This window comes from Agelaius tricolor, unplaced genomic scaffold (genome assembly GCF_023055355.1).
Source record: "Agelaius tricolor isolate 1412-34295 unplaced genomic scaffold, bAgeTri1.0.p SCAF_11, whole genome shotgun sequence".
NCBI lineage: Eukaryota > Metazoa > Chordata > Aves > Passeriformes > Icteridae > Agelaius > Agelaius tricolor.
The window spans coordinates 312,850-589,752 of NW_027269271.1; the positions used below are offsets into that span (position 1 = coordinate 312,850).

General features: G+C 51.3%; 12 protein-coding genes across 40 annotated transcripts; 4 read left to right on the forward strand and 8 right to left on the reverse strand.

Moving 5' to 3' along the window:
- Positions 1-14,323: 14,323 nt before the first annotated feature.
- Positions 14,324-22,455, forward strand: RGS4 (regulator of G protein signaling 4). 6 transcript variants are annotated; one of them, XM_071435679.1, is made up of 6 exons: positions 14,324-14,596; positions 14,996-15,220; positions 17,979-18,083; positions 19,140-19,201; positions 19,921-20,087; positions 20,609-22,455. In XM_071435679.1, exons 3-6 carry the CDS (start codon positions 17,989-17,991, stop codon positions 20,858-20,860), a joined length of 576 nt encoding a protein of 191 aa, XP_071291780.1. In that variant the 5' UTR covers positions 14,324-14,596; positions 14,996-15,220; positions 17,979-17,988; the 3' UTR covers positions 20,861-22,455. The 6 variants fall into 6 exon arrangements, with proteins under 6 accessions (XP_071291780.1, XP_071291779.1, XP_071291781.1 ...); XM_071435678.1 differs by having other exon boundaries at positions 14,324-14,489; XM_071435680.1 differs by lacking the exon at positions 14,324-14,596 and adding an exon at positions 14,759-14,894.
- A 690-nt stretch (positions 22,456-23,145) lies between these two features.
- On the reverse strand, positions 23,146-35,472 carry RGS5 (regulator of G protein signaling 5). Its single transcript, XM_071435684.1, has 5 exons — positions 35,219-35,472; positions 30,112-30,222; positions 27,791-27,852; positions 27,496-27,662; positions 23,146-26,982 (listed from the first exon to the last, which is right to left on the reverse strand). The coding sequence occupies exons 1-5, from the start codon at positions 35,260-35,262 to the stop codon at positions 26,821-26,823; spliced, it is 546 nt and encodes a 181-aa protein (XP_071291785.1). The 5' UTR covers positions 35,263-35,472; the 3' UTR covers positions 23,146-26,820.
- A 4,017-nt stretch (positions 35,473-39,489) lies between these two features.
- HTATIP2 (HIV-1 Tat interactive protein 2) lies at positions 39,490-42,005 on the reverse strand. Of its 2 annotated transcripts, XM_071435675.1 has the most exons (5): positions 41,847-42,005; positions 41,661-41,768; positions 41,425-41,562; positions 40,579-40,640; positions 39,490-39,994 (listed from the first exon to the last, which is right to left on the reverse strand). In XM_071435675.1, exons 1-5 carry the CDS (start codon positions 42,003-42,005, stop codon positions 39,769-39,771), a joined length of 693 nt encoding a protein of 230 aa, XP_071291776.1. In that variant the 3' UTR covers positions 39,490-39,768. The 2 variants fall into 2 exon arrangements, with proteins under 2 accessions (XP_071291776.1, XP_071291777.1); XM_071435676.1 differs by lacking the exon at positions 41,425-41,562.
- Positions 42,006-43,157: 1,152 nt separating this feature from the next.
- On the forward strand, positions 43,158-48,179 carry LOC139594078 (1-phosphatidylinositol phosphodiesterase-like). The gene has a single exon (XM_071435674.1). It carries the CDS (start codon positions 43,158-43,160, stop codon positions 44,373-44,375), a length of 1,218 nt encoding a protein of 405 aa, XP_071291775.1. The 3' UTR covers positions 44,376-48,179.
- SELP (selectin P) lies at positions 44,416-58,931 on the forward strand. Of its 10 annotated transcripts, none has more exons than XR_011680507.1 (18): positions 47,414-48,360; positions 49,547-49,634; positions 51,884-52,273; positions 52,371-52,478; positions 52,586-52,768; positions 54,737-54,922; positions 55,057-55,242; positions 55,370-55,555; positions 55,688-55,873; positions 56,022-56,207; positions 56,340-56,525; positions 56,662-56,847; positions 56,977-57,162; positions 57,320-57,505; positions 57,640-57,759; positions 58,051-58,179; positions 58,379-58,434; positions 58,575-58,931. XR_011680507.1 is itself a non-coding variant. In XM_071435662.1 (18 exons), exons 2-18 carry the CDS (start codon positions 48,597-48,599, stop codon positions 58,431-58,433), a joined length of 2,778 nt encoding a protein of 925 aa, XP_071291763.1. In that variant the 5' UTR covers positions 48,284-48,360; positions 48,571-48,596; the 3' UTR covers positions 58,434-58,931. The 10 variants fall into 10 exon arrangements, 7 of the variants coding, with proteins under 7 accessions (XP_071291767.1, XP_071291768.1, XP_071291766.1 ...); XR_011680506.1 differs by having other exon boundaries at positions 58,609-58,931; XM_071435662.1 differs by adding an exon at positions 48,571-48,725 and having other exon boundaries at positions 48,284-48,360; positions 58,149-58,179; positions 58,379-58,931.
- A 405-nt stretch (positions 58,932-59,336) lies between these two features.
- Positions 59,337-134,903, forward strand: ATF6 (activating transcription factor 6). Of its 3 annotated transcripts, none has more exons than XM_071435671.1 (16): positions 59,337-59,753; positions 59,847-59,911; positions 61,614-61,701; positions 62,020-62,114; positions 62,600-62,729; positions 62,976-63,182; positions 65,630-65,850; positions 71,281-71,466; positions 71,860-71,951; positions 83,603-83,746; positions 85,492-85,611; positions 87,358-87,460; positions 88,874-88,938; positions 92,952-93,063; positions 116,840-116,924; positions 132,758-134,903. In XM_071435671.1, exons 1-16 carry the CDS (start codon positions 59,684-59,686, stop codon positions 132,964-132,966), a joined length of 1,992 nt encoding a protein of 663 aa, XP_071291772.1. In that variant the 5' UTR covers positions 59,337-59,683; the 3' UTR covers positions 132,967-134,903. The 3 variants fall into 3 exon arrangements, with proteins under 3 accessions (XP_071291772.1, XP_071291771.1, XP_071291773.1); XM_071435670.1 differs by having other exon boundaries at positions 59,340-59,753; positions 92,949-93,063; XM_071435672.1 differs by lacking the exons at positions 59,337-59,753; positions 59,847-59,911; positions 61,614-61,701; positions 62,020-62,114 and adding an exon at positions 62,150-62,245 and having other exon boundaries at positions 92,949-93,063.
- Positions 134,904-135,292: 389 nt separating this feature from the next.
- OLFML2B (olfactomedin like 2B) lies at positions 135,293-149,242 on the reverse strand. 2 transcript variants are annotated; one of them, XM_071435669.1, is made up of 8 exons: positions 148,978-149,242; positions 147,574-147,837; positions 144,142-144,249; positions 141,031-141,201; positions 139,147-139,375; positions 137,762-138,244; positions 137,125-137,301; positions 135,293-136,839 (listed from the first exon to the last, which is right to left on the reverse strand). In XM_071435669.1, the coding sequence occupies exons 1-8, from the start codon at positions 149,119-149,121 to the stop codon at positions 136,238-136,240; spliced, it is 2,178 nt and encodes a 725-aa protein (XP_071291770.1). In that variant the 5' UTR covers positions 149,122-149,242; the 3' UTR covers positions 135,293-136,237. The 2 variants fall into 2 exon arrangements, with proteins under 2 accessions (XP_071291770.1, XP_071291769.1); XM_071435668.1 differs by having other exon boundaries at positions 139,138-139,375.
- A 12,528-nt stretch (positions 149,243-161,770) lies between these two features.
- HSD17B7 (hydroxysteroid 17-beta dehydrogenase 7) lies at positions 161,771-168,087 on the reverse strand. Of its 2 annotated transcripts, XM_071435688.1 has the most exons (9): positions 168,017-168,087; positions 167,696-167,899; positions 167,505-167,597; positions 166,528-166,642; positions 165,864-166,058; positions 164,868-164,972; positions 163,786-163,842; positions 163,143-163,241; positions 161,771-162,755 (listed from the first exon to the last, which is right to left on the reverse strand). In XM_071435688.1, exons 1-9 carry the CDS (start codon positions 168,049-168,051, stop codon positions 162,660-162,662), a joined length of 999 nt encoding a protein of 332 aa, XP_071291789.1. In that variant the 5' UTR covers positions 168,052-168,087; the 3' UTR covers positions 161,771-162,659. The 2 variants fall into 2 exon arrangements, with proteins under 2 accessions (XP_071291789.1, XP_071291788.1); XM_071435687.1 differs by lacking the exon at positions 161,771-162,755 and having other exon boundaries at positions 162,762-163,241.
- Positions 168,088-169,108: 1,021 nt separating this feature from the next.
- DDR2 (discoidin domain receptor tyrosine kinase 2) lies at positions 169,109-182,250 on the reverse strand. Of its 2 annotated transcripts, none has more exons than XM_071435686.1 (17): positions 181,772-182,250; positions 178,179-178,285; positions 176,293-176,395; positions 175,941-176,172; positions 175,710-175,857; positions 175,474-175,579; positions 174,957-175,140; positions 174,643-174,886; positions 174,466-174,528; positions 174,209-174,339; positions 173,515-173,725; positions 172,800-173,023; positions 172,549-172,685; positions 171,983-172,174; positions 171,626-171,854; positions 170,961-171,110; positions 169,109-170,546 (listed from the first exon to the last, which is right to left on the reverse strand). In XM_071435686.1, exons 1-17 carry the CDS (start codon positions 181,885-181,887, stop codon positions 170,409-170,411), a joined length of 2,715 nt encoding a protein of 904 aa, XP_071291787.1. In that variant the 5' UTR covers positions 181,888-182,250; the 3' UTR covers positions 169,109-170,408. The 2 variants fall into 2 exon arrangements, with proteins under 2 accessions (XP_071291787.1, XP_071291786.1); XM_071435685.1 differs by having other exon boundaries at positions 181,776-182,246.
- Positions 182,251-183,852: 1,602 nt separating this feature from the next.
- Positions 183,853-191,405, reverse strand: UAP1 (UDP-N-acetylglucosamine pyrophosphorylase 1). Of its 2 annotated transcripts, none has more exons than XM_071435690.1 (9): positions 191,088-191,405; positions 190,807-190,874; positions 189,803-189,978; positions 189,408-189,580; positions 188,085-188,278; positions 187,568-187,711; positions 187,027-187,215; positions 184,623-184,689; positions 183,853-184,410 (listed from the first exon to the last, which is right to left on the reverse strand). In XM_071435690.1, exons 1-9 carry the CDS (start codon positions 191,373-191,375, stop codon positions 184,318-184,320), a joined length of 1,392 nt encoding a protein of 463 aa, XP_071291791.1. In that variant the 5' UTR covers positions 191,376-191,405; the 3' UTR covers positions 183,853-184,317. The 2 variants fall into 2 exon arrangements, with proteins under 2 accessions (XP_071291791.1, XP_071291790.1); XM_071435689.1 differs by having other exon boundaries at positions 190,807-191,011.
- Positions 191,406-192,823: 1,418 nt separating this feature from the next.
- Positions 192,824-207,826, reverse strand: UHMK1 (U2AF homology motif kinase 1). Its single transcript, XM_071435691.1, has 8 exons — positions 207,404-207,826; positions 206,114-206,406; positions 203,236-203,427; positions 202,365-202,459; positions 201,155-201,231; positions 197,728-197,826; positions 196,759-196,847; positions 192,824-196,290 (listed from the first exon to the last, which is right to left on the reverse strand). The coding sequence occupies exons 1-8, from the start codon at positions 207,693-207,695 to the stop codon at positions 196,144-196,146; spliced, it is 1,284 nt and encodes a 427-aa protein (XP_071291792.1). The 5' UTR covers positions 207,696-207,826; the 3' UTR covers positions 192,824-196,143.
- A 468-nt stretch (positions 207,827-208,294) lies between these two features.
- Positions 208,295-251,969, reverse strand: NOS1AP (nitric oxide synthase 1 adaptor protein). Of its 8 annotated transcripts, none has more exons than XM_071435694.1 (12): positions 251,759-251,969; positions 242,108-242,179; positions 222,081-222,173; positions 221,631-221,704; positions 220,924-221,032; positions 220,608-220,749; positions 219,278-219,417; positions 218,562-218,729; positions 216,488-216,653; positions 215,794-215,940; positions 210,574-210,841; positions 208,295-210,475 (listed from the first exon to the last, which is right to left on the reverse strand). In XM_071435694.1, the coding sequence occupies exons 1-12, from the start codon at positions 251,861-251,863 to the stop codon at positions 209,983-209,985; spliced, it is 1,977 nt and encodes a 658-aa protein (XP_071291795.1). In that variant the 5' UTR covers positions 251,864-251,969; the 3' UTR covers positions 208,295-209,982. The 8 variants fall into 8 exon arrangements, 7 of the variants coding, with proteins under 7 accessions (XP_071291795.1, XP_071291796.1, XP_071291794.1 ...); XM_071435695.1 differs by having other exon boundaries at positions 215,794-215,943; positions 221,631-221,689; positions 251,759-251,967; XM_071435693.1 differs by having other exon boundaries at positions 215,794-215,943; positions 251,759-251,967.
- Between the last annotated feature and the right edge of the window lie 24,934 nt (positions 251,970-276,903).

Consider the following 276,903-nt stretch of genomic DNA (forward strand, 5'->3'; position numbering starts at 1 on the left):
GGTGCCCTCAGTGAGGACACAGCCAATGCTGGGGTCACCCTCAGCTCCTGCCTGGTCTCCCTTTGGGCAGCATCTCCCCTGCTGCTGCCTCCTTACAGAGCACATTTGCAGCACATCCTCCTAAGAAGGTCACTGGAAGTCTGCTGAGCTGCACAAGAGTCACCAGACAAGCCCTGGGAGGAAAGGACTGCTATGTCTTTGGCCTGTCACCTGGAGGAGAGGTGCCTTCTCCCTACAGCAAACACATTTCTTTGCTGAAATAATAAGGTATAAGTCCAGTGCTCCCTATTTCACATATCATATACACATCAGGGTTTATTCTGGCTCTTGGAAGAAGTGAGCTCAGAAATAATCCAAGGGTCAGTTTTCTAACATTAGGCTGGAATTGTCTTTATTTACTTCTACAGACTTGGCCAAAGCTCAAGGCACTGTAATGCTATGCATTCTTCAGTAAACACAATTAACTGGAAACTCAGAAACATTGATATCATCTTTTCCCTTGCGACTGGTCACTGTGAACTGCTGTTTCTAGCCAGAAATTCAACTTTTCAACTTCCTTTTCCCCCAGGGTTGCAGAGTAGGTGGAAATCCATTTAGCTTTAAAAAAAAAAAAAAAAAAAAAAAAAAAAAAAAAAAAAAAAAAAAGAACCATTTTGATGATGCAGCTTAGCTTGGTTTATGGCAGTGGGAAGAACGGGAAGGTCAGGATTGTACAGAGCCAGTGGGTCCCTGCTATTCAGCAAGAGCTGGACGTTTGTCCCTGAGGCAGCCAGGTGGGATCATTAGGATCAGGACATGCCATGTCCCCAACATTCAGCCACAAATCTCCACCAACATGGAGACCTAAAGCTGAACTTTAAACTCCTGTTTTACCATCTCCCCATAAACCCTCTCTGAAAGAATGCAGAAAGGCCCTCTAGAGCTTCACCAAGCTCCAAGGCAGACAGAGGCAGATAAATTATATTTTTAGTGGGAGTTCTTCGATGTGGTGTTAGAAGCCCTTCTCCAGATGATCCAGTCTAGTACTTCATGACCTTACGGCTGGAAAAATCTTGTCTGCTGCCTAATCTAATCCTTATTTGGTGTAATTGAGGGCAAACATTTCTTGTCCTTGCCCAGCATGGACACACTAACAGTTTATCATCTTCCTCTCCATAACTGCAGCCTTTTATGGCTGTGATGTTTAGGTACTTCATGTATCATTACCCTGTGTCCCTTTGGTCTGCCTACTTCTAGATTGAACAAACTCTCATTCTTCCATCTTACCTTTTAGGTCTGCACTCTGGACTCTTTCCAGTCAGTCTGCAGCCTTCTTGAAGAGCAATATCCATCTTCCAGCCCTTACTGAATGTCTGAAGGAGGCAGAGCCCTGTGATTATTCCACATGTAGGTGTGTAAGAGGTTTGTAACAGAAGTACTAAGGTTGAAGTGAAGCCTGAATTGTAGTGTGTGTAAAGAATGAGAGAAAAACAAGAGGGTGAGGATTAAAAGAATGACCTGTACTGATAAGGTAGAGCACTGCTCCCAGAACTGGGTTTCTAGGATGCCATTCCTGGTTGTAATACTGAAGAATGTGTTTATGTCATGACCAAAAGACCTTGCAGTCTGGTCAGATCACGGCACAGACAAGGAAGGCATCACAAGACCCCACGTCCTACCAAGAGAATGGCAATTCACACACCACTGCCTTTCCTGATGGGCCACCAGGAAAGCAAACGTGTCCAGACTAGGAGAAGCAGATAAGTCTCAAATCTGAAGAGTTTAGCCTGTGCTGTTGGTGGCAGGAAGGGCAGTGTGTACAGTTCAAGGCTCCATTTCTGCACACTGTCCTGTGCTCTTGGCAGTGTGGTCCCAGCCTGGTAGCCTTTTACCTCCTGGGAAAAAATTTGTCTGCTTAGCTGTGTAGTTGATTGAAAGTTTCTGTGTCTCATCCATTCATCCTGCACTGACCTCCAGCAGCCTGTCTGTGTGCATGGCACACTCTGCTCTCCCTCCCCTTGTTCCCTGTGCAGGATTGCTCATGTTCTAAATCTCCATGCTTTTCCTCATTTCCAGTCTGTAGTTAAACTGCTGCTAAGCTCTGTACATGCTAGGTTCACCACTGCTCTTCCATGGCTGCATATTTGGGGATTCTGGACGGATTGGAAAGGGTGAGAGTGTCTCCAGACAAGCCCTGGATGGTCAGGTGTACTTGCTGCTAAACAAAGTATTTGCTTCACTGAATTGCAAACCCTGGATAGTTAGGCCAGTTAGTTCATGAGTGGAGGCTGGTTGAGATAGTCATGTTTCTACACCAGTACTGAAACAGGTTAACTGAAAAAGCATTAGCAGAACACAGAATAGCTGGATAAAAATCTGATGGAGTTTTGGCTTGGAATAATTTTCCTGTCCTTATATAATAATACCTGATTTTGTGTTCCAGGTCTGTTACTGTTTTGTTGTGATACTGTGAAAAACAGAGTTCAAGATAAATAATTTTTGTAAAGTTTATTAAGAGATAAAATAAGAGACAAAAGTCCAGTGCTGGGGTGCTCCTGGCGGGCAGCCAAAGAACATGCTCTGTCCTGACAGTGTTATCTTTATATGGTCACATCCATTACGTGATTACATCCTGAGGTACATGCATATTCATGTGTTTCATACATTATTCAAACATTCTTGTAAACTTTCTGATGTTTTGGGAACTTCGTTTGGGTTCTTCACACTCCAGCTTATCTGCATAACATCCTGTGTGTCAGGTCAATATATTTTATTTCTTCTTGTGTCTCCATCCTGCTGTTTCACATGCTCTGATAAGATTTTTGTATGTCCTCCTTAAATTTAACATGGTATTCTTTAATTGTCCTCTGGTGCTCTGGTTTGTGTCACAGTTATCTTATTACTTGAAGGATTCAGTCAATGGAAAGGAGAACAACATTTCACACCATTTGTTTGGTTACATAGAGGTATTTTAACACCTAGTATTCAGCTAAGGCCTATAATACGGTATATTCACCCTACTACTATTTCTATAAACTATGCAGGACATACTTAAACTTATAGATTTTGTTATACTAACAAACAGCTAAATAAAGGTGTACATGATATTATATCTGAATACTTATGATCAATGCAAAAAATAATATCTATAAATGTGAAAGCCAATATCATATTGCAGTCCTCTTTTTTATTAACAATACTAAGCAGACATTTGACTGAATTATATGCCACAAGATTGTTGGTCAAGGGCTGAGGGCAGAATATCCTGCCCTCTTATGAACAACTCTAGGCAATATATGAGAGGGAAATTGCAGTGGGGGAAGAAAAATCCTGCTTTTAGAGCTGTCCCCATTCCCCTTCCCGTATGTACTGTATATTACCTTGTGTGACTCAGACAGAACAAAGACAAGCAGGATTTTAGAGATAATTTCTTCAAAATTTGAGCCTACTTTGGTCTCTGCTGCTAACACAGTCCAGCCTGCCTTCTGTACTGCCCTGGTGGGGTTTGGACCAAGTATGCATATACTGGAGAATTTTAAAAGCACAGTGGGGTTCAGCCTCTATTATCCATGAGCTATAAGTAAAGGCAATCCACAGCTGGATGTTGGAAAATGGAAAAATACAGCAGCAAACCCACTCTTGTCAGCACTAGATTTCATGGAGCAAAGTAATTCTGAGAAGCTCAGAAGAAGCTCAGAAGATCACAGTGATGCACCTTGGACATGACAGTACACAACATGGGTGCCCTCTGTTGAGACATCCTGTTCCCTCCTAGTATGAGCATCATGGTGGGAAGTGCTTTTTGAGGACTATCCCTGGGGAGGTGGCACCAGGCTGAAGATGCTACAGTGGGATATGCTGGCTCCAGGGCAGTGGATTCTTGAATGGGAGCCTCCATGAGAAATGCCTTGAGCTCTCAGGGGTTAGGGCATTTCTTGAGCAGATTGTCCCCTTGGCCACAGCCCTGTGACTTTAACGTTGTGTGGTGGGGATGCAGCTGGCAAGACAGCTGGCCTCTGTGCCTCCTGCTGCCTTCCTGCACATCTCATGGAGCAGAGTCTGCTTTGAGAGGTGCTCGTTAACCCTCAAAGAGAAAAGTCCTGTTTGAGCACAGTTTTTGCTCAGTACAGAAAGTATCCCAGTGCTCACTGGGAAGCTGCAGCAGAACAACTCTGCAGACCATTGAAACATGCTCAGGGTAGTGCCTTCAGACTACTGTAGCACAAGGATCTGAACACAAGCGGTTAGCAGGGAAACCAGGCAGCTTCCGGGCTTGTTTTGATTTCTCCTCCATCCTTCTGTCTAACACACTTAGTACACATCAGGGAGCAGGGCAAGGAGACGCTCTGTTCTCACATCTTGTGAAGTCAATCAGTTGCATAATATGAAACACAGGCAGCAGGAACGTGATCAAGTGCAGAGAAGGGACACATCAAGCACTTTATTGTGGCTGTGGGAGGGATGAGCCAGGCCTCTCTCTACCCAATTTATCTTTTCCAAACTGCCTTTTGAGCCTGTTTTGCATCAGCTGCCTGTCACTCTAAATACAGCTCGGATTTCAAGGTAGCTTTCCTGGAGCCCTCCTCTACTAGAACAGGAGGGGTAAACACCCCCTAAAGCCCCCGGAGCGATTCAGAGAGTTTAGATGAGCCATTTCCTCTGCATTATACTCGCAGCTGGGCAGGGATTGCTCAGGGGCAGTGCAGGGCTTGCAGAGTGTGGGGAGAGCCAGCATGTGTGTGAGACAGGTGAGGGACAGCACCAGGACAGGGGTGACCATATTCAAAGGCTCCTACGAAAGGAGAGGAATGACCTTTTTTCTTAAGATAAGGCTTAAACTCAGGGATTCTGCAGCTTTTGAGAGGTCTCTAGGCAGCTAATCCGGTGAGGTGCAAGTAGATTTTTTTCTGTGTATTTGTCCTCCTTCAGTCAGGAATACCTTTTGCACCCCCTGAAGGAGTGTGAGCACCAGGGATTGGGGTATCATGGCAGCCTGAGCTCTTGGTTGTTTCCACTCTTGAGCCTTCTGCTTGTCTCTCATCAACAAGTTCTAAAGATTTCACAGATCTGCAGTGCTTATTCAGAGATTGTGCTGCAGATGCACAAGCCCACATCAGAAGGGACAGACCCCCGGCACGTGGCAGAAACTGCACCACACGGAGGGCGAGCCTGACAAAAGACAGGGAGAGTTGCCTTGTTGATGCTGACGTAGAAAATTGCAGATGCCATTCTGTTCTGTGCCAGTGAAAGGTTTGATGTGATGGCTTACCAGATACTCTGCACGCCTGCTGGCAGCTCAGCCCCATATATTTTGGTTGAAGGAAACAGGGAACAGGGTTAAAAGATGGAGAGCAACAAGGTATGTTGAAGGAAGAGGGGGCAAAAAGAAATCACTCCAATATGAAGCCTTCCAGGCATCTGCCACTGTCACAAGCAATTTGCCTCTTTGTCTAACAAACAGCAACAGCATTTGCTGTTCAAAGCATGTCTGAAAGCTGTGGGAATATATAATGACCGTGAGGGGATTCTGGATTTTCTTGCTCCATTTTGAAATTCATCTCTCATCCTTGTTATATTAGCACTATTTTTAGCTGCTCCCACTCCAAATAGAAGTGATTCTCCATGATGCATCTCAAGCACAAGATGACAGTAAGGATCGTTGGGTGTTGCTGAGCTGAAGAATCATTCTGGAGCCCATATGTGGTACAGTTCTCTTAAAGATCCTACTACACTGTTCTAAAGTACCGGGGTGCTTTCAGCTCACTGTGACCTCTCTTCCAGGTCAGCAAGGCCACTCTGCACATGCAGATGCTCCCTCCAGGGACAGATGAATGTCCCTGGAGATCCTTGGCTGCTGGACAGTGTTCCTAAGGATTGTTTTGTCCAGATGCTGTGGGATGTGTTCTCCTCCTTCCCATGGCTCATCTCAGGGCCTCTCCTCACAGAGCTTCCTGCTCCTTCTGTACATCACTGGGTATTCTTTCCCTTTCCAGCTCTCATGACCCCAGCCTTTCCCATTCCCAGGCAGAGTGTCTCCATTCCATTTCTCAGCCTGGCCTTCCCTTCACAGGCACCACAAGATGCTAGTGCTCATGGGACAGGGATAAATACAGCTGGTGTCTGGTGGCAGCACAAGGGCAGGACACGGCCCATGGAGCAGAGGTGAATGCGCAGGGCAGCAAGGCAGTGGTGTGCAGCTGGCCCAGTGATACGGGCAGAGGACAAGCAATGTCCTGTCCAACAGGCAGGATTTCCTGGCTGATGGGGTGTTGGGCATGTTTTGATGGTCATCTAGTGCTCTGTGTAACAACCCAAGGTCTGTGTCTGGCAATCCTTTCCAGGTGGGACAAGTCCATTAGAGAAGTTAAACTGAGTGGCAATCTCATGTTAGATTTCGGTGGGTGAGGTTTAGCTGGACTGACTGGGACTGCAGCATAATTTCACAAAATGGGGAAACGCAATTTGCCACAAACTGCAGTTTCTTATGATGAACAAATACGATAAACACTCTGTACTTATGGACTATAAAACTCTTTGTGCATGATTTATATCATGATAATAATGAGCACTGCTGCTCCTTTCAGTGTGATGCACGTCTTTAGAGCTGACTTGTCATTCCAGTGATCAGAGACAGTGTCCTGGAGCTGAACATACTTGATCTGAGGAAGTCCAGGTCCGTAATGTACCTTTGTGGCTCCATTTATAAGGTTACCCAACAGAGTATCTCCTTTGATTTTTTTTGCATTATGTCCTTAGAACCACAAGTCCCCTGTGGATGACCATTTAGGATTGCTGCAGTAAGTATGGGTCAGATTCCTGGGTGATCCAAGTGATCCTGTGTTAGATGAGCCAGTTATGGACACACTGGAGGCTTGATTCAAAACATGTGTAGGAGCCAATATTTTTCCTCAAAACTTATTTCTAGCTGAAACACAAACAAAGCATGAATTTGGCTTGGGATAGCAGCTTACTGGTGGCTCATCTGCTGAGCCAGTAATTGCAGTCTTGAGCATCCAGACTGCACCTGGAATACCAGAACGACTGGTTTCAGAAGAGACACTAAAATCTCCGGCACTTGCATCCTGCTGAGAAGTTCAGAAAGATAAAATGTAACAAAATGAAACAGTTATTTCCTCTTTTTTTTGAAAAAGCAGAAATTTCTGAGCGATGAAGCATCGAGCGTGGTCCCTCTGAGCTTCAGCTGCTGGGCACAGCCATGTGCCATAGATTTTGCTCACCGCTCTTTCTCTATCTTGTTTTTAAATCTTTCTCTATGGCACAGTGAAACTCAGATCTGCCCAGATTTTCAGTACTCGTGCAACATAAATTTTAAATAGCAAGATGTCCTGACAAAACAGGGCTCAGCAAGCAGCCTCTGTGTGTCTGTTATACAGGGTATGTAGTCCCGTGCAACCACTCTCTGCAGCAATTCACAGCCCGCTGTAGTATTCCACATTTTTGCTACACTGGATGTTTGCCACTTGCAATTTAATTTGTCCGAGTCACCTCCAAGACAGAGGTCAAGAAACTTCAGGCAAGAATCAACTGCTGTCAGCGTTTCCTCTTCTCCCTGTTTGTGAGGTTTAAACCAGTTGCACATCAGGCCTGACTGATCCATTGGATACCTGGCACCTTTTAGAATTGTCCCCCAGGCTGGGGCATGAAGATCTTTTATTTCTTCTCAAGTCATTGTATGTAGCACGCTGGCATCACGCAGTGCCTCTGAAAAGGTGCTGTCTCTCTGCTGCAGCTGCTTGTCCTTGCTTTTGTGTTCCTTTAGCCTGAAATCGTGATTCTTGCCACCCCATTCACAGTCTTGTAAGAAGTCACCTTTTAAATAACAGGCATAACCTTGAGACAGGCACTGACAGATGCTTGCTGCTTCCAAGCTACCTTTTGTGAGCTGCCTTAAAGAATGCAGCAACTAAACTGTGATCGGAGCAGCAAGCAATGTGCTTGTGACACAGGGCCATGACCTCACTGACAAAACGTCCCCTGGACTTTTCACAAGCCAATAAAGCTCTAGGTTTTGTTCTCTGGCATGGGCCTTGTAGTATGGCACCTCTAATCTTGCTGAGCTGCCACTGCAAATGTAAGAGGGAAGGGAGCAGGAAAGGTCCATTTGAGGTTAAGACAGTAGATCCTGCTACATCTGCAGTGATGAAAGATTTTGTTTTGTAGCTTGTAACTTCTTATCCTGCAGTGCTTGTCTAGGCAGAACATAGTTCACTCACATTGAAGGGTTGGGCTTTCTAAAGCTGGAAAACAGGAGCTGCTGCACAGCTGGGTTGCTAGGGTGCAGAAGGATCAAGAAGTGGTTTTGTTGCACACTGTACATAAAGACATCTTAATTTCTGATGCATCAACTCTCTTCCTGCCTCCCTTAATGCCTCCTCCTACTCTATACCTTAGGGTGAAGCAATCAGCCCACAAGTGAGAGGTGTGTGCCAACCACTGACTGTGAGCAAACAGTGATTGATGGACCCCACAGGGTCACTCTGAGGAGTCCCACTCATCACAGCTTCTGGCTCAAGGGTGTTATAAATGGATAATGAGATGATTGGTTCTTGCAATTAAAGGATAACTATTGTGTGAATATTAAGAAAATCTTTAGTGAGGTATAGTTATGTTATTGTAGTTTAGATGTCCTCTGTTCTCCCCATAGTTCCCTTTCCCCCCTGTATTGTTGCCATCAGACAGCCTGGGCTGTCTAGGACAGGTACAAAGAAGGTTGTACATGTGCCCCTTGCATGGGGCAGTTGGGAATGGAAAAGCTTGGGGGTGCTCAGGGGGTGAGGCATGGCAACACCTGAGCTCCAATCCAGTTACAAGAAAGCAGTCTCCACTGATAAATGGCAAAGAAGAACTGACTGACAGACTTTGGGAAGGGCTAGGGCTGGCTGATGCAACCCCCAGGGGTATAAAAGACTGAGCATCCATCTTGAAGATTAACCAGCCATGTGGTGTGCATGCAGGCAGTTCCCAGCGCTGTGAATTTTTTCCTTATATAGTACTTTTGTTGTATTTTTGTCAAGGTTGTTTAATAAACCTTTTTAAATTTTTAAAGTGAACAGTTGTTTCTCACAAGGGGATTTCCCAGTAAGCCTCAAGTAGTGCAAAAAGCTCATGAAGAGCAGGAAGGAACACAGAACTGTGTATTTAAATAAACAGCAGCTCACTGTCCATTGTAAAGACAGCAAGTGTCTCCCCGCCTGGGGCTACACAGCCCTGGGAATGATCCACACAGTCTCGCATCAGCTAAGTGCAACTGGCTTGCACTAGGATTCTTGGAGGAATACACCAAAGAGCTCTGGACAAAGACTGGTTCTTTTCCATTCATTTAAAAATAAAACAATACTGGAATTGGAAAGCCATGCTTTCTGATTTTCCCCACAGCATTTTCCTAGAGAAGCTGGAAGCCTGGGGCTTGGACTGGTGCACTTTTCACTGGGTTAAGGACTGGATGGCCAGGCCCAGAGAGTAGTGGTGGACTGGAGTTACATCCAGCTGGTGGTCAGTCAGCAGTGCAGTTCCCCAGGGCTCACTATGGGGCCCAGTCCTGTTTAATATCTTTATCCGTGATGTGGAAGAGGTGATAGAGCGCACCCTTAGCAAGTTCACAGACACCAAGTTGAGTGGCAGTGTTGCTCTGCTGGAGGGCAGGAAGTGTCTGCAGAGGGATCTGGACAGGCTGGATCCATGAGCCAAGGCCAGCTGTATGAGGCTCAAGAAGGCCAGATGCTAGGTCCTGCCTTTGGGTCACAGCAATCCCATGAAATGCTTCAGGCTGGGGCAGAATGTCTGAGAAGCTGCCGAGCAGAAAAAGAGGTGCTGGTCAAGAGTGGGTGAACATGAGCCGGCTGTGCCCAGGTGGGCAAGAAAGCCAAGGGCATGCGGCCTGGATCAAGAATAGTGTGGCAGCAGGACCAGCGAAGGGATTGTTCCCCCTATACTGGGCACTGGTGAGGCCACACCTCAAGTACTGTTTCCAGTTCTGGGCCCTTCACTACAAGAAAGACACTGAGGTGCTAGAGTAGGTCCAGAGAAGGACAATGAAGGTGCTAAAGGCTCTGGTGAGCAGAAGTCCTGTGAGGAGCAGCTGAGGGATCTGTGGGTGTTTAGCCTGGAGAAGAGGAGGCTCAGGGGTGACCTTATCACTTGCTACAACTGCCTGAAAGGAGATTGGAGCCAGGTGGGGTTTGCACTCTTCTCCCAGGCAGCTAGTGACAGGATGAGAGGAAGTGGCCTCAAGCTCCACCAGGTGAGGTTCAGTCTGGACATCAGGGAGAATTTCTTCACTGAAAGGGTGGTTAAGGATCAAAACTACTTGCCCGGGGAAGTGGAGAAATCACCATCACCAGACGTGGCACTCAGTGCTATGGTTTAGTTGGAATGGAGGTGCTTGGTGAAAGGTTGGACTTGCTGATCTTGGAGGTCTTTTCCAACCTTAACAATTCTTCACGATTAGTCCTCACAATTAAAGTGGTTCCCTAGGAAAGGGTGAGCTGTCCAGTCACATAGCTCTTAACTGTTGATGAGTTCAGGAGCACTATTAGTATGGACAATGGGGGACACACTGGAAAAGGCAGTGATGTCATTGATATCAGCTGACATGATCTAATGGAAAAATAGACCTTTTCTAATGAGCTTAATAGTTTTTTCATGAGGAAGTTATGGTGGTGAAATAGATTCATAAGTGAATATGATGTGCTATCAATATTTGGCTTAAAGTGTCATAAAATCCATACTAAATGCATTACAAGTGGCTAAATGAGACATTTCAAAGTGGTTTTTGTATGAGAAAGCATCAGTGAACAGCCATATGTTGACTGGTTTGTGGTGCAGTGATTGTCTTAGTGATTAGCAGGAAATGTTTAAAATGGATAAGGAGACAGAGATTCGGGAAATTGGAAGGCAAGTTACTCAAATAGATTTTCCTGTGGTCTGATGGCCATGAAAAAAAGAACAATAGCCACACCAAAAAAACCAAACCAAACCAAAAAAAACCCCAACCAACCAATCAACCAAAAAAAAAAACCAAAACAAAAAAAAAAAAAAAACCACCAAAAAACCATCATACAAAAAAACAACACTTATTTCATTAGCAAATCCAATCCAGGAGAGGGAAAAAAACCATCCATTTGGGCTGAACAAAGAAAAATATGACTCCCACCAATCCCTCAGAATGATTAGGAAATTCCAAGCCCTTAGAAATGACAAAAGGCCCCTGATGCTGTTGTAGGTGCACATATAAGTAGGAAACAACTGAGAGCATGGGGAAATTGTCTGGATTCCATATTTGGTTGTGTGAACTGTGCAAAGCTGGAGCTAAGGGAGACTACAAACGAATGTGCTAATGTCTACAGAGCATTGTTTCAGAGAAGAGCAGGCTCATCAAGAAATAACCACAGCAAACTAAAGCTTCTTTTCCTTGAAGAGTTCCATTTTTGCCTCGTGCATGCAGAGCAGAAAGGAGACTGGGTCAGCTTGGAGGTACATCCATGCACTCAAGAAATTTTCCATATGAGCAGCAAATGACCCATATTGCAGAAGGGTGACTCATCCCTCCTGCCAGGACTGAGCTGGGGGGAGATGGCCACTCCTCAGGCTGCCTCCAGGGGCTGGCCACCAGAGCCAGGGCTGTGCTCATGCGTGGAGTCATACGGTGCATTGCAGAGCCATGGGAAAGGACAATTCCCTCAGACTCTGCTGTGGGATGCTATTTCTGGGAATCCCGGCACTGGCTGGGGGACCCTACGGGGATGAGTGTGGCCTCTCTGTGTGTCTCTTAGGGAGGTCAGGCCACAGTCAGTGCCCTGGGACAGGAAATGTGGCTGCATGCAGTGTCAGGCTCAGACACGGGCTGAGTTCATCCATCCAAGCTCAGACCCCAGTGGTCCTTCCAGGGTTCTCTGCTCCCAGCTCATTAGCTGTAATTCACTCAAGCCACATGCCTGCTGGGTAAGATGCAGCTCTCCAGTGCTGGAAGGAAATCTTACCTGCTAACAGGTGTACAGGTCCCCTCCCCACAGCAGGGCTCAGCACTGTGGCCACTTGCCTGGGCAGAAATGTCACCAGAGTGGCTACATGTGAAGGGCTTCTGCAGCCTGGGGGCTTGGGGACCAGTGCCAACTCCATTGATGCTTTTCAGCTGTGTAGGAGATGCTCCAGTTCTTCACCAATACTGTCTGCCAGACACGTATTGGATATGGTTGGCCATGGGAAAGATGTGAAGTGCTTTGCCCAGTGTCCACTGTGCACACCTGGGCATTTGCTCGCCCCTTCCCAAGGTGCCTGGCTGGCTCTGTGAGCGATGGCACAGGAGCAGGAGTGGCTCACAGGCCCTGCAAGGCAGGCTGGCGAAGGAAGGCAGCTGTGGCAGGAGAGGCCCCAGCCCAGCAGCCCTTCCCCACAGCCACACATCACGCCCTCCCGGGTCCCAGTGACACAAAACAGCAGCCTGGTGCCCTCCCATCCCACAGCAGCTGCTCTGGGATGAGAAGGGATGGGACTGGGGCAGGAGGGCAACAGCCTGGGGCAGCTCAGCTGCAGGCAATGACCACGGGAGCAGCTCTTCGTGCTCCCTGCCTCCTCCCACAGGCTGCCTCTGGCTGTGGGAGCCGAGGGACACATCCCACACGCGCTCGTGTGTGGGGTGAGCACACGTGTGTGACGTTCTTCCCTGGCAGTGGTGGGAGGGAAAGCTCCATTCGGAGCCTCATTTCCAGCTGCTCGAGATGCAGCAGGGATGAAGCAGGGGGCAGGGGCGAGGGATGCCACAGTGGGTACCACAGACGTTTGCAATTGTGCTGGCTCCTGAGAGCCCCTGGGTGCCTCCAAAGCCCTGCACAACCTAGGGATGGCCCAGCCCACCCCCAGCCCTGCACCCAAGCTGATCCTCACTGCTGAGCTCTCCATGAGCAGGTGAGGCAAGCCAGGGATGACATGCCAGGCATAAAACATGGTGTGAGCTGCTGCTTCACAAGCTGGCAGGGAGGAGGGGGAGACTTTGGTGTTGAGCACAGCACAGTCTGTACTCTGGAGGAAGAGGCCTGCCTGTGATGGTGGGAGATGGAAGGTGATACTTTAGATTGGAGACCAGCTGAGGTAGCTGAGAGGATATTAAACTGCGAAAACTGGGAAACACAGCTTAGAGGAGAAACAGTGCACAAGCCCAAACTCCTCTCATAGGGTCCAGGCTGAGCCAGTCAGTGTTAATGAACTGAAAAAAGGGAAATTTCAACTGCAGCATTTCTAGGAGTCTCCATGCCCAGTCCAGGGAGAATGGTCCTTATTTTAAAGCCATTTAGGCTGGCTGTTGTGATGGCAGTGCCAGAAATTCCTGATTACAGCCTGCTCACACAGAAGTTGGGGAATGCAGAAGGTGACCTGATGTCAACAACACCAGCATCTGAGTGTCATTAGAGCCATGCAGCAAACGTGCTTGCAATCCACAGAGAAGTATGACATTCCTAAATCTGGTGTACAACATTTTGCAGACAAAGTGCAGAATTTTTGTGTTCTGCACAGAAGTTCCTTTCCCTACAGCCTTTGTGACCTGCCTGAGCCAGAGCTCTAACATTGCCAGAGAGAGGGGCAAGGTTGGAGTTTGCAAAAACCTTGATTGTGTCAGCCAGATGAGCTCTTGAATTGTTTGAATGTCAGTAACATTGTACAAGTTTGATAGTCAAATTAAATTAAATATATATTTATAAATAATTAGTTAAGATTTTTCTGTTGGCAATATTCTGCCCTTCAACTTCTCCCCAGACAGAAGACACCACAGAGCTTAGGCACCAACTCTGCCAGTGCTCAGTTGCTTCCTACAGATCCACCCAAGGACTGTCAACTCACCAACACTAAAAGGATGAGGGCATTCACTAAGGTAAAGTTTTACACTGCCCTGAGCTGGAGCTGATTTTTAGTCCAAACAGTGCAGGACTCGCAGGCTCATTGCCTCAGGTTTGGCAGCAGGACAGTCCTGTTCCTACAAAAGCATTTTACAGTTAATTAGAGCATTGCCTTTCAGAACAATTAATGATCTGAGAGGATGCAGTATGCCAAGGCAGGTAAACTCTTTGGGGATTTGGACTCGACGCTGCTGGCTGTAGACTCTAGAGACACAGAAGGGAAAGGCTCATCTTGCAACTTCTGCAGATCGTGAGCAAAGCACTGAAAGGTTTCTGGGAGAGGGGATGCAGCAGTGGATAGTGTGGGCAGGCAGCCTGCTGCTAATCAGAAGCTCCTTTATTTCACAGTGGGAGCAGGACTTAAAATGCAGCAGCCCATATGCACGTCCTTCTGCTCAAAGCCCTCCCTGCTTTGATAAGGATGGTACAGGCTGTGCTGAGCTGCAACTCGATAAATATCAGCCAATTCTCTCTCTCCCTAGAGGGGCAGGGAGAGAGATGCCTTCTGCACCATCCAAGGGCTGAGGACAAGTAGCTGAAGTCATCTTGGAATGTTCTTGGAACTACAGCAGAGCCAGGGCAGTGCAGGCAACCCCACAGGTGTTTCATCAGTTCATTCTTGAGCATGAAGTACCCTCAGAACTTCTTCAAAGACTTTCTGGGCAGCCACAGTTAAGCCTTTTATTTTAATTAACCATCTTTCCTTGGTGAGTCCCAGAGTCCCCAGGTCTGACTTTTGATTTTGCGAATGCAAATGGAGAAGGTGCTGCAGTGATACCCATATCTAAGGCAGATGCGCTGCCAACCTAAATTCTTTTTTTCCACGCATGTATGTGAGCTGTCCTCAAATTTGTGTGCTGAGACATGCACATTTTATATTCCAATAGTGCCTTGCACCCCCCCCCCCCCCCCGCCCCAGGCTTTTGTTGCAGCCTCACCAAAAATATACATTCACATGACTCTGGAATAAAACAGGAAAGTCTCATCTGCCTGGGTAGTTCCCTGGTGAATTTACATTCTTCTTTCCTTAAGAGCTCTATTTTCTGCATTCATTTGGATTATGGTAACCTTTTCTGTTTAAAATTCTTGTCCCTTTCTTGATCCAGGTTACTTTAAATAGAAGAGGAAAGGAAATTAACAGAGGAACCAGCAAAGCTCATCTCATGTCTCAGAATTGATTCTCTGACCTTTTTTACTATTTGTGTCCCCCCACGAAAATCTGCTTTTCATCTGCACCATCCCAACCTCCTGCAATAGAGGAAGTCCCCGAAGCTTTTTGAGCCCTTTTCAAAGATTCCACCTCTGCAGCCAGACATCGAGCTTCGTTTCTGGTAAGGTTTTCAATCTCTCTCACCCCTTTGTCTGGGTTTTATACGTCACCCTCTTCCTCTTGGGTGGGCAAAAAGGGGACGGGTGCTGCTGCTGTGCTGACTCCTGACTGGGTCACCCAGCGCTGCTGGGCTGTCGGGCTGGGCTATAAAACTGAGCCAAGGCAGCGCAGCTGCCGCGCACACCGGACTGAACCCGCAGTCGGCGCAGGACCGTGCGCAGCCTCTGCCGCCTCCTGCCTTGTTGTTTTTCCTGGAATACTGATCCGACCTCGGGAGCAAGATGTGCAAGGGACTCGCTGCACTGCCAGCCACTTGCTTAAAAAGGTACTGTTTATTTCTGAGCATCTGGTAATGGTCTTGTTAGCCCGGAGACACGCTGATGCATTGCGCTTTGTGTCCGAGGCAGGAGGACGGATTTGGCTCTGATTATTTTGCAAGATTAGATACAAATGACTGCTTAGAGGCTTTTGTGTTTTTTTTTCAGCTAGAAGCAGATTTGCAGAAAGGTTTTGTACGGAGCTGGGAGAACTCTAAAGCCTTCCTTCCCATCTTCCCCGTCATCAAAAACAGCAGCTTTAAGCATTGCTGATATTTTGATATTCCTGTCAGCTGCTTCTGCTGCAGACTTTGCACCCCTTTTCTCCTTTGGCTCTTCTCTGCTAAATTTTCTTGATTCTTTTGAGGGGGAAGCAAGGCAGACAGGATAACAATTAAGGATTATCCCCTGAAATGCATTTCAAATGCAGATATGCAGCATGGCAGCACCAGAGACCCGTGTGCCAGCAGGCAGGGATGCGGGCACGGTGGATGTGGATGCGGCACCAGCTGCTGTGGGATCAGCCTGAGTTCCCTGGGCGATGGTGAGGGGCCAGGTTAGGCTGTTCCCCAATGCACAGCCCTGTGGGGCTGGAGCGGGGCTTATCACACCCCTGCCGTGTGGTGCCAGTCAGGATGGGCTGAACTGTAGCCCTGCAGGACCTGGCTGCACGCCGGTGTGTGGGATCATCAGAGCAGAGCCTGCACAGCCCCAAATGTGCCCTCGGCAGCATGGCCTGCCCCATAGCCCAGCACGAGGGGGCTCTAGGCTGGCATGAGCCCTCCTGGAGGAGTGTTACTCCCTTTCAGGTGCTCTGGAGCTTGGAGATCTCCAGGAGGGAGGCACAATGCTCCCTTCTCATCCAGCCCATCCAAACTCGTGCGGGTCTCTGCTGGTGCAGTGCTGCCTTTCTGCCCACGCGTGCCTGCAGCAGCACTCCTGAGGCTGCTTCCCAGCAGATGGGCAGTGGCTTGGGAAAATGCAAGCAAAGACTCAGCTGGCTCTCATACGGGGATGGGAGCTAAAGATGATAGCTTTATCCTATCATCTGAGGATAAAGCTTCCTGCTCATGGTTGGATTTAAAAACAGGTGCTGAAAATGCGAGGAAAAAGTGTTGACACTTCCAATTTGCAGGAACATTTGATGAGGATAAAAAAAAATTGAAAAATGCAAGGAAAAATAGTTCACATCTTTTAAACACCTCTGTCTAGGATTCCCAGCAAAATCCCTCTCTTCCAGAAACCTGTGGGACTGGCTGCAAGCAGCAGTGTCTTGTTTCCTCCTGCTGCCACCCTCCTGCAAACCTGAGCAGTCTCCTTCTCCTGGGCAAGGAGTATGACAGCACTAGGCAGCCCAAGGCTGGCAGCCCAGAGTCCCCATGGGTGCCTGGGCAGAGCCTGGGTGTTGGTGTTGGCCACAGGCACCCTGCTCTAAAGCAGCTGTGAGCTCCCTTTGCTCTCCCCGAGTGCTGGAGCTGTTAAGGGAACATTTCTGAGACAAGCAGTGAGATCAGGTATGGCCAGGACCCCTGACAGGGCACTGGAGCAGAGAGCAGTGCTGGGGGGCTGAGCAGCTACTGGAGATCAGCCCTGTGGCACAGACTCTTGCTCTTTTCCCGGCTCACATCTAAGGAGAAGGAGAAGAATTTCCTGCTTTACACTATGGCTGCACCTTGGGGCAGGCCAGGGCTTGTGCCCCTGCGCAAGCAGGCACCCACCCCCTATTCTTAAACTGGAAGGAAACCCAGAGAGGTGCCAAGGCCAGTATCAGCTGCATACCTAGAAGCTGCTGTGAAGAAAGGATTGTCCTGAGCTGGAAGGTGGAACAGAATTAAGGATGAATCTTCAGAGGAGCTTGCTGTGGAGCGAGGGAGCAGCTTGCAGCAAGTGTGGGCTGGTTGTGGTGGAGCTCTTGGCTCATCCCCTGACTTCACCCCACAGTCTTGCTCCAAGCCATTGATTTCCTCCCTTCCCTCTGTGTCATGAGCTTGGTGGGGTGGTCTGGCACGGCCCTGCTGTTCCTCTGCCAGCTGATGAAGTGGGGAAATGGCAGGGGCTGCAGGAAGGGATTAGTAAGGGTGTAAGAACCACACATTGGCAGCTGGGCAAATCAGCTCAAGGAGAGGTGACACACACAGCATGGTGGTGCTTTTCTATCACAATATTTTTACTGTAAACAGTAGGAAAACAGCAGCTTCTCCCCCTTTGCCACCTGCTTTGAGTCTGATGACCTTCTCAGCAAGATGCTGTTGAACATGAAAAATGACTTCTTTGGCATTGTGTTTGTCTGGAATGAAAAATATGCATTATGCAATGAGGGGAAAATCAGCACTGGAGTCCCTGTCAGTGACCTGCATTTGTGTCACTGAGTAATGCTGGAGGAGGCTGCAGAGGGAATGCAAAGCATTGTCTTCATCTCCTCCTCGATTTTTTTTCTTTCAGTGCCAAAGACATGAAGCACCGTCTGGGCTTCTTGCTGCAGAAGTCAGATTCCTGTGACTACAGCTCTTCCCAGGGCAAGAAGGAGAAGTTATCTTCAAGCCAGAGGTAAGAGCAGGTGCTGTCACCTAGTTAATCCCAGACTGGCTGCAGCATGTTGTGTAAGAGCAGGTGCTGTCACCTAGTTAATCCCAGACTGGCTGCAGCATGTTGTTTATTCCTTCACCAAGCCAGACTCCATTAGTGCTTCTGGTGCTGCTTCCCAGTTCTTCCTGAACACCTGTGCTTGGATCTAGTGCGGCAATAGCCCTCAGGTGTTGATAGTCCTGTCAGCTGACCATCAACACCTGAGGACTTCAATTTCCATGAAGAATGCTGAACTAGAGGTCCCTTCTGGCACCACTTCCGTGATTCAATATGAATGAGCACAGGGGAGGGTGTGTACAGTGTCCTGCACAGGGGAATGACTCCATTCCAGACCCAGTGCAACTGGACACATTGCAGAATCAGCATCCCATGCCTCTTTGGGCTGGATTTGTGCAGTGGTCCACACAGCTGCACAGAGGTGTAGGCACACAATCCATCCAGCAGCCTGTCAGGGTGTCACTGCTCTCCCCAATCTGCAAGGACACAGTGTTCTCTCCAAAGAGGGCTCCAAAAGCCAAGGTTTGCTACTGGAACAGATGAGCCCTAGGGTGTTCTAGTATGATAGAGGGAATGAATGTAGGATGTGTTCCCTGTGTGTTTCCAGTTCCTACATTCCTCTTTTCCACATAGCTAACTGTTTCCCTGACAGGTTAAGGGAACCAGTCCTTTGGAGTTCACTGATATGACTTCTAAGAGTGATTCCAGACCTGTGCTCCAGCAAGAGATGCAGCCAGGCACAAAATAAATATGAAGTCCACACCAATTTTTTTCCAGGAAAATTCATTTCTAGCCCATGGCTGGTGAGGAGGATTGCAAACCAAAATTTCTGTAGGTTAGATCTGGGATCCCTGGGGGTATCTGTAAAACAAGCTGATATTTCATTCTCAGTCTCCAGTGTATGCTCTTACAACAATCAGGGAAAAAGATTTTTCTAGTGGTGTTGAGAAACAAACCAAATTTGTCCTTTCTGTACTCTCTTTAACTCAGCTCTGTGTTTCTCCCTTTGTCTCTTCTTAGGCTTAGCCAAGAGGAAGTAAGAAAATGGGCAGAGTCTTTGGAAAATTTGATCCATCATGACAGTAAGTGAAGAGGGCTCTTATGCTGCCTGCAGAGCATGTGTGCTCTGAACAGTCCTGGGAGGGCACACAGGACATTATCTGATTGTCTCTTAGGGGCACACAGGAGCTCCTTTGGCCACGGAGACCTCTGGGAGGGGTGGGGAAGGGGTCTCTTGCCCAGATCCAAGGCAAGGGTCAATCCCAATGCATCATGAGTGTGGTTTTGGCCTACTGCTGAGCTGTCTGTTTTGTGAAAGCAACTGGTTTAGCCCTTGTGCAAGAGGAGGGCAAGACTGGGACACACAGTTAGTGGTGGGTTAAACAAGAGCCAAAAGGTGGAGATATTATTTGCAGCTGAACCCATGGGAGACTTTGCCTTCCCATCAGCTGTGGGCTACACTCACGTCCTTGAGGTTTCCTTCACATTGTTCCCATGGTCTGAGACTCTGTGGAGCATGCTGGCTGTCTCCTCAAGGCCTCCTGGGAACACACGAGTTGCTTGTGTTCCCCTGGCAGAGACACTGAAGGTCACAGTGGGGGAACAGGCAGCTGGGCCCCCACGTGTGACATCCCCATGGGACCTGTCTGCATTCCAGCCTCCCCACTGCCAGCCCCAGGGCAGCTCCTCATTCAGCTCTGGGAAGGAGAATGCACAATCACTGTTTGCTGGGATTCAGGGGTGCAAATGTTCAGGGACCAACACTCTTGCCTGACCTGGTTTTCCTCTGAACAATCCATAGGAGGACTGGCTGCTTTCCGTGCTTTTCTCAAATCTGAGTACAGCGAGGAAAACATTGAGTTCTGGGTCAGTTGTGAGGAGTACAAGAAAACCAAGTCACCAGCCAAGCTCAGCCCCAAGGCCAGGAAGATCTATGATGAGTTTATCTCAGTGCAGGCCACAAAAGAGGTACGTGCACTGAACATTCCTTGGGCAAAGGCACCACCCTAAATTCTGAACTAGCAGCGCAGCCAAGCAGAAGTCAATAATTTTACAAGAGATGAAGGCTTCTGCTTCTCTGCTAGTTAGCAAGGACATGGTGGGTCTTTTACTGATTTTTATATTAAATTTGGCTAGAGAGAAAGCATGTTTAGTTACAACCACATGGCCATTCCATGTGCACACTGAAATGGGAGAAGCCTAAGAGGCCCATAATTCCCAATGTTTCAGCTCCTCCCATGCAGTTTGAGTTTCCTGGCTAGCTGCATCCCGGAGGGATGTATGTGTCAGTCTCCCCTGACAGCTCTTCTGGTAGCAGAGATGCATTGGTATCCAGCTGCACAGATTCTGCTGAGGCTACAGGGTGTCAAACAGCCATTTCAGACAACTGCTCAGCAAGCACACATGGTAGAGAGACACTTGGATTTTCCCTTTCCTATGCCCCATCTGGGACAGGTTCTACTTACACTGTCCCTTTGGCCCTTTGACAGGTGAACTTGGATTCATGCACACGGGAGAAGACGAGCCACAACATGCTGGAGCCTACACTGTCCTGCTTTGATGAGGCTCAGAGAAAAATATTCACCCTCATGGAGAAGGATTCTTACCGTCGCTTCCTCAAGTCCCCTTACTACCTGGACTTGGTCAGCCCACCTGGTGCTGGCTGTGGGCCTGAAAACTGCAAAAGAAACCACATTCACAGCTTAGACTGCAACTCCAACATCATCTCTCAGTGCGCCTGAACCTGCAGCAAGGCAGGGGTGGGCTGGGCTCTTGCAGAATATGTGGCAGCAAAAGCACTCATTGGCATGAAGCAACAGAGCTGTCTCCAGTAGCCGTCTAATGTTCCAGTTGTATCCCATGTCATGCAGCAGCCAGCATTTGTAACCCAATCCAGGCTCAGTGTGTGTAGCAAACCCTCCTCTGATGGGTCGGTGTAGGAGCGCTGGGGTCTGTGTCTGGCAGGAGCTGGGGCAGTCGCTGCGTGTGCTGAGCTGTGTGAGCCCAGCAGGGTGCTGGGGAGCCCCAGTGAGCCCTGGCTCTGCCCACGGAGGGACCAGACTGGCGAGGTCACCGTGTGACACACAGCGAGGTGCAGGGCAAAGGGGAAGCCGAAGGAAGTGCTGGGGACTGTGATCTCCCCTTTCTAATCTGCAAAGGTTTAGGTGAAAAGGGCTGGCTCTGGTTCTTAGCTGTTCATAACTCCCAAATGTCCAGGCTGTCAGGAGTGTTTGCTCAGAGCTCAGGCTGTGCTGCATTGCAGTATCAGGCACAGGAAGAGCTCCTACTCTTTCTTGAAGGGGGACCAAAGCTTTTTGGACAGCCTCCCTCAATCATCACAGCCACAGTCGCAGGGAAGCTCAGCCTCCCTTGGCCATCACGGGAAGCTCTTCCCTCTGGCTGCTGCTCCCTCTGTAGCATCCTTTTTATGCTGGCCAAGGATCTTCCCTAGGGCTGTGCAGAGCTGTCACTTTGGGGGAGGCTCATTATTTCCTATATTATTAATAGCAACCTTCATGCTCCCAGGTTAAATAGTCCAGCAGAGCAGAACAGAAACATGTTCGTTCTCTCCCAGACAGGTTCATATTCCTGACTCTGGGAGTGCCATTTCAGGTTTGCCTGTCCTGGCTTGTAAGAAGCATTTTGTGAGGGAATAGGACCACCATATCTGAGGAAGAAAGGCCCTGCTTGGGAGTACTTGAAAATGTTGGAGTTTTTTAAGGTGTTATTTATGTATTTCAGTAGTAGCATGACTCACTTTTCCTGAAGATGGTAGGAGGAATGTGTCTATCTCATTACTGCTGCGGGGCTTTGCCAGAAGGCCGCTGACTTTTTAATTGCTGTGGTGAGATACGGCCTTTGCTGTGGGCTTTGGCACTCTCCTGCAGTGGGAAGCACAGGAGGCAGCTGCAGGATTGCTGCCGTGAGCTGCAGCACAGGTGTCTCACTGTCCCCCAGCCTTGGTCTCTCCTTCATTAGGTATTGCTGCTCTGGCCACTGTGTACCCTGCACTCTGCATCCAGTCCAGACAGCAGCTCTCACACCGGGGTTTTGGCATGGCAGGAGGAGGTTGTGGCTCTCCAGGCCCATAGAGAAACTTCTTTTTTTAACATGTGCTTTATTTTATATTTATTCAATGTACCAACACCTATCACCCTGCATGCTCAGCTAAGAGATGGAGAGGCTTGCTAAAGCACTGAACATAGCCAAGCATGTGGCTATGTTTTTTTTTTCCCTGGTACTGGGAACTCTTGGTAACTATTGCAAAAACTGTATCAATATTTAAATAATGATGAATGCAGTCTAAATAAAATGTTTGTGTTAGTCCCTTCTAAAATGCTATTATGTGAACAAAAGAAAATGCATGGAGATCCAATTAATTGGACAAGGTCGCTCTTAAAAGTTTTGTTACAAGTGGCTTCACTCAGAGATTGTTTTAAGTCACAGAAAGATGAAACAGCAGATGAAGCAACAACAATTATATCCTTCAGACACCTTCAGCACCATGAGCCTGGGGGATAAGGGGTTTTTATGGGTCTATGCCTTGCCTGGCCATCAGCTCAGCATGGGGATTAGCCATCCTCACCAAGGCTCTGGGGTGAGTGTGAGCCCCCCCCCCCAACAGCTTTGGAGTGGGGAAGATCAAGGACGCCTTCTCTGATGCAGATGTGTTGCAACCCTGAACGGACAGAACACATTTTATCCCAAAGCTGAGCCTGTCCCTGGGCCATATCCTGTGGGTGCAGAGAGCAGGCCTGGCTCTTGCTCAGCCCCAGCTCCAGCTGCTGCTACTGGAGCCTGAGACAGCATAGGACCGTGGCCTATGGGTGTGTTTCTTCTGGATCAGCTCCCTGGGGTGATTCCCTTTCCAGTTCACTAAGAAACCACTGCATCATTGCAGCAGAAGCTCCCAGAGACTTTTGGTCTTGCCAGGGCTTTTGGGAGTTTTTTTTAAGTTTTCGGAGTGCTCTGTAGTGGGAAAGAAAGTGCTGCACCTTCAGAACAAAGAGACAAAATGAACAGTCCATTGAGACAGTAGCAGAAATACATGTTTATGTGTGGATTACTGAGTGGTACATGAATATAGGTTAACACAACTCAGTGCGCACCAGCTCCTCACATCTTCCCCACATGACTATCCCATGGAGAACTCCAGACTGAAAACCTGCAGCTCATGGGTGGGAGGAGCTGATGTGCCCTCCTGCCTTTGCTCCAGCCCTTGGCCACAGCATGCAGCACCCTCCAGGGAGTGACCAAGGCCTGAGGGAAGCCTGGATGAGCTCTGGGACACTTTCAGCCACTGGGCTTTGGCAGTGCCCAAGTCTGGGACTGGGCAGCCCTGGTGGTGTCCAGCCTCAGGATGCAGGGCAAGAGCTGTGTGGTTCTCCCTGTGACTGATGTGTGAGGCTTTAGGTTACTGGTCACCGTAAAACACACATCGAACCATCCTCTGGTGTCTCTCTGGGCTATGCAGCTGTAGGGAGCCATTTTCCACATGTGCCTGTGGCAGGGAGTGGGTGCCAGGGTGGCGTGGAGGCAGTGCCTGGTGCCCCATGCCCCTGGCTGCAGCGTGGGGCTGCCTTGCCCCACAGCAGAGATAGGGGTCCCTCAAGGGGCACGAGACCTGCCTCCTGCACCAGCCCAGGTGCCAGGATGGCACACAGAGGCCATGGGCACAGGGTTATCCTGAAGGATGCACCTTTGTGTTCTCTCAGCTGGATGGCCAATGTCTGGAACAATGCAAAACCCACACGCACTCCTCTCTGTGATGGACCCCAAGCACTACATTTTTGTGGTGTGGAAACTGCTTTCTGGCTCTCTGACTCTCAGGGCGTCAAGATACCCATGTTACAAGTATATATGTGTGTGTAAGTGTATATATGAATACAGGAATACAGATGTACATGTTGTGTTTATATACTGCTGTATATGCCAAATTTCACAAGAGCTAGAGTGATAAAATACATGAAGTATCTCCTATCTGAAATATGATGGTTGGCATCAGCCCAATAGCAAATACCTCTGGGCTGATGGAAAGCTGGGCCGTGGGGCTGGTACAGGTGTTGTCACCTTTCTGGGCAAGGCTGCTGGAGTAATTAGCCAAATGGCCCTTCTACACAAACACAACTTCCCTAGAGCTCCAAAATGCTTCAGTGGCCACATTTTCTGGCCACCCAGTAGATCACGGGCAGCCCCCAGAGTAGACTTCCAACATTTTAACAGAAATTGAGCCAGGGAGGGGTTGCCAACAGAGCTGTGGCATTTCTCCTGAATCCAGCCTGTGCCTTTCTTTTCAGTACATACATACCCAGACATCTTCTCCCTGCCCCATGTGTTGTTGCTGCAGCAGTGATGTCCCAGGATTTGATGGTGCATAGCAAGAGCCTCCAGCAGCATCCCCACTTTATGGCAGTGGTGCTGGTGGCATTTAACTGTGAAACATGTGAGGGAACCTGGAAATAGCTGCCAAAGGATTAAGCAGAAATGAAAGATCCAGGTCTTCCGGCAGGGAAACCTGTTCCATTTTGCTTTTCTGAGTCATGCTGTAAATGAGGAGCTTGAACATGCTGAACCCACTTGAATTGACACCAGCTCATGGAGACTTTGGGAGGGTGCAGGGAGCGTGTGCAGACAGAGGTGGGGAGAGCACCCTGCAGCAGAGGGGCTGGCCAAGCCCCGTCCCACAGCTAGCCCTGCTTCTGCCTCCCCCTTGTTGCCCACCTGAATGATGGACACTGCTGGGGGGTCCTGTGCCCTTTTGATGGGACCCTCCTACTGCTCATGGGCTCCCTTGGGCTCTTTAGGTCACCCAAGCCACCCTCTGCATTCACCCCAGGGGAATGCCTGTAAGCATCAACCCTGCTGCTCCAGCACCAACTTTCCCAGGCCTTTTGCTCCAGAGCTTAAAAAAAGAGTCACACTTGTGACTGCCTCCATCCTTCCCCTGCCTCCCCACTCCTGCCTGGAAAACACAGCCCATTTCCTGCTGCTTGGGATGTATTTTTCTTCATTGCCATAGTGACAACGTGTAAATATTTGAGACTGGCAGGGTTGTGATCAGATTTTGAAAGTCTTGAAGAGGCTGGCAAATCCATTGTTTATGTTACTGCATTTTGCATAGAGTCCCATGACTAGCAGTGAGGCAGAGCAGCCCCGAATGCCCGTGGGTAGCAGGGCCACAGATGTTTTGCTGGCACCTGTCAGGCTGCTGGCTGAAGCAGCTCTTTGCAAGCCATGACCCTGTGGATGATGCACCAGGAAACCAACTCAGGGATGAACCATCTGGGCCCTGTGGAGCAGGGGTTTGTCACATTTCCCTCAAAGCTGAAATGAGACCTTGTGGGCTGCTTTTCATGTATGCCCTTGCCCCATCCTCAGGTGTGATTTATTCTTTTAGCAGAGGGCTGGCTTTGAATCATTAGAAAGCAACTAGTCCTTTTTAGAGACAGCCCATGGAAACACATGGCCTGGGTAGATAGGAGGAGACAGCAGAGAGAGATGCAGGTTACACAAACTCAGCAGGGTCTACATTCTGTTCTAGAAGCCAGGGGATTATTTTTCACATTTCCAATGGTGGGTTTGTGTTTGGTTTGGATTTTTCGAATTGGATCTGAACAGCTGGAATTTCATCTTTCTTTTTCCCCAGCATGTCTTTCCTTCCTCCTGTGCGATGCTGGGTTTGTGCAGGAGCATTGCTTTGGCGTGCCTACCACAGAGAGAAGGAACTGAAACAAGAGAGCCCCCTGGCAGCCCCCAGAGCTGCATCCCAGCACATCACAAGGGCTGTGCACTGGGATGTGGCACAGGATGTGCCCTGGCAGCTCAGGGCGCTGTGCAAAGGTTGGAGTGAGCAGGAGTTCTGGGTTGCTAAGCAGTCCTGGTGTTTTAGACCAACAGGTCTCATTTTATCCTCTTGTTTTTATATTTAGAGGGAAGCAAACAGGCTGACTCCGAGTGGAGCTGCTGGGGAAGAGGTGCCACAAGCTCGCTCTGCTCACCCCTGGTGCCAGCCAGGCATACCCTGCAGCACCTGCTTCTGCCGTACAGCGGTCCCTGCCCTCCTTGTCACAGTGCCATCCTTGCTGTACGTGTCAGTGTCACTGGTGTCCCTGCCGTGCCCCCGTCCCTGGCTGGCTGTCACTCTGCCTGCTGATTGGCTGCTTTCGAAAGGAAGGTGATGCAAATCGGGCAGTGGATATGTCTCACGTCACCTTGGCCAGGGAGGGGAGCACCTGCAGAGCACCTGTGCAGTCTCAGCAGCAGCCGGGGAAGGTGGGAGAAGGGAGCGAGCCTGGGCCAAACCGGCAATATGGGCAACACTGTCAGAAAAATTGTCATATTCTAAGGAGCCCTAAGAATGCAAAATCATCACCTCAGAGCCTCCAGCTAATGCCAAGCTCCACAGCATCAGGGATGTGTCAACTGGCCATATGGCTCCTGGTCACTGCAGAGCTGCGGCTGCTCCCTCACCCTTCTGGGTCCCAACTCCAGGGAGTTTCTGCAAATTGGTCTTTTGTGGGAGAAGAAAGAGATAGTAAGAGAGGAAACACCAGGACATCGGACAGTCCAAAGCATGGGGGGAGGAGCTTAGCAACACCTCTGAGTGCTCTAGGTGGTATGGAGAAAGCAAAGCAGCTGCAGGAGAAGGGGCAGGTGTTTAGACAGAAGCAGCAGGGATGCCTTGCACAGCCCTGCTGCATTGCTACTTGATTAATTCATGATAAAACTCGGATCGCAAAAATCTGGGCAGGGAGTCTTTTTCCATCAGGGCAAAGATCCTCTTCTGGGCCATGTCAAAGCTGGTTGGTGATGGCTCCACCAGGTTCTTCATGGTCACAGCCTTGGTGAAGTGGTCGATGTTCACCTGTCATGAGAGTGTCAGAGGGATGGGAGCCTGCCTTTGGAGGGCTGAGTGATGGTCTCCCCTTGCCACTCTGGCCCACCAAAAGTCACGCAAAGGGTGAGGGGAGGGACTGAAGCAGATTCATTTCTCTGGTGGAATTATTGGTGGCAAAGCTGTCAGGATGAGCTCTGTCCTGCTGCAAAGCTAACTTGGGGAGGAAGATTACTGTACATTGTCATCCCTTAAGACTGATGTCACACCTCCATGGGGAGGGTGGGGACAGGCATGTGTTGGGGGTGCCCATGGATGGAGACAGCCCAGCAGAAGCTGAGCATGCAAACAGGGGCTCCAGGGTTGTGAAGGATGGGAGTGCAGCACGTGGGGATGAGGCTGCCCCTTGACAAGGATACAGCCCTCTGACCTCTCAGCCACAGCATGAGGTGCTCTGCAGCCATCGCTGTCCTTTGGGATGGAGGCTGACAGGGCTGCAGCCTCATCCCTCCCAGTACCATCTCCTGTCCCATGGCCACTGACCTCTTTGGGTGCCTCAGTCTGGATGAACTCCTCATAGATCTTTTTGGCCTTCTCTGCCATTTTCACAGGGGACTTGGTTTTCTTGTAGTCCTCGCAGGCCACCCAGAACTCGGCATTCTCCTCGCTGAACTCGGAGCGCAGGAAGCTGCGGAAGCTGGCAAACCCATCTGGGGGCAAGGGGGAGGTGAGCCCTCGCTTCAGCACTGGCAGTGCCAGGGGGGCAAAGCCCTCCCTGAGCACCCCAGGGGACGTAGAAAGAGGGGAGGTGACCAACTGCAGGGAGATGTGAACTTACAGGGGTTTTGCAGGAGCTTCTCCAAGGAATCACGCCACTGCAGAGCCTCCTCTGGAGAGGGCCTGACAAGAGTAAAGAAAGCCCAGCTGGTCCATGGTTACCCCACAGCCCCATCTGGGCTCCAGGGTTTTTAGTAATTCCTTTGAAAACAGGGAGGAATGGAGTAACACGTTGCAGAGACTTTCAAGGCGGAGGCAGTGGTTTGGGGATGGAATGGGGATGCTGCTGCATCACAGCCCAGGGGAGGGTGATAGCCGAGTGCAGGGAGGGTGAGGATGGGGTGGGAAAGGCGAATTCCCCCGTGCTTGGGCAGAGCTGCGACCGAGCTGCAGAGCGAGTCCCTTCTGCAGCCACAGGGCTCCTCCTCGCCCACACACGGGAGGGCAGCGCAGGGGCCCTGCGGGCGGCTGGGAAGCATCCCTGTGTTTTCCTACTGGGGTGGGGAAAGATGCTCCCCGCTGGCCACAGGGGTCTGGTCACTGCGGCCTCGAGCTGCTGGGGCCAGGGTCAGAGCCCTCGGCTCCCACAGCCCGCCCGCCCCGTTCCCACGCCCTGCGGCGGCCCCGGGTCATTGGCACCCTTCCCACTGGAAACCTCCAGTGCTTTCCATCTGCACAGTTTTTCCTCTTTTTTTTTTCTTTAATATGCTTTTCAATGTGATGTTTGCAGTAAGACTGAACGGGTTTGTGGGGTTTTTGTTGTTGGTTTGGGTTTGTTGTTGTTGTTGTTGTTGTTGCTGCTGTTGTTGTTGTTGTTGTTGTTGTTTGTGGCTTTTTGTTGCTTTATTTAAGCCCCGAGGAGTTTCACCAAACTGCCCTGGGCTCCCAGTTCCTTCTCTGCACCCCTGCCAGCATTGGCTGGAGGGCAAGGGAAGGCCCCCTTCTTGGCACTGAGTGCTGGGCTGGCTGAGGACCTTCTCCACTCCTTGAAGGCAATGCTGCACTCTCTTGTTTTGCTGCTGCAGGGGCCACACATGGGGGTTGAAATCCCTTGGCTGAGCAGAGCATCCCTGGGAGCAGGGAGGGAGAGTGGGAAGGACAGCCTATCTTAGTCCTGGGGGCCCAGGAGCTTCACTGGTGGGTCTGGGGGAAGTACAGGTGCTGGTGCCCAGCCATGTCACACTGCCCATGTGGCTCCAGCAGGGAGAGGAGAGTGGCAGGAATGCCAGGCTTGCTCAGGGTGGGTACCAGCCCTTACTTGTCACCAAACCATCAGCAGCAGGCACCATGACAGCGGTTCTTATCCTTCACTTTCTGGACCTTGAACTGTGTTTGCACTTCTGCCAAGGATCAAAGCTATCCCTGCCCCCATGTGCCTGTCAGGTGACTTCTCACCCCAGTGAGGAGGAGAATCACTGCAGCAACCTAACACAACCCAGATTTCCTGGATACCACCAAATTCACCTTCTCATTATCTGAATGTCCCTGGGATGATATTAACTGCGCGTGAGATGCTGACAGGTGAGTGATGCCAGGGCTGCATAGTGATGCAGTGTAGGAGAAAACAGCTCCTCCAGAGAGCAGGGAGTGGGGAGTGGAGATGTTCTCTGGCTTTCTGCAGGGATGGCTAATGGAGATGGACATGTCTCTGTCACAGAGGCATCTGGGGCATGGCAGTGATGGAGTGAGAACCACAAAATCCACCAGGCTCTGCCAGCACTCCTTGGCACAGGCAGCTCTCACCAGGCAGCGCTGTGTCAGGCGGGCACCGTGCTGGCAAACAACCCCCTGTGTGTTACCCGCTGCACCCTGGATTGGCAGGCAAAATAATTAATGTTTCATTTGCTTTAAGTAATGTTGATAAGCCAGTATTATACACTAGCTTGGTGCTGGGGAGCAATGGTCAAGCCAAAGGCCATAGGGTGAGGAGGTCCCATCACCATGAAGCTGCCCCGAGCCAGCCATGCCATGAGGCTGGGCACCCAGCTCAGGGACACACTGCCACCCCAAAGCCAGATGGCTGCAAAGGCTGGCACCTCTGGGTTGAGGCAGGTGACTCAGAGAAGTCCAAGTGCCATATGCCTCTGGGAAAACTTTTATCAAATAGCATGAAATCTCACCAAAAGTAAATTGAGTTTCCATGGGAAATCTAGTTTCCATAGAGCTGTATTACCTGACATGTCTCATGCTGCCCTGACATAACTTCCTGAGCCTGCACCGAGCAGGCAGGTCACGAGGAGCATGCCACAAGCTGCCTGCCATGTAGAGGCTGCTGTGCTAGCCCACAGCAGGGCTCAGCTCCTCTGCATCCCAAAAGGGCTTGTATCCACCCCAATGGCTGGGCACACGTACTGCTGCAGCCCAGCCCAGTGCAGTACTCACTTCTGGGCCTTGGGTGGCTTCTCTGGCTTCTCGGGGTAGGGGATGATGAAGTCAATGGTTGAGTCAGGCTTCTGGAGCAGTGTGCCCAGCTTCGTCTTGATCTCCTTGGCCCTGCAGCAGGGGAGGAGCAGAGACAGGTCAGGCAGAGGAACAGGGCAGTGGGACACTCACAGTCCCTACCCTGCACCCACTCTGTAATTAATTCCAGATGAACAAATGGACCTTAATGCTGTGAAGGCTGTGCCTGTCTGCAGCATTTCTAAACAGGCACTGCGCATTAGCGGCAGCTCTTGATCTCCTGCTCTGTCCCCATCTGTGGCCAGGATAATTGTATCAGCAGGGCTATCAGGCTGCTCTGGGCCTGAATTAGGGGTATGTGTGCAGCACTCAGTCTCTATAGAGATGAGCTTGGAGAGGGGCTGGTGAGGAGGTGAAGGAGCTGCCTTTGGAGAAGAGGCCGTGCTGGGGGCTACCTGCCCCATGGTGCCACCCCACGCTGTGCCACCAGCACACACTGCTGACAGCACTCAGAGCCCTTATATAGATATACAGCATGTTTGTCAGTAATACATAAGCCTTATATCTGCAATGGGAAGGGTCCTGTAAACAGGCACCTCCTGGGTGCTGCCTTCTCTGAGCAGAGAGGGAAAAAATGTTTCAGGAGCTGAAGACTGCCAAAGGCTGACTGCCACTTCCCATTGCACCAAGGCCATGCTCTAGACCTGCATTTGGAGGATGCAGAGAAAACAGGGGGTCCTGGAGCTTGGCAGTAGGCCCAGCTGTCTCCCAAAATGTTCCCTTTCATGCAGTACAAGTAGTAATTAGGTCCTGAGCATCTAAAACTGCTAAGGAGGCTCCCCCCCCCCCACCTCCCCCACTGCAGCTCAGGGGTGGCAGCAAGAGCAGGCTGAGTTTTTGCAGGGAACACTCAGGTGTGCTGTGTGAGGCTGAAGAAATAAAGGAGTGAAAACAGACACCCCTCGCCACCCCCAGTCTCCATCTTTGCAGGGCAGGGTTTTTCCCTGGCACAGCAACATTTGGTGGCTTCCAGGTTATCTTGCTGGCACAGGAGGTGAAGGAGAGGGGACAGACAGCTCCTCACAGGCTGACTGGGCTGAACTTTCAGCATGGCTGGCAAAGCTTCATGGCAGCTCCCTGCAGGGCTGCCTGCAATTTTCCTCTCTGTTGTTTATTTTCACAAGCCCTCTGTGGATGATCGCTCCATTGCTATGTCTGCTATTTCATTTCAATTCCTTTGGGTTTTTCCCTCCTTGTAAAACTCTCTCTCTCTCTCTCTCTCTCTCTCTCTATGTTTTTGGTTTCCACCCACCAGTCCCCACAGGTGACATTTGGACACCTGGCACAGGGATGTCTGCTCTGCTCTGCTCCCTGCCAGCTGCCCCCCATTTCTGCTGCAGAAATCTGTCTCTGAGCAGCCACCCTTGCTGGAGGTGGGCAGCAGGACCAGGCAGAGAGAGCAGCCCAGCCTGGGGCTGCAGGGGCCACCTGCAGCGGGTGTGCAGCACAGGGCAGTACACACCCAGAGACACAGCTGCTGTCATGGACAGCAGCAGCAGCTACAGAGACACTTTCCATTGCCAGTGCTTCTGAGAAAACCTGAACCTTGGAGAGCTCAAGACCTCAGGAAAAGGGTGACAAGGTCACCATGCTCCCACACAGAGCGTCTGGGATGCTGCCCTTCATCCTGCTGTAAGTAAATAAGTAAAATGCAGACAAGTGCTCTGTGCCAGATCTGGCTCTTGATGTCCTGGGGCCAGCTCTCCAGCAAGCCTCAGCTGCCCCTTGGCACCCTGCTGGCCAGTGCTGCTATACTGGGACCACCTGGCATGGCCCTGACCCATGGGGATGGCACAGCTGTAGGGATGGGGAGCAGGTGAAGTGGGCAGCCCCCTTAACACCAAAGCAGTGGGTGGGTGCAGAGGGAGCCACAGGAAAGCTGAGGGGACAGGTTGGCCTCTCCCTTGACTCTCCTTTCCCAGGCATTTGCACTTGTGGCCACAGGTTCCTGCAGGAAGGGGACACATGGGCTCAGGGAGCATCTCTCAGGAGGGGCTGAACAGAAATGCTGGGTGCCACCTTGTCTCTCTCCCAGTGCTCGAGAGGGATGAGTCAGGATGTTGCCACGACCAAGCCCCTGCCAGTGCCAGGTGCTGTGCAGCAGGGACAGTCCCTTCCAAGCAGCTGGACTACGTGTCCCATCATGGGCGGTTCGTCTGGCAGGAGCAGGGGGGAAGAGCAAGGGGCCAGGGGCTGCCCACCTCGGAAGGAAGGACAGTGGATACCAGGAGTTCCTGAGCAGGCAGAGGGATAACACAAGCTGTGCTGGGAGCAGGGACATCCAAAGTCAAACTTAGGCCATGATGACCCAAGGAGCTGGGAAGACAGAAGCAGGATTCTGCTGCTGTTGAAGCAGCACCTGGGAACCCCATGCCCTGGTGCGGATAAGGCCAACACCTACACAAGGTCTGGATGCAGCTGATGGTGACTTCACACAACAAGTGCTCAGACCTGGCTCAAAACCTTGCTCTCTGATTCCCATCCCCTAACAGTGACTCATGGCCAAGAGTGCCAGGCTCAAGAGGTACTGAGGCCCTCAGCAGTCCCATCCTGCTCCATCCCATGGTGTTGCCAAGGGACCCCCAGCAGCTGCCCAATCCACTGGAGCCCTGCAGGTGTGGGGACAGCAGCAGGAGCCTTCCCCCTGCACCAGAGCAATTCCCTGGCAGTGGGACCTTCATGACATCTGTAGAGACAGCAGAGACAAGGAACGTTGTTAAAAGGAAGCAAGGAAGTACAGGAGTGAGCTGAAAGCCTGGAGGCTGAGGGAGGGAAGGGCTATTTAAAGACACCATCCTGGCGTCCTCCAGCAGATGGATTACAAGCTATCAAGCAAGGCTTCAGGGAAGGCTAAACAGCAGGGGGAAAAAGGCAGCTATAAACAAAAAAAGGCATCTTTTAAAGAAAAAAACCCTGGCCAAGTGAGAAAAAGCAAGGGGACTGTAAATGGTGGAAGGTCAACTGTGAGAACATATGGGAGCAAGCCAAGAAAAAGTCTGAGAAATAGCTTCCAAGAAGCATTAATAGAAAATATGGGCTCTGTCAAACATATCGAGGACAAGAAGGGCTGCTGGGGAGGACCAGGAGAGACTCCAGCTTTAAAAGTGAAACAAAAATAGAAGCTCAAAGGAGTTTAAAGCCATAGCTGAAAGCTAAAGATGATGCTGTGCCTGAGGGCAGGGAGGTGCCAGGGGAAATGCCCCTTCACCTGCAAAAGCCTCCCGAGGGGATTTGAGGAGTCATAGAGCTGCGAGAGTGATGCTGTACGGGCATGTCAGTGGCAGGCTGTGTCAGACCCGTGGTGGACACATGGACAAATATGGTCTATTGGAGAGGAGTCAAGGCTCTTCTGGCTGTAGAAAGAGATTCCTTTCAACCTATCATCCCTCTCTGAAGAGGCCAGAAAACACAGAAAACAGCTGTGGGGGGAGCTGAGGGAGCAGCTTCTTGGGTCGGCAGGGCACCTTGGATGGGCAGCTGCAGGGGAAGGTCAGTCCATGGATGGCAGTGTGGGAAGGGAGCACACACCTGTGGGGATGGTGCCAGGGGAAGGCGGGCTTGCAGCTGCCATTCAGCAGGCTCTGGGAAGGGGTCAGTGGCGAGCAGCAGATATCAGAGCTTGGGAACGAGCTGGGAGTAGCTGCAGGAGGGTCTGTGACACAGCAGTGAAGCAGCTGGAAAGCCTCGTAGAGCAATACAACGTGATGCACAGGGGACAAATGCAGTCCTGCTCTGTGTGTCAAAGTGTGAATGCAGCCTTCAAGAGTGAGGATTTGAGGGTATAGCAGATGAAAACATCAGCATAGCAGGAGTGGGAGAAAATCTTTATTAAGAAAATTTACTGTTAAAAAGTGTCAGAAGAGTGGCAACAAGGGTGATAGAGCAGAAATGTGGATCACCCACATGAAACTGGAAGAGTGCTCTTGGCTGCCCATGGCACAGGAGACTGCAGGGGAGCAGGCAAGGTCAGCATGCATTCAGGAGCATCACAGAAAGACAAGTTTCCAACAACAAAACCATCACAGGCCTGCGCTCCTGTTTGTGCCTGTGGTGAGAATTTGCCTTTTGGGCAAGCAGCATCAGCCCTCAGTGGCACAATTTCAGCTGGAACTTCTCTAGAGCTCCCCTCAGGGCAGTGAATTTCCCACTGTCAGTCTCATCCAAAAACCAGTGCTAAGGCATTAGCAGGTGTGGGAACCCTCACTGAGGAATTCACTTGAGTCTATTCCTAAATTTCCCCCTTAGGTGAAGCATTGAGTGCCCTGCTGCTGCAGTGAGACCTCAGGTGCTTGCACCTCTGCTTCTCACTGGACCCCTCCAAAGCCCATGGGAGCAGAGGAGAGGACAGGTTCCAATCAGCATGGAAATGGCCAGGGGCCGGAGCCCACCTGAGCTCCCACGGGGTTGTGAGGAGCCTTTGCCACCATCAGGGGCAGGTTTTGGGGTGCGAACCAGGCTGGACAGGGATGGAGATGAGGATGGGTGCCACAAGGGGGGCAGAGCTGGTGCCCTGTACAGGGCTGAGCCTTGTGACAGGGGCCAGGTCTGACTATTCCATGTGTCAGTGGCACGCAGGCAATTAAAAGAGGATTGTGAGGCACTTTGGAGAGACAGGGCTGTTTCCACCTCAGAAAGGCAAAACCTCTGTCCTGATTTTTTCCTCCTCTCCTCCCCGTGTTTTGTGGAAATTGATAAGATCTGAGGATGAAGCGCTCCTGCCCAGAATGGTGGAGGGCTGGGTTTTGAGCAGCCCAAACTCACCCAGCAGAATGACTCCCAGGGCAGAGTGGGGAGCTCAGGAGCAAATCATCACTCATCCCTCCAAGGAACCTCAGCCACTTGCAGCACCCACTGCGCCACCCCCAGCCAGCTTCCCTTCCCTCCCCGTTCAGAGCTGGATCCTGCCAGTCCCCATGAGAGATGCCCACCCGGGATGTGCTGCAGGAAGAGCCCCTGTGCCCCCAGCCGTCCCGGCAGAGCCCCACGGGGAGGCAGCCCCTGGCATCCCGCACATCCCGGCCGCTCTCACCTCTCCAGGCACGTGTGGGGCAGCGCTGCTAATCCTTTGCACATCTTGGCAGGCTGTAGTTCCCTCGACCGCGAGAAGGGTGTGAGTGATGGCCAAAGCGGGCAGCAGAGGCTCCGTCTGCAGCCCGGCTGCCTCTCTCGTTCCTATATAGCGCCGCAGCTGGACCCCCGCCAGCCCCGTGTCCAATGCCGGCCGCCCTGCTGCAGCTGGCCCCAGCCCCGCCGGCTTCTGGGCTTTGTTTTCTTCTCTCTAAGCTCACGCAGGGGGAAGGAAAATGTGGATTTGCTGGGGTGAGATCAGGTAATCGAATTGGAAGGGCCAAGCTGAGGTTTAGGGGACTTCAGGAAGCCCACAGCATTTCTTTTAATGATTCATCAGGCTCCATGTCAGTATTTAGAAGAGCCAGGTAGAAATCCTTCATTCAAGTGAGATTTTTTGAGTGAAAAATGGAACTTTCAGAAAAATAAAAATGCTTGTGAGAAGTCTTGCTATTTATTTCAAGGCAGTGGCTAATGTCAAAATATCCACTGCTTCAACAATGGTGGTGGCTATCAGTGACTTTAGTTTCAGACCTTGGCTCCTGGGTGACTATGAAAATGTGCCTCTCTGTGCTTTGTTTAACACTGGGAGCTGGGAATAGGGACTTTGCTCCCAACCTGGCTGTCCACACCTCCACACCCAGAGGCACTAACAACCACCATTTCCCTGGGTGAAACCCAGGGTTACATTTAAGCTCAGCTCTTGGTCCTCTTTCACTTGTGCTGTGTCAGAGATGTGCCTGCCTGGCTCTGGCTTCTGGCTGGATTTTAGACTGTTGTGGGATTATGCAGCAACACACTGCCTGTGTTCAGGCATCTGAGTACAGTAAGTGAAAGCTGGAAGTCTGCTGGGAACTGTGCCTCCCTGGAGAGCTTGGCCTGGCTTTGTACTCATTTGTAGTGGAAACTGAATGAAAAAAAGTACAGCTAACAATTTCAGAGGATGAGATGATCAGATAATAATGGCTTGGGCTGATTACAGCCCCCAAGATGCACTCAGGCAACGGGTCAGAGCCAGGGTGTGGTGGGCTGCCCTTCCCTCTGCTGGCATGGAGGTGTCCACCAGCCTCCCTCGTGTCTCACAGAGTGGGGAAGGGAAGAGCAGCACCCACAAAGGATGGAGGTCCTTTACTCTTCCAGGCTGTTCTCATTCTGCCCTGTTCTCAGAGGACTCAGGAGGAGCTTGGAGGTGCCTCACCCCCATCAGGGGTAGCTCAGTGGCCCCATCTCCCAGCAGCTGGGGTGCAGCCCCTGCTCTCTGGAGGAGCATAGCCTTGCAAACTGCACCTTTGCTGGGCTGTGCCAGTGCCCTTGGGGCCAGAGAGTTCATCAGGGTCACGCATTTGCTAGCAGGGATGTCACCAGGATGTCACTGAGTGCCAGCTCAGAGGCTGTTTTGAAGAGCCCCTTTGCAGCGTGGTGCTGTTTGCAGGAGGCTGTGCCGGCTGCTCAGGCAGCCCCCAGCTCGGAGGGAAGGCGGTGGCAGCATGGGCTGGGTAAGAGGGGCTGGTGGCTCTCACAGCTCAGGGCTGGGAGGGACAGCAGGGCCAGGGCACCTCCTGGGCAACCCCCACTGCTGACCCTTGGCAAGGCAGTATCCTTTCATTACCAATTTCTGTAATAAAGCCAGCATGGGAATCCTGGGAGAATGTGGCTCTGTGGGACCAGGTGGTTTGTGTTACTGCTGCCCAGTGGCCTCTGAGCACCCTTCCCTGCTCTGCTCTCCCGCCAGCTGCAGCCAGGGCTGCGCGCCCTTGGAAATCCGAGAGCCCCGCCAGGCGTGCCAAGGACTCGGCTCCATCTCTGCAGACTCCTGCTGCTCACAGAACCTGGAGCTTTCCCCAGTGAGAGCCCCTGGCAGGACTGGGTCTCTTCCCTGCAGACTTTAGTCTCCTTCACCTCCTTCAGCCCTAGGTGAGCAAATCCTCTCTGCCGTAATTCATCGAGCAGTGGTCTAAAATCTCTTCCAAAGCTCTGGGGTCGGGGTTTAAGGAGTGCACAGAGCAAATTGGGCAACTGAGGTCCAAAGTGTGTGAGGAAACTCCATGTGGGAGGGTGATAAGGAAGCTATGCTGTGTGCTGGGATTGCAGCTGAGCATTTTAACACAGATTTATCTGAAACACTGAAAAAGAAACCGTTACCACTGAGCAGAAACAAGGGTTACACAGAAATGGCTTGCATTTTCCACAGAGTTTTGTCCAGCAAGAAATGTTTGTTTTGTGTGTTTCAAAGCTTTGGAGTGCTAAGAAAATATTTCCAATAAGAAACTACACAGACCTTCCTAATTTTCCCACGACAGCTTAATTTCTTTAAGAGCCCTTCTGGGAGAGCTTTTTGGAGATCTGAGTGCACTCTGAGGAGAAGATTGTCTTGTGTACACAATGGCTGGTTTCCTCCAAGAGGGATCCAGGCTTGTGCCTTGCAACTGACCCCTCAAAAGCCACGTGGAATCTCCCATTACACCCAATTTATCCTTGGCCCTGTTATTTCCAGACTTTATTATCCTTTCTAGCAACGTGCCTTTTATAGAAGGCGGCCTAGCTGCTTTGCTGTTTCCTGGTTCCCACTGGAACTTTTTAAGAACTAGCATCATATTTAACAATATTGACCTTTTGGTAAAGGGATCACTGCAATTGTCATCCAGGAGAGTATTTGGACATTCATCTGAGTGTTCCTTTTGGCAGACTTTTAACCATGTGTTCTAAAAATGGTGTTAAAAATATTTTTTTCCCCTGCATGCTTTGGGACAGTCATGAAAATGTGTGTCCCCTAAGGAATGATGGCAGTGTGAGCTCCCTAACAGCAAAGGGTAATGCAAGTAACTCAGCGAGGCTTTCTGTGATGGCTCACTCCTTCCTATAGAGCCTGATCACATCCTGTCCTTGAGCCTCCCTGGAGAACTTTCTGCTTCTCACATAGTCATAATTCATGTTTATGCCTTTAGGATGCTTTCTCACATCTTCTGTGGCTTGCTTTTCACCTGGTTTTTCCAGAGCTTGAATTCTTTTTTTTTTATTCTCTCATCTCAATTTTCACTTCTTTAAGGTCTTGTCACTTTGGATGTTCATTTCCACTCCCTTGTATAAGCACGTGCCCTTTTAAAAAAAATCTTTGAGCATTGAGTGCACCATGCCTGTGTAACCCAGTGTTGCAGGTGACCAGCCTTTGTGCTCCTCATACTTGCGTGATGCTGACCAGCCTACCCCTCATTTCCCTTTGTGCATTAAATACTACTCTCAAGGTGTTGTTTTGCTCTCACTGGGACAGTCTTTTTCAGTAGCTGTGGCTCTGTGGCCCCTTTGAACTGAGCCCCTCACGTGGCTGAGGAGTTGTCTAGGTGCAGGCCTACACCATCTCACTGCCCCCACCAACTTCCTGAGGCCCAAGCCAACGATGGAAATGCTTGTGTAGAAGGAGGAGATGAGATCTAGGCTCCCTCCATTTGCCACATCCAAGTCACTGACACAGGAGCCGTGGGTGAGGTCAGAGAATCCTGGAAAGCAGTGTTACCCGGAGCACTGGGACTCTGGCCAGCAGGGAACTTGGGAGTCACGTATGTTCTGCATCCCCTGTGGGGAGCCACTGAGTTCCTCGACCCCAAGCATGAGGCCTGAGGACAGCCAGGGCCTGGGACACTGCCCTGCCCTGCTCCTCGTGCCTGCTCCACGCCCACAGAAGGAACCTCCTCCCCTTCTGGCACCTGGGCAGGAGCAGGCCCCCTACAAGGTGTGCACAGGGTTGACCTCAACTTTTGCACATGCAGAGCACTCCTGGGAAAACGGGGCTGGGCTCAGGCTCTTTTGTGTCTGCAAGGAAAGCCCAGAGGGACGGGCGTTTGCAAGTATTTACATGGCGTTTTTGTGACTACAGGTACCAAGTGGCAGACCAGGTGTGAGTAGCAGCGTCCCTAGAGCCCTGCGCTCTGAGCAGATGAGCCCAGGAATGTCTGCACAGACCTGCTGCAGGCAGAGCCACCACTCCTGGAGCCTCAGCAGCTGCTGCTGAGCATCCAGGAGCTCTGCTATCCAAACAGCACTGGTGCCACCATGTGCTCTGTCAAGTGCAGCCTCCACACAGGCAGCTGTGTCTTGTCTCTGCCTTCCTGTGCCTGTCACCTGCCTGTGAGCATGCCTGTTCTCTGAAGTGACATGATCTGAGCACATGAGGCTGAGGCTGGGTTATTAGCATGTGGGTGACAGACATTATTTCAACACAAAGCCGGCACAACCAGATCAGTCACAGGGTTTTATTCAAGGCCTGGATTACATCATCTTTACCCGTATTCGTATTACAGATCCAGGCAGCAGAGCACATTGTTTATACCCACCCAGCAGCCAGCACCTGCATTTTTGATCCCTTGACAGAATCAGCCAAAGTGCAAAGAAGTCGATGTACCTCTGGCTCCATGCTAGCCATGCAAGCACCCCACACCTCTCCCATGTGTGCATTCATCCTCAGCCCAGAGAGCATCTGAAGAGTGAACCAAGCTCCTGCGTGTCATCCCTGCTGCTCTATGTGCCCTGCTGTGGCATTGCCTTTCCTAGCTCATGGATGGCCCCGTTCTCCAGCACCTTTACCTTCCCCTCTCCTGGTTGCAGTGCACAGGCCACCATAGCCCTGGCCACCATTTCCACAGGCACTGAGTAAGCGGTGGGGAACAGCCGAGCCACAGCGCCCAAGAACTGCTGGGCTATCCACTCCATGGGCCGGGACTCCTGGCGCCTGCACAGCAGCACCCTGCAGAGCAAGAAGGTGAGGTGGGTCAGCATGAAACAATCCAGGCTGAAAGCTAGAGACTGAGTTCTCCAGCTGCACCAGGGCCCGGACAAGCTCCCTGAACTGACACGGGCTTTGGGGCTTTGGCAGGGTCATGGAATGTGACAGAGCTGAGCCCTTGGACACTAAACTCCTTTCTCCACTGTGCTGATGAAAGCAGAATTCCAGTTCTCCTAGGTATCAAGAGCACAGTACACCTGAAAGGACACAGGGGAGTGTTCCCTCTGCATAAGGTCAAGGTCCATCTGGAGCTAAGCTCTGACCTATGTGCCTCAACCTAGGCTTTCAGCCCAAGGCTCCTGTCCTTGCATGGCACATGGCACTAGCAGTGGGATGGGCCATAGGAAACTGCAGAGATTGCTCCCTGCAGCACTGGGAAGCAGTCTGCTCATTCATGAGCTACATTTGCAGCTGCTGGCATTCTCCACTTCCCTCCCCAGCCCTGCCCTCACGTATCCTTTCTCTTCCTCCCTCTCCCAGTGAAGCATTTCCCTGCTGCCCTGGCAACCCCGCACCCTGTGCCCCCCCTCCTCCACACTACTCACGCTGGCCGGAGAATGGTACAGTCATCAAAACCAACAGCCTGGACCAGGTTTTCCACTTCTCCCTGTCAGAGCAGGCAGGCAGGACGAAAGGAGACAAGGATGAGTGCAAGCACCATCCCTGCCACCCCCATGAACACCCAGGAAAGGGCTGTTGAGCCGAGGGCAGGATGGCACTAAAACCAACATGAGGCTGGAACAGGCCAGGCAGGGATCAGCTCTCGGGGCCAGGCAGCCGGGGCGAGGGCCTGTGGTGGACACGGACCACGGGTCAGCAGTACGCCCCTGCAACCATCACTAAACTGTGCTAAACTGCAACAGGCTGCTCTGGAGAGCATCTGGACTCAGCATCCAGCCTGGGGATGGATCCAGGCGGCACAAGGCGCTGGCAGGCAGCTCTGAATCCAGCAGGTGTTAGGGAGCTGCAGCACTCAACACATGGACAAAAAAGCTTTTGCGACGGGTGTGGTCCTCCCTGGGGAGCCTGCAGGCCTTCCATCAGGAGATAGTTCATGTCTCACCTGGCCACAGCCCTGAGCTTCCCCACATAGCTGTGAAGCTATCCCAGCTTAAGGCTGGGGAACTGCTGTTGGGCTGGAGACCCCAGCACATGTACATGTTTCTGGAGTTTGAGGAGGGAGGCAGACGCTGCATTGCAGGTGTTGTGCTGCTTTATAAGAAGCCAGTTGCACAGCTGTCCAGCCAGCCCCCTCCCTTGTCCCGCAGCAGCAAGAGGATCCCCAGAGCCATTTGCATCTCTAAACCTCAGCTCCTGCTTGCTTCCCGAGCCTCCTGGCATCCCGTGATTCCTGCACGAGCATCAGGAGCCCACCCGAGCAGCCCCCTCACCTTCACGCGGAGGTAGAGGAAGCGGCTCTTTGCGTTTGCCCCCCGGGAGGACTGCAGGATAAAGTGTTTGCAGCCCCCTGCCCGCGCCAGCTCTGCTGCCTGCGCCACGTAGTCCCGATCCACACGGACAAAGCCATCCTGCAGTGAGAGGGGAGGGTCAGCGGGGCAGGGAGTGGGGCAGGGGAGGGGACAAGCGGGACCCCTGCTCGCCCGGGGGTCAGGGGGTCCCCACTCACTGCTCCAGCCTTGGCCCTGGTAGTGCCCAGGCAGCAGAAGCCCACGTCGTGTCCCTGGAACGCGGCGGCGTGCTCGCCCAGCCGCTCGAAGTCCACCACCGCCTGCTCCTGCGGGAAGGCCGAGGGTCAGCGCCGCCGGCCCGGTCCCTGCCACCACGGCCAGCCCTGTCCCCCGGGCCCGCGCACCACGGCCGCCTCCGCCTCGCCCAGGCTCAGCCGGCGCCGCCCGATCAGCGTGACCCGGGCGAAGGCCCGCCGGGCCAGCAGCTCCCGCAGCAGCACCCGGCCCGTCTCCCCGGAGGCGCCCAGCACGAAGCAGCTCCTACCGCCGCCCGCCGCCGCCATGCCGAGAGCAGCGGGCAGGGCCGGGCGGGGCCGGGGCGGGAGCGGCTGCGCGGCCGCGCTTCGGCTCCGCGGGCGGGCGCTCCGTGCCCGGGGAGCAGTGGGCGGACGCCACACGGGGCCGTTGCTGGGGCCAGGGCGGGGCTGTCGGGGCGGGGGCGGCCCAGGGACCCCAGCTCAGCCCGGGCGCTGCTCCCAGCGCGCAGGGAAGGTGCCCCTTGGCCGGTCCCCGCCGGCTGTTCCTGCAGCGACAGAACAGAACGCCCCCCGAGGATCCCTGTGCTCGCCCCGCTTAGGCGGAGGGGATGTGAGCTGGAGGGATGCTCGAGGGGTCTGTGACTTGTCCGGCGGCTCCTCTCCAAACCCCGCTGGGTTCAGCACGTGCTGCCGGCCGGGGTGCTCGGCAGCTCTGTCCCCTGGGCAGGAGGTGGGTCACTCCCCGCCGGGCAGCCTTGCAGTGACTCCACTGTGAAGCAGTCCCTGGTGCCTGAAGAGCAAGGAGATGAAGCCCATTTCCTTAGGAACTCTCGCTGAGCAGGTCTTGGGATGTGCTGGCAAGCGCAGACCCCCGCTCCGGACACTTTCTGTGCTTTTCTCTCTGATAGGGACGACGCCAATCGTCGCCGGGGCGGTCCAGGTCCCCCCGGGACATAGCTCTGGAGCAGGCATGCAGGCACCCCGCGGCTCTGCACAGCCAGTCCCGTGGGCAGCATCAAGGGGCCCCGCGGCACCACGATCCCGTTTGTCCTGATTCCTGGGGAGGGAGGTGCAGAGGCCTGAATGGCTGCTGTCGGGATCAGCCAGGTGGTTTTCCAGCCTGGTGTGTCTGTCAAGTGCGCTCCTTGGCCGAGGGCTGAGGATGAATCCCAGGTGCACGTGCCATTTGCGAGGCAGGACGCGCGTCATGACAGTCACCGGGTAAATGGCTGGCATCCCGCTCCACCTGCCAGTGTGCCGCCGGCACCCACGGCCGTGCCCTGCTCATTGGGCTCTGCTCCACAGCCACAGGCAAACCCAGGTGCGTGAATGAGGAGGAGGCTGGGGCGCACCAGGGCTCGGGGGTACTGGGACGGGTGCTTGACAGTGGCAGGAGAACAGTACAGTGTGACAGAAGTACAGGCAGCAAAGTATATGGGGCACTTGTGGTTATAGGGTATGGTGTGTTCTAGGGTTTTATGGTACGGTGAGGATGCCACTGGGGAGGGTGGGATCGGAATGCATGCTCCCACCACTCATGGTCTGGTTCTCTTCCACGGCAGGGCTCTGGGGGGCCAGCCAGGTGCCGAGGTGCCCGCTCTCCCGGTTATGGAGACATGGTCCCCGCGCAGCGCTGCCTTCGACTGTGTGCCCCAGCCGGCAGCCTGCTGCCCTGACTGGATGGCGGGGCTCCCCGACGCCCTGCCCCTCTCCCACCTCTCCATCCCTGGCACCCACGACTCCCTCAGCCTGTTCGGTGGCCGGCGCCTGCGGTGCCAGAGCTGGGGCCTGGAGGCCCAGCTGGCGGCCGGCATCCGCTTCCTGGATGTGCGCTGCAAGCTGTCGCGGGGTGAGCTCCGCATCTACCACCTCTGCACCTTCCAGCGGGCCAGCCTCCGCGGCGTCCTGCGCCGCACCCTGCGCTTCCTCCGCGCCCACCCCGGCGAGGCCGTGCTTATGCGCATCAAGGAGGAGCTGCCCATCTTCTCCCGGCCCGGCTTCGCTGCCCAGCTGCACCGCTGCCTGCTGGAAGAGGGACAGGGCTGCGTGTGGTGCCGGGAGGAGGTGCCAACGCTGGGCCAGGTGCGCGGGAAGATAGTGGTGCTGGAGGCGCTGGCGCGGGAGGTGCTGGGCATCCCCTACGAGCAGCTGAGCATCAGCGACGCCTGGAACGTGCTCTCACTGGAACGCAAGTGGGCCCGGGTGCGGCGGCACCTGGAGAAGGCGGCCGGCGGAGACCCCAGCACCATGTACCTCACCTTCTGCTCCGGCAATGGGCTCTTCACCTGCCCAGAGGAGGTGGCTCGCTTTGTGAATCCCCGCTGCTGCCAGCACCTGCGGCGCCGGGGTGGGCAGCCCGTGCGCTGGGGGGTGGTCATCATGGACTTCCCTGGCACAGGCCTTCTCCGGCTCATCGTGGAGAGCAACGGCCCGCGGACCAATGGACACGGCACAGCGGCCCCCGGCACCCCCACGGTACGGTCCCGGCACCGCCGCGGCAGACGGGACCGAGGCCGCAGCCCGCACAGCCCCGCACGCTGCCCGCGCCGCTGTCCCTCGGGGAGGACACTGCTCCCGGCCCCGCGCCTCTGCCCAAGGGCCGCCGGGCCTGGAGGGCAAAAGCGGGTTTCTAGGTCTTGCAGAGCACCGAGAAGCCTTCGTGTGACGATGGTGTGACAGCCGCAGAGGCAGCAGAGGAGGGCCGGCTACGGCCGGAGCCGGGCAGCCCGGGGAGCTGCGCCTTGCCCTGAGAAGCCAGGTACGGTGCCGGTACGGGGCTGGGCCGCCTGAGTCGCACAGGGCAGCAGTGGTGGGTGGGGGTAGAATGTCCTGCCTCACCTCCTGTCGGGCCAGTGAGTCCTCCCAAGATGCCTCTCTGCAAAATAGTCCTTTTCCTTAAGGGTAAATAAAAATAAAAAGAAGCTAGGAAAGCACTGCCGATGTTGCCTTGCCATTTCCTGTCAGAAAAGTGGAGAAAAGACGTTTTGCTTTTGCTTCTTAGATGTGAAGGAGCTTGTACCCCTCTGCCCATGGATGAAGCACTGTTAAATTGTTGTCTGTGACCATCCTGCTCTTAAAGCAGTGCTGCAAGAGGTCACAGGAGTAAGAATTAATTTCAAAGGTGACAACAAGTGGCTAGGAACAGCCCTCCCCTCATTGTTTTAGCTTTTATTTCTTTCTTGCAGGGGCTTGCCCCAGAAGTCAGGACTCTTAGGAAGAGCCAGCTTCAGCAAGGGCCACCCACCCTGTGCATGGAGCGCTGGATGGCCACAGAGGCAGCGACTCAGACAGGGCTACCCTGTCCCTGGGGTCACACACCAAGGGATGCTGCACTGGGCAGAGCCCAGCAGTTTGCAACAGCTGGGGCAGTGCAGACAGGGTACTTTGTAGCTCTACATAAGCAAGGTGGTTGAGGCACAAAAAAGACTTTAAAACATGTTGTGCCAGTGCCTGCCCTATCTGCAGATAATAAATCACTAATCCAAATAGACAACACAATAACTCCTTTGAGCAGAAAGGTAACCAAGATCCCAAGGGAGAAATCATCACCCAGGAGCGTGTCTGCTGCATCACTGGCAGCAGCCGAGCCAGACAGGCTGTGTGCTGAAGCAGGGAGGTGGGAAAGAAAGAGGAACTTTTAGAAGAAGAAAGCTCAGCCTTGGCCTGCCAGAAGGTGAAGAATGTCCTCAGGTTGCTTCTGTCTTGGGTGAAACACAGCTGGGCACAGCTGGAGGAGATGCCACAGGAGTTCCTGGCCCGAGGAGAGGATGTCTTTTGCTGTGCAGGGCCTAGCCCTGGCTAGCGACATGGCTCTCAGTGCTGAGTTCATCTGCTGCCCAGGGAGGGGAGCTGGCAATAGTACACAGCAGGTGATGCAATAGTACACAGCAGGTGACAGAGGTGACAGGCAGAGGAATCTGTCTCTGGGATTGCTATGTGAGATGGGAGAAGGTTGAAAACTCTGCATTAAACCAGACATGCTACAAAAGCACTGGTGGTGTCCAAGGTGAGGGTGGCCTGGTTCATTGGCTACCAGTGTCTCCTGTGCCTGGGCTGCCCCCACACCAAGCCAGTGTGGCTGGTCTGTCCTGCCAGGAGGATGGGTTCTACTGGGGCAGGACCAGGTGAGTCGGTGGCTTGTCTCAGCTTGTTCCAGGGATGCACAGTGCCATGGAGAGCCAGGCAGGGCAGAAGCAGGGCAATCACAGTTCCTAGGAGCTGTAGGCTGAGTGGTTTGGCTGTCACTCAGGGCTGCCCCTGGATGTGGCACATCCCTGCAGCTGCACCCCAGCAGTCTGTACCCACCCTGTGCCCCAGCTCGCTGGCAGGGCAGAGGTGCCGCCTGGGATTCCCCGGGTGGGCAGAGTCACTTGTTTACTCCCTGTCACTCAAGCAGCGAGATAATGTCGGTGTTATCTATGCCCCAGGCATCCTGTTTGGCAAATCCTTATCTGTGCCATGCACATGTGGCTGGTGCCAGGTGCCAGGGAGCCGGCAGGCAGCATGGGCAGGGGTACCCGTGTGACAGTGATGCCCAGTGAAAAGGGTCTCCAGCACCAGCTTCAAAGTGAAAGGCAGGAGGCAGAGAACTGTCCTACAGCTGAGGTCAAACAAACATCTCTGAGAGGGTCTGGATAGGGTGGGCAGGAGCGATTTGCCCAAAACTACCCCTACATTCCACAGCCAGGGCTGTCCCAGCGCCTCAAGGTCCCTGTGGGTGCGGGCTACGGGGTACCTGTCCCTGGACTTCTGGTCCTGGCTAATCCTTGCAATCATCTCAGTCCCTCCAAGCCAGGGTAGCACCCTTAATGCGTCTCCCGGTGTCCAAACGCTTTCAAATTGTGAGAAAGATTTTATCAGGTGCTGCTTGAGGCGGGGCAGCAACTGATAAAAGGGTGGAGGAGGAGGTCCGGCTGCCGGAGCTGTGCGCTGGCAGACTTGCCCAAAGGCACTCTGCAGCTCAGGGACACCCTTTGGGTCAAACTCTTCCTGGGGACCTGTGGTAGAAGTGATGTCCTGCCCGCGATCAGGAGATGCCTCTAAAGTCTCAGGGAGAGCCGCCCGTGTCCCCCGGGAAGAACGGAGGGATGGCAGCAGCGGGGCTGCACCCAGGCGTGTGTCCTCGCCGGTAGCACCCCACAGCCCTGACGGGCGGGATCGGGTACCTCCAGTGGGCTGTTGAGCCCTCCCCGGGGCGAGCGGAGCTCCCAGGAAGGTGCCCGCTGTATCGCGGGCAGCAGCCGAGCCGGCCGGGCAGTGTCGGGTGACTCGGTTCCTCTGCGGTTTGCGGACACATTGCACAAGGAGGGGAACAGGCTGTGCCAGCCTGGGGCGGGAGCCTCTGCTGTAAACAACGCGCGGCCGTGCCCCTTCCCCAGGAGCAGAGCCTGCGGCACGGCTCTAGGGCACTGAGAGCATCGCCCCGAGGGCTGCTCAGCACTGGGGCACAGCAAAGGAGGCGCTTCTCCATTCCAGTGCCTGGGTCTAGAGGGACAGGGCAGAGGTGACAGAGGAAAGGGTCTTTGTACCTGCTCCCTTGAGCCCATGCTGAGCAAAGCCCTAGCTGGCAGCTTGCTCGTGTCCTCAGAGGGATGGCTGGGGGGACAGGATGCACCATCCTGACACCTGGGAAATCCCCACACTGCTCAGCCCCTTCCGTGGTGAGCAGAGCAGCAGGAATCCAGCAGGAGCATGGATCTGCAGCATCCTGAATCCCTTCCAGGGAAGCCAACCTTGGAAATAACCTGAGATGTGAAAGGGCTCCTGGTGATTAACCAGCTCCCAGCAGAGCTGATTCGGGTCTTCTCTCCCCTCTACCATGTGTACTTTTTTCCACTACCTGCAAAGCAAGCCCCCATCCTGCCAAGTATCCATTCTGCCATGTAGGACCGCCTCTCTGAACCCAGGCATGGGGCACCTGCCTCCACACAGAGCTTGAACTTGGTCATTTTCTGTCTTCGCAGCAGCAACAGCCTCTGCATCTCAGACACCTTGATTCCATTTTTAAAGCAATACCAACAACTATTTGTAGTTACAAAAATAAGGGTGGGAGTATTTTTTTTCTACTGCTCTGCTCTACCATGTTGGGTTCCAGCAGAAGTGAAACTGGCAGGGGCACAGCCTGCTCTGCCCTGGGGCTGTGTACCCATGAGCACCCCTCTGAGTCCCAGCAGTCTCTCACCAGTAGGAGAGGCAGCTCCCACCCTGCCCAGGTGACCCTCAGCACTTGGTGCTGGTCTCCTCCCCAGCAGCTGCCCCTCAGCCTCTCTGTCTGCCTGGCTGCTCCTTCCCTTCCCATAACTGACCATCCTTGGCAGAGGAGCTGCTAGAAATCAAGTGTTCCTGAATTACTGGGTATACAGACTCAGCAATTCCATAGAAAGAAACAACTGCATTAAAACATTTTTCAAGGAAGATATCCAGAGACAGGAAACAAGGTTCATTTATATTGGCCAACAATAAAGTAATTGTAGTGGGTTATGGCTCTTGTGGAATGGGTTCCTCCTTTTGTCTAGAATGTCCTGGTGGAGCAGCATCAATTTCTTTGGAACTGGAAAATACATGTGACCTGCATGGCTCTTGTTTGGCTTTAGCTGGAAGTGAGCAGAGTAATTTCTGCAGAAAACCTGGCCAAGGCAATTCTACTTACAAACAGGACAGGGTAAGAAACTATTTATAATTATTATAATGATCCAAGGGGCGGTGGACACAATTAGACATGTTCCTGAAACACTGGTGGAAGTTCCTAAAGGATGTTAATAAGTCAGGAGGAAGTTCCTCTGGCATATTCCTGGACCTTTCTCATAAAGACTTAAAGGCAAAGACAGAAAAATGCATTGTGTAAGTAAGTGTTTATAAATGGTATGTGAAGATTCACAGCCAGAGCAAAACACCTGCATGCACGGAGAGTGTCTGGCATGGAGCTGGGAGGTGGTGAACCACTGTCCTACTCAGCCCACAAGGGACCTCAATCACACCTCAGCCTCCTCTCTCCTCCACCAGTGTAGGTGCTGCCATATGGACACGGTAGGTCAGAGAGGTCTCGGTGCTCTGGGCATCATGGACTGGGGGTGAACACTTTTCAGGGGGCCCTTCTCCTCCTTCTGGGGTGCTTGGGCAATCCTGGCTTGTTGTGGGTCATTCCTGTGGCTGTCATGTCCCCATGGCAGCGGGGATGCAGCCAGCTCCCATGCCATGGGGCTGCTGCCAAGCTAGGTCCATCAGGACTGTGGCCAGTGCTGAACCCACTGTTTGTCTCCAGCCCCGGGCTCAGAGAAGGGTTTCTTGGGGCTAGAGTGGGAAGGGGAGGGCAGGGGTGTGGGGCAGGATGTGGGCTGGCAGCGGGGCTGGGATGGGAGGGGAAGAGGCTGGGGGCAGGGAGCTGCAGGCTCGGAGGAAGCGTGAGCAGCACTGCCCACCGAGGGACAGCTGCTGCGGGCTGGGCACGGTGCAGCTGCGGCACCAACATGGTAAGAACTGCTCCTTTCCTTGGGCATGACTGAGGGTCTGCCTACACAAGGGGATTAGCGGAGGGCAGGGCTGTGGGCAGGCACTGACAGGAACCACAGCTGGGGGCTGCGGGACACACGCAGGCTGCCCTGGGGACACCCTGCCTGAGCGACCCCAGGCTCACGGGACACTGCCAGGCACACAGGGCACAGTGACTGCAGAGGTAGATGCCAGCCCTGGCTGGGCAGGAAGGGGCTCCGGGGCACAGGACACCGTGTGTGCCTGCGTGCCAGTGCCACGAGTGACTGCCCTTGTGTGAGCCAGGACTGCCTGGCAGTGGTGTGGGTGCACGTGTGAACCCCTTGGGATGTGCACGCTCATGTCTCCCTCTCTCTCAGGGCACTGCTGTGGGACTGCGATCTGCCAGGAGGACATGGACTCTGGGCTCTCCTGGCACCTCCCTGGGCATCGCTGCCATCACATGGGGTAAGCCACCCACCACCCACTCAGTAAGTCCAGTGTGACCCTGCTGCCAAGGAGTCTGCAGGTCTGAGAAACTGGAGAAATGTAGCATTGCTATTTTGGGGGCTCATCAGCCCATCCCCAGGGCTGGATCCCTCTGGGCTGGGAGGGGGCTGGCCCTGCCTGTGCCAGCCTCCAGGCAGACTGTGCTCCTCCAGGAAGGGCCAGGCCATGGCTGAGGTCCCCGCAGGATGTTTGGTTCCCCAAATGCAGCATGGCAGCTGGTACTGTGAACTGTACTGTGAGCTGGGGAAAGGCAGGGCAGCTCTACCTACCGCCTACACCCATGCTCATGCTGGGGAGTTGGGCATGGATGGAGTCACAGGACCCCATGGGTGTAAGGGTTCATAGCACAGCTGGGGCAGCACCACACAGAATTAGAGCTGCTAATTGACATCAGGAGTACAGAAACTAACTTGGTTTTGCTGCCTGTAGGGTATTTCCTTCACATGCTGGCATTGCACAGAGCAAAACCTACTGGTGCCTGCACTGTCCCTGGAAATCCTCTGTGAGCTGAATTATTTTCCTAAGAACCTTAGTGACTGAGCTAAGGAACAGAAATGAGGCAAGTGCAGTGTCAGGAGGAGGCTGAGATTTGGCTCTGAGAGAAAACAAAAAGGCAAAGGCACCTCAACAGCGGAGGGTGTTGAGCACCACCCTAGGAAGAGGTATCAGGGCTTCCACAGGAGCAAGAGGTCAAACCACAGGAAAACAGCACTCATTTGGGCACCAGGTGGGGCAGGGAGATATAGCATAACACCGGGGAGATGAGCTGTGCCATAGAGAGGGTGTAATGCTCTCCTACCTCTTTCCTCCTCCTCCTGGTGGAGCTGGAGGAAAGAGGTAGGAGAGCATGTGGAGGACAGACCTGGAGCAGATGTCAAACTTTGGTCCTTCTCAGTTTGGGGATGGGCTGTGTGAGGGTAGCAGGCAGCTGCCTTGAGCCATGCTGGGGAGTAGCAGGGGCCAGGAAGAGGTTGGTGGGAGCTGAGGATGGGGCAGGCTCCCAGAAGGTGCCTTGAGTTCCTGTCCTGCAGGCCCAAATTCCCAAAAGGTAAAGAGGGAACCACATTTTCCCCAGCTTCAGTTCTGTTGAACAAAGAGGATAGTTTGCTCTTTCACAAGAAAAACCAGACAAATTATGGGAAATTACCTACAAAAATGTATAACAATGGACCAAAGTACAGCCCTAATTAGACTTTAGAAGACGTGTATTTGCATCTCATCTGCAATGCCTGGATCTTTGCACAACTGCAGTGTGATAAAATGCTCTCCTGAGATACAGCGTGAGCTAGGCTGGTTGTTTGGAGCAAACTTTGATCCTCATCTCCCTTTCTGCACATATGGAGATATGATATCCCCACATCACTTTCTGCAGTTGTGGAGATAGCTGCTCCTGGGGAGAATGGAGGAAGCTTCTTTCTGTGGCTAAAACCCTTTGATTGCATAAAGTTGCGGTGTGAAATGCTGTAAATAAGAGCAGGGTTTCAGCAAAGTGCCCTTCATTTCTGGGTGTGGGTTCCAGTTACTTTCTGGCTTTGCCCTGCCTGCTGGGTATGACCATAATATGAGCTTGTTTTTGAAAGACCTTGTTTTGCAACACTGAGTTTTACAAGACTCTAGACCATCTCTGTCTCAGATGAGCAGGTTGGGGTCCAAATGCTTTTGAGGGTGAGGGCATATTTGCTCCTCTGCCTTGCTCCAATCTGGGTCTCATGTAGCAGGGTAAAGCAAGAAAACTGAAGTATACACATCTGCACTCAAGGAAGGAACTGTCTTTATGGAACCATCTTGAAGCGGGACTTTCCTCTTTGGGAAGCTTTTGTGGGCAGGGGAACAGGGCCATGGGGCTGAGCTTTCAATCCTTATGTTGGAGGAGGGTTGGCATCACTGCTTGGGGCTCCTCTGCCTCCTGTGCTCTGCCTGCCTCATCCCGTGCTGCCCCATTTCAGGCTTCACCCTGTCACCTCCAATTTCCTCATCCCTGTGCCATCCCCCTCTGTCCTCATCTCCTTCTGCCATGTCTTTATGTACCCATGGAGTCCCATTCTCATCCACAGTCACCCCTTCATCCAATCCTTTCACCCAGCCTGTCCCTGGCATCTCTTGGCCATGATGTCAGGCTTAGCCCACCCTCATGTCCCAAGGGATCCCACCCCTGACCCAGCTCCCATCCTTTCTGCACCAATCCCAGACCTCATCCTCTTTCCCAGGCATGGTGCTGTGGATGGAGGTGGGTGCCTGGACCTACCACTACAGTGACCAAGGGGACTACACGTGGGAGCAGGCCAGGAATTTCTGCCAGACCTTCTTTACCGACCTGGTGGCAATCCAGAACCAGCAGGAGATCGAGTACCTCAACAAGAGCCTGCCCTTCCACGGGCGCTACTACTGGATTGGCTTACGCAAGCTCGGCGGCATCTGGACCTGGGTGGGCACCGGGAAGGTGCTGTCCAAGGAGGCAGAGAACTGGGCACTGGGGGAGCCCAACAACCGCCGCTCCAACCAGGACTGCGTGGAGATCTACATCCAGCGGCCGCAGCAGGCTGGCAAGTGGAACGACGAGCCCTGCAACCGGAAGAAGAAGGCGCTGTGCTACCAGGGTGAGCAGGGGGACTGCGGACTGGAGCTGGATTGGGTGGGCTGGGAACCTTGGCATGGTGGTCAGCAGCTCGTAATGACCATCCCCTGTGTGTGCAGCCTCCTGCCAGCCCTTCCTGTGCAGCCAGCGTGGCGAGTGCGTGGAGACCATTGGGAGCTATCGCTGCGAGTGCTACCCCGGCTTCCACGGCCCTGAGTGCACGGATGGTGAGACATCCATCCCCACCCCTCCTTCCCTGCTGGAGAGTCCAAACCCTGGTGACAAAGCAGGGTTCTGGTGCTCCTGATGGGCTGTGGCACTGTGTCTCTCCCAGTTGTGCAGTGTGCCAAGCTGGAGCCCAAGGGAGTGCCCATGAACTGCAGCCATCCCTACGGAGACTTCAGCTACAACTCCACCTGTGAGTTTGGGTGCCACGAGGGATTTGAGCGGCGAGGGGTGGGCATGCTGCGGTGCCTGCCTTCCCAGGAGTGGTCAGCAAACATCCCCACCTGCACAGGTAGGGCCTGGCAGGGGTTGGGGGGTCTCAGGGATGCAGCATTGATGCTTTGGGGGAGCCAGCCCCATGTGCCCAATGCTCTTCAGACAACTGTTGCTGCGCCCTTACCGATTGTGGAAGCATCTCCTGGTGCTGCATCATGGGGTGGGATTCCCTGAGGAGGCTGCAATGGGCAGAGCAGCTGTGAGCTGTGAGGCCCTGTTCTGCCTGGCTGTCCCAGTGCCCATGTTTGCTGCCCTGAATCCCACTCAGATATCAGCACCCTGTGTGCACCAAGTGTGGGGTCAGGATGGTGTCCTGGCTCCTCTGTCAACTCTGTGGCAGTGTCCCTCTCCCCTAGCCCACCTGATCTGCCTTGGGAAGGCATTTGGCATCTTGGGAAAGAGAAAAGAGGGGCTGCTGTCCCACAGCCAGGGGAAGGGTATATCCTGGCAGGGGTAGGCCACCTTGAACAGGGATAAGGACTCATGAAATGAGGTTACATTTAAGCTGGGTGGGACAGAGTGTGGCAGGAAACCACAAAGGAGAGAAAGCTGTGATATGTTATTCTGCAGGGGCAGAGAAAGTCTTCCTGTCAGTGGCTTGAGGGTTTGCAGCCAGGCACCAGGCATCCCAGAGAACTGCCAGGCTTTTTTGGGGGTGCAAGAGTCTTGCTCCACCTTTCTTGTGCTGCTGTGTGGTACACCTACAGCCTTGCACAAGGATGGGGTGAATCAAGCAGACGTGGGACACAATTGGGACTGGGAAGGAATGGGACTGGGAAACATCTTTGTATATATATTCTTTTTAAAAGAAACCTGCCTTGAAGTTAGTTCTGCTGCTGCTGTCTGTGCTGGTTGGGCCTGTGGTCCAACCCAGGACCTTAGGTAGCTGAGAAAAAGCAAAACTGTCCGCAGCTAAGGGGAACAGGCATGGAGATGTGATGTGACTGTTCTGTAACCAGTATCCCCAGCAGGGTCAAGGGCAGGAGATGGCTCCCAATTTTGCAAAAATCCCCACCAACAAGCTGGGCTGAGCCTGTGTGCTCCAGGCCTTTTAGGCTCCTAGGGGCTTGCTTTCCCAGCTTGTTTTTTTCCTGCTGGCTGTAATATGATTGATTTTTTGTTTTATTGCAAACAATCAGATGAGTCAGTTGGTTGCCTGTGCTGGTAACAAAATGATGTTAGCAAGCATTGCCAGCTGGGCTTACTCCAGAAACGAGCAGAGCAAGGCTGGTGGTGCAGCAAGGATTGTCTGTCCTGCCTCAAACTCTGCCCCATGCTCGCCTGCAGTCATTGTGTGCCCATTGCTGGCTGGCCCCCAAAGGGCCTGGGTCAGCTGCTCCCACCTGCACAGCATGTTCACCAACAGGCACCTCTGAGGACTGGGAAACCAGAATTGCCTGTAAAATAGCTACAAAAGGAAAAGTCTACCCAGGAAAGTGCTTGGTGTCAGTTTGAAAGCAGAAGATGCAGTGAATGCAGTCTGTCTCAGCTGGGCTGGGTGGTGGTATATGCCCTGCTGGCACCGACCTTTGGGGCTCCCACAGGCAGCAGAGCCACTCACCTCAGAAAACTTTGGGTATCACCCTGGCATGCAGCAAAACACACCCTGGGAACAGGCAGGGGAGGCTGGTATACAACCTCTTTAGCCATGGCAGTGCTTTACAGTCCCAAAGCCATCCTCCTGTCACTGTGAGAAGGACAGAGGCTGGTCTCTGCTCCAGTAAAGGGAGGGAGATGAATGGGACTGCAGCAGCTGTGGTCCTTCCTCCCAGGGGCTTTGGCCCAGGGTAGTGAAAGGGATAAACAGGGCTCTGGCAGAGCAGCAACTGTGTCCCCCTGAGGAAATCACTTGTAGGGCAGAAAAATCATTGCACCAACTACAGTTTCAAAGAGGTGAGTGTGGGTAAGATTTGATTTGGATTCAGCCTGAATTATTAGATTTAACCTCATCTATCCCATCTCTGAGCTCTGCTCTCCATTGCAGCCGTCACCTGCCCGGTGCTCAGAGCTCCAGAAAATGGAGAGCTGAACTGCTTCCACCTCCATGGGGACTTCACCTTTGGCTCCACGTGTGCCTTCTCCTGCCAGAAGGGGTTTGTGCTGAAGGGGCCGGAGAGCCGTGAGTGCACAGCCATGGGGATCTGGACAGGGGATGCAACAAGATGTGAAGGTAGAGCTGCGGCTGGAGTGCCAGCTGTCACTAGCCTTGGGGTGACACTGTGGTGTTCCCCAGCCCCTTGGTCCCAGAATTTTAGTCTCCCAGTTCCCAAGCTGCTGCTTGATGTGTACCTCTTCACTCTGCAGCCTTTGCCTGCCCAGTGCTCAGTGCTCCAGACCAAGGAGAGATTCACTGCTCCCACCTCCATGGCAACTTCTCCTATGGATCCACGTGTGCCTTCTCCTGCCAGACAGGATTTGCCTTGGTGGGGGTGCAGAGCCGAGAGTGCACAGCCTTGGGGACCTGGACTGGGAACACACCACACTGTGAAGGTATTGCTGCTACTCACAGGCCTCTGGTTCACCCTGGAATGTTCTCCAGTGTCCTGGTCCTTTCTTTCCAACAGTTTAGCCTTGTAGTCCTCAGACTCCCGCTCAAAGTGCTTCTCCACCCCTGCAGCTGTTACCTGTCCAGTGCTCAGAGCTCCAGAAAAGGGAGAGCTGAACTGCTCCCACGTCCATGGGGACTTCACCTTTGGCTCCACGTGTGCCTTCTCCTGCCAGAAGGGGTTTGTGCTGAAGGGGCCGGAGAGCCGTGAATGCACAGCCACAGGGATCTGGACAGGGGATGCAACAAGATGTGAAGGTAGAGCTGCTGCTGGAGCTCAGGGTGTCACTGGCCATGGGATGACACTAGGGTTTCCCCAGTCTCCCAGACCAAACAGTTTAGCCTTGTAGTTCCCAGATTCCTCCTTGAACTGTTTCTATGTCCTTGCAGCAATTGCCTGTCCACTGCTCAGTGCTCCAGAAAAAGGAGAGATGCACTGCTCCCACCTCCATGGCAACTTCACCTTTAGCTCCACGTGTGCCTTCTCCTGCCAGAAGGGGTTTGTGCTGGAGGGGGCGGGGAGCCGTGAGTGCACAGCCACGGGGATCTGGACTGGGGGCACCCCACACTGTGAAGGTAGAGCTGCTGCTAGAGCTCAGGGTGTCACTGGCCGTGGGGTGACACTAGGGTTCCCCTGAAGCTTCTCAGGATGAGAAGCTTAGACTTACAAGTTTAGACTTGTAGTCCTCAGACTCCTGCTCAAACTGCTTCTCCACCCCTACAGCCGTTACCTGTCCAGTGCTCAGAGCTCCAGAAAAGGGAGAGCTGAACTGCTCCCACATCCATGGGAACTTCACCTTTGGCTCCTCATGTGCCTTCTCCTGCCAGAAGGGGTTTGTGCTGATGGGGCCAGAGAGCCGTGAATGCACAGCCATGGGGATCTGGACAGGGGATGCAACAAGATGTGAAGGTAGAGCTGCTGCTCAAGGTGTCACTGGCCTTGGGCAGACCCTGGGATATTCTCTTTTTAGTTCTCTCATCACAAGAATTCAGCCTCATAGTCCCCAAGCTGCTGCCTGAAGAGTGCTTTTTTGCCCTGCAGCAATTGCCTGCCCAGTGCTCAGTGCTCCAGACCAGGGAGAGATGCACTGCTCCCACCTCCATGGCAACTTCTCCTATGGATCCACGTGTGCCTTCTCCTGCCAGACAGGATTTGCCTTGGTGGGGGTGCAGAGCCATGAGTGCACAGCCTTGGGGACCTGGACTGGGAACACACCACACTGTGAAGGTATTGCTGCTGCTCAAGGTGTCACAGGCCTTGTGTTGAGCAAGGGATCTAGAGGACCCTCTTGGTCCTGTTCTTTCAACAGTCTAGCCTTGTAGTACCCACATTTCAGCTTGAAAATGTTTCTCTGTCCTTGCAGCTGTCACCTGCCCGGTGCTCAGAGCTCCAGAAAAGGGAGAGTTGAACTGCTCCCACCTCCATGGGGACTTCACCTTTGGCTCCACGTGTGCCTTCTCCTGCCAGACAGGGTTTGTGCTGATGGGGTCAGACAGTCGCAAGTGCACAGCCACGGGGACCTGGACAGGGGATGCCCCACTCTGTGAAGGTAGAGCTGCTGCCACAGCTCAGGGTGTCACTGGCCGTGGGGTGACACTATGATGTGTCCCCAGCCCCTTGGTCCCAGCAGTGTAGTCTCCCAGGCTCCTTTCTGAGCTGTGCCTCTTTACCCTTGCAGCCATCAAATGCTCAGCACTGACCACCCCCAAGATGGGCCGGGCTGCCTGCTTCCATATCCATGGGGACTTCACCTTTGGCTCCACGTGTACCTTCTCCTGCCAGAAGGGGTTTGTGCTGAAGGGGCCGGAGAGCCGTGAGTGCACAGCCCTGGGGACCTGGACTGGGGACCCCACACATTGCAAAGGTAAATCCTGTGATCTCACATATATCTGTTGTAGCAGAGTACTCTCCCCAGCACCCTGGCCTATGTCAGTTTATCCCCTGGCTTGCCAGTCCACATAACCCCATCTCATTGCCATCAGTCCTGTCCTCCTGATGCTCCTGCTATGCTTTATCTGCAGCCATCAGCTGCCCAGTGCTGTCCTCCCCCAGCAGAGGCCAGATGACCTGCTCTCATGTGCATGGGAACTTCACCTACAACTCCACATGCATCTTTTCCTGTGAGGAGGGGTTTGTTCGGATGGGAGCAGAGATGCTCCACTGTGAGGCCACGGGGAACTGGACCAGGGATCCCCCTGTCTGTGCAGGTACCCCAGCTCCTCTAGCATGTGGAGGTTCCAGCTTTCCTCCAAGGACATCTTGATTGTGGTGGAGAGAGACTCCCCAGGGGCTGCGAAGTGCCGACAACTTTCTAACACGTGGCTCTGTGGCTTTGTTTCAGAGGATGGTGCCTTCCTAAAGCAAGTCCTGGCTTACAGCAGTGGCTCAGCCCTGGCAGTAGCTGGTCTTGTGCTCTCTGGGGGACTCATTGCCCTCCTTGCCAAGAGGCTCAGTGACAGAGGTACAGAAATGCTTCCTGCAGCCCACCCTAGCTTTGGCCAGGGGCTCTCAGGCAAGGTGGTGACAGTCCCAGGGGAGGCTGGGGTGATCAGAAGTGTTTAACAGTGTGACTGCCTCCATTCACACGTTTTATTTGCTGAGTTGCTTGGGTCCTTGGCAGTTGGTCCAGCTAAAAATGTCAGCAGCCAGGTTTGGAGGGCAGAGCCAGATAAATATCATCAGTCTGAAGAAGGCAGCAAATGCTTGTTAAGGCAGCCCCACCTCATGCCTGTTCAACTCTGCTCAATTTCAGATGCTGCTGCTGCAGCTTCTTGTGACCTTCACTAAACAGATCTGGTTATTTCTTTTCTATGTGCTTTATGCCCATGGACATTTCAACACTGTTATCAGAGGAGAAGAGGAAGCTCCTGAAACCCACCAGGTGAGAGCTATGCTCTGCAGGAGGGTGGCTCTGCCCTGTGACTGTCACAGCCCTATGTTCACCCTCCTGACAACCAGATCTGCCTGTGTGAGGCTGTTTTTTTATGGGAGCATCTCTGGGGCTGACAGGGCTGTGCTAACTCCTGGCCTTCACACACTCCTGCATTCCCCAAGGTGACATCCTTGTGTTTGCCTTCCAGTGACCTGGGAGCGCCGGGCACCTTCACCAACTCAGCATATGATGCCAATCTGTGAGGTGGGGCCAGGCAAGACCCTTGCAGCACCCTGTTCAAAACTCACCTGGGTGGCCATCTTCCTGGCTGGGGTGCTCCTGGGTGGGGACACCCCTTGGGACTGGAGTGGGTAACACCAGCTTCATGTCTCCTGTGCTTCCAGCCCGCCTGAGACTGAAACCTACTGTGTCCCCCAGGGCTGCAGGCCCAGCAGGAGCTGCTGTGGGAGCACAGAGGGACTCCATGCCTGTGGTTGTATGTGGTTGTAGCCTGGACCAGAGCTGCCCCTGGACACTGCCACCATGCTGTGTGTGCCGCATTTTCCTGAGAAGGGGAGCTGCCTCCAGTGCAGGCAGCTGGAGACCCACCAGGGGCCGAGAGCCATGTGCTGAGGGCAGCCTGTCACCCAGACCTTGGACATTCTCTCACCAGGAATTTGGACATTCCCCAATAGCTGCTCCACTCACGCTTCTACCAATGAGCTTGTGTCAGTGGGGTCTGAATAAATACTTTTGTCTAACTAATGCCTCCTGTGTTCCTGGCATGGGGAGAAGTTTTCATTAAATAATGTGGCCAACACAGCTAGGGAAGTGATTCTTCCCCTGGACTTGGCACTGGTGAGGCCACTTCTGGGGTGCTGTGCCTGGTTCAGGGCCCCTCAGTTTAGGAAGGATGTTGAAGTGCTGGAGCATGTCCAGAGAAGGTTACGAGGCTGATGAAGGGTTTGGAGCACAAGTCTGATGAGGAGTGGCTGAAGGAGCTGGGGTTGTTTGGCCTGGAGAAAAGGAGGCTCAGGGGTAACCTTATCACTGCCTGAAAGGAGATTGTAACCAGGTGGGGTTTGGCCTCTTCTCCCACGTTATTTTTGAGAGGACAAGAAGACACAGCCTTAAGCTGCACCAGGGGAGGTTCAGGTTGGACATTCATAGGAATTTCTACACAGAAAGGGTGGCTGGACGCTGGAATGGGCTGCCCTGGGAGGTGGTGGAGTCACCGCCCCCGGAAGTGTTTAAGGACTGGACAGGGCCCCCAGTGCCATGGTCTGGGTGACAAGGGGGTGTCGGGTCATAGACTGGTTTCGCTGATCTCAGAGGTCTTTCCCAACCGAGATGAGGCTGTGATTCTCTGCGGAGCTCGGAGCACGCAGAGCGGCCGTGCGACCCCGTGCTGCCTCCGCCCGCCCGCCGAGTGTCCGCCGGCGGCCGCCGTGGCGGGCGGGCCCGGCACGGCCCTGCCGGAAGCAGACGTGTGTTTCGGGAGGAACGGGAAGCGATGGCGGCGGCCGAGGCCGAGTGGGAGCCGGCGGGGCTGCTGCCCGCCCCGGGGGGCGGCCTGGATTGGGGTGAGCGTGGCTTCGCGGGGCCGGCGCCGGGCCGGGCCGGCGCGGAGCTCCCCGGCGGGGCCGGGCCGGCGCTGAGCCCTTTTCTCTCCGCAGAGGCTGTGCTGGGCGAGGAGCTGAGCGAGCTGCTGGGCGCCGCGGCCCCGAAGGACGAGCCCGACGTGAGTACCGGGGATGGCGGGGGCCGAGTCCGCGCTCTGCCGGCGGTGAGAGCCCCGGTACCCGGCTCGGGGGGCCTCGGAGCAGCCTGGCAGGGGAGCGTGGCCGCCCGGCCTGCGCCCCGCGTCAGCGCTGGAGATAGCGATGGCTGAAGCACTGCGGGCACGGCTGCGGAGCGGAGCGGAGGGTGCCAGGCAGGGGGGTTAGGGTAAGGGTGCGAGGTGCCGGCGAGGAGGAGTGGCGGTGTCACTGCCCCGGTGAAGGTGAACCCTGCAGGGCAGTGCTGGAGGGGGGCGCTGGCTCGGGGCTACCTGGGAGAACGGTGGTTATGTTACACCTACACCCACCCGGGTTATTCTTTATTCCTTTGCCTATTAGATTACTTCTTGTTTTTATCTTTAATGTAGGATTTTCTCAAAAAAAACCCTTTGCTTGCAACCTTCTGCATTAATCCCTGTCGTTTTCACTGCCCACTTGTCCATACTGCTTTTTCTCTCCCGGGGCATTCACCTGGTGGATTCTCCTCTCCGTGTTCTTCCCCTGCCATGTCTCCATGTCTCTGCTCACTGTGTCCCAGTCCACCTCCAGCACAAGCCTGGGTTATCATCTCATGTAAACCCCAGATTCTAAGAGCATTCCTACACGTGTAGAACCAGTCACTGGAGAAAATGTGGGAACAGACTGATTGCACAGGGAAAGATATTCCCCATCAGCAGGTCAGCATTACTTGCCTGGGTGAGGGCTCTTAATGCCCAGCTCACATTGCGGTTTTTTGGTCATTCTTCCTTTTAATGTGCTCTGATGAGCTTTCTTTTCATTCTAACTTGCAAATACCATTATCTATGCAGTTTGCAGGCTTTTTGAGCCTCCCTTCACAGAGCAAGTTGAGAGTACAAGGGAAGGTATAATTGCAGCATGGTTTTCAGGAAAATCTTTGTTGTATATTTGTATAAGCTGAGTAGGTCATGTCTGTATTTTTCATGCAAGTGCTTATAAAGGGCCACATTTGCATAGGAAACTGAGACTTACAAATGTACAAGCATAATAAATGGAGAAAAATTCCAATTGTTGTTTTAAAGGGCATATGATAAATAATATGTATGGAGTGATTTTAGCCTGTTTGTTCTGATTTTTGTTGGAAAAGGAAACTGGTGTCCTTGGCTTTAGATGTTGACATTGGTGTATTCAATTATAAGGAGACCTAACACATACCATTAATCAGGTCTTGGGCAAATCAGTCTTGTGTCTGTTTTCCTGCTGGTAAACTGCCTCTGGTGCTGCTTTTGTTTGTAAAGTGCTTTGAGATGTAATGATGGAAAAGCATTATGAAATAAATTTTTCAAAGCAGATGAAGGAGAGGATGGCACCAGGTTCCTAAGACTTGTGTTTTTTGTGAGATGGTTCAATGAACTTAGAACTTTTGCTATACAAATTACAAAGAAGAGTACGATAATTAGTGATGATCTTAAACTGACCTGCCCCTTCCTACTGGTGTAAGTTTAAAAGAAGCCTTGTTTTGTGTATTTCAGTTGAGAATTTCTCCTTTAAGGACTTTATTCTCTGCATACCTTAAGGCACCTGAAGTGATTGATAGTTATGCTGTTTGTTTTGTTTTCTGGAGCTGTAGGAATGTGAACATAATGGCTGATGGTGTCAATGCATCTTTCTTTTTGTCTTGTCTCTTTTTCTGAACTGTCATTTCAGGAAAATGATCTTTATAACTTTCATTTTGATTTGGATTTGATGTCTTGGGACTCGGACCTTTGGAATATTACAGGCCATGCTTATGCAGGTAATTAACCTCCTATATTTTGCAGATGTTGCTCTTCCCCTCCTGCCCCACAAGGGTGAGCTCTTAAAACTCATGTGGAACTGTTTGATGCCCTGCAGCCTTTTCTCTGTGATGGGTGATAGGCTGTGTTTCTGTAGGAGATGGGTACAGCTGGCAAGGGCTGTCCTACGAGCCAAGTTGTTTAATACCTTTAATCTCCTTACATTTTCTGCTGTGCCTTGCTTTGGGAATTAAATATCTGGTGTAGGACAGTGTGTTCTTTACTTTTCCCATTGCTACAAACTTGTGCAGTGAAATGTCTTTACCTGCCTCTTGCAGATGCAAACGTGAAGACAGAACCTTTATCACCAGCCATTTCCAGCTGTTCGGTCCCTTCACCACCGGCTGTGGACTCTCCAGTGCAGAATGTGCCTGTATGCAAAACCCCCCCATGTAACACAGACAGCAACAGCTCTGACAAACCAAAAGCCCTGGGATTAACTCCTCTGACCAAATTCATGGCATAAGAGAAAACAGCTTATTTTCCCAACCCTTGCAAAAACCTGTCAGTGGTGTTTTCTTATCTCTTCTCTGTGACCCATTCAAATAAGAACATGTTCGGCTCTCTTTCCTCATCTATGTTCAGTAGCCTTGTTGCCAAACAAAACGCCTTCTAAAGGCTTCTGGGTCTAGCAGGGTTGGCCTCTGCCTCCCATTACTCTGCTGATGGGGAGAAGTACTTGTTGGTTTTTTTTTAGTGGTACTTGGCATTAGCCAGAATGAAATTGCAGAGTAAAACTTTTGTCCTGTTGGCTGCAGCAGCAACACAGATGTGATGAGAAGCAGATATACTCTGAAGTGCTGGTAGATACTGCTCTGAGTTTCTGAAGTGTTAACCTCCTGTGCTTTCTGTCTGCAGGATGATGTGGACTTCAGCTGTAGCTCCCAGATGTCTCCCATCTCTCTCTACAGCAAGAGCTGCGGAAGCCCTGCATCCCCTGAAGGAGATGGAGGGAAGAAGTCTGCTGTGAGCATCTCTTCTCGATCTGGTATGAGAGAAAGAGTTACTTTCATGCTATTGATAATATGTGTGTTGTCTTGCATGCAAATTAATACAATTAACTAACAGACACTAGAGTCCTATCATTTATGACTTAGGTATTTGATCAGGTGTGTTTATTTTCAACAAATATTATAGATGGATAAAAAACCCCACATTAAAAGCTACTTCATTATAGCTTTAAATATGTATTTTATGCCTCTTGGTCCAGTTCTGACTCTTTTTCCTTTTCTAGCAAATAATTCTGCAAGGAGCCTGAAGAAGTGTGGTCAGACAGTGTCCAGGCCTTTGATACAACCCAAACCCCTTTTGCCTGCTGTGCCTGAAGCTCAGGCTAACATTGGCATCCCAGCTAAAACCATCATTATTCAGACTCTTCCCACACTTGTGCCACTGCCAAAGAATCAGCCTGTTGTTAACATCCAGCCAGCACCTCCTAAAGGTAGGTGAATTGTCTTGACTGAGCCAGGTCTTGGTGGTAACATTGTCTGTTTGTGTTGGCTGATAGAATGAAGTTAGGTTTGGTGTATGAAAGAGGAGGAATAGGAGAAAAAAGGGTCCTACATGCATTGCTGGAAAAGCTTTAGGCTGAGAAGATGGCCTTACTCCTCTCATCCTGTCCTGTGAGAAACAGCACTGTGTAAAATGGAAGACTGGATTATATAATTCCATTATTTGGATTGGAAGGCAGAGGCTGTGCTGAACACTGGCAGCTGAGGAGATAAAACTGCTGATTTCGAAGGATCTGTAGGGATGCTTTGCTCTGCTCTGCTTGCAATGTCAGGTGGTGCATAAGGTGATTACAGTGCTGTTCTTGTCATAACTGAAGGAAGATCCAGTAGAATCAGTTAGGATGACTTGAAGGAAGCTGGAAAGCTTGGGGGAAGTGATATAAGCATTTTTTACCCACATGAAACTCTTCCACAGGATGGAGGGAGCATGGGTTTATGGCTTTTTAGCTCACTAAAACGTCATTAAATAGAATGTTGTGAAATCTGCTAAAAATTGAGAGCTGTGTCAGAGGTTAGAAAAGTTGATGATGTTAACAAGAGGAAAGTGACTTCCTGCCCCGTGATAATTCTTCTTTGCTTCAGTTACCCTGATACTGGTTTTTGAAGTAGCTCGAGCTTTCATTTCTGGATCTGCCTCTCCAGGCAGGGCAGGAGGGACCCTGCTTGCCTTGCAGCACTTGCCAGCTGCAGTTGCTCGTTTCACCAGCTGATGGCCACAGTCTCTTGCAGTTGATTGCACGGGTGCTGAGGCACGGAAGGAGGAAAAGGAGACAAATTCTTATGGGCATGTATCTAGAAATTATTGCAATTGGGAAAAATTTGTCTCCATTACTGATTTCTCTTCCGTCAGGGGTTCAGCCAAATCTGGAGATGCTGACATTTGTTGTAACATGCCTAAGATTGCTAGACTGCTTAAAACACAGGTCAGCATTGTCAACGTGACCTAATTCTTATTCCTTCTGATGTTCCAACTGATAAAATACCATCTGGAATAAGGAATGCTGGGGATATGGATTTCTTTGGATATAAGTCTAATATTCTGAAGATCAGCTTCTCCTTTTCCCTGAAAAAAAGTCAGGACAGTAGTTTCTGTGAGACAGTATAGAGGAAATACTTTTGACAAAGTATGTCCATGCTTTCCTTTAACTGATGGCATGTTTAAAATTTCTCTTGTGGAGCTTCCATAATAAAAACCATAAGGATCTTTTTTCATCTGTCTAAATCCCCTGCATATGACAAGTTGGAAATGCCAGTTTGAAATATGCCATTATCTTAAAAGAAGCATGAGAAATTTTATTTTCACAGCCCCTTTTATAAACGCTTAAAGGAGAAAGCATGGTCTTAGAGCATCATCTCTTTTATACATAAAAAAAGAATTGAAATAATCTCAAATTCATCATTTAAGATTCTTAAACAGGGTTGTACTAAGTTAGGATGTCTTTGAGATTGTGCCTGCAAAAAAAAAAAGGTCTAGTTTAACCCCATACATAAGATCTTGGCACTAGGTAAATTACTTCACTTTTCACCTTCCAGAAGGCTGGGTAAGTGCTGTAATCCATTGTCGAGCATTTTGGTTGGAATGCTCAGCTGGAATGTGCTCTTTCTGAAAGCTGGCGAGGTCATCCTGTTACAAAGGATTAGAGAGACATTAATGTGTTTTCAGACAGCAAAATATTACTCAAGCACCTGCTTGAGTTAAATGTAGTTGTTGGACTGAAATTTCTTGGAAGTGACTGTTTTTAATTCCATTTCAAACTGTCAAAATTACCTCATTTTTTCTGCTGGCTTTTCTTTAAGCTCAATTCAGCTTGTGTATAAACTTTCTTGCATAAGACATTTTTCTAAAAAAATGGTCTTAGTGTGAATTGAAGCTTCAGCATAAGTTTTGAAAGTGTAACTTTCATTGCTCTTTTTTGTTCATCTTCCATCTCTGCTAGTTTGAATTGATATGTGTGGCTTGAGTCACTTCTGTGTTGTAAGTTTTCCATTGAATACAGCAATAAAGTACTTATGGACAAAAGGGAGAAGAAGGATTGAGGAAAGTTGGCTAAATTCTGTGAAAAGGTTGTTCAGAGTGCTTCAAGTATTAGCAATACTGAGTAATGTATATAACAAGTGTTGAATTTTATTAACTTTGAAGAGCTTTTGAGACAGAGCTTGGTTTATTGGATTTCTTTAATGTCTGTAGTTTTGGTTTGCAAGATGGATTAAGAGTCTTGTAAACTTTGGAACAACTTCCTTCCATTCCTGTTCTGTGCAAATCAATGGATTTGAGATCAGCTGTGCAGGGCAGGAGAGGATAGCAGTATGCCCCTGCAAACTGGTGATGTATAAATCCATTTCATCCATGCTGAGCGCTGCTGTTCTTGTGTTCCAGGTCCATCTGTGGTGCTACCCCAGCCTGCTGTGGTACAGCTCCAGGCTTCTGGGGTGCTTCCTGCCTCCCAGCCAGTCATTGCAGTCACTGGAGGGGCCCCAGCACTTCAGAACCACACGGTGAAGGCTTTATCTCCAGCTGCTGGGAACGGCTCCAGCAGCGGCAAAATCCCGGTGACAAAGCCCTTGCTCCCAAGCAGCTCCCCGGCCATGGGGCTGGATGTAAGTTCTGACTCTGATAGCTGCTAACCAAGGCTTGTACACCTCTTGTAGTTACATGCATGTGGGACCTAATGGTCCCTTCAGAGTCTCAGGAAAACTCTCAGTAGGATTTCCAACTGTAAGCAGGGAATTCAGCAGCTTGGCACAGAACAGGGAGGAGCAGCTAAATATCTGCTGACCTGCCTGGAGCTGCAGACCAAGTGTGCAAGTGCAGTGGCAGAAGACAGTGCTGATTGATGTTTTCTGTAACTTGTCTTCTCAAGTGCAAGTTCTCAGTGGCTGGACCTCTCTTACATACAGGAAAATTTGATAGATCTGATTTTTGGTTAGTGCTAAATCACTTTTCTAATCCATATAGCAAAAATGTTTCTTTGGAAGCAGGTGAATTGGAAATTTCAATGCCTCATTCTCTTTCCATACCCCTTTATCTCTGCAGATTTTACTAATAACTTTTAGAAACTTCAGTTACTGAGTTCCATATGATCCTAATCTCTTCAGGCTCCCTTTTGATCATCTATTGAATGAGTAGAAGAGGGTTAAATTCTCAACAATTGCAGTGTGAATAAGTAAGTTTTTCCGTAGTAGCTCACAGTAAGCAGTAGGTGTAAACTGTAGTTTTTGAGATGTGTGTGGGCTTTTTGTCCCCTTCAGCTCTGACATCTTAACCAGCTAGCAAGCTGGGTGTTAACTTGATTTAGCTCCTAGTAACTTGGAACTGCTTTGATTGCATTTTGTTGTCCAAAGAAGACATGATGCTTGTGGAACGGACCAAAGCTTCTTGTTGGTGACTTCAAAACTCTGTCATTCCCCAGTGGGGTATTCCAAGAACAGTTGTGAGCTGAGGGTCCTATCACATCTCAGTGTAAGGCAGAAAACACTGGTGAAAACACGTGGAATTTTGATGTATAGGCACTTGCTTATTAGCAGTGCCTATACATCAGCAGATGTATAACAGCAGATCACTGTTTCCCAAAAGCAGTGGGAAGCCTGTTCCTTCAGCTTCTTTGGAGGGATGTTGCTGTATTTCCTGGTGTCTGGGATTGCCACTCAGGCCTGATGGTAACTTTTCCTCACTAATCATTTTTGTGTGTGGGCTGCATTTTGTAATGAAAATATTGTGCTACCAATAGTTTAGCAGCCAGCGTACAGTGGAAACTTGATATTCAAAGTGCAAGAAACAAAGGTCTGTAGTAGGCAGAGCAGTTAAGTGTGCTGCATTTTTTAATGATAATTGCCCATCATGCAAAGTTAAGTCAAGAGACTACAAATCAATGACCTGCAGTCACTAGATTTGTGACTCCCTGTAAGCAGGGCTAGCATGGCACCTTGCCATTGTCTGAATGTAAGGTTTAATTGACAAAACCCCCTTATTGTCATCATATTCCATATACATATCCATATCCATGACATCAGGAGTCAAATGTGTAGCTGGGATACCAAACAGGTGTTGGTTTCCTAGGGTGTTTGTGTTGGTATTTCCACCCAAAGCCATTTTAGGGAAATAGTTTTAAGACTTGTAAAATGCTGTGCATCTTACCTGTGTTTGTTACAACATGAAAAAACAGTTGCAGCTGTTCTTTGGTACATACTGTGAAAAAGTGCTTTGAGGAGAAACAAATGTTTTAGGATTCAGCTTGGGCCAGCAGGGTTAAAATATCTCCCGATTGCCTTGGACACCATATGTGGCGCTCAGGGCTGCACAGAGGGAACTGTCATTTGAGCTCTGCAACACGTGTTATTGTTTCCTAATCTAAGCAAATGTTGCAAGATAAAAAGAAACACTGCAGGACTTTCTTTTGGGTTTAGGAGGGATAAACTGTTAGCTTAACATTCAGACGGCCAGTGGATTACACTGGGATGAGCTGATGGCTAGCTGTAGGTGTTAGGCCCCGTGTGTCCTGGTGGCACACGTGCAGCCCACCAGCCATGAAGGAAGTGCCAGAATACAGAAAATCTAGAAAAGATTAATTATGCAAAATTACTTCAACATAAGTGTGGATTTCTGTTTGAAGAATCCTCATTTCTGTGCTGTACATTGTGTAATATTTGTATGACATAAACTCATTAAGCAAGTTGTGTTCTGTTGAGTTAGAGACAAAACCCAGAACTTCCATTAGAACAAAAAAACCTTGCATATGTCTTGTATTCCTGCAATCAAAGATGCATCTTCAAAGATAGTAACTTTCATAAGCTGAGGTAAGAAGCCAGCTAATGCTACATTGAATGGTTTGTACTTTCAGCTCTTTGTTAACTTTCCCAGCACATGTACAAAAACTCGGGAGTATGAGAGACATTCTTGCTTCTAGAAGTACAGCTTGTGTTGGAAGGGAGGTTAAATTTTGCTCATAACTGAGTTTTCTTTGGAAGTAAATTGAGGTAGTGGTGTTTATTTGTAAAGTGCGTGACTCTGTAAAACCTCTGAAGATAGAGGACAGTCTGAATCTGGTTAGTGCTCTTTGAAAGAAGGGTTTGCACTGAACCTGCCAGTTCTCCATATTTACAGCATTTTTGTGTGTGTCTCTGCTAGTGGTGGTGTGGTTTTCAAAGCTAGAAAGCAGAAGTTGCATCACTAATTACTGATTGTTTTTAAGGCCAAGTTCTCCCTCTATGGTCTGTGTTTCCTTAGAACCTGGAGTTGCTATCTTGAGTGGAACATAATACGATACAGTTTTAAAAGTTGGAGGCTGTAAAAGAAGTTAGCAGAGCTGTTTGCTACCTTTAATCTTGCAAATGTGCAAAGCAATGTCGCTGAAGCAGACTGACATTATAAATTAGTTCCTTTCCCTCCTGAGTGTCAAAATGCTCGGGCAGGGGGCATATTTACCTTGGTGCTAGGCCAGCTGTGTGATGCTGATTACCATACTGCTTCCGGGTTCAGCATTCCTGCAGCACTTCACTCACACAGCTCTTTCCATTTCCTGCATTACATTTAGTTGGGATTGGGTGTGCAGTTGTGGCATATTCCCTGAGAAAAGCCAGGCAAGACCTGGAGGGATGACCAAGAAAGACCTTAAGCTGTTTAAGGATTGTATATTAAAACAAAATAACTTAGGGACACAAATACTGGATTTCATTTAACCAGGGGTTAAAAATTAGTCAAAATGTAGTTGGTGAGGCATATACTGAAATGCAGCTACTGCACAGAGTACCTGGAATCAGGCTGGGGAGAGTTGCTGTTCCTCACAGCATTTGGACAACTCAAAGTAGAGCAATCTGGATAAGTGACACATAAAATGTAGATGGCAGTGTCTGAAACAGTGACAGATATATGTTAGGATGTACTTTTAGTATAGAGCCACTGCACCGGTGCTCTAACACCTTATTTTCTTCAGGGAAGCATGTAGATTTGCCAAAGGTTCCAGACATGTAATTAAAAGCTGTCCAGTAATGAATAATCCTGAGCAGGTCTGCAAACAAGAATGGATGTAAACAATTTGGTCTTTTCTGAGTTCATAATGCAGAACGTCTTTTTTGAAAGGAGAATGTAACTCCTTGTTTGGAATAGCACACAACTTGAGCCAAAGCTGCTGCATGAACTCATGCCTTGTTTTTTTATCTCTGAACAGTTTAAGTGATCCTGGCCCCAGACTGGTGTGTTCTGTACACTGCAGTTCTTGGCTAGCCTGAATCTTTTATTTTGGTCCAGTTTTTATATGTCTGCAGAAGCTTTTTTATGTTAAATGTTGTACTTAAAAAATTCAAGACAAAGCTTAGTGTTAATGAAAATATGTTAAAATCTTTTCCTTCTCCACTCCCTGCTAAAGAGAGAAACTGGAGTAAGTACAAACAGCTTCACTTTCACAGACTTTGGTTGGTGAAAGCAGGCTAGATATATGATAAATGATCTTTATAAAAAGCAATTAGACCAACATGGAGGCAACCCAGAACATTAATGCACTGTAACACATTTTCTTCATCTTTGTCACCAAACTGCAGCATCAAGAAGAATGGTTCTTCAAACAGCTTGTGGCCGCTTTTTGTTGAAGATGCCAGTGCCCTAGAACAGCATATTGTCTGTGTGCAGGTAGATACAAGGAGAGAATTGAAAAGCTGTGGTTAAGGTTTTTTTACATAGCCGGACTCAAAATCTGAGTTAGTTAATGTTACTGTTCTGTGACAGATTATACTATTTCTCTAGAATAATACTTCTGGAATAGTTCTCATCTTTTTTCTTTAATGTTCCTGCTCTGGGAGATACAGATTACACCAGAGCCTTTGCTGGTAGATATTGAAGGATATTCAGGTCTATGTAAGATGGATCATTCAGTTATCTGTCAGTGTAATCGTCATGGAGGCACATCCCGTTGCAGCTTAAAAATGTGATGGAAGTCTTCTCTTCTTAATGAAAACACTGTTGCTAATCTGTGAGGGAAAGGAACTCAAACAATCTAGTGTTTAAACTTAGGATTTTAAGTAGTTTTGTATAGTTCTGCAGTATTCATCATTGTTATCCTTGTCGGCAGCAAGATGGTTTTGGTCTGGGTCGTCCCACTCAGTGCAAACCACAAAATGACTAAGTGGTCAAAGATGATGGAGTGTTCCTGCTTGGGAAAAAAATCAGTCATCAGGATTGTTGGAGGATGGGGAGGGGTTGCTTTGAGCTGTCCCAGTCTGGTCTTGCAGACTGAATGCCTGCTAGTGGTTAGAATGAATTATGTGCTCTCCTGGAGCATGTTTGCTGGTTGAGCTTCATCCCAAAGGAATCCAGTTCGTGTGCTCTCAGAGACTGTTCTGTGATGTAAAGTGAAGCACTTTTAGTGAGACAGTCAGGAAATGTGAACCCAAGCCACACTCCTGATCTGAATTCAGATGTTAGTGTAGATGCACCCAGAGAATGCATTTAAACTGCCGTGTAAGTGCTTGATACACACGGAATATGCAATCTGAGATCAGCAACACTATTCAAAATCCCAAAAACTGTGTAGCATAGGTGGAAAAGGTACAGAAGCAGGTGTAATCAGTATGGAAATGACTTCCGTACAGAACAGACTGAAAAACCCTAGAAATTTTCTGTTAGGAAAGCAGGTGACTGTAGCCTGATGTAGCAGATGATTGTAGCCTGTAAAATGGTGCAGGGAGAAGTCAAGGTAAAAGACTTGCAAATTCTTGCTGCCTTGCAGACCTGAAGATAAGTTCTTTTCTGTCTTGTGATGTGATTGATCAAATCAAACTTGAGTATATGTTTGATGACCCCTGCATATAGAATGTTGAGAATACAGAAGAAAACAGAGACAGTTCAGGATCTGTTTTTTTCCTTAGGTATACCGTGATCCTGAGGTGCCTCTCTGCTGACCATTCCAGCTCATTTGAAGCAGAGTATGGGAAGCTATTTGTGCAGACCTCTGACAAAGCAGAGAAGCAGAAATTCTGTGTGGAATGGAGACAGTTTTAACTTGTGGATTGTTAACAGCCTGTGTATTGTGTGTTCAGGTCAATGTCTTGAGGCGGCAGCAGCGCATGATTAAAAACCGTGAGTCAGCCTTTCAGTCACGCAAGAAAAAGAAGGAATACATGTTGGGACTGGAGGCCAGGCTGGAGGCAGCCCTGCTGGAGAATGAGAAACTCAAGAAAGAAAACAGCACGCTGAAGAGGCAGCTGGATGAAGTGGTACTAGAGGTAGGAGATTGTGATGAAAGTCTGATTTCATATGACAACAGTTGTTCAGGTGGAAGGCGCTACAACAGAGTTGGGGAAATACTGACTATAAAACCTTTGAGGGTTTCTAGCCCATGATTTTCACCAACTCTAGGTCAGGATAGCTGACACATTATCTGGTAGACTTTTCATTCTTTACTTCATGATGCTTCTGAATATTTCACTGGATAGAAGCTGATCATAATGTTCAAACCAAAGTTTTGTTTTTAAGTAGTTCAGGAATGTATTCACACATAATTAGGCAAGAATAAATCTAAAAATCAAGTATAATTTGGTGTATGTACTTGGCTTCTGACATACCCCTGCATATGTGCACCTCTCTTCTACTCAGTGTCTTCCGTTTTCTCTGTCTAGAACCAGAAGCTCAAAGTGTCATCTCCGAAGAGAAGGACACTCTGTGTGATGGTGATACTGGCCTTTATAATGTTGAATTATGGTCCATTGAGGTAAGCTGCTTAGAACTTCCTCTTTGCCTGGCAAGTTTACTGTCCTGAGATTTTTGTTTGAATCATTAATAATATCCAGTGTTGTGTTTTAAAGCCTTGAGCTTGAAATCTGAAATCTGTCGTTTCTTCTCCTCCTGCTTAGGGGAAGAGCATCTGTATAATGGTTCCTCTTTTGGAATCCTTCTGGCAATAAGGGCTGGATCTTTTACATCTCATTTCTCTTGCTTTGGCATTTTTTTATTCAGTGCCAGCATTCAGCAGTTTGTCTGCTCCATTTATGCCTGTAGAGATTAAGAACTGTGTTTAGAATCCTTTTAGGAAAAAAAGTCAGACTTGGAGAGCTTATCTCTTGCTCATACCTGTGCTAATTTCAGTAGCTATGACTTGAAGCTGCTTTAGTACTCAAAGTACTCAGGAAACCCTGCTGTATATTCCATGCCTTGCAGTCCTGACTCTTAAGATGTGTCTAGCTCCCTCATTACAGAGTAAGCCCTTGTCTCCCAGGTCTGGTGAAGAAGTTGTTCCCTCTCCTTAATTAGTTGAAGTGGTAATCAGAAACTTCTCTTGTTTGAACTGTTATCAGTAGAGTGTAGAAGCCAGAGAACAGCAGGGAAAAGCTACATCACTTGCCAGACACTTTATAAAGAAATCTGTGGAAGAAAGAATAAAAAGAAATACTTCATGCACATACCTGTCTATTTAACTTGCTTTGGAACATAAAGACCTTTTAGATTGAGCTGTTCACTTTTTCAAAAAGGCATAATATTTCAGTAGGATCCCAGTCAGCAGTGTCTGCATTTGTCCTCAAAATCCCAGTCAAACTAAAGGAATGGGATAAATACAGAGGAAGATTCTGTTTCTGACTGTGATAAATTTTCAGAAAGTGATGTTTGTATTTGTAGTATTAGAAAAATTGCTAAAGCTGAAATTACTTCTGAAGTATTTGCACTTACTGCAAATATTGTTTATTATCAGGAAGTGAAATACAGCTGATAATTTTGCTTTGATATGGATGCTGTTAAGGGAGACCATTTCTTAGTGTATTTAGGTTTGTATTGTGATTTTTGACTATCAGGCAGAAAAGTCATCTTCCAGATACTAAGGGATTGATTTGTACATCCCATCTACATTTGAAGCATTACTACTCACTTGAGATAGACACTGGTTGAGAATTACTAGAACCAGTCATCTTTCTGAAGCTGGGGGAAATGTACTTGTGTCTGCATTGCAGTGAGATGATGGAATGCATGAAATTCTTGTTTGTGATGAAAGGCTTGGGAACAGAGAGGTGGGTGGGGAATCTTTTACCACAGTGCTGTGAAGTTTTGTGGTGTCTTCCCTACCCCCAAAAATAAGCAAGGTGTTGAGCTCAATGGCAAGGCACTGCTGTCAGAGTGGTCTGGAAGGTCATGTTGTGTTCATGTCTTTGCAGCACTCAGTAACTATAGGAATGTGACAGGGTTAACTTCCTGACAAGTTTAATGTTTAATAAAGTAGATAAAGCAAGAAGAAAATCCTTGGCTGTCTGACTGTTCCTGGCCTGTAGAGTAGCTGAGCATACCAGTGTAACTGCTGTGCCTGAACCAGGTGGTTTGCATCAACACTGGATTTAGGCAATGAAGAGAAATGTAATTGCAAATTTGCAAGGAATTACTCCTCCTGGGTTGTTTTTTTTTTTCCTCCCTAGCAGAAGAAATGCTCACACTGCAATTAAAATCCTAGGCTGTATCAAGGTGGTGTGAATGTTTGATTGTGCAATACTCTTTAGAAGACCCGGAATATGAGCTATACAGACAATTTCTTTAGATTTCACTCCTCCCATACACATTTTCTTCCTTTAATAAAGGTGTCACTGAATGGCAGCTCCTTGAACATGACAGGATTGCTGTTCTGCTTAGTCCTTAACAACTGAAGCTTGCAATATATGTCCTTTTTTTCAGTCCCTGCAATTTCTTACAGAAACAAGTAACTTTTTTTGTGATAATATCCATGCTAGCTTATAGTTCAGCAAAAACACTATTCCCCCCCACTTAGCTAACTGTGGAATCCCTAATTTCCATGCAGTGGTTAGCTGGAGGTAAATATGTTCTGAAACCTCATGTTGCCAGTTTTTCTATGTAAGAAATCATTTCACTTGCACACCTGAATGGAGGTGTGCCAGCATTTAGGCTCAGGATGTTTTGATCCAAACACACTAGCAGTGAATATTTCGTTACTTAAAACCAATGAACCATTGCAAAGAGAGTGTGACATCCAAAAAAGCAGAATCATGGGAAATTCACCCCCTAAAATCTGTAGCAGACTTTTAAATTCCCTTAGCTGGCTTTATTGTAAGATGCTTCTCAAGTTCTTGTGGAAAGTGGTAGGATTTTTTGAAGACTAGGGGTAAAACAAAAGGGCAGATGTATAGGTTACCTCTTTCTGTCAAATCAGAGAAAGAAGAGAAACAGTTGGATTGTTTAGGGTTGGGGATGTGAGGCTGAAGAACAGGCAGTCCTGCAAAGCCTCCATGGCCTGCAGTGGATCAGTGAAGGTGCAGTGTTTGGGCGCTCAGCATCCCACAGAGCAGTCCCATCTGGATGGGTGGCTGATCTCAGATTGCACATTCTGTGTGTATCTGTGTTTTCTCTGCATTAGTGGATGTGTGTTGGACTAATAACGACTAACACATAATTTTTTTAATCAGTCTTAAGTCTTGTTGCCTGTGTGTGTGGTGAAATGTTTGTAATGTTTCATGGAGGACTCTGAGACTGCAGTTCTGCTGTTTTAAGATTATGGAAAGCAGTCCAGGATGTGGCAGCCTTTGGCAAGCAAGTTTAGCAGATAAAATTATTCTGCTGACACAGGTTTTCATGCTGACTGATAGCATGGGGATAATCTGTAATGCTGAACTTGTGAATTTGGGGGTGGGGGTGAAAGTCTGGTAGGAAAGTTGGCCTGTTGACACAAGAAATCTGTTTGAAAATACTGGAGGGAGAGTGCTGCCCAATCTGCTTAATTACTGACAAGCCTTTCAGAACATCCTTCAGTCTTTGACACAGCACCATGGTATCTCTAAGAAAAGAATGCAAGTCTAATTATATAGAAATTGAATGCCAGTGCAATTTGAAGACGTGAAAGGGGCTTGTGGGTAGCTAGTGGTCACTCTGCATTAGGTAGCTCTGTGTTACTAAACTCCTGGGTTTGTTGCTGCTTTGTATTGAAAACTGAAGCTTTCAGTTATTAAAAGCAGAACTAATTTAGCAGAAATTCTGTTAGTGTTTCTCTTTTATCTGTGTGTTTTATACTAGAAGAGAGGCGCCCAGGAATTTCCCGTCTGTGTGTCAGTGAACTATTCTGTAATCTTAGGGAGTTATTTGGATTTGGATTCAACACATATAAAGACCTCCTTTTATTATTATATAAGAGTGATTGGTGAGGTGTGTGGAGGGAAAAGGGTACATTTTGATTCAGTTCATTACTGAGATCACCCCCTTGCCCCAGCCTTGCATTCTGTGAGGTGCAAGGCAGGAGCTGGCAACCAGCAGCATTGGCCTAAAGGCAGTGAGCACACAGGCTTTGGCACACAGCAGGGCTGGGAGCTGGAACCAGGGCATCTGGAGCTGGGTGTCCCTGCAAGCCAGGCTCTCCTGCCTCCATATGTGCTTTCTGTGGAGCTGGTGTTGGTCCCACTCCCAGCTGGCATGGCATCCCTGAGACATGGCTGGCTGCTGCCATTGACAAACATCTAATTAGCTGTGCTGGTTTTTTAGCACTTACAACATCAAATCTGGTCATTTTCAAATTATTTCAGTTCCTATATGCTTTTTTCTCATCCTTTGATTTCCACGTTTGTGTTGGACTATGCCTTAGAGTAAACAGATCTGAAAATGTGTTAAACAAGCACAAACAAGGCTGAAACAAATGGCAACCAAGCACATGTTCTAGTCTAAACAATCCATATATTTATTTTGGGAATATTTTTATTTTGATTGTCTTCCCTGTTCTCATTTTAATATAAATTGTCTTGTATGTTTGTTTTTGTTTTTTTAATGCAAGTCCTACATGTGATAGTAAAATATTTGCAGGAAAATAACCCAAGTCACATGTAAAAAGCAGGGAAAGAAGAGCAATCACAGAAGATACAAAAGATAAATTTTCTGCATCTCTTCTTGGGACCATAGCACCAAAGCATGTAAGCTGGTGGCTGTAGCATTATCTTTTTGGCTATAAAAAGTGTTCAGCTAGTTATTTCTTTCCCCATAATCAGTCTGCATAAGTTTACTTGGTGGTTGTCACCTAGCAGCGATCTTAGAGCATTTATTAAGATGTCAGCCAGCCAGAATGTGTCCTAACTACCACTTTAGCTATGTAGTGGACAGAAAACAAAAATATGAATTTGGAGGGAGGAAAGGCGAATTTGCAAAGAGATGGGAACAGGAGGTTTGAGAGGGTGGTGTGATACTGGTTTTTTTAGTATTATTATAAATTTTGTGTTTTCTTACAAGTTGGCCACCTCTGTATGGCTGGAATCCTTTTCAAACTGGAAAACAGACTTGAAGATATGCAGAAAGCAGTATTTGTGGTGGAGGATGACTGAGGTGGTGATTGATGTAGCTCAGTACAGCTGCTGCTGCTGCTTCAAAACCTCTTGTGTCTCACTGACCTCAAGCAGCTGCGGTAGAATGGCTGGCCTTTAGCAGAGATTTCATTGCAGCTCCTCTCCAGGGTGTCCTCATGGATTTTCCTCTACTTTCCAGGACTGTCCTGGAAACTGAATAATCTATTCAAAATTTAGATCCACTGAGCAGTTGCAAATAAAGACACCGGCCTGGCTGGCTGAGAAGTGATTTGTCATTTGAAATGAAGAAGCAGTGACTTTTGATTCCTGGAGGACTTAGGGGTGTGTCTAATTTCTTAAATTGGTAGCACAAACAGGAAAAAAATGCAGAAGTGCTAAGAATGATCATCTTTTACTAAAAATGAGGAAATTACCCAAGGATTGTTCAGTTTGCAAGCTACCATGACCTTCTGTTTGTGAGCATAAAGTAATGAAAATACAAGTCTTTGATAGCAGTACCCAGATTAGCATCCTACCCAGTGTGCAGCATGCCAGTCAGCACTACTGGGGTCTGCTAAGCTTTTGGAGCATGAAGGATTTGGGCTGCTGACAGCACCATCCATTGGTCACACCTGTATTGGTGTCACTGTGGTCTAGTGCCCTTACCTGAGCAATCTTGAGCTGGCATGTGCGAGACCAGGATTATTCTGAGGTGCATTCAGCAGTGGTGTTATGCAAGTTTGCTGTTGTTTGAGACTTTATGCTGGACTCTTTGATTAAAGAAAGAGACCTGTTTTATGGTCAGCAGGAGCGTAGGGATACCTCAGTGATGGGATATTGGAAAGTTAGAGGAATAATGCCAGCAGGGAACATTTTCTGTGTGGGCAAAGGAGCTGATCTTGTTCCCACACCATCACATGCAGCAAGTGTTGTTTTGCTACAGAGGTGTGGGAGCTGTATGTTTGTGCTGGGGTCTGTCAGTGCAGATCCCACCCACAGCTGCCAGGCCAAGGTCCTGGCATGGTCTGAAGTCTCCTCTGTGCTGCCCTGGCAGGTGACCTCAGGCAGTGACATGGTATGTTCAAAAACATCCCAAATGTCCCCCTGAGTAGCATGTGCTGAGTAGGCTGAAGTCTGGCACCTGCCCAACATGAAGGGCAGTGACCAACAGCTCAAACAGCATTCTTTTGGCCTTACATTAGTTTGTTTCCTTAACATTTCTTCTGGACTCTGTGTGTGCTCCTTCCTGCCCCCATTCCAGAGCAAAGTGGGGCAGGTTGGTTGGAATCATGGATGGCTTGCAGGTAGAATGGAACTTCCAAACTCATGGTGACTGCTCAAAGCCTCTGTAAGAGGTGTTCTGAGAGCAGAAAGCTGCAGATCATGGGCTGTACTTCAGGGTCAGTTTCTTTTCCTCAGTTCATCCACTCCTGGGCTTTTTTTGCACTTGATGAAAGATAGAAAAGGATTGGTTTTCTGCTTTTTACAAGCCTCAGTAGCCTCTCATATGTCTTCAGGAGGCTGATAGGCTTAAATGTGATGTATAGTAAACCCACATACAAATGATGACAGTCAAATGCCTATTAATTTCTTACTCACTAGTAGAGAGGAACTGGTGAAATGTGAAGAAAATACTGTGAGTTGAGTGCATGAGGCATAAAACAGTGCTATGTGAGGCAGGCCCTTAGCTTCTGGATGTCAAGGAGAGATGAAGCCCTCTGGGTGTTTTAGCAGAAACAGCAGAAGCATCAGGAGACATTTGAGGCTCTTAACGCTTGTAGTACAGGAAACTTTTTATGATGTTTGTGACACTGAAAGAAAATGTTTCAGTGCTGAGCTGAGTGTACATTTGTGTTGGAGATGGCCCAAAGATATAAAACTGCTTCTGCAGCACACCTTTGGTCTTGTGTTGTAGTTTCTCCTTGAAGACAGAGGGAGAAATCAAGAGAAAAAGGACAGGCTGAGTGAATTGGACATGGGTCTAGGTTCCAGACCTTTCAATACCTCTCTTGATAGGTTGATGCTGGAACAAAATTGCATATCTTTGGTTTTCTTACAAACTACAAGTCTGGGAGCAGGAAGGGATTCCTTCCTCTGTCCTCTGCTGATCACAGCCACAAGCTTTGGCAATAAAGGCCAGATAATGGTAGGAAGTTTTCTAAGCAAAAAAAAGTGCTCTGGGTGTCAGTATCTGTTTTCTTCCTTTCCTTTCCAGAGGCTTTATTAAAATTTTGCTATTTAAATTAATTGCTATTTAAAGCATGCGAAACACAGCAAAAATATACAAAAACTCCTTTTGGGTTGCTTTCCTCCTTTTCCACTGCAGAGGAAGAAGGCTGGGCTGCTGTGACAGTGTTCACAGGGGTTTTCAGGTGAGGGAAGAGACGAGAATGTTGACTCTATGTTCAGAAGGCTTGATTTATGATTTTATGATATATATATATATTACATTTTAACTATACTAAAAAGAATAGAAGGGAAAGTTTCATCTCAGGAGGCTAGCTAAGCTAAGAATAGAAAGGAATGAATAATAAAGGTTTGTGTCTCAGACAGAGTTCAAGTTAACTGGGCTGTGATTGGCCATTAATTGTAAACATCCAAGATGGGCCAATCACAGATGCACCTGTTGCATTCCACAGCAGCAGATAACCATTGTTTACATTTTGTTCCTGAAGCCTCTCAGCTTGTCAGGAAGAAAAATCCTAAGAAAGGATTTTTAATGAAAAGATGTCTGCGACAGGCTGCTCTCTCCAGCCCAGCACTCAGAGGAGGGCAGCTGTGGAGCAGCCCTCAGGAGAAGGCAGAGCCTTGCTGTCAGCAGATGGTGCACTCATCGGGAGTAGAAACGAGAAATACTTTCCAGAGAGTGTCTGGCACTATGGCAGCATTGTCTGGAATCAGTTAGGAAGAGGACAAGGTCTTTGGTTGGTGTCTCCTTGCAATGTCAACTTTAGCTTGTTGGAAACTTCCCAGCTCATACTCAGAGTTCTGTCCCCAGAAAACTCTTTGTTATGATACCACTATTGGCTTTCGTCTACAAATTACTGTACAACTTAAATGTCAGTATTCAAAACTTGAAATGCACAGGATTTGTTCAGCCAGAAGCACAAATGAAATTTAGTTTGGGCTCCTGGCAAGACTTGCTTTCACATTTATCAAACTGACATTCAAACCAAAGTAGTAAAAATACAGCTAAAATATCAGGTGCCATTGAATGCCTGGAGAAACCGTGGCAGGAGTGCTGCTTTTCTTTCCCTCTTATAATCAAATTTATCTACACATCGGAACAAACATCTGCATGAAGTATTTAGTGGTTCTTTCTTTTTTCCCTTGGATCTGGTTTTGCATCTGAACAAGCCAAGAGCTCAGCCAGCTTGGACAGGGTGTTTGTGGCCTGTGAAAACCCTTTCATGCTCACAGTATCTGGGGTGTCCAAATGCAGGCTCTAAAGCCTTGCTAGGCACCCCAGGTGTGTGAGTGAGCTAAACAAGAAAGATTCCAAGGAAAGATTCCAACTTCTAAAAGACTGTCTTGCCCAGTAAAGCCAATTCTCAGCTTCAGTCTTTTTTGACTTGTAATGTGGGGCAGTAACTCTGTTCCTGCAATTAGCAGGACTTGCACAGGGCAGGTATGCCAAAGTGCTCTTCCTTTTCCAACTTCTCATTTTGTAGCTCAACAGGATGAAAAAGCTGACAAGGCTTTTGCCATCTGTCATATCAAACCAGTTCTTAAACTAACTGTTGGTATCTTAGTTGAAAATACTGTTTTTCTGAAGCTTTCTTCCCTCTGAATAGGATCTTCTACCTTTCTTTTTCACATTTTCTGGCCTCTTCTGCCTGATGCTTTTAAATGCCCAATATTTACTTCCTCTTCAGTGTCATGGTGCTGGGATCTGTTCTGTAGACCCTTCCTGTTGCTGCTTGTATTGTTGCTGTTCTGCTTGGCACTTGTGAAGCTCAGCATGCCTGAGGTCAGCAGATGTTTCCAGATGCAGCTCTGCAAGACAGGTCCATCATCATCCCAGCTGCTTGAAGGGATTCCTTGCTCCTAAGTTATGTTTTTCCCCCATATTAATTTGAGATGAAGAAGGAGGAATATTTCTGGTACCCTGTATCAGGCCCTCAGGTAGCCACATGGCAAGGAAAGGACTTGGAGAAACTGGAGGACATGGACCATTACCTACACGTCCTCTCCTATTTGTTTCCTGAAGATGGAGCCCTATTTATAGACAAACTTCACTAGTGTTCCCTCTGGGGAGAAGGGAAGAGGAAGAAATGATACAACAGAACAACATCATCTGTTCAGATGGGGAAAAAACGAAGAAAACTAGCAAAACTCCCCAAGTAATTAGAAGGTGAAAGTGGGGCAGGATTTCAATTTGTGGGGCTTTTCCTTATCCAGAACTAAAGTTATTTTGGTTTCAGGTCATTGCCACAAACCAGAGGAGCAACAAAGGGGATTTTTACATTTATTTTTTTTTCAGACATATCTGAGACATTGAGAAGGAACAGTCATTTGCAATGTCCTAGAAAAGAATGGCAAAGAGGGAGTGCAAAAGTGGCCTATATAGCAGAAATTGCTGCTAGCTCTGCTTCAAAAGAAAAGTAAACGATCCTGATAAAGGAAAGGGCATTGGAAAAAATACCCTGATATCATATCTTGTTCTCAAGTTTGTGTTCACATTGTGAGAAGTGGGCACCATGGTTTATGCATATAAGGATGGCAAAGCATACTCTGTTTACCTCCTTCTTTGCCTTTTGCTTTTGAAGGTATCTTCTTTCAGGTTGAAACATCCCATGCTCAGTTGATGAAAAGATACAGATGTTTTATGCTTGAGAAGAGGGAAAATAAACATTTCCTGTCTTCTAGAGCTGATGTAATAAATGTGGTCTGTGTGGTTTAGAATGGGTGTGTAGCTAAAACAACTAAATCACAGAAAGGAAGATTAGCTGTGCTTGTGGTGCATTGTGTGTCTTTATCCTTGGTTTGGATTTGTCTCTGTTCAGAGTTCAGGGTGAACTGCAGTAGGAATGAATTGTATGTGACACTTCACCTCACCAAGCTGGAACGTGAAATAACAAGAATTGCTTTTGCAGAATGAGACAAATAGGAAGGAAGAGCATCATGGATAAAAGGCAGTTTGTTGCAGTTCTGCTTAGATTTTTTTCTCAGCTTTAACTAATTAATTACATGGACAGTTTCTCTGGTTCTGTGTGTCATTTTGAATAGGAAAGAAGAGAAGTAGGATAGGCTAAAACACCAGATCCAGGAGGTCCAGCAGCACACTGGATGGCTGATACATCTCAGGCTGTGGAGAAGGGATTTGCAGGAGAGTTAACAACTTTCAGATCTTCTGAGGGATATTCTTGGTCTGATGAATAAAGTACCATGTACTTTTAGCTGTCATGACTCCAGATTAAGTACAGTAAGGACATTTCACAGGTGAGTAGCTTCCAGCAGGAATGTGATGCGTCTGTTTAAACATCAGCCTTAGTTTTGATCTCTGGTTCTTGGGCTTGAGATGCTGCCAGTTGTGCTGATGCTTTCGTTGGCAAAGAAGAGATGTGATCTCATAAAACCTAGTAGGTAGTGGGGATTGATTCTGTAAAATTGGATAGGTCTGGTGTTGCCCGATAGGATGTAATGAATAAACCATCCAGCTTTCTGTGCAGTAGAAGCAATGAGACATTTGGATACCACTGTACACAGGCAGTAAGGAAACTGTAAGTACTTTTCTGCCCATTGGCACAAGTGAAAGCAGAGCCTGTAGCATTTCTGCTGCCCTCATTCCATGCTGCTGCCTAGAAACCTGGAGGAGAGGAGGTAATCAAAGCAACATCAGCCTGAGTCTAGGATTGTCCTGACTCCTCTGTTTCAGAACATGACACAGTTGCTCACAGGGTCACTGCTAATAGGAGTGCAAAAGTGTTGGCAAAAGAGAAGGAATTTCTCGGCAATTTTGTCTGCCTTCTGCTTAATTGTGGAGTATTTAATCTGCCCTCCTTGCTACGTTTTGTCTGTCTCTATTTGTATTTGTTGCCTGTTGCAAAGTGATGCCATGTAAAACCAGGAAATACTCGTCTGCTGGGCAGGAGGGGTGGGGCATGAGTTAAAATACACTCTGTGAACTGCTATCAGCATGAATGGCAGAGATCTCGTCAGTGTGCTGCATTGCATTTTGTTTTCACTCTGTTGCTGCTGGTGATCCTCTGCTGTTGGCAGCCATGAAGGTTAGGATTTGGGTTTGTAAACATGCATATTTCAGGAAGCAACTGTGTTATGAAAGAGGAAAGCCAGCCTCTGGAGGGGAGAAATTGAAGTATTGCTTCTGTGCTTTTGAGAGTACTCAGTTGTAGCTCACCCTTCTGAAGATGCAGGTCTGGTGCAGCAGTGGTGGGGTTGCCTGTTCACATATGCAGTGCTGCCCCCTCTCTGCATGGAGGACAGCACAGACACTCCTGGCTGGCTGAGCAGCCTCCAGGCCAGGATCCTTCAGTCCATGCCAGCACACACCAGATCAGGGTGTCTGGCACCATGGCCTATTGCCCATGGGGCTGTTGGCCCTGCCAGTTGTTCTAAATCCAAGTAGAATTGAACATATTTAAGTTTGTGTACAGTCCTGGTAGATGTCTGGCATAACATTCCAGGCTTGCAGCTGCACGGAATTTGATAGCTAAGTTTTCCTTACATGTTGTATTCATATAAACTATGTAGATTGTACTTTGAGGCTGTTGAAAGTTGAAGTTTTGGCGTGCTTTGACTTGACTGTAGATAATTTTCTTATCCCTGTAGACCTGGGTTACAAGAAGAGTGTTCTTAGTTTCAGCAGGTGAAGTTTGTGTGAGGGAATGTGAAAACTAGAGCATCTGAATCCTTCAATCAATTAAAACTGAAAAAGAGAACAGAAATGCTTTTCTGACTACTACTGCTTTGAACAATGATATTATAATGACACCTCAGTTTTTTACAGTAGATAAAACATGAACCTTATCCATGTAATGTAACAGCAGCCAGAAACTTCTCCACCTGAGTGTTTAATGCCTTACAGAAAAGTGCCTTACAGACCTCTTAGGTGTGTGATACATTTTGCTATGTTTATTATGTTTTCCAGTGTATTTGAAAAGGATCCCAATGGAGTGGATTCTACTGTGAGTTCTAGCCACCGGACCAGAAATCTTCTGGAGTTCTCAGCTCACCAGGAGTCCAGCACAGCTCAGAAGATACCTGAGGGCATCGTTTCTGAGAAGAGTAACAGGTGAGATCAGACCTTTTACATATTTTGGGTGGCAGAGGGCACTGGTGCTTTTAGCCCTCACTGCCTTGCTCACCTTTTTGGCCGGTGCTCTTGCTGCTTTTACCGGGTACCTGAGTTCTAAGCACAGTGTTTTGAAAGCTTCTCAGTTTGCTTTTCAAATGAATATGATGTTTTATCTCCCAGAGTACCCAATGTGTAGAGCTTCAGAAGTGTACACGTGGCTGTGCTGCACAGTGTTAGGGAAGGGAGCTTATCCACAAGTGCTTGTCACCAAGACTTTCAGGACCTTCTTCAATTCAGCTGTTTGCTTTTTTCCTCTGATCTATAGTTTAGGTTGCATAGTTGTGATAGCTGTCATGTTATCTATCTCTTCTTACTTTTCATGCTGGAGTACTTGTTTTCTTAGTTGCTCCAGAGAAGACTGGGGAAGTTCATGAGTAAGAACACACTATGCACTTAGCAGTCTCTTTTTCATTTTAAAAAATCCATCTGAGTCCATCCCTGTGCTTATCCATTATTTAATTCAATACTGCCTTTCAGGCTTCCTAGATCTCCAGCATGCAGTGTATAAGTGAACATATAATTGCCTCCAGATTGAAGTCTGGCTAATACAGCTCATGTTTTCCCGTTACAAGATCTATCCTATTAGACTGTCCCTTTCCAGCAGAGTGTTTTGGCTGGTTGAACAAAGCCAGGCACAGATGTGCAGAAAGCCCTAATGTATTTTGCCATGCAAAAAGAAAGCAATAAATCAGGAGCATTTTAAGGCTGTAGCCATGGTGAGGGCTTTGTATCCTACGTGCTGCGTTTCAGACCATGACCTGTGGGACAGAAGAGTGGAGTGGTTCTCTTAGGAGGATGTGCTCGTGCCTGTACCTCCTTTTCTTTCTCTGCTTCACCCTGGGTTTGGCAAGCTGTGAGCTCTTTGCTGCATATTCTTTATCAGTCCTAGATGCAGTAGAGAGAAGCGGACATGAAGTTGGAGAGAAAGCTGGGAAAGGGAGGGGATTATGAATAAGGCTTTCATAAGCTCTTATACCTGAATTTTCAGAAAGAAGTTGAGGTTCAGGAGCTACAAGTCTGTCAAAATCAAGAGGACTAAAGCTGTTACATTGATAACCAGTCAAGAGAGAAACCTACATTAGATATTTGGTGATAAATAGTTAACCCCTCAGGAATTGCTGAGAGTGTTATGGATTTTTGTACTGAGAAATACATGCTCCTTTTCAGTTCTTATCAAAACTAAGCTAGTTTCTGGAGACAGAGATGTAAATCTTCTCCATTCAGTTATAATATAGTTTGTGGCTGCTCAGTTGTTACATAGGTTATGGTCTTTCTATCTGCATGGTTTTAGTGGATAATAAATTTAGTATTTCTGTAGCAAGTCTTCCAGAGCGCTGGAATGAAAAAGTAAGTTGTGTCTGCAGACATCACATAGTTTGCATACTATGAGGAATATTTTACAGACTACATATTCTATCAATATCTGGCCTTCTTGGGAAGAGATCCAACATCTGCTAACGCTCATTTGTCTGCCCTGCACTGAGAGCTGTCAGCCTCCTTTGAGGGATTGACTAAGAACATTGGATGTTTGATAGGAATTGTTACTCACCTGTTTCAGAGGTCTCACTGGAGCAGCTGTAACGTTCATGGATCTGCTGGTGATAGTGCTCATTCTCTGGTCAAAGAGTCATGAAAAAGTTTTATAAGGGATTTCTTGCTGTGCTTTTGTTGATTTTTCCCAGGTATGACCGTTCTGTATCTGATAATAAAGCACTAATGATAGTCTCAGAAGAACCACTGTTATATATCTCACCACCACCACCCCCCTGCCGGCCTCTGATCAACAGGACAGAGTCGCTGAGGTGAGAAAACAACCTGTTGAGAGCATTTACAGTTTATTAGGGGTTGATACATCAACTCTGTGTTGGCCGAGTGCTGCTGGACAGCTGTGGATGATACTGTTGTCCATTCATGGTGTTTATCCAGTACGTGACCAGTGTCTCCTAAGTGTCTGCGCTGTCCAATGCCTGTCACAGACACATTTTATGAAAAATCCTTTCCTTAGGATTTTTTCTCCTGAGAAGCTGAGAGGCCTCAGGAAAAAAATGTAAACAATGGTTATCTGCTACTGTGGAATGCAACAGATGGATGTGTGATTGGTCTCATGTGGTTGTTTCTAATTAATGGCCAATCACAGTTAGCTGGCTCGGACTTTCTGTCCGAGCCACAAGCCTTTGTTATCATTCTTTCTTTTTCTATTCTTAGCTAGCCTTCTGATGAAATCCTATCTTCTATTCTTTTAGTATAGTTTTAATATTATATATATAATAAAATCATAAATCAAGCCTTCTAAAACATAGAGTCAGATCCTTGTCTCTTCCCTCATCCTAAGACCCCTGTGAACACTGTCACACAATGCCTGCTGTCATAAGGACAGATCTACTTGGATCTTTGTAATCTTTCCATGATTTTTAGTAATGATTTTCACCACTCTATTTTCACACTGGTCATTTGCAATAACCAAATAACAATTTTCTGATTGTCTGGGGGGTTTTCATGACTTAAAAGAGAGATCACTTCATATGTAGAAGTGTTAATGATGTAGAAATCAAGTCCAGCTAAAAGCCTTTCCCAGCTGAGTTATATAAAAGATGGTCTTCTATTCTTCAGCTTCTGATAGAAGCAGTCTGAACCTGACATTGCAGATGTTCTTTTTTCACTGTTCGAAAACACTTAGCTCCACTTTTTCTGTAGATATGAGTCACTAACCTTATATCCATTCTCTTTGTCCATTTTTCTCTCAGATTTATTTGCCAAAATTCATCCTTAATCAATAATTTGTCTTGAATTAATCAACTTTTGATTTTAAATTTAAGTGGTCCCTCCAGTAATTTCAAAATTACTGTTTGTTGGGCAAAAGGAAGTATAAAAGAATGGGTGTTCCCACATCTATTTTATGTGGGAACACCCGTGAATCTAACATTTATAGATAAATCTTAAAATTGTATTTTCTTCCTGTGGTATTAAAAATAAGTTATTATAAGGTGAAATAATCGTAATCTTCAGTGTCTATGATACCTTGTAGTGGCTACCTAGAACAGAGGCTAGACAAGACTAACAGAGTAAAAGCAGGGTATTTATTAAAGGCCTTCAATAGGTACAGCTTGGGCCGTCGAAGCCCACCCAGAGCCTACACCCAAAAATGGATGACAGGTCATGGGTTTTCATACTTTTGTATGTTTGGTCCATTTGCATATTGGTGGTTAATCTTCCAATTACAGGTTCAGGTAATGAAGTAATTTAACCCAAGTTTGCACCCCCCCCCAACTCACTTTTATTTATGTTTCTCAGGGCCTAAGGCAGGGAGGTGTCTTTGATTCCCAGGCCTAGAGAGGAATTGTTGTGTCTGACCAAAATGTAAAGACAGTAGCTAACACTGTATATGGAGTTTAGAGCTATACGCTAAAGAACTGCAGGATTACAAATATATGAAAAATATACAAGCTAAAATCCTAAGGCATCATCTATATGGCAGCTAAACTGTTGTATAACACTAAACCATTGTGCTAGTGTTGTTTGCAGTCTGTGCTGATGCTGTGCTTTCCTAGGCTGACCCATGAGCTGCGAGGATGGGTTCACAGGCACGAGGTGGAACGCACGCGGTCCCGGCGGCTGAGCAACAGCCAGCAGCAGCGAGCACGAGTCCCACAGGTATGTGAACAAAAAATCATTCTATGGAACACTCTCCCTCACTTGCTTGCACTTGGCATCATAGACAAAAATGGCCATCATGCCTGTAATTAGGGCAGCCAACACATCCCATTTTAAATTGCTGTGTTTGGTTGATTATTACATTGTCAGATTTGTTCTTCCATTCCTGCTCTTGGATTCAGGGTTTTGAATTGGTTTTTGCAGCCATCAAAAAATGTTCAGCATTTTCTAAAATTAAATAAATTGTTATCCTTTTTATGGCTTCTCTGTAAGGATAAGCAATTGCTTAGTGGAGAGAAATACAACCTCTACAGCACATTCATCTGACTCACTGTTAAGGGTGACAGCTGATTCATTTTGTTGAAATATTTCTATTGTTTAAATTATTGCTAGAGGGATTATTTTTTTTGTACGACTACAGAATTATGAGACATGTGCTCATATTTCTCATTTTTTAAAATCTCTTTGATCTAGATGGCATACTTATATCAAGGCTGAAATTAAGACAATGAATTTTCAAAATATTTAAATTGATTAGATGTAGCAATGTTGCGGCGGGCGGTTGTCCAGAGTGCCGTGACCTTCCCAAAGAAGCGTCTTGAAAAAGACACCTCGGGAGCACAGCGTGTCTGTACTCACACTGGCTGATTTCAGCTCTGTCGGGACCCAGGCGACGCAGAAGGGGAGACAGGGTCTTTGTGTGTGCTTCCAGGGAGAGCCTTTATTGAGCTTCTTCCTCAAAGGAGCCCAGAGACAAAGAGCCACTTAGGCCAGGAAAGCAGGAGTTTATCTAGGGATCTCGAGGGGTAGGACACAACACCAGGACCAGTGGGATGAGGGCACAGGGGTGGAGCAAGGGGGAAGGGCCAGTGGGGTAGAAGAAATCAACCTGCAGTCGCAAAGGTCTCTGGGGTTAATTTTCTTGTTCTCCATTACCAAAAGGGTTGTAGCTTGGGTTGGCCCTCCAGGGGGGTGTGGTGGGCTTTCCCTTTGCTTATTCTCTGGCCCCCACACAGTAATAGCTTTAAAAGAATTGAGCATTACAATGTGGGAAAGACTGCAGTATTCTAGAGAAGAAGTGTTGTGTATTAAACTTGAGATCCTTCTCACCTGTGTCCAGAGCAGAATGGATGAATGTTTAGAAATGTTGTCTATGGTGCCAAGCTACCTTTCTCATCTCTGAATGTTGGCTTCAAATTTGGCTGTATTAAAATCTTGCTGGTTTTGTTGTTCCAACTTGAATGATGACCATTTCAGTTTCTCATGTTTCAGTGGAAAAATGCACGTTTCTGTTGCAGGGTACTGATTAACCTCTGCCCCCCATTCTGTGTGTTGTATTTAATGTAGTGGCAAACCACAGAATTGCTTATTGGTTTCACTTTGTGTCATCTTTTCTTTTTTCCCCTTTTTCAGAGCTCCCTCAGTGACAAAGCAGATTCCCAGCTAATGGCCATGCCTTACACAGACACCAGTCTCAGGTAAGGCAGAACAGCTTCTTTGTTACTGCTTTCTACTTAGTAACCTAGTTTTTCACCAACGGTTGATAAAGAATGACCATTTTCATCTTCTCGGGGTTCTTAAGCCAAATGCATCTACTTTTCTTGGTCTAGTTCTGTCCCTTAGCAAATAACAGCTTCTAATTATTTATATTACAGTTGAAGGGACCCCTGTATCTCAGCTGTACTCTTCCAGGGCTTTTCTAGCTATGAATTCTAAGAAAATCTTTGCTTTGCTCTCCAGAATCCCTTTCTAAACAGATTTGAATATTTAGGGAAAAACAGGGGGAACTGACTTTGGACTCTGAGAACATCGTTAGTTTATAAGAAGGTTTCAAAGAGCCATGAGTCTGATAAGGGAAAGGTTTCTCTCATTATCTTCAAGGGTAGAGCTAGCACCAAATTATTATGATGAACTTAAAGTACCATTGTATCTCATTTGCATTCTTTGTCTCCATCTGCTGACTTTTCTCTAGTGATTATTGGAGCATGTTAATGGATAGTTTCCTGATGTCCCCTGCGCACCCCTCCTCATAACTATCCTGTCCCTCTTCCCTGGGAAGTACTGGACAGAAAAGATTTAGGAAACAAAATTTCTCTCTCCTGATCTCTGTGTGAAACTGTTTAGAAGACTGTCTGCTTTGAAGTGCCAAAGAGGAGTGTAAGAGCAGAATGGAGTATGGAGGGGACTTTTTGGTGAGAACACCACCTGAAATGGTGCTGTGGGAAGTAAGACAGCTGTGGCCTTCCTGTTTGCACTGCTGCTTTGAAATCAGCATCAGCCTGGGGGAAAAGAGCAAGCTGCAGGCAAATGTTACGGAAAACAGGCTGTCAAATTTTGATACATCTTGACTTACAAGAAAAAAAAAAAGCTTTTTGAGTTCTACAGGCAGATGAAGGATAGCTGCTTCAACTGAGCACTGATGAACAAGCCTCAAGCCATAAGGCAGTTTAATATACATGCTTGCATTACTCTTGAAAAAGAATTATCTGGATTATTGGAAACAGCGTGAAACATCATGCATCTGTTGTATTCCAAAGGAAGTGAGATTTTTTGGGGTTTTTTCAGATTAAGGATGTTTATGTGAACAGGACTGGTGAGTCATGGCAGCTGCATACTGAGACTGTCCTGGAACTGCCAAGAACATATAACAGATTTCCAGTTCCTCTTGGAGCCACCAGCTATTAGGTGCTCCATGAAATCATAGAAACAAGGGAAGTTTAGGTTATAAAGGACCTCTGGAGATCTCTAGTCCAATGTCCTACTCAAAGGCTTAACTTCAGGTTTACTGAATGCCTCTGTTAGAAGACTCTCCTTCTCCATTGTAATCTTTATCAGGAAGCTGAGGGTTGAAAAGAATTTCAGTGAAGTCATAGCAGTGGAGGAGATAAATTTAAGATGATTTAAAAGAAAATCATCAACACCCCTCATCTCTTTATAGTCCGTGTAGCTTTTTTCAGAGGTGATTTTGTTGAGGGCTTATGTAAGAGTGCTTCTTAAGGCTTCAGGTATCAAAATGAGACTCTCCAGTTATTTTCCTAAGTTTTGCACTGTTAGGATTGTGGTTCTTGATGCATAAAGCACTGTGTCCTGCTTCATTTCTTCCCAAAACAAGCCTGTGTGCAACATCCCAATGCTCTGTGATGCATAACAAGCAGTGTCCTTCAGAGTTTTAAAACAAAAGTTCTCTTTATCTCCCAGTAAATGGCCAGGTTCAGCATCATTGTTTGGGATACGCAATTTAAGATGGTGCTTTCTTGTAATATGCCAAAGCGTTACTTAAAAAACGATAGTTTTGCACCTGGTTTTGGTTCTGGAGTTAATCCCTCCCTTTGGTGGAGCGGTCCATCGCAGTTATCGGCAGATGTGATGTCCTGCCTTGCAATATGTCACAGCATACACATATGTTGCAGTTGAGATGGCCATGATACACAGAGTATCATCATACAATTTCAGAAAGCTTCAGCCATGCTTGCAGTTGAGATGGCCATGATACACAGAGTATCATCATACAATTTCAGAAAGCTTCAGCCCTTACAGAGTAACACCATACCACATCAGAAGGCTTCAGGTGTCTGCCCGTACAGAATGACATCATATCCCTTCAGAGGGCTGCAAACATCTGCCCCTCTTGTTCTTTAGCCCAACCTTTGATACCTCTCATTGTTCATGCATTGTACCTGTGTCCCCTCTGTTCCCTTCTGTGATTGGTCAGTACAGCTGGGCACTCCATGTCTCATTGCTTTCAATACTGTTCACTTGCTTTTCACAGTTGTAGCCCATTAGGGATGAGGCTTGGCCACAGCCACATTCCCAATTACCACAAACTGTGTACCTACAATAAGCCCCTGGTATCGCTCATATTCGATGTTTTACACAACCAGGAGAGCTTTGGAAACACCCTGTGGTTTCTAAGTGCTTTGGGGCAGTTTTTTCCTGGGCTGGTTTTCAGGTCTTGTTGTGTCACATGGAATGTGGGTGAGCACACAACTCTGTGTACCCTGTGTCAGTTCTCAGGATGTGTTGTATGTGCAGTGCTGTGCCTTCCATCACAGCCCAGCTCCAGTGCTGGTGCCTTTCATCACAGCCCAGCTCCATGCTCCATCTCAGATGCGATGTCTTTCATCACAGCCCAGCTCTATGCTCCATCTCAGGAGGGACTTTCTGTGCCTGTGTATTTTTGTGAATGAGTAATCAAGCTCAAATTAGCTCCAGTCTTTGTTTCCTGTGTGTGAAGGACAGGAGCTGTTTCCTCTCATGCATAGCTCTGCAGAAAGGGATGTGTAGAGTAGAGCTGCCTGCTCCTGATCCCCCCAGGACTTACACCCCCAGTCCTATGAAAGGGCAACTGCCCTGTCAGCTGCAGTCTTCTGCTTGTAACAGGACTCGGTTAGCAGTGGAAGAGAAGATGGTGACAGCCTGTTATTACCGCTGCTTGAGAAAATCTCTTGGTGATAGATTTGCGCCTTGTTATATTTTATAAACGTACTAAAATAATCTAAATTAGCCCTCCCAGTTCAAAACCTGGGTCAGCAGAAGACAGCTTGGTAGGGGAGGGATGCCTGGTCAGTGTCCTTGCTGCAAACACACAGTGTACTATTAAAGTGGAGGGAATTAAAATGACAGGTTGAAGGCCCAGCTAATGGTTTCCCTGAGTACAGCTTTCCAGTGTGATTAAATAAGTTCTTTTGGAATGGGATTGGGGAAGTATTAATGATAGCAGTATATGCTAGGAATTTCTCACCTTTCCAAGATAAACAGTGGATAAGTACCATGACTGTAGGAATTGCCAGTGTTTTGGCTTAGAATGGTTTGGAGCATCTTTTCCTCGTGTCTCGTGTGTAAGATGAGAACCGTGGAAAAGATAAGCTAGAATTATGTGAATATCTTATTTTTGTTCCTCTGTCTAAATTGAAATCAAGAACAAACCTTGGAGTAGACCAGGGGAAAAATCTTTGAGTTGACAAGAGGACACAGCAGAAAAAAAGAAAAGAAATGTGGGTGAGAAAGAAGGTGAATTTGTCATTTGACAGTAAATTAAAAGCTTTGTTTATGCTTAACTTTGTACTTCTTTCAATTTCAGTGGTTTGGATTCTTAGCAGTAAAAGAAAATTATTTCATTACTAAATAGTTTGGTACTTTGTTTCAGAATGACATTTTATCCTTAAATTTATTTTCAGAAGTCATCACAATTTTTCAGACACTTTAGGTTGAAACCTTTTTTTCCTGTTGAGCTAGCAAACAGGTTTTTGCTGGCCTCAGAAGCATGAACAAAAACAAATCTGGAAACTTTGCCACAGTAAGACCTTTGAAACACCTTGAACTTTCAAAAAGTACTGAGTAGTTTCATTGTCTTCACCTGTGTTCTGTGTTCCTCAAGCTTCTCTCAGTGGAGGAAGAGCTGGAGTTCCTTGAAAAAGCAGGTCTCCAAAGTCTCACTGAAATTGACTGTCTTGTCTAAAATAATTACCTTTGCCCTTCTTTATTTCAGCAGGAACTCAGGGAATGAGCTGCAAGTGTATTATGCCTCTCCAAGGAGCTATCAAGACTTCTTTGAAGCAATTCACCGAAGGGAAGATACCTTCTATGTGGTGTCATTCCGCAGAGTAAGTGTAGCAGGGGCTGGTACTGGCCTTTTACTCAGGTCCCTAAGATTGCTTCTAGCAGAGATACCAAAGATGACTTAGTCAAGATTGAAGGTAAATTTGTTTCTTCTGAAATTATGCTTCTCTGTGTCCTTTACAAGTAACATGGCCAGATCATGGTCTTTGTAAAACATGCCCATCATATTGGGAATGGAAAGAGTTTTGCAGGAAACATTATAGTGCCAGGGCAAGACAGCCCAAAATTGCATGAACTTTGTGGTTCAACACACATTAGAGCTACTTAATAGGGGTACAAACCTTCTCTGCTTCTGAGTATAGGAACAAATATACCCTCTGCATAAATTATTACTGTTAGCACAATACAGTTTCTGTCCTCCCCTAAAACTCTTGCATTTGCAGTTTTATGTATCACATATTGCAGCTGTACAGACTGCATGTGCAGGGCCACAATTTTTCTGCTGTTTTGTGACTTGTAAGTTGGCACAGATGAGCGGGCCTGCTGTCTGTGCTGAGATACAGCAGAGGCTTGTGCTGCAGCTTTGTCAGGCACAGCCTCACATCTGCAGCACAGTTACTGATGGTAAAAGCTGTTATAAAATGGAATTTCAGGTGTCTGATGGCACTTTCTGCACTGCAAGCCTGACTAGTGTCAAAGCCAGGACAGCTGCAGCAGTGAGAAGCTGGTTGGGATCTGGTGATGGAAATGATCAAGGCAGACAGTGGTTGAAACACCAGCCTGGAGTTGGAGGAACTTCTTTCCTCCCTTTTGCAGAGATCTTGAGGAGTCATTAGATATGTCTGTTATGCACATTTGGCTCACCCTGGGCCTTGCTGGGCCTCCTGCCCTGCCATTTTGCAGTTGGGGTATTAGATGAGAATGTGCATGTTCTGTGCATGTTCACACCCAGCTGTGATCCTCCCAGGACCCTGCAAAGCTCCATTTGTTTCTTCTTCATAGGAGTGACCCGAGAGGGGCCCTGAAGTAGTGGGCACCAGTAGTGGCCATGACAACAGCTCACCCAGCTAAAACCAGTTCTGTGTAAGAACACGCAGATCAGCACAGCTAGTTTGAGCAGCTCCTGTGTTGTCATAACTACCAATCTATAGATGCCATAGGTACATAGGTAATACAGCCCTGTTCCACCTGGTACATAGCAAGTTTCTTGATTTGTGAGATGCACGTCTGTAGAAAAGGTTCAGGCAAAATAAAAATAGCGGTGCTCTTCTTAGTATTAAGGTTTTATGCTGAGTAGAAATATGAGGTTAGCTTCCAGTCTTGGTATTACTTGGTTGTGTCACAAGGCTGGAATTTTGTTATTAAATGCTTGGCATGTTCTGCTGTTCTTTCAGCTAGCAACACAAATATAGCCAGCACCAGGCTCCACATATCCTGAGGATGAGGAGAAGGGAGCAGAGAATAAGTTTTCCTGGAAACTCTGAACAAAAATCAGAGCAGTGTTTGTAGAGTTCTGCACTTGGGGCCATTGCTTCAGCCCACCTGAATGCATGTACATGTCCATAGGTCCTGTTTACACTGTTGGGTTAATGACCTGGAAGTTGTCAGCTCTCATTTCAAGTCGCAGAGCTATCCTTGGAAACAGTGTGTCTTGTGCCACAGAATCCCTACAGCTTGCTCTGCTCTCTTGCTGGGAGGGATGCAGGGGCCTTTTAAAACCATCTATGAAGTTTATTTGGTTGCAAAGCTTTTGGTATTTCTGTTTTATGAATGAAGTGTCCTCAAATAGAAGGCAGTTTCATGCATTACCTCATTTATTGTTTAAACAGGGCAAACCTGATCTAGCAGCAAGCTCTGCCCTGAGGCACTTTTCAATGATTTGCTTAGATTCTTTTGTGAGTGCAGAAGAAAGGACTCCTGCACAGCCAGAGGGGTGCCATCAGCAGGGCCCCAGCCTGGGAAGGTGCCCTTTCACCTCCTCCTGGGGATTGCTGACTTCATTTTCTCTGGACCGCAGCTCCCTTTTCCCTACTGATTAGGAGCTGTAAGAGGACTGATTCCCCCCACAGTGCTATCCCAAAGTTCACTTGTGTTGCTTGTGCTTGTCCAAGTGAGGAGCCAAGGCCTGGAGATGAAATGTTTTGTTCTCCTCTCTCGCTGTTTGCCATGCAGACACTCCCCCATACTTAATAAGCTGTTACAGCCCTGTAACATAAAAAACAGAACAAGAATGCTGTAGTTAAAAGTTGCAGGGAGTGGGTGGTTCTGGTTGTAGTGCTCCAAGTGGAAGGTGGACTGTGGTTGTCAGGAGTTCCTTTCCACTTGATGTCCCTGGATCCTCTTTCCCCATTTCCTGCTCTGCAGCCTCACAAACCCCAGCATTTCTCCTGGATGCCTGTGATAAAATGGAACATTTTTTGTGTGTTCTCACTTGCACTGCAGAAGCCATGCCCTGAGTTCCTTGGATTTTCTAGAAAATGGGATTTGCTAGGGCTACCCCTGCCTCTTACATGGTAGGACTCAGCCAAGACGTCTGGAAATGCAGGACTGGGAAGCAAAGCTGTTGCACACTGCATGTTCTTCTGGTGATGCTTGCTACCTGTAAGACTGAGATTCCCATGACCTCATCAATTTTATTTTCTCTCCTTTGTCTTGGAAGGCTTGCAGGTCTGCATATTTACAGTTAAAGTTTACGTGGGTTTTTTTTTTCCTTTTTAAGGAGGAGAGAGGAAAATAAAGTAGCATTTGGATCAGCTGAGTCCATAGAAGAAGCAGGGCTTTTGCTCTGGGTCTAAAGAAATGAATTTGTTGCTATTATCAGGGGAATCTGTAATGTCATTTTAAACAAGAGTCTGCTGCTCTGCCAACCCCCTTGATTTCTGCTCTGTAATGTCTGTGATACAAGTCTGCATGATGTGTCCTAAAAAAGCCCAGTGGAGTGTGGGTACAAAAGCCCAGCTGGTGGATCTGAGGTGCTTTGTCAGCAGGGAAGAGACACCTGGCTCCTCTGTGTGAGCCTGGTGTCACACAACTCTCTGTCAGAGCTCACATCTAGTTTGCCACAGAGTATTCAGGCCTTGCAATTGTTTCTAGAATTACCTGAATAGCTAGCTTAATGTGAAAAGTAATTAACTAAATCATTGGAGAAATCAAATCCCATCCAATTTACTTTGGTCTCTAAATGCTGCTTCAGATCATTCCACCCTTGTGTGGTTAGGATCAGAGTCCCCAAAACTTGGAGTGATTAAACAACTTGGGAGTAGATTTCTCCATCCTGGAAGGTTCACTCAGTGATGACATCTCTGCAGGCTTATTTAAGGACGGTGACATTTTTTAGGGTAAGAATGTAATTACTGTTCTTAAGGGAAACAAAGTTTAGAGTTTAATTCGCTTGGGAAGTTCAGAGGACTTCTGGCATTTCCTCTCACTACTTCTCTATTTCAAAGCAGAAATGTCTTCTAATATCAAAGTTTGCCACTTGCATTTATTCCAGTGCATATAGAGTATCTTACAATAGAATGTAGTAAAAAGTAGATATTAAATGGTTTCTGTTTCTTAGAGAAAGAGTGATGCTGGCCCTATGGGAATCAATGGCAAAGCCTTTACCAGCTTCTGTAAAACCAGGAATTGGCTTTATAAATTTCTGCTTCTGTGCCATAAACCATAGAGCTTCAGGGAAACCTCTTATTATGAAAGTAAATTTCTGGTCCTATAAGCCAACATCTGCAGTAAGCATTTAACAGCTTTTTGAGTTCTGCAAACAAGTTTTTGCTGAAATTATTAAGCCAAATTTCAGTCAGAACGTTTGTTCTTTCTTTATTTGCTAGGAATAAAAATGTCTAAGTTGAAATGTGCTTCTGTTGGTAATAAGCCAGTCCTGTGCTAATTGTATTTGAGATGATATAATTGTATTTGGGATGATCTGTTACTTTCAGGAAGCAAAAGATGATAAAGGCTGGCTTTGACATGCTTGTGCAGCAGCAGTTTGCTGTGCTGCACACACTGCTGGCAACAATAATTTGAATGAGGCAGGTTCCAATTCACTGCACTCCTGATGCCATCAACATCCGGCAGGGAAAACTGCTTTAGAAGAAGTTGGCTTCAGATAATGTTTCACAGCCAGAAATTCAGTCCTAATATATATTTTCCTTCTACTTTGTTGCACTTGACAATGGGTGGTTTTTACTGAACATAGTGTTTTCTGCTGTTGACTTTTTTGTGGATTTCTGCAGACTGGGATGTGTAATTTGGTGCTTCATTCAGATGAATTGATTAGACCCACATAGTCCTGCTGCCCTATCTATCTAGAGATAGAGCAGCTATTCTGTTTGAATCCTGTGGATTTGCAACTGCGGTCTGTTAATATGCAGATTTTTGAAAGATTTTACAAACTGTCCTTTTTCCTTTGGAGCCTGACCTTAGTAGCTGTTCAGAGGAAAAAGGTTACTTTATCCCAGGATTGTAGGATTTTTAGATCTTGTCTTATATTTTATAAATATGCTGAGAATAATATGTGGTAAAAGAGCTGAGGTTTAGGGCATAGTATCCATGATAAAATGGTCTGTCCTTTTCAAAGCAGAGCTCACCCTTTAGCCTGTCTTCTCTGTGAGGCCGATTCATGCCTCTCTGGGAGAATTTAGAAGCAAACAGAATGTGTAATTGTGCTTCAGCATGCCCTGAAGCTCAGTGAGTCAGCCTCTGTCAAACTACAGCTGTATTTGACTTTCAGATTTGAAAATCCATTATGAAAACCTCCTGTTTCCATCTAAGTGTCGATAGTGAAAATTAAGTCTGGCCTGTTGTATTCTTTGTTACAAATTCCATCTTTTCTGGCCAGACTTTGGATTCTTTCTGTGTCAGGGAATTTTCTCCTTCCAAATCCCCAGTGTCCAATGAAGCTTGCCTCATTGTTTTTGTTTCTGCTGTTTCTTGAACTGTCTTCCTTTCCATATGGAATATTTCAGGTTGGTGGGGAGGAGGTAGAGGTGACTTTCAAAGGGATGGAGAGGTGATGGGGAGAAGGTTTCTCTGTGCTTTTTCTGTTACTCAGCTGAGGAAGATGTTGCTTTTGGTAGCATCTTAGAGCTTAGTCTAAAAACGTCCAGAGAGAAATCTAATAATCTAAAATGAAGTCTGATTTTTTTTGTTGGTCTATAGAACACAAATGGCCTCACCTCTGTCCTGGGATTCTCAAAATACTTGTGTATGCAAGTTAGGTAAAAGGACACTCAAAAGAAGTTAATTTAGGTTTGCAGCTAAAGGCCAGCAGTTTTTTAAAAAGTGTTTCTGTCAACACCTTCTCCTATTTTCCAAAAAACCTGACTCATCAAATGTCATCATTTGTCACCGAGGACATCCTTTGGGGGACAAAGCAGCAAAGAGCTGTGTGTGTACTGTGGAGAACAAGCAGCCTGAGAGGAGGGGGAAGAGGAGGAGCAGGCAGTGAGACATCCCAGATGTGTGGGGGTGGAAGCCAGAGAGGAGCAGCCACGAGTGGCAGCTGCAGTGCAGCATCTCCTGCAGCCTTCTGGCTCAACCAGGTGCAAACAGGAGGGACCAGAACAGCATTGCAGAATGGTGTTTCTGAGAAGGGAAGTGATGCCTGTCCCAGCAAGTGGGGTTTTGTTTCCTTTGTTCTGAGCTCCTGCCTGGAGAGCTGCTCCTACTTGGGAATCTATCCCAAGGCATTTTGGAAGCAAAGTCTTAGTCGCTCTGATTTTTATCTCCTTGGGTCCCTTTGAACCCCACTGTCCTCCAAATAAAGTCAAGAATTGATGCGGTCTTGAGGACAGATGTATAAGCAGAGGCAGGAAAGTCAACTTGAATATGTCTGGCATGAAGCAGAAGCTCCTGTTGGATTTTGTGTGTATAGTCTTGATTCGTTTGTCTTCTCTATGGTTGCTGAAATTTCATGAATCATATTAATGCCATCACTGAATTTCTTTACACATCCTAAATCTAACTAATACTTTGTTATTTTTAAACTAGTATTTGGAAGGATAGCATGCAATGCAGATAATTATAGTGAAAATAAAACATGCTGCAAGAAATGTCTCCAGAACCCAAAGTGGTTGCAGGGAGACGTGACCAGTAATAGCATACACATATTTAAAATGTGCTGCATGCTTGAGAGACAAAGAGCTGTGGGCAAGAAGGAAAGGAAGATTGTTGGGTTTGGAAAACCTCTGTAAAAGTCCCACTGCTTATGAAATTGGTGTGGCCATAGGCTAGAGAAGTATAATTGGGAAGCATGGGAGGAAGATGTGATTATATAGTGGGAATTGTTTCAGTAAAGGAATGACAGCAGTATCTCACTTAATGAGAGTACAGAACAGCACTAATAAGAGTACAGAACAGACAATTGCGACCCACAAAGTGAGCAGGAGCACAAGTTTATCCACAGACAATTAATTTGTGCTCAATCAGAGCAGGTGGTGAAAATATGGAGCTCTGAAACAGTTCCCTTCCTTCCCTATTCCTCTTGAATAACCCAAGTTCAATAATGCATTAATAATACTTTACTTATGCCAGATAATAGTACATCTTTCTTTTGTGATAGCATGATGTTCATTGAAGAAAATTTTACTCAGATTGTTCTGAACAGTTCCCGGAAGGGAATGGTGGGCTCTTGCTTATGATCTGTAGCAGTATCTAATTGTGGGATCGATGCTGACTGAGCCCTAACTGTACAGAGACATAAATGATACCTTCATCTCTGGAACTGCAGTAGCCAGTAAGACACTGACTTGAATCTGATAAGAATGAACTGCTTGAAAAAATGACCTTCATGATACTTTTTTTGCCTTGAATGACAGTACATGCAGAGAGCACTTGAAAGTACCCCTGCTTGCCTTCTTACTTGAACTTCGCACTTCCACAGCTTCAGACTAGTGATAATTTTCTGTTCATTTTCTGGTTTTATATCTGACACTCTAGGGTCTGTATAAAAGTAGGGCACGCATAATAGAGATGGGTTTGGTTTCATTAGTGTCCTACCTTTTAGTGAATATTAATCACTACAGTATTACATTTGAGAGCATTATTTAAAATCTTAGGCACACATTTAGAGTTAATTCTGGTCAGATGAAGTTATTTGCTTCCAGTTAGAATTAATCCCTTTGCCAGATTTTTAGCTGGACAGCACACAAAGCTTATTTTATGAAGTAAGAGCCCAGGTGCTGTTATGAGTGTGCACAGATTATCATCACCTCCCACTGGACTGAATAGAACTCTACTAGCTTCCAGGTTTTATTTTTAAATAGCTGACACTCCTAGGACAAGAAGTGTGATAGAATTCACTCTACATTCTCATCTTTAAACTGACTTTGAAATTGCTTGAAAGTGGAACATAAAACTTGTTTTCAGCTTCTGGGTCTCCTAGTTGTTTGTGGTCTATCTACTGGAATGGTGATGGGTGTGAGAAGAGATCGTTTTGCCTCATGCCTGGTATGGCTTTGCTCTTCACCCTGCAGTTGGATGAACTCCAATTTTGCCAGCACATTTAATAGAGACTGTCAAGCTTTGAGTTAGTGATTAGGAATTCAGAATGCCATGGGCTAAGCTAAGAGATCCTTCACACTGGAAACCACTGTTCAGGAAATCCTCTTTGCGTTTTGATTGCAAACGTTAAAATGTGCCTGTGAATAATTCTGGCACTTGAAAGTGTTTTTCATGGAGAGAAGGCAAAGCTGTGCAGGGGGTGCATGTGCACAGCTTGAGCAGTGTGTTGCAGCATGAGGATGCTGTGGAGGAGTGGCCTGCCTGCTAAATGCCATGGGCCACTGCCCTTGGAGCTGCTTGGCAAAGGGCCACCAAGTATTGCACAAGTGGTTGTTATCATTCCTTGGTTTTGTGACTATCCAAAACAAGGTTGGAAGTGTCAGCTGTCTCAAAGAGGGTGGGAAGGTGCACAGGCCTTCCTCTCAGGATCTGAGTCCTGCCAGACTCCTGTGTGTTAAACAGTGCTCTCCTCTGAGACTCTAGAAGTGCACATTTCCAAGCTGTTCCTCAGCTTGGAGATTCTTAGGTTGAGTCACTTGTTAGCATCTGGGAAGCCCTTGTTTAATCTCCTTTCTAGGAAATCAGCATGGAGCTCTTCTCCTCTCTAAGAACAGTCCTGAGCATTCAGAAGTGCAGTTTTTCATCAGGAACTCAGTAGGCAATCAGTGGGCAGGTGACTCCTGGAAAAGGCAGCTGAAAGAAAACCAATCTGCTGTCTTAGGTGATCTGGGACCACCATCTCCAGAAGGGCATCTCCTTAACATCAAGGAAATAACACTCTGGGTTTCTCTTTCCTTTTGCTGGTCCATATGTTTGGCATTTGCTAACCAGCTGTAAGCCTTAACTCTCCAGCAGGCAGCAGAGGTGCTGCATAGAATCCAGGCATGAAGTTTCCCTTCCTTCTTCCTTTTTCCCACTCAATTTCCAAAGTGCCAACATAGCGAAACATGTACGAAAATGAAGGTAGACATCAACATGCTGTCATTTGGAGAAAAGCAACAGATGCAGCCATTTGCTTGGTGTAAAATTTTTCGCAAAATCGGGTAATTGCAACTCTAGGAGAATGAAAGTGTAAAGAACTACATTTCCACAACTAGAAGGAAACTTTAGTTTAAGGCCACGCCAAGGCTGAAAAAAGGATGTGAAGCCAGCTGGGTAAATGGCAATGTTGTGACAGGGTATTTCCATTTCAGGGTAGGGTTGGTTGGTGTTGGCTTGTTATGGCAGTCCAGGAGGAGGATATTGCCCACAGCATGGCACTTGTCAAAGGGATGTAAGAAATGCATGTAAAAAGCATGTCTGTCCCTTAATCTCATTGTCATGCACACATGTGCCTGTAAAGAGTGCAGGATAGGCCAGAGAGAAGAACCTGACCTTCTATAAGTTCTCAAATAATGATCATTTAATTCCATACAGGACTCCATCCCTCCTTTGCTCTCCTGGCAGTTCTAACCAGCACTGTCCAGCAGAGTAGAACCTCTTCACATGAATCAAGATTGATACCCTTATGACTTATTCTCTCCAAATCTTGATGGTTGACTTGAGAATTTACCTGTTTGTTTATAAAAGTCACTTCCAGCACCTTAATTCTCTTAGGAAACAGGCATCTTAGAACAAGACTAGTGTGCACTGAAAGACAAAAACCAGAACCCTGTACCTCAGCTGTGGCACCTTCTGTCCAGTTCTGTTACAAATCACCTCTAGCTGCTTGCAGTGCTTTTTCTGATTGAAAATGCCCTGACAAAGCCTTGGTGCAGCTGCCTGGACATGTAGGAAGTTATAGTGTTGAATCTGGCCCATCAGAGGATGTGTTACTGTGCTCCTGGTCTGGGTTTCCCTCCCAGTAATGGCATGTGCAGTTGTTACAGAGCTGTGTATGCTCTTGGTGTGCTTACAAACAGATCTGTGTGGGATCAGAGGGACAGAGGGGAATGATCTGCAGCCTGGGGACTGCCTGGAATTCACACTGCTTTGTGTGGGTCAGGCACAGCTCTGCAGAACCACGAGAGGTTCAGAGGGCAGGAGGGAATGGAAGTGAAATGGAGAACATCCAGCAGGAGGAAGTAGCCTCAGGCTCTTGTTTTGCTGTAGACCTGCACATTAAGAGCATGATAAGGTATTTTTGTTGATGAGTTTAGTTAATGAAGAGAGTAGTGACTACACATATTAAATGGGTTAATGGCAAGCTGAGTTGCCCTCCAGCTAGAAGAGAAGATTTGGATTGGTGCCTTCAGGGTGCTCAGTACCTCTGATAATTTGCAGAAGTCATCATGAGTCCAAGATGTTCAGCTGTTTTGTGCCGAATTAAAACCAGTACAGTAATAAGAAAAGAGGGTAGGGTTCATATGGAAGCATAATTTAGGTGATTTTAAAAGTGCCTATGCAATTGATGCTATCCATATAGTGAAATCAATTATTTTGCCATAATATTTGTACCCTCGGTGCCTAAGAGGACACTGATATATACTCATCTAAAATCTTTCAGGCATCATTCCTCACATCTTTGTTCTGTGATTAGAATTCTGATAGAGGTTTCTTTGACCTGAAAGTCCCCTGTATTTTGAAATAAAAAAGCTGAAAACTCCAGTGGCTTGGTGAAATGTTGTGAATGGAGCACTTCATTTTTAAAACCCACATTTATGAAAACAGAGTTTCTGTGGTTCTCTGATACGGTTGCATCACACTTTGCAGGATGTTTGTAGAAAATGTGGAAATTAACTCAAGACTTCTTCTTCCACTAGCAAAATGTACCTAATTAGAACTATTGAAGGCAAAAGCCTTTACTGTAGTTCTAGATGCTGCTAGCACATGTCAAGTGAGAGGTGGACTGATAAAGGCTTAAGTTGGCTTAATTTGCAGTGTCCCTCTCATACTTCTGTTTTTCTTTTTTAATTTCTTTGCATCTGGCTTTCTTTCTTAAAAAATGTCACAGATTGCTATTGCTACTTTATGGACTACCAGGCACCACAAATTCTCAAGCACCACTCAAGGCTCCTTTTCTGCTAAATGGAGGCAGAAATGCTCTTCTCAATTTTCCCCACCTATCCCGAACACCTACCATTGCATGGACTGGATTTCTTTCCAGAGGTGCCTTTCCTTCTGTAAGTTTTAAAAGGAGCCCAGACAACTCTGTGAGAGAGCTAAACCTGGAAAAAATTAATCTCACCCTGAGTGGGGAGATGAAAGGCTTTTATTTGCTCGAGCTCTTATGTTCTAAATGTGGTGGAGAGCAAGTAGTGATAGAAGAAAAGTAAAGGAAGAGAGACAGGCCCAGCCTGAAAGCAATAGCCTGATGTCTTCTGAGTGGCAGGCAAGCAAGCATCCCCACATTTTTATCCTCCCAAAGCTGACCTTTCCCTCTCTTATCTAATCTGGTGCCTGTGATCTTGCTAATTCAACTGCTGTGGCAGACAGATGGTGTCAGGAGATGGACAAGGAGTGTGGTGCTCATGCACCAGTTCACACCTCTTTTTATCCATTCTCAGGCTTCAGAGCAGGATCCAAGCAAACTATTGTCACACAAGAAAGCTTTTTTGTGGAAACTGCTGTTTTCTACCAGCTGTACAATGGACAAGTGCAGGTGGCTTGTGTGATGGCTTGTACAGCACTGTAGTACTCTCACACTGTTCAAAACTGGATGATTTATTTTCTTCCCTAGCTACACGAGCAGATCCCAGGACTTTCTAAGGGTACAGACCAGTGAATCATTCACATGGTTTATCAGCACCAGAAAGGAGGGTTCCTGTTGTCCATGCCAGTTCCTTGGCTGTGAGTACTCAGGTCTCTCTTTGGGCCATTTTATTTTATTATCTTGGTGGGAAAACAGCCTGAGGAGCTGAGGGCACTTTCAGGAGAATCTGACCATTGCCAGAGGCTGGCAAGGAAGGAAAAGGGACCCTCCTGTTTTAGGTGGTCATGGGGATCAGATTGCTTAGGCTATGCCCAGCCATTCTGAAGGGCACTTCAGGTAGCTCCAGGGTGATTAATGAAGAATCCTCAATGTCAGGCATCCTTTTTGCTTCCAAGTAAGAGTTAGTCCTGTACCTTATATATGCTTTTAAGACCATTTTCCATCAGATTGTTTTCTTGTTTTGGTTTGAGGGGTTCTTTTTAGGGGAAAATGCTGATTTTTTATAGTACTGTTTCACTTATTAAATGATCTCTGCTTCTAAAAACTGATTTATGCGTTCCTCAGCAAGACTAGAAATTCAAACAGAGCAGATGTTTGGCAAAAAATCTGGACTCAGAATTGAGATTTAGAAGTGAAACCTAGAAGTGAAACTTAGCTACAAATGTGAAAAGAAGGAAGCTCATTGGGCTGGGCTAAATACAAACCAATAGGCAAAAAAAATAAAGGGAGCTTCATCTTCATACTCTCTTAACTGAGATTATTACTAACAGAGGCAATAACTTCTTTAACATTATTATATTGAATATCTCTTTAATTAGAAGAAGCTATTAATAGTTGATGAATCCTTAGCCATACAGATGGCCTGGGATCTGCAGAATGAGAAACATCTTTCCAACAAGCAGCTGTAATGTAATACACATTGCACAGCTTAAAATGCTGCCATCGAATTTGAATTCAGCCCACTGCATCCTGATATTCAAACCATGTTGTCTGTGCACCAGCATTTTGAGGGAAACAGAAGGCAGTTTGGCTTTGGAGCCCCAGCCATGGCCTGAGTGTGCCAGACCACTGTGCAACCATGGCAGCCCAGGAACTCTGCCTGCCCCCGCTGCCAGGATGTGCAGAGACCCAGCTTTGAGATCAAGTCATTGCAGAGCTCTGAGTAAAGCTGGGGGGTTCAGGCAAAAATGCAACTGACTGGTGACTGAGAAGAGTGTTTATTTCTGTGTTTTCTCCATGTGTTTCTTTCCTTATGTCCCGTGTTGCTCTGTTCTTGGGGGCTTGGCAGCGGCATTTGCATTGTGGGTGATTATATTTATTAAAAGGTATTCTTTTATTCAGCTTTGGCATGATTTGCAAGGAAGGAGAAACTGCTTTCAGCAGTGAAATCAGAGGACCCAGTTCTTCAGGTTCCATAGAAAGGTGCTTTCAAAGCTGCTTTACCCAGAAGGTACTGGCAATGCAAATGAGATCTGTATTTTTAAACCAGGTCAAAGGCAGTTTAGTAAAAGTACTGCCTCTGTTTATAAAACAGCTTTCTGCCTGTGACCATCAGCATGGTGACCTAAAACATCATTTCTTGCTACTGCTTGGGAAGTGATTACCTCCATCTCATTGGAGTTAACTTCATAGAGGTTTAGAGAGAGATTCAGGTACCCTGAGCATATGAGGCTAAAGGATGGGGGGAGGAGGAGATCCCCAGAAACTTAGCTCACAGTCAGTTGCTTTTTCCAAGAATTTGAGGGACAGCAAACACTTCTAACCCAGACTTTCCAGTCCTCTGATGTATTTCTGTGTAATTGATGCAACTTCCACAATTAGGAAAGATTTGTTGCTAATTTCCTGTACATCTGCTGTGCTCTCAGAAGCAGCATCTCTCTGGCTGCAGATGTGAATCAAGCTGCCACTGTCTGCTCTTGGGCAGTAACATGGGTTAACCCCATCCAGTAAATAAGAACCATGCAGCCCACTTGTTCATGCCCTGTCTCCCCACCAGTGGGGAGGAGAATTGGAGAAAAAAAATGTACACCTTGTAAAATAAAAACAGTTTAATAATTAAAATAAAATAAATATTATTATAAAAGTGGTAACAACTATAATGGAAAGGAGAGAGAGGAGAGAAGCAAATGATGCACAGTATAGTTGCTCACCACCTGCTGACTGATGCCCAGCCTGTCCCAAGAAGCAATCCTGGCCAGTTCTCCCCAGTTTGTGTACTGCACACAACATTGTGTGGTGTGGAATGTGCCTTTGTCCAGTTTGGGTCAGCTGTCGAGGCTCCCAGCAGTGCACCTGCTCACTGGCAGAGCATGCCAGAGCCAGAAGTCCTTGATTTGGGGTAAACTCTCAGCAACAGCCAAAAAATTGGTGTGTTATCAACATGAATTCAAAACAGCCACTGTGCCAGCTGCTAAGAAGAAAAATAAGTCTCTCCTAGTTGAAACCAGGACAGGCACTCAAGGGCAAGCAGCAGCAAGCTGGGGCTGTCCCAGCAGGGAGAGGAGAGAGGAGCACCCTGAGTTTGGCTCCCAGTGTGTTTGATCTGAGTTTAATTTAGACTTAATTTATTCTCTCTTGGCATTAGCCTTGCTTTCAATTTGTTTGTTTACCCCTCCCAGTGAATATATTTCCAGCAAGTTGACAACAATCACAGATCAGTGGATGGATCAGGAAAGGGAGAAAGTCACAATGACTGTGAGATGTAAGCTGCAGTCATCATTTTGTTCCCTCAAACCAGATCTGAATCCAGTACCTGATATCCTGACTGCAAAGGAAATGTATGTTCTCTGTGCAGACAGTAAAACATATTTTAAGGTAAATCCCAGGTGTTCAACTCAAGAATGCATCTGTGTGTGCTCAGATTTTGGGCTAATGAACAGTTGGGTCCTGTTGTGCCAAATGTGTCTATTGTGCACACTTTTTAGAATAATTAACAGCTTCTGTAAAATGAAGTTTTGCAGTCTAGTAGTATTTTTACTTGAAGCTTTAAATGTATATTCACCTGTACACCAGTAATATATATAACATTTTTCTTTGTATGGGAACATGCTTGGATCCACTTAATAAAAGGTGCCCTTCAGATTGAATCCTGCATCTTGTGTCCAAATTCTGACACTCTCAGCTTCCTTAGCTGAGCTGTCTGAGATGCCCAGTATGCTGCAAGTGCTCTACTTCTTGGCTTGCAGCTGTCTTGCATAGTGTGGAGCTTGAATGGGAGGTTTAAATACTTTCTGGTGCTGCAGAAGGCGAGAAGACAGTAATTTCACATTAGGGCTGGCTCTTGTGCCATATATGTTGTAGGACTGAACACACTGTGATCAAATTAATTGCCTTGATTTAAAAAAAAAAAGAAGTCTTGACTCTACTTAGCAGTTGTTTCTGATTAGGATTTTAAAGTTCTTTTGAATCCCCAGCTGCCTGCATGTGTGGGCATTTTTGCACTTTAGGAAAGCATCCTTTCTCCTGCCTTGAAATGAAATTGTTCTGCCAGAAGAGCATTCAGTCACAGGCTGTGTGATCTTTCCTGAGCTTGTGTAGCTATTCCTGAATGTTTCTCATGTGTCTTTAACCCTGATTGCTGTCTTTGATAGCTTTATAACCCTGATTGCTATCAACATCTTTCTCACACAGTCTTTTCATGAGAGGTCAGCAAGTCAGGGAAAAGGCAAGGTAGAAGTATGTTCTTGACAGACTTGAAAATTTGAGCCCAGGTCCTTATGGATGCTGGAAATATTGCTTAGAGGAGCACTCCGGTCCAGCCTCCTGTGTGGAAGAAGGCTGTTGCTGACAGTGAGTAGGCTGTGGCATTGTCAAGTGGACTCTGAAGAGCTCTCAGGATGATCTCACCACAAAGTGAGATCAAAGTGTTCTAGTACTTCACTGTCCTTTGAAGTCAGCTGGAAGAGAAAGCAGAGGACAGCTGTATTAGCAAATGGATTTGGAACTGCAGTGTTACGTTGAGCCAGCATTTGGAGAAAGCCTGGCATCAATTTCTCTTTAACCATGCAGCTTCTGTTTCATGGGAATGGGATCTGAGGAGATCCCCTCTAAAGAGTGTACCCATGGAACTGCACTGGTTTCGTGCACTGGCTACCTCTGTGCTTGTGTGGCTGGGCTGCAAAAGGCAGAATAGCAGAAAAGCCGTGTTTGCTGATAGGAGCATTCTCCTCTATGGTTGGGGTTGTGTGTGCTTTTTGGGGCAGTCTCCAGCAGAGCAGCAATTCTGGGAATCCAGGATTTGTCTTCTGTAGAAGACCTGAGGTCATGCTGACAAGTATAGAAACTTTCAGTTAGTGTTTTGTGAGAGAAGCAGAGAATCTGGACTATATCCTTTTTGGTTTTACTGGACTGGATTCACATGCCCTATCTAAATTACATGTTTTTGCAATTACAGATTGCAGTTGCAAAACTAACAGCCTGCAGATGCTATGCAAAAGCAGAGCTCTGCTGCAGTGAATTATAGAAGGAGGAGTATTTCTTTTTATGGATAATAGTAATAAAACAATTAATTCCTTTTGGGTCTTACAAGTTTGTAAAATCTGCAAAGACAGTTGAGAGACACAGCTGGGATTTACAGATGAACTGCATTTCTGTGCTTCTGTAGCCTCTGGGAAGGACAGAAAATGGCAGAGAAACATAATTTTCAGATAATTAGAAGCAAACATTTGTAATTTTATGATGCTGGTTAGATTGAGAGAGCCTTTAGAAGAAAACCTGATCCTTATCAAACATAATGGAGAAACTTTCCCACCAGTACAAGCTGGGATTCTTTTTCCTTCTCTGAGGCACAGAAGTCATACCTTTTCCACTTTGTTTTGAAATGCAGATAATTTCCACAAATAACACACCCAGAAATTACCAAAGCATTTTCAAGAATGCTTTAGAACCTTCCTATACAATTTTAACCAAAACTGTTCACTTAGACATAGAATTCTGTCCCTCACATCCTCTTACTTTGCGTTTAAGATTTTTTTTTTTTTTAATCTGCTGCCAAACCAAAATTACATCACAGCAAATGCATGCATTGTTCTTTACTTTTGGCCCTGCAGAGCAGTCCTGCAGGCAAGTTTAATTGTCAGGATTTCTGTCCAGTCTCTGTCCTGTGCCCTCCGTGGTAACATGGCCTTTTTCCTTCCTATTCAAATCAAAAAGGACAAAACTACAAGGAAAAACACATTTATCAGAGAAATAAAGTCCAAATGGGGTTCCTTCACCTCATTCTCCCTTGCAGTTGGACTGACACTCGTGTGCTCCATTCAAGCTTCTGCAAACTATGGTTTCCTGGGGCATTCCCTATTCACAGAGCAAGGATGATGGTATGTTGTGCTTCTTTTTTTGGATGTCTTGCAAGTCAAAATTGATACTGAAATAGCTTAGATAGAAATGAGGCAGGTTCATCTCGGGTAATTCCAGAATGAGGGATTTGCAGAGGAACAGAAGCTTGAGAGAGCTGGTAATTTTGCTGCTCTGGTGTCACTTTAACAGGGTGAAGATAGGTGTTTCAGTAGGACAGGTTGATGAGCTTGTCTTTGGAAGCATGCTCGTGTTCTGCTTCCTGGAGGAGGGAGACATGGTGCCTTCCCAGAGGCCCACGGGGTAGAGTCTATAGATACCTGATTACCAGCATATTTCAGTGTTATCTTAAGACATAATTCCTCCTCTTTGGCCTTGTATGTTGAACAAAGGGATTATAAACCATGAAAATAGAAAAACTGAACAATATGTCAGTATTTTTCACCTCTATACACCTGCTTTACGGCTGCCTTTTGTGCACCTCCACAGTGCTTTGCATGTTTGTGAACCCAGCAGGTCTCTGTTATCCTTAGTAGTCTCCATAACCTTTCAGGTTCTTAATCCAGGAGAGATCGTTTGCTACTGGTTCTCCTTTACACAGAGAAAACTCTCCAAAGCTGAGCCCTGCTCATGGACAAGCAGCAGTGCTGCCTTTGGATGGAGGGGGAAACTCCTCTGAAGGAAGCTGTGACAGGGTGAATTTTCCATTCCTCTGAGGTCTCTGGGATTTTCACAAGGCCCTCTGACTCACAGTGAGGTGCTTTCCAGGTGGCTTGCTTTTGGAGTCCAGCCCATATCACATCTGGCAGTAGCACAATTTACAATAAAAGGCACTAAAGACTTCTGCATTAAAAGGTCTCTCATGTGGGAGCTAAACTGGATAGCAACTCCTTCTTCTGCCAGGACAGTGACTACAAGTTGTTCCAAAGTGCAGTTAGGTTTTATTTATGAAAATTTTTCTGGGAATGGCAGAAAGGTGTAATCTTACACTAGAGGACATTTTATTGACTGTGGGATTGAGCTATTTCTGGTAAAACACTTAAATTAAAAATCATATCTCATCACTTCATTCCATCACTGTGTGCAAAGAATAGGCTGTAAAAACCACCTGTGCACAGAAATACAGGGATTGAAATGGCACTGGGGTGAAAAGGAACAATTCTGGCAAAAATGAAAGCAGAAAAACAATCTCTATTCCCATTACTTTTTGAAGCTTTCTTGTTCTGGGACAATCTTCTCCCCATCCATTAAAACCTAGAAAAGTAGTTAGATGCTATGATTAGGGGTTGAATTCTCAATTACAAACTCTCTTCTTTAAATGTGCTGCAAACTCAAACTGTGTTAATGTGTGCTGGCTAACATCAAGGTTAACATAGGTAGAACTGGGACAACTTCAAATTAAATTAAATGGCATTGTTAAACTCAAAGTGGTAAAGCTGCTCTCGGGATGTGCTGCCAAGAGTTGCTGCAGAGAGGCTGATACCTTGTGAAATTTTATTGTGGGGTTTCTGTGGGTTCCTTGCAGTCATTATCCCATTTTTCACCTGCTTCCATACTCTTCATGTCATGGATTCCACATAAGGATCCATGATGAGGTAAGTAAATCTCCTTGGATTTCTAAGGTCTACCTTTAAAAACAAACTCAGAAACCAACCAAACAAAAAAACTCAACAGATCAACTTTAAAAACAAGCCAGCTTTACTAAATTATGGTATGATGAGCTAGAGTGGTGGCTATGAGTCACAGTTTGTGCAGAGGTTTTAACTGGCTTCCTCTCTTTTTTTTTTTTCTTTTCTATTCTCAAAAACATCCCTATGCTTTTCAGATATAAGGGTCAGAAATGTTTCCATAGGCACTTTCCCCTCTGCATTTCTGCCCAGTTTAACATCCACTGACGGTGAAGACAGTGTTTCAGGAACTTCTGGCATATTCAGATGGACCAGTGCTGCATCTAGCATGGTGTAACCTCAGGGCACTGGATGGTTGCCATCTCCCAAATGAATCAATAATGAAAATATACAGCCATTTCCTCTACAAATTTCTAAACTTTCATACATGTCCTTTTTGAAATGCATGAGGAAACCAGAAATGCCAAGGCCTGACTCCCATTTACATCCTGCTCTGTGCTTTGCACTGTTGGGAGCTGCTGGGGTAGATGAGGATGAGCCTCTTGGCTCTGAGTGCACATTGGTGAGTTCTCTTCCCTGGGGAAGCCTCCTTCCATGTTTGGAGAGCTGCTGACATCCAGCCCTGCATTTCTGAGAATGGAGTTCTCAGGTACCATTTCTTGGCCAGGAGTTGTGTGCCAAAGGCTGGGATGCTGCTCAGGGCCAGGTCATTGGCCTGTGTAGGAGAACAGGACAGACACATCACATCTCTGGTAACAGCAAAAACCTGGAAAAAATGATCCTGAAATTTTAAAGAAGTGTCAGATCTGTAGTTTGTGAAAAAAGCTGGCTCAGGGGCTCTGCCAGCCCAGGGGTTTAAGAAGTCTAGCTCCTTGGAGTGTTGGTACTATGAATCAGTCTCTGAAGTGGCATGCAGTATTGGGCCTGGGAGAGCATATTTTTGTTGCACATTCTTTGTACTGTCAAAAGCATACCTGTAAAGAGGGTCCAGTGTCATGACAGACTCAAAATCTCTGAGATGTTCAGAAAAAATAGGGTCAAAAGACAGTGCATGGATTTGATGCACAATTTTGGTATGATCAAAAAAGCACTTGTTTTCTGTCACTCACTAGGTGTGGTCAGATAGTGAACAGATATGATTTTAAGCTGTCAGGAGGTGTTGAAAACTGCCAAAAGTTGTGCCATTAAAGAAAAACAGCCCCTCCATGGGATGTGGAGAGCTCCTCTGATGCCTTGTGAAGGCTGAGCCAGAACAGAGGCTGGACAGAGTTAAACAATAAAGCAGGGATTTATTAAAGGCCTCAATGGATCCACCTTGGGCAGCACAAGAGCCCAGCCAGGGCTGCACCCAAGATGAACCAAAATGGTCACAAAATGCACAAACAGTCATGGGGTCTCTCAGTTTGATCAGTTCTGCTCCATTTGCATCTTGCAGTTCATTGTCCAATTCCAGCTTTACGGTTAGCAGTCCCCTCCTCCTTGTTTTTCTCTCTTCAGTCTATGTTGTTTGTGCTCTTGGGCCTGAGATTTGGGTGGTTCTCCTTGGTCCCAAGCTAGGGAAAGAATTGTTTTGTCTAGCTACTCTGTGAAGAGAGGAAGCTCAGAACTACACACTAAAGCAGCACAGAATATGAAAAATATAAAAGCTAAAACCTGAGGCATCAGCTCAGCCTGGGTCGGCAGCGGCTGTAATGTGGTCCTGGAATCACAGCAGGAAGATTCAAGCTGGAAGAGGTTGAGGCACACAATTCCCTGGGAGATTTCTTAGTCATAAATGGAGATGAAAAAATGTCCAGCTCCAGTGTTTGTTTGCTGTAAGAAGCCTTGGGAAGCTGCTGGACAGAGTGACAGAGTGCCCTTTGGCACGCCTGGCTCCTCTTGCCCCCTCTACTCTGTCAACTGCCTTTGTTGCAACATTCTAGCACAGAGCAGGTCTCCAAGGCCGTGGTAAATCAAGGCAAATTACCAGAATAGCACATTAAAGTTTTCCTTTGGTATTTTAATCCAGTCTCCTCTGAGCTTTTATTGCTGTAAAGCAACAAATGTCACTTTGTTTTTGCAAAAGGTTTGTCAGAGATGAAGCTCTTAATGAAGAGCAGGGCTCACTGGGACATCTTGACAAAGTCTTTGTGGGAAGTGGGGCGGGGGCTGTGTTCCTGGAGCCTTGGCTCCCACATGGATCACATCTGTACTTTGCAGGGTACATGCTCCACAAGCCCCCTGGAGGGGCCCGAGCCTCGGCAGCAGCATGACCAGCAGTGTTCGCACAGGCAGATGTGCTAAATATGCTCTAACAAAGCACATCTCAATCAAGAGTCCTTAATTAAGACCTCAGAAAAGCCTTTTGAAAAATACTTATCCATACCTAAGCACAACCACTAAGAAGGTAAGAAAAATCTAGGGAAATTGATTTGACAGAGAGAAACCCCTGGGACAGGAGGAAGGACAGCTCATGCTGAGAGTGCAGCGCCTTGCAGGGCTGGAAGTCCTCTCCTTTGTGTCCTGTGTCACGTGAGCTTCCCTGAAATGGCTGCCCCACTTCTCCAAACAGTCCCTGGAATATTTTCCTCTGTCGTGGGCATACTGCGAGGGTTAATTCCTGTGTGTTTCTGTCTCACAATGAAGTAGGAATGGAGGAGGTGCAGGACTGCTCCCTGGGAGGTGCTGTGGCTGATGGGATATGCATTGCAAAAGCCAAAACAAGCACTATTGCCAGTTCTGTTAATTTAAAAGCCAAGAGTCCGGATTAGAGGTGATGGTAGTTTAAGAAACAAAATTAAATCAAAAAAAACCATGCCTAGCATTTTTTTCCTCTGTTTAATGAAGCTTCATGGTATGCAGTGATGATGTTTTGTTTACATCCTTAAAACTATGAGAGTTAAAACCAATTTTTTAACAAAAAAAGAAAATTAAACCTAAAACGTCTCCATATTTTCATGCATCTAGGTAGGAGCGACTTTGGGTACCAAACCACATCTCATAGACTGAGGCTGAAGCTGCAGGAGCAGCAGTATTTTTGGAATATTCTAGCACAGTGGGACAGGATTTCCATTGCCATTTGGCTGTAGGGTTAGAGATGCATGAAGCTCTAAAGCTTTATCCCTGCTGGAGCCCTGATAACACTGATCTGATACACAAGAAACCTCAGAATCCTTATTGCAGTCCCATGTGTTGTTGAGACTTAACTGAATTAAGGTAATGTGTTTGTGGCTGGATTTTTAGTATCTGTATCTGTATCTATCTGTCCATCTGTATCACAGAACTGCAGAGATGATCAAAAGAAAAATGAGAATGCTGAAGCAAGGATCTCATTTGAAATATTCTTTCCAGGCTGATATTTTTCCAGTCATTCTGCCAGCAGTCTCAGGTCTGCTTAGTCTGTTTAAACTGTCGTCTAAGTGCAGCTCCTGCTCCAAGCCAAAGCCATCTGTTGTTGGGTAATAGTTCTGATTTATTCTGCCTCTGGTTGACACTCATGCTCCTGAGCCAGATGCTGACTTGCAAATTTTGCTTTTATTAATTTTCAGTTTTATACCATGTGTTAACATCACAAACAATATTTTAATTTAGGTTTGTTTTGGGGGTTTTTTGTCTACTGTTTAATATTAGGGATGAGTGGGACAGCCCCTTCTGGGATGCAATTCAGCGTCCTTCAGAATGGCACACGATATTTTAGAAATGCATTCAAACAGTGCTTCTAAATGTCTGATATCTTCCAAATCACTAATCTGTACACTCGTTTCTGTGGCATAGAATTAATTTTGTTTTGCTTTCAAAGAAAAGGTTTGGACTGCTTGAAGACTTCTGGGCTTTAGAATGCTGTGGGTGGCTAACTAAGGTCAGAATATCTGATATTCTACAGCATACCCTTTGACTTCAGTGAAGAATGAGGGTAGTTAGGTAACTTTGCAAGTTTGCACTGGTGCAAAATGCATATGAAAGATAAAGATGATTTGAGAGATGGATACATTTCACCAATTCCAGATTTATAAAATGTCTCTTTGTAGATGGGCAGCTTCCAGACAATGGGTGCATCTTGCACATTAGCTCCTGTTGGCAGTCTGGGTTTAGAGCTTTTTGTTTGTCTGTTTTCTCCAGAGTTGCTGTTGAATCACTGGGAGGTTATGCAGCAACTCCAAAACAGGTTTGAATGCAACTGTAAAATCCTTGTGGTAGCTCTCAATACAATTTATACACACAGTAAATAAAGGTGCCATTATAAGGCAGCATAGATTAATGCACCAGTCTTCAGATAGGTTAGCAAAAAGCAGTTGCTATTTGTAATGACTCTCAGGTGATCATCTGTGCAGTACTTGTGGTTTGGTAGGTAGTGATGGACTCTCAGAAGCATTGAAAAAGGAAAAAATCAAACAGTATAAGCATTTTTTAAAGTCTGCTAAAAATAGTCATCAAATTGTGGCAAGGGCATTGTTACAAAATGTAATTTAATGGACATCTTATCTTAGGCCTGTTCCTTTGGGAACATTGAATTTCAAGAAGAGTTTTTATGTAAGGTTCATTGTCTTAGTGAATGTTTTCTTAATCTTAAGTGGTTCAAAAGTGAAATGGGAATTACATACGTGATCTGAGAATTATACCAGAGTGGTTTTATAGTTTTGGTTACCAAGATGTTTTTTGCAGACATTTATTTAAGTAATGTTTTCTTCTCATGGTCAGTCATTTAGTGTTTTGGGGGAGGGAAATTTTTGATGGGAAAAAAAGAGAAAGAAAGTGATATTTCTGCAATGTATCTACAGAATATCTTGACATATTTGACACCTAACTTTGTGTGTAACTCAGTTCCCCAAATCTTGCATATAACACTGTAGTGTTTATATTTTAAAATGGCAAAATTACAGTTACCCTGACATTAATAAATTAATGTATCCTGAAGGAAGTCTAATTCAGTTTGCCAAAAAGATAACCTTGCCCAAAAGTATGAGATGTTTGTATGGGAAAAGCATGGGAAAGCATGAAAGGAGAGCATCGAACTGGCTTAATAATATGGGAGATGCCTGGACCGCAGCTTTTAAGTTCCATTGATAAGGGAAGAACCATATTTTTCCAGGCTGCAAGTTGAGCAGCTTGAGTTCAGCAACAGCACAAGAGCCCTGGAGAAAGGCTGTGTTTCTCCCTGCAGGCCAGGTCTGTATCCAGGGCAGGTCTGTTTCCTGCAGAGGCAGCTTCCACTGTCAGAGCCAGGGCAGTTTCTGCTGCCTTACAGCAGCACCCAGGAAAGATCAGATACTAAAGCACAACTTCACCATCCAACTTCCCTGGAAGATGTTGTCAGCAGAGCTTGTGTTTCACACCCCAGTCCAGCTCTGAGCAGTGCAGTCCTGCTGCACAAGGCATGTGGTGTAGGAGCTTCACAGAGCAAGATGACTTATATAGAAAGTAAACAGCTGTGCAAGTAAAAGCTTCAATTCAGCAAGGTCCTTAAACATATGTTTAAATATCATTGAAGTCAAGTTAAATTACTTTAATCATATACATAAGCACTCTGTTGAATGAGGGCTTAATAGTAGTTTGCATCTCTTTCAACATGATCAAGGCTTTTTCATATTTGCTGCGTGCAATAGGGATTTCTTCTTGGTTACACAGCATGAGCAATTGCTGTGACTTTTGGAAGACTCTCTCAACAATATGAATTTTCTGAGCTGTTGTAAACAGTACAGTGTGGAATGCCAGTAAGAGAGAATGGAAAGTCATTTTCCCAGCTCTCTGCTTTGAGAGTAAATTTAACACATCTTTTCTGCTGTTTTCCAGGACCACCTGCTACTGCCAGCCACCACACATAACAAGACCAGGAGACCAAAGATGTCTATAGTGCTGCCAGCTGTAAACATCAATGGTAAGTGCAAAAGAAGTAAGGGAACGATAAGAGAACAGTTTCAAAGAGATGTGACTGACTCATACATGAAAAGCAAACTTAGGCCAAATGTCTGTCATTACAGCTTTGCAAAAGAAGTCAAACTGATCATTACTGGGGTTTAGTTGCCAGGGTCCCCGCTGGAGCTGGAGTACTGGCAAATCTCCCATGCTTGGTCACCCAGACTTTGAGGAGAGGTGGGGACTTGGCCAGCAGTTGTGCATTGTGGCTCCTTCAAGGACGGGGAGGGTGCCATCCAGTCCTGGTGATTTGTACCCAGCTGATTAAGGGTTACATGAATGGGATTTAACCTCTCTAACTTGATGGCTCACAGAGCCCATGGAGACTGTCCTCATCTCCTCGTTTGGGTTCCTCCCACGCTTGCTTAGCAGGGCAAATTCCTTGGCCTTGCTGGTTTATTAGGATGCTGACTGCCTTCCCTGGCCCTCCTCAGCTGTTTACCACGCTGTTATACAACACTCAGTGTGAGTGGGACCTCTCAGCACTGCCTGGTCAGGATTAATAATCATCATGTTATGGTGCTGCAGGACAGCAGAGAAAACAGCTTTGCGCTGGGGCACGGGCTTATTAGTGCACAGAAATGTTCTGGGTCAGCATTTCAGTCCCACACGAGAGACAGGACATGACCTACTCAAATATATCATGAATTCAGATGGTGAGGAATTGCCAGGGTGGGACATGCTTGGGACACAGGGTCACTGCCACACTCATCAAAGGCATTGAGAAACCTGGAGCAGTGTAAACTTTACTTTTTGAACAACTGTGCACATAATGCTTTTTTAAAACATCTGTCTTTTACAGTACATGTGAATCATAAGCCCAAATGTTATTGTTAAATCCCAGCATGCTGAAAACATTATCTGCTGATGCGAATTTCCATAAACTAAGAAAAAAAGAATCAGTTCAGGCTTTCAGCATTTTAATAATTGCACTTTCCCATGCAGTACAGCCGAGTGTGATAATCTGTACAGCTATCCTAGGGGAATTTTTATTAGATGTATCAAAATTATTTTTGGCATTTATCTGCCTGAAACTCCCTTTTTATGTCTGTTACAAAAATCCTTTTCTGGCTGACCTGCCCACATGCGAGTGGGCACTTTATCACTGAAGTACAAACGCTATTTCTAAATTACAAATTATTTCTTCTTAACATTTTACTGAGTCCTGTTTTTACTTGAAATAATTTTTCATTTGCTGGAGTAAATATAATTTGGAAAATACGCATCAGAATCCAGTGACAAATCTTATCCATAAATAATGAAACATTGTGAAATTATATTTTCATCAGTTCTTCGGGATTTTTTCTTTGGAACATCAGCATAATCCAGGAAATAAAAAAAACGTCCAGGGATTTGGGCAGAGATGTCGAAACAGATGAGACACAAGAATAGCATTAAGTAAACAACAGCATCAAACATGGGTTCCTCTGTGACACCCGCCAGGTGTTGGGAAAAAAGTTACAAGACAAACAAGAGCCAGTAGGTAACTTGGCTTGATTTTCAGTTTGACTATTGATAACCATAGGAAATGATTCCCTAAAATGTTCTGTCTGGAGAAGAACCCATTTCTATCCTTTGAGAAAATTGCTTCTCCACCCTTTTCTGCCTCTGTGGGGACTGGAGTTGATCTGCACAAGCATCTGGGACTTAGCTGACAGCAGAGCTTTCCTCCCAGCTGTCTGCTGTTCTTTTAAGCCCACCTTAATTCTTTGTGCACCTGCAGAGAGTTGGCTGCTGGAAAAGGACGAGTCTCCTTTGGAGAAATTGGCAAAACTTGCAGTGTAAGAACTTGTCCCCTGTTACCTTGTGCCTCAGCCAGATCTCTGTGCAAGAGGGGAAACCTTTTCTACTGCCACTTCCTTGCCCTTCTTTTTCACTGCCACAACCCTGGCAGAGGAGATGACAGGAATAAAATGAAGGGGTCTTTGTTTTGAAGTTTTTTCAGAACTTCATCACTTGCTTGTGATCACTTGCATTGTGTACTAAAGTTTACCCATGACACTGTTTCCAAAGATGAAATACTTGACAGGGCAGTTGAGAACCAACCCTTTGAACTACTTGGACAGTCTTTTCCCAGCAGACAGTCACCCTTTTCTGGTCACACTTAGATTGTTCTGGTGCCTTCTGAGGCCCACTAGAGACTGCCTTTAGCTGGCTTGAGCCATTCCCACCACTGGCTGCAGGGACAGAGAACAGGTATGGACAATGAGTACAGAGTGGAATGAGTTGTCCACTGCTGTCCTACATGGCTCTGCAAGACTAATCTGGCAGTTTCCACAAGTGTACAAAGCAGAGTCAAGGTTACAGCTTGAAGAATTTTCTGGGAGGAAGGTGGCAGTCCTTGTGCTGTGAGGTAGTGACAAAATGTCAAGAGACAATCTTGTAATTGATTTGAACATGCACGTGTGTGCAGTCAGTAAGATCAAAGTTTAAAAGGAGATCTTGTTGATCTTGTACAAGGCAATAGCAGTATGTTATTAATTTTCCAGGTGAAAACTTGCTTTCAAGTATTCAGTTTCTCTATGCTGGAAAAGAGTAAAAACAGCCATTACCTTGTAACGTGCCATGTGCTTCTTCTCACAGCCTGAATCACCCACGCCCCTCAGAGAGCATTAGGATAGAACCAGATCCTCACTGTCCGGGTGCACAGAAACATATTTGCCTATTTAAATATGTTTAGTGTGTTAAGATATGTTAAATATGTGTAAGTTTAATTTTTTCTAAGTACAGGAACTTGTTATACATTGTTACATGGTAATCCTCCACCTCCTACTCCCTTTTCCTTCTTCCTCCCTGGTCATAGCCCCTTTCCAAGCTTGCTAGGCCATCCCCCAGTTCACAGTCAGTGCTTGCTGGCACTCTTCCTTTTCTGCCTCCCCAGATGCTCTAGCAGTCCTTTGCCCTTGTGCCATGTCCCTGCTGGCTGCTGTCCCATGGTACAGCTCTGCCCTTGGCCCCTGCAGCCAGCCATGCCCAATTCTGACCTGCCTCTGCCCAGTGACCACATGCAGTACTCACAGAAAATCTGCCTGATGGTACCTAAGGGCCTCAGCATTGGTAAACCTGGAAGGAAAAATGCAGAACTGGGGAGTCCTAGTCCCACTCTGTGTGGTTTTGGAGGCACCATTGGTGTGCCTTCCTGAGAAGTTACTCCAAGAAGAAATATCTTGCAGTTTCTCATGGGAATGAAAACTAACTGCAATCTACAGTTAAACTCAGGCTTTTGTTTTCAAGCAAGTCATGTTTGTTATGCTGGATTGCAGCTATTATTTTAGAAATCTAACTATGCACTTGAGACCAGTTAAGTCTCCAGTAGGTTTCATTCCTAAATTTGCTTTTATTTTAATTCAGAATGTTGTTGGCTCATTACACCAATTCCAAATTGACATATAGGCGGTGCCTTTCTTGAAGTTTAAGTGAAACCATCTGCCATTAGCCCTCTATTTATTTAACTGCAGCATGTTGCAACATGGATCTTTGGATCCAAGTAACCTATAGAGAACAGTGTAGCTGAGCCACTCTGCCCACCCTGAGCACAAGCCTTCTGTGTCTGCAGCATGCCTGCAGCTCTGCAGCCCAGCACAGCCCAGCAGGACTGCTGCTCTGTGCAGCACACAGGAGTGAGGACAGGCAGTGCCAGAGAGCCACTTTGATGTTTGGCCCAAGAAGCCCCTTTCAGGAATGCAGTTCTCTCCCTGGGATTAGGTGAGGGACTCTCACAGCTTGCACTTGCTCTAGGTAGGAGCAGCTCTAAGTGTCTGTACAGGTGTGTCCTCTCCTTAGCAGCAACACAGAGACTAAAAAGGCCTTTTTTCTTCTTAGGATCCCTGTGCAAAATAGTTCCCTATATGTGAAAGTTTTTCCATCATTCACTTTCTTTAAACTGGGGGTTGGTGTCTGCACTCTAGGCGAAAACAAAAGTGAGAAACCTGATGAGAAAGCCCCTGGTGAAATCTAAAGCTCATTTTCTTGGAATTAGCAGCTATGACAGAGAGAGTTTTGAATTTTTTATAAATATTCTGGATAGGTCCTTAGTCTGATGAAGCCCAGTGGGGCTTGTCTTCAGTCTGCCTTTGAGATAGCTGTTTGTGTGACCCTCGATAACCTGACCCTCCTTAACCTTCTTAAGGAGCCCTCTTCTCCTAAGGGTTGCTTTTTGTCATGAAATCCAACAGCAAAATAATCTCCCAAAGGCAGAAATGGAATGGAATGCTGACTTCAGCAAAGTCCATGTGCTCTGTTGTGTTAGCCAATTTCTGATTCATGAGCAGTTCCATCAGCTTTCCTTCTTGCCATCCATCATCATACTGAGGTAACAGACTTCAAAAGTGCTCTGAAATAATATACGTTCTAATTAAAAAGGTGGAAAACAAATCTAGTGGTAAGGCTTTTTGATCAAAACTGGAGCGATTTCTGCCATCAGGCAGCATAATTATTTGCATTGCAGCTACAAAAAACCTCCTTTCAACTGCCAACCATGTGCAAGCAAGTCACAGATGTCCCAGGCTGGTAGCAAACTGTCTATGAAAAATCTGCAAGGCAAACAGAACCCACACAGGCTGAGGAGGAAAATAAAAACAAAAGCTCTTTGGGAAGTGACAATGGTCTGTAAGTTCCCATGTCTTAGGGTTGAATAAATAAAGTCTTCAACTTCCTCTGCCTTTCAGGGTCAAGCAAACAAAAGATGTGTTTCCTTTTTTCAGAGCAAGAAACAGAATTCGCAGTCAGTCATTGAGGAAGGTCTAAAATAGCATGTATCTGACCGAACAGCAGCTGCCTTCCCTGAAGGTTACTGCTTGGCATTTTGGGAAGCCTCTTTCTTGCTTTGGATAGCTCCAGAGCAGTTTCCAGGAGGGTGATGGTCCCTGCTATCCATAGCTGTTGTCCCTCATTGTTCTCCCTGTGCCTAAAAGCCAAGTCATGGTGCCCATGGCTCCCTCTCACAGCTGCTGTCCTTGGCACCAGGCTGGGAAGCTCATGCCACTCTACCAGGTATAGGGGACACATCTCTTGGCTGCACAAGCATGAGATATAGAGATACTTCCCTCAGTGTTTCTGCTTTTTATCTGCATTTAACAGAAGGTGCTGAGAACTCAGCACAGCCTTACAAGCTGTAGTGTGTGACCAGAAGACTCTGGAAGTTGCGTATGTGGGATTAGAACCTAGATGTGAGATGAAAGAAGGGTGACTGCTACGGTTTTTCAGGAAAGTCACCTGGGAGTCCATCAAGTTCTCTAAACAGGATGTAGGGAAATACATCTAAGAATGTCTCCAATGCTATCATTCCAGTCATTTTGTAACTGCCATTCTTTTGCTTCTTGAGCTGCCAGTTGAGGAATAAAAGTCATTTGGTGAAGTCAGAGGAAGGAAGAGTCAGCGGTGTGATTAGACCTCACTGCAGCAGCTGATTCCTGAGCCTCGGCTGGGACAGAGGGAGAGCCTGCAGTGTCCTGTGTGAAGCCATGGGCCAGCACCATTACTGTGGTTCTCCTGTAATTAGGAGGATTTTCCAATGTCAGAGATGTACCTCTGCTCCTGTGCTCTTGTAAAGCTGTGCTGCAGAGGTCAGGATTGAAATGATGGCAGAATATTGTTTAACAAGAAATTTTAACAACAGATTTTAATAATCTTGTAAGATGCTGCTATTCATGTTTCTGTTCTCAAAGTCACGTAGAAGTGCAGTTTGTCAAAACAAAATATTCCTCAAACTTTCCTACATTTCTTTGAATCAGAATTGATCATTGCCTAGATTAAATCCTAAATAAAAGTTTTCAACTGTTACCTTTGAAAGGCTTTGCTCTCCCCAGCCATGTTTGTTAATACGTTGTCTTTGACAGAAGGGAGGAGATTAAATTATTTTAAAAAGTAAGAAAGAAATCATTCAAGAATCTGTGCGCAAAAGTAATGGAATCTGTGTCACTTGAGTTCATGTTTATTTATTTAGACAGGAAACGAACAAGAAATGAAATCATGAAGGCTTATTCCCTAATGAATTTTCATAACAAGTTGTTTACCTAAATTACTAAATGAGTAATCTATTTTTATGCATTCAAAAGAACAGGAAGGTTATTTCAGAGGATCTTCAGTGCCTTTTGCCCCTTAATTAATACAGAAAAGAGTATCTCATGGGTTTTGCTAGAGCAGGCCAAGCCCCAGCGTGCCTGGTGCTCTCTGTGCAGACAGGGTTTTGCTGCAGATGGCATTGTGCTGGGAACACACCGTCTGCCAAGGGGGCAGAGAATTAGTCATAAATTAATTGGACTTCGTATTTAGTATTTCCAATGCCAGTGTTGAGTTGTTACAGCAGATTTTTTTTTTCCATAGGAATGATACACTTCTGTAAAATACACAAAGTATAATTAAAAAGAAGCCTGTGCCATAGGCTGGCAGCACGGATGCCAGTGTGGGGTTGCAGAGTTGGTTTGAAATGAGCATGTGTGTGTCTCCTGGATGTTTGTTAGCCCTGCATGCTGGTGCTGTTGTGGGCGTGTGCTCTTCCAAGGCTCACAGAGAGCACTGTGCTGAGAGCTATGCTGCAAAGCAAAGAGGGAACTTTCACCCCAATCTGTGAGGTTACTGTTGCCATCATGGCTATGTTATGCTATGTACCGGATGTTGTAATTCTAGCCTACAGCCCAGCCAATCTGCCTTAATGTATCTTCAAATGTTGTAAATTCAAGATTATATAATTCCTCTTGGTGTGAAATTATAGGTGGCAAACAGTTTTATGTTTGTGATACGTGGGCCAACTCTGGTAACTCTCTATTTCTGCAGTGATCTGAAGCATAATTACCCATAATGAGCTCACCCTGTAAAAACATGAAAAGCTGCAACAGAGCTGGTAGAGGAGGTTCACATTTATGAGTTCTGTCTTGAGAACATCACTGGAGTAAACCTAGAGACTGGTGAAAACAGTCTGAGAGGGCCTGTTGGAATGTTTGGGTTAGTCTCTAAGGAGACTCCTGCCAGCAGGGCTGGGAGGCTTTTCCCTACTCCTCAGATCCTGGGTCTGTCCTCCAGGCTGCACTTCCCTCACCTCTTGATACAGCCCACCTCACCCCTGGTGCTTCCTGCTGTGCTTCCTGGGCATCTTCTGGCCTTGGAAACTATTTGAAAAACACATCCTGAGTTCCTGAAGGACATTTTTGCTCATTCCCCACTTCATAAAGTAAATCATCTCCCTCCATCCTGCCTGAGTCTGTAGCAGCTCCAGAGGAGCAGGCTGTGCTATATCCATGTCTAGCACAAACACCTTCTGGGTGAATGTAGATGAAGAAATGACTGCCAGCCCCAGCTGCCCCTCTCCATGGGAAAGGAGGCACCCCTGTATCAGAGCAGGACTTGCACATGAAAGCTGTAAATCTCCTGTTGCTGTAGCTGGGAGACAGAAATGTTTGCAAGGGCCATGTCTCTTTATGAGCACACTGCGTTCACTCAGGCTCTGCAGTGCTTTCATCGGTACCTGACACATGCACTGAGTCACAGAAGCTCATGGGCAGGAGAGTGCTCGCCCCACACAGACAGAAGATGGTGTTAAAAATACTCTTCTACAAGCAAGAGCTGATTGCAGTATCTAAATAAATGAGGTAGCTTTATGTACTCAAGTTAGACAGGTGGAAAATTCGGCTCACTCTTTGGATACCGTCCAAGCTATAAAGACATTTCAGCTGTAAAGGAATACAGGCTCTCACTGGCCTGCAGTCTTAAATCAGTGACACACTTTAACACCAGGATACAAGTGATACTGGGTGATACGCAAGGTCTGTGTCAATGCAAACATGATGTTACCTCTTGAAAATAAAAATTAAGTCCAGTAGTTAAATTAATTTTATCAATAAGTGCCTGCAACTTGAAATGCCACAGTTCAAAGGTAGGGGCTAAATAAAATGGAAAAACATTAAAGGAAAAACTAGTGGGGTTAAAATGCTGACAAATGAAGATTGATTAAAGATTAAAAGCTCATTGCAAAAATCTTCAAAAGAAGACTAAAAAAAATACAATTGGCTTAAGTAACGCATTAAAGTCAATCCATAGAAGTAAGAAGGTATCTTTTAAACAATGGACATTGTAGCCAAATGAGAGAATAGGAAAAAAAAAGAGGATAATTTCTGGCAGACTAAATGTCAAACCATAAGAAGTTAAGCCAGAAAAAGATACTGAGCAACATCATGCCTGAGGCATAAAAGAAATAGTAAAAATATTTTTGAGAGGAGGCTTGCCAGGAAGTCTCTAGTGCCTGTGGAGGACCAAGGTGTTAAGGAGTACTTAAAGTGGAAATCAGCACTGCTGAAGGAAGGAGTAAAGTGTTCTTGTGCTGGTATTAACCACTGAGGCTGTATAAATATCAGGCAGGTGACAAATAAGGCCAACTTTTAAAAAATTACTTCAATCAAAGTCTCAGTTTTGCACCACTTGGCAGAATCTGTGAGAGTTGAGTGTGTCCTGGCACATGCAACAGATTGGGAAGAAAGCACAGCTCCTGCAGAGGAAAGCCCTACCTTAGTGCTCCATTGGAGGCCCCAGAGGGAGAGTGAGTGAGGATAAGGGTGCTCCCTTCAGCACAGCAACATACAGAGTGTTCAGAAACCTTGGGAAAATATGATTCTTTGAGACTGCTGAAAGGAAGCAAGCTTTCGTGAGACAAGAGGGAAGGCTCACTCACAGATTAGTATCCCTCTAAAAGGTGGAAACAGATGGTCTCATTTTGCAGTGAAGGGGTTGTTACCAGTAGTTTCATACACAGGTCTGTGCTGAGGAGATGCCATGGCTCTCAGTCCCTGCTGCACTCAGAGGGAGCAGTGCCCTGGTCCTGGGACAAACCCTCCAGCCCTAGTTCTTGAAAGAAGCCTTTACTGGAATGCCTTTCTAGGCTACTCTCCTGTGTGCAGTTTAATGTCTTGTAAAGTGGGTAGGTCTGGATTTGCAGGCAGTGTGGGAAGTTTGTTTATCCTTTTAGTGCCTCCCAAGTGGGCATGGGATGGTTCTGACTAAGAGCATTGCTCTTCCTCTAGCCTCTTTCTTCACTCCCTAGAGTTTTCTGTGCAGCAGAACTCCTTACCCATGTCTTTGTTTTCTCTTTGGGTTTTTGCCTTTTGTCATTAGCATTGTCACAGATGGTTAGATTTTAAATAGGGTCATCCTGCAGCAATGCTACCCTGCCAACAACACACATATACACAGCCAGAGCTGTCAAAAATGTCTCTCTTTTTCTGAGAAATACTCCATCTGAGGGAATTTTAAATCAAGTGCCTGCGAGGGTCAGCACTGATGAATCTGATCTTCTCTTCCTGAGGTGACCATTGGCTCCCTCTCCAAAACGATAGCATTCACACTGAGTCCACACTGGGCCATCTCCTCAGTAGCTCATGTTCTTTCTCTTAGAGAAAGTGCAGCATGAAAGATTGAAAAGGGAGGTGGGCAATCCAGTGGGACACAGTCCCTGGGAAGAGCCAACTTTCCTTCCCTCTCCCTGAGACTTCCCAGTCTAGAGCAGGTACTAGAAAGCACCAGCTGGCCCAGATTGGCCACTGACCACATTGCTCACAGGTGCTGCTGGCCTCTTCCAGAAACCACACAGTGGTATAAGCTAAGGGCAGGTGATGCTCCTCACCCACAGCAGTGCCAGACTCGCTCATGGCTCCATTATTTACTTCAGAGGCCGCTGAGAGCTTGTTTCCTCTGATTTTCTTGCTTACCTCTCATGCCTGTGCATATCTCCCTTGGATGACCCCTGACACCACTGCTCCAATGGATTGGGCATGAAGAGAGAGATCCTGTCTCCTGCTGTCAGCTCATGGCTTGTCAGGGTGAGTTTGATGGTGTGGATCCAGTGTTTCTGTACTCCTAGAGATGCCTGGCTCACAGTTGGAGAGGAGGTAAGAGACCTGGAGACTGAAATGCCAGGATCTCACTTAGTCTGTGCCCAGGACTGAGGACAGCTGAGTTCACAGAGGTGAGACCACTGCAACTGCTCTGTTTGGGAGTAGTTCCAAGTGGAAATTGGCTTTTAAAAAGGGAAGTTATTTGGGTCACACTATAACTTTCTCCCTTGCCTCAATCCTGTCCAACAATCCAATCTGTAAATGTTTTAGCAATCCTGCTGCGTGGTTGCAGTGAACGTATTTTTAGTCTGTAATACTGCTTCATTTATATACTTATTTGGTAGTGTATACCAGCCCTTCAGATGGAAACATTGTCCAGATGTGCTGGTAGGACAGTCAGGGCTTCTCAACAGAGATGAGATGGAAGATTGCTGCAGTGACAATGTAGAGAGAGCCCTGTGAGTTATGCGTGGGGACAGCTGCAGCCCTTCAGCAGGCCAGTGTAGTAGAGTGCAACTGGTGCCTTCAACTCCTGAGGCTCATACTTTCTGAGCCCTGCTACCCTAAACATAAGCTCTGGATTGGGCAGGTTACAATAAAAACTATTTGGATAATTAGATGCTAAATCATTCCTAAAGCTAAACTTTATCATTGTCAGCTTGGTGCAGCTCGCACAAAACTCCCAGGTGCTGGAGCATGTTAGTGGCTCTTTGAAAGCTGCCCTGGTTTCTGCTGCTGTGAGAGATGGGCTGTAGAAGTGGCTCCAAGTGTAGATTAATGGTGACACAGACTGGTAATTTCCTCTTTAGAAGGAATTGTGGAAAGTACAGAGTGTGAGTAGCTGTTCAGCAAACATGGCTTTAATAGAGTTGGTGGGTTTGGATCACCTTACACAGGGGTGATTCACTGGCTCCTATTTTGACATCAGTTAAACTGGTTCCCTGGATAGCAAAGTCACCTTCTGCTCCCCACCCCCCACACAAGGAGGGCATGATTCTCTCTCCTTATTGACAAAGACAGGTAGTTAAATAAGGACGGGGTAAGTGATTGCCCTCCATGTACCTTAGCAGGAGTAAGGACATGTAGTCCAGATCTGTGTGGCTGACAGCACCTTAAATGTGTGTTCAGTGAGCACAGCAGATACAGAGCCAGGCAGGTTCTGACCATTTAAAGTCACCTACTCAGAAAGCAGCCAGTAGGTACTGGCACATGGGTTATCTGCTTCAAAGGCAGCTGGGGCCTTTTAGAGGGCCTGAGGACTGAGGACCTCACTGAATGATAGAGTATTGGTCCCACTGAGTATTTTTTTGGTAATACACTGTGATATTGCCTAGAGCAAAGTAAAATTTATAGTTCTGGTAGAATAAGGCTCTATAAATGTACATATGGCATGAGTGCACCTTCAGAAAGCTGTAAAACCTTTCCATGGTGTTTGAAACAGTCCAGCAAGCTCAGGTGGCCTTTCAGGGGAGCTCTGTTTCAGTTTCTCTGCAGACACCAGTTTTCACAGTGAACATTTGCTGCAGCAAAGCTTTTTGGGGAAGATGTAAGTAGGAAAGGATAAATTATCTAGAATTACATCTTCTTTCAGACAGATGTGTCCATAGGGCCAAACAGCCTGATGATATGTGTGAAGTTGAAGTCTGTGGAAAGAGCAGACATCACCATTTGTTCTTACTAACTGCAGAACAAAAGTTTCATTGCCTGCCTTTCAAGCCCTCTGCCTGTCTTCTTCCTTTCTCTGAGAGAGTATCTCCCATAGAAGTAGGTGCTCAATCTCACAGACATTTGAACAGCCAACTGATTGATGGATGTCAGTGCTACTGAGGGAAGAAGGAGGATTTTGGTTTTATGGCCTTTTCAGTAATACAGTTTTAAAAATATAGTGCTTCAAATATGAAGACAATCTTCTATCATCCTCAATATTTTTTAGCAGTAGTTAATGCCCTCAGCCCTATTTGGTTTTGGTTTGGACTGCAGACTTCAGCTTTCATCTGTTGGATCTTGCAACGTGATTATTTTTAGAGAGAGAGTAGCACTGGGATTTAGGTTTCTGTTCCCTAGACCAAGCTCATGCTGGGAGTTTGGTACAGCCTGCAAGAGCCAGTAAGGCTCTTTGGGAAAGTGCAGTCAGAGCTGCAACGCTTGGCACAATTACCTTTGCTATTAATTTGAAATAGTCAGTCATCTGAAGCATGGCTTTTAAAGCTGTTAACAAATAATTAACTGCAGCACACGCTCTTGGCCCAGCAAGGATAGCTTGTTTAGCCTGAGTCTGCACTGTGTGAAAAACTGTATGTTCTGAACTTCAAAGAGGAGCAGTAAATCTATTTATTGATCTATCTCTCTATTAATCTATTATTAATCTATCTCTCCTTTACAGGAGATCTGTTTTCATTTACATAATCCCACAAAACATCAGTCATTAGTAATTCAGGACAGTGAAGATCACTGTGTGTCAGTGTTGCCCTTGGGCAGCCCTGCGTAACACACACTGGCAGTGCTGACCTTCCAGCCAGCACCCGAGCAGCAGGCAGCGGCCTGGGGCTGTCACTTCTGCTTCACAGACACCCTGCTACCTGTGCCTTGCTGGGAGGGCTGGTGGCTGTGTGCTCAGGCAGGGCAGTGCAGGCTGGTCTGAGCTCTGGTTACACGTGCTGACCCCTCCAGGAATCAGCCACAGGCACCTGCTGAGCTCAGTGCTGGGCACGGCCCCTCTGGAAACCCACCCTCTGCCCCTCTGGTACCTCCAGATGTTGGTACTGCATGGGAGGGGAAGGAGAGAAAGCATGACAAGGCTGTTTTTGAATGATCTGACACAGGAATCACCAGGCAAAATCGTTAGCTTGTTCTGGGAATCAGATCAGACCATGGAGTCCAGTGGAGAACCCACAACTCGAGGTGCTGTGTTTGAGGAAGGGGCTGACCACAGCTCTGGTCAGGAGTGGGAACTTGCAGCTTACAGAGGGGCAGGGCCAGAGGACCAGGAGTGAATGCAAGTGTCTGTGGAGCTCTGGTACCCAAGGGCTTGATAGGCAACTGCTCCTCCAGCCTTTCCTTAAAAACTCTTCATCATGAAGATCCTCTCATCTCCCCAAGGTACTTTCATTCAGGGCTTGTATTTCATTATCATTAGAAACTTGGTCAAAGTTAAGTATGTTTCTCTTGCAGTCGAGCTGTTGTTTCTAATCCTGTCATTCTGCTGGCTTATCCACAGTGATCCTCTGCAGTCCTCAAGGTTTTTCTGTAGTACTTCTGCCTGGCCCCATTTTTACCCATTTTCCAGCTCTGGCTGTGGTTGAAATGCATTCTGAAAATTTTGGACAGTTTCTCTCTTTTATCAGAATTGCAGTCTCGTCCAATCTAGCCACTCCAAGGTCGTTGGAATCTCTCCAGTTTAGCATCTTCCAGAAATCTTCTAAGTATGCTGTTTATTCCTCATCCAGATCATGAAGCAGTTTAATGGCATTGAGCTCAGGACTGAGCTGTGTGGAATCATTTTTTGCAATGACAGTGAGCTAGTCTTCCCAAACAGGGGCTTGTGCCAGCTGTACTCAGGTCACGTTCGCCTGTTGTTCTGCTGGGACCATCACATGGGCATTCAGAGAGCATCAGCCCCTCCCTGAGCTGGGGTGGGCTGGGTGTCCTGGGGCTGCCACTGCTTTCAGACCCCTCCTTAGAATGAAGCTGGTCCAGGTGCCTGGCAGCAGCACCAAGCAGTAACTGTGGTGTTTGAGGAACATCCCACCTCCTCTTCTGTGTCTGTTTGGAGCTAAGGGTAATGAGAAAGGCTGCTGGAAATGCCTGTAGTGGGCGTTGAGCCATTCCCACTGCTGCCCTCACCCCTGTGAGATGAAAGCCTTTGCAGAGGTTTTCTGCAGCAGTTCAATGCCTTCACCCCAAAAAGGGAAAGAATCAGATGCTGACTTCAAACCTGCCTTTAACTCCTGGGCTAACTCACAGGCCGAGGGCAGGATTTGGGTATTTTGTGAACGTCTGTGTGGGGGGGTGTGCATCCCCTGTGTGCCTCCTGGCCAGAGAAGCTCATCATGGGAGTGATTCGTCCCAGCTCTCGCCGCTGTGGTGGACTCAGAAGACACAGCCCCTCCTGCCATGGGGTAGCAGAGCTCTGGCTTCCTTAATCCTGGCACATTTTGTTGGGAGGGAGCTGTGTCAGCACAGCGGGATCGGGATCCCAGCTGGTCAGAATGGCCTGGGCTGGTTCCCCAGTGCCACCCACACAGCACAGCTCCCTGCCTTGCCTGGGCAGCCCTTGGGATTGCTGTTCTCCTCTGTCTTGTGCAATGCCCAGAACTTAATGATAGCCCTCTGTGCTGGCTGCCAATAGTCAGGGAAGCTCACTGCACTATGAAGATGTTTTCCTGTGGCCCTGGCCACCATCCCATCCCACCTCACCCACTTGTGGCTTTGGAGCACTGTTTCTCCCATAGCTGGGGTTCCATCCAACTACAGCATGAGAGCTGAGGAGTTGTTTCCAGCTTGCTGTGTCACAGGGAGCCCATCTGTGCCCATTTGCTGGCTCCAGGCTCTGTGCCCTTCAGCCTCCCCTTGTGCCCCTCTGCTCCCCTTCCCAGCCCCCTCTCCTGAGTGGCACCAGCAGCCCAACTCCCTCTGCTGACTGGTCCTGAGCCTGTGGATGGGAGCCAAGAGCACCTCCAAAGGCAGAGAGAAGGGGTGACCTGGAGGAATGGCCTCTGAAAGGGTCCCAGCTGGGGACACGGCACCTTATGTCATAGCAGGGCTTTATCAGCAGTGCAGCATCCAGGAAGGGTGAGGTGCTTGTCAGGGATTTGGGTGAGTGGCACAGAGACTTGCACAGCTGCTCCTGGCCTCAGTCTCTTGGTGGCACATACAGAGCTTTTTCCATTTCATTCCTTGCAGGTGCAAGCTTTGATTTCTCTTGCAGGCTCTCAGCCCCCTTAGCAAGGGCTTGCTCCTGCCTTTCATTACTGTACCAGACATGGTTGATCTAATGGCTTCTGCAGGTGGTGTGGGGTACAGCAGGGTCCGGCCATGGTCCTCAGCTGTCATCCAGAGTCAGAGTTAATTCAGGAAAACAGTAAAAATTAGTAATGTATATTGCATTCCTCCAGTCCATACGCTTTCCATTAGGTGATCTTCCATCCTCCTGAGCACAGAAAGGAAACCCAGCCAATGGCAGTCTTCTGGCTCTGAAAGGATTGGTCTTGCCTGGAAATCCAATCTCAGCTCTTGCATTCCTGGGCACACTGTCTGTGCAGGGAATAATCTCCCACCTTTAAATCCAGGCAGCAGATGCTAGCCATGTGCACAGCCTGTAAGCCCAGCAGCTCCTGTGGCAGCAGATGTCCCAGGCTGGGGGCCACACTGGGGTCCTGTGTGCTGCTCAAGGTCTTCCTGTGCCCAGGGCTCTGTCAGGGGAGTGGTATTGCCCAGTGTCACCACATCAGTCAAGTACATCAGCCAGGTCAGCATGGGAATGAGGCACAGTTAATTCTTTTGAGAGATCACATTTTAGGGTTTTTTGTTAATAAACTGGTGAAGAAATTTCTCAAGGTCCCCAGTGTCAAGAGGGTTACAGAAAGTGAAACATTCAGCTTTCTTAAATAAACCTTATTTTCAATTACTCCCATACTTTAGTGGCTCAAGTACAACAGTTCTGTAATGAATGTTACACAGTGCAAACTCCATCAGTAATGATGTGCAGATGAAGAAGGGGAAATAAAAGACATTAATTTCTAGGTGTGACTGCACATGCTAAGTGTGGTCTGGGCTCTTTGAGGTGTCACAAGCAGTCTGGGGCTCTGCTGTGTGAGAGGGAGCTCCATGTGTGCAGCTGCAGAAAGGGAGTTCCCCCTCTGCAGCTCCTGCTCCAGACAAAAAGGGGTCCAGAAAGCTCTGCTTTTAGTGCTGTTGGATCCCTAGCTTGCAGGGCTAACTCTGACCTGGTTTTTTTTTAACCTTACTTTTGCAGAGAATGTGATCAATGGGCAGGACTACGAGGTGATGATGCAGATTGACTGCGAAGTGATGGACACCAGGATCCTCCACATCAAAAGTTCATCTGTCCCTCCCTACCTCCGAGAGCAGCGCAGAAATCACACTGACACCTTCTACAGCTCCTCCCCCTCCGTCCCAGAGACGCCCCATGCCCTGAGGGCCATTGTCAAATCCCTGCAGTAGCTCTTGTGACAGCGCACAGGGGAGCACCGGCATGCAGCAGGTCCTGCCACCAGCCTGAGCCCCTTCCCTGGCAGGTCCTGGGGCTCCTGGCATGTGGGCACAGCAGGGACAGCCCCCTTTAGCCCATTCCTGTGCCTGACCTCACCCAATGGCCGCATCCTGCCCAGGGATAACGCAGCTCAGCTGGCTCCTCGCCAGGGACAGTCCTGGGGGCCCCACACGACGTGGGGGACATGGGCCATCCCTGTTACTTATGCGCTGTCCAGAATTGTGGGTTGGTTTTCATTTCTGTCCCTGTTAGGCTGCCAGAGGTCGGCTGATGAGCCAGAGACAAGAGAGCAGACATCCACACTTGGGATGAGGCCGCTCTCCCTGCAGGGTGCTTGGGCAGCAGGAGAAGTCCAGCTCCCAGCTTCAGGTGCTGGGCCTGACCAGACAGCCCCACTCCTCATCGTTCCCTCCCAAATCCTGCCTATGCAGCCTCCCTCAGCAGGAAGCCCTGGGATGCAGCAGTGTGGTGGAACAGCCCAGCCCAGCCCCTCAAGAGGGTGCTGGGGCCCCTCACTCACCACTAAAGCACTACAAGCAGAACAACCCCACTGCCCTGGGGCTAGGCTGACCGATGAGGCGCTGCCCACCCTGCACCTGCCTGGCTCTCCAGGATCCTGGTGCTGCCTTCCCAGCCCACGTGGCTGCACGGCTGAAGGCTTGCCCCAAAGGAAGTGATTTCATGCAGCAGATGCATTTGTAAAGTTTGGGTTTTTGGAGTTTTGGGGTTTTTTTTTCCTGGTTTTTGTTTGCGTGGGGTTTTTGTGTGTGCTATTTAATACTTTTCACTGCTAACAACTGCCCTTGGAGCAGCACTAGCCTTGCTGGGGATGCTTCAGTTCCATGGGACGGAGCCACAGCACCTTCTCCTGAAGCCACACATGTGTCACACACACTCAGCACCACACAGCCCTGTCTGCCTCACCAGCACAGCCAGCCACTCGCTGGGCAGCGGGGGAGGCTTCCATTGGCCCCAAACACTGGCCACAGCCAACTGCTGCCATTGCAGAGTGAAGCTCTGTTCACTGTTCCTAGTCTGTCAGCCGAGCCCCAGGCCAGAGCTGGGCCCAGGAGCTCCAGCACACTGGAGCTCAGCTGGGATGAGCTGCCAGCAGAGCATCAGCCTTGCATAACGACTTCAGCATGTTGTTACATTATTTTTTTCTCCCTTGTGCAGTTTGCGAAGAGGATGATGAGCTTCAGTTTGACAGCCAGCTGCCTTTCCTTCATGGTTTGAGCACTAACTGGCTCACATGGGATTATTAATTATTAATTATTATTATTATTATTATTAATAATGTATGTGTGTGGCTGTTAGGAAATACAGGTTGATCCCGCAGCAAGACAGCTCCAGGGGCAGTGAGGAGGAGGATGAGGGGCAATACGCCCCTGTGAAGTATGTGCCTTGCAGCACCTTGGGGAAGCTGTGCCCTTTGCCACGTCCCCGGCAGCGCAGGCCCTGTCCTCACAGCGTTCGCGCTGCTGGGAGGGAGCTGGGCTTGGCTGCGCTGCTCACACCAGTTCATTTTCCTGGCCTGGCCCCACCTGACTGTGGGCCAGCTCACAATAGTCAGAAATAAAAACCCCAGCGGTGCCCCAGCCAGAGGCACACGGCTCCCCCCGCAGCCATGGGTAGGGGCTGCTGGCTGCTCTGGGGGCATTTGCTGCCAGGGAGCTGGGGAGGGGACTGGGGTGGTGGCTGAGCTTGGCACAACCTTGGGAAGGGCTGCTGGTGGGGGTGGGGGCTCGGGACTGCTGCAGCACCACGTCCTCAGTCAGCAGCCCTGGGCTCTGGTGGTGGAGAGCATCTCTCATGCTGTGTAATTCTGTCCTCTGTGTCCCTAGTACTGAAGGCAGTAAAATCCTTTTATTTATTACTAATAACTTCATTATTGTACTTGTTAATACTGTTTTCCTTAGGCAAACTACTGGAACACCTGCCCTGGTCTGCCATCTCTTGGGCTGTGCAGTGTGGCTCTGCTTGGCACAGTGTTGGCAGTGCCCATGGCACATCTACCTTGTCCCCCTCCTGCTGCTGGAGAGCAGGTACCCTACACAAGCTGCTCACCCAGACCCTGCCAGAGGAGCCCATGAGGGCTGGAAGTGGCATGCACCCTGCCCCAGTACCAGTCCCAAGCAGCCTAAAGCCCTCTGGAGTTTGTCCCCATCTGGTGTGTAAACTGGCTCTCCCCAAACCAACCAAAACCCACCCAAAACACCCCTGTGCATTGTCATGCACCCAGAGGGTGAACCAGAGTCAAAGAAAGCCCCAAACAGCTGCAAAGGTACTGGATCCTTTATTACTGACAGCAGGTAAATACAAGATGCTGATGGGCAGGAGGGCAAGGGCTGTGTCTCTCTGAGGGGATCCTGGTAGTCCTGGTCCAGGACTGGCATGGGCATGAGAGGGAATGTAGGAGGTTGAGTGGCACAGCGAGGGCGCTGCCAGCCCCTGCCCAGGCAGCCCAGTGCCCAGCTGAGCAGAGCCTTCACCACACCAGCAAATGCCAAGGGGAACTCTTTGGGTTACAAGATGAACAAACAAAAGCCATCTACACATATTTACAGCATCCCCCTCCTGCCGCCAGCTCCCTCCAGGCATGAGTGAGGGCTCGGGGTGCGTCCAGCCCCCCAGAGCGGCCTGCAGAGAGCAGAGTCCCGGCTGGAGGGGACAGTCCTCGACATAAGTACCAGCACCAGGGGCTGCTGGAGCTGTGCTCGCAGCCCCGTTGTACAGCAGGATCTCCAAGGGGCCTGCTGGCCGTCAGCTGGGAAGAGGAAGATGGTCCTGAGAGATGGGACATTCCCATGGGACATGCAGGTCCTCCACCAGGACTGGCAGGCAGCAGCATCCTGCTGGGACCTGGTGCGTGCAGCTTTGCACTGGTTCAGGGTGTATTGCTGATCATCTCCAGCTAAAAACATCCTCAGGAGGACGGTGTCTGGGCCACCTCCTCTTCCCTGGGTAGGAGAGCCAGGCCTGCCCTTCCAAAGGAGGACCTCCTTCCCCTGGGAAGGAAAATCAGAAGCAAGGATACAGCAAAGACAAAGGGAGTGCTTCTGGCCTGGGGATTGATCTACAATCCACCATAAAAAACCAGCTTGAAACAAAACCCATCATTTACTCTTCAATTTGTACAAAATAACAATAATAACAATAAAAATAATAATAAAAGGTGCTGGTGGCCCCTGGCTTGCAGTGCCCCACTGTGGTGGGGGGGTCTCAGTAGGCAAAGATGACGTGGTAGGTGACTTGGTGGCCATTGTCCCAGGCGTAGAGCAGGCGGTCCTTGGGGTTATAGTCTATCTGCGTGGTGTAGGCGTACTCGTTCTCAAAGAGCAGCCTGGGGATGATCTGAGTGTTGGTGTGCGTGTCAAAGGCATAGGAGATGTTGGCGTTCCTCTTGTTGTAGCTGTCGACTGCATACAGGACCCCACAGATGACAAAGCAGTTCCCATAGAAGTTCTTGCGCAGCCCCGTCCGCCACGTGGTCTCCTTCTGGGTGCTGAGGTCGGCCGCGTTCAGCTTGCTCAGCACGATCACCTCCTGGTTGAAGCCCTCGTAGCTGATGGCTGGGTAGATGACCCACAGGCCGTTCTCGTCCACGGCAAAGTCCACGTCAGAGTGGCCTCGCCACCGCCACGGGGTGGACTCCTCGTAGGCCACGTCGTGCAGCATGGCCCAGGCGGCCACGTAGCGCTGCTTCAGGTCGTACTTGATGATGTTGCGCGTGAAGGCCCGGTTGTAGTAGAAGGAACCGTTGTAGACAACGTGCCCTGTCCCAATCCAGCTGTATGGGAGCTTGTAGGAGTTGCTCCAGCGACCTGCAGGGCAGACACACCTGGCTGCTGAGACCTCCCTTTGCTGTGGGGTGAGTGGCCATGCCAGCAGCACCTCTGCCCACAGCTCTGCCTACACTCCCTCCCTGGCCACCAGCCACAGCCTGAGCTGTCCCATGCTCTGTACCCTGCACACCGGGTGTCAGCACCCAAGAGTGGAAGGTCTCTAGGCAGATCATCCCTCCACGATGCAGCATCCCCAGGAACAGGGATGCTGCTTGGATCAGCTCAGTGGTGGCTAGCATGGTATCAGAGATGGTGCAAACCCACCTTGCTTGAAATTGTCAAGGTTCCTGAACTCCACCAGTGTGTTTCCATAGTAGTAATTGGTGACATAGATCCGCTCCTCCTGGGCCAGGGGGTCCTTCATCCAGGCTCCCTCATTGCGCCCGTAGGTGTTCTGGGTGGTGGGCCCTGAGATGGTGGACAGCGTGTCCTTGCAGCGCCCTGCATGGGCAAGGAAAGGCTTGTGAGGCCAGAGGCAGGGTGGCCATGCTCTCCCTGAAGGCATCACCCCCCCGCAAGCCCCTTGCTCACCCAGCAGGAACCCCCTGCCACCTTGGCTCTGGTGCAGCTTTGTGAGGCCCAGCAGGACTGGCCAGACCCCACAAACATCTCCCCACAGCCTCAGCCATGTCCCTGCTCCAGCTGAGGCTGCTGACTATCTGAGGTCCCATTGCTTTTTGCTCTGCCCAACCCAGCCCCTAAAGGTGGGAGGAAACTACAGTAGGTTCCAGAGTTAATAATTAAACCTGGCACCCCAGTGAAGTGCTGTCCAGCTGCCATGTCCATGACACCTCCCATCTGTGACTGAATCCAGGTGTGCTGTGCTTATTAGGACAGGCTGTTGGCACAAGCCAGCCCCCCCTCACAAAGCTGGATGGGCACAGCACCTGCAGGAACTCACCAATGATGTTCCTGATGTCCTCCTCCTCCAGGCCTTCCTTTGGTGTGGCAGGGATGGCTGGGCTGACCAGCGTTGCAGGGGTGTTTGCCTCGACCCAAGCTCCTGGGCTGGGCTCCATGTCACTCCAGCCTCCAGTGGGGGTGGCCACGAGCAAGTTCTCTGTGGCTGTGGCCATCACTGTGCTGGCCATGCCCGGGAGCTGTGGGGTCCCCTCCTCCGCCAGCCCTGTCGGGGCAGTCATGGACTCTGGGGCAGGGATCAGCCAGCTCATGGCAGTGGGGTCTGGCGTGGCAGGGGACAGCGGCACTGTGGATGTCACAGCAGTGCCCGCAGCTGGCAGAGTGGTGGGAGCTATGCCAGGGGTGGGTGGCCACCCCACTGGGGAGGGCTTTCTCATGGGCTCGCCTGCCCTGCTGCTGGGCCTCAGGAGCTGGTCCTCTATCAGCAGATCCACCGTGTTGTCCCCGCTGAAGAGCTCGTCCGCTGCCAAACACAGGCACAGGTGTCAGCCCTGCAGCCAGGGGAGCCAGGCCCCTCCAACTGGCTCCCTGGGCACTGCTGCAGGCTGGCTGGTACTAAATCCACCTGTGTTCCCTCTCCGTGTCCCCTCTGAAGGCTGACAGTGCCCATGTCAGGAGGTGAGTGAAGCCCCATCACAGTGACATCCACCACCTCGGGCCAGGCAGAGCGGGAGGTGATAGAAATCAATTCTGCCCTGCCACCTCCCAGAGAATGGGCAGGATGGAGACCCAGCTGCATTCCAAACCAGATCCCACTCACCTAACCCAGGATCCAAAGCAGGAGCCTCAGCCAGGGCACAGGGATCACTGGGATTCCCCAGCCAGCACGGGCACCCTTTGATCCTCCTCATCTCCAGGAGCTCACAAACCCCTGCAGGGCAGGGCTGGATGTCCTTGCTGAGCCAGTCTGCACAGCGAGGGCACCTGCCCTTCTGCCCTGCCCGTGCTGCCTGCCCCACCGGTCCATGAGGGTTCATCCCCTGCTCCCAGCTTGGGCCATGAGCCCTGAACTGCCTTCCACCACAGCAAACACTGCACAATCCTCCCGGGATGCCATCGGGCAGGCGTGTTTGAAAAGCAAGCATATTGAATAAACCTCCATTTACTTCTGGAAAGGTGTTGATGCTGGGTGTTTTGAACCAAAGAAGTGAGCTATTTCCTTGGCTATCAGAGATTTTCCATGGAATAACAATGCTACACTGCCCCGCATGCACAGCTCAAAGGCTGCACAGCAGTGAGGTACCAGCTGTCCCACATCCCCCTGCTGCTCCCCACACACTTTGCCCCCACATTCCCAGGGGATGAGGCACTGGCTTTGCTGCAGGATGCAGCCACCATCCCACCATGGCTGCATACCCAACTCACGTTGCTCCTCGATGTCATTCTCTGACTCGGTGGACTGGGCTTTGTAGTAGGTGACCCCTCGGACAATGGTGGGCTTGGAAGGAGGCCGGCTCCTCACCCGCAGCTTCCTCTGCAAGAGCTGCTCAGGCTTCTTCTCCTCCAGAGAGAGGTGCAGCTCCGGGAGGGATTCCACAGAGTTGATCTGCTGGGAGATGGTTTCATCCTTCAGGAATCTTTCTTCATATTTTCCCTGGAAGAGACACAGGAGATTGTTAGCAGATAGGCTAGAAATGCCATGTTTTGGTGAAAGGGCAGGTCAGGCTGCACAGCCCCATTTTGGGCAGAAGGATTTGAGCTCCCTCCTTCCTCAGGGTCTCCCTCAGTCCATTTTGCCATAGGAAGCCCTTCAGACCAGCACTGCTCCTGCATATCCTTGGTGCCACCTTGCAGTTCTGGGACTCAGGGCTCCATAAGACACGCTGTGGGGTGCAGGACAGGCAGGAGAAGTAGGGTCACTCCCTGGAATGCCAGGGGCTGGTTCCAGCAGCTGATCTGCAGAGTGTGCAATGTACACTGAGCTTTCACAGGGTACAGAGGCTGAAGGCACCTTCCCAGCAGGAGCGGGAACCTCCCGAGGCAGGGACCAGGAACCCCCCCAGGGCAGGGACCAGCTGCCACAGCTCAGGTCTGAAGGATTTCATCTCATTAAAGAAAATCGAAAAGCCAGCCTGAGGGTTGAAGCGGTGCCCATTTGGCTGACAAGATGGGCCCTGCTGCAATTAGCAGTGAGAAAAGGGGAATATTGGGAAATGAGGTCACTCAGGGTAATAAAAGCCCCATGCTCTGCTCCCCTGCCTGGCTGGGGCTGGCTCCTCTCCAGCAGGCAGCAGCAGCTGCTCAGCTCATGGTGTGGGGAGCAGGGGAGTGGGGCTGGGAGCACAGCCGGACACCCCTGCCTGGGCACGGCTCTCCTTGGGGCAGGGAGCGCTGGCACAGCACAGTTGGTGCCATTTCCCTCCCTGCTGACACACAGTGCACGTGTGGGAGCCCAGCGCTGTCCCCAGGGGCTTGGGGAGCCCATCCCCACACAGGATCTGCAGAGCAGGGATGGAGGGCAAGCACAGGCTCTTGCCATCCTCAGGAGCTGAGCACCCCTGCTTGAGCTGGAAATTATGCACTAACTGTTCCCCCCTGCCAGACACCTCCTATTGTCCTGCAGAGGGACACTGGGGTGAGGGCAGGACACTCCAGGAGCTGCCCAGCAGGGATCAGAGGAGCATGGGCCATCCTAGATAGTCCCACTGAAGCAGCAAGAACTTCAGAACACCCTGGTCAGGCCTTTTCCCCAAACACCCCGCTCACATCTCTCTGGGGCTGCACCGAAACTGCTGCCCCAGGCAAAGGATGTCCCCATGCTGGGCAGATTTATGGGGACCCCACAGTCTGGTGCTGGGTGCCAGAACCAGGGGATGCCCAAGCCCCTGCCCAGAGCCCGCCAGGCACAGGGGCTGGTGGTGGAGGGGTAATTGCCTGGCTGGGAGGGAGGGGAGGCAGGCGACAGGCTGTCCCTCCACCGAGCCCCAAGCCCTGCTAATCAAAGGCTCTGTTTCCCAGCGCTTCCCAGCCGGCCCCACAATGACATCACGTTTTCCAAGCAGCTCAGCCACCGCTGACCTCGAAAACCAACAACCCCGTGGGAAGGGGGGAGGCCGAGGGAGCAAGCTCCCCCTGCTTCCACCTACATCCCATCCCAGCAGCAGCTGGGCTGTGCCGAGGCACACGGCTTGGAGTCAGAGGCACATGAACAGGGTCACTCCAGTGAGGAGAAAATCGCCCCGGGGCAGCAGCCACATCCAGAAGCCACCCCAGGGCTACGAGGGCAGCAGCAGTGACACCGAGCTGTACCTCCGAGTGAGCGTAGGCAGCCTCTGCGTCCCGCTGCAGAGAGCTCTCGATGTCGGCCAGGCTGTTGGTGAGGAGCCTGGAGCAGTTTTCCCTGCCAGGGGGATCCTGCAGACCCTCCTCCCCGCTGGCTCCTGCCCGCTGGCCTTCCTGCGTCAAGTTCCTGGACATGCCCTAGGAAAGCAGGAGAGGACACTTGAATGACAAGGGGTGTTCTGTGGCCCCCAAACCACAGCTCTGGAGCTCTGTGCTGCCATCCTGGGCTCAGAGCTGGGGATTCTCCATGAGGCTAGGCACTTCAGCTGCTAAGAAGATGCCCATGACCCCAGTGGGATCCAGGAACCCCCTCCCTGGTGTACATATCCCAGATCCACTCTTTGCTGCAGGTTCCCATGGAGTGGGAGAGTGGCCTTGAGGCTCTCCAACCCCCACCCTCAGCCACATTCACCAGCTCAAAAAAGGAAGAGGAAAAGACAAGCTGAAACACCTTAAGTCAGCCTGGTGCCCTTTACCTGTGGCAGCAAGTTCATCTTGCATTTATTAATCCCACTTTCCTGGCCTGGCCACACAGTGCCTGCACTCAGGGACTGCTGCTCCCCAACACCCTCTGCTCCCATAGAATCTGAGAATCTAGGAACAGGACAAGAGCCAGTGACCCTCAGAGAGCTGTCCTGTGACAGGGACAGAGCTGGGGCTGGTTGCAACTCACCCAGCAGGCAAAGCCCTTCACTCTTCTCAGTCCCCCAGCCACAGACACACCCCGTACCCAAGGGATTGTTGCAGTCTCTGCTCATCACTCCTTGGGCTTCTACACCTCAAACAGCAACTGCTTTGGATAGGTGGCACATCAGTCAAAGCACTTTAGCACAGACACTGGGGGTGGTTACCCTGATCCTTCATTTTCAATCTGTTCCATCATTAATTTCTCCTAAACCCACTGTGACCTCCATCTGTGACCTCAAAATTGCCAGCTGATGCGACATCTGTGAGCTGAAAACAAAGCAGAGGAGCTGCCTCACTAGAGAAGGCACTCCATGGACCAAGAATTGGAAGTTCCCTCCCTCTACCAACACCATTGGTCTAAAATACCTTGTTGTACTGCACAGAACTCATGAAACCTTCCAAGCTCTGCAAAACCAGAGTGTTAACCCCCAGCCCCTTCCACGGGTATCTGAATTCCCAGTCTTTACCCAAGAATCATGAGTCACCGATTTACCAGGATATTTGAGGCTGAGTCCAATGACACAGGGACTCTCCAGCAAGCATTTTGCTGCAGTAAGCAGAGGAGCAGGGCATCTCATGATGCTCTCCCAGGAGCAGTGCAGGAGCAGCTCTCGACACCATCCTGCTTTGGAGAGGATGACTGATTCCAAGGCCTTGTGCCCTTATCGCTTCTCCTGTGTCATGTTTGGCTTGTGACCTGCTCAAGGTTGAAATCTGCCTCCCCCTGCGCAGAGAGGCAGCACCAAAGCCTGGCCTGTGATGCTGCTGAGGCTGCTCAGCTGCTGTGCAGGGCAGCAGCTGCCAAAAGCACACCCGCCTGGGAGGGTGATGCTCTGACGCCATGCCAGGCTCCAGTTCAGCATCTCAGCTGTCCCTGCTGTCAGAGCCCAGGCCGGTGCAGGGTGTGATCCTCCTCCACATCCTCCCAACAGGAATTCCCGTGCTAAGCCAGCAGCAGGAGGCATTTCACACCTGCTGTCTGCATCAGCTCGGCTCTGCCCCAAGCACTGGGCAATCTCCTTCTAACCAAGGCCTCTCCTGCCTTTCTCCATCCTGTCCAAGTGCCTGCAGGCAGCTTCAGCTGCTTTTACATGATCCTGCAGCCTCACTTCTGGGAAATTTGAGACCCCTGTGAATTCCCTGCTCCTACACCTCTACAACTCCATCCCAGGCCAAACTCCTTCAGCCCTACGGAGCTTTCTGCCCATCTGCCTCCCTGTGACAGGCTGTGAGCAGAGTGACCAGGCTGCAGAGGTCACCCCACGTGCCCAGTGTGCCACCAGCACTGCTGGCTCTGAACCCCCTGCAGAAACCAGCTGGTAGGCAGGGCCACTTTGATACTGGAGCAGAGTTCAGTGATAACACCACCTGAAACAATCCCTCGGCAAACCCAAGTAATGATTGAAGAACGCACTAAACCACAGGAAGAGGGTGGGATTGCATAGGGGAACATTGGTGCTTTGTTATTTTCAGACCTCAAAACCCCTTTTGGGTCAATTTCCATGCTTGGAAACTCAAAGCCCCCCAGGCAAGTGTGCCCCCCTCAGCAGTCTCCTTCCTGACCCCAGGACAAGCACGCCATGCCTTCCCGAAACACTTTGCTAGTGGAATTTTGGCTTTATAAATCATTGCCTCTCAGCTCCTGGCTGGAGACAAACAGGACTGCTCCACTCCGACAAGAATGTGGAATTACCGTCCCAGATACGGACCACGGGAGAAAACTCCACTATTTAATCTGGCAACCTGTTCCTACACAGCCGAGCACAGCTTAAACTGCAAACCCTACGCTGTGCTAGCCAAAGAAATATTAAACTGTATGGAAGTGAAAATTATTTCACTGGAAGTCTGCTCTAAAATTAAATGGAAGGTTGAGGGTTCTGCTCTGTTTTAACACAGGCCAAGACGTAACTTGGTCCTTCAGGAATGTGAGCTCCTTGGCTCCCCACAGTCCTGCTGAGTGTACCCCAGCACCAGCCTTGAACCTCTCGCCCCCACATCAAACAGCACAAAAGCTCCTGGTTGAGAGCAACCATCACACCAGCATGCAAGTAAAACTGAGAAGAGGAAAAACTTAACAGCAGGGCCTTCTGACCCAAAGGAGATGCTGCTCCTGCTGAGGCCACAGCTGGGATCCTGCTCCCAGTCTAAACCCTGAGGGACTGTGGGAGCTGGAGAGGGTCAGGCAAGGCTGGTGGGGTGGGGATGCACTGAGCACTGCCTGTGATCAGGTCTGGTTCAGACATCCAAGTCTGGTCTGGTTTAGTTTCAGCCAAATAGTTAATTAGCATTTCTTCCCAGGCAGCGTGGCTCTGAATGCACCAAAGGTAGCAGGAACTTGGCTGGAGGTCAGTCCCACTGAGGGCAAGGCCATTGAAGGAGAGGAGGACTCACCTCCTCGAGCTTCTCCACCCGACCCACCAGCTTGGTCGTGACTGAGTGCAGCTTCAGAAGGTCTAAGCCATAAAAAGCACTTTCCAGCATCTCGACGATGGAGGAGAGCTGCAAGGCAAGGGGAGAACAGTCAGGCAACAGCACTTGCTGTAACATACCCCGTGTAGCTTCTTCAGCCAAAAAGTCAAGTGCACTCCACCTGAGTGCAAGAATTTGGATTAAAAGGCAAGGTTTCCCTTACACAGCCCTGCTGCACTGCTGCCCGGGTCAGAACATGGCATGCAGAGTGACACTCGCCACCTCCACAGAGCCTCAGGGCTTCAGGAGCACATTTTGGGTGCTGGGGATTAGTAGCAGAGCAAGGTAAAATGCTGCTCTCTTTGCCAGTTCTAGGCAGGCTCTCCCACAAGCCCAAAGGCTTAAGTAGTCCACCAGTGATGTGACTGCCAGCAAAAGAGGCAACAAGGAAAAGGCAGCTCAGTTTGAGATCAGACTCTGAGTTCATGCCATCCTGTGCTCTTTTTCCTGGAACAAGAAGAAACTTGTTAAAAAGTTTTAAAATACTCTCAAATTGCAAGAGTGAAGAAATAGAAATTCAGTGCCAGCCTGGCAACAGTTGCCATTCTAAAGAAAAATTTTATCACAGGGATGCTGCTCTCTCTTGCAGTCACCCATTTCACAGACACCCTTTATTTAAGTCACCCCTGTGCCTGTGTCCTGCCCAGCATCAGCCCTTGGTCACCCCTGGGGATCTGGACAGCAGAGCCCGTGTTCTGCATTTTGTCCAGTTTCTGGTGCTGCACCACAGAGGACAGTGCTGAGCACGGCATGGCCGGTGGGAAGGGTTCCTGGGCCACCTCCTCCTGGTCCCACATGTCCCCATGTGTCCCCACATGTCCAGCGTGGTGCTGTGGATTCTACAACCCCAATGGCTGAGCAGGATTTTCAGTGCATAGGAATTAACTACAGGGCAGTGACATTTTCTCCCAGCAGCTACAAACTGGTCAGCAGAGCTTCATAAACATGGGAGAATCACAGGCAGCACTGCTGGCAGCACTTGGAGTTTCCACCCCAGCCTCTGCAACCTCCCTGTGGAGCTGAGAGCAAAGGAAAGATTTTTTGGGCCAGATAAAATGACAGCATTAAAAGACAAGAGCTGTTTTATGGCTGTGCATCCACTTTCCACTGAGAGCTGGATGGAGACGACCGATACAATGCACACTGCCTGCCAGACAGCCACTGGAGACAAGCACTTTCCCTCCAGGCTGGAGAATTTCCATCAATGCACAAAGGTTGCAGACTGCATTAACCTCCTTGCAAAAAATCCTGAGCACAGCCTCCTTGCACTGACTCTGCACCAAGACCCCCAAAACTCATGCTGTGCCTGCAGGCAGCATGCTGCCATTTCACAGACATAGATCTGAGATAAAGCTCCTCCCTGCCAACGCTGACCTTCCCCCAAAGACCACACTGATGTTCCTATCAACTCTCTGCTTCCCTCCCTTCACCCACTGTGGACTTTGGCTCCCACTGGTCTGATGGTCCATGAATTCTCATTGGACCTTACTAAAGGCACAGATGGGACTGAAACTTTCAGCTGGAAAGCCCAGTGCAGGCATTCAACTGAGTTTGGTTGCCCAGGGCTGTGTTCCTGCTGCCTGGATTTCTCTCTCTTTCTCATCATTCCCTCAGGGACTCATCCTCCAGCCCACCCAAGGGAGGGACCTTCCCACAGCTCTCCCACACATGGAGCACCCAAGGCTCTTGTGTCAGATCATAAGAAAGTCTGGTAAAACACAACATACAAATGACCCTGTGCCCTTCCTGCTGCTGGGCCAGGAAAGAGCAACGCTTGTTGGACCAGCAAAGAGAGTAAAACCCTTTGGGGCTGCTAGAGCTGTGGGGTTCACTCACTGATGAGTTGTGGGAGCTGCTCCTCATGAGTAGATTAACAACTGGAGCTGTGTCCTCTCCTTCTTCCCAGCCTGTCCTACAAGAAGGGGCTGTTCCCAGTGATCCCAGCTCCAGGAGGGGCTCTGTGCTTGGAGGGAAGGCAATCCTGTTGCCCAGCTCCTGGGCTGGACGCTGGCAGCACAGAACACCCCCATGTGTGTGTGTTTGGATAAACTTTGTGCAGCTGCTGGCCGCCAGCCCTTGCGAAAGGAGCGGGGGAGCCAGGGCCAGTTCCTAGAGGACAGACAGACAGACAGACAGCCTTTCACACCACAGCTGGCTGCGAGCAGCACCCGGTGGGAAGAGCTGCCGGAGCCAAGGGACAGCCAGGAGTTCTGCTCCTCCTGGAGGAGGATGAGGAGGGAGCTGGAGCTCTGCCTGCTTCCCCGCAAGGGACCACAGGGGTGGCTCTGTCGCCTCGGGGGTGTCCCCTCCCCTAACCGCAGAGAGCTCAGACTCCCATCTAAGGCCATGTGGGACCTCCTGGCTTTTCCCCAGAGAGGGACCATCAAACAACCCCAGACTGGGAGTCATCCTTCCCTGGAATGATGGATTGTTTGCCTGTGCCTGTTTATCTTCGCTAGCTGCAGGGGAGCTTGGACAAGAAGCTGCTAACTGTCTGCAGTTGGGCAAGATGAAACACATCCTCAAGCTCCAAATTAATTAGAACAAGCCCATCGTGGTGGCCTCAATGGCAGCTGCCCCACGGCACCTTGCACACCACCCCCCTTCCCACCCGAGAGGGATTTAGGGGCACCAGTGCCACCAGCACTCAACCTGCCACTCCAGGGACTCATCGGGACTGGACCAAGCCAGTGGCACAGGAAGCAAACTGGAAAACCAGCAGGGTCTGCTGCCAGCTGCTACAACAGCAAAAGGAAGAATCCAGTAAAAGTACTACAGGAGTACTTAAAACAAACACTGTCACTTTTGGAAAAGAAGTATATATTACTAGAGAGATAAAATACTAAATAGTAGAGAAGTGTCAGCATTTAAAACAACAAATCTATCCTGCCATCACCCAGCTGTGCATCACACCCTCACGATGACGCATCAGCAGCTTTCGGCCCATGGAAGCCAAATGAGCTTTTTTGCGTGGGTCCCTGGGAGTCCCTGTCTGCAACAGAAAAAAGATCTGGCAGCTGCTGAGGAGAGCAGAGCTGTCCTCCAGGGACATTTGGAGCTGGACAGAGGGCAGGGAGCAGCCCAGTCCCTACTGGGCTCTCAGCACAGAAAGCCACAGAGGACCCCAGGCAGCACAGGATGAATCAAGTGAATCATCCACTGCAGCTGCTCGACTCAATCCCTTAAGCTGAGCTTGCTTTCTATATCAAGCATGCAGATATAAATATAACTAGGAGAAAGTTTAAGAAAAATGTTAGGAAATAGAGGTTTTTTCCAGAAAAAGCTCAGCAAAAAAAAAGGCTTCATAAGATGACCTTGTCCCCAAAGAGTCAGGAGCTGAAGCTGCTCTCCTACCTTCAGGTCGCTGCTTTCTGCCTCCCGCAGCTTCTTCAGCCTGAAGTCGCCCTCGCAAGGGTTGAGAGCTGAGGGGGGGGCCACGCACGCACACTTGCAGCTGGGTCCTGACGTGATGGTTTCCACCGTGTAAAAATCCTCGGCTCTGAAGGCGCCCTCGTTAATCCTTTGGCAGGCGCCACGGCCCAGGGGTCTGACCAGGCATTTGCAGCGGCAGTCGGAGCCTTCAGACACCGCCTTCACCTTGTCGTAGTCACCTAGCAGCTGAGCACAGGTCACCAGCAGTGAGAAACTTCCTGTCCTCTGCACACCCAGGGATAAGCACGGCCTAGAGCTCAAGGTCCAAACAAGGACACTCTGGATACCCTGAATCTCAAGGAAACTGGCCAGCTCTTCCAGAATCTGCCAAGCCAAGGAGCTTTCTAGAGAGCACAGAGCTAATCGCTACCGACAAGGGGAATAAAAACTGGCTTCTTTCAGTTGGTTTTTTTTGTTGTTGTTGTTTTTTTTGGTTTTTTGGTTTTTTTGGGGTTTTTTTTTGTATTTTTTATTGCACTGTGTGCAGAATGCCACTTTGAAAAAAAATTGAAATACAAGAGTTTTTAATTTTTCTGCTTTCTTTTAATGCTCTGTGTGCAAAAGACCCAATAAGCCACCTGCTACCTAGAGCAAGACTGTTTTACACAGGCCAACCCAGCAAGGGTACATTGGAAGAGTGACTGAAAGCCACCCTATAAGCAGCGTAACCTGGTGGTGAAGCGGTACTTCTGATTAGCCCTATACAATGCCAGGAATTTCCTTTACGGAGATTTGCAGACAGCGCTTCTGGAAGCCCAAGCACAAAAATAACTTTGGCGGTACATTTGCAATAGTCTCTGCGTTAGCCATTTCCGAGGGCAGATAATAACACACTGCCTGATCAGCCAAATCTAACAGAAACCTCCACCGCATCCCACTGGCAGGGAAAGAGCCCGGATCCCTCCCCTCGGCGCACAAAGAGGCCCCACCAATTCTTCTCTCAATGAGTTTCCCTCTTTCTGAGTCCCCCCGGAGAAATGATAGGATGGAGTCTGTGAAGTGCTCCCTGATGGGCTTCAGTGATTTCACTGTGCCCTCCGTGATGAACTTCCTCCAGTGCACAGCATCACTGAGCTCCACCGAGAATGTACACCCAGCATCACCCAGGATGTGCGCAGCATCACTCAGCTCCACCGACAGCGCACACCCAGCATCACTCAGAGTGTGCACAGTATTACCCAGCACTGCCGAGAAGTCCACACTCAGGAGCACCCAGCTCTGCCGAGCACCCACAGCACGCAGCACCAGCCAGCGCCCCGCAGGGCGCGCACAGCCCCGCCCGGCCGTGCCCAGCCCCGCGCCGCGGTGCCGCAGTCCCCGCGGTACCTGCGAGAGGATGTTCTCCTGGTTGTCCGCCTCGTCCTGCAGCGGCTCGGCGGAGGGCCCGGCCGTGCCGGCGGGCTGGGTCCCTGCCCGGCAGCCGGCGCCCAGCGCGGCCAGGCAGAGCAGCAGCGGCAGCGGCCGAGCCATGGGCGGGCGTCGGAGGGGCCGGGGCCGGGGCCGGGGCCGGCGCGGAGCCGCCGCTGCTCGCTCAGGTGCGGAGCGGCGGGGCGGGCGGGGCCGGCCCGGACTCCCGCCCCGCTCCTCCTCCTTCCCTCCCTGCCGGTCCGACCTCCCACCCTCCGCTCCTCCCTCCGTTCCTCTCCCGGTCCTTTCCCCTTCGGCGGCGGGACGAGCCCCGGGCGCGCCCGAGCCCCTGGCGGCGCTTCCCACCTGCGGCGGGGGCTCCCCGCAGCCCCAGCCTCTGCTCGGGCTCCGCGGGGGTACTCGGGCATCGCCCGCCCGGAGCAGGCTGCGGGGAGCCCCCGCCACGCGGGGCTGCTCGGGGAGCCGCCACCAGCCTTCCCAAAGGGCCTGCGCTGCCGGTCGGCACCCGGCGAGCCTGAGCATCCTATCCCTGCCGTGTGCCAGGGAGCTGGGGCGGACGGAGAGCCATCCTTACGGCCTGTCTGGCTCCTTTTCCAGCTCCAGGAACAGCCTGGCTCTCACCCTCCATCCTTTGGATGGCAGGGAAATGGTCCCGATGGCACAGCACGGCACACCACGGCTCTCAGTCACACTGCCCACACTGGAGTCATACAAGCAGCATGTTCCAAGAAAGGCTCCCAGCCATGAGTGCAGACCTCTGTGCGCTCACTGAAATTCAGGCTGACGCCCTCGGGAAGCGGCTGTGCTCTGGCAGTCCTGTATCCTTGTGCACCTCCTGCCAAACGGAAATGTTCTGGACACGCTGTTCCCGGGGAGCGCACAGGCACAGCATCTCTGCACTGCCGTGACAATGGCTGGGCCTCGCCGACACAGAAGGGAACCCAAGGTGCCCTTACAAAGGCACCAGCGCAGGCCAGCACCATGGCCCAGGCATGACACAGACTCACATTTCCTCCAAACGTGCCCACAGGTCACGGGCAGAAGTCACAGCAAGTGGCACAGGAGGCCGTGTAAGCTCTTGCTGAAGCAAGGCTATGCACAAGCCAAGCACCCTCAGTCCCTAATGCACACGTGTCTCAAAATCACCCCAAATCTGGTGTCTGCAGCCCTGGGACCAGGCACGCTCCCTAGGGGGACTCCAGCTCCTCCATTCCACCCCTCTCTCCCATGGTAGCTCCGCAGGAACGGAGCTGCCAGACACAAAGAAAACATCTCGTGTGAGAGAGGAAGCGGCTGTGGCAAGGGGATGGCAGACGATGCTGACCTCAGGATTCGTGTGGGATGGCGCTGTGCCTCCCTTTCCTCTGGCCTCCCTGGGAAGGGAAGCCTGCAGAGAAGGGGGCAGGGCCGTGTGGGTCTCTGTAGCAGGGCTGAGCAGAACAGAGCAGGAGGGGAAGCAACCAGGGAGGCTGGGAGGAGAAGGACAATCAACCTTTGGCAACTGGAGAGCAGTGGGAGGCAAAGGCATCTCTAAAAGCCTCCCCCGACCAGCCTCTCTCAGGGATAATAGGTCCCTTGAGCACAGGCTCCTTCACCTCTGTTTCCATGGCTCAACTTCCCTGAGGACAGCTACCCCATCTGTCAGCACAGGCTCTCCTGGGGCTGCCAGGCCAGCGCTTCCCCAGCCCGTGCCCAGCTGGCCCAGAGCACCAGACCCCCGTGCAGTCATGGCACTGCCAGGGCTGGCAGTGACACCAGCCCAGAGAGCTGCCACAGCAAACAGCACCTAAAACTGTGGAGGCCTTTTCATAATGATTGCTTTCAAAGGCTGGAAAAACATAAGGAAAACAAATCAACCACGGTATTTCAAAACCAAAAGGAAAGATTTCACATTACCGACATACCTTGCTGATTTCTTTTCTTTCTAAGGGGAAGAAAGCATTTCTTATGGTGGTATTTAGTTTGGGTTAAAGATGGATTTAATCCTGTCCTTTGGGGGCAAGGAGAAAAACTGACAGGCACTTTGGGTTCAGAGCAGTCATCTCTAGAGTCTGAATATTCTTCCTTCAAGAAAAAAAAAAACAAGACAAATCCACAGATTGCAGAGGACAGCAGAGCAAGAAGGTGTGGTTCTGGCTTTTCTGTCTTGCTGATGGAAACTGGCCCAAACTTTGATGAAAGCAGGAGGCCCCAGTATCCTCATAGCTCACTCCATTCTGTTATTGGGCTCAAGCAAAGCCAGGGCTGCCCAAGGATGCAGGTAGACAGTGCTCTTCAAAGTGCAACAAGAACAAACACCACCAGGTCTGGGTAAAAGGGAATTTAAGTCTCAGAACAGGCAATGAGTATGTCTGTGCCTGGAGCTGTGAGTGCAAAAACCTGCCCCCTGAAAGCATGTCCTTGGTGCCTTGCCTCTCTTTGCTTGTCTGGGCCCCTGCGAGGGGGCCCCTGCAGCAGGGGGACACCGTGGGTCAGGCCAGGCCAGGGGTGTGGCGGTGGCTCCGGGATGCAGGGGCCGTTCCTTGTGATGCCAGAGCGTGCTGAGATCGGCGGGACAGATGGACGGCACAGGCCGCACATCCTGCCCTTTGGGGACACCTGAGGCTGCCGGGCGCCCTGGGGGCGGCTCCCGGGGGGGGGGCGGGCTCCCGCGGCATGCCGGAGCTGGAGCCCCGGGATGCCCAGAGTTGGATCCCCGGGGTGCCGGAGCTGGAGCCCCGGGGTGCCCGAGCTCGGCCGGTCCTTCCCGCCCGTCCCGCTGGCGGGGGCGCAGCTCCCCCGCGCGGCACCGCCCGGCCCGGACACCCGGGCGCTCGGGGCTGCGGCTCCTCACAGCTCCTGGCGATGAAAACGCTTCCTGCTGGGGCCAGAGAGCCGTGCTGGCCTGCCCGCAACCCGCCGAGCCTCCTCCAGGCGGCACAAGCCCCAGCGCGCCCGGCCTTGCCTCGCAGGATAGATGCTCCAGTGTCTTCTCCATGGCAGTGACCCCCACTGGAAGCTCTCCAGGGTTTCTCCTGCTGCCGGCCAGCCCCACACTGCGTGCAGCACTCCAGGTGTGGCTCATGCAGCGCTGAGTAGAGGGGAAAGATCCTCCCTGTGCCTGCTATCAGCCCTCAGCTAATGCACCCAGGACACCATCTGCCTTCTTCCCTGCCAAGGTGTGTTCCTGGCTCCTACCCAGCCTGTTCCCTGCCAGCACCCTCATGGCTTTCTCTGCCAAGCTCCCCTCCAGCTGGGTGGCCCGGCACATACTGGTATGGGGGCTGTTCCTGCCCCCAGCAGGACTCTGCCCTTCTCTGTGTTGAGCTACATGAGGTCCCTGTCACCCCATTTTCCCCAGCCTGTCTCTGCAGGGCAAACCAAGCCTCCAGCCTGCCAGGCACTCCTGCCAGTCTGAAAGGACACGTGCCAGAAAACTTAGTGTCAAAATCTGAAAGATCCCTAGCATCACAAGGATGGGACACGTCATCTTCCTTCTTATTTGGCCCAGAGGTGAGCAAGGTGAGCTACAGGCTGAGGTTGATCTTTGCATGCTCGTGGTATGTGCTGGAGCTCTTCCCAGAATCTGTGGCCTCAGCTCATGTGGCTTTTGGTGCCATGGCCTTGGGTGCCAGCAGCACATCCTGCTGAGAGAGACCAAAGCCTCAGGAGGCAGGTGGTGTTTGTAGTCCCACGCTGGATTCTGCGAGGCACTGTGCCTACAGAGGTCACAGACAGAGAGAGGCTGGTGGAACCTGTCCCCACATTCCTGGGCTCCACAGTGCCATGCCTGCTGCCAGCAGCAGCCAGGGCTCCTGAAGGCAATGCTTCTGCAGCTGCCAAGGGGATGGGTGAGGGTGTGAGTGAGAGGTGTGCTCAGCACTGCCACTCGCCTGGCACAGCTTGTGGTTGGGGTGGCAGGAGGCCACACAGCTGGGCAGGGGCCGCAGCAATCAGTGGCAGCGCCTCTGCAGCAGCTCCACCACACAGGTTGGCCCAGGTGCCCAGGCTGAGGGAAGCTCCCTCCTACATCCATCCGCTGAAGGAGGAAATCCAGCCCATGGAACGAATTAACCTGGCAGGAAAACTCGTGACGTGACCCAGAGCTGCACAGCAATTTGAGAGGTTGCCCTGCTGACCTCAGCAGTGAGATTTTTGTTTATATCTGTGAGTCAAATGATACCTGGGTGAGCAGGCACACGCTCCGGAAACCATTCCGGGGCTGTCCACGGGAGCGGGAGCCACAACTGCCCCAAGCCTGACCCTTCAGCATTCCTCTGGCAGAGCACCTGTAGGAGGAGGCCCTGTCCAAGCCAGAACAAAAAAGGTATTTAAAAATATGTCCTAAAAAAAAGTTATAACAGAACTTTCCGAGCACGGTTTTTGAAACCAGGAGCAGGCCAGGTGAGTTGTACTGTGTCAGGTGGGTTAGCTGGCTGGGAAGAGCCCCAGGCTTCCTGGGCAGCTCTGTTCCATCCATAAGAGCTAATAAGAGTAGCTTAAGGCTGGGTTTAGGAAAACTTGCACTAAGCTGAACTGCACAGGCACTAATTACAAAGCTCAGGACAGATTACTGCAGTGTGAGCAAAGTGGGACTTCATACACGTTCTGCCTTATAATAATATTATGCTGAAATTCCTGGATTTCTGTTCCTATTCACCAAACGGTGGCAGATACTGGGGCCTGACATTTTCCCATTGGTGTCAAAGACTTTTGGGATTCACCTGGGCTTTCCTACACATCAAGGGATTCTGTCCCGTGCTAGCACTGGTACTTACAGAGTACCATGGAAACCCCATGCATGGCACAGCCAGGAAAACAGCTCTGGCTATTAGTCCTGGTTTGAACAGCACAGAAGATGACAAAGAAATCCAGTGGGTAAAAATAAGGGTGTGTCCATGCCTCCAACCCTAACTCATACCCAGCACCTTCAGGGATGCAGCTGTTCCATCCAGCCTCCCTGAGATGCCAGCTGATTGTACCCATCTCCACTTCACACTGTAATTAACCCTGGCCCCTGTGATCAAGGCAAGGTTCTACCCTGCTGTGTTTCAAAATACAAATCTCCTTGAGCACACACATCCCATTCCATCAGGCACGTGCCCTCTCTGCCGCGTGGGGCTGTGTAGGCAGTCCCTGGATTTTGAGGCCACTCAGCCAACAGCAGTGCCCTGCTCACAGCACACTCCCAGCACACCCACACGCCTCCAAGCTGCTCCATCACTTTGGGAAGGATCAGCATGTCCTCCTGCCCCTCTCTGCACATCCCACCCTTCAGCAGGAGGCTGTGACAGGAAGAGGGTGCAGAGGATTCACGGCTGGCAGGTGCCATGCCCAGGCACTGCACGTGTGTGCCCTCACTGCCCTTGGCACGGTGACTGCACCAGCACCATCTGCACATTGCACCTGCTGGCACTGGGACCTGACACAGTCACAACAAGCAGCCCCTGAGTCACCAGCAAGGCCTGATTTACCATGCTGCTGCAGAAGGACAGCAATCTCTCCACACAGCCCTGACTGGAGCACCCTGCCCTGCCCACACACCTTCCCCCTCCCCTGGAACCCCTCCACGTTGCTCTGTCTCCTTGCTGGCCTCAGAGCAGCCCTGCCAAGACAGGGCAGGGGACAAGAAGGGCCCTCAAGGGGAAGCAGGGGCTTGTGGTAGCCAAAAAAGTGCTCAGGGACAAAGGAAGGAAGCAAAACCTTCTGTTTCTGTCTCTCAGACAGAAAACCCCGTTAGAAGTTTCTGGGGAAACCTCCAACTTGGACAAAAGTGAGGCTCCAAGGACTGGTTGGCTTCAGTTCTTTTGGCTCCAGGGAAACCAGCCTGGCTGACCCACATGGCTCCCAGCTGTGCTGGTACCCACCTTGGGATGTCCCCCTTGTTAATACCCTGCTCTGCTCTCTCCTGAGCTGAACCATGGACCTGAGAGCTCAGGGGACTGTGCAGGGAGACCTGGGCAGAGCCTGCACACCCCAGCCAGCCTATGCTGAGGCTGCTGGAGGTCAACATTCAGCACTGCTGGCAAAGTGAGCACGGGCCAGGTCCAGGACAGCCTGTCCTGCTCCAAGCAGCACTTCTGAGGTGCCCAGGCCACCATGGCTGGAGCCACGGCTCACACAGCAGTGCTCTGATGAACATTGGGAAAGCTGCCCTTTGTCCTGCAGCAATCAAATCCCTGATGAACACCTTGCTGACGGATGCATGGGCAGGGGAAAAAGGTGGAGAGAAAATAGGGATTAGCAAGGCCTGATAAAAACATGACCTCTCTCTGACAACTGACACTATTGACAAGTCCCTGGGGAATGAATTGACCTCAGCTCCTCAGGCAGGGAGCATCAGCCTGACCAGCAGCATTCAGGGAAGGTGATTGATCTAGTGGGGTGTGCTGGGACAGGTTTCTCCAGCAGTCACCACATACCAGCAGCACCTGCCACTGAAGTGCCCTGGGCAGCACATCCGGGGATAGCACCAGTGCCAGCGTCACCAACCCTGCCCAGCATCACCCCGGGGTCCTGTTCGTGTCCAAAGGAGGATGGGGAGGGGCCTGGAGGTGAAGCCATGTGAGGAGCAGGGAGGTCACTGTGCTTGATCAGCCTGGAGAAGGAGACTGAGGGGAGACCTCATAGCAGTCTACAGCTTCCTCACAAGGGGAAGCACCAATCTCTTCTCTCTGGTGATCAGCAATAGAACCTGAGGGAACAGCAAGAAGCTGTGTCCAGCAAGGCTTGGGTTGGATATTAGGAGAAGGTTCTTCACCCAGAGGGTGGTTGGGGATTGGAACAGGCTCTCCAGGGAAGTGGTCATGCCTGCCAGAGTTTCAGAAGTGTTTGGACAATGCTCTCAGGCACTTGGTATGATTCTTGGGGCGTCCTGTGCAGGGTCAGGAGTTGTGCTTTGATGATCCTTGAGGGTTCCTTCCAACTCTGTGATTCTGTGGAACCTGTTCCAACATGCTCTGTTTGTCCTGGGATACCAACAGCAGATCACTCTGCCATGGTCAGTGCCCACATGTCCCTGAAGATCCTGTGGGCTTCTAGGGGCCCAAGAGGTGCTGGAGAGGACACCTTCATACCACCAGCTTCTACCCCCACCAGCTCAGCTTTATGCTCCCCCTTCTCCCCTGTATCCCTGCCAACTCTGCAGCTCTGCACCCCAGGAGTGTTGTCCTTGGGTTTGGGAAAAGAGACAAGAGCAGAAGCCGGACCCAGCTCCCAAACTGCACAGAGAATATCTGTGCCCATGGAGGAACAGCATTTCCTGCAGGAATGTCCTTCCCTCGCTGTCCCTCCTCATGATCACTGTGCCTGTGACACCAGGAGCACAGGAAGGGCTTTGCTGGAGAGGGAAGTGCCAAAGGGCATCACCATGTGGGTGGGAGGAAGCCACTCATGCCCATGAGGCTGAGGTGGCTGGACCCAGCTAGAGCTGCCTGCTGGGCTGTCCTGCTGCTGGCTGATTCACTGGCCCCATGCCTGGGGTTCCGAAAGGCAAAGCTTCAGTCCCAGCAGGACTTCTGGTCCCCCTGTATATGGGAGAGGGGTCCCCCAAAGGCCCTCTGTGGACAGGGTGTATGCCAGAGCACCCACCCCGTGCAGAGCAGGGAGCTCAGGCATGGGTGTCCCCATGGCTGAGCACTTGAGTGCTACACTAACCCCACACACTGCCCCTCCTGGAGACAGCTCACCCTAGAGCAGAAGTCTGGGTAAGAGGATGGACCTCTTCCCTCAGGTGCCCAAGGCCAGCACATAAAACCCCTGGATACAGAACCCTCACAGCTCAGGGCATGAAAGGAGAGCAGAAGAATGGCTAGCACCATGTGGCACTGCAGGGAGCCAAGACACAGGTTATCAGTGCTTTGTCTATTCCTGCCCCAGAGGGACATCCTTGACCAGGGACTGCCAAAGGCCATGTCACCACAGGCTGTAAGAAAACACCTGCAGATGTGAGCCACTGCCTGTGTACAGAGCCAGGCCCAAGCTGCCAACTGCTCCTGCCATTCCAGCTTCTCTGACCTTGTTCCAGTGCTCCCAGCCTAAACATGAGGCAATGTGCCTGCAATGGGCTCCTCTCCCTAACTTCATTGACCTTGCCCTCTGCCACTGCCTGGCAGTGAGCCCAGGGCCCAGAGGAGGAGCCATCCTCACAGCTGGCCTCCATCCCTTCTGTTCTCTGACACTTCTGCTGTCACATGCACCTGAGTGTGCCTCCCATAGCGTTCTGCCTGCTCCCATCCACAGAGCCCAGACCCAAGTGACAACACATTCCCCTCCAGAGAAGAATGCTTACCATGAGCTGGGCACAGCAGGAAAAGCCTGAGTCAACCCAAGAGCTGCCCAAAGCCAAGGAAGCCAGGACCTGCTGAAAGGTATCCAAGGAATTCAAGGGATGAGATGCAGCCCTCCTGAGCCCCAAGCTGTGGCAGCTGCTGCCAGGCAGAGTGTGGGGAGGTGGAGTGAGGATCTGCTCTGCTCTGAGGGGTGTTAGTGCCATCAATGAACCCCTGGCACCTGGAGGCCATACTCCCACGTCCCAGGGCTCTACAGGCCAGCCAGGACAGAGCAGCATCCCTGCAGCCTTCACACACTGCTGCTTGGAAGTGACTTATCCAAACCATCACAGCCAGTTTGGCCTTTGCTGGCTTACCAAGAATGAGGCAACTTCTGCTCAGATGACAAAGATGTGAAATATTGCTGCACCTGCCATGTGCTGCCCAGGAGGGTGCCAGCCATGGTGACTCATGGAGCTTCCAAAGGACACAGCTGCCACTAAGCCCAGCTGAGCTGACCAAAGCTTCTGCTGAGACAGACAGAAACACAGAGAAGGCCAAGTCTGGAGCTGTGCCTCCATGGTACACCATCTTTGTCTTTAGCAGCTTCTCCTTCACCAAAGAGGGTCCTACACACACATTCAGCATCTGTGCTGCCTTGCCCAGCCTGAGTCCAGGCTGGGTACCCAGGCACACTCCTGTTTGCTGTGCTTGAGGCAGCTTGAAGGGAGAAATGAATGCACAGTGAGCAGCTCAGTTGCTCTGCCTCAAGGTGAATGTCATCTGCCTGCCCTGGCATCTCCCCTGCTAGCACTTTGGTTTGATACAAACCCTTGCATCTGCAGAGGGGCTCTGGCAGGGCAGCCTTTCCAGGCCACTCTCACTGAGCACTGGTGGCCAAAAATGTTAATTACAGCATCACAGCCCCTCCAAACTCTCCTTGTACACAGGAGCATCGACTGATGAGCTTAACATGGAATTTATCATTCATTCTGATTCCTCTCATGAGTTATTCCTAAACTCATCCACCAGTTTCCTTTTTGATTTCTCCTCTAAGCACAGCTCCATCCTTCAAAGCAGTGCTGACGATCTTCCCTGACTCTGGAGGCAGTCTTGGCTCTACAATTTGCCCATTCTCAGCAAAACCCACCCAGACCCAGGTCCCTCTTGTCTCTTCTCTGCCAGACAGAGAGGTCATGCTGCTGCAACACTCTCAGAGGGGCTTCTGCTCCCTGTTTCTCACCCAGCCCTTCAGAGCTATGTGTCTCCTCTCCCCACTCTGGGCAGCTCCCAAGACTTTCAACATCAAAGTTGCCATCCACTAAGCCTGAATCTTTCCAAACAGCCTGGCTGTATTACATCCACCTGTATACAGGAACTTGTTGTTCTCTTCCATCCCACTCCCTTCCCTTCCTGGAGAGGCAAAGGTCACCCAGCCACGGGATTTCAGCTCTGACACCAATCTCAAGCTTTCTCCTTCCTTGGCCAGGGCTCAGTTCAGACCCACCCTCTGTTATCCATGCCCTACATAGCTGACAGCCCGTTGAGCTGAAAATCAATGGAGAACTCAAGCTGTGCTTGGAGCAAGGCAATGTGTTTGCTCACAAAGGTGAAAAACCAGTGGCTCAGGATGAGGCACAGCTGTGAGATACCAGATCACACAGCTGATTGTGCAGGGTTTCACAGAGCAACCACAATGAGTTTTTACACTGAAGACCTGCCCTGGAGGTTCTCTGGAAAGCTCCATATCCAAGGATCACAAAGAGCAAGATCCTGTGTTAGCAGTGATTCATGGCTGCCACTGCCAGCTCTTCCCTATCCCAGCTGGAATTTCTCACTACCCTGCATCCCAGGGCCCTGTGCTCCAGGCAGGACCTGTTTTCATTGCACAGAGCAGTTGGGTCCAGCTGAAAGGGATTAATCTCCATGCACTGGCATCTGCTAGCCAGGAGCAGCGCAGGAGGAGCCATGCTCCCCTGCAGACTGGCACATGCACAAAAATGGCCCGTTCCTCTCACAGCCACCTGGGGTGGGCAGCCAAACCCTGGGAGCAGCCAACACCTGAGCCACTCTTTGGGAAGTCCCTGTTTCAGGGATCCAGGTCCTACCTGTGCTTTCAGGACAAGAGAAAAAAATGTGGAAGGTTCCCACCCCACAAAACAGTCCCATCCTTTGGCTGCAAAGACATCCAGCTTCTCACCACATGGAGGAGAGGGGCAGAAAGTGAGGTTGAGCACAGCCAAGTCTTTTTCTACAGAAAGGCATGGACAACGATGCCTGGGGTCACAAAAGCAGACAGGAACCCCTGTAGAGAAGCAGGGACCTGTGACAAGGCTGCAGAACAGTGGAGTACCTCCTCCCACTGAAGAGATTCCTCTGCAGACACCTGGGCTGGCTGTGCCTCTCCAGCTCCATGCAGCACAAAACTTGTGGGAAATGACAAGTGTATCCCATCTTTCCAGGCCATTCCACTCTCCAGGGCTCAGCTTGTGCTTTAGCACCTTTTGTTCCTTCTTTGTGTCACTCTGAACAGGAAGCTGAGCTCGAGGTCTCCAGAGGCCACTTTGCACCCACACCAAGGACAACCATGGGCAGCAGCTGATCCCTCTCTACTCCTGAATCCCCCATGTGCATCCCCCGGGATGGAACACACACCTCAGTGCACCAAGTGCCACCACAGCAACCAAGGGAAAGCTAAACCACACAGCAGGCTGAGCTCACAGCAGGACAGAGAAACATGTCTTCTCTAAGCCTGAGCTGCAAATCCTCAAGGGAGAGCTACAGAGAGCTTTTAAGACAAACCAGAAACAAATGCATAGCTTTATTGACAGCAATGTCATGGATAAAGACTGGTCACACTTGCTCTCCCCTCATCAGCCACTGGATGCTCCATAGGCAAAAAGCACTTGTCCCATCCCATCCCTGCTTTTCCTGTTAAATGTCTAGCTTCATCCTACAGGCACACTTGAGATAAAAGGACCTAAAAGGTCCTAGCTCTTGTCATCAACCTCTGCCCATCCAAGAAATTTTCCTCTTTTTTCCAAGCTTTAAGAAAAAAATCCCAACAGAACCAACAAACCCATATATCAGAAGACATTTATTTTCCTTAAGTATGCTAGACTAAGCAAAGCTACCTCTTCTAGGCTCTTCAGACCTCACTGCATTCAAACCCTAAGCCTGGCAGAGCTGCAGTGCCAGCTGGCACAGGGCAGTACAAGTGATCAGCTTGGCATAAGAGCCCTGACCCTCCCATTCCCCACTAAGTTGCACTCAGCTCAATTGTGTCAGACTGTTTTGAGTAACACTTGCTATTTCATTTGTCTCAGCCCAGAGAGAAAATGAGGCAGGGATAACAAATGACTGAGTGCCTCTGCATTTGGGGTGGGGGGGAATACTAAAGGTGGAGCTGGTGAGTGTTACCTGCTACAGCCCAGGGCAGAAGCACAGCAAAGCACAAGGTACTCATCTATAACCAACCAGGGCAATGTGCTTCATCTCCTCTAGAACAGGGAGCCAAGGACTGTTGCAGGATGCTGTGGGGAAGAGAATCAGCCACCGACTCTCCCTGTGGAGAAGGGAAGGCACTCCACCAGAAATAGAGAGCTTTGGTCCCAGGGAGTTTTAGGACACAGCTGAACAAAGCCACAGAATCCAGATCTGGTGCTCTGACTGGCTTTATTGCATTTAAATAAAACACCCACATAAGCACAGCCCAGTCTGCTTCACAGCTCTGAACAGCTCCAGCCACAGCTGAGGGAAGCACCACCCACAATGGCCAGCTCCTCATTCTGTTCTACTGCCAGGCCAAACCCAGTACATTCCTGCCCACACCAGTGCTGCTGGGCTCAGGTCTCACACAAGGCTGAGCTGGGAGGGTCCCCTCAGCCCAAACTCAACACTGAGACATCTCTGCTGCCAGTACCCTGCTGCTCTGCTCCAAACCAGTGGAGGATGGGAAGAAATTAAAAAATGAAAGCAAGACTCTTTAAATGTGTATCCCTGCAAGGCAAGTCCATGAAGAGCCTGGATTCTCCTGGCTGCCAGCTCTGTGCAGGTTTCCTAGCAGAGCCCCTCTTTGTGGGCACCCTGGCAGGAGGCAGTAGCCAGGGCATGCAGCACACCCCACTCTAACAGCACCCGACCCCGGGCAGCCCCAGGGAAGCACATTAAGCCATTAATTGATGCATTAAGCATTAAGAGTCATTATGTGACACACCAGGGTGAGCAAGCACCAAGAGACATCTCCCAAGAGCCTAAGGCTGGGAAACAGTCCCAGACTTCCCGCAGGTGCTCAGCACACAAAACCACACTGAAGTCTTTAGAAATCACTCATGTCTTTCCTTAACTAAAGAAGCCAGAATGGTGGTTAACAGCTCTTCAGTGGCAGAGAGACTCCACATTTCCCAGGTATGCACAGATTTACAGCACAAGGCACCAATTAAGTTTCCTTCCAAGCCTCCAAGTCAGAAGTAGATGGATATGGGAGTAAAAACACCACTGCATTAAGGACAACTCAATTTCAGTCATTTATTCTTTACAGCACTTGAAGTTACTTGGTGGCAGGTACTTGGTGAAGGTCTCCAGAAAAACAACAGGAAGAATGGTTGGTACAATAGATTTATATAAAAAGAGATAAATAGATAAAACAACATGGTAACCTCTCATTCTTGCTCTAAACAGAGCAGACTGACCCTGAGTCCAGGTTAGCATCATCCTTTCAAGGCAGTCATGGTTAAAACCCTCAAGTGCCCATACCCAGAGGACAGCAAGGCATCTGTCCTCACAGTTGAGGCAGGTGTGTGCTTCTCAGGCCAGCTCTTCAGGAGCTTGGTTTCAGCTGCTGGGCAGACCCTGCCTGCCAGTAAGGTTCAGTCTCGTTGAGCAAGTCTGTAGAGCCAGCCCCAGCTTTGGTGAACAAGTGTAAGGGCAGCTCTGCCGAAGGTGAGCCTTCAAGTACATCAGGATGAGCCACAGGTGATGTGTTTGAGCCATCTACAAACACCAGCAGAGCCAAGATGCAGGGCAGCACCCCAGACTGCTGCCTTTATTGCCCTGAGCCAGATGGAAACCACAGGTTCTGAGGCTGTTCCTGAACCACACACAGCTCAGTCACGCTTCTGCAAGACACCACTTTGCAACTGTGTTAAGACAAACTCTGCCTACTCAAGGTCTCCAGTTTTATGCCAAAAGAAAAATCCCATAGCCAAAGGTCTAAGTATTTCTCTTCAGTTTTCACACTTCCATTTTCAGGAACTGTTCACCTTCTGTCGAGAAGGAAGATTGTGTCTGAAGCCATGTGCCTGCAGAAGAGCTGGCAACACAGGTAGCACCACAATGAAGAAACCCCAAGTTACTGATACAAGACTCTCACCCCACTGAGACTAGCTTTACTTAATCTAAGAGATCATGGTATTTCTCTAGACTCTGCTCCTCCAGTTCCAACAGCTTCTGGTAAAGTTTCTCGGCAGTGTCTTCATCCACATCCATCTGGAAGGCAAGGAAACAGCACTGTGAGACCATCACCTTGGTGGCAGCCAGTGCAGACACTGAGGGCAGCTCTGGGGATAAGCAGGGTGCATTTCCAGAGCTTCACAAACAGACATCTGTCACCAGGGCATAAGCCAGAACATATTTTGGGAAAGTATCATCACACACTTAACCTGTTCTGATCATCACTTCCATTGTCTTCCAGACTCCAGCCTAAGCCAGGAGTTACTCTAGGAAGCACTGCAGATAACCCCACATCCCTTCCTGCTACTTAGCCTTCAACAAGCATCTTCCTTCCACTCCAGGCACAGGACACCCTTGGCACCAGCCCTGCCATACAAAGCAGATGGCAGACCCCCAGCAGCAGGAAGCTCCCTCTCCATTGACCTTTCGAGGCTCCACGTAGCATCTCCCCAGTCCAGAAGTACAGCTGTGGTATTTGACAAGAGAATCCAGGTACTCTGGCTTCTGTTTGAACAGCCACACCTGGGAAGAACAACACAAAGATGTACAAGTCCAGCACACACTGTCCCAGCCATGCCTGTGGGCAAAGACCTGACTGCCAGCAGACACAGGAGAAGACACCACAGGAGCACCCACCAAGCAGGGGAAGATGTGATATGTGAAGTTCTGAGCAGGCTCCCTTCAGATGTGACCTACTTCAGCCAATAGTAATGGAGGTTTCTGCTAAAGCAGTTCAGCATGGCTGAACTTGCTCCCACTGTGTTTGAGACACGTTGTGCCCCCCATGACCCACCTCCATCCCCTGTGCTACACATCATTCTCCCTGGTCAGGATGTTTTCCCAAAACCATTTATTTTATGGGTACTGGGTGAAGGTCATAGAGCTCCATGTGGCTGAGCAGCCCTGGGGACAGCTGGCTCCCCACACTCACTGCTGTGTGCTATCTGGGGGTCAAATACAGCTCCCACCCACCAGCCTCACTGAGAGGCTCTTTGCTTAAGCTACAAGACCCCAGAAGAGCTACTCAGAAGGAAGCAATGTTAAAATCAAGTTGTGAACTACTTACGTGAGCTTCTGCTCCATTATAGGGTGTCAGAGTATAAGTTTTGGCAAAAAATCGGATCTGAGGGGAAAAGGACATGGCAGAATTTGTACTGTGGCCCAAGGTTTGTTGGCAAGCCCTGAGCAGCCCAAACACTTCAGATAATCTACCAGAGGTACAAAGGCTTCTCAAACTGGGCAATAGGTAACACTGCACACTGACTAAAGCATCACTTATCACCACAAACTGCTTTCTGGAGCCCCCCAGCAAGTGTCACTCCATGGTCCCACACAGAGTTCACCCCAAGGCAGGAGCAACAGGCCACACACACCTTGCAGGTGCCTCTTCTAGAAGGGTCTCAAGGGCAGGAATGGCAGGAGGCAGAGGGGATCTGCAGGACTGCCAGCCTTGGGGACAACTGAGAAGGCACTGCCTCTCTGCTGCCAGGAGAAACGTGATCCATCAGGATCAGCTGCTGCAACTGGGGCAGCTTAAGATGAAAGGCCACTCTTGCAGCAAGTGCATCAAGGCTCAGAACAGGCAGCCTTCAGGGACAGAACTGCAGTGAACCTGGAAAGCTGAAGGCCAGAGGAAGAAAGGCAAGGAAACTTCTGGGGAAGCAGGGAGGGAGGCAATAGAGAGCAGGAAGCTCTGCTTTCCATAGGCTTGGAAAGAAAAAAACAACACTGCCTTCTAGAGGAATGGAAAGAACACTGGAAAAGAGGTTGTTCTAGAAATGAACAGCATCTCAAAGCACAGGGGCCAAGCTAGGGCCACATCCCGAGCTCTGCTGCCAGCAAGCCAATGGTGTTTCACAATCCCAAGCAGAACTGGCAAAGCTTCCAAGGAGAGCCTTGACAAACACTGCTGTAGCTGAAGGGCTGAACCCTGCTCCTCTGCCAGTGTCCAGCACCAAACCTCCAAACTCAGCTTGGAAACTGGGGCCCCAAGATGAGAAGGGGAATGTTTACAGAGGGTCCAGCCTGCCCAGCCCAACAGAAGGAAGAAATCTATACCAACACAGGCAGCGAGGAGCCAGAAGTGTGCTGTACATCACTTGCAGTGAAGTGTGTCACAGCCCAAAATCAGCCAGGACATCCACTCACCAACCACATGATGGGCATTAGCAGCTTCCACAGAAAAACAGGCAAAATTCTGTACGTCATGTTGGACATAACGAGCCCAGGACAAACAACACTGGAATACAGACCCTGCAGAGAAGAAACCAAGTCAGTGTGCAATTACACCACACTTAAAAGAGTGGGTCATGCTGCTTCCCTCCCAGTACTCCTCAGCCAGAGAGGGTGTGTACAGACATCAGACCGTGATACTCCACTAAGTACCAGAGCAGAGAGCAATTAGATGTAGAGATTTTTAAGAGGTCCAAATTGGAAAGGTTTGCGTTAGATCCATGCCCATTACAAACCTCCAGGGTAGAAAATGCAGCCTCCTGTTGCAATCTCCATGCAGCTCAGCAGATATCCCAAAAATTACAGCCCAGTCAGACTTAAGACTACCTCTTCTTTAATATATAAGAGCTCAGCCTTTTGGGACTAAAACATTTCGTCCAGAAGTGTTTGAGAATGGCAAAAGCACTACTGCTGGACCAGAGCTGCAGCTGCCAGCAAAACCCATCAATGCCCCAGGACAGGGAAGGCAGGTTGCTTGTACAGCTCCCTGGCAAACCTGAGCAGCAGCACAGAGCCATCAGCAGAGCCTGCAGCTCCAGTGCTTGCAGGCAGCACTGCCAGAGCAGCCCTGTGCTGATAGGCAAGGACACCTGAAAAAAGCAGAGGCTCTTTGCTCTTTAACATCAATTCTGATCTAAAGAGAAGAGCTTGCAAGCTAAGTACTGCTCCCAAAATCTCCCGCTTTGGGAAGTTTTTCTGGCAAAAGCTCCAGAATCTGGCAATCTCTCTGGCAGATTCCCTACCCCCACACCACCAGTTCAACCTCAGCCATGTTTAGTTCTTACCTGTGCACTAAGGAATGCATCAGATTGCTATGAGTGAATGAATGCAACTAGGTAACAACAATGTCATGATAATTACAAACAGTAGCAGCTCATTAGGTTTCTGCAGCAACACAAAACCCATCATCACCTGGTCATTAAATTTCCTGTTCAAAACCACACTTGTCAGGTCAGTAGCATATTTAGAGGAACTGTATGATTCCTGCCCCTTGGCATGCTGATAGTCAGAGAGGCTGAAGGCAGACTCCCTGGCATTGCTGGAGGAGGTCCAGATGAGTCGTGAGGGCTTCTCGTTACCGCAGAGCAGAGACTGAAGCTGACGAACCTGGAAAAAGAATCCTTAACTTATTTAATACAGCAGTCTCCCAGTCTTAGGGTATGACTTTACAGCACCTAAGGCTGTGAGCTTCTTTCAGCTTTCCCAGACAGCTTTTCCTAGACTAGCCAAGAGCAGACACTTGTATGAGCAGCTGTCATTCAGCTGGACAGCTCAGTTAAGCACCTCAGAGTTTAATACAGCCAAGCCTTAGCATTTATCCTGGATGGAGAACTTCATATGACTGACTTCTGTCTGCTGGCTCACTACAGTAACCTCAAAATTATATTAACTCTTGCAACAAAAGTCACCATTTATTGCTTATTTAAACAAATGTCAAGCCTTTGTCCTGTCATTCTTTATCTGTCAGGCTGCAGCCTCCATCAGCATCTGAACCTGTGAGATCTGTACTGCCCAGACCCATCCCTACCCACATCAAACATCAGACTGAGGGTTCAATCTTTGTACGAAGCCTCACCAGCATAAAGTGCCCAAAGAGGTTGGTAGCAAACACCTCCTGAAGCCCATCTCCATTCAGCCTGTCCGTCTGGGTCATGATGCCTTCTGCAGTGGTCAGCATGTGGAGCAGCTTCCTGGAAGCCAAGAACAGGAGTTAGTAAGGTACACTGCCAGGGGGAATCCACCACTTCCTCACTTGAGCCTTTCAGCAGTACCCTCACCTCACAGGCTCCCCACAGCTTTGCTTTCAAGGGCAACATTAAACCATTAAAAAAATAGATGGGAAAGGTCTAGAGAGTATCCCAGGCCCTTTATTTGCAAGTGCCTCAATACTGACTAGACCAGAGAAGACTTGTCCCTTCCTTCACTTTCCCACGGTAAAGTACTGTTAAAAACACCTCCTTCCCTCATTTCACTCTCAGATAACTTAATCGAGCTTCAGCAACTAGCCAAGGCCTCGGGCCATGCCGAATGCAGGCAAGGAAAGCAGTCTGGCAGCAGTGCTCAAGAGCGCAGCAGTTCTGTCAGACTCATGCAAGTCACTGTGCTCCTCAGCTCAGCCTCCCCGTGCTGCCTGCAGAGCAGCGATGCTCACACCAACCACGACCCTCACAAACTACTGTGATCCACAGCTTTGAACAGCTACAGACACCTACACTGGCATCACAACAAAGTGAGGAGACCCAGAGTTCAACACAGCAGCATTTCTCAGGCAGGGGCTGCAGGCTCTGGGTGACCTCCTGCCCTCCCCGTGCACCCAGCGGGCCTCACACCTGGCAGCAGAGGTGGCTCTGGGTGCCTTGGGCCATCCCAGCACGGCACTCAGCCGGCAAACCCACCCCACACAAGAGAGGGCATCCCCCGGGGACGTGCTCTCTCTCTCGCACCGGGAGGGAGACAGGCTCTTCAGCACGGCACCCAGGGGCACGGCCTGACGGTGCCAGCCCCCCGTGCTTCCCACAGGCGGGGGCTGGAGCCCCCGGCAACACCTCCTACCCGGTGAGGAGACCGTGCCAGAGAGCCTTGAAGTTCACGTGCGGGTTGGGCATGATCCCAGCGTTGAGGTAGACAAAGTCCAGGCGCTGAAACCTGCGTGGAGAGGAGCACAGGAGCCGGGTTGGAGGGGTCAGGGGTGCCCGGTGGGGCGGAGAGCGGGCGGGGGTGTCCGATGGGGACAGATCCCGTACCTGCAGCGGAGCTCACGGGCGGCCCGCAGGACGGAGGCCAGGTTACCCAGGTCTATCTCCACGGTGGACACCTGGGCAGAGGGGTGGGTGGCCAGGATGAGGTCCCGCGTGGCTTCACTCTTCTGCTCGTTGCGGCAGGCGATGCAGAGGTGAATGCGGCCATCCTCATCCAGTAGCCGCTTGCACAGCGCCAGCCCCACACCGCTGCAACGGGACGGTGTCAGAGAGAGCCGAGCCGAGCCGAACCCAGCCCAACCGAGCCCAAGCCAGGCCAGCCGAGCCGAGGCCAGCCCGCCCCTCCCGGCCCTCAGCGCCGCTCACCCGCTCGCACCGGTCACCAGCACCACGCGCTCCATCGCTGCCCCGCGCCCGCCGCCCCCGCCCTATAAGCTCTGCGCGCGCCCGGCCCCGCCCCGCCCGGCCCCGCAGCCAATCGGCGGGCGGCAGGGAGGCGGGGCCCGCGCCGCCGGTGGCGTGATGGTGAGCAGAGCGCGGAGCCACCGGGGCGCGCTCCGTGACCACGCCCCCTATGAACACGCCCGGCGCCGAGGTCACGCCCACATCGTGTGGGCCACGCCTATTCCACTCAGGGCCCGCCCCTTCTGCGGAGAGCTTTGGGTGTCGCCGCTGTCCCTTCCCTTCCCTTCCCTTCCCTTCCCTTCCCTTCCCTTCCCTCTTTGCCGCCGAGGAAGGCAGAAATGCCCAGTAGGCCGCCGTTCCCTGCTGCCGCCATGGCCCTCCGGGGCAGCCCTGCCCCTGGCGGGGTCCCAGCTGGAGCAGGGCCTGGACACAGCGGACCCCACAGCTGCCCCCCAGACTCCCCAGCGTGTTATTAAATGCGGGTCCATGCCGACGGTGCAGAGTGCCCGGGCCCCGGGAGCTGCAGATGTGCCCCACCTGCCCCAGCCCGCTGAGGCACGGCTGGGATGGGCCACAACGCACTCTGAGCACGGAGCGGCCATCCGAGGGGACAGGCAGAGAGACACCAATTCCAGGACACGAACAAAGCCCTTCCTCGTCTTGACACGCTCAGCAGTGATGAGGCATCCATCCTCTGTCGCAGGCAGGAGGAGCACGCGGGAGACCAGCCAGTCTCTGCGGGGCACAGCCACCATCCCTGCCCTCCCCTTTCCCAGACACCTTTCCCTTTCTCCGGCCCTGCTGCTGCACATGTCCTGCCATGGATGCTGAGCCTCAGAGCATCCTCCCTCCCACCCGCTGGGACAGACAGCTAGTCTGGGTCAGCCAGCTGCTCCCTCGATCATCCTGGCTCCAAGTCTCGGGCTGTTCCTGTGTTCCACACCACATCCCAGGCACACAGTGCAGCTCCAGAGCCCCCCAGCCCTGGGGTGCCCTCAGGGGAGGCAAGCTGAGCTGCCTGCAGAAGCGCCACAAGGAAACCATGCAGCCAGATCACATACCAAGTGTCTCTTCAGCGGGTTGGCCCCTACACATAAGTGCATCTACTGAATATACACATGCCTTAGCCACGGGATAGTGGGAACTGTGCCACGCGCGCCTGCTGGTGCTGAGCTAGTGCGTACAAGAGTGTGGAGGGCTCCATGGACCCTCCAAGTCCACAGTTCCTCCTGCCCAGCCACAGGAGGGTTTGAGTTTGGGGCCTGGTGGGTCACCTGCCAGGGCCCATGGCTTTGGCACCTACCCAGTTTGCTCAGAATGCTGGCAGCTTCAGGAGCACAGACAGGTGCCAGAATGCTGTGGGATGCTCAGGGTGGCAGAGCTCAGCTCAGGGGCTTCAGCTGGATTGTGATCCCAGGCTGAGAGCCAGGGAGAGCTGGAGCGCCCTGCTCCATGCCCATGGGGTTGTTGCAGGCATGGGCAGCAGGCAGCTGCCAATGAAACTCTGCTATACACATTCTTCTCCTGGCAGATGAAGATGTGGGTTAACTCTGGGGGAGGAGGACCTGGAGATTTCCCTATGGAACTAAAAGGTACTAGCATCCTGCTGCCAGCTGCCATGCATCACCTATGGGGCATCCAAAATGCATTTCTTGGGCAGTTGAGCTGCCCTGGAGTGGCTGTGGTCAGTGAGGGAATGTCCCCTCGGCACAGGATGCCCGCTCCGCCCCGGCTGCACACTCCAGCAGCTGGGTGAGGTGCCAGGAGCACCCCCAGTCTTCTCCCTGTGCAGCTGGGGCTGGCCAGCAGGGAGGGTGCTTCCTGCCTCTCCATGTGGCATGTCCAAAGCCCCGAATGTCCACGGAGTCTTTGTTTTCACCCCGCGATCGCACAGCCAGAGGCTGCTCCCAACTCCTCCTGAAGCAGGTGGTGGCTGCTGGTCTGTCCCTGCTCCAGCGGGCACACACTTGCACACATCCCTTCCCCAGGCACCTGCCCTGTGTGTGGGCCGAGCTTCCTCATGGAGAAAGTCCAGCTGAAGTTTGTCCCCTTCAGCCGGGCAGGAGAATCCACTCTGTCCTGGTCCCTGTCACCAGGAACAGGCTGCACCAATAAATAACCCTCCCCCAGCCACTGCCGGGCTCAGGTCCGCGGGGAAGAGGGAGATCTGAGCTGTCCCACACCGAGGGGCTTTGCTGTCCTTGGGGGCCTCCTGTGAGGCCTCACTGCACAATGAGAACAAGAGCAGCTGCTCCGGGTTTATGGCTAAGTCCGAGTGAAGTGGCTTCGGTTTGCATCTGGGGCTCCTCTGGGCACAGGGAAGGATGGGACCAGGACAGGCAGGAGCCGAGGGTTATTCTTCACTGGCTGAGTCCTGGAGAAGACGATGGATGTCCTGGAAGGAGGGACGATCTTTAGTGTCCCGTCTCCAGCAGCTGAGCATTAGCTTATAGACTGAGTCAGGGCATAGCATGGGCTGGGGAAGGTAGGTCTGCAAAACAAAAAGCAGAAATGGCAAAGAGAGAATTACTGCCTCAGAAACCAATGTGCAAACTGCTCCTGGAGAGCCCCATATCTCAGGGTGCCCCATCTCTCCATGGGGGCTGTGCTGCCATGTGCCCAGGGGCAAGATGACCCCAGATGGCACAGTGAGGCAGCTGGGGACACCTGCCTCTGTCCCTCAGACCCTAAAAGCTGCAGTGGGGTCAGTGAGCAAGCAGTGCCTTGGACTGTGTGAAGTGCAGCATTTGCCACGATGGGCCCTTCACCAGGACTCCTTCTGGAGAAGTTCCTGTCCCATAGCTGCCTCACAGCTAAGCTCCCTATCTGGTCACCTTAAAGACTCTCCCCAGGCCCCCGATGTCCTAGGTCCACCCCTGTCCCGTCCATCCCATCCCGTCCCTACCTGCCGGCCCTGGTCGCGGAAGAACTCGCCGGTGTTCTCGATGACCTGCTCGTCAGACATGTGGGAGTAGGGCTGCTCCCGGCACAGCGTGAAGGTCTCCCACAGCGTCACTCCGAATGCCCACACGTCACTGGCCGTTGTGAACTTGCCCTGGCCAGAGGGAGCAGAGCAGGGTCAGGCATGGGCTTTACCCAGAAGTTCCAGGTGCTCAGGGATCAAAACTTCATTCTGGATGCTTCAGCATCCAGGTCTAGTCCCAGAGAGGTGCTTGGCCCCACAGACCTGCTTTCTGCCTGAGGCCAGAGCCTGGTGAGCTCCAGGTCTGGCTGGCAGTGACTGCTCTGGACTTGCCAAGGACCCAGCTCCTGGCAAAGGTAAAAACCAACATTGCTCCCTCTTCCAGGCCTGACCACGGCCAGGATAAAACGCCAAGCATCCCGTTTAAAGGATGTCCTGCACTGGGACATTAAAAATCACCACAGTCCCCCCAGCCTGCCTCAAAAAGCTGCCACCACTCCCGCTGTCCCCATGCTTCATCCCAAATCTGGGCTGCAGTGAGCAGAGACCTCCCCCTCCCTCCTGCACCCCCCAGCCCAAGGAAGCAGGGCAGTGAGCATCCCCAGAGCCATGTCAGTGTCCATCAGAGGAGCCCCGGCCCCGTGTACCAGCAGGATGCTCTCCCAGGACATCCAGCGGATGGGGAGCACCGCCCGGCCCTGGATGCGGTAGTAGTCCCCACTGTAGAGGTTCCTGCTCATCCCAAAGTCGGCAATCTTGATGGTGTAGTGCTTCCCCACCAGGCAGTTGCGTGTGGCCAGGTCCCGGTGCACAAAGTTGAGGGATGAGAGGTACTTCATGCCCGAGGCGATCTGGGTGGCCATGAACCGCAGGTCACTGTTGGGGGCACACGGGACGAATGAGCAGAAGGAAGGAAGGACAACAGCCAGAAGGTGCATGGCGCCAGGCAGGGTGTCCCAGGAGCAAGCAGCACTGCCTGCCCCTGCTCTCCCAGGCAGCCCTACCTGATGGTGGGTGTGTGGGCAGCAGCAGTGCCGCCTGCCTGCTGGCGGGACAGGAACTGGTTGAGGTCCCCATTCTCCATGTACTCGGTGATCATGCACAGGGGGTCATCTGTGATGCACACCGCCAGCAGCCGGATGATGTTGGGGTCCTTCAGCCGCGACATGATCTTGATTTCCTTCAGAAAATCATTCCTTTCCGGAACAGAAACCACACAGATGGGATAGACAGACCCAGAGGGCCACAGAGGTGAGTACAGACTGGCCAAGAGTGCCACCCGCCCACCCAAGCCTCCTGAAGACCTGTGGGCCACTTCCGCTGGGACTAGAGAAGATGAGCTGCAGGGTGGGCTCAGCAGGTAGGTAGGCACTGGGGAACTGGTTAGGACCAAGGATCCTGACGTGTGACAGCCCAGCATCCCCAGAGAGCTCAGGTGTGTGGTCCTTGCAGCTGCACTGACTGAGCATATGGCCGATGGAGACGCGGAATGCTTTCCAAACATCCCAGCTCTCCTGGTGAGGCTTTGCACATGGGCAGTGCTGGGGTGTGTGCCCCCCTCAGCCCCTACCTGGCATTCTTGTTGGCATCTGCCCGCAGCATCTTCACAGCCACCAGCATGGGGCGGTCAGAGCTGCCATCCAGGCCCTCCAGGGCAAAGTCCTTCCCTGTGAACTTCTCCATCCCTTCCACTTCACAGAGGTGAACCTGGGGGAGCAAGGGGCAGCCATTACATTGCTAACTGACAGCCTTCCACAGCCCCTGCGAGCTGGGAAGAACTTTGCCTGAGTCCTGCTCAGAGCAGGCCCAGTTCCCGCTCACCTCCCCAAACTGGCCTTCCCCCAGCTTCTCCTTGAAGGTCAGCAGCTTCCTGGGGAACTCCTCGACGGCCACATCCTTGCCAGCAAGCAGGTCCATGGTGAGGGCTGGCACTGAGTAGGTATTGCCGCCCGTCACACCCTGCAGGTTCACAATGTCGGCCTCGGCGTAGTGCGGGACGCCCTCAGGGACGCTGGCCTGCGATGGCTTGGTGGGGCTGCTGCAGCCTAGGGGGACACAGCGGGGCCAGCCCTGCCATGGGTGTCCTGCCCTGCACCCTCTGCTCCCTGGGGCTGCTCACACTCTGCCCCTTCTGCCCCAGAGCCCCCGCAGGGCTGCCTTCCTGCAGGCAGCGCAGGCTGCTCCACTCTTTCCCCACCAACGGCAAACATCAACCAAGCCCTGAGCACCAGGGGAGCGGAGATCGATGCCTGGCCTCCACATCATTGAGGAAGAGGTGCCAGAGCATCCCAAGGATAACAGTGGGATACAGCTTAGTCTGGCAGTGGATGTCACTGATGGCTCTCAGTCACAGGCTTTTTGTGACCTTCATGGGGGATGCATGGGGACTTGTGTGACCTCTCCCTCTGTGACAAAATGTTTGGGGAGTGGCCAAAAGCTGGGGCTGGAGAGAGGGGGCTGCAGCAGGCTCAGTGAATGGTGTCCTGGCTGTCACCTGTGAGACGGCTGTGAGCATGCAGGGTGTCCTGGCTCTCACCTGTGTCCTCCTCCCCCGCGGTGAACTCAGGCAGCTTGCGGATCAGGCGGGAGGGCTCCTGGTAGTCGGGTCCCAGGGGGAAGATGCGGTCATAGGTGGAGCTGGACTCCTGCTCGCTGGGGGAGGAGGAGCGGTTGTGGTTGAACATGCTGGATTCACTGGGCAGGGAGAGGCTGACGGTCATTTCATCATCCAGCATCCTCCGTGATGCCTGTGACAGCAGGGCAAGGGAGGAGAGAGGTGGGGTTCCCCACAGCATGGGCAGGATGGTACCAGGGATGTGACCAAACCTCCTCTCTAGTGCCTTGTCCCTAGGTTGCCATCCCTGCCTGAGTTTGTCCTCATGTTCCCCCCTTCTCTTGTCTGCCTCTATGGAAAAGGGTTTAACTTCATCAGTTCTGTGAGTGACCTTGTTTAGGTGGTGGCTGTGGTGAGAACCCTCCACATCCAGGCTCCTGTTCCCCAGATCAGCTTCAGGACAGAGGGATGGATAAACAGGAAAGTTCCAAAGTCACCACCCTGCTCAGCTAAGTCCCTTTCCTTGGGAGATGGGTGAAAAGCCTTTCTGAGGAGGGGAAGGGAGCATCAGCCCTTGCATGGAGTCTGTTTTCTCCGTGCTGAGCTCCCAGAAGAACCTGCCCAGAATGACCCCAACACCACAAGGCACCTCACCAGCCACACCACCCTTGCCCACCTTCTCCAGCATCTTCTGCCAGAACTGCCGCCACAGTATGATGACAATGATGGCCACCAGGATGAAGATGATGGCCACCAGGCACCCGATCAGGATGCGCGTGTTGCTGTCGTCTACCTTGAGTGTGGGGTCTAGCCGGAGAAGGGGACAGAGAGGGCCGGTCACAGTGGGGAATGGGGAGACCCCCTGCCCCTTTCCTGCGTGGGATGGGGCACAGTGCCCACCCAGCACAGGGTGACATTGCTTCCCATGCTTACCGTAAGTGGTGGGGACCATGGGTGCCTCGGCAGGGGGCACTGAGTTGTTGTACATGGCTGCATCTGGCCAGGGAGAAGAGATCAGGGTGGGGGTGTGGATGGCCCACAGCCCTGCTACCTCCTTGAGCCTCCCACCCAGGAGAGCCTGGTCCCCATGAGGCTCATGGCAACCAGTACCTGACTGGAAGGTGATCTCACTGAACATCATCCATGTGTCGGCGAAGTAGTACTGGCACTTGATGGCGCTGGCCATGCGGTGGAGCAGAGGCACGGTGACGAAACGGGCGCTGGGGTTCACATCATCCAGCACCAGCACCGAGGACACGGCGCTAGGCTCCCACTCGCTGGCGTCGGCGCGGAAGTAGCACTGCACCTCCTTGAAGATCTTCACACCTTTGGCGAACATGTTGTTGCAGTGGACCTGTGGGGCAGCCTGTCAGCACAGCCACCGAGGGGCACAGGGAGGGTGACAGGGCGGGGGGGGTGAGGACCTTCATGGCGGTGAAGTTCCTGATGCGGTCAAACTCGAAGGTGATCTCCACATAGCCGCCTGCCGTGCTCTCATTGCGCCAGCCCACATAGTCGTAGCCTGGCCAGACATGGTACTCGTGGGTCTGCGTGAAGTCGTCCAGCCCCGACACCCCGTCCGTCAGCTGGCCCAGGCCCTCTGTCATGCTGGCATGTGCAAAGGGACAGAAGGAGCATGACTCTTGCCAGTCCCACAAACCTGCAGCACCCAGCACCCTCTGGCAGCTCCTCACGGGCTCCAGGACACTCAGGGGGGGATTTTGTTCCTGATGTTCTCTCTCAAAAAGGCTGTGGGGCACTTAACATGTGGTGCAGCTAGAGCAAATCCAGGGGAAGGGCAGGAGCTGCTTCCCTCACGATGTGCAGCCTTCCCAGGCTGGCCATGTCCCCTACCTCAAGGACACTGCAAGCATTTGCTCTGCTGAGGATCAGCCTGAAAATGCCCCTCACCTGCTGCCCAGCATGGCACGCAGTCCTCACCTGTACCCAAAGGCCCCGTCGTACACTGAGTCATTCAGGTAGATGATGGTGCCCCCAGGAAGGATGAGCTGCTGCCCGACCGGCGCATTGTAGGACACCAGCCCATCTGCAGGGAGGGAAGGGTAAGTGCATGGACACCCCGCCAATCCCGGTGCTGCAGGACAGACAGCCCCCACTGGGATGGCCAGCACCCCAGCATGGGGACACAGGGACAGGCAGGGGACCGCAGCACACACCCAGCCAGGCGCAGCCGTACAGCTCCACGCGCAGGCAGACGTTCATGGAGTGGTCGGTGACAGGGATGAAGCGGACAAAGCGGGCGATGAGGGGAGGCTCCAGGTCCTTGAGGACGATGTCGTAGGTGTTGGTGTTTCCATCCAGCACCTAGAGAGAGAGAAGCATAGTGGGGATGGGCAGGAGGAGCCTCCTCACCCACCACCCAATGCAGCCCCCACCCGTCTCCTCACCTGCTTCCCGTGCCGGTTCCTCCAAGAGATCCAGCGGGTGCCATCCCGGCTGTAGTTGATTTTATACATGGGGGCAAACTCATTGCCATGGCCCTTGGCGTGGCGCCCCTGGGTGCCCACCAATGTGATGAAGTGCAGGGCTTGCAGGTCAATCTGCAGGAACTCCTTAAGGTCATTTGGCTCCACTGGGGTCTTGGGGCACCAGGCTCCATCGCCCTCCTCCGAGTCCAGCCTGAGAGCCCAGAGTGGAGGAGCTGTTTGCAGGTGGCTGAGGCCAGCCCCATGTCCCCCTTCTCCCTCCATGCTAGCCCAGACCCTGCTGTGGCTATTGCAGGAGGGTGCCCACACTCACCGTCCGTACTTGGCGGCTGTGGAGTCAGACCAGTGGCTGGAGGCTGAGATGTCCTCGTCAGGGATGTGCCCACCCGACATTCCCAAGGGGTACCGACACACTGCTGCAATGACACCAGCAGGGCACTGAGCAGGAGGGAATCCCTCCATGGAAATGGCCTGGGCTGGGGCACATCCACTGTGCCCCAGGGCAGCACTCTCCATCCCTCTGGCTCACAGAGAGAGGACAAAGCAAGGCAGGGACAGTCCTGCCAAAGCAGGCACCTTCTCAAGCAAGTGAAGCCTCTGGCCAGAAGCAGATGCCAGCCCAGCTCCAAGTGAAGTAGGAAGAAGGGGAGGTGGCTCCAAGGCCTAACAGGCACGCAGGGCCCTGTCCCCAGGGATCTCCTCAGCCTTGCTGGCAAGGATCTTGGCTGTGGTGGACAGCCTGGGAGCTGGCACTGCTGTCCCCATGCTCCAGGGGGGCCACTTGCCCAGAAACCTCACTGCAGCAACTGTGCCACACTGCTCGCTGCTCCCTGTCCCTGCCTGAGGGAACAAGTGACCAAGACAGGCACTCATCCTCCCTGATGACCCCTCAGCTCCCACCCCCAGCCCTGCTCCTGGCTGGGCTGCAAGTGGAAAAGTACCCGGGGTGGCAGGCGGGCTGCACCCCCGAGTGGCAACCGACTCCTTCAGCACCGCATCCTCACTGCTTCACAGGAGTTATTTTTTCACGCCTGGCTGCCAAGAGCACTGCTGAAAGGGCGGCTTGTTTGGCTGTGTTTACCGTCTGGCTGCCGGCTCCAGCCCACCGCGGTTCTGCCACACACCACCCCGAGCAAACAGCCGCACCGAGGGGGCAAGGACGGGCAGGACACTGCGCCTGGGCCGCCTCCTACCCCACAGCCCCCGGCCCGCCTGGCACTGCACCCACAAAGAACCCACGTCCCATTGTGTCACCATCCCCGGGACCCCAGACACAGGGATCATATCCTGCATCAGGCAGAAGGATGAGTGCATCTTCATCGTGAGCTTTGGCACAGGGGGAGCATCTCTTGTCTCTTGCTGTCACACTTGTCGTGCTCTGCAGAGCACAGCTCCTGCTGAATTCCCGTTCAATTCTTGCCAAACACAGGGCCAGCCCTGTGTTTTTGTCTTGGTAATGACAATCCTGGCCAGGCAAATCCAATCCTGCCAGCCATTGATGTTTGCAGGAGAAACAGGATTGCCTCCCTAAATAAGCACAGTGCAACCTCCAGGGAAGACCCAGCTAACTCCTCCCACAGATGGAAGAAGCCTTTGGAGGGACTTGTTAAAGGAACTCCCTGGGGAAACCCTGGGAAAACCTGGGCTCTGTCCATCCCTGCAGCACAGGATGGGGCTGAGCCCTGCAGGAACAGCCATCTAAACACACTTGTGCTGCTGGCTGGCGCAGTGTTGTGGTTTCTGAGCAGAAGCCAGGCACCCAGTCAAGCCACTTCACCAAAGCCAGCCTTGATTTGCTGCAAAACCCCCAGAGAAGGCACAGCCCAGCAGAGAAAACAATAGCTTGGCACCTGGGCAGCCTCCAGCCTCAGTGAGCCCCCATGGGCAAGGGCCCCGCTCAGAGCCCAGGGCTGAAGCGCTTTGCCATGTCCAGCACCCTGCCAGCTGCCAGGGGCCACACAGCACCTGTGGCACACTGCGGGGGCTCTGAAGGTCACTGCAGGTGCCCAAGTGAGGTGCAGGACAGCAGAGTGACCAGGCAGGTGCAGGCTTGGGGGCCATCACAAACTGCTCCCAGAGCTGAGAAAATCCCAGAGATGATGGAGACGATGCGAGTCCAAACTTGGCCATCTGGCAGGAGCAGAGACCAGGGAAATGAAATTATGGCACCAGCAGCCACCTGGTCCCTGTCTGACTTACCGGGGTTGACCTGGGCTCTGGCAGCACGTGGCATGTGCAGCAGCAGCAGTGGCAGCAGTGGCAGCAGTGGCAGCAGGGCCGGTCTGGTGGCCGACATGTCAGCAGGCCTGTGGAGACAGAACCAGGGCTCGTCACACTGAGGCAGCCGAGGAGGAGGCAAACACCAGCCCTGCTTGGGGCAGCCAGCTGAGGGTGGGAGCACTTCTCCTGCACTAGACCCTGTGTCCCCACCTCAGCCTCAGAGGAGGAACAGAGCCCCAAGCTCAGATCTGTGGTGGTGGTCACAGGGATGCCAGACCCCACCCCTGGGAGCCATGGTGTGCCACATCCACATGGAATGGCCACACGACCCGCGGGAAGCTCCCTGGGGCCAGCACTGGCCACCTCCACCGCAGGGCACAAAGGCTCTGGCCTGGCCACCCACCCTTGGCTGCCTTTGAAAGAAGAAGTTGCACAACCCCATCACATCAGACAATAATAGCAGGGTGCCAGAGCAGTTTCCTGCCTGCTGGCTTCGAGAGAGGAGAGCAGATAATCACCCGAGATTTACAGGGTATTTACTGGGATAGCTCCCCATGGCAGAGTGATGCCAGGGCCTTGTGTGACACAGAAAAGTGTGACAGAGGGCGTGGGAGCCACCTTGCACCCTCTGCCTCGAGGGGAGCATGGGATGGGGCTGGAGGGGACCTGGGGGTCCTGGGAACGGGGCTTGGGGAGAAAAAGGACTGGTGCTGCCGGGCCTCTCCTCAGAGGGGACAAGGGGACCTCCCCAGGACGTGCCTGCCCTTGTGTCAGGGCTGTCACCACAGCCATGGCCTTGGCCCTGGCTAGCCCTCAGCTGCCAGGAGCTCCCAGGGCCCGAGCAGCTCCCACTGTGCCCACACACCTCTGGGCCACCACCATGAGGCGTGGCACCATGCCAGGGGAAGCACCAGGGACACCCCTAAACGTCACCAGCCCTGCCTCAGGCTCCCTGAGCCCCCCTTATCTGCCAAGAGGACACTTTCAAACCAGTACCAGATGCAATCAGTTCTCTTTCTATTTAAAAAGGCTGTTTTAATCTAGTTTAAATGCACATTAACCTTTGAGAGAGCAACCTTCTAACCTGGGGGTTAAAAGGACTGCAGCTCCTGGCCAAACAGGGCCTGGCTGCTGGGGTAAATTCCAGCCAAGCCCACTGCACCAGGGATGTCTGTCCTGGCTGGCACCTCCCTGAAACAGCCCAGCCACTGATGCTGCAGGTGAATGCCTGATTGTGTCCCTGCATCACCCCACGGCCTTGTCCCCACTACAGAGAGAAAGGCTAAACACACCCAAAGCAGCTGCCCACATCCCACAGAGCCAGCTGGGAGGTGCCGGGTATGGCCCTGGGCGCTGCCACAGCTGGGGCTTGGCATGGCAGGAGCGAGAGCGGAGCTTGCTGTGGCCACACCAGCACCCAGGGGGAGAGCAAAACCCCAGGAGCTGCCACCTGCCCTCTGCAAGGAGCTCTCTGCACCCCACAGCACCCTGCTGGATTCCTGGGAGACTCTGCCAAACACCACAAGTAGACACCTCCACTTGGGATGATTCCCCCCCCGCCCCCTCACTTTTTCTAATTTTCCTTTCTTTTTAAAGCCCATATGTGGTTGCTTTTCCCCCCCTCTATTCCCAGCTGGGAAACTGTAGCTAGTTGCAACTAACTCAGCTGCAACTGGGAATTTCAGCTGCATTGCCCAGAGGCACACAAGAAGCTCCTGCGTTTGATGACGGCCAGTTCCCCACCAACATTAAAATCTTAATTTCCTTCTGCATTCCAAAAAATATCCAGGGATATTTTCCCCACTATTCTTTCAGGCTGAGTAAACTCTTTAAGCATCAGGATATCACATGCTGTAATGTCCTGCAGGGAATGCATTTACATTTAGCCTAGTATAGGGAAATCATCCCCACGTAGCCACTGGGAAGTGCTCATCGCTCCTCAGGGGTGTGGGGCTGGGGGACAGTGTGGGGACAGTGACTCAGGCCACAAGGCTGAGGGCTAAGGGACACACGGTCAACCTCAAGGGCAGTACTGGCAGCCCAGCTGGAAATCAGTTTTGTGCCACCAGCCCTGCAAAAGGGATGGCTTTGCAACGTTTTGACTGAAAATGTTTGCTGAAATTTTTCAATCACTGGAAAGTTTTAGTGTAGACAGTTTTTGGAGCTCCTCCCTGGCATTGCCTGGGCTTTGAGTTTCCCTTGGCTGCTGCTTTTTTGTTGTTTTCCTTTCTTATTTCCCCCTTTCCTTATTCCACTGAAATAACCAAGGAAATAACTGGGGGAGAAACTAAATTCGCTTTTGTTAAGAGACAATCCCCACCCGAGCCATGATCCCTCTTGCTGTCAGCCCGTTCCAAGTGAGGTTCCCAGCTGGGCGAGGTCCCCAGCTTGCTTCCCAGGTGGGCACTGCCACCTTTGCTTCATCAGGAGGATGCATCACGCATGGGGAGGGGGCTGGATGGCAGCAGCCTGCACCCCTTGTGCACACCAGGTCCTGGACACAAGTCTGCCAGGACTTCTAGGGCTCCTGTTGCAGAGCCCCAGTCCTCACAGAGGGCTGGGGCTGCTCTCCTGCTGCGTGAGACAGGTCAAGGCCACTCAGGGAATGTCCCTGAGTGAAGACAACCTGGCTGTGAGCCCGGCCCAAGGATGTTTGGATAAGAGGGTTCAGGATCCCTGCCCCAGCTGGCACTACAGCCCCCAGCATGCCGTGCTGCTGGCAGCCTTGGTGGGAGCACAGTGCAGCATGCCGGGACCCGTAGTCCTCCTTCCTTCCAAAAATGCCATTTTAGACTTTTTCTGGGCTGGATGCAGCCCCATTTCCTGCAGCAGCAAGCGCCTCTCCAGCCACGGGCTCGCTGGCTCAGCCCGAGGCATCGCAGCTGTCCGGGGTGCGAGGAGCAGCCAGCACATCCCCATGGCTCCAGCTGCCCCGGCGAGACCTGCCAGGGGCACGGCTGGGGGCCTGGGGACACCGTTCCTGCCAGGGGCACGGCTGGGGGCCTGGGGACACCGTCCTGCGGGTGCTGCATCCTGCGAGTGCTCCCTGGCAGCCAGGCACTCCCAGCTGTCGCCCCGCTGCCAGCAGGGCTCCGCAGCAGCGCCCCAACACCACCCAGGGCTGGCAGCCACGAGTGGGCTCCCAGCACCAGCACGGGGGCACGATGCTCACGAGCACCAGGGCAATGGCCTTGTGCTCCCCTTCCCAGTGTGATCCGGTGCCTGGATAAGGGACCCTGGGGACAGCAGGGCCTCCCTGGCTGACCAGCGCTGCCGCCAGCTCTGCCAACAGACACATAGGCGGGAGCTGAGGAGGGACACCAGGAAACGCCGGCCTGGCACGAGGCACGGGGGGAACCGCTGGCGCTGTGGGGTCAGCTGGCGAAAAGAGGCCAATTGTCATCTCCCCGAGTGAGGACAGTGCCCTGCTGCTGCCCCAGACCCTTCCCGGACAGAGCTACACCTCAGCCCCTCTGCCTGGGCTCCGCCGCGGAGCCTGAGCCGTGTCCCCCCACAGCGCCAGGCCAGGAGGGTCACACATCCCCACACAGCCCTGAGGGACCCCGAGGGACTCACCGGAGCGCCGGAGGGCGGGCGGGCTCCGCGCCCCTCGCCCGGGCCAGGGGAGCCAGGTGAGGAGCGAACTTCCCCGGGCTGATGCAAGATGCCTCTGGGAGCTCGCTCGCATTCTGCGGATTCCTGGGAGCCGGCCAGAAATCCCACAATCCTACATCTCGCACATTTGGTTTCAATTAGGGAGCGGAGAAGGGGAGCCAGTCAGCGATCCGGGCTGGCGTTTCGGCAGAGGTTATTTTCCTCGGCCCGAGGGAATGTGCGCAGAGCTATAATTTACAGCAAAACCCATTCATAGCGCAAGAGAAAAAAAAAAAAAAGTCCCCGTGGCCAGCAAGGGAACTTAAAGCAATAGGCAACGTTTCACTTTCCAGTGCCTGTCCCGTGGCTGTGGCACGGCACACGCGTCCAGGACCCTCCTCCTGCACTGTGGGGCTGGGTAGGAGACCCCCAAAATGTGGGTGATGGGGACACTCCACAAGACCCCAGAGCTGGCCCAGAGGGTCCCACAATAGGCTACCCCTCTCCGGGCCCCTGGGGGAATGATTTGGGACTCCTGCACGGGCACACGTGGCCAGGACAGCAGCCAAAGGACCAACCTGGCTCAGGGCACGGGCTTGGGGCTCCAGCTCTCCGAGCTCCACGCAGAGCTCGTGGCTTCACATCATTTCCAGGCACTAGCCTGGCACGGTGGCCACCGGCTACGCAACAAGGCAGGGAGAAAATAATACTACTACTACTAATAGTAATAATAATGGGCTTACATTAATTTTTGTGCAACATCAAAAACCACAATTAAAGAACTTTTTCAAAAGAATTTTTAGACTGTTTTGGCTGTGGTGAATTCCATGCTCACATTATGGGAAGGAAATAGCACCCCCGGCAGCAGGCCACCAACTCCCAAAAAAGCTTTCCTGTCCAGCTAGACACCCCAAAGCCCCAGGGCTGTAGCCCCGCTCCTAAACCTCTTTAGCAGCATGAAGTCTCCAGACAAACCAACTGAATCACAGGCAGGGGAAGCCATGCACTGCTCCCAGCAGACACTGGTGACCCTTGTCACTGCCACCAGAGAGGGGCTGCAGCACCAGCTGACCAGCACTGCCCAGGGCGACAGAGGCACGGCATAGCTTCCCCGGGGCTGGCAGGGAGCAGGTCTGAGCAGTGCCCCATGTGCTGCCCCAGATCAGCTGGCAGGGAGAAGCACAGGCTGCCCTACGTGCACACTGGCACAAACACCAGCCAGCCTGCTACCTGAAGTGCTGCTCAAATGACTTGGCAGCAGCCAGCACCCTGGCGCTCTGCCCCAGGACCGAATGCAAAGGTGGTGGTCTGCAAAGCCCAAAAGCCAAAGGCTCGGCCATGCACAGCCCAGCCAGCCTGTGGTGAGCCAGCAGGAGACAGCACCAGCCAGGACCCCCCACGCTGCCCTGGTGGCCCTTGCAGAGTGCCTGGGGAACCAAGTGCTTGGCTGAGCCTGGGGTGCCCAGCAGTCACCTTTGCACCTGGGGGCCACGTGGTGACTTCCCCCAGAGGGAGTGGTTTGGGTCCATTCCCAGGCCTGCAAGGGAAGATTGCCTGCAAGGCAGCCATGGGGCAGTGAGAGGCTGTGGCCACATCAGGATCAGGAGAGGAGCTGGCCAAACTCTCCATCCTTCTTCCCAAACAGGAGTGGAGGCAGCACAGCTGCTCTGCCCCAGGCAGTCAGGACACCACACTCCTCGGCAGTGGGCTCATGCAGGAGCCAGAGCCCCTCCAGGAAAAGCAGAGGGCACATGGCAGTGGTGGAGGGCTCAGTGCCAGGATGATTTCACCCTGAGCACTCCAGCAGTGCAACACACCTGCCTGTTCCTACCTGCTCAAGGCTTGCCACTGTTTGCAGAAATATAAGAGGAGGGTACAATTCTCTGCTTCGTCCAGGAACACCCCAAATGAGCACTGCAGGCTAGAGGCCCTGTCTGCAGCCACCCCAGACCCTTGCTGCACTGAACAGAGCTCTTGGCATGATGCAGTTGGCTCTCTACTCCATGAGCCTCTTGGTGCAAAGTCATTGTCACTCAAACACCACAGAAGACAAACAGGAGTAACTCAAGAGTTTAATTGGGTGCTTCCAGTTGTGCAATATACAAAGGATGACCAAAAGGGAAGAAAAGAGCAATGGCAAGGACCCTATTAAAAAAAAATAGTCATGTAGATTTAAGAAAAATAAAAATTCTAGATTAAACCCAGCCCCATATCATAAAAATCCCCTCTCTGCATGTACAATGACTATTACTATACACATGTTTAAAAATAAATGCCCACAGCCTGGAGTGCAAAGGGCAGCACCACAGCTGTGCTTTGTGGCAGGGGAATCTGTAGCGTTTGGTTTTTAAATTAAAATATAAATAGAAGCATACAACATGCCAAGAACCGAGTGGGTCAAAATCCTCCTCTGCAGAGGGCCAGAGAAAGCAGGAGCAGTCCCTGCTAGGCCCAGTTATCCACCTTGGTGTGCCCCAGTTCCTGGCGGGATGGGCAGCCCTGCCTGGGCACCACTGGGCTGCCACTACACCCCGTTATTCACCAGCTCGTGGATCCCATCCTCGTCAATGATCAGCGGCGTGCGGAACTCTCGGTCCTTCACCAACTGCTCCAGGCCCTGCCAGGATGAGACTGGCTCGTTAGGAACACCCTGCACATCACCTGGCTGCTGAGCTGCCTCTGCCCCCCTCCTGTGCTGGCAGCCTGGGGGCACTGCCCCAAAAAGCTCCCCAGTGAGTTACAGTCGCTTCTGTGGCTTATCCCTCACACGTGTGCCCTGCCAGCCCGGCCCATCCCAAGGGCCCCGAGCTCTGCAGAACCAGTACTCACTTCTCCTCCGTAGGACACAAGGGGAGAAATTTCACACTGGATTGGCAGGTCGTTTGCATCCTTCAAGCTGCAGAGAACAATATACAGTCAGAAGAGTCAGGTACAGCCCAAGGGGGACACAAATAGGGCCCAACATCTGCCGAGGCCAGGCGGAGGGTCAGGGGCTGTCTGGGCCCACACAGGCCCCACCAGCACAGAGCTGCCCTGGGTTAGTTAAGCCTTGCGTGCTCTCCACAGAGGTGCCAGCTAAAGTTTAGATACCACCAGCAACTGAAAGGGAAGAGAGCTTTAGATGGGGCTTTCATGATGCCTTTCCATGTGTGTAACTACAGCAGTGCCTGTACCCCCAGCCCCGCTATTTTGATGCTGCATGGAAATGAGTCACCCATTCCTTCTCCTCCTGCAGCCCTGGGGTGATGTGAGATGCACTCACGGAGCACCTTCTCATAGAGCAAGAGGTCTTGCTTTTAGCCCTCTCTCACTTAAAGCACAACCTGAGGACATAGGGTAAGCCCTTCTGCTTACTCAGAATCACTCCCTGTGGCACTGTCTGCTCCTCCTGCCTTTGTTAGATCAACTATCTTGGCTCCTCTCTTCTGCCTGTGAGATGGACCTGGTGAGCAAAATGTCAGAACCACACCAGTGCTGCCCACTGCAGCAGCACTGCTGGGCAGGGGCCTGTGTGGGGTCCCTGACCCTGCTCCTGCTGCCACCAGCCTTCATAGGACATGCTTAGATGATCCCTGGATCTAGCTGGCATGTAAATCTGGGGGTGCAGCTGTGTGGACCCAACAAGCAGCCAGCACCCCAGGGTGCCTCTTCCCAGCCAGTGGCCACAGCAGCCAGGCAGGCATGGCAGAATGCCATCTGTGACAACACTGCCTTCACCCAGGTCAAAGCTCCTTCCTCTGCCACACACTCACTCAGCCCTCTCCTGTCCCAGGTGTCAGTAAATAAAACTGACCCATCCCAACCCCCACTGGTATTTACCTTGAATGTTAGATTCAAGATAGTAGTTTTAAAAAACAATTGATATTAACTGGTAATGAAGGGTAAATGTGGGACAAGGTGCAGCCTTTCTCCTGCATGTTAACTAGTGTGATGGCTTAGTCATAAGCCTGAAAACACCTGGAGTCTGGAATTAAAACAGAGATAAAACAGCTGTATTCCACCAGGAAGTAACTGAAGATAAAGTTTCTGAAAGAGTGGAAGGGAACAAGACTGCTTACTCTGTGAGTCATTTACACTCACCAGCTCCAAGTCCCAGCACGTTTGTGCCTACAGAACATAACAGAAGAGTTAAAACTTCCCTATGTATTCCCATAAACTGTCAAGCACTGAGCCAGGGGCTTTCCCTAGTGTCATGCTCTGGATCTTCCAAACTCAAGAGCTGGAGTCACACAAAGCCCAGCTGGCTGCTGTGCTCAGATTCACACTTGCTACATCAAAGCCTGCCTGACGTTTGCTTCATGTTTTTAATCCCGTTTCAGTCTGCCTGGACGCCTGGCAGACACCAGGAGATGGCAGCCATCCCCAGCTCTGGGACCGGCTGGGACCAGTCCCTGCCGTGCTGTGACAAACAGGGGAGTGGCATCAAAGGACGTGCCAGGGTGTTTGCCAACAGCACCCTGCCTGCGGGGTGACCTTTGGGGGCTGTGTGCAGTCAGATCAGGCTGCTGCCATCCTGCATCTGTACCAACAGCATGAGCCCCATCCAGTTATCCCTGTGGAAAGGAGCCCAGCAGGAGCAGTGCTGCCTGCCCCGCCACCATGAGAAGCAGCACCCCCTGTCCCCAGGGTGACATGCCCCAGCGGCCACATGCGCCCCCAGCCCCGTTAGCCTGGCACGCTGCTCTGCCTGCAGCCCGTTAGTCCCTAAGCACAGCCCCGCCACCATGCACCTGGCACAGGGATAGTTACTTGTCATTGACATCTGCTGGGCTGGCAGCTGACCTTCCGTTTGTGATGCTACACGGGAACAAACAAGGGTTAGCAAGGGGAGAAAAACAGAGCAAAACGAGTCTGGGGTCTAGTGATCCCTAAAGAGGCCGGCGGGAGATCTTGTGGTTGAGGGATGCGTTGATGCCAGCCTGGCTGCTGCATGGACCTGCTGATGTGCTCTGTCTTAAGGGAGCCACCTCCCTCCTGCAGAGGCAACCTTGGCTGTGCAATGGAGGCTGGCAGGATTCAGTTCATAGGGGCTGAATTGAGAAGGAAAGCTGTTGCCAACTGAGCACCACTCCTGTTGTCACCACACAGGTTACACCCAGCTCTGCTCCACGGATCACCCAGGAGAGGGGACCCATAGCTGGCTGCTTCTGTGACGCTGTTATCAGTGCTGGAATTGCCACGTGCTTAATATCCAGCCCAAAAAGGAGCAGAAGTGACAGGAGAAGCAACTCACCGAGGGATGGCAGGGATGCGTGTGCCATTTTCATCCACGAAGTGCCCCCCTGCATTGAGAACCCAGCAGTGGTGCAGGGACATCAAGGCATGTCGGGCTGTGGTGGGGTTGTCCTTGCCATTCTGGCTGTCCGCATTCTTCAGGGGAGAGAACTCATCCTCGCGCAGCACCTCATACACCACAAACTTCCTGGGGGAACACAGCATGGGAGGGTGGGGTTTGGAAACGGTGGCTGCTTCCCCTGCCAGGGCGGCTGAGCTGGGCCCACAGCCCTCCCCTGACCCACACCCACCGGCTGTTTTCACAGCTGTGCAGGAGGGAGGGGAGGCCCTGGCCTGTAGGGTCAGCAGATGTTCCTCTGGCTCAGGAGCAGGGCTCAGCCCAGCAGGAGGCATGCAACACCCAAGCCTCCAGTTGCCATCCTATCCTGATCCCGAGGCATTGCCAGTGGGCACACCCTGGCACAACCCCAGAGGCTCTCAGAGCTTCCCCAGGGAGAGCCAGCAGCCAGCCTGGACCCCACAGAGAGCAAAGGACATACTTGGAAAACTGGAAGATGTCAAAGACAAACTTCTCCATCTTAATCCCGTTGGGCTTCTCAGGTTGGACTAGCTGCCCTGTAGTGATGTCCACATGTGGGATCTTCTTCTCAGCCACATGGTGCTGCAGCTGTGGTTCATAAATGCTGCAACAGGCCAAGACAGAGATGTCACTTTTCCGAGCAAGCCACATCCCCAGCTCAGACACAGCTGCAGCAGGATGGCTGCCCTGCTCTTACCCTGGCTGCCCCAAGGCACATCCCCACACGCTCATCCCCACAGCAGCCAGGAGACAGCCCCACATGCCTGCACGCTGGAAGGAGCATCCAGATACGGCCCAGAAAACTCTTATCTCAAGGAAGGGGCTGTGCAGACAGGTGGGGGTCAGACCAGCTCTGCAGGGGCCTCATCACAGCATGCCTGGAGCTCAACCAGCAGCAAGCAAGGCACAGCCAGCTCTGCTTGGCAGCAGCACTTCAGCGCCAGCACTCCTGTCATGGCACTGCAGCGGGCCCTTACTTGACCACATCTTTCAGGAAGGCAGTGGTGAAGTAGTGATTGGCGATGTTGCCCGCGTTGAAGAGCAGCCGCCCGTCGGGGCCGCGCTGCTGGGCGGTGCCCAGGGAGATCTCGCTGTACTCCACCACCTGGTACACACCGTCCACGCGGCACACCACGCCCACCGGCTCCGTGGGGTTGGTCTTCTCCACCACCTGCCCAAGGGAAGCGCTGTCAGGGAAAGGCACCCGAAGCCCCATGCTTCCAACATGCTCCCTTGGAAACAGCGGGCCCTATTTAGAAAGGCTTTCTCCTCTGCTGGGATGGTGCAGGGTTGGCGATGCAGGAGCCCTCCCCTCCCAAGTGCTTCTGGCAGTGGGGATTAGAGGAAGCTGCGATGGCAGGGCTGGGTGACAGGTGTCAGACACACCCAGAGGGCACAGCAGGATGTGGCACCAAGCTAACATGCAGCTGGCAGCAGGCACGGATATTTTTAGCCAGCTTGCTGTTCACAACCCGAAGGCTGCTGGCTCAGCAGAGATATCCCCCTGACCTTCCTCTCCTCCTTGCACCTCACACTCCTCCCTCTGGGTTATGAGATACCCCAGCAAATCCCTACCCAACGCTGCATGCAGGGGCGCAGGGCTTTCTTCTTTCTGCAGGAGCTTTATTACGCTAAGGTTTATTTCCTCTTTCTTTCATGCAGGCCAGGGGGAGAAAACTGCCTTCCCTTTCTCAGCTTAGCCTCTGAAAGCTGCAAGACCAGTAAGTCCTTTCACCTGTTTGCCAGAGCCAAGCCAAATGCAAACAAAACCTTTGGCTGTCAAGCCAATCTTTAAGTAAAGCTCTAAGTGTGCAATGTCCTGTCCACAAGACATGGAGCTGGGTTCAATGTCAGCTGCACCCAGCTGCATCCTGGTCTAGTGTCCAGGATGTCAGGCTGGGGACAGCTGGCACATTATGGCAAGGATCCTGTCTGCCTGTGCTAGCCACAGCCACCCAGAGAAGAGCTGCCCAGCATCTGGGTGTGTTCCAGGCAGCTAGGGCTCCCAAACAGCCTCTTGATCCCAGGGGGACCTCTGAGCCCTGGGCCTGTTGGTGCCGTATTCCTGTGCAAGGCAGAAGAGCAGTGCCAGGCATCCTCCAGGATGCCAAGGGCAGGCAGGACTATGGCAGCATGTGTTACTTCACCAGTGAGCTCCAGGTACTTAGCTATCTCTCCTGGTTGTGGCAAGCCAGCAAATGAAGGGATGAAGGGTGAAAAGTCTGGGAAGCCAGGCAAGGAGCAGGACAGACCCTACCCAGCTCTGAAGAAGCAGTGCCTGCGTACTCCCAAAACCATACCTTGGCCCCACAGTCTGCTCCCTTCTCCAAGCAGAACCCGATGAACCTGGGGTCAGCCACCTTCACCAGGATGTTGTCCACACAGTAGACATGGACACTGCGCACGCCCCTCCGCTCCATGTCATCCATGATGCCGTGTGAGCCCAGTGCCCGGTACAGGCCCCCGTTGCCATCTGCAGAGGGAACGCCTCACTGTCCGTCAGCCACCCACACTCACCCTCCTTCCCCACGGGCTGATGTGGAGAGCCCTCAGCCCAGCCACACCCCACCTTGGTCCTCCCTGCCAGGGCAGACACAGACACCTCCCAGCTGAGTCAGCCATGGGCCAGGTCACAGTGAAGACTGCAGTTCCAAAAGCTGTTCCTCAGCACCATGTCTCACCCCTGGCCACCAACCTGGTGCCATAGCAATCTTGCCCTTCTCCTCCAGCAGGATTTTCCCATCGAATCCCAGTGCAGGCAGCATGCCTTGCTGGAAGAAGATGACATTCTCCTTCTTCAAGCCAAAATACCGATGTTTCTGGAAGAACTCCTTGGTGGACTCCATAGTGCGGCCACTTGTCATAATGTACCTGTTGCAGAGTAGAAGACACCCAATGAGCAGGGAGGAGAGGCAGGATCTCACACCCCTCATCCCAAAAGTGGGGAATACCCAGGACATGCTTTCCCCCCTCCCCCCCCCCACTCAGGAGGATCTGACCTGCTGTGGTCCCAAGACAATGAAGGGTTTCACCCTTCCTTGCAACACATATCTCCAAAACCATACAACACCATGCATGGGACACCCAGCTGCAGTGGCCAGCTCTTGCCTTGTCTACAAAGCACCTCAGCAGCTCATCTCCTCACCCTCCATGGCTGCTGTCCTGCATGGGGACATGAAAACCTTTCCCAAAGGGCCGTGGGACTGAGTCTGACAACGTGGGACCTGCCAGTCCCACCCTGAGCCTCGAAGCACTCACTCTAAGGGGCCATGCCAATTGCAAAGCGTTGACACAAAGAGGGGCTGTGCCAGTCCATGGTCCTTGGGCTGCCAAGGGGCTCTGCACCACCCCAGGGGCTGCACAGGGAAACTGCATCAACCCAGGCTAACCTCGGGCTGCACAGGGGAACTGCACCAACCCAGGCTAACCTCGGGCTGCCAAAGGGAACTGTACCACCCCAGGCTAACCTCGGGCTGCACAGGGGAACTGTACCACCCCAGGCTAACCTCGGGCTGCACAGGGGAACTGCACCACCCCAGGCTAACCTCGGGCTACACAGGGGAACTGCATCACCCCAGAGGAGCGCGGGCTGCTGACACCCAGAGGCTATGCCAATCTACAGGACCCCGATCCAGCAATGCCGGGCGGTCCCTTCTGACACCATCCCCCGAGCCGTGTCCCCCCCAGGCCGGGGCTCACCAGGGGATGTGGCAGGGAGTGCCGTGCTGCTCCTCTGCCATCTGCTGCAGCCGCCGCAGGCGCTGGGCCTGGAGGTGGAAGAGGGTCTTGCGGGAGGGCAGCCCCACGTCGCACATGCCCTTGGGGTAGGGGACGCCGAGGCGGGTGCCCTGCCCGCCGGCCAGCAGCAGCGCGGCCACGCGGCTCGCCGCGATCTCCGCCAGCCCTGGGGGAGCAGACACGCGTGGGGCCCTCCGCGCCGGCTCCGAGCCACGCCGAGCCCCGCCGCCCCGTGCACCTACCGCGGCTCTCCCAGCGCGGCACCAGCCCGCGGTCGCGGGAGGCGCTGCCCAGCACGTCCCGCGGCACCGGCTCCATGCGCGCATCCAGCCCTGCTGCCGCCGCCGCCGCCGCCGCCCCGCCGCCGTCCCCCCGGGCGCGGCGGAAGAAGCGGTTGATCTCGGCCACGTCCATGCGGCACAGCTCGGCCGCCAGCGCCCGGCGGGCCGCGCCGTCCAGCTCGGGCCAGAAGCGCAGCACATGGTCCTGCCCGCCCGCCGCCAGCCGCTGCCGCAGCTCCGCCGCCACATCCCCCTCACCCCCGGCCGCCTCCATGCCGCCCGCCACCGCGGGGCCGCCGCCCCCCGCCGCCGCCCTTTATAGCTCCCCGCTGGCCAATGGCCGGGGCCCGTGCCACGTGGTGCGCGCAGCTCGCCCAATGGGCACCGGGGGAGGGGCGGCACCGCCCGCCCCCTTCGCGTCGCCTCCGCCAATCGGAGCGGCCGCTGCGGCGCCGGCGGGGGCGCGCGCCGCTGGCTGCCATGGCAACGCGCGCCACGTCAGCGCGCGGCCCCGGCGGACTCGGGGGCGGCGAGAGGGGAGGGAAAAACCCAAAATGCGGCCCAAAATGCGCCGGCGAGGTCCCTGCGGAGGAGGAGTCAGCCCGGCCGGGCCCGGGAGCCTCGAGGCGTCAGCAGCGATGACACACGCACCGGCGCTCCTGCCGTCATCGGGGCCGCGTGGTGTCCCGGAATGACAGGATGCGCTGAGTTGGAAGGGACCCTCAGGGACATGGAGTCCAGCTCCCGGCCCTGCACAGGGCGCCCCGGGAACCACACCCTGCCCCAAACGCCTCTGGAGCTCTGCCAGTCCCGGTGCCGGGCGTCAGAGCGGGCTGCAGCCAAAACACTGCTCACCCGCCGCGCCGGCAGCGGTCCCGGGCCTTGTGCAAGCCGCAGCTCCCCCGGGGCCCGCCTGCGTTACCGGGCGGCTCGCCTGCGGACAGCATCGTTCTGCGGTGGGGAAGCGGGGCTGCCGCAGGAAGTCGAGCCCCGAGTGCCCACACGGTGGGCTCCGGCCAGGCAGAGGCCACCCCGGCGTGTGGGGCTGGGGAAGACTGCCCGGGGACGCTGTGGACAGCTAACTGGGAGTACAATTAGAGAAATGTGAAGATTTTTATTATTGTCTAACAGGAGTTATAACAGTACGGAAATTATAGGGTAAATCACAGTTACTGCTCCCTGGATGGAATGCAGTTGGCATGAATTGAAACGTATTCCAAGATGATTTCCCATACAGACACATGCTAAGGGGGATGGAGTGCAGTGCGGAAGCAGAGTGGAGACAGCACATCCAGACTCCGTGGAAATCCTCGCACGGAGGGGGAACTCGATGGTACTTTGCAGGTGATATTTTGTCAACCACAGGAGAAAGGGAAAGATGTCCTGCTGCTGAGCCAACAGCTGTGGTGAAATTCCCCTCCTTAGATGAACTTGCCTTGTTAAAGCCCAATAATGATGTTAACAGCCCCCTCCATCCCACAGCTCCCGGCTCCCTGCCTCCAAGCGACGACCACCCCTCACTGGGACTGGAAGGAGTTCTGACAGCCATGGTCTCCAAGCACAAATACCAACGCTGCCATGGCTGGGCCACAGTCCTGTTCCCCCAGACCAAGGCCCTGCTGCTCGGTGACAGAGAACTTGCTCAGCTACACGACACATTTCAGTGTCCCAGAAGAAGGGCACGCTGGACAAGCACCTCGTACTGAAGCATGGTTTATTAATCACCTGTACCAAGCACACATCTGCTCAGCAATGGTGCGTGACGGGATACAGCAATTGACATCTAACCCGAAGGGAGGCACGTGGTTACAGGATCCGGCACAGCAGCAGGAAGTGTACTGAACCCTCTGGAAAGAACCTGGCTACAACACCGAGCTCAGGCTACGTTGTTACGAGGCTGAAGACCAGTGAGAATAAAATTAGGAATACAGCTAAGATTGGAGCTGACTTGTGCTTTGGCCAGTGATTTAAACACCAGTTACCCTACAACTAGGGTAGGACTGTGTAGGTCGGTGCTACACTGAGGATTACTGGGGGGAGCAGCACAGACCTGGAAACCCAGAGAGCATCTGAGGGGAAAGCCTCAACACTTGGGCACCTCAAGCAAGCAGTAATCTGGAGATGAGGAAAGCCAGGCCCATCCTAGACACACCACAACAGGCGCCTTGGACTGAATCACCATGCACACTTCAGATACAATCTAGAGTTAAGGAACTCAAAGGTTTTAGCAGGGCTAAAACTTATGCCAAGACACCAACAGGTCACTGAGACACCAGAGTGAGTTTCATCTTGATAGAAAAAGTCTTTGAAGGCAGAGAGTGAGGAGTAACAATGCCTCTAAATCTCCCTGTACCCCACAGCCTGCAGAAAAGTGGACCCAGTGACAGGACAGAGATCAACATTTTCCACTCTTGCCAGGAGGAATATAAAGAAAAGCAGCTTTGGATTTTTTTACCCAGCTCAGTGCTCAAGCCTCATCAATGAACATCTGGAGAAAAATGTCTGGTAGCAGGAGTTTGCATCATGAGGATTCATTTAGCCCCTGTTAAAGAAGCTGCACAAAACCCCAGCCAAACTCTGGTGGAAGAGCTGCCATGCTGCAGGAATACGCTGTAGCTGCTCTCTGAAGATCAATCCTGGCCCAGCTCTATCTCTAATTGACAGAATGCTGACTGAAAAAAAGTCATGCTTGAAAGATGACAGAGCAGCTCACAGTCCTAGACAAATGATGTGAGAACTTTGAACATATTCAAGTTCCATACCCGCATCCCAGCATCTCCCTGTCCCAGTGTTGCTGTACGTGGCAGACTTCACACCCTGCACCCAGGGGAGCTCCCTGTGGCCCCACTGGGCTGGCACTCAGCAGAGCAGGAGCTTTGGGGTATGCTCCTGCCAGCTCAATGCTGCTGCCATGGTGGCATTCAACACATGCATGTCTGGACCAAAGTGCTTTGACCCCTGGCTCAACCCGCAGGGACAGCAGTAATGCAGAGCTGAGGAGGTCAGCCAAGACCCAACCATACTTTAAACACTGCTCTCCACACAGGAAAAACCCTCACCCAGTTACCATTCAATTCCTCCCAGACACTAAAAGGTGCTTCACTCAAAGGACAGTTAAATTAAAAGCAATGAATCACACACCCCAGCTATGCAAAGGCTGCTGAATAGCTATGTACACCAAAGCAGCATCATTCCCAGAAAAATCTGATCAGCAAATCACACCTTAAAACTCATTGTGGGATTTTATTTTTTTTCTTTTCCCTGGCAAGCCCACCATCCCAAAGGCAACAGAAGAATTCAGAGATTGGTCCTTTCTGAGGGAGTTTGGTAAGGGCCACAGTAGACAGCACTATACACCAGCACAGAGAGCAACTCAGACTCATGAAATGCTACAGACATTGGATCTCCTGACACACCACGCACAGGGCAAAAAATCAAGAGGAACTTTTTAAGTGTAGGATTCCATCAAGTCCAGCATCAGCAAGATGCAAACAGTAAACTGCAAGGTAATTCAGGTATTATTCCAAGGAAGGTCAGGGATGGTTCAGGCAGCTGTCGCAAGTATTTTGTCTGAAGAAAAGAATTCAGGAGGGCTTTCCTCCTCACTAAAACTGGGACCAAGACCACAAGCCAGAATACACTGGTGACTCTCTAAACAGGGCTGTTTCACACTGTGCCTATCAGGAGAAGACTGCCCACCCTGGAGGGAGAGGCTCTGCTGGGTGCATGGGTTAGGAAATCCATGGCAAACAGCCTCTGCCTGCCCCATGGCGGCAGCTGACTGAGCAGAGCGTGCTCTGGGGGGAAGTGATGCTGCTCACCACAGTGTCTTCCCCAAAGGCATGTGGCTGTTGTCCCTGACACTGTGAAAGACCTTCTCCTGGCCACTCCAGTCTGATGACTGCTTAAGCCCTTTCTGTACAGGATCTCAGATTGCCTCAAGCCCTTTTTGTAACCTTTGAAGGACTAAAAGTGTCAGTGCTTCTAATCTACAAGTCTTAATGGGTTAATGCAAAACCAAAATGCACAACACAGAAAAGCCAAGCGTGGGACCTACAACGGACAAATATTTGCTCTTATAAGACTCCCAAGGCAGGAGTCCTGCTGTGACACAAAGAATACTGTGTGCTGTAGCACTCCTTTCCAAAAATATCACCAAAAGACACTTACATATCACAGATGATTTGGCATCAGAGCTAGGGAGCATCAGTGCCAGCACAGGGTCTGTGCTAGAAAGATGAATCCACACGGTGGGGTTTTCACATCTACTCAGGCTACAAAGTGCTTACAGGTTGTGTTGGGACTGAGGCTGGCACTGCTCTGACCAGGTCTCCACCATCAGTCCCAGCCCACCCCAGGCATACAAGCAAGCTCAGCTCCCCACAGGCAGCATCACCCACACATCACTGCCCAGCCCAGCATCAGCTGCATGGCTCTGCTCAGTCACAAGGACAGGGCAACCCCACAGGCTCAGCAGATCCAATTTCATTGCCTCTCTCTGCTCTATGTCAGGAGAAGACTCAAAAGTCCTCCTGGTCTGGTTTAGAGAGGATAGTGTTTCTGCTTCTTTATTTATCAACAAAACAAGGAGGCAAGGCTTCCTCCTCCTCCAATACCGGAGAAGAGGATTTAGTTATAGGAAAGCTTAACAAAGAAATCCTCTCCCCGGAGCCAAGCCCAGCGCTAAGGCCAGGACTTTGGTCTCACTTCAAATCAGTGAGAAGCCCTGGCTAGGATCTGCTTGGCTCCCGGGCTGCCCCTGTCCCCACTCCTGCCCCTGGGCAGAGCCACACCCCCTGTAAATGAGCAAGCACAACACACACACAAGCACGCCCAAAGCGGCCCGGCCTCCTCAGCACATCATAAAGCAGCAGTAAAGTTTCAAAGCCCATTCAAGTCCTTTGCACCTCTCCTTCACAGATGACTCGGAAGCAGGGCTAGGAAGCTCTTTTACACATTCAACTGTAAAACACGTGAGGAAGAGGAACAAGACAACTCTCCTGATTGTTGCTACTGCCTACAGCAAGTTTTGGTACAGATACCCTCTCTTATAGGCACTCAGTGGGTAAAACGTAGCCACAACAAACTTGCCATCAAAAATCTTTCCAGTCAGCATTTTTTGGGCAGCTTTGGAATCACCAGCATTTGCATATTCAACAAAGACCTGAAAGAGAGAGAGAAGTAGGACTTCAGTACACCATGCCACTTGCCCCGTCCCACTTCTGCAATGGGGGAAACCATCCCTAAACAAATTTTTCCCCTCCATCCTTGGTTGAGCAGAGAGCACTGAAGCTAAGAGTTGAATCTCTAAACTGGGATTTCATCTCCTGCTCCTCCATTTAGTAAGGCGAGAGAAAGTATGCTGGTGGTCTATACCCTCAACAATTCCTCTCCCAGCCATTGGCTTCTCCTCTTCATTCCTTCCATTCATGCTAAAGCTGATTGGGCACCTCCCAGTTTAGGTAACCTTACATAACCAGGAAGGAACCTGTGCTGTCCCTCAAAACAGCAATTTATTTTTAGCACTGTCATCAGCCAGGAGATTTCCAGGCACTGAGCAGCAGTCCTGCAGCACATGGAGTGTACACAGGAACACACAGGAACACACAGCTTCTTCCCCCCATTCACTTACTTGGCCTTTACCAGGATTCTCCTTTGGAATAAGCAAGGAAACCACTGGTCCGTATTTCTGACACTCCTCCCTTATGTCTTCCAGGATATCTGGGAAAGGAAAGAGCTCGTTGTCTTTCACTTTGCAAACAAACCAGGGTGAACCAAGAAACAAGCAAAGGCAAGATGAATACATCAAGAACACCTGGACAACAAATATTCCTTTCCTCTCAATTTAAAATAAACAAGCACCAGGTGACACAGCAGAAGCTGACACTGATTAATGGCCACGTAATGAGATGGAAGTGTCTGAAGTGAGGCTCAGGAACACAGACCCACAGACAGTGAACCTCTAGCAGCAGGTTCCAGTAGCTAAACCACTGGGCATTTAGGAGTGCCTGCTATGGCACTTGGAGGAGGGGACTAAAGGAGCTGGCACAATCCCTCTTTGTGTGAGCAGAACTGGGCCTTTCAGCTCATGTCCCCAGAGCGCTCTGGTTTGTGCTGCTCATGGGGATCTGACAGCACGCAGAAACACAAATCCCACACCGTGCGGTCACCACCATGCCTGCCATCCACCACGCTTTAGGAACTCCAGTGAGAAATTTTAGTTCTCTGCTGAGATCTTGGCTAAGTTCATTAGCAAATTTTTAAGGATCTCTGCTATTGGGCTTCCGAGTCCTGTACATATCCAGCAGAAGCTCAGAGCCACAAACACATTGTGAATTCGGTGGGCATCTAACCAAAGAAGAAATTTTTTTTTTTTTTTTAATCTGGTATTCTTCAAGAATTCCCTACAAACTCTGCTTTCTCTCTCAATCTCAGTCTATTCTCTGTTGGTGCAGTTGACCCCTTGCAACCAAAGCTCAGCTGGGCAGCTCTGTTTGCTGTTCTTGTGCCTATTAATTGGTCACCTGCTTGCTCTTACATCCCCAGAGCCACAGAACACAAAGTCTGTAAGACAACATTGCTATATGGGAATTGCACCAACCTTCATATTCTTCTTCACACTGCAGAGAAGCATCACTTAGAACATTTAGCAGCCTCAGCACAGGTGTGGGGAGCATCACCAAGTCTTCAATATGGGGAGCTGTTTGACACCCACAGAATTAAAGAAACAAAGTCAATGTCAAAGGGGCAACCAAAGAGGAAGATGACTCAATACACATTGTGATACTCAAGCACTTACTGCTCTCTGCAGTTTTGCTTCTCTCCACTATTAACTGCATTTATAGTCTGAATTCTCCATTTCCACCTTATCTTTACCTGTGCACTGAGAGACTCTTCCAAAGGGTTCAGTTCATTCTGCAATTATTCCGATGCTAGCATCTGAAATTGCTTTTCAAATTAAAGCCAGAATTGTGTCTACTTAGCCCAGTCTCAGAAACTGATGTGACCTCAAGAACTGTGCTAGTTGAACAAGCTACCCCATATATGTATGGAGATATGAGAAGATCAAAGGAATACTCTGCAATTGCCTCTCCTGTCACTGCTCCCAGACAAGCTGAAAGCAGGCTGGCCAGCCTCCCTAATTCCAATCTTCAGCTGTACTAAGGCACAGGCCTCATATCTCCTTAGAATATCTTTTAGTTCTTCCCTGAACACCATATAAACCTCCCTCCCCTCAAAATCCAACTGCAATCCACTGTTTTGAAGACCACCATACTTCCGCTACTTAAACAATGCAATGGGGTAGAATCAGGCATGGCCACAAGGTGTGTGAGCAGTGATCCTTGAAGGACTTCAGAGGAGCAGAAATAAAACCCTCTGGGTGCTGGACATGGGGCACTTGGCTCTAGAAAACAAGCAGCTCCAGGATGGCCTGGAGCAGGGCAGCACAGATGCCACTGTGGGAGAAGGCAACAGCCAAGGAGAAAAGGCTAATGACAAGCTATGAGAGTCACATTCTGAGGATAATCAGCCCTCTAGAAACCCAAAGCCACAGAGACAGTGTCACTTCTGCAGAAAAAAAGCTTGATTTCATGTTCCTGTACGCTAGTGACAGGCCATTAATGAATTTAAGATCTGGGCACCCGACTTGCAGTACTTGGAGAATGGTGATGCGATTATTTGTTTTGGGAGCTACAGCAGCTGAACGAACATAATAGCAGGACCTCACAGCTCTGCCACTTTACAGTAAGAGGGGAGAGAAAGGAAAATGGCTTCATTTCTCCTGTCTGAGCCTTCTGACCATGCCTGCAAAGTGAGCTGTTATTTTCTAGGAAGTACTTTTCCCAGCTAAGCACACAATGCCTGTGAGGAAGTTGACATCTCTGTCAGGCACAGTCAGATGTTGATCTCACAGTGCAGGAAGAGATGCAAGGCAAGCACAGAAGCTGTAAATCTCCTGCCTGTCATGGAAGAGCCCTTAGGAAAAGCTCAGAGTGTGAAAGGTCTTATCAGTACAGATGATGCCCAGACATCTCTCAGGGGCAGCCCTTTGAAGAAAGGTGCTGTCTTCAGATAACCAGGCATGTTCCAGCTCTTAGTGCACCTCTAGGACTATCTGCAACCAAGACACATCAGATGAACTGAAGACTGAAAGAACATTTAAGTGTGACCATGGTCTTATATGCTACTCCTTTTATTTGCAGAATCATAGAATTGTTTAGGTCGGAAAAGACCTTTTAAATGATGAACTCCAACCTGGCATGGCCAAGCTCCCCACTAAACAATGTCCCCAGATGTGCCACATCTACACATCTTTTAATGGGCATAGTGACTCCCCCACTCCTATGGGCAGCCTGTTCCAATGTTTGACAACCCTTTCCCTGAAGACATTTTTCCTAACAACCAATCTAAATCTCCTCCAGGGCAACCTGAGGCTGTTTCTTCTTGTCCTGTTGCTTGCTACTTGGGAGAAAAGACAGACACTAAAGTAAATCTGTCCTTCATTTCATATGAGTTTTTTCAGAGAGGGAGACAAACCAGCCCCTAGAACTAAGACACCTTGTCACTTGTACCCAAGTGACAAATCCATTCCTGGCAATCCTCTGCCCTAGGAGGTGCTTTCTGCCCAGCTCCTCTGCAAATGACAGGTGACACCAACCACACTGACAACACAGGAAAGAACTTGATGAACTGGAAAGTCAAGACTTAGCTGTATATGACAAGGAAAGCTATTCTCAGCTGTCTTTGCTCTAAACAGAAAAGCTGTGTCCAAGTGAAAGGCAATGACAGGTCATTTTCTGACTTGCTGGGAAAGCAGCAGTAAATGCTTCTTTGTGCAGACAAGCATATGTGCAAGTCTGTCAAAGAAAAGAAGCAGCAAAGAGAACCAAGCAAAATGGAAGCTGTTATATGAACTCCAAGCACTAACCACAGAAGCACCTTTCTCAGTACAGTTAGAGCTCTGTGTGTTTAAAACCAGCCCAGAGAGCACTGCCAATACACAATTCCCTCTGCTCTTAAGCAGTACTGGCTGCGAGGTTCAGCCATGGAAGGCAGCTCTGAGTAGAACAGCTCCAGCTTCTGAGACACATGTGAAGTTTGGAAACAGGAATGAGTTTGTTACCTTTGCCTGACATACAGAAATATCAGTATCTGTAAGAAGCAATACTTAATAATCTTGGCTGCAAGGTGCACCAAGGAGCTTAAGAAAAGCAGGGCTAACATTCAAGGGGAAATGCCAGCTCAGCTTGCAGCATTAATTCAGGCTTCAGAAAACCTGGATGTACAGCTCCTTACTCTTGGTGCTCTTGAAAGCAGACAAGCTCTGGAGAATGCTACTCAGTTGCATCTGGAACAGAAAATAGGGAAGGACACAAGCCTAAACAGGGAGGTCTCAGCCCACCTTTGCTGACTGCCTGCAACACAGGTCTTGAGGAAACACCACTATTTTATTAAATCAAAGGGACAGCATTAGATGAAAGTGACAGTGACACCTGTCCATGATCTGCCACACCGGTTACTGCAGGCCAGTCACTGCAGAACCAGGCTGCCACCACAAACCACCTGTGCAGAGGCAGCAGCAGATGCCACCATCAGCCCATGCCCAAGGTGCTCACATTCCTGGTGATTTCTGAACTGGGAAACAGTTGGTGTAAGAAAACCCATCCACTCACCATAAACAGCACTGCACTCTTCAAATGCACCTCAACAGTCAGAATGTTAGGTAAATATCCTGGTTATTTCTGTGCCCTCAGATGAATGCTGCTGCCAATACACTCTTGGAGACAGAGTTTAATCAGAGTCCAGCTAGGAAAAAGTGACAGCTTGTGGGGCTGCAGGAGTAAAGCAGCACTGAGAGCACAGGCAGGCATCACTCTGATCTCCCTCCTGCAGCGCCATGGAGAACTGGCAAGTGCCACAGAGGAGCAGCAACGAGGCCAGGCCAAAAAACAACAGTTAATTGCCCTCTGTGCTGCTTCCAGCACAAGCTGAGAGAGTCCTGAGCAGGGGCCATAGCCACAGCTTACCAAAGGGAATGCTGAAGAATGGGCTGCATAAAGCCTTCTCAGCAGAGGCTCGTTTTCCTTGGTCACAATGAAGCATGCTGTAAGAGAAGACACCTTTATGTTCATGCATGTGATATTCCTGCACTGACACATTCCACTCAGGCTGGAAGCTAGCCTAGAGGAACACCCTATCTTTGGGGTGGTTATGGTACAAGGAGAAGAGTGGGGAGCACATCTTGCAATTTGCAGCTGAAGCACACCAGAAGGATCCCCTGAAAACATTTTGGGTAGATGGAGGAGCAGGCTTTCCTTCCTGATGTCTCTCAGCACCAAATACTGAGAACTGCTCACTTACAAGTCTACAAGGAGCACAGCATGTTCCAGCTCCACATCCTCAGGCCATTCATCCCATACATGCAGTCCCATGAGAGTGATCACACTCCAAGGTGCTCCCACATCTTTTCTCAAATGGGGATCAAAGCAGATAATAACCCAGAGCTTGCCTGAGAATATCCCTAACTTGGCTTTACCAGGGGCTCCTAATGCTATTTGTGCCAAGTTGTGTCTTCCTCTCTCTGTAGCCTCAGAGCACAGTTACAAGACAGTGAAAACAACCCCCTTTGACAGACTTCTCAGGAGAGTTGCAAAAGTGCCTTTGAATCTTGGCAGCAGTGGAGAGCAGCACTTTCTGCCCCCTCCCTCATATTTATGATAACAATCCCCAAAAGCAGCAAAGTCTGCAGTTTTCTCCAAATACAATCTCTCAGCTGCAAGTGCAAAGCACTGAAACAGCAAATGATCAACATCATGACTGACACTCTCTATGTGCTTACTCCCAAATTGTGCCAAAATCGGAGGAACTGAAACATCTCTGCTAAAGCTTGCACTTGTTACCAGCACATGGGAAGAGGGAGGAGGGGAGGGGAGAGGAAAAAAGAAAAGAAAAGAAAAGAAAAGAAAAGAAAAGAAAAGAAAAGAAAAGAAAAGAAAAGAAAAGAAAAGAAAAGAAAAGAAAAGAAAAGAAAAGAAAAGAAAAGAAAAGAAAAGAAAAGAAAAGAAAAGAAAAGAAAAGAAAAGAAAAGAAAAGAAAAGAAAAGAAAAGAAAAGAAAAGAAAAGAAAAGAAAAGAGGAAAAGGAAAAAGTGTTAGGTGTGGGCTCTAAGTTGCTAAGAGCAAGGCTTGACTTTACAGAGCACATCTTTAAGCAACAGTTATCAAATATGCTACAGTACCTTTTGATAAGGTCTCTGAGGTGATAAGCTGGAATGGCTGAATTAACCACCCCCTCACTGGCAAATATGCGATCAATGATGACAGAACTGTTTGTCTGAAAAGAAAAAGAAACAGTGATTAGGGAGGTAAAAACCAGACTGTGCAAAGCTTCCAATATCCCATCATTTTCCAGAGTGGATGCAGAGGGCTGTGGTTCTCTGGGGTTTTGTGAGAGATCCCCAATGCCCAAGCCTCACATGTTAAGCTAGCAGGCTCACATCAAATCAACTTTTTCCCATTTGCCAGCAAAAGCTGGAAATGTCCATATGCAAGAAACTTTTCTGTTGCTGTGGAGATTCTGATGCTGAAAGGATACTCCTTCTGGGAAGAGGAGCACAAAAAGTTATTTCACACAGAACAGAGGACAGTCAGGTTCCAGGCTCACAATACAGAGCTTTCCTCTTGTTTTCTCAGGATACAGAGTTACAAGAAGACCCCCAAATTACAGCTAACATTAAACTAAACCCAGCAAATAATTCCTCTGCCACTGTGCTGCTGAACTAGCTGACAGTCATCAGGCATTGGTTTTGTTCTTCCTCCTATGCCACAACTACGGGCAGCACAGCTTGCCTACCAAATCTAGGCAAGACAGGCTCCAAAGAGAGACTCCTGGAACACCCCTATTTCAGTAACCTGAACACAAGTAGCATTCAGACAAGGCAGTCCCACAGGGCAGGTGGGTCTTTAAGGCTCAGGAATCTTAATTCTCAAGACAATAGGATTAGACAAACATCCTGGAAACACTACCTAGTTGCCAGGTGCTACCTCACAAATCCAGATTATGAACAAGAGGCAGAAGGATTCATTTGGTGCAAGCAAGAACTGTCTCACCTTCCATTCCTGAGATTGGACTGTATGTTTCAGTTTCATTCCTGAGAACATTTCCAGTAAAACGATTCCCAGGCTCCACAGATCCACAGCAGAGGTACACTCTGTCTCACTCTGGAGCCCTGCCTGTGCCAGGCAGTTCTGCAGTTCTGCCTCTGGAGCCCGATACCCGTCTGTTTGAATATATTTCACATCCTACAGGAGACAAAACACAGGGAAAAAGTTGATTTTCCACACTCAGGTTCTCCACTCTAACCTTAAATCAGTTCTGATATTCTTCCAAAGGGGTCTTCAAAATACTATTGCTAAATTGACAGAAAGCACTGTAGAGCCAGTTGTGCAAGGCAGGCAGTTCAGCTCCCTATACTGCTGTGCTGAGGGAAAACCAGGACTGTCTGGAAGAAAAACATCTCCCAGCAAAACAGCACTAACATCTGACCTCTGAAACACAGCATTGCTGGGAGGAAGGGGCTGGATGTTCCTGTGGACTGGCCCTTTAACCTCTCCTACATGCAGATGATGCTATAAAATTTGGAATAAGGGTTGAACACCCACAATATGCTCCCACATCGGCTGCCTGAGAGCACAGACAGTCCTGTCTGAGCAGTGAGCACCAGGAGCTGCTGCCATTGTTCAAGTGCTGATGCTCTCTGGAAGCAAGCAGCTAAAATGCTCAGAGAAGGAAATCATCAATGGCACTTCCCATGCACCTCTTCCATCTCCCCTTGAAGCCTCAAGTGCTGCACAATCAGTACCTGCCCAGCTGCCGTGGCTGGCACAGTGAGAGGAAATGCCCACACTGGAGCTGCCTGCTCCAAAGAAATGAGGGAATTATAGAATCACAGAGGTACTGGCTGAGGGGCTGCTCTGAAGGCTCTAGTCCAGTCTCCTGCTAACAGGCAATACCTGGTCAGTCAGCTGTGGCTTTGTCCAGCCAAGTCTTCTAAGTGTCCAAAGACAAACTGCATGCTGGATCTTTTTAACATGTTGGGGCTCATTTTAGACACACTGATGCAACACAAGGAATGACAGAAGAATATGCAAGCCTACTTCCTCCTGGATAAGGCATAGGATTAGGAATTTTTACCATGAGAATATATTCAGAACAAGATTATGTGGTTCTCTGACTGAAAATAAAGTTTACAGAAGACATCTTCCAGCATCAGAGCTCAAAAGTGGTTTATGATCTTAAAAATTATCCACAAACTGCTCATCCTTGTCCCTCCTCCTATCAGTAGGGAGCAGAACCTCCAGCATGGCAAGAGCAGCAACTTGGCAGGCCCCCAAACAACATTTAGAGATAGAGAAAACACTGTGATCAATGGCACCAGCAAAAAGAGAGAGAGGGAATTTCACTCCTACCACCTAAAGCATTTTGAGAGCTGTAAAGGTTGAAACTTTGCTCTGTGTACAACCATTCCCTGCTAAACAGCAATAGCAGGAAATTTTGTGTAAGGATAAGCTTGGCAGAGCTGTCACAAATAAAAGTAGCATGGTCTTTGACTCAGATAAGGAAATTATGCATGCAGGCTGCGGCCCAAGGCAGGGGTGGGGACAGGACTCTGGTACCTGGTGCACATTCAAAGCAAGGTCAGAAGGTTCACACATACAACCAGTGTGGTTTTGAGAAAGGGCAAAGGAAACTGAGCCCAAAGAAAGTAGACTGGAAGAAACCAAGGAAGCAAATAAAACACCCCATCAAATATTATGAGGCAATTCACACAGCAAGCAGCAAAACACAGACCTGAATGAAATAAAAATACCTGCATTAGACACAGGACACCAGGAGTGTGTATTTTGCTGATAGACAGCAACAGATTAGCACTGGAAACTCAGCCAAGAATGTGGGAGAACTGAAGACAACACGGGGGAGTTAAGAAGTCCAAACATTAAAAACAACTCCTGCACCAAAGAATTCAGAGATAGGTCACCCACACAACCCCCTGATATTCACAATCAGTGGGCTGTGCTGTCAATACCAGGTAAACCAGTAAAAAAGTATATCAATTTAAAACTGCTAAGTGGGTAAAAGTGCATGGAATAGGGACAAACCAGGACACTGTAGGAAGGCACAGAAAAAATTACCATCTATCACCCAGTGATTAAAGGCAAGTGTGCTGCAAGGTTACCTGATGGAAAAGCTTTACTGAGACTCCTCACAGGCTGCTACTGAGAGAGGGAGGAGTGAAAGGAAGATCTATCAAGCCAACAGCAGAACCTCCTGAGGCTCCTTGCTTCCATCAGAAGCCATGGAAGAGAGTAAAATGGGCAAGGACAAACAACTCATAGCACCAAAACAGAAGTGACAGCAAGGAGACAGAGCAGGAGACCAGCAAATGGGACAAAGAGTACAACAGACACTGCCCACCCAGGACCAGACCATGGACTTTTGATACGTGTGGGAAAGAAACATCCAGACTTCCTGAGGAAGGGAGGCTGTTCAAGATAGTGTGAAAGTAAAGGCAAGCACAAGGACACTGCCAGAGATAACACACTTGGTTAGGGAGGCTGATGGCAAAGCCTGGATTACTACAACACATGGTAAAGGATGACAAAAGGGAATTCTACATTTCTGGGTGCTCTCACTCATCTGACCACATAAAAATGAGCAAACTTTCCAGGAAGCTGAGACACCACTTTTCTCAGTGCATCATTAACACTGGAATTTGTAGCACAAAGGCTAAGACATCAACAGAAACCAGAGACATGCAAGCAGAATGGAAACACAGCTTCAGTCTCTGGGGCAGACATAACTTCAGCCTTTCCAGTTAACCCTCAGCACCAGCTCAGCTCCTACTCTGATCAGGTCACTTGGAAAACATCACAGAGCCACACAACTCAACACAGAGCCATCTTGCCTCAAGAGTAGCACATTCCAAACCTGATTCCCCTCTTTGAAGCTAAGTCCAAAGTCAATGAGCTTAAAGCACTCCTCCTCTGCACTCCACAGGATGTTGCGTGGCTTGAGGTCTGCGTGCACATAGCCTTTGTGGTGCAGGAAAGCCAGGGCTTCCAGGACATCTCGGGCGCAGTGCTGGATCATCCACATGGAGCAGCCCTGGTTGCTGGAGTGCAGCAGCAGCTCGGACACGCTGATGTCCAGCAGCTCCAGGAGCAGACAGCGAGACGGGCCATTGGCAGAGTAGTGGTTGGTGAACACGCCATAGAGTGTCACTACAACGAGACACGGGGACAGGCATGGGTAACGAGCACCAGCCAGCACCTCCCACTGCTCCACACGACAACAGCTGCAGCAGGCAGCTCAGATGTTTTGTAACGGGTGATGTTCAGAGAGATGGAGAACCAGGGAGGAAGAAGCTAGGGAAAAGCAGCCATTTCACCCCTACGAGCTTCAGAGGACAAGCTGGTCTCACAACACTCCCCAGGCTCTGCTAAAGTGACAGGGCTGAGTGCTCCTGCTCAGAAGGACAGTCTCTGGGACATGGATAAGCATATCCCAGTGGGCAAACTGGACACAGTGCCACTCTTTAGAGACCTGTCAATCTCACCCAGTGACAGACAAACTTTGCAGAGTGGGAACCCATGTGCTGTCTGGGTGCCCAGGCATTAAAAAGCATTTCATGCCAACAAAAAATATCAGTGGTGGGTGAACTTTGGCACTTCCAGCAATCACCTCTGACACACAGCTTCCTCCCTTCCCAGGCCCATTCCCACCCAGGGAAGCAGCCCTGGAGCTGTAGCACATGGGAACACACGGTCCCACAGCTGGCCCGCAGGGACCCCAGTCCTTGCTGGGGCTCTGGCACCCTGCCCAAAGGAGGGCTCCAGGGTGCCCCGCCTGCAGGGACCGCCTCTGCCCATCTCTCCTGCCCACCCTGGAGATGTCACTGCAGAGCCCCCACCCAGGGAAGGGGTGGGGTACCCAGGACCACCCACTGCAGGGAAGCTGCTTTGGAGTGTCCAGGCGAGGGTCTCTAGAATCTGCCCACCCAGGGGTGCCAATCCGAGGGGCATATTGACCTGGGAATGCGTCTGGGGGCGAGGCTGCCTGTATTCCCAAAGCAGTCGGGAGTTCCCTTCCCTGGCTGCGAGGGCGGTCTGGAGACACCAGTTTGGCAGGGGGAGCCTGCCCTGGGGGTGCTCTAGGGACAGAGGGTGCCCGAGCAGGGGTGATCGGGGGAGTGGGGCAGGGGTGCGGGGGTGCCGTTACCGATGTTGCGGTGCCCGCGGAGCTGCTCGAGCGCGGCGCGCTCCTTGCGGAACCCGTACTCGGCGCAGTCGGCGGCGGGCGGGCGGGCGCCGGGGCGGCGAGCGGGCCCGGGCCGCGGCCCCGGGGGCGGCACGAACTCCTTGACGGCGCCGGGGGGGGCCCGGGGATCCCCGCAGCAGCGCACCCGGTACACCGAGGCAGAGGAGCCGCTGCCCAGCGGCGCCTGCACCTCCCAGAGCCGGCCCAGCGCCTCCAGCAGCGGCGGCGCCGCGCCCCACGCGCACCCCGACATGGCGCCGTCCCGCTTCACATCGCCGTCCCGCCGCGGCCCCGCCGCTGTCCCGGCACCGGCCCCAGCCCCTGCCCCTGCCGCCGCTGCGCTCCGGCCGCCATGACACCGGAAACGGGGCGGCACGGCGGCGGCACCGCCCTCGGTGGGGCGGGGCCCTCGGCCCGGGAGCGAGCGGATCCCCCGGTACTCCCGGGCCCGGTGTCCTCTGCCCCGGTACGGGCGGAGTCCAGCGCCCTCAGCACTGCTGGGGGTCCTCAGCCCAGAGACCAGCCAGGGCTTCCGCTGGGATCGCGTCTCCCCAGTACCCCCGAGGTCCGGTCCCCTCAGCCCGGGCTCCAGTACCCTCAACAGCCTCGGAGTTCCGTCCCCTCAGCCCAGGCACCGGCGGGCTCCCATTACCGCAGCACCCCCGGGATCCGGTCCCCTGTGCCCGAGCCCAGCCATCACCCGGTGGTGCCAAGCGCAGCAAGGCAGCCACGTTCTCCATCCCAGTCTGGACACCACCAAATTCCCCTTCCGCCCCCTGGCTCCCCACCAGGATGGCGCCAGCGTCGTGCAGGGTGTCCTCTCCCATCAAGGGAATGCCACACATCACTAGGTACAAAAGACAAAAAAATTTATTGTGCAATCTGCATCTCTTGTCCCAAACCACACACACGCACCCTGACAACATAAATAGAGGGACTGGACTCTCACCGGCTGTGAGTGACAACCCTCAAGGGGAAGGTTCCCTTGGGATCACAGCGATTGAAGATACTGGTTCTTCAGAGAGAGAGGCTACAAGTCTTGGTTTCCATCAACACCTACACTGCAGTGCAGACCTGGGCAGCACACACACACCCCTGTACCTGAGGGTGGAGGTGGCCATGCACAGTGTGATCACATTGTCAGGGTGAGTGACACCTCAGCACTGAACATGGGTTCTGTGCAACTCTGCGTCCCTTCACTCTTGAGCAGGGCTTTTCCAGAGCAGAGAGCTGCAGGGCCCCGGTGCCACTGTGGCATCCCCACACCAACGGCAAGGACATGGTGGCTGCTCCCAGGGCAAGGGGATCCATGCTCACAGCTTCCTTCTTTCAGTGGGATAGCATGGCTTTGGGTGGTGGAAGACATTTCTTCAGCCCAACCACCCTGTATGGCCCAGAAGGAACCATGAGCAGGCCCATCCATGAGCTCCTGGGTTCCTCCAACCCAACCTGGGGCTTTGGAGCTTTGCCTCTGAAAACCACCTTTGTGGTGAGGATGTACATAAAAGCTCTAAGCAAAAAGTTCCATCTCACAGCTGCTGCCTTGCATTGACAGAGATGTCCCCAGGCTGGCTAATCCCTCCTGTAATCCATGGCAAAACACTCATACAGTAGTATCCCAATATATCAGAGGACCTCCCAGTATAACAGAGGACCACGTGGCTTTGTGTGTCCCAGTCTTGCAGAGACCACTGTACCAGGAAATAAAGGGGAGCAGTGACACTGACTCACACGGAGAGGGCTGCCTGCCTGGACAGCTCTGTCCATGGTGGCTGGGACGAGACCAGGAAACAAGAAGGAGGTGGAAGGGAGTTTCACAGAGAGCTCAGCTCCCTGCCAGAGCCCACTGGCCAGCAGCTGTGCAGCCCAGGTGCCCAGCCCTACACCCTGCCAGAGCCCAGGACTACTGCATCTGGGGCTCCAGTGCAAGGAGATGGCACTCAGCAGAGTAACACCACGAGGTCAGCACCTGCAGAAGGCCCTGGACACATCTGCTGTCCTGGTTCATTGGCACAAGGGCTGGGTGAGCCTGCTGGTACCCCAGGACGGGGTATCTCAGCAAGCACATGGTGTAAGCTGGGAAATCCTCTGGACCAAGGCAGCCAGTGCAGACACGGGGAAGCGTGTGGTGCTTGTGGGATGCTCACAGGATGCTCACTCCAGCAGAGCCAATGGGGTTTGGGGCAGGCTGGCACTTCTACCCTCACGCACCCCCTTGGTTCCCAGTTCAGCAAGGCTCCTGGCTGCAGACAGGGTGGCAGTGACACTGTGGCAGGACAGGAGCTTGGCACTGACTAGGGTGAATAGGGGGCCAGAATGGGGCTGCAGAAGCCATGGCAGGACAGGCTGTGCCCCTCCTGGGAATTTGGGGAGAAACAGGTTGTCATGGCTCCCCAGAGCCCACACTGAACAGCAAATGGCTCATTCCACTCCAAGACTTGCCCCTTTCCAAACTAATCACCCCAAAAAAGGCAAGTGGCAGTGAGAGACAAGTCTGGGAGAGGCAGCCCCCATATCACCCTTGTCACAGCTACCCACTGCTACTCAAAGGACAGTAGGTCGGGATGGGCCCCCTCCACCTCCCAGCCAGAGGCACGTGGCTCTGGCCGCCCTGTGCTCCCTGGTGGCTCGTGCTCTAGCCCCTGTCTCCGTGAGGGCTTCTCTGTGCTGGCTGACATCTCAGTGGCCCTCTCACCCACTTGCCACTGGTTCTCCTGGCTGCCCTTATGGATGAGGTCGGGCACGGGTAGGGCACTGGTAGGCTGGTCCCCGCTGGGCTCTAGGGCACCTGTCACACTGAGGACACCAGGGCATGCTGGAGGAGACGGGTCCCCCATCCCCGGCTGCTCCTCTGTGGGCTCAGGGTGAGCTGGGGGTGGTTCGGGAGGCTCCTCGGTGCCACCCCTCGTGCTGGTCCCCTCCGGCTGCGGAGCAATGAGCATGTCCTGGGGGGTCTTCAGGGCACGCGGTGTCCGCTTCTTGGTGATGGGGGGCGGGGGCTCCAGCCGGGGAAAGGCCTCCAGTCCCACAGCCCTGCAAGCACAGAGGGACAGCTGCATACAGCCCCATGCCCGGCCCCTCCAGCCTGTCCCAATGGCGCTGGCACGGGGTGCACGCTGCGGGGCACTCACCCGTGCTCAGCGGCCGGCTGTCCCGTGCCCAGCACGGCGCCCGCGCTGGCGTTCACCTCCATGGCTCCCACGGCAGGCAGGCCGGCCGGCTCCCTGCGGCGCAGGAGGTCATTCACCTTGGCGCCCACGGCCTTGCCCAGGTTGCGGAGGTGCTGGCTGCCAGCGGGCCGGCAGGGCTGGGGCAGGGTGCCCGCCGCGGCAGGGACGTGCTGTGCCCGTGGCGCGGGTGCCGTGCCAGCGCTGGCGTTCTCAAACATGCTCTGGTCCACTGGAGGGGGTAAGGGAACAGAGAGGATGTGAGTCAGGCTGGAGGGGGATCCCAGCAGGGCCGGCCCAGCAGCACCGCAGGAACACAGTTTTGGGGGACTGGGAGGATGGTCCTACAGCCCTGCAGAGGCTGTGGGCAGCCAGGCGATGCCAGGGCTGCACAGGGCAGTACATGCACAGGGGACCAGTGTGGGGCAAGAGAGGGCAGGAGTGAGCCAAGGGCCCCACAGTGGCACTGCCAACACACAGAGAGCTTCTCTTACCTGACACCAAGCGACTTGGGAAGCAGGTTGTGGAAAAAGAGAGAGCGAGAAAGCATTTACCAGGGGAATGGCAAGGGACGAGGCCTCTCCCTTCCACACTGCCAGGTGAGGCGTGCTGCCAACCCCCTGCTCAGATATGTCATGCTACCTGAAGAGATGGGACTCACATGGGGGTGAGTCCCTTGTCAGCCCCACCCTGATAAAGCCACAGAGTCTTCTCTTGGGACACCCATGGCATGGGCTCTGCACTGGGCTCCCTCAGCTCAGCCCAGGCTGGGTCTCTGTGGTGGGTGGCAGCAGGTGCTTGCAGAGGAAAGGGCTCTGCAATCAAACCCCACCTCTGAGCTACACTGGATTTCTCCACCATGTCTTCCCAGCAAGAGTTCTTGAAGCTGTGGGGGCTGCCCCCAGGAATGTCAGCTCAAACCCCCATGGCTGCCTCTATGTCAGAGTGGGTCTGTGTGACGGCTCCAGCTAGTTCCTGGGTGAGCCTGGTGCTGTTCTGGGGCCTTGCTGCCCATCAGCATCCTCTGCCCAACTCTACCTCTGCATCCGGGGGCACATACTGAGACACAGACAACCACCTCCACATCCCATGGCACAGGCAGAGAGGAAGGGTTCCCAGCACTGCTTCAACCTTGTGGTAGGCTGGACTCTTACAGGGACTCCCAACTCACTGCAGGCCCTTTCCTCTGCATTCTGTGGCTCCACAGTCCTGCTGAACAGCGAGCTCCCCACCTGCACCTGCAGCATCTACCAGCCTTGGGGTTCATCCTACAGCTATCCATCTGCACCAAGAGAGCCACCCAGCAGTGCGTGGGCGGCTTCTCCTCCAGCCTGCTTTCAGAAGTGTGAGCAGCTTTCAGAAGTGTAAGCAGCCTGACAACTTCTTGAAGAGCTCTCTTCTGGCTCCTCAGATGACTTCCAGCCCCTGAGAGGGACAGGCTGGCCAGCAGCAGAGCCAGCATTATGGTCCAGGACAAACTCACTGCTTCTAAGTGCCAGCTTGCTCCAGCGTGGCTACCAGTGCATGTTGTGCTGCCCCACCTTCCCCACACCACGGCTGCTCAAGACCCAGATCCAGCACAGCTCCCAGGAGGGCTACACCTTCGAGGGATTCTACTGCAGGCCCGAGGTCCTGGGGGAGCAGGAGGTCAAGGCACAGGAGGCTGCAGCCCCCGGGGTGTCCCTGCAGCCCCAGCAGCCAGGCGGCTGCCACGGGAGGGCACTGCTCCATCACTCCTGCCAGCAGCACATTGAGCTGTTTCAGGAGCAGTCAGCTCCTGCCAGTGAGCTGCTTTTGTCTACACAACACTTCTGCCATCCTTTAAGAGAGGCTCTTCCCTATTTTTCCTTCTCCAGCTGCCAAAAATTTCCCGAGCCCCTGGAAGTGCCGATTAGCATCTCTGCATCTCTGTGGGGAGTTCTGCAGATGCCAGGAAGTCCCTGGAACCCTCCAGCTGTTGGATCAGCCCTGAGACAAGCCCATGCTGTGCAGTGGCTGAAGGGCAAGACTGAAACACCTCTATTCCCAGCAACATTCTGGGTATCTTGCTCTCGTGGGCATCCTGTGGCTAGCACCACAAGCAGGGGTCCCACAGGAGAGGAAGCTTAGGTTGGAGGGGGTCTCTGCAAGGCCAGAGGATGCCACTGCTGGTGCTGGCACCCAGCATGGAGAGGGAAGGAAGTACAGAAAGAGAGAATCAGTGAGAAGAAAGAGACAACAGAAAGCCTTGAGAAATAGAAAGATTTATTTAGCAAAAGCCAGTTGACTAATGACAACACCCAAGGGTTAAGTGCACTTACATTGACAGATTGGCTTCCCAGATAGATTCAACAGTTAGTAATATGACAGTTGTAGGAAAAGAAAGGACAAAAAATATAGCTATAAAACCCCTGTCAAGGTCCATAACAAAAGTGAGAGGCTAGAGAAGAGTCTTGGAGGCAGCACTGACTTAGGAGGGGTCATTTACATGTGTACATGCATGGTGCAGCATGAGGCTGGCAGGATCCCACCTGGCCCCAGCAGCACCCCCTCGGCCTGTGGGGCACCTGCCCCTGTCCCCTGTGGGCAGAGTGTGGGGCAGCAGCCTGAGGCCACATCTGGTCCTGACAGCCCCTCACAGGACACAGCCTGAGCTCTGTGTGTGCAGCAGGGATGGACTGCAGCAGGGGCTCAGGAGATGGCTCCTCCAACCTGCTTCCTGAGGCAACCCAGCCTGGAAGAGACCTCTGGCCAGTTATTGCTCCTCTTGGGCTCTCCCTTCACCTGCCCCGTGTGTACAGCTGAGCTCCTGCTGTTCTTTCCCCTGAACGATCTCTCTGCCCACATGGAAATCCCTGTCCAAGCTCAAGCATCCCTACCCTGTAAGTACCATGCCTTGTGCATGCTGTCATGCTCCCTTCTTCCTCCCAGCTGGACCAACCTCACACCCTTGCTTTCACCTTCAACTGCTGCGAGCTGGCAGTGGCACGTCAGGTCCCTGGCAGAGGGGCTGGCACACAGCTGTGCCCACAGCCACGTGGCACAGGGCATAGGGAGGCAGTGGTGCCTAGAGGACAGGAGCACCATGTACCAAACAGCGCCCTCTCCCACTCTGCCTGCTCTGTGGCTGCTGCAGAGCTCCCCTGGACACCAGGGCACTGCTGGGGACACTGAAACATGTCCTTCTCTCCTTCCCACTAGACCCTCTAGCAGCTCTGTGGCTGCTGCAGAGCTCCCCTGGACACCAGGGCACTGCTGGGGACACTGAAACATGTCCTTTTCTCCTTCCCACTAGACCCTCTAGCACCTTAAGTCCACCCAGTCCTGTCGTGTGGTAGAGGATGCATAGCACAGCTTGTGCTGACCCCAGGGCTCTCATCCACACACTCCTCAGCAGCTCTCAGTCCCAAGGGGACCAGGGCAGAGAGAAGTGATGGACTTTCCTCAGCAGCCAGGCTAAGCCCTGGAGGAGAGCAAGAGGTGGTGTCAGCCAGGGGTTAGTTGCAGGCAGATTGAGCAGAGACAGAACTGGCAAAGGTGAGAGCAGCAAGGAAGCAACAAAGCAAAGCAGAAGCAGGATAGGAGGGAGGATGGGGAGGAAGACAACTGTGCCAAATCCCCACCTCATCGAGTGCTTCCACATGAAGCAGGGTGGACATCAGTACTTTGGTTCATACCCCTTCCAATCTTGGCCTCTTAGAGGCTCAGCACCAGACAGGTGATAAAAGTGTTTGCAGAAAAGGAACAAGCTCTGGGTCCCTTGGAGGCCCCCACAGATGGCTTTCAGCCATAAGTGTCTTGAGGGCTGGTGGGGGACCCCTGAGATCCTGGATTCAGTTTTCCAGAGGGTGCAAACCAGAGGTGTGATGAAGCACCCTTGCAGACACCAGCAGTTCACTCCCCATTGAGGGCTGGAAGTGTGCTCATCCCTGAAGATGCCAATGCCAGCACTGCAGATCCCAGCCTTGGTCTGGGGCAAAACAACTGCTTGGAAATGGGAGGGTTTGTCTCTAAAGCAAAGCAGGCAGTTTGTGGTGATTGGAAGTGCTTGAAAATGTGACTTGAGAGCATGAAAAAGGCTTTGAAACCTGGCAGCTGCACCAAGGAGCCAAAGGATTAGATGATGAGGGGGAGGACACTCCACAGCTTGATGCTGCATGCCCTGGCTCCCTGCTCCACACTGCGCTGTGCCTTCCTCTCTGGTCCACAGCCTGGCAGAGGAGCAGGCTCTGCCTGCACGCCCTCCACCTGCCTTGGCATAGATAAACCATGTCCTGAAAGAACCACGTCCCCCTGCCAACCACTACCTGCACCTGGCCAGCCTGTGCAACCTCATCTCACCTCTTCAAATCCTTTCCAGGCTCATCCCCACTGCCCCTCAATGCTCACTTCTCACTCACAGACCCACTCTGACAGTGCACCATCACCAACCCCCATTTAGCATGGCGCTGTACTTGTCCCCCACCCTGCCCACCATGCAGAGAGCCAGACCAGCTGCTCTGTCCTTGCTTACCATCTTGGAGCTGCCCCCTCAGTCCCTCTTGTCCCCGCTCACTGCCCTAGACTGCTCTCCCATTTCCCCAGTAAAAGCCCTCCTCTGCTTTACTGCTTCCCCAGCAGCAGCAGAGGCTAATCCAGTAGAAGTCCCTTACCTCTGCCTGACCTTGACAGTTTGAAGGGAGATGGGGCCGGGGGGGAGCACAAGGAGCTGTCAGCTCTGTCTGCTGCAGCTCAGCACACAAGCCCACACGTGCCGGAGCACAGCATGCCCTGGGCACGGCTCCATCCTCACCTCCAGACACTCCTGACTGGGCGCTGGAATCCTCCTGCTCCCTCCTCTGGCCCCCCTCCCTCTGGGCTGTGCCATCCCTGCCAGGGCCATGGGGCTGCGGCCAGGGTCCTTCCCAGCTCCAGCAGGCCCTGGCTGCCCTGCACCACCTCCTGCTGACCCCTACACCGCAATCTCGTCCTCCAGGCTATCGCCCAGATCCTGCCTGGGCTGGACGTGGAGCAGGCGCGGTGGTTCCTCCTGGGACCAGGAGTCGCGCTCCTCGCTCTCGTCCGTGTTGGACTCGTACTCGGAGGCGATGCCCGACTCGCGGAACTTGATGAGCTCCAGGCTGCCCAGGGCTGGCTCCGGGGCGGGCGGCCCCGAGTCCGGCAGAAAGCGGTAGCACTCCAGCTTCACCAGACAGTCATTCCTACCTATGGGGCTGCCCATGGTGCTGGGGAAGGCCGAGCTGGGGCCCAGCGACGGTGGGTGGGTGTCCTCGGGCTGCGGGGTGGTCGGGTCGCAGAGGACGGGGAGGGCGTTGGAGCGGAAGGTGATCTCCAGCAGACTGTCCTGGGAGCCTGCTGCAAGAGAAGGGCACGGCTAAGAGGCCCAGCTGGCCACCACAGCTGGCTGCACACTGGTCAGAGGAGGACAGTCTGGGGTCATTTGAGTATCAACCTCTCCACTCCTGCTGTTTTGAGGGGTTTATTTAGTGTCACTAATGCCAGGAGCTGCTGCTGGCCAACGAAGGGCCAGTTCTCCAGGACAAGAAGTTAACTATCTTCCAGCCCAGATCCTGCAGAGAGCTGATGGCCACATCTCTTGGAGATGGAAGGTCAAATAGGGGCTCTTGGGCAGGTATGGAGCTGGCCTGGAGCATGCAGCCACTGGGGAAAGCGAACATACAGCTGATGGAGGTAGGTGACTACCTGTCCATACAGCCCTTCCCAAGCCCCTTCCCATGCTGCATGCATGCACACACACAAGCCAGGCCAGAACGGCACAAGTATCCCTCTGAATAAAATAACTGGAAATGCACACAGAACCCCAAGAAAAACACCTGCATGCATGTCCCCCACCGGCCTGGCTAGCTGCGAGGGGAGAGGAATGGGCGGCAGCGCTTACTGGTCGTGTTCCCCGCCAGCTTCAGCTCCAGCTCCTGCACCTGTTTGACCAGGAGTGAGATGTGCTGCAGCAAGTCCTTGTTCTGGAGCAGGAGCTGGTGCACACGAGCCTGGGCCTCCAGCCGTGCCGCTGCTTCTGCTGCCAGCTGGTCCTTCAGCAGGTGGACCTGGACAGGATACAGCAGGTGAGCACAGGCAGATGCTGCTCGAGGGTTGAGGGCTTCAACTTTGGCCATTCCTGCCCATCTCCCAGGGCTCACCAGCATCCCAACCCATGATGTGATGAAGCAGCCATTCCCTGCAGGTACTGCAGATGTGATGGGGAGTGTGTGGGTGGTGTCACACTGGGACTCAGCACATTGTCCCCTGGCCTCCCTGATGGAAAGCTCAAGGCCAGGCAGGCAGCACTGGCTGAACTGTCAGTGGTGCACGTGAGCTGCAGATGCACATGGAAAGGGCAGCCCAGGAGGGGCGGGATGGATGCAGCAGAGGAGACACACTCGACCGACTGGATGGTGCAGTGGGTGCACGAGGGCACAGCCTTGCAGCTGGCCCTGGAAAAGCTGTCTTTTTGGGAAGCTTTCCCAGAAACACGGCCCAGCCAGTGGCCTCTGTCCCAAGGAGGGGCTGGAGCACTACAGATGGCAGGCTGCTGCTGAGGGGTGCTGGTTCTCAGGTGCGAGCTGGCTGCTCAGCCTGGCTCTGGGAAGCAATGTCCATGGGGAGCCCACGGGCAAGACCACCACTGATTTCAGCACAGGTACCTCTGTACAAACATCTGTGTCCCCAGAACCATGCCCCCGAGGGCAGACAGCCCGGAGGTCCTGCCCAGGGCAGCTCTCTGATCTGCATTCCAGCAGGGAGAACTCCAGAAATGTACACTGCATAAGGGAACAGCAGTCACCTGGGGGCCACTTTGGCTCAGCACCCCTTCCTGGCACCTACCCACAGCTCCTACAACTGTTCCAGCAAGGACTGGAACCAGGAAAGCACAGATTTACAACTAAACAAACAAAAAAAACCCCCAAAACCCAAAAAAACAAAACAAAAAAACCCCAAAAAACAAAAAATCAAACAAAAAATTTTCCAAAACAAAAATAACCCAAAACCAAAAATATCCCCATCAAACACAAAAGGCCATTTTACTGTGCCCTAGAAAGTGACCTTGAGGAAGAAGAGGAAGCTCTCTGTACCTGCAAAGCTGTGAGCTGCAGCTGCAGGGCCCCTGAAGCTGCCCAGCTGGGGGCCACCTGCCCCCACAGATGGTTATCAGGAGGCAGTGCCAGCTGTGCCAGCGGGCAGCTGCTGCCCCAGTGTGGCCAGCAAGGTGCCACAGCAGTGTCCTTGGCAGAGCCGAGCTTGAACACAGTGAGCCTGGGACAGGAGACCAGGCAAAAAGGACTGGGATTTACAACATGCTGCAAAGCCAGAGCAAGAGCAAGGGGTGCAATATTTTACACTTTAAGCAGGCACCATGGAGCCTTTTGGATTGTGAGCAACACCATACTTGGACAGACACAAAGGATTCCCCAATAATGCAGATCCCTCTTCCAGAGGGGAAAGCAACTTGGCAGTCTGTGACCCCAAAGGGCATGTGGGCTCTGGAGGCAGCAGCTCAGCCAGAACTGATCAACAAATACTGATTTACTGATGTGAGAGGAGCAAAGCCTGGCTGCAGGAGCAGGGGCAGCACAGAAAGGCTGCTGGAGCCCATCGCTTGGGCCATGAAAAAGTTGATGAATTGCAGCTAGCTCGGTGCAGGGTCAGGGAACAATTAAAGCTCAGGTAATGAGTTGGATAAAGCAGCCAGAGCTGCTTCAATGAGAAATAGCTGCATGGAGAATGAGCTGCCAGCTGCACAGTCCAGGCACACCAGTCACTGAAGCAGGGCTCTGGTGAACAGACAGGAGCCAAAGGCCCCAGACACCTGGTGGCAAGCACCTCATGGAGCTCCCTCCCCATGGAGCTGCCTGCCTTCAACGCTGCCTCCAGGCAGGAGACTCCAGCAGCCCCAAGGGGTTCAGTAGTGTGTCCCAGCCCTGCCACTGTCCCTGGGAAAGAATGGAGGGGAGAACCTGTGCCACGGCCACTTGTGTCTGCTGCTGCTGCTGCTGCAGGAGTTGCTGGAGAAGCTGCATCTGGTGGTGGGCAGAGAGAGGTGTTCCCAGGTCAGGCAGCTGGGCAGACGAGGGCAGCAGCATCTTGGGTGACGCTGTCAGGATATCTTCAGGGTGGAGGCAGCTCTGCAAAACACCAGCGTTGAAGGTGTGATCCCCTGGCACTCACCTCAGAAAGCCACTGGGCACACATGAGCTTTGGCACAGAGGAGCCATGCTAAATACCCAGAAAAGAAGCAGCTGCATTCACAGGTAATGCACACTTTGCTGAGGGTGCTTACAACCTTTGAAAACAGTACTTTTTCAGTTTCAACAACAACCCACATACTTTTGTAGAAAATTCCCGAAAAGGCTGACACTTCCCATGGGAATTTCCACTGTATCAAAAAAGTCTTTGATTTTTGTGTCTTTGGTGGAAAAAAGTCCCTATCAGCTCTGCCCCAAACCTTTTCCGTGTGGCTGCACATAGCTGAGCCTCGGGACAGCTCTCTCCCCTGGGCCCCAGCCAAAGGGCAGCCTTGCAGCGGCAGATGGCTTTGATCCTGGAGCTGGGGAATGCTGCACAATCCCTCCTGACCCCTGGGCCCTCAGGATGCAGTCAGAGTCGTGGGGCTGGGGCTGTGCCACCCCCTGAGAGTGGAGGGCAGGGGCCCTGGGCTCGGCGTGGCACCCACCTCCTTGCCCACAGCATCGAGGTCGGTGACGCCGCGGCTGAAGTCCAGGATGTCGGCTCCGGGCAGCGGCAGCTCCACGGCGTCGATGTCGGTCTCCTCGGCGGAGGCGGCCGCTCTCTCCACGCCGGAGAGGCGACAGGCTGCAGGAGCAGGGTCAGGGCAGGGCATGGCCCCAGGAGCCCACTGCAGCTCACCCGTGGCGTGGGCAGCGATGCCCACCATGGGTCCCCACCGCCCCCGTGCCACCCACCCTCTGGCCCCGGCGGGAAGCAGGTACAGAGAGACGTGGCTGCTCTTCCTGCTGCTGCTCGGGAGGAGGCTTGCAGCTAAAAACACACCCAGCCCCAGCACACCAAACCTGGGGAAGGGCAGCCAAAAGCCCTGATGTGGGACAAACGGGCCACCAAGAACAGAAAACACAGATAAAGCTGAAGAAAGGTAAACAAGAGATTACGGGAAAGAAAAACAAAAAACAGATGCTCTGAATTCCCCAGGGAGCTGCATATTGTGGCCGGGACATTGTGTGGAGGAAAACCAAACAATGACCGGTCCAGGGCAGCCCAATGATTAGATCATCAGAACAGCACTGGTTACAGAGGCGAGCAGGAAACTGCAGCCCAGCCCAGGCTGCTCCTGTTAGGATGTGGGGGATCCAGCCCACAGCATGGCAGGGCAGGGCAGGGCAGGGAATTCACATACACACAGGCAGCAGGACCTGCCAATGTCCCACCTGGCACTGAAAGGGTTTGACTAACCTCCCATAGAACTTCTGCCTCCCCTCCAACTCAGGCACTGGTGCCAAGGAGCAAGGCTGCTCCCTGGGACGCTGCTCAGGGTGATGGGGTTGGACCAGCAGCCCCCCAGCCAGGCATCCCTGCACCCTCTACCCACAGGGCTGAGAAGGAGCGGGGTCTGCAGCCTGCCTGCAGCCCTGACAGCTTGATGGGAGAGCACAAACACGGCTGTGTCCATTCTGGGAATTGCAGAGAGGACACGAGGAAGGTATGTGCTTGGGGCCCCTTGTGCGGAAGTAGCAAGGGAATGTTTGCAGCGTGTGCAGCCAAGCACAGAGCAGAGCCCCGGGCTCTGCTAATGGGCTCTCAGCAAGGGGGATGTCTGAGAGGATCATGGCTAACACCTACAGAAGGTTTCTTGCTGGGCAAGATCCCAGCTTGAGCCTGGAGCACAGCAGGCCAGATTGCTGTGCAAATCCATTGCCCAGAGGTGTCAGCCATCTAGGGGCAGTATGGGAAGGCAGTGCCTCTGTGAACCACATCTGCCAGGCTCTGGGGCCCCACACCACCCCCACACCTCCACCTCTGCAGAATACCTGGGACATCCAGGTCGTCTCCGTTCCTCTCGCTGTCTGCGTCCTCCTGGCCGTCGGCATTCTGCTGGGTGTGCTGCAGGCTCAGCTTGTGGCACACCTCGAACGCCTGCCCCACCGTCCGCACGATGCGCATGGCTTGGCTCTGCCGGGGAGGGCACGTGGAACTGCAGCTGGGCTGCCTCTGCACAGTCACCCCCCAGGCTGGCACAGCTCTCAGGGGTCTCTGTGCTGCCACAGGGTCTCAGATCCAAGGGGTCCTGCCCCAGCTGCTCCACCCAGAGTACACCAGGACAAGATGTGCATCCTGGCATCTTACCTTCTTCTTGGACTTGAAGACGTTGCACCTGAAGACATTGCTAGACCCATCCCTGGCAATGTAGCTGAAGATCTTTAGGTCCTGGGAATCATGAGATACATAGAATATCCTGCAAGGACAGAATGGAAAGGAGGATATAAGCATACACATTACCCACATTCCCAGGAGACAAGGCCAAGGCCACAACCAATGCTTCCCAAGGCACAGGGTGCTGCAGATGCCCAACCTCTGCAACACATCCCTGCTAAAGCCCATCAGAATTTTTTGGCAGTGGTTTTACCTCAGCTGGGAAAATTTGCCTGCTGATTCAGCAGCAGCAAACATTTTGCAAAGGCAGCACAGGACTTCTCTGCTCAGCCCCCAGGGACAGCATCAGCAGCCCAGGAGCCCTCCAGGGACTGAGAAGAGCAAACCCCACTCTGGCCGGCTCACAGAGCTGGATGCCTTGCCCAGGTGCCTGCCACCCCCTCCCCAGCATGGCTGGGGGCCTCTCTTGCTCCAGTTTGGCCTCCCTGGGACAGACACGCCCTGCTCTTGGCTTTTGGGAAGAAGGAGGAGGAGGAGAGCTGGAGGCTTCAGGAAGCTCCATGAGCTGCCCTCCGCAGGATGGTGGCAGCTCTCCAGTGCCCAGCACAGTGCTGATGTGGTGTGGGTAAGGGAGACAGCAGAGCCACACAAGCCTCTGTCCCCTCACCCAACAGCCTTACCTGTAGATGGGATCATGCATGACGAGCATTTTGTTCTCGTCCCAGGCCCATTCTTTTTTCTGCAATGAAAGAAGCTGAAAATGAGTACGTCAGATGCTGTCCTTGAGAACAAGGACAGGGCAGAGACAGTCCAGGGACATAGTTGGGAAGCTCCTGTCACAGCTCTGCTGCTGCTCCCCTGCAACCCTTTGCCGAGGGTCAGGTCCTTTTGGGGACCAGCCACATCCCACATCACCCCCCACAGGGCCCCCTGAGCCCCTTCTGCACCACACCAGGACTGGCTCAGCCACACTGCAGGAACATGACTCACACAAGGCTGACCCAGCCCATGCCTCCCTCTCCCAGACCACCAGTTTCCCACAAGTTCAAGGATGCTGCAAGGTCCCTGCACCAGGAGGGGAGGGGCTCTGCTGCTGAGGCACTGCTGCCCCAGGGACCAATGCTACCTACCTTCTTCTTCTTCTTCAGAATGACCTTCACGCCGTCCACTGACACGATGAGATTCACTTTCTTCTTCTTGATATTCTTGGCTTTAAACTCATACTGCGGGAGGTGGAAGAAAACACCTGAATTAGCCTTCCTGTGCCAGGACAGCCCCAGGGAGGGGCAAGAAGGACAGGGGCAGGTTCTCCTGTCTCCCACATCAACCTTGTACATCCATGCTAGGACAGGACAAGGGGTCTTTTTGCCCTGCAGGGCCCAGCATCTTGGAGGAGCACACAGCAAAGCAATCCAGCCCCTGGATGTGGAAAATGCTTTACCCAGTTCAGGATGCTACTGGGAATGTTAGCTTGTGTTTCAAAGACACTTGGTCTGCCCCTCTGAAAGGCTGTGGCTCCCCAGAGAGGGACCACCACACCCCCAAGGATCCACAGCCTGGCTGCGCTTGCCCCCCTGGCTTGTGGCCATTGCTGAGCTCTGGAAAGTGAAATGCCATTCTGAGCTGGGTATTTTTGGGCTCAGTATAAAACTGAAGATGATTGCTGAGGATTCTGAGGACACCTCCGTGGGATATGGGATAATGCAATTATCCACCTCAATTAGAAGTCATCGGACAGGAAAAAATCCCAACAGGAACTTCCAAAGATCAGTGACTAAACACAAAGCTCTGCTCTGGCCTGGGGAGAGAATTAGATTCCCCCAAATCCACCCACTTTGGTATTTAGTGTGTTACAAGTGGAGAGAAGGCTGGCAGAGGAGTAGGCCCAATAAGCATGATCCTGCTGTGGGACTTTTGAGGAGTCCCTCCCACGACTGGTTTGCCACAGGTGTAGCCACATCAGGCAACTGATATGTTGGTCCCACTTGCAGGGAGCTGTGCACAGCCATGGGGACAGACCCTCTGTGCCAAGAAAAAGCCCTGCATGCTGCCCCTGGCCTGCCTGAGGCAGAGGATTTGCTTTATCCTCTCAGCATTTGGGCAGTGTCTCTGCAGAGGGAGCGGTGCCCTGCCCGCGCCAGCCTCGCTGTGACATCTCCAGCACAGCGTGATGCATCAGCTCTGGCAGCCAGAGCCAGCAGGCAGGAAAAGCTGCTGGCCCTGACCTCTGAGCAAATGATAAAAGACCTGAAAGCACAATTACTCAAAGCCATTTAAAGTGGCTGAAGGGGATGGGAGATTCAGAAGGCTTGGGAAACAGTGCAGGGAACGCAGCTCTGCCCTCCCCCAAGCACCGACCGGGCAAGCCCACCCACACTGGGGCTGAAGCCATGGTGATGGGCTGGAGAAAGCAGAGGTCAGGCTCCCACCGTGGCTTTGGTCAGCCTCAAAGCCCCCAGCACATCCCCACATGCTGCTTGCATGGCATATTCCACATGGAGAAGGGTCTCACCAAAGAACCCACCAGTGTAAGCTTCCAAGTGCCATCCCCATCACTACCAGCAGAGATGAAACTGCATTCAAGACTCCCTTCTTTGTGTCTTGTCAGGACACTAGACCAGTGCCTGGTACCTAACACTAAAGAAATGTCTTGATTTAGTCCTGAAAAGGTGAGCTTTGGCCTGACTACCTTGCAGTAATTATCCCAGTCCTTTCTGAGGCTCTGCATGTGATCTTCCAGGAGCTGCAGGCTGATCTGGAAGCTCTATGCAGCATCCAGGGTGACTGCATGGCACCTTGGTGCTGATGCCTGATGTATTGGTCCTAACAAATCACTCATTACACACATCCAGTTGCATTTTGGAGCTCCTGGTGCTGTGGGGTTTCTATTCTGTGCTACCCCAAGTGCAACTGATGTAGGCTTGGAAGAGAGAAAAATATCTCAGGGTAAGACAGACTATTTTTAGTATGTTTTTTGAGTGAATAACAGCCCCTGGACAGTGATGCAGACAGGCCAGGAGGTTTCAGCAAAGATGCTACCCAGCTCTGGCACGTTTCAGGGACAGAATCATACAGAGCTCCTTGGAGAGCCTTCCACAATCCCTGGCTGCAGGCAAGAGATTCTGCCCAGGCTCACCCTGAGCTTGGCAGTGGGGAGTGCCATGGGAAGAGCTGCTGAGCCTCTGCCATGCTGAAGCCAAAGTCCCCTTGTGCCTGGGTCACAGCAGAACTCCAGCAAAACCCATTGGAAGCAAAGAAGTCAAATTCTCAGAAGGAATGAGCAGACAGATTTATTAAGCCCTTCCATAAATCCAGGCCTTTATCCTGACACCGACTGGAGAGCCAAGCTCCTTTGCAAGCCTGAGCCATGTGCTCAGAGAGCTGCTGCCCATCCCAGCCCTCATTAGAGCAATCAGCCCAGCGAGCCCTGTGGCTCCCTGGGACGCTCCCCAAGCTCTGCAGCGCAGCCCCAGCCAGCAGCACACTAATGAACTCAGCCCACGGGGCTCTAATGCAACACTAACCCTGACTCAGGAACAAATCAGCCAGGAGGAGCATTCAACAGGACAGCAACTCAGCCCAGCTGCCTCTCACATCCCGGGGCTCTGCAGGAAAGCATGCTGGGTCCCACAGGCCAGGAGATGCCAGTGCTAATTTTGAGGGGCTTCTTAATTTGGTCTAAGGAAGTGTCAGCTTTGTGCAGCTCCTCTGAGTGAGCCACAGAGACTGCAAGGGGTGAAACCAACACCCTTAACGGGCCATGGAAGAACAGCTGTACAACTGATCAGGACCTCCCTGGCTTGGAGCTGTTCTTGACCACTGCTCTGCCCAGGCACAGAGATCTGCTGTGCCTGCCCATGTTTGTCAGTGTTCCTCCTTCCGCTGCAAAACAAAGAGAGAAAGCTTAAGAGGGCTGCAAAGCCTTAGGATTTAGCTGTTCTTGCTGCTGGGAGGAGAGCAGAAGTGATGATGGCAGGGTTGGAAATGCCAAAGGGTCTCTGAGATGGTCTGCACAGCCACAGCCGCTGCTGCTGCACCCAAAACGAGCAGGCACTGGCTGACCCCCAGGAAAAGGAAACCCCCATGTTTCCACTGCCACCCAATCCTTGCTGGGAGTATATCCTGCATTCCCAAAGACGTGCAGTAGGAACATCTGTGTATTTGGGTGCAGGGAGCTGGGTGGCAGCAATTCACCCCACACTCACTGGGCACTGCACTGGGATTTGGTGACTGCCTCAGGAGAAAAACCACATTTCATATGTGATTAAGCTCAGCCACCCATGGCTCCCTCTTGGAGAGCTGAATCCTAGCCTACAGCTCAATAAAGAACAGATACAGAAATAATTATCCAGCTTGAAATCAAGAAAGGAAAGAGGATTTGCTCAGCATTCCCATGATCCCCTTTGCTTTCACACCATGCAGGATTTCACTGTACTACTTATAACCAATTAAATGCCGTAACAGAAGAGCTTTCTGAGCTTTCAACCCAGCCATTTTGCCCATCCTGGGTATGTTTCTGGACCTTTAAATATCTTTAATAATACTACAAGCTTGGGTTATTTATATTAATCCTTTTTTATAGCTATGTAGCAATGCCAGAAGAAAGAAAAGTATTAATTTCAGGAAAATACACAGAAAAGGAAACAACAAAATAATCTGTTCCTGGACTTGCACAGCTCCCCAGTCTCCCACTGAAGCTCTAAGAGCTGCATTAAAATTTTTGAGGAAAGACTGAAAATGGACATCTGAGATACATCAGTTAAAAAGCCCTGCAACTATTTGAGAAGAAAATCAAAGGTGGTCTCAGTAATGCAAAAGAAGTACAAGATCACTTATAAAATCCAACCAACTAAGTGAATAAAGACTATCCCTTAATTTTCCCCTGCCTACAAAAAAAACGCATTCATCTTTTCAAATGGAAGAGAAACATCTATTCCATCAGAGCACAGGAGCCTTCCCATCAACCTCAGGTTAGTGGGAGTCTATTTTCAACATCTGTCTTTTGTGCAGAGTTCAGTATTTAAATAACTTTGGAAGGAAAAGAAGCCAGCTGGTGTATGCATCATTGTGAAATACACTCCTACTGGCAGAGCATTAAAATTGCCCTTTCTGGAGAACTGAGCTAACATATGTTGCTTAATAGAGAGCGCATGTAACCTTGTCAGCTTGGAGTAAAATTATGTATGAATCCGAGAGCGACGGCTACGTGTGAAAAGCAGGGAAAACTCAGCATCCCTAGAAAGATGCAACTCATCCCTATCAGGCTGTTTCCACACAGCAGAAATGTGAGAAAACTCGTAACCACACACTGCATGCAAGGTCAGGCAGATCAGGCTCTGAGGAGGAGAGATGATGTTTTTCTAGATCCATCATCCCCCCACATTCACAAGCATCTGAAAAATGTTAACCTGAATTAAAATGCCCTCATTTTGTTCCAGCCCATCTAAAGTGCCTTAGGTACAATTTAAGTCTGCCCACTAGCACTGTCTGTAAGTAAGGGAAGGTACCAGGAATGTACCTGGTGGCATTGTGGCAGCAGAATACAAATAAACAGAATATTTTTTAAAGGAAGTTGCTCTAAGTGCATTGAGTTGTCCCTGTTCCCATCCACCCTCTATCCCCCTCCTCAAAACAAAACAAAAAGAGGAAAAAGGTTACAAGCTTGTACCTTGTATTGGGGAAAGAGCAGTGTTTTGAGAATTCAATTAACAGGGAAAAAGCAATTCCCACAAAACTCAATGCTGCTCTGCTACCTCGGGAGGCAGGAGACAAAAATCTGCCATAAGAAAAAGCACAGAAGAGGATGCAATTTTTGCCAGAAAGCTGTATTTCTGTGTGTTTATGCAGAAAGGACATGGAACCGTGAGCAAAGCTGGGTTCCCCTGCAGCAGTGGGCTGGCTGGGCAGGACCTGCTGGGAGCACCCTCAGCTCTCTGCTCCCTGCCCCTGGTCGTGCCCCCCAGCTCCTCCTGCAGCTGGCTGGCACAGCACCTCATAAAATTCTTAATAAAATACCTGCCGAGTTAGATTTTAACCCCGGGTCAGCCCGGGCTAATGGCAGAGCAGCGCCGCTTTCCCAGCAGTCAGGGGAGGAGCGGTGCTGTGCTCTGCTGAAGAATTAACTCATTACAAAATGACAGCTGGGATCCAGTTCAATGGCTCCACGGTGCCAGGAATGAACGGCTGGGGGGAGGCACATACCTCACAATTCCTGCTGCTGAAAACATGAAGAGTGACAGCAAAGCTCAGAACCCTCCAGGAGCTTCCCAGGAGGGAAGGCTGAGAAACCTTGCTGGGATCCTAATAGCCATAATTGGGAGGAATGGCAAACGCAGCTCTGTACAGGGCAGGAGGATTTCGCTTTACTGAACCACACAAAGAAATGGGCAGCGGCCCCAGTGCCCTGGAATGACTCAAAGCCACCTGTGGGCTGTGCAGGAACAGGAACCTGTGAGAAAAAGGCCCTTTTTTCCTGGTCAGGGGTGCCAAGCCACCCTGGGGTTGGGCAGGGAAAGCAGGAGGAGCAGGAAGGCAGCATCAGCTTCCCTCGAGCCTTTTGTGGGGTAACCAACACCCTGAGCTCAGTGCCGGGGTCCTGCCAAAGCACCAGGAGCAGACTGCAGCCAGAACACCTCTTGCCTTCCTTTTTCCTTCTGCTTAACTGGAGAAGTGTGCCTTTCACTTAACTGAAAGAAAAGAGCATTGGAGAGAAGGGAATGATTTTAGATACAGCTTTGGATTAAAAAAGCAGCAGACAGATATAACCTGGCCAGAAGCAGCCTTGCAGGTCAGAAGAGTGGCAACCATGCAAGCTGTGGTGTCCAGCAGGCAGCTGGGCAGGGAGCAGAGGCAGCACTGGCTCTCCCCAGAGCCCAGGGTCAGAGGGGTAGGGCAGAGAGAAACAGAGTCCTGCCAGGGGGTCCCCAGCCACGCAGCATCCATCACTCCCTGCTGCCCACAAAACACAAAGGCACCTGCCAGCCTGCCCTGGCCCACGGCTCCTCCAGCCCAGCTGGGGCAGCAGCAGCAGGTGTGAGGGGATGAAATGGCTGGAAAGCAGGGCACCTCCCAGGAGGGCAGACAGCTTCATCCAAAAGGCATTTCTGAACAAGGCTTCAGAGTATCTGACAGTCCACTGCTCTGGGCTGCACTTTATGCCCTCAGGGGACTCAGGCTTGCTGAAGGGGAGCACATTGAAATACCTGCTTAGCCTACTAATGTGATCAGCAATAAATGGACTGAAAGCCATTTTTAAAACACTGCTAAGAGCCATCCTACCAAAGTGCTGTGCTGCTGCCTGTGTCTGAGGACTGCCATGCCCTTCACTGTGGGAGCCCACTGCACCTCAGTTCCTCTGTGCATCTGTAAATCTGACCATGACTATGCCCAGGCTCCACACACAAGCAGGGCACTTGCCAAGGGATGCCAGCAGCACCTCCCTGCTTCCTCCAGGAGCTGGGATACAAAGAGGAGAAAAGCAGGGAAATTATCTTCTCAGTGTGGTCATTTTGCTTGGGCTCCCTGCTCCTGCCACCAAATCTGAGGACAAAACCAGCCCCTGGAACTCACACTTGGAGCAGGGATGGGTCCCATTGTGGGGCACAGAAACATGGAGATATCTGGGGCCAGGATGAAGGTTCTCAGCCACTCCATTGATAGACTGCCAGCACGGCATGGCCAAATATGCTGGACACCTCTGCTACCCTGATAGTTTGGGTTTAAACTACTCCTCAGGATTAAATTTCCCCTGTCCTCTTGCCTACACTCCACTGCTGGTGGTTTTAACATGAGCTGGACTTAAGGCCACAGTCATTTCGAAGAGAGGAAGAATAATGAAGTAGAGGATGCTTGTTCTTGGGCTTAATGATGCTTTTTAAAACTCTTCTGCAGTTCCTTGGAGTTTGCATTTGCACATATGGGAAATGCAGCTCTGAGGTACATGTGTTTGTCTGAAATAGATGTGATTTTGGTTTGCACTGACAAGGTCAGTGCCTATTTTCCCATCCAACTTCAGGTTTAATTTTGGTAAGCGTCTGTGATGGTTGTGCGTACCGATGGGTAAAAATGGGAATCAGGCTAAAAATACCCCTGTTGTGAGAGCAGTAGAGCAAAGTTAAGGTTGCTGCTTCAAAACCACCCTAGGATTGCAGCATACCCATCCATCACACAAAATATGTTTTCCAATAACATCAAATGCTTCACAATAAATGCCTTCTGCTCGGTTTGCTATTTCCTCCCAGAGAGCTGCCTCCATCCGCTTCCTCCAGCCTCCCCTCACTACCTCCGAGTTTCACAAGTTGAGGTGGCAAACTGGGACACACTCACGAGCCATCTGCAGGAGAAGCAGCTTCACAGGAAGCTCAGAGAAATCAGAACTGGTAAGAATGAAATCAATATCAGTCACAGGGTTAAATGGAGAAAGCTAACAGGCGACAACTTATGCTAACCCTTTCTTTTGAAGACTTCCATTTGCAAGATGATTTACCTCCCTTACAAGAAATCCTTAGGCATTCCATATCTCTTGAGTTTTTTTTTAAACACCCTTAAATCAGAGGTTCAAAGGAGGCCTGAGGCACAGGAAGCCCACGGGGCATGCAGCAGCAGCACTGTGTCATGAGGGATGCAGGTGCTGGAGCAGGAGCTCACCTCCCAGCTACATCCCTCAGTTCCACCAGCAGCTCACCAAAGCCACCGAGGTCCCTGTGCAAGTGTTACTGTTCATTCCATGGGGGCTTGACTAATACCAAGCTTATGAAAGAAAGCTGGGGACTCCAGCCTAGCCATATTCTCATTTCTCCTCCAGCCTGGGCATATTCAGTGACAACTCTGGGTGGGAGCAGTGCTTATGGGCTGGGAAAAACAGCACCTCTCAGCCAGGCATGGGTCAGTGGAGACCCTGCAACACGCTATTGCCCAGCCTCGGAAACATCTCCAAACTCCTCTCAGAAATCCAAGGAAGTGCCAACAGCACGGGCTGGACCCGTGTGGGAGGTGGCAAGGCAAGCTCCCCCCTGCCTTCACATGCTGCATCTCTGGTGACCACAGCAGGGTGTGAATGAACTGGTGTGTGGGTGCGTGTGGGATACTGGTCAAACTGGTTACGGAAATCACAGCCGGGCTTTGAGTGCTTCCTGCAGTGAAGGAAAACAAGGACGGGCTCTGTGTGCATCTGCAGGCACCACTCTCGCTCTGCTCTTCACAGCCCGGGAGGAGAACACCAGAAATGAGCTGTACACGTTTTAATATTTACCACCTGCTGCTAGAATAAGCAGAAGTGCATTCCTTGGAAAGCCCACATCTGACTGGAATTTGTGGTATTTTAATTAGACATGCATTGGTTTGACCTATGCAGGCAGAGGCAGCATAAGCTGTTTGGTGCAACCACCCTTTGAAGAAGGTGAGGAACTACAGGAGCCTGGAAATGGCTTCTGTTCTTCCAGCCCAGAGCACATTTGAGCCCCTGTGCTGGAACAAGCTTGGCTTAAAGAGCAGCACTGCCATCTGCAGCAGTTCAGTCATGCCCCTTTACAGTAAGCCCTGATAAACTCCTGCCCCTCTCTGGCACCAGCCAGTCCTGATGCCTCAGGGACCCCAGGACTGAGCAGTACAGGCAATGTCCAGCCCAGCACCTCCCTCCAGCTGAGAAGGAAAACAAAATTCCTGTGTTTAAAATTAGCTTTCTCCCCCAAATGCATCCTTTCAAAGACAGAACCTGCCTCAAGGCAGCTGAGGTAATCCTTGCCTACATGGACAGGTCAAAGGCAGGGCTGATACTGCAGAGGAGCACAAAGTCACCCCAAATCTACCCTGAGGGCAGGTGACGAAGCAAGGGGCAGCCTAAGAAGATACCCACACAGTACTTCAGAAAGGTGTCAGCTCAGCAAAGCGAGCCAAATCGCAGCACGGTGATATTTATGCCCCAAGTTGTGAAATACAGGATTTATTTTGGTATTTTGTTTTACTGCTCACCACAGAGCTGCTCTCCCACTGTTGCATAAAAAGCTTGAGTAAGATCAGTTGAGAAGGCAAATGAGAATAGCCAGGCAGAGAAGCAGTGACACACCAAGGAAGGCAGGCTGGTAATACTGTAACTAAATCAGCAATTATGAAATTCAGACAATTAATAAAGAATGAATGAGCAGCAGCATTAAACGCTTGGTGCATCAGAAACAAGGCAGCCCTGTGGGGCTCTTAAGAAGCTGGCAGTGCTCAACAATGTTTCTGGGCTGTAAATGGAGAAAAGAGGTAATTATTCATATCACTGTTGCTTCACAGTTCCTATTTCAACAACTAATGCAGGTATTAAAACTCATTCACTAAATTCTGCATGTTAAAGACAACAAGAATAATGTCCTTTAGAGTGGTTTAGACAGAATCACAGAAAAAAATTCCAAGTAAAAAAGGCATCAAGATTTTAGGTGGAATTAGAAAAAAGAGGTTGAAATCCACCTCAGCAGCAGGGCCACAGATGAAGTAACGAGAGACATAGGACAGAATGTCATTGTGCTTCCAGGAAGCCCCAGTGCTCACAGCAATGCAGGGCTGCAAAAAAAGAAAAAAAAAAAAAAAAACAAAAAACAAAAAAGCAAACGGAGAAAAAAGAGTATTTGCTATCCAGGCCAAGTGCACAGGAATCTGGCATCTACTCATTTCAGGATGATTTTATATGGCATTGGCCAAGCAGCCTCTCACAGGAAAAAGGAACAGAAGCTGCATCTGCCAAGATGCAGAAATGTATCCTAAAAAGACCCTGGAGGCATTGCAAGGTTCATCCCAGTGCAAGGGGCACGATGAAGGCAGCGTGGTCCTGGGCAATGTGCAGCAAAACAGAAAGGTGACATTTTCTCAAACCATGGCACCACTGAAAGCACTACCAATACAATCCATTCCTACAGAACAACTTCTGCTTTATCACACACTTCAAAGAAGAAACAGAAAACAGTTCAGAAGAAATCAACAAGAACATGAGGCAGTTTCCCCAGACTCCTACATCCCTGAGGTTAAAACAAACTCTCTGTATTTGGCTTATCCACAGAGCAGGCTCAGTGGGCACTTGTCCACAGCCCAGACCTGGGTCTTGGGAAGAGCTTTCTCACATCAAAGGCTCTGACTTTAGGCAAATGCACAAAATAGCCAGCTAGGAGTTGAAGCTGGATCCACTCAAATCACAGAAAGACAGGTCTTTTTCACAGAAAGCTCAAAGGGACCTGCACCCCAAGTCACACTCACCAACTGCTTTGGCCAATTATTCTCTCCTTTTGGATCATGTGGATTTCTTAGCATGTAAGCAGAGGTCAGCACAGATGTGCTCTTTGTGTTGGAAACACACACACATCCCCCAAGTTCCCAAGGATCAGGGAATGTTTGAAGGAGTCCAGACCAGTCCCATCCATCATGTTAAGAGGGAATAAGAAAATGTCATTGGAGTAAAATGCTAAAACAAAACCAGAGGCCTTGGAGAGAAAAAGAAAGAGATGGCTCTCTCAGATGCATATCACTACTGCATTCCAACAACAACACTGCAACATCACAGGTCTGGCTGTTTCCTCTTAAAGAATTAAGCTGAAATTTAACCATCTCTGCTGAAGTTTCCTGTGGCAAATACACACTTCAGGCTGGCTTTTGCAGCTTCTGCTGGAACAGATCAGCAGCTCCATATGCAAGCCCATTGCATGGGGAACTGGTTTGGTTGGGGATTTTTCCCTATCATGTTACTCTCCCACTGCTGAAAACCAAGTGACAGATTAAGAATCACTGGGATCCTCACGCTCCACCAGGGAAGCCTGGCCTGAGAAGGAAACATTTTCTACTCTGAAAATTCTTTGTCTAGAGTTTTTGCCCTGGATAGACTTTAGTCCAGATGAGAAATTCTGTGCCTTCCAAAAATCCCAGCTGAAGCAGACACCTACCAACTACTGTCTGCAGAGCCACCAGAGCAGCCATGGCCACAGTGCCATGTGCAGGAGAGCAGCCCTGTGTGGCCCTGGCAGCTTCCCTGTGAGGTGACAAGGAGCAGGCAGGAGGAGGCAGGGAATCTCCAGGGATTTCAGCACTTCTCTGTGGGCTCCAGCCTCCTCTGCTGGGATGGGAAGAGCACTTGGCTCCTTTCTGTTGTTCTGGGCAGTGCTTGCTCCTTCTGTTGCTCTACAATAGATACATCCTTTCCTCCCACTCTCTAATTAAACTCCCATTCCACAGACCAGCTCACACAATAGATGTTGCAACCTCTCCTCTTAACCAGCTGTGCTGCCTTCCTCTGCTCCTGCACAGGGCAGGAACACCCGTGACACCCCTGTCTCACTCTCACCCTGCTGCAGTGACACCCCAAACCTCCTCACCCTGCTGCAGTGACATCCCAAACGCTCTCACCCTGCTGCAGTGACACCCCAAACGCTCTCACCCTGCTGCAGTGACACCCCAAACCCCTGTCACCCTACTGCAGTGACACCCCAAACCCTCTCACCTTGCTGCAGTGACACCCCAAACCCCTCTCACCCTGCTGCAGTGACACCCCAAACCCTCTCACCTTGCTGCAGTGACACCCCAAACCCCTCTCACCCTGCTGCAGTGACACCCCAAACCCTCTCACCCTGCTGCAGTGACACCCCAAACCCCTGTCACCCTGCTGCAGTGACACCCCAAACCCTCTCACCTTGCTGCAGTGACACCCCAAACCCTCTCACCCTGCTGCAGTGACACCCCAAACGCTCTCACCCTGCTGCAGTGACACCCCAAACGCTCTCACCCTACTGCAGTGACACCCCAAACCCTCTCACCTTGCTGCAGTGACACCCCAAACCCCTCTCACCCTGCTGCAGTGACACCCCAAACCCTCTCACCCTGCTGCAGTGACACCCCAAACCCCTGTCACCCTGCTGCAGTGACACCCCAAACGCTCTCACCCTGCTGCAGTGACACCCCAAACGCTCTCACCCTGCTGCAGTGACACCCCAAACGCTCTCACCCTGCTGCAGTGACACCCCAAACGCTCTCACCCTGCTGCAGGAGGCAGGGCAGGCTCTGACTCTGCGCCTCCCCAGGGCACAGCATCCCTTGGAACATCTTCCTGCTGCACTGAGCCAAAACCACCAAGAATTAATTTTAGCAGGGAAGAAACTGGGGCACGTGGCATTTTTGTGGAAGGCTGCAGCCCCAGGCTTTTGTCTCTCTTCTGAGGTGAGGCAGCAGAGAACACCACAACACATTAAATTAAAGGGTCCTCGGCCTTTGAGGACCAGCAGGGAAGCCCAAGAGCAGAAAGGATCATACACAAGAGTAGCATTCAAAGCTGACTTCAGTTTGGTTTGACTTTAATTCAGCCCAGTTCCCTGCACAGGGATGTCTGCCACAGAAGGAGTCTGACAAGTCACAGCCTCCCTGTGCCTTAGGTTGTCACCCATAAAATGGATACCAAATATTGCTCCACCCCTGCTTGTGAGTTTTAGTAACTCTTTGGTCTCCTTTTTGGAGGTTATTTCTCCTTTTTGGAGGTTATTTCTCCCTTTAACCATGGAGCAAGAGTGAGCTATTGTCTCTGGACACACTCAAGTCCAGCTGGAAGATGTAGCTGCCCAGATAAGGCTGCCTGCATCTCTCCTGCTCAGGCCCATGCAGCATCAGCACTCAGCACCAGGGAGCATTTGATCCCACTCCATCCCAAGAGTAAAATGTTGCCATGATGGCAGAAAATTGATGAAAGCACTGATTTGTTAAAAACCACATGAGAATCCATGTTGTAGTAAATAAGAAGGGAAAAACCTCCAAATAAAAGCAATGCCAAGGGTGAGAGGAAACACAAACTCAGGGAGAAGATCTAGTTCTTCACTGCACTCACTGCCCAGATGCTTCTGAGAGATGCTAGGACGAGTCACAGAGCCTGAAATCAGCCAAACCTCAGCACATCTCTCTCAAACCCAATTTTTCTTATCAACAACCTCTCAGGTAGCCAGGAGCTTATTCCTAGGCACAGTTAGAAATTTACTCCAAAATGCAAAGGGACGTGCAGATGGCTATCTTCACCAGCAATCTTGCAGCAGCAGAAGAGACTGTCCTCTCTTGGTGACAGTGGTGGGGTTGCTGTGCACTGAGCTGGGTGTGTGACAGCTGGTGACACTGAACACAGCCTTCTCCCACAGTAACACCTTCAGCAGAGGTTTAAGCAAGTCTGAGGCTCAGGCCATCAAAGGAAGCTCTGTCACCTTGCAGAAGGCTTTCAGAGGATGATGGTTTCTCTAGGAACTCTTTGAACCCTCACAAACAGCAATCACCAGTGCTAACATGACCCAAATTTCCCAGAACAAGCTGCAGACCTCCTCTCCTTGACAGCCAGGCTGAATCCATTCATGCCTGGGAGGCAGAGTGTGCAACAAATCCTTTCTTTCTAAGCAAGAGGATAAGCCAGAGCAGGAGAGCCCCATGGGCAGCTCCCATGGCATCTGCAGTCCCACAGACTCCTCGTGTGCCTGGGCTCCAGGAGCAGGGTTTGCAGCTCCACATTCTCCTGCTTCTCATGCAGCTGAGCCCTGGCACTGGGCTCAGCCTGCTGCCCTGCCAGAACCATCTGTGCAGCACAGGAAGGAGCCAGGAAAGGCAGGCTTACCTGGCCAGCATGCTGTGCCCCACAGCCAGTGCAACCCACCAGTGCAGTCCTTCAGAGATGCTTGAAGGACCATTTCTGGGGAAGAGCAAGTGGGAAGCAGGAGGAAGAGGAGGAAGCACAAGGACATGCAGATGGACACTGGTGTAATGGCTTTCCATGCTGGCCATGAACTTAGAGAGGGTGGGAGGCAGCAGAGCATTCCCTGGCTGGGAGGGAGTGACAGCCAAGCTGTGCCCTCCCAGCACATTCAGGGAGCCTGGCAGACACCAGTGCCCAGCTCTCCCCTGAGCTCCCTGCAGACATTTGCTGAGGGCTCACACAGTGGCAAGGCGAGGCAGTGAAGTGACTCAGTGGGAGCATGGTGGGGAAAGCCCCCAGGCAGGGAGGGAGATGATTCACAGGGAGACACCCCAGGCTCCCAGAGAAGGAGCAGAGTCCAGCCCAGGCACAGGGAGGGCAAGGATGTGTGACAGGCTGGAGAGGACAGAAGGCACTGCTGCCTCCCAGCTTTCTGCCAGCAGCTCCACTCCTGCCCTGGGCTTGGTGCCTATTTGGCTTCCAGTCCTCTGCAAGGCACTGGGCTGGCCCCAGGCCAGCATCACCCACCCGCCAGGAGCGCTGCTGCCTGTGCTGGCATGCCCAGTGCCAGCCGAGTGCCCTGCCAGAGCCCTGTCCTGCCCTGCCAGAGCCCTGTCTTGCCCTGCCAGAGCCCTGTCCTGCCCGAGCCCTGTCCTGTCCTGCCAGAGCCCTGCCCTGCCCGAGCCCTGCCCTGCCCTGCAGAGCCCTGCCCTGCCAGAGCCCCGTCCTGCCCTGCCAGAGCCCTGTCCTGCCCTGCAGAGCCCTGCCCTGCCAGAGCCCTGCCCTGCCTGAGCCCTGTCCTGCCCTGCCAGAGCCCTGCCCTGCCCTGCCAGAGCCCTGCCCAGCCAGAGCCCTGCCCTGCAGAGCCCTGCCCTGCCCTGCAGAGCCCTGTCCTGCCCTGCCAGAGCCCTGCCCTGCTCTGCCCGAGCCCTGCCCTGCCTGAGCCCTGTCCTGCCCTGCCAGAGCCCTGCCCCGCCCTGCCAGAGCCCTGCCCTGCCCTGAGCCCTGTCCTGCCCGAGCCCTGTCCTGCCCTGCCCTGAGCCCTGCCCTGTCCTGCCAGAGCCCTGCCCTGCCCGCGGGGCACTCGCCCAGAGCAGAAGGGCTGAGCTCCTGTGGGACACAGGAGGTGCAGGAAGGCCACATGTGGCTGCACTCCTGGCTCAGGAGCCCTCCCAAACCAGGCTCCCCCACCTGCTTACGGTTTCCCTCATCCTCACTGGCTCCACCACCGTGCTGTCCATCCAGCTGGGAACCCCCTGCTCCTTCCTGCCCCAGCCTGGCCACCCCACCCTGTTTTGGAGCCTGGCCACGAGGGACACGGTGCTGTCCCAGGCTTGGCAGAGAACTCTTGGACAGGGCATTGCTGGAAGCTGAAAGGCAATGAGCTTGTCACGACTCATTTATGCAGCCAGGAGCAGGGGCCTGTTCCTCATCTCCCCAGCAGCTGTGGGGTCACATGTGAGCCTGAGCCCAGTCACTCCTGCATGAGCCAGCGGGCTCAGGACACAGCCAGCACAGGCAGGGCTGGCTCCCCTCTCAGGGCCTTTCTGAAGCAGTGCCCCACTGCTCCATCCCTCACTGCCTTCCCCCAGGGCTCAGCATTAATAGCTCACACTTCCACCTCTTCAACAGGCCAGATGCCGGTCTTCTGCCACACAGAGTCATTTACCTCCCTGAACTCCTCATTTTACTGTGTGTGCATTGCATCTTGCACTACTCACTGCTCCACTGGAGCCCACAGCTCCACTGCAAAGCCCTCACCTCATCCTGGCCATGGTACAGAGGCAGGCAACAGGGCAGGGTCACCACACTTTGGCCAACTCTCCTGGTAACGTGGGCAGTCTTGGACAAAAGGCTGCTCCAATCAATCTGGGTACTAATTTAACCAGTTTATTGATTAAATACTAACCACAGAATGAGATCCTGGCCTATTTCATGCCATGCTGGTAGCAGTACCAGACTAGCCATTATTTTATTATGACATTAAGTGGCACTGGTGATGCCAGGAGAAATGCAAGCACTCCCAGAAGGATTCACCCCTTTATTGTGTCTGTCAGAGCACTGAAGGAGGAACTGAAATTATTACAGACATCCTTTCAGTTCCTCCCAGATCTAATACAACATAATCTTGTTCATCTTGGATAACCACATCAAGTCATTAGCTTGTCAATAATTCACCTTGCACCAAGTGCCATGACTTGGCACCAAGCAGGCTGTGCTCTTCATGTGGCCAAAACCTGAGCATCTCCTGGCCAGCCCATTTCCCACTGTGCTGGTCCTCACAGACAGACAGGGGTGGGCTGCCCCAGGCATGCAGGGCCAGCTTGCTCCCAAATCCTGCTCCTTTCTACAGAAGAGACACCTGTGCATGGTGAGAGAAAAGAAGAAAAAAAAGGAAGGCATCACTGTAAATGGCCTCATGCTTTTAAAAACTCACCATGGCAGGAGCAGGAATAGCTGAGAAATATTCCAATTAAATGAGCTCAGAGTTACACCAGGAGCTCTACACCAGTAACTGGCCACACACATCAATTTTCACACCAGTCCAACTGCACCCGTGGCCTGCAGAGGATGTGAAATCTTGCTTTACACAAGCTTGTAGAAATTCAGCAATTCTGCCAATTCGCTAAAATTGAGCTCAGCTATGCAAAGCAGCAGAAGTCCCACAAAATCAGATGTACCTGGCAGAGTAGGAGGTGTAGAGGAGCAAGATTTTCAAGTGCTTGGAATGCCTCCCTGTTTTGAGCCTGCAAAACTCAGCTGGACACTTCCCAGAAACAGCCTTGCAGAAGACTTCCACAGCTTTTACCAAGTGCCTATATAGGCTTTCATCCTTCCTGGCTCCAAAGAAAACCTGGATCAAAGCTGCACTCAGCAATCCAAAAGGGCTGATTCCAAATTCTCCAGAACCATGGCACCAAGCCCCAGCAAGGCAGCACTGGCTGCCCTGGAGACATGCCAGGGGCATGGAGAGGAAAGCACTTGCATGAATTTACATCATGACAATGCAAAAAATATACAGTTGTCATTGTCACTGAGGGCCCATGAGCTCACTGGGAAGGGAGGGGAAGGAAAAAGATACCAGGAAAAAGCCACCTGCTCAGGCACTTTCAACTGAAATCTGCAACAGCTCTTAATCCTTAGGGTTGGGAAGACACACCACTCTTAGTTTGGGGCTTCTGGATGCCCAGGTGACTTCCTGGACTTACTGATCAGTTCCTTGTATCTCACATCCAGAGGAGCCAAGGAGCATTTGGGAAGCCAAATCCAGCAGTTCAGGGCATGAAGCAACGTGGACTGGGTCACCCTGTTTGGGATGAGCAGCAGACAGGAGCCAGCTGTACTAAGAGAAGCCCCCCTGCTTGCCCAGGAAACAAGCCCTGGTCTACTGCATTTATTATGTATGTGGCCATCAGTGGTCTGCAGGAGACATGTAGGGTTTGAAGGAAAGCTGCAGCAGATGCTCACAAAATTGCTCTCCAAGTGCATCTTTAGCATGGCTAATGTCCCATTCCACCGAGTCATTTCAGGGCCAGGGATTTACACCAAGGTGCAGTGCAGAGAGGGCTGTGTGCCCAGCAAGCCCAGCCCATGCAGGAACCAAAAGCAGACACTCAGCTGAGCACCTCCCCTTCCCTCCTCATCCTGAGCTGTGAGAATCCCGGGAATTCTCCACATTCTCCAGCTTCTGGACAGAAACTCCCTCTGGCCAGGACCATGAGGATGGCCATGGCATCACCAGCATTTGTGGGGATGGCCTGCAACACCAACCCCCTGTTTAAAGTTCCTGACCCACAAGAGGGACCAGCTTTGGGCTTGACCTCCCCTCTTGCTCAGGTGGAGCTGTCCTGCCCACACCAAGGCTCTGCTCTGCAGGGGGGCCTGCCTGGGGCAGGCATGCCAGCAATGTCAGCTATGCACTGTCCTCCCCCATGCCAAGGGTCAGATCTCCATCCAAACAGGAAGCAGCACTCGCCTGGCCCCGAGTGAGTGTGGGGGAGAAAAAGGGAGGCAGTGCTACAGGGGCTGATGCTGCTGCTGTCCCAGCCCCTCCTGCTCCCAGCCCAGCACAGGCAGTCACAGGGGGCTTCCAGGGCATTCTCCCCACTGGGATCCCCACTCTCGGGCAGGCAGCACCCCCACTTCTTTGCAGGGTCATTTTTTAAATCACTTGGTAAACAGAGGCAAAGCCCAGAGAGCAGCTATGGCAAAGGTAGCACTGAGAAAGGGGAGTTGAGGCAGCAGAGGGGATGGTGAGGGTCCCCCACCTTCAGCACTTGGAACAAACTCAGACAGAGCACCTTGCCCCTAAACCAGGGATTGCATTAAAAATGATGCAAACCTCAGGGTCAGCAGCTCCTTCACACCCTACACACAAAACTGCTGCTGCTTGGACTTGATGATCCCTCACTGTTGCTTTCTGTGCCCAAATAAACTGTTTTCTTTTCTGGTTTCCCCATGCCAGTATTCTGGGATTATTTTATGCCCTAAAGCAGAAGGGTGGCTGTGCTCTGTAAGGAGGACATGCATCACTTCAGCTCCAGCCAAGCTGAAAGGAGTCCCCAGCACCCAGCCCAGCCAGAAATGTCCTCAGCAATGCTGTGGTCCCTCCTGCTGCCAGGCACATCCAGGGCAAAGTACAGCACACCAGGGGAGGGCTTTGCTTGTAGACAGCCATCCATCCAACCATCCTGGCATCCCTCTCACAAATAGCACCCCCTGACAAATACACAGACATTCAAAGTCTCTCTGGCAGATCTGATCTCCATGGCCTTTCATGACTTGCATCTCTCCTGTCTTACACTAAGTGAAGAAAGCTTGAGCACATGCTTCAAACACATCATTCACCATGAGAAACCATTATTTTACCCTATTCTGTGTCCTTTCACTGCCCCTCAGAGCTGTGTGAATTTTCTAGACTGTGCTTGAGTTTATTCATACTGGTCAACAAGGACATTCCAGTGTTCTTATTTTTCCCCCCTTCGAGGGTTTACTTAAACCCTCAAAGTTGTGCCAGGTGAGGTGGAGTTCTGTGATTTTGGGGCTGGAAGTGCATTTGTTCAAAAGTCTCATCTTGGAAGGCAATGAAGGAAACTGCTGTTTATGAGAGCTCTTGATGACATAACAGTTGTTCTGTCCCAAACTGTCTGGACACAAGGTGAGCAAACCTAATGCCATAAAGGCCTTCCCATGTCATGCCCCAGTCACAACATTAACCCCCACAGAGAGGACAGGAGAACAAGTAGGAAAGCTGTTGAGGAAAACCCACAAACTATTTACACCCTGAAAGTTTGAAACAGAAGAGCCTCAAAATGTCTGTCCTTTGAACATGATACTCCTTATCTTGGGATATGATCCTCCTCTCCTCCTCTGGTGAAAGAGAAAATGAGATTATAGCAAGAGTCTGCATGAAGGGCTGAGAGGAGCAGAGCTCTGGTGCAGCTGCTCAGCGACAGGAGCAGCTTTGGTGCTTATGGGATCCCATGAGACCAGCAGAAAGACAGCTCATCCTTTACCCATTGTCCCTGCAAGTGCCTTCAGGCCCTTCCAGTTCAGGGTGTTATTCCCAGGAGAGAGCCATCTCTGGAGGACAGGGCAAGGTCTGGCCCAAGGACAGAGCAAACCACCTGTGCCTGCAGCCAGCACACCCAGGGCCAGCTCGGCCCCAGGGGCTGTCCCCTGCTGAAGAGCAGTCAAGCTCCTGCTTTTTTCAGCCTGGGGGCAGCGAGTTCTGGGGTGCATGGTTTGCTCCCCTCCCTCCCTGTGAACACCTTGCCCTTGTGCTGGCCAGAGGCTGGGGAGCAGAAGAAAAGCTCCTCTCTTGGTTATGGGCCAAGCATTATACAGCAAGGGTGTCCCATATCCTGGCTGCAAGTGCTTTGGGAAGCCAGATGATTTCATTACCAGATCATACCCCCTGACCTACTCACCCTGAAACAAACTCACTGCTGGCCAGCCCCAGAGCTTGCTACTCTGCACCTCACCTTGCACACTGCCATTTAGCACTAACCTGCTGCCATATCCAGACAGCACGTGAATTTTCATGCTGCTGAAACTCTTACACAAGCAGTAAAACCCTAAGAAACCTCTTGCACAAGTAGCTTATTGTTACTTTGTTATTGGGACTGACAAATGAGGAAATGCTCCCAGCCACGGGTACCCTGCAGTTCCCACGGGGTGCCACATCCCACATGCACCTTCCAACCCACCCCTGCCTCGCAGCACAGGTTGCAGCACTGTGAGCACACACACAGCCCCAGCACAGGGGGTGTCTGGGGACAGCCGTGCTGCAAACAGTGCTCTGTGCCACACTCAGCCTGCCAGCATCAGGCCCAGCTGACATGGAGAGGAGGACAGAGAAACACAGAGTTATCAATACACTGGGGGACAGGATTGATGGGAGACAAAGCTGCAGGTGCAGATGGAGGAGAAGGCCAGGCCTGGGATGGGAAGGGTAAGGAGCAGCCTGGGCACACTCACCCTGATGCGCCGCATGGCTGTCACGATCTCCACGCGGCTGTTTGGCCGCGGCACATCCAGGCTCCCGATGTACTGCAAGGAAAGAAAGGAGATTAGTCCAGTTCCAACAGCCCTGGAAACCCCATGGGCCCACCAGGGCCCCAGTGGTATCCACAGAGGGAACCCAGGGTCACTTCTGGGGAATGAGCAGCATTTTGCCTGCTGCACCTGAATGCCTGCATGCCTCCAGCCATGAAGCTGTTCCCTCACCACACCACTGCAAGCAGTCAAAAACCCTTTTTCTAGCAATAAAATGATTTCAGCCGTTGGGCCAGCAGGACTCACTCATCTAGGCCATGATCAAAGCACACAGGTATAAGCAAGTATCCCCTCGGTTGCCGTGAGTCATCTATTACAGACCTGGATATTGGAATATCCCTAAAATAGCCAGCCCGACCTGTCCTGTGACAGGCCCTCCATTATTTAATTGCAGCCCTGCCAAAGCCGTGGCTGTTTCTGCAGGAATGCTGAGCCTCCAGGCCAAGCCTCCAGAATAAAGGAGCCGCTTTGCTATTCAAAGAGGACCAAAGGCAGCGCCACTGCGACCCAGCACGGAGAGACGCGGAACAAAAACCTTTTTAAAAATAAAATGGAAGAGGGCAGATTCTGAAGAAGGATCAGAAAACAGACAAGCGATGAAGAGTCAATGCTGAGCGCTAAAAACGTGTAGTTAGAAGAAAAGCGTTTTGAGCCCATTTACTGGCCCTCTGTGCTCCCACGCTTCATCTCCACACAAGGGCTGACGTAACCTCGGCAGCGCAGCACAGGCACCAAACCCAGCAGGGCTCCTGCTCCTGGGAGCACGGCCACAACCTCTGCTGGCACCATGGAAGCCCAGGTGGCTGGTTCCCAGCAGCAGCACTGACATGGCTGCCCAAGGGCCTGAACAAGTGCTCAGGCAGAGGCTGCTCAGAGGGGTTATTTCTCTCCCAGCATCACTGCACTGGGACTGCCACCTCCAAGGAGGGATGGCATGGTGCAGGGGATGCATGACCAAAGCTGGGCTTTGTGTGTGACCTGCCCCAGAAGCTCAGGGAGCCCTGTGTTTCTGAGAGCCCTCCTTGCTAAGACCCAACGTGGCAGCTCAGCCAGGCCATCCCCAGCACGCAGCTCCTGCCTGGGGGTCACAGAGGCAGTGCCCAGTGACCAGCACAGGGCAGTCAGTGCTCAGAGGAGATGTGCAGAGAGAGGATATAAAAATAACCCCAAACAGCTGGCGTGTCCATCACGTGCCGTGCAGGCTGCACAGTGCAGGGCAGCCTTACATAACTGGGAATTGCAGCCCAGGCCACTCAGCCCCTCAGGGCCCTGCTGAAAGCACACAGCTCCCAGCAGTTCCCTGTCACAGCCCCTGCACGGAGTCTGCCACCCCTTCAAAGGGGCAGCTCATCTGAGAGAGGCATCTCAGACATCAGTACATCCCCTTCTCTGAGGTGAGGCCTGGAAACCATCAGGAAAAAGCAGGAGCTGAGGAGGAGGGCAGAGGCAGCTGGAGCCCTGAACCTGCAGTCACCAGGCAGGACCTAAGGAAGAAGCCCTGCCCCATCCTGCTCTGCCAGGCAAACATCCCTATGGCACTTCCTCACTAAGCCTTCCCACATCACTTTTCTGCCAGGGACCACCTGGGGAAGCAGGATTCTCATCCTATATGAGAAGGGCAGACTTTTGCACCCAGAGGAAGCCTGTCTTCCTCCAGCTATTCCCAGCTGCATGAGGTCACTGCCTGGAAATCCCTCTCCTTCCACTGTGCTCTCTTGCCCAGGCAGGTGCAGAACACAGCCATGGCTGTGCCTGGCCAAGGCCAGGGCAGGCAGTGCCAGCTGGGCAGGAGAGCTGGCTCCCATGGCCACAGGAATTCCAGCCATGCCAAGCTCCCTGGCTGCTCACCACAACCCCGTGGCCACAAGTGAGTGAGTGTGTGAGCCCAGCAGGGCTGGGGTGCCCTGCAAGCACAATCAGACACCACCCTGGGCCAGGCACCACCTCCTCAGATTGGCCTCCTGAGAAACAGCATCAGCAGTAGGGTTGTCTTGATGCTGTCCTTTCTGTGCTCCAGCTCATGTCCACATGCAGCCAAACCAAGGGCATGGGTCACAAAGGCTGTAGGATTCACCTTTGCTCCCCAGCCTGGTGTCCAGAGCTGTATCCTGCTGTATCCCACAGCCCATGGTGCTCCCACCAGAGCCCATGGCACATCCACCCCAGTGTGGGCTCACTGCTCACAATCACCATGCTCACAGCTCCAAAAACACCCCCCTCTCCTTGCACTCTGCAGGCAGGTATTTTTTACACATTTCACACAACTCAGCAGATGGACAAAGTCTCTCCAGATTATTTTTGCCTTCAGGGCAGAAATCACATGTGACAAGTGTGCTGCAGAAGAGTAACCCTTCACAATGTGGTGAATATCCCCCCAAAATGTGGACCTGGGGGCTGGTCTTTCAGCTAAACAACTTCCCAGGTGAGTTGGGGAATGGTCTGAGAAACCATCTATATTCAGCAGGGATTTGCAGGCAATGAGGGCTGCTCCTGCTCCACTCTCCTCCAGCCCTCCTACTCACAGCACCAATTTTAATTATGGGAATAGGTGTGGGAACAAGCAGGTGAGGCAAAGACAAAGATAAGCAAAGCAGCCAGAGCCTCCACAGTGCAATACTTCCCACTCACCCCACCCCTGAGACTGAGCTCCCTCTCTGCCAGGGCAGGAGCTCAGAGACCCCCAAGCATGGGCACTGCCAGGCACAGATTTCTGCCCTCCTTTAACACACATGGGCCCCCAGCGAGGTGCCAGGCACACAGAGGTGGTCCCAGCCCTGCAGGGCCATTGTCAGGCCAGCATCCGTGCCAGCCAGCTGACCCCACGGCAAAGGGAGGCAGGAAGGACAAAGGAAGGTGCCCGAGACAAAAGGGAAGAAAATAAAGCTGTGCAAAAGAGCTGACAAAGAAAATAAACCCGCGAAAGAACTCGCCCTCCCCAAGCCCCGCGAGCCAAGGGGGAGAACATGTGTATGTAAAGCATGTGGCTTTTCCAAATAATCCCCTCCAGATCCACGGCCCCACCACCCTGCCAAGGGATGGAGGGACAGAGCTGGAGTCCCCCACCCACACCCAAGAGCTAAGTGGGACCAGGGGGTCACAAATCCCCACAGGCTGTCCTGGGCAGCCTCCTCCTCCCCAGCCCAATTAGGGGAAGAAAGGCCACCTTCTGGGTGAATGGGCAGCCAGGGAGGTCCCTGGTGCCACCCTGGCAGCCCCACAAAGGCAGGGCCAGCCCTCACACTGCCAAGGCCAGCGCTGCTCGAGGCTGTGATGCCAGCATGAAGCACCTCTTTTGTAGGGTGCTTCTGGTCCTTCTCACATGCCCCGCTGCTCCTCATGCCCGTGTTGGGATCCAGCCTTCCATCCATCCTTCCAGAGCCCCAGAAGGGCATCCCTCCCCCTGCTGTGGGAGGTGGCAGCACCCACCAGGCTTCCCAGCAGCCACAGGGACTCTGCTTGCTGTCCCCTCCCCATGCAAACAGGCTCTCAGTGGGCAGGGACCCCTGCACATAGCCTGCACCCTCTGCCCACAGCTTACAAAAGATCTGCCCAGTTCTGGGAAATGCCAGGGAAAAAATAAATTTGGTTTTTAAACAGAAAACAAAGGGGAGCACTTTGCCAAAGCACTGTTTGCACAAGTCACTCAGTTTCTCGTTTTTCCTCGAGGCTGTTGAATACTGCTCGTTTTTTGCTCTGTCAGAAACGAATTTTCTTGAGAAGTTGCTTTTTCTGTGGCAGCAGGTGGCAGATATTTTCGGAAAACCGAAGGCCAATCGCATCACTGCCGGGGGACACCTTGGAAGGGGTGTTGATGAGATCGGTGGTAGGCAGAGGTGGGCAGCCAAAGCCTTCCTGGGGAGGAGATGCCTCCTTCCTGCTGCTCCCAGCCCAGCACTGCGTGCAAAGGTCAGGGCTGAATCATCCCCAGCTCACAGGGGAGCCTGGCCTGGCTGCCTGCCAGCTTCCAGCTCCCAGAGCCACCCTGAGCCACAGACCCCACAGATGAGGAGCCACTGCTTCGTTACAGGAGCTGCAGGCAGGCAGTGGGAGGGGACACACTGGCACCAGCCCCAGGCCACCCTCAGGGCCAGGAGGGGTTACCAGAGGTACCAGCAGCCAGATGGGAGTGCCAGATGCGGGGCACAAGGGTCCCCAGATTTCTACAGAGTCCAGGGTGGTGTGAGGCTGTGCCAGGTACTGGGACATTGACCCTGCTACATGTGCCACAAAGTGAGGGACAAAGTGCTCAGGCACCAGTCTGAAACCTCCTTATTTCTCCAGCACTGGGAAACACCCAGTCTGCCTGCAGTCTGTCTGATAAGGGCTTCTCCCCAGGCTGTGCTGTCAGGGAAAGCAGGGAGAAGCCCATTCCCAGGACTTTGGCTGTCCCACTGCTCCTGCTCTCCAGTTGCCCAGGCAGCCAAGGCTCTGGGCTGGCAGGCTCTGTCCTGCCCCTCAGGAACACCCTGCCTTGCTGGGTGCAGAGGGGGAAGTTTACTCACACTGTGGTGGTGCAGGCTCAGAGGCCAAAAGGGATGGAAAATTCACAATGCCAGCTGACTTTAATGGAAAAAGGCCCTGGCTTCTATTCCAGCTTATGGGTGTTCTGCCAAGCTGGGCACCTCAGCCTTGCCCAGTTCCTCCCTGAGCAGAGCTCTGCACCCCAAGGCCAACACATCCAGCCTTGGCAGCCTGAGGCCATGTGTCAGAGCCATCCAGAGCCACACAGCTGGACACTGGGCATGGACACAGCAGGGACCTCACAGCAGGCAGGCAGAGCCCTTAAGGACAGTCAGTTTTGGGTGGTCTCACTCAATTCTGGGTTTCAGTCAGTTTAGGGTTTCACTTGGTTTTGGGTCAGTTTCACTCAATTTGGGGTGATTTCACTCAATTTTGGGTCATTTTCACTCCATTTGGGGTTGTTTTTATTCAGTTTTGGATGGTTTCAGGTGGATTTCACTCGGTTTTGTGCCCATGAGCCTGCTGGTCCCAGCAGCACTTGCCCTGCTTAGGAGCTGCCCTGGGCTCAAGTGCCAGAGACTCCGAGCTCTGGGGGCCCCAGGACACTCACCACACCCACTCTCCCCTCTCAGCAGCCAAAACAGGGCTCACCTGAACAGGGGAGACACCTGTGCTGCAGGTGATGGTGCAGCAGGGCCCACACCCAGCAGGTGCTGAGGGATGACGTTTTTCCAGGCAGTGCAGCAGGACTGTCCATTTGCTGGGTTTCCACCCCCCCAGGCAGGCTGCCCCCACACTGAGACTGAGCTTCCTGCTCCTCCACCCTGCCACAGCAGGGCTGTGCAAGCCCAGAGCGCTGCAGAAAGCTGGGCTGGCAGCATCCCACCCCTGCTGCTCCCACGGGACCTCTGGGCATCTGCAGAGCCCACGTGCCCGGCCCCACAGCCTGGGCACACACGGCTTTGCCAGAGCCAGACAGAGTTTTCTTTGCTAAGAGCTCCACTAAGCAGCCCAGGAACCGACTCCACAAGTATGGCAGAAATATGCCACTGTTTCAGACGAGAACCTTTGCAGAATTGGGAAGGTTATTTATAGCCTGGGGCGAGCAATCCTGGGCTCAGGCTCACTGCAGCTTTGCTCTGGGCTGAGCAGCCCTGACAGAGCACACCAGAGCTGCCAGTACAAACAGCCCCCAGAGAGAGCTGCCAGCTCTCTCCCAGCCAGCCAGACTGGTGCAGAGCATCACACAACCTGTCTCCTAGTTCCCAGCCCTCCAGGAAAGGGACCTTTGCTGGGAAGGGAGCCTGAAGCAGTGGAGGGGAAGTGAACACCTCGGTCAGGGCTGCCTGCAATTCAGTTCACTTCCAATGCTGTTATTTGCAGCCCCAAGGTACATAAAAACATACACACGAGTGAAAACACACATGTACTCCCTGCTTAGTGCTCACCTGAGGCTATAATCGTTTCCCTGATACAGGATTTTGCTTTGGAGCAACTGGCAGTGCCTGCCGGTGCTCTCAGCCCCTGGAAGGTGGCAGGCAGGTGGGCTGGAGAGGTTCAGAGGAAGAGACATCATGGATCAGACTTAAGTCTCCTCCATGTCCCATCTCCAAACATAGACAGCAGCAGATGCTCAGTTCAACTTCAGTTTCCCACGCACGGAAGCAGAGAAAAGCACTGACAAAAATGAGAGAAAGTGCCTGGTTGCCAAGACCACTTAAGGGAATAAAATCCACCTCACCAGCCAAACACAAAAACCCCACCTGCTGCACAGAACAGCAACCCTCCCAAACCTCCAGTCCCACCTTTACCTGCAAGCAGGTCTGGTATCAGGAACAGCAGGTTTCAGCATGTGGGATGCCCAGGCAGTCCCAGACCACAGGCACTGGGTCCACCAAGGACTGAGATGTGTTTGGGCAGCCACTTCTCCCTGTGCCTGCACACGGGGAGCAGCAGAGAGGGTCCTCACAGCCACCTGCCCCTTCTTTGGAAACTGTGCACATCAAGGCACTGCAAAGGGATTCATGGGACTGAGGGAGTAACAGCTGTTTCCAAATAATGGGCATTTGGTAGGTGGGACCTGGCTCTGGACCACAAGACCCCTGGGGCAGGAGGGAAACCCCAGCCCAGCAGCAGCTCCCAGGAGAGGGACAGTAACAACTTCCCTGAGCAAACCCAGCAGCACCCAGCACTCCAACAGACCAGGGTCTGGAGTCCAGGACCAGGCTCCACTGCCCCACTCCATTCCCTTTCTGAGTCACACTTTCTGAACACACAGAATTTCTGGCATTGCACAAGGTGGCCCTTGGGTTTTGTCCTGCACCACCAGGGCTTTGGGAAGATCAGGGGTAACCTCACATCCCTCTCCTTCTCATGGAAGAGTACAGGAGGTATCTTTCCTCTCTACATCCCTGTTTATTTAACCAGAAAACCACTGCACAAGTGGGAATTTCTGTCCATTCCCCTTGCACCATGCTGCAGCTCCCAGTTCTTTCATCCAAATGTTTCAGCTAACCCAAGAGGCCAGGCTTTTGATTTTAATCAACAATTCAGACTGCAAGACACAGAAGAAAACAAACATCCTGCCTCCCATTGGAGCCAGCTCCTCTGATTCCCTGCAGCCTGACCAAGGCATCTCAGGGATACAGCCGGGTTTGGTGCCAAGAGAAGTGGCCAATGAAAACAGATCCAAAAGTGTGAAATGCATTACTGTTCCTAAAAAGATGGAGTGGGATTTTCCATCTCTTGGATTTATCTCCAGAAAATGGATTAACATAATCCTTAGGGACACTTTGCTCTGACTCGGTGACCCTGTGCCAGCACATATGGCTGCAAGTGGCTCCAGTGGGGACGAGAGGCACAAGCCTCCCGATGGCATCGCAGCTCAAGTGACAGCACCGCTCACCTCATATCACGTCCATCACCCTCTGCTTGACAAAGGTTCAAATTCTGACTGCCTGTGGCCACCCAGTCACCCAGGATGGCAAGACTCCCTCAAGAGAGGGACAAAGGGGACAACAGCACTGATGCCAGCTGCTACTGATGGACCAAAACATGCACTGCACCCACCACATGTGCCACTTAGAGACAGCAGCAGGTCCGAGTGTAAAAATACAATTAAAAATTAAAGCAATAAATCAGTGCACACTGCCTCAGGCCCACACTACCCCCCTGCAGGGAGCCCCAAGCAAGCTCATCAGGAATCTCAGGCTGCTGGAGCAAAGAGCACTGCTCCAGTGCTGAGCTGGAACACCGGGATCCCGGCTGCCCGCACGATCAGCTACCCCAGGAGGATTTGAGGAGACAGCCACTCAAGTCCTGACATCCTAGACGAGCATTTTTCTGGTTTAATCTTCCCCCAAAGTTCTGCTCTAAATCAGAGTTCCACATTTTTGTGACTCGTGCTGGGTGCCTGGCTGCAACAAGAGCTGCGGCGGGTGTAAGAGCTTGGGATTCTTGGGGATAAAAGGAAGTAAAGGAATGTAAGCATTTAATTAATCTTGAGCAATCTAATAAAAGGATAGAGTAATTGCCTCAGCCATCTGCATTCCGGATCTGGCATCAAGGGCTGCTGGTGAAACCCAGGAATTGGGAAGCCGGGTTTGGTACGGATTGTGTTTGGCAATAGCGCGTGCCACCGGATACCAAATAAGAGAAAGGAGCTAACAAAGGCTAATATGCAGCACTGCACTAATGCAGCCAGAGCAGCAGCGTGGAGCAGAGATGAGCCATGAGCACACCCAGGGGCTGCTGACGCCCTGTCCCACTGCCCAGCCTCCCAGCCGGGTCACCCGAAGCTGGCACGGAAGAGGCACACAGGATTTAGAAGGGGAGATGCTTTGCAGCCTCCCCGCAGGTGAAGGGTGAGCAGGTGCTGCCAGTAAAACAGCAATCTGCTCCAATCACTCAGGAGCAAAAGGCTGCGAAGTTCAGCTTGAACAGCCTTTCCCAGGAAATAGTTGCAAGGAAGGTTTAAGTTTGCTCCATAAACAACTGTTTTGCTCTCTGCAGCACAGTGCCTGCCATCGGGCAGGTGATGGCCGCTGCAGAGGAACCCTCCCGCCCAAGAAAAGGCGGAAAATAACACTTTGACACTTTCCTATGAGCGCAGCCTTTGCCCCGAGGGCATCGCACACAATTAGATGCCAAATTTTCTTCCCCTGACAGCACATGTTCTCCGAAGACAACAGTGTGTGACAGACGCCTGCCTTCCTGCCGCTCATTTTACACCAGGCTTTCCTCCTAAGTCAACCTCACTTGAGTACCTCCGTCAGCATGATAACCGTATTCCCCACGAGAAGAAAAAACGGGGCAGAATTTAACGTTTCCCCTCTCCAAATCTCCTGGCCAGCTCCTTCCCAGTTTCCTGCTGGCCAGCGTGCCTTGCTCGGTAGCTTGGCTTTTGCCAGCCCGCTGCGAGATGGCAAGTGCCAGCCTGCGGGGAGCCACAGCCGACGTGGAGCGAGAGAATGAAAAGTCCCAACGGAAAAGAAAAGATAAAAAGCCAAGAGCGCTCCGTGCCAAATCCACCAGCAAGGACGGTTTACGTGTGTAAAGAAGAATAGCAAGCGTTTATTTCGGGTGCGTGTCCCTGACCGCCTGCACCGCCAATGGCACACAGTCCATCCGGCTGCTCACAGCAGAGGAGCACCAGGGTCCAGGGCGCCGTGCAGACCCCACCAGCCGTGCCCATCCCAGCGGCGCTGCCCGCAGCGCTGGAGCCGCAGAGCACAGCCCGAGCCCTCCGCTCCTCCCTGCCGGGGAAGAGGCACACGGACCCCGCTTTGGGGGCCAGCGTCCCCGAGCAACACCACGCGGAGCCCGGGAGGGATGAGGGCCAGGGAGGGATGCAGGGGTGAAGCAAGAGGGTGACCCCACTCCAGCCTGACCCGTCCCACCAGTCCGGGCATCCCTACCGTACAGGCGGGAAGCCTCGCCCGACTCCGCGGCTGAGTTTAGGGGAGACCAGGCAACGCCAAGGGGAAGGGCTCCGGGGAAAGCAGAAAATCCCTTCGGCTATGCCAAAAGAGAGCTGGAAAACCGGGCATCCCGGAGCGCCGGGGCGCAGCGCCGGGCAGCGACCCCCGCGGCTCCCCCGCGCCCGCCACTCACCTTGGCCTCGAAGCAGATGCCGTGCTGGAAGGCGTCCTCGTTGTGCAGGGGGATGCGCAGGTCGTGCCGGTCGTCCACCAGGTTGTACTTGGACTTGGCGGGCATGGCGGCCCCGCGGCCGGGCAGCCCTGCAGCGCGCCCGGCCCTGCCGCCGCCGCCGGCCCGCCCCGCCCGGCCCCGGGGCGGGGACGCGCCCGCGCGGAGCGAGCGAGGCGGGGGCGAGGCTGCGCCCCCCTCTCCGGCCCCGGCCCCGACCCCGACCCCGGCCCCGGCACCGGCGGCTCCGTGCCCCTCCCCGGCCGGCACCGCTGACACCTGGTGCGTGGGGCCGGGCTTGCGCCCCGCCGCCAAACTTCAAATGCATGGAAAACCAAAGAAGGGATAATGGGAAACGGTGCCTCGGGAGCGGCTCGGAGGGTGGGCAGCGCCGGCCGCCCCCCGGCGGGAGCGGGCGCCCGTTCCCCCGGGCTGGGGAGCCGCGCCAGGGAACTCCGCACGCAAATCTTTGTCTCAACGCCGGACACGGTGGATACCAAGCAGGCTGGAAGTGGAAAATCTCCGTCTTGCGCTTAAAGAAAGAGCAGCTCTTGAGACCAGACCCCCCGCCCTACTGCGCCCTCCCTTACCAATGTCCCGAAAGCTGTGAATATGCTTCCCACCCACCGAAAGCAGCCCAGAGCTGTTTTCCAGATGTTCGGGGAGCAACTCACATAGATCTGACCTCAAGTCCAGGCTGTTGCATCCCTTACCCCAACACGCACAGTGCATTCTGAGGAAGGGCTCCATCCTTCGGTGTTTGGATACCCACGGATGCTGCAAAGATCATCTCCCTGTGTGTGCCTGAAGAGCCAACATGGGCCTCAGAGGCACTCCTCTCCACAAGAGAACCACAATTCCCAAAGTCCTTGCTCTGCCATGCCTGCATGTTCCTACAGCCAGAGCCCACTTCCCTCAGGGTTCCAAATGACTGCAGTGCAAAGAGCAGCACTGATTGTTGATCCTTCCCCGGGGAGAACAGACCCAGGGCCATTGATTTTTCAGCCTGAATCAATGTGGTGAAACTTGAGTTTATAAGACAGTTCAGTGCCAGCCACAGCACTTCAGCCACATCTGAGAAATGTATTGTTCCACTCAAAACTGAGTGGACTCCCCACCACCCCCAGGGGCCCGGTTGACAGTCTGGGCACAAACAATTGTATGACAAGCTGAGAAATCCCTGTGCTCCATCGTGCCATGAGAGGTGTATGTGAGCATCTATTGTGCTGCCAGTTTCCCCATACCAGGCCCAGGGTGGGATTTCACAGAGCTGCCAGCGCTTGGACAAGTGAATCAAGGGATGATTTCCCACTGAAAGCAAGACACGAGCGAGCCTTGGGCTCTTGAAACCTTTTAGTCCTGGTTTTGGGGGAGGGCAGGGGATCAGTGCCGTGTGTTGCAGTTTTGACTGCGCCTGCAGGAATCCATGGGGAAAAACGGTGCAGAGAACTGAGCACCTGCTTGGACTCACTTCAGCCTGGGACATGCAGAAGCTGGTGGTAGAACATTCTTGAGCCTGGATCTCCTCCATGGTTCTTGCTGAAGGTTTCTGTTTAGCAAAGGTTTGGCTGACAGCATGGAAGTCCCAGGTGCTAGGAATGATACAGACACCACATAAGTCCCCTGAGAGCCTCTCATCCAAAGCTCCAAGCAGGGTAAATTTCAGCTTCGAGACTAGAGCAGCAGCTCAGGGCTGTGTCTAGGCATATTGCAAGTATCCCCAGGGACAGAGATCTCACTGCCTCTCTGGAGCCCTGTTCCTGTGCTAAATTTGATTACAGACACAATTCTTGCAGACTGTAGAATTTCCACAGTCTGCAAAGCCCCGAGGATTTGGGGAAGAACTGAATTCCATGTGGGAGGGCTTGCAAGCATCTCTCCAGTGAATGGTGCCCTCGGGGAGATGTTCCCCCAGGTGCAGGCATGGGTATTTGATGGGAAGCCTTCAGAGCCTGGGGAACAAACCAGCACCTTCCAGGCAGTCCCAGTGGGTTTTCCTGGCAGCACTGGAGTTCCTGACAGATGCCCTGGGCAGTCCATAGCCTGCTCCTCTGGCTTCTCCTGCAGTGTGGTGGCTGTTCTCACTGCCTGCTGCAGTGCCCGGAGCCAGCTCTTTAAATATCGGGGTTGGACCAAGGGACAAGCCTCCCTCTGCAGTTGCTCGTGGGTCTTTTGCACCACAGGCACGGGAAGCAGCAGCATAGGGGACAGCAGCTCTGCTGTGACCAGCTTGTCCCAAAGCCACCTGCCCGATGGCCCGGTGTGACCGGGGGACACTCACTGCCTCAGGCAGTGCTCCAGCCATTCGCACAGGCAGCTTAGGCACTTCGGTGGTTCCACCTTCTCGTTGTGTTACAAAAATCAGCGGGGTCTCTCTTGTTTTTTTCTTTCCCCCCTGCGATCAGTGACCTTACACCTCCCTACCCTTGCAGCTCCCTGCCAAACCACGGCCTCTTGCTGGGAGCGCCTTTCGGGCTGCCGAGCCCAGGCTGAGCTGAGCTCCCCGGCACCACGAGGTACAGGAGATCCGGGAAGGCCGGGAAGGAAATTCCCTCTCACGCCCGTGTTTGGCCTACAAGTCCAGAACCTGTCTCCTCCCATTGAAAATCAATAATTAGGAGCCCTGGAATAACCCGTCGAGGTTGTGTAACCGGTTTGCTCGTTGTCACATTCCCGTCCGTCCCCACCCGGTGGCGGGACCGGGGCTCGCCCGTCTGTGCCCGCCGGTCGGGGGCTGAGGTGTCCCCCGAGCCCGAGGGGACCCCACCAGGGCCGGGCTTCGGGTGGCAGGGGACACGACTCTGCCCCCCTGAGCCACGGCTGGGGCTCGCCCGGGACCCCTCCGAGCAGCCCCGCGGGCTGGGGACGGCTCGGTGCCGGTGCCGGTGCCGCCGCTCCCGGGATCTGCGGGATGTGGATTTGTAAGGCTGGCCTGCCATCTCCTGGGAAGGCCGAGAAATGCGGCACGGCAAACCCAGACTGGACGGAGGGTCCGCGATCGCCTTCCTCAGGCTCTCCCCAGCTTTCGGGGTGTGCGTGGGTGTAGGCTGCTCCCCCCTTGCTGTGCACCAGAGCCCGGGGAAACAGCCCCGGCTGCCATTCACAGACTGCTTTGGCATCCTGTGAAGTCGAGAGGATGTTCTAGTGCAGCTGATGCCATCAGAAGATAAAGCCCAAAAGATAAAGTGTCGCTGTGTGCCCGCTGAGGGGCCGCCTCCAGCCCTGAGCCCCCCAGCAGCATCCAGGGTGTCACGGGGTGCAGCGGGGAGAGATGATCCTCACCCACCTGGGAACACGCCAGTGCCTTGCTCTGCAGTGAGCCACACAGCCCAGCAGCAAAGGACCCAGAAGAGCTGGTCAGGGTGGTTTGAGTTTATCCAAAAGCATCCCAAAGTCTTGGCAGGTCTCAGAGCTAGAAAAGAGATCATATTGTAGAAATATGTTATAAATGCAAGCTGGCCTGTGAGTGTCAGACTGCAACACCTAGTCTCACCCTTATAAAAAACCACGATGAAAATACCACATTTTTCCACCACAAAGTCCTATATGTTACTGTAATATCCACAGTCTATAGCAGGAACCTCTTTTATCTAACCTAAAATGCAATGTTTGCAGAGCACTTTGTACCTCCAACACTGTTGGGGCCAGCAAAATGAAGCTGCAGCCTGACCCAAAACTTGCCCCAAAACTCCTGTGCCACAGCACTGTAGGAGGAGAAGATAGCTGCCCTCAAAGGTGGCAGTGGTGAGCATGTAGCCCAGCCCCAGGACGCTGGTACCCCTTCCCTTGCTGCCTGTGTTCCCCAAAGAAGGGCTCAATGAACTCTCATTTATGCAGCACAGCACAGTGGGTTTGGGGAACACACACTGCTTGTGCTCAGGAGGCTCCTCCTCCCAGAGAAATAATAGAAGGGCTTCTGGCCAGGAATGCAAATGGTTTTTGTTGTGCTGGATGCAGGTGGGAATGGGAAACATCACAGGGCATGGCTGCGAGAAGAAGAGAGCAGATGGCAGAGTTTGCAGCTCTGCACAGTAATTGGTAAAGAAAATTGGCCCTTAGGCAGGCAGTCACACAGCAGAGGTGGGATCCAGCTCACAGCTCAGTGCTCCCCATTGCTTTGATGTCCTTCCACAAAATCCTACAGCAGCAAACTGTTTTAGGGTCATGGCCCTACAACTGGAGAGTGCACTAGAGGCACCTGTGAGGCATCAGGGCATCCCCAAGGTCGCTGCCTGTGAGCCCGTGGTGGGCTCGGGCTGGCTGTCACCTTGTCCCTGCAGTCACCTGCACAGCCCCAGGTGGCAGAAGCACCAGGCGAGCACCAGGGCCTGCTTTTTCTGCCCAATAAAACATGGTGATCAACAGCTAAATAGCAGGGTCTGGGAAGGAAGCAAATAACTTCAGAAAGGGGAGGAAGGCAAGCCTGTTGGAATTAAGGTCAGGAACTTGCTGGCATTTGCTGACATTTTATTCTGATGAGCTGGCAGAGCTCATTCTCATCAGGCACACACTTATATATGCATTTATTTATTTTAGAGGTGGGCCTGGAAACAGCTTCAGAGCTGGTTTTGAAAACACAGACACATCTTTGATATCCAGTGGGATTCAGACAGACTGCTTAATCAAACCACCTGAAAACTCACATTTTGTTTTCATAGACATTTTGAATCTTTACACAGTGGTTTCCTTTCCATTTGAAATTATCCCAAGTTTTTGGAAGTTCTCCACAAACCCCATGTCTTGAAACATTTTTGTTTCAGAAAAACAAGCACTTTTTTTTGCTTCTGAAATAAATACACTCCCTGCAGCAGAGCAGGTGCTGGCTAAAATTAACACTGCTCCCTGCCAGCCCCAGCACAGCCTGCAGGGCAGCCGTGAGAGCCTGCAAGGTTTGGGGCACCCAGAGCCCCATTGCCATGGCAGGGAGCTGGTGGCAGTGGGAGCCCACCCCTAGGAACTTCCACAAATGGAGCAGGAGTATTCCCACAGCAGGCTGGGGCAGTGTCCACATCCCCTGGACATCTCACAGCTTTGCAGGAGCCATCCCACACAATATTCCTCTTGCTCTTATCTCCATTAAACACCCTTACATGGTGTTATGGGAAACACACTCTGCATAAACATCACTCTTGACCATTCTCAGCTTTATCAGCTGCAGTAATTGTCAGTGAACTAATCAGTAGCTGCATGAACAGATGCTCCTTGCAGTGAGAGCCTGTGCCATGGGCTGGCAACTGCAGCCACCTGTAGCCACTCCAGGGGCACGACATCATCTGAAATTCATTCCCAGTTTGTCACGATGCTGTTCTGAAGGTGGAATCACTGCAGAAAGAAAGGTGTTGAGGTTGCTTTTGTCTCTAGGTGGAGGAATTTGTACAGCATGACTTCCCATCTCTGCAGGAAGTGCTCAAGACACCAGGGGCTCCAGGCTAATCTTGTCCCTATGATCCCAATCCTGAGGATGTGATGCTGGCTGTGGCTTTTATGTTGCAGCAGAGACAAGGAATATGGTTTTTCTTAACTTCTAAGGAGCCAGAAGAACATCTTCTTCATTTGTGCGGCAAGCATGTAGCCATATTCAAATAATATGTTAATTGCAGTGTCTAGCTGTTCAGGCTTCTGGTAGCAATCCCTCACTTTTGGCTGATAAATAAGTACAATACTTGGCATTCTTCATGAGGGACTGCAGCTGATGATCTTCACACCTGTTACTGCTCAGTTCCCAAGTGCAGGACACCAAGCAGAGGAGGAGGCATTATCCTGGGTGCTCTCTCCCGTGGATCCCTGCAGTTAATTGGAACTACCTTTGATACGTTTGTAATTCGCCAAGGCTTATTTGCTGTATAATCAGACACATGGCCTCTTCCTTTAATTGCCTTGTAAACTGCCACAGTGATTAATTCTGCCACAAGCCCGCATTTATCCGGGGATTGACACGAGGTCGCTCAGGAGGGAGGTGAGTGAGGGCTGGGAGCCAGTGTGGGGCCCCCGGGCTTGGCAGGGTCCCTCTGGCTCGGTGGAGTGGTTGTGTTGCTCGCCTTTCCCGGGGCAAGGGCATGCGGGAGTGCCCCGGGGCACAGAGCAGGCGCTGCCCGTGGGTGCAGCACTGCCAGAGCACCGCCCGTGCCCAGCCCTGCTGGGGCAGAGTCCACGCACACAAACCCCTGGCCTGGCACTCACTGCGCTCCTGGGGACCCGTGCCAATCCCTGCCCCCAGCTGGGAAACCTCCCTCAGCTCTGCCTTTCTCCCGCAGCCCTTCCCACACCTCGGTGATAGGAGCTGGCCAGCAAAGGCAATATTTCACTCCACTCCCCCATATTTTACATGCTAACGCTGTAGCTCTGATATATTCTCCTAAGGGACCTCTCGTATCTGGGCACTGAACATTTCTGTGCTTGCAGCTCAACTTTCTCGCCTGGAGATATATTCAGATGAAACAATAATATATATCAGCTCCCAAATCCCAATGATTGTAAATACCAGGGGAGAATTAAAGCAGCACAGTTAATAGTCCTGCAGAATTTACATAATCCTTGGACACTGGGGAAAGGAGGGATGAGTGGCTCAGGTGAGTGCCTGGGGGCTCGGGTGCTTGCTGCTGCCAGGACAGATGGACACGTGGATGGAAGGAGGTTTGAGAAGAGATGTGGCAATGTGCTGGGCGTGCCAGTGGGGTGAGAGCAGGGAACAGGGATGTGGCAGCGGGCTGTGGGGTGGGCACGGGGGGATAACTGAGCCTCACACGAGGAGATGGGAGCTGGGATACAACTGGAACCATTTTCACAGCCTTAGCTGAAGATAGCACGCAGGGAATGGCATCTGTCCAAAAGCAGGGGGCAGGGATGTGCCCTGGGCTGTGAGCAGGTGCCTGGTGAGGGAAGGAGCCTGCTTTCCTTGGGCACAGGAGCTGCTTCCCTGCAGGCGGCTTGGGGAAGCAGAGAGGTCAGTGGGATGGGACTCGTGCCAGAGGGCGTGTTCAGCAGGAAGAAAGCTCTTGACATTGTCCCTCCCTTGGTTTCAAGGACCAGGTTATTTTGGAAACGTACTGTGGAAAAATGCCCACGAAGAGAAGAAGGCAAAGAGGGTGAGAGTGGGTGCAGGGGCTCAGGGGGAGGGCAGCAGCTACACCTGAGCCCTCGGGTCCCCACCTAATTTTTCCTTTCTGCTCCTTTTGGGGCCTGATTAGGCATCAGCTGAACCCTGCTGTAGCTGGCTCAGCCCCCTCCCAGAGTAAGGGAAGAAATTAAGGAAAACTTTGTTTCCAAACAATTGCAAATGCATAGTTCGAGTATCTGTAATTTAAACTCGAATCCTCCTCCTGCTAACAGTGATGGATGGCTTTTTCCTACTGCTTTGAGAGCCCTTGGATCGTGCACGGCAGATGCCTCCCTGATTTATGGCTTGCCTCTTCCCGGGAAGGGAAACAAACAGCCCAATCCTAATTACCACACTCTTGTTAGGATACTTTTCTCCACTGCTTCCATCTTATTACCCAGGCTCCCCACTCCACCTTTGTGCAGCTGACTTGTGTGCTATAGGGAGCCCTGGCATGGATTCAAATCATCTCACTTGCTCTCATTTTACTGGCATATAAGTTTATGTGCTCTGCAGATGGATGGCCTGCTAGGAACTGCATTTTTTCCTGAGTGCCTCAGTCAGTGAGGGGGTCAGGATGTGAGGATGGGGAGGAAGGAGAAAAGCCAGTGCCAGTGGTATTTTCCCGCCTCCAGCTGGTGCTGTCAGAAAGGAGGGAGGGAGGGATTGGGCCACACGAGGCGCTAAAAATAAATGTTCTTCTTGCTAAAGAGAATCTTGCTGGTTCAACTCTTTCCCATTCTTTTGTGTGTGAGAGCAGTTAATTCTCCTTGGGAGCCCATTCACTCAGCAGATGTTGCTTTTCTTTGTGTGATTAGCCTGAAATCAATGAAAAATAATCCTGCACTCTAACAAACATCAGAGCACACGATTCCAGTGGCACAAGGTGCTCCTGCAGCCCGAACAGAGGCTGAAATTACTGCCCGTAAGAAAAGGGCACAGGGATGTGTTTGTGCCTCTAAACCAGCACCCGAGTCTCTGTGGGGATGGGGGGAAAAGCCAGTGTGCAGCTGCTTGGGCTCCCTGGCACAAGGACAGCAACACCCCAGAGGAGCCCACTGATGCCAGCACGACTGTACAGGGAGAGATGAGAGTGACACTGGCTGAGCCCAGGAAAGGGCAGCACCCTGAGAGCCCCTGGGCTTGGCACAGCCTGCAAAGCCCAGCCCTGCCCATCCTCATCCAGGGATGCATGCTGCCAGCAGGGATGTTACTGACAGAAATGCTGAGCCCTGACCCACCAATGCTGTCAGCTGAGGGCTTCTGGCTCAGCTGCCTTCTAAAAGTGAGCCTGTCAGACACACTTTAATTCACATAATGTGTCTTTTCCTGATAACTTTTCAAATCAGACTGCCGGGCTGTCCCGACTCAAATGCCAGCAGAGCCAAAGTGTTTCACTGTTTCTGTGCTGTTATCTTTACAGCCAAAGACATGATCTCATCAAAGAGCAACACAGAATTATCTGATGTGCGGAGTCCCTGCAAAAGTCAAAGGATGGGGATGGGTTTTCTCCCCGTTGCCCACTCTAAACCCACTGAATCCCAGTAAAGATGCTCCTTATTTACTGGGAGGAAGTTTTGAGGGTTGCTATCCGAGCACCAGCCCTTCAGTCAGTGTGCCTAGCTGCAGCACACTCTGATGTCCACCTCTTCTCTCCTCCTTCTCATGTGGGAAAAGATCCTTATTTCCCACCTCCCTCCCTCCTCATGCTTGAGCTCAGCAGCCCGGGGCTGTCCCCTGCCACAGGGACAGCTGTGTCACTGCTCTGCAGGCAGCCCAGGCTCCAAGCCAGCACCATCACATCCTCCTCCTTGTTCAGGTGATAGCTTTCCCCACCAGGAAATCCTTTGGGTCACACAATGAGTACTTTTATTTCAACTTATTTGCAGTCAATGCTGTTTCATATTTCAAAGTCACTTTTTGTGTTCTGAGGAGGAGGGAATAGCCCATGAGAGCTTTTTTGAAGGTGGTGTCTCTAATCTTCCTCTCAGACACATGAAAATGCAAATCCTTTCCAAATGCCATCAGACCCTTGATTCCAGCGATATATTTGTGTGGCAAATTTGTTACCAGTCCCTGAGGCCTTGCCCTGCCTCAGTGCTGTGCTGGAGTGCTCTCTGCTGTCAGCATCAGCACCTCCCTGCTGGCTGGAGCCTCAGTGGGGGCCTGGCCTGGGTGGGCTCAGGTCAGCCGGGCTGGCCCTGCCTGGCACTGGGATGCTGACACCCGCACTGAAAAACTTCTTCTCTCCCTTGCCCATATGCTGAGATGGTTCAAGGAGCAAAGGGGGCTCTGCCACTCTGACAGCCAGCAATGACCTGGTCCCTCTGACCTGAGGGGAGCTGGGACAGTCCCCACAGCTGGGGAGACATGAAACCCATTAATCATCTCCCTGCACCGTGCCGTTGCATGAAATTGGATAGCACCATTAGCAAAGCAGCTTCTGAGCAGCTCCTCGACTCCTGCTGAAACCACTCTCCCATTGCAAAGCTGATTAACAGAGTGTGTCCACAGTGTTAATTAACCTAATGAACCCTGACGATAAAATTGGAGTCCACTTAATCCCTGGTGCCCCGCTGTGCGTGCAGGTGAAGCAGCTCATGGTGCCACAGGTGCCTGCAGCTGCTGCAGTGACTCCAGGGGACTTGGCACTGGGGCTGGTGCTCCTGTGCAGCCTCAGAGTGTGGGGAATGAGTTGGTCTTTGCCCACTTCACTTGTAAAACTCCCTGGAGGATTGGAGGTGGCAGATGGACAACTCACATCAGAGCAATTCCTCAATGTCCTCACAACCCCTGGGGTTGGAGCAGCAACCTCTGCAGAGACCCCAGGTCCCACCCCCAGGCACTTCTGCACTAAGGAAAGGAAAATAAATGAAATGCTTGGGGGCTCTGGCAGGGTCTGTGGTGTCTGGCTGTGACAGGCTCAGGTCTGTGGGGACAAGGCAGGTGATGGGCAGGGTGAGCAGGGGAGCCTGGGCATGCTCCTGGCCCCATGGTAGCTGCCAGCTGCATCAGAGCCACAGCCAAGCCCTGGGCCAGCTCTGAAACTGCTCCAGATCTCTGCAAGGAGACAGCTGCAGCAGGATTTCTGTCCTGCTATGAACAGAGCTCCGTGTTAAAGGAGAGTGAGCTGGGAGCTGGCCACGCTGGAGCTTTGGGGACAGCTGGGGACAACTGCCACACACGCCACACAGATATGGGGTGTCTGCAGGTGATGTGAATTCTCCAGCATTTGGTGCTTTCTGGCTCTGACAGGGTTTCTCTCTGCAGAGATGGATTGTCACTTGGCCAGAAACACTGGGCTTGAAGCAGGGAATCATCAGGCAAGTGACTCTGGCCACAGCTCTGCAGATCATAATATAATAGCCCCTTCTGGCCCTAAAGCTTATGAATCTATAAATCAGATCAGTATGAAAATGGCTATGCCACTTCCCTGTGACATAACAATCATTTGAAATATATTTTAATACACAGAATATGAAAGAGGAGTGTCCCATGGAAACAAAAATGTCAAAAAACCATAAATTCCATCTCTTGCAGTAAGTCAGCAGGTGGCCTTTTGTGCTGTTTTTAGGAAAAGGAGAAGCAGCCCCCTCCTGCTTCCCAGGAGCCCTGAGTTCCACCCACCTCCCACCAACCCCGACCACCTGCTCAGCAGCCCTGGGAAGTCATGGCACAAGCAGGGGTGTAGAGCCAGACAGCAGCCCGAGGGAAAGCTGCCTTTCCTCCCTGGAGGTCAGTTATTCCCTTTCTGTCCAATTCCTGCCGTCCCGAGGCCTCGGAGCCTTCCTGGGTGCAGCAACTCAGGGGCGGAGTTCAGGGGCCAATTTAAAGGCAGGTTCAGTCACTTCATCCTGCACTTGCTTTGTGCCTGGCCCCCTCAGGCTGCTCTGTTCAGAAGAAAAGATCCAAAACTCACAGGAGAAAACTCTTCTGAGCCCAAAATGAAGATGAAATACGATGCACTTTTTCCTGGAGACTTCTAATTGAGAAATGTGAGCCCAGCATAAGAACTTGTGGGAGCCTTTGCATGTCTGGATTTCTAGAGGGAGTCTCAGGGACTGGAGTCAGGGCAGTGAAACTGGAGAGAAGCAGTATTTCAGCTGCCCAAGTTGTTTACAATTGCAGGATGATGGGTATAGGAAAAAAAAGTGAAAAATAAAGTAAATGGGAAAATGAGTAAGATTATTTTTCGATTTTGAGCTTGTAATACTCTATACTGTGGCTTGTCCTGCAGATAAGCAAATGACAGATACTTCAAGTCCACCAAGATGAAGTTATTTAGTATTCCTTCAACATGGAGAGAAATGGAAATGAAGCCTAATAAGGCTCCTGAGCTCTTTCTTTACTACCCTCAGAGACAACCAAAAGGCATTTAATTTCCTGCAACCCAAGAGCATAAGCTGCACTCAGACACTTTATAAAACCCATCAGGCATCTTTCCCAAAGATTAAATAAGTAGGACAACATTGTCATGAAGCTGCCTGGAGCTGCATGAGCACAGTGCCCCTGCCTGTTCCCTTCCTGCCCCACTGTGCCCTCGCTGCCAGCACAGCAGGGTGACCCTTGGGTGGCACCAGGGCCCTGTGCCTGCCTGCCCTGGCAGTAGAGGTGCAGGGTTTGCTCTGCCCCTGCCTTCCCCTGCCCGGGTCAGAGCCCTGGGCTGCACTCCTGGGGCCTGGCACAGACAGCACCAGGTGCAGAGGTGCTCTCCTGCTGTGGGAGGGTGCTGAGGGGGGATCAATCCCCTGCCAGGGCTGCTCAGCAGGATGGGGTCTGTCACAGACAGTGCCCAGCTGTGGGTGCTGAGCCCCATGGGCAGGGGCTGGCAGCCCTCCCGTGGTTTCACAGCCCCACAGCTCCTATAGCTCCCACCCTGTGGGAAGCCTGGCAAGGCCCTGCCCAGGGCAAGGTTGGATTCTGGAGGGTTGCTGCTGAAGCAGAGGGAAGATGGTTGGATAGACAAGCACGCTGGCTGCCCCCTGGAAGCTGTGTCACAGTGTGGCTCTGGGCAGGCATGGAAAAGGAATCCCACCCACAGAGGGTATGGCATGGGCAGGGGGCTCTGCCCACCCACGCTGCTGCTCAGGGTAAGAAAAAGGCACAGGTAAGAAGAGTAAGCTCAGAGCTGTGTGCAGGGAGGATGGGGGCATCCCCTTCCATGTTAGCCTCCTCTCCTGCAGCATTGGGATGATTCAGAGGAGTGGAGAGGCCAGGGAGTGTTTGCTGCCCCCCTCCAGTTGAGAAACAGGGAATTCTGCTGCCTCTGCACCTGGGCAAGCAGGTCCCAGAGCCACTCCATCTGGACAGCTCTGCTTCTCTGCCACACACCTCAATCTTGCAGCAAAAGAGTTCAGGGACCAAACGACCTCTGTTAAAGGGAGAGGTCCCAGTGCATTGGGAAAGAGCTGTGGGTAAAAAAGGGGATGATGTGACTGCACAGTGGCAGTTTGGGCATCCTCTCCCTCTCTTCAAACTCTGTGCCTTGGGCAACAGATCCTTAAAAGTAAAGGGAAGGTTCCTGTGTGTACCAATTCCTGGGGCATGGGGACGGTGTGCTCAGGGAGCAGTGCAAGGGGAGGGGCACAGCTCGTTTTGTGCAGCAGGCAGCCTTTCTGTATCACACATGGAGCTGGAAGGAGCCCAAAACCTGCAGCTGTGTTGAGCAAATTGGATCCTTGTATTAGAAACCCAACAGGAGGAATCTGTGAACAAGAGCAGCTTGATGCTCTCTGGTTTTCATCTGAAGAGGGATTCAACGAGGCAAACCCACCTCCCACCGTTACCTCAGCCACGAGATGAGGGGGATGACAGCTTGATATCCCTGCCATCACATCTCCTGCTGCCCATGCAAACAGCCTGTCAGACTCTCCCAGCCTTGCTGGGAGTACACGAGCACCCAAGCCCAGGGGTCTGCAGAGCAGAACATGGAAAACAAGGCACAGGGAGTCCCTCCACAGCCTCTGCAGCTGTGAAAAGCCCTGCCCGAGGCCAGGGGGGCTGGGTGGCTTCAGGGCACAGGCAGTAAGAGCCAGGCAGCCTGGCAGCCAAGTGCCATTTTTGGTGCTGCTGGAGGGGGATGTCAGAGACAGGACTCACTCGGGCTGCTCGCTGTGTGCTCTGGATGTGCCACTGAGCACTGGAGCAGGGAGCAGCAGGGCATGTGCCATCCTGGCCACTGGGCTGTGGGGCTGCTCTCATGACTGTGCCCCATGGCTTTATTTAGGAGAGAAGTGACCTGCAGCCCCCCAAGGGAACTGCTGGCACAGCTAGCTGTGGCTCCACTTCCAGCCCCTTTAGCAGGAGAAAGCTCAGCCCTCGCTGTGCTGGCAGCATGACCTGAGCTGTTCTCAGGATGCCTGGTTGGGAGCCCCTGCCAGCCAGCAGCACCAGGGGCTGATCTCTCACTGTGGGGGCTTGCAGGAGAGGTTCAAGCAGGATTTGTGCTGCCTGTGGCCATTGGCTCCTGGGGATGGCAGCAGTCCCAGTGTCCCACAGCCCCGGAGCAGAGCCCACCTGCAGGAGTGCCAGGGCTCCCCGTGCCTGGGCTGGCACAGCCTGCAGCAGGCTCAGGTGCCTGTTGCAGCACACTCAGTAAGAGGAGTCTAAGTTAAATGTCAGCTGTGATTTGGCATTTTATCTCTGAGTGGGTGAGTGACCTTTCTGGCCATGGTGGGTGCGTGTTCCGGGCGCAGCTGGGGGAAGCACCTCAGCTTTGGCAGGAGCCACATCCATTCTTTGCTGATTCCTTGCTGCCCTTGAGTCACTGTTAAACCTGTCAAGAGGGATTTACAGCACTTGTATCAACAAGTGGGATCCAGGCTGCTGCTCCACACTGCAGGGAGGAAGAGGAGGAATAGCTGCAATAGTTCCCAAGGCACAGCACAGCCTGGAAGGCTGGAAGAGAAGAGCGTAGCTGCTCTCCCCAGCCACAGGCTTGCCTGGTCAGCAGGGTTGCTGTAGTTGCTCTGCATTTCCCAGAGTCTGACATGCCCCTGGACATTTGTCTCACCATTCAATGCAGCTGAATCATTTTGGCAGGGCTGAAATTCAGACTGCTGCTCACAGGGGTTCAGTACCTTCAGCTTGTCTCTGCAGCATGACAAGAGGTGATGTGCTTGTCTCCCCAAAGACATCACAGTCCCTCCCTCCCAGGGAAGGCTTTCTGTGTTGAACTTCAGAATCACCAAATTTGGCTGTTTGGCCTCAGTCCAGCCCCCAGCTCAAGACAGGGCTATCACCAGCCCTGCATCTGGCCCTGACTGTTTTAGCTGCCTTTGATTTCTCCAGGTCTCTCCTGATGTGGGGCAGGGACCCAAACCAGCTCTGTTTCAGATGCAGCCTCCCAAGCACCAAGCAGAGGGCAGCAAGTCCCCTTCATCTCCTGGCCTTATTCCTCCCAAAGGAGGCCAGGATGTGGCTGCCTTGCCCTGCCATGCCTGTGCAGGCTGGCATGCCCCTGGGCCTGTTTCTGAGGAGGAAGACACAAACCCTTGTCCTCCCAGAGATGGCAGAGAGCTGGCCACCAGCCTCAGGGCCATCCACCGTGGAGCAAACGCTCTGGCTGGCAGTGGGGGAAGCTGGGCCCGTGCACAGAGGAGGAAGCTGAGCTTCTGTGTCACTCCAGCCAAATCCAGCCCCCTGCCCCTTGCACAGCACTGAAGGGTTCAGCAAGCCAAGGCAAGCCAAGGAAAGACACGATTCACTTCTATTTAACGTCACAGGTGCCTGCAGAGCCCTTCAGCTGGCAGCAGGCACTGCCTCCTCGTGCCAACGGCCCCTGCTTCCCAGGAACCCTTCTGCCTGCTGCATCCTGACTCCAAGCTGGGAACTGGGGGATTTCCTGCCTGCAAATCCCTGCCATAATGCTTTTCTGAGGTCAGGTGGAGAAAGTACATGTCGTCACTCCCTGGAGACCCTTGGAAGCAGTATTGGAGGTACATGACATTTTCCTTCTGCTTTATGGCTGGAACAATATGGACAGAAAGGACTTGGATATTGGAGAGAAATACTGCTGCCACCACAGAGCTGCATGTAGCTGATGTTTATTTCCCAATGAGGAGAATTACTGTAATCACTGACAAATCTATAATTGCCAATAAAAGCAGCAATGGCAGCAAGCACATGCCGAAGCACGTCATCCCATTGCCAAAAAATACACCCACAAGAACTTCCATTCTCCCTCTTGTGCCTTCAATAGGTGAAGAAAATTGCCACACATTTGCTCTGTGGGGCCTGAGACTCAGCTGGGTCACCTTCCCATACAGATGGCCTGCCAGTTCTGAGGTAATGGAAAAGTCCCTTCTCTATTTCCCCTTAGAATTTCTGCGTGGTGAGTGGGTTCTGCTTCTCACTGGGGGCTATTCACTTGTGACTCAGCTGTGGTGGAGCTGATTTTAATGTATCATCCTGACAGTGAAACCTGCTGGGAAAAAAATTACCTTAATGAGAAATCCTTAAGAAGGTTGGAGCGACTATCCTCACAGCTCTGCAGAAGGAATTCTGACAGCAGAGCATGGATGTCTGCGAGGGAAAGGCAGATCACAGAATCCCAGGGTGGTTTGGGTTGGAAGGGACCTTTAAAAGCCATCTAGTCTAATCCCTTTGCAATGAGAAAAGACATCTTCAACTACAGCAGGTTGCTCAGAACTCTGTCCAGCCTGATCTTGAATGTTTCTAGGATGGGGCCTCCAGCAGCTCTCTGGGGAAGATGTTTGCTGGACTCAGGGGCTGCCTGCTGGGGAGGAGTCCCACTGCTATGCCCTGCTCTCACATGTGAGAGGGCTGATAAATAACCTGATTCCCAAACTGCACCTGATGGGATTGCTCTGCCAGGACTGTATCTAAGCTGGAATTCCCCATCCATCTCCCTCCCTTTGGCATTCTACTCCTCCTGCTGCAAACACAGCCTGCTGCCATCATTATTGGTTTTGCTGTTGTTATTATTATTACATATCACTATTGAATTGCCTGGTAAATTTGCGGTATCTTGGAAAAAAACAACGGAGGACATGTAATTTGAAATGCTAAGGAGAGCAAGAGCAGACAGGGAAGATGCAGTGCATCTAGTAGGAGTATTGAAGAGGTGATGAGGACATTCTTAACCTTAATTATTTCAAATCAACTCATTTTGTAGAGTGTGTAGGTTTATGAATCAGATGAAATGTAAATTGATTCATAATTTCCTTTAATTTTCTGCTCTTTGGAGAATTTAAATCCATATTAACATAACCTGTACCAACCAGTTACTAAGAGACAGGAGAAAATGAGCATGGGCGAAGTGGGGAGGCTGGCATTTTAATCTGCTCGAGCCCACCTGCTGTGGGGAGCTGGGGATTGGGACTCACTGGTGTGGGGCTGCTCCCATCAGAGAGGTGGAGATGTGCTCCCCAGTCCCCTCCAGGCAGCCTCAGCTCGCTGTTTGCAAGTGTTCTCTTCCAGTGCTTTTCATTTTTTGTGACGTTCTCCTTGTCATTTGTTCCCTCGCATTTATCCTCCTGGCGCCTGTTTTCTGCTACCCAAAACCACACGTGAAGGGGAATGTCTGAATCCACTGTGTTGTGTAGTGCTGGAAAAAGAGGGTCTCATAAGTCACAGTACAAAAGGACTGCACAGAAATTTTCAAAGCTCCTTGCCCTGTGCTGCTGGATGTCCCAGGCTGGTGGGTGATGCAAAGTGACACCGTGTCCCCTGGTAGGAGCTCTCTACTGTGCCAGGGATGTGCAAGCCTCTGAAGCATGGTGTGAACCCACACCAGCACCTGTCATTTCTGCTTTCTAAGAGAAAGCTTTCCTTTAGGAAATAAGAAATTACAGGAATTACCAGCTACAGGAAAAAAATAATCAGCCAGGCTGTAAGAATAAGGATGTCTACAAGCAAAATTCTTTTCTTGCTCTTTTTACTTGTGTCGAGTCTGTACTGCAGCAGATTGCTTTGCTGTGCATCAGGGGGCTGGAAGGGAATGTGGATGAAGGTTTGGGGACAGGGTGTTCATGCCCTTCTCCAGAGCAAGGCAGCATCAAGCCCTGCTGCAGCAACAGTCCAGGCTGACCTTGCGTGCAAGTCCTCTTGGGCAGTGACAAATGCCTCCCTTTGGAGACTGCTCTTATTTCAGGTTGGACAGAAACCAAACGGAAAAAGCACAGGAGACAGTTGGCCGTGTGGGAAGCTGGCTTGCAGCGCTCTTGCTCTGCAATGGGAACACTTTGTTGCCATTTCCATTTGTCCTGTGCATCGTCCTCCTTGAGTCAGCTGTGCTGATGTGGGGTGGGCAGCTTGGGCATCTCTGCTGCTGCCAGGGCTGGTGACCCCTGCTGCCCAGAGTTCAGCAGCCACACAAAACCCTGTGCTTGTCTTCAAGCCAGATCTGGTGATGGACAGGGGGAGATGAGCCATGCCTGGAAGTGTTCAAAGCCAGGCTGGATGGAACTCTGAGCAACCTGACCTAATGGAAGGTGTCCCTGCCCCCAGCAGGAGGACTGGAACAAGATGATCTTTAAGGTCCCTTCCAACCCAAAGCATTCTGTGAGTTTTGCAGAGGCAGCAGGAATTTGTTCCCAGCCCAGGAGGTGTTGGCAGAGCAGAACCCAACACAACCATAAACATCTCAAGGTGATATTCACTGTTTGCACTCTCTGCAGTCTTGCTCCTGTTCCCAGTGGTCAGGGATTGTTATTCCCCTGCATCAGTGCCAAGAGAGGGGAGATGCACGTGTCCCATGCAGGAAACTCAGTTTGTGGCAAAAGACACAGGCACATCCTTGCCAGTGGATCAAATGTGCTGACTAAACCAGAAGCTCGTGGTAATATTAATCCAATAGAAGCAATCAATAGTGGGATTCAGTTCAGGGGAGAGGGATTTCGTGGCTGCCTCTTGCAAGCACAAACACATATTATGTCATCAGCAGTGCAGTAAATCAGCATTTCTGAGACCAGCTGCCCAATTACTGAGGCAGCTCGATTATAGGAAATGTAAATTGCATGTATGCAAATATATAATATGAAACAGTAAAGTTAACACCTCCCAGAATTACTGAGGAATCTCTGGACTGAGTTGCTGCTCCGGGCAAATAGCCAGGAGTGCAGGCTCCGAGGGTATGGAACAGAAAAGGTGTCTGAATGCTTTTGGTGTACTCACCACCATCCCCAGGGCCCTGTGAGACCAGCTCAGAGACCTGAAAACCCCCCAAGGTCTGCAAAGCCTCACAGCTGGGGCTGGCAGGGCCATCGAGTACCTGGTGCATCTTGAGCTGCCTCACAAAATACTTCACCTCCAAGAGAGCAGAGATTCAGCTCAGATGTTAGGAAGGAATTCTTCCCTGTGGAGGTGGGCAGGCCCTGGCACAGGTTCCGCAGGGAAGCTGTGGATGCCCCTGGATCCCTGGAAGTGTCCAAGGCCAGGCTGGATGGGGCTTGGAGCAACCTGGGACAGTGGATGGTGTCCCTGCACATGGCAGGGGAGTTTGAACTGAATGATCTTTAAGTTCCCTCCCAAGCCAAGCCTTTCTGTGATTCTGTATGCTGCTTTACATCTCCTTCAGGGTCCCTTGGTGTTGTGGACCTCTGGAATTCCACAAAGATAGGAGCCAGGAGCCAGGACCTATGAGACATGGCCAGCTCCATGCCATCACATGAGGGTGATGCGGCCATCACATATTTCCATATCCTTGCTCTTGTCTTTTCTGAGCACATGCTGTGCTAAGGAATTACATCAGTGTTGTCTTTTCAGCAACTTAACAAGAAATAAAAAATTAACATTATTAGTTGCTTTCCTCCTTTCACAATTTCTTTCCTCTATTGTACTTAGAGAGATAAGGTAAAGCAGCAACTCAGAGGGAAGCTGAAGAACTGGAAGTGGCAATGATGGGACAACTCAAAGCATACACTGTTGCCCCCAGCAGGGATGAGGAAAGGCATTATGCCAGTGTATTTATAGGGAATATGCCCATTACAGAGCACACTGTGAAAGCCTGCCTAGAATACATGCTCTCCTGTGCCTTTTCTAAAGGACTCCTGCTCAGCCTTCTTCTCCAGCTTTGGTTCTTACATCTCCTGTCTTCACTCACAGATTGTCCTCCTGCTCCATGCAGTGCTTGCTTTCTCCCAAGATCTGTCCATGCACCATCCCCTGCTTGGGGCAGCCCTTCTGTGCTCAGATGCAGCTTGGGGCAAGCAGGATTTGTGTAGGCTTCCTCATTTGGGTTTCCTCATTTGGGCACCTGCATGTGTCTGAGCGAGGGGGTTTCCCTGCTCATCCAGAGGATGCCAACAATCTGTGGGTGACCCAGCTACGAGTGGCACCGAGCCCATCAGGTCTTCGTAATCACCTGGACAGTCAGCTGCTCCTGCAAGCAAAGCTGTCATTGCATTTTCTGCTGGAAATTTGCTGTGTTTTCTGTGCTGGACACTCTACTGTCCTGATCATCTACTGTGAAAACCTATTTTTGTATTTTCGAGGTCCCCCATGGCAGGAAGGAAATGATGAATCTGACTCCATGTTCTTAGAAGGATGATATGATATGATATGATATGATATGATATATGACAGAACATTATATTATAGAATATTATAGAATGCTATCCTATACTAAAGAATAGAGAAAGGATACTTACGGAAGTCTTAACAAGATACTAATGAAAAACCCATTACTCTCTCCAGAGCCCTGACACAGCTGGCTGTGATTGGTCATTAAGTAAAAACAATTCACATGAAACGAATCAAACAAGCACCTATTGGTAAACAATGTCCAAACCACATTCCAAAGCAGCAAAACACAGGAGAAGCAAGTGAGATAATATTGTTTTCCTTTTTCTCTGAGGCCTCTCAGCTTCCCAGGAGAAGAATCCTGGGCAAAGAGGATTTTTCAGAAAATATGATGGTGACACTATATAATGTCATACATCTTCTCCATGGTCAGGTGCTTAAGGAGTGGGGGCATGTTTATGCTTCACCCAGCTCTTTAATAAGCAGGACAGATTGAGCTGCTTTAGTCACTCTTTGGTGTAAAGGTGGTTGAAGGGTTTATTACCTTGGAGTCAGGATTTGGGACACAGAGCAATGTGATCACAGCTTGGTAGAAGTGATTTTATCCTGGCTTCCTGTGGAAAACAGCACTCAGTGCACTGCACACCTATTGCTTGTCTGTCTGTCTGTCTGTCTGTGATTTCCATCCTATCCTCTCCTCCTCATCTCAACTTGTTGCAACCCTATTTGTCTGAGGGGCTCAGTACCAGGGAAAAGCAAGCTGGAAACCTCCTGGGTTCAGGGACCTGGCACTTGTAACCCCCCAGGTGCAGTGGGGGGCCCTTGTGCCCAGGTTAGCCATGGGTGCCTTGTGTGCCCCTCCAGGGCTGACAGCCCTCAGAAGGAGCTGGGGGCTGGGTGCTGGCAGCAGCCAGCCTGGGCTGAGCACACAGGGGAGTGTGCTGGCCTGGCATGGACAGCTCCTTACAGAAAGAAGAAGCCTCAGATTCCCCTGGGGATTGCCCGCTGCAGGAGCAGCAGGGAACGGCTGCAGGATGAACCTCCTCCCCACGGCACCTCCCTGCACCCAGCAGGGTCTCAGCCCCACCAGCAGGACCCCTGCCCTCCCCGCTGCCCTGGGCCAAGAGCAGGCTGAGGGCTCAGCACCAGCAGCATCCCCAGGGCATGGGGCACCTCCCTTGCCCTGTTGTGCCCAAGCCCCCAGGGTGCAGTGCCTGCCTGCAGCGTCACCTCCCTCTGCTGCCTGGCCTGGCCCTGTGGGAGGAAGGCTCTGGAAGGAGCCTCCCTGCTGCTGTCCCTGCGTGCTCCCAGCCCACAGTGCCAGGGTGGCGAGAGGAGAGGCCTGGCTGGGCCCTGGGGCTCTCCCCGAGGGAGCCTCCCTGGCCTGGCACCGCACACTGCAGAGAGAGCCCTGCTGGGTATCCCAGCCCCCAGCATCCCTCCCAGAGGGATGGAGCCCAGCTCAGCCTGGCACTGGGACATGGCAAACATCTCCTGCCAAACCTGCCATCTGCCAGAGCCCAGAGGGGGTTAAAAATAACCCTGCATCCACGGCACTGAGAATGAAATTTCTCCCAGGCAGAGCTTGGCCGTGCTCGGAGCTGGAAAGGGACAGGAGGTGTGCCAGAGGACAGGCCAGCCTCTGGAAGGGTCACTTGAATTTGGGCTCTGGGTCAGGATCCCGTCCCAAGGCTGCCATGGGCTGGGTGCTTGTCCAGCACACAGGCAGGCAGTGCTGGCCCAGCTCCCTGCGTGGCACGAGCACACAGAGCCAGCAGGAAGGTCAAGGGCAGGACACTGCTGCTGCTGCCCAGCCTGCCTCGGCTTTAATCGGTGTTTGTTTTAATTGGGACTATCCAAATCTATTTTAATTGCCAGCCAGCCAAGGTCAGCACACCACAGTGGGAGAATGGGAGCCCTGGGAGCTGCCAGGGACACGGGGGTGCTGCAGGACAAGGCAATGGCCCCTCAGTGCCAGGGGAAAGGGCCACTGTCAGCAGAGCTTGGCATTGGCAGGGGAATGCTGCACTTCCACCCCATTGCTGGAAATGGAAATATTTTAATATGCATTTATTATAATTTAGTCTCAAGCCAGTCAAGTGTGTAATGAGTTGTATCGGCACAGGTATAGGGAAAGGCAGTTCTGGCCTGTCACCACTGCTCACCTACCCCAGGTGTCTTCAGGTGAAGAAAATGCCTCTGACAGGGCCACCTTCCTCACCTGGGACCTCTGTGAGGACAGAGCCACTCTCAGGCTTGGGGCTAGCAGGGATGGATGAGAACTTCTGGCAGTCCCCAGGGCATGGCTGTGCTGTGGGAGCAGGCAGAGATGGCAGCTTTGGGGTGGTAGGAGGGCCTCATCAGCCTTCCAGGTTGGAGTCAGAGCTACAGAGGCCACTAGGACACTCGAGAGCCAGGCTGCAGGGCTGGGCTTTGCTGCATGGCCATTGCTTCACCCATCCCCACACCACTCTGGGTGCTACCCAGTGCTATCCAGAACATCTGCTGCTCCTCTTTCCTTGGGGCAGGAGAAAAGCATTGGAAGTGGGGCTGGTCCCTCACACAGTGATGCTGCTCTTCAGGATAGGCTGCTCCAGGGCACGGCTTCTGCACCTGTCCCTCTGGTGCCAGGCTGCCAAATCTCTCCATCATTTCATGCAGCAGCAAAGCTGGAACACTGCCTGGGTAATCTTGGTGTGCAGGGACGGGCTGACACTCCCCACAACACCACCCTGCCTCTCAGACTTGGAGCATCCCCAGAAAATCTGGTTCGGGGGCTGTCCTGATCTCTTGGTTGGCCTAGAGGCTTGGATTATTTTAATCCAGGCTTGATAATGCAATTAATTCCAATTGCTGATTCATGATGTCTGCTTTCTGAACCGTAAGTGCTTTAATATTTCATTTTATGTTGCTTTCAGGGTTACATAGTTTATTCCACGAACAAGAGGCTGGGACAGTCATTAGCGTGTGAAATCAGAAACGCATGCATCAGTAACTATGGCAACTCTGAGAGAACACCAGCTTCTAGTAACATCAAGAATTAAGCTTACATGAAAATGCTGAAGTAGGAGAGATCCTATCTGCTGAGGGCTTAGCATTCATTTAGAAGGAAAAAGGAAGGTCTGAAATACTCAAGTGAGCTGAACCCACCCAAACCCAGGAGCAGAGGCGTTCCTGTAACCGGGCCGTGCTGGTGCATCCCTGCAAAAGGACACATGTGGAAAATAAATCCATGTAACTACTGAGTCCACCAGCCTCATCCAAGGTGTCCTTGTGCTGCCCCTGCACCCTTCCACCTGCTCATGGGGCTTGTCTTTCCCAGGAGCAGGCTGATGTTGTAGTGTAGTGTCACAGACATATTTTCTGAAAAATCCTTTCGTTAAAATCTTTTCTCCTGAGAAGCTGGGAAACTTCAGCTTCTCCATGTTTTGCTGCTCTGAAATGTGATTTAGAGAACTGTTTACCCAGCATGTGAAATTGTTTCAACCTGATGACCAATCACAAGTCCAGCTGTGTTGGGGCTCTGGTCAGTCACAAGATTTTATTATCATTCCATTCCTTTCCTTTGCTAGCCCTCTGATGTCTCCTTTCTCTTTCTTTTAGTATAGTTTTAGTATATAATTTTCTTTTAATATAATATATATCATAAAATAATAAATCAACCTCCTGAAACATAGAGTCAAAATTCTCATCTCTTCCCTCATCCTAAAACCCCTGTGAACACAACCACAGTGTAGCTCACAGAGAAGCAAAGCTCCAAGCAGAGGGTATCTGCTGGGGGATGCTTGGAGCAGCATCCATAATTAATGCTGTAAAAACAACATTTCCAGTCTGGGCCTTCTCCTGATGTTTAGTGTCAGATGCCAGAGCAGCTGCTTCCCACACACCTTGTAGATACAGCAGTTTGCTGCACTCTGTGAAGGCATCACAGAGCTCCCCCTAAATAATTCAGGCCATCCTTTTGACAACTTCCATGTGTAAGGGCTTTTCCTTGCCATGATGAAGAAAGTCTTTGCTTTGTTCTCCTGAAGGCTTGCTGCCTCCCCAGAATTTCCCTTCCCAGGGAACACATAAACAAACTCCCAGCTCTGGGGAAAAGCTCTGAGGTGCCATCCCCTCTGCAGAGCAGCAGGGGCTGAGCCCTGTCTGCCAGGACTGGAGGGGTGACACCTGTGGCAGGCTGCCATTAATCAGCTGCCAAGTGCGGGTGTGCTCTGTGGACAGCATCTGCAGGGATTTTAATACCAAACAAGGTGCTATAAATACCTCACCAGCCTGGCAAAAGGCAGGAATTAGAGGAAATGAAGTTTTTTGGAAGAGGCTGCTTTTTCAGTGCCTGATTTAATGATGCTCACACTGCTACCTGTGATTATGTTTGCCCTATTCCCAGTTGCTTTTGCAGTCTAATCAGCCTCGAAGCGTTCAAATGGAAATCTTTCCTGCTGCTTTCCGCTTCACACTGATTTGGAAGCACAAGAGGAAGGAAACAGCCACTGGCTGGTGAGGGCTTGGGGAAATCAGGGCTGGTGCTGGTGGGTGGAAGCTGAGCAGTGCAGGATGCAGGGCCAGCAGCACACATGAGGAACAGCCTGCCCACAGCAGGACCCCTTCCCTGCCCAGCCTCACCCTGAATGCTGCGTGTTCTGGTGCCAGGATGCAGCATGAATGCCTGCTTATTCCTTAAAGAAATCAATATATGAAACAAATCTATATATGACACATATGAAACAAAGCAGGACAGTGGGTGTGGGATTGCCCAGGATGGCCCAGCAGGGTCCTGGCACACAGACCAGCTCCCAGCTGCCTTTGGCCCTAGACATGGCTAGACTGCATGGTCTCCATCTTCTGGAGCACTTGAAGCTGCCTTCTCCATAAAGGCACTGCCAGTTATCACCCCCCAGGTGTGTTCTCAGGTGTTGGCCCATGGATGCAGGGTGGACATCCAGAAAGAAATCATGGGGCTCAGCAAAATGCCCTTGTGCTCTGAGAGATCAAGCCTATACAAAGAACCTGTGTGCTTCAGCTGAAAAATTGTCAGGAAATGTCTTGATGTGGAAAACAGTGAATTCCTTTGAACCCTGGAGATACAGTCATTCACTGTGCTCATCAGAAAGGTGGTACCATGTGCGTGGGGGGCAATTTGCAAAGGCACTTTGCATGAGCTTGAAACCCTGACTCAAATCCAAATTAAATATTTTTCCGGCAAAAGAGGTTTATTTTTGATGAGTTTTTATCCTTAGTGAGAGCACCTTGTCCTCTGCAAATTATCTGCAGACTGCAAGTCTGTGCAATTATTATACAGATAATAAAAGGAGCTTTTCCATATGGCAGGAAGATTCCCTCCTTATTTTCTGCTCTTAAATGGACGTGATGCATTTCCTTTCCACCAACGTGAGCATAAGCTGATATTTTTGAGCATTCACAAATAAAAAGCGTCATAGATACTTAAAAGGCAAAGCAGCTGGGTTCTTTTGCAAAAACTTTGCAGATGCAACCATTTTATTCATCCCTTTTGATGAGGGTGAAGGCT

What these genes read in the sequence shown, in the direction of transcription:
- NOS1AP (XM_071435693.1), bottom strand. Translation starts at nt 251,863, where the DNA reads ATGCCCGCCAAGTCCAAGTACAACCTGGTGGACGACCGGCACGACCTG. An exon ending in AGACGACCTGGATGTCCCAG is followed by an intron (nt 219,418 to 220,607) that starts GTATTCTGCAGA and finishes CTGCTCCTGCAG; the next exon opens with CCTGTCGCCTCTCCGGCGTG. An exon ending in GCTGGCGGGGAACACGACCA is followed by an intron (nt 215,944 to 216,487) that starts GTAAGCGCTGCC and finishes CTTCTCTTGCAG; the next exon opens with CAGGCTCCCAGGACAGTCTG.
- RGS5 (XM_071435684.1), bottom strand. Translation starts at nt 35,262, where the DNA reads ATGTGCAAAGGATTAGCAGCGCTGCCCCACACGTGCCTGGAGAG. An exon ending in AAGCCACCCAAGGCCCAGAA is followed by an intron (nt 27,853 to 30,111) that starts GTGAGTACTGCA and finishes TACTCTTGTCAG; the next exon opens with GCCCTCTCCAGAGGAGGCTC. An exon ending in AGACTGAGGCACCCAAAGAG is followed by an intron (nt 26,983 to 27,495) that starts GTCAGTGGCCAT and finishes CTCTCATGACAG; the next exon opens with GTGAACATCGACCACTTCAC.
- RGS4 (XM_071435677.1), top strand. Translation starts at nt 15,501, where the DNA reads ATGTGCAAGGGACTCGCTGCACTGCCAGCCACTTGCTTAAAAAG. An exon ending in CCAGCCACTTGCTTAAAAAG is followed by an intron (nt 15,545 to 17,978) that starts GTACTGTTTATT and finishes TTTTTCTTTCAG; the next exon opens with TGCCAAAGACATGAAGCACC. An exon ending in CAGTGCAGGCCACAAAAGAG is followed by an intron (nt 20,088 to 20,608) that starts GTACGTGCACTG and finishes GCCCTTTGACAG; the next exon opens with GTGAACTTGGATTCATGCAC.
- HSD17B7 (XM_071435687.1), bottom strand. Translation starts at nt 168,051, where the DNA reads ATGGAGCGCGTGGTGCTGGTGACCGGTGCGAGCGG. An exon ending in GCCCGTGAGCTCCGCTGCAG is followed by an intron (nt 167,598 to 167,695) that starts GTACGGGATCTG and finishes CTCTCCACGCAG; the next exon opens with GTTTCAGCGCCTGGACTTTG. An exon ending in TAATGCCCATCATGTGGTTG is followed by an intron (nt 163,843 to 164,867) that starts GTGAGTGGATGT and finishes TTTTCCCCTCAG; the next exon opens with ATCCGATTTTTTGCCAAAAC.
- SELP (XM_071435660.1), top strand. Translation starts at nt 48,193, where the DNA reads ATGGGTTCCTCCTTTTGTCTAGAATGTCCTGGTGGAGCAGCATCAATT. An exon ending in GGATGCAACAAGATGTGAAG is followed by an intron (nt 54,923 to 55,056) that starts GTAGAGCTGCGG and finishes TTCACTCTGCAG; the next exon opens with CCTTTGCCTGCCCAGTGCTC. An exon ending in CAAGAGGCTCAGTGACAGAG is followed by an intron (nt 57,760 to 58,148) that starts GTACAGAAATGC and finishes CACTGTTATCAG; the next exon opens with AGGAGAAGAGGAAGCTCCTG.
- LOC139594078 (XM_071435674.1), top strand. Translation starts at nt 43,158, where the DNA reads ATGGTGTGTTCTAGGGTTTTATGGTACGGTGAGGATGCCACTGGGGAG.
- UHMK1 (XM_071435691.1), bottom strand. Translation starts at nt 207,695, where the DNA reads ATGTCGGGGTGCGCGTGGGGCGCGGCGCCGCCGCTGCTGGAGGCGCTG. An exon ending in GCTTCAAAGAGGGGAATCAG is followed by an intron (nt 203,428 to 206,113) that starts GTTTGGAATGTG and finishes TGTCTCCTGTAG; the next exon opens with GATGTGAAATATATTCAAAC. An exon ending in CTCAGAGACCTTATCAAAAG is followed by an intron (nt 201,232 to 202,364) that starts GTACTGTAGCAT and finishes CTTCTCTTACAG; the next exon opens with CATGCTTCATTGTGACCAAG.
- ATF6 (XM_071435670.1), top strand. Translation starts at nt 59,684, where the DNA reads ATGGCGGCGGCCGAGGCCGAGTGGGAGCCGGCGGGGCTGCTGCCCGCC. An exon ending in TACAGGCCATGCTTATGCAG is followed by an intron (nt 61,702 to 62,019) that starts GTAATTAACCTC and finishes TGCCTCTTGCAG; the next exon opens with ATGCAAACGTGAAGACAGAA. An exon ending in AGCGAGCACGAGTCCCACAG is followed by an intron (nt 87,461 to 88,873) that starts GTATGTGAACAA and finishes CCCCTTTTTCAG; the next exon opens with AGCTCCCTCAGTGACAAAGC.
- UAP1 (XM_071435689.1), bottom strand. Translation starts at nt 191,400, where the DNA reads ATGGAGGCGGCCGGGGGTGAGGGGGATGTGGCGGCGGAGCTGCGGCAG. An exon ending in GAGCAGACTGTGGGGCCAAG is followed by an intron (nt 188,279 to 189,407) that starts GTATGGTTTTGG and finishes TCCCTTGGGCAG; the next exon opens with GTGGTGGAGAAGACCAACCC. An exon ending in TTGTGTCCTACGGAGGAGAA is followed by an intron (nt 184,411 to 184,622) that starts GTGAGTACTGGT and finishes TCATCCTGGCAG; the next exon opens with GGCCTGGAGCAGTTGGTGAA.
- OLFML2B (XM_071435668.1), bottom strand. Translation starts at nt 149,121, where the DNA reads ATGGCTCGGCCGCTGCCGCTGCTGCTCTGCCTGGCCGCGCTGGGCGCC. An exon ending in CGAGGAGCAACGTGAGTTGG is followed by an intron (nt 138,245 to 139,137) that starts GTATGCAGCCAT and finishes TGTGTTTGGCAG; the next exon opens with CGGACGAGCTCTTCAGCGGG. An exon ending in GGACATCAGGAACATCATTG is followed by an intron (nt 137,302 to 137,761) that starts GTGAGTTCCTGC and finishes TTGCCCATGCAG; the next exon opens with GGCGCTGCAAGGACACGCTG.
- HTATIP2 (XM_071435675.1), bottom strand. Translation starts at nt 42,005, where the DNA reads ATGGCGGCGGCGGGCGGCGGTAGGAGCTGCTTCGTGCTGGGCGCCTCC. An exon ending in CCAGGGCCAAGGCTGGAGCA is followed by an intron (nt 41,563 to 41,660) that starts GTGAGTGGGGAC and finishes CTCTCACTGCAG; the next exon opens with GATGGCTTTGTCCGTGTGGA. An exon ending in TCCTCTACCTCCGCGTGAAG is followed by an intron (nt 40,641 to 41,424) that starts GTGAGGGGGCTG and finishes CTGCTCTGACAG; the next exon opens with GGAGAAGTGGAAAACCTGGT.
- DDR2 (XM_071435686.1), bottom strand. Translation starts at nt 181,887, where the DNA reads ATGCGAGCGAGCTCCCAGAGGCATCTTGCATCAGCCCGGGGAAGTTCG. An exon ending in CAGAGCCCAGGTCAACCCCG is followed by an intron (nt 176,396 to 178,178) that starts GTAAGTCAGACA and finishes GTGTCATTGCAG; the next exon opens with CAGTGTGTCGGTACCCCTTG. An exon ending in GACGGGGCCTTTGGGTACAG is followed by an intron (nt 175,141 to 175,473) that starts GTGAGGACTGCG and finishes TGCACATGCCAG; the next exon opens with CATGACAGAGGGCCTGGGCC.